Genomic DNA, 237,598 nt, shown 5'->3' with positions numbered 1-237,598 from the left:
GAGAACAGTTCAGCTGCAAAATGATCACTGGTTTAGGAGCTCACTCACTCCAGTTTCCAGTGACCATAGAATCATGAAATCATTAAGGTTACGAAAGACCTCTTGAGACCATCCAATCCAACTGTCAGCCCAACACTACCATCCCTACCAGACCATGTCCTGAAAGTACCACAGCTACATGTTCTTTGAACACCTCCAGGGATGGGGACTCCACTGTGGCCCTGGGCAGCCGCTTCCAGTGCTTCACCACTCTTTCACTAAAGAATTTTTTTATAATATCCAATCTAAACCTCCCCTGGCACAACTGGAAGCCATTTCCTCTCTTCCTATCACTTGTCACTGGAGAGAAGAGACCAGCTCTCAAACAGAAAACCCTTGCCTTCAGAGCTCAGGTGTCCTGTGGGTATGAAGATACCTAAAACTCCTCCAAATCTGGAGCTAATTCCTACCTGACACAGAAAGTCAAAGGCTTTCACTGTCAAATAGCTTTGTGCAGGGTTGTCCATCAGCAGTGCGTTTGTGTCCTGCAGAGATGCAAACACCTACTAGAACTGAATTAACCCTGTGCAGCCAGGTAGCTGGGACCCCAAGAGTTAACAGGTATCCCTTCAGACAATGTGCCTCCTCATAGCTCCATGAACTTCCTCGGCTTGAGAGAATTTATCAGCAGCTGAGGCTCAGCCCTGAGGTTTTTAAATCAAGATTTCCTGCTGTGGCACCAAGTACTCTGTAGACAGGTTCCTGTTTGTGAGAGGGCAAATTACTAGGCAACTGAGTGGCTGGTGCTGTGCGCATCAGGTTAGATTGTTGTCAGCATCGCTCCCTGTCTGAAATCTGAAATGTTCACACAAATTTCACCACTTGTAAGCCATTGTGACTAAGCCATTGTTACTCAGCCCTTCTTTTGGTAAATCTGTAACTTTGGTAATAAACTTTTCAATAAATATTTTCTGTACAGTTCACTTCGGGCTTTCTGAGTTTTTGTCACCCTGAACTTGTTCTGCAGGATGGACTGGAAGAATAGAAATAAATCACCACAGTGACAGCAGAGGCAAAACAGGCTTGGGTAAGACTGGTATCATCTAACTTTAGCTGTTTAGAAGTAGAATGATAGAATCGTTACAGTTGGAAAAGACCTCTAGGATAATCAAGTCCAACCATTAGCTGAACACCCCTGTGCCTACTAAACCATGTCCCGAAGAACCATGTCGATACACTTTTTGAACACCTCCAGGGCTGGAGACTCCACCAGATCCTTGGGCTGCCTGCTAGTTCCCATAGCAAACAAAGGAAGAGTAGTATCTTCAGAACATCTTCTTTCTTCCCGAACCCCAAATTTGTATTTCTACAGTGTTTGTCTTTCACAAATGCTTCCAAGTCATTGAAAGTCATAAGTACATTCATAGAATCGTAGAATAGTTTGGGTTATATGGAACCATGAAGGTCATCCAGTCCAACACCTTGCAATGAGCAGGGACATCTTCAACCAGAGCAGGTTGCTCAGAGACCCATCCAACCTGACCTTGAACATTTTCAGGGATGGGCATCCACCACCTCTCTGGGCAACTTGTTCCAGTGTTTCACCACCTCAGCATAAAAACTTTCTTCCTAATATCTAGTCTAAACTTCTCTTCTAGTTTAAAACCATTACTCTTTGTCCTGTTGCTACAGGACCTGCTAAAAAGTTTACCCCATATTTCTTATAACTCCCCTTTAAGTATTTAAAGGCTGCAATAAGTCTCTTGGAGTCTTCTCCAGGCTGAACAACCCCAACCCTCTCAGCCTCTTCATGTCTCCCATAAATCCATACAAGCCGATAAACTATATTAAGGACTTTTATTTATTTAAACTATCTACAACAGGGAAATGAGCAATGATAACATGTAAACTGTCCCTGTACTTTGGGGTAACATTTTACCAACGCAACTGCACAGCACGCTGCTCTGCTGGAGAGACTGATACAAATACGAATAAATTGGGTATAACTGGATTGCCTTTGTAATCTCCCATAACAAATTCTGCAGATAACACAGAATATCTTAAAAATCTTTAAAAATCTCACTTCTGTAAATAAAGCAGGGTTATTTTTTCCTAGCAGGCTGACTTGTTAAAGATTAGATAGTGGGAAAAGTATTGTCTGATGCTAACATGTATTTTTGGCAGCATGCTTTGCTTGTGCGCATAGATACACACTTGATCAAAATATTGTGGCTTTCTTTGTGATTCTATTTTCAAAACTGCATAATAATAATAAAAAAATAGTTAATTGAATCAATTAAGTTTTTTGGTGGGAAATAATGCAACATGAACCTGCTCCACTGATGGTTTTAAATGCATTGTGCAGTGTCTGGTAGATTCCTTGGCTTTGTCAGTCAGCACAGGTTTGTGTGCAGTGGCAGTGATGACTTTACAAAAACAAATGACAGAGTTGTTTACACTGCCCTACTTAAGGAAATAATCATATTTAATAGCGCTGGCTTTCCATGCAGGGCTAAAAACCAACTCTTGTGCTATGTGCTGTAATAAGCTTTTTATAAATGTGCTCGTGTGGTGCTCAGCAGAGCCTGCTGTGCTGGTGCTATGAAACTGAAAGGGACCTTCATAAGCCTTAAGTGCTATCGTATATTATCATACAGCAACATTCCCTGTTATTAATAAAGTTTGTAAGAAATACACCAGCAAAGTATTAAAAATATGTGTATGATACTGTCCGTGGTAATAACAGCTGATGTTGTTCAGAGTGCTGGTTTATTTACTTGCCCTATATGAGATGTTGTAAGGAGTACATTGAATGTGACTGAACAGATGAGCTTTCCCTCCGGGCCCTGCTTCGTCCTGCCCAGCATCTTCCGAAGGATGCTGGTCCAGGGATGCAGGCTGCTTCCCTGAGCCCTCTCGTGGGCTCCTTCCTCCACTGCAGCAGGCAGCTCCCGTGAACCAGGCAATTAGCCTGCTCCAAGATGATCATCTTTACGAAACGTGAGCTCTCTCCTCATCTTCATGCGTGTGAAAATAAAATAAGATCGGTGTTTCATTAAAAGTGACGAGGAATTTTCAGGGCTTTGACCACAGATATGTTATTTTTGCTCTGGCATCCAGCAATAACAGCGATTATGGAATTATAACGCAGACAGCTCTTCTGGGAACAGATACACAGCACAGCCTGTCATCACTTGGCAAAATGCACTCAGGTGCTGATGTAAAGGGAAAGGTTGTATATTTGAGGTAGTTTCATTGGAGAAGTCACAATAAAATGAATTAAGAGACACCTGAAATGCTTCTTGGTTTTAAACAAAAATATCAGGACATTTCCTGACAGCGTCTGAATTCCTAAGGGAAATTAAATGCCAGATAATATTCTGTTTGGAAGAAAATAAACAAACAGCATATGTAAAATATATCTGACTGCCTATTAAATTACCTTCTTTATCATCCACAGGATGCACTGACTTTGATTCCATTCTTTATTGGAATTGCTCTGCAGTATGTACAGGAAAGCACAGCTTCAGATCATCAAAGATACTTTGGTATTGACATTCTACTGGCTATTTTAGATATTTTAGTCCCAGGGGAATCAGTCACCTCTTCTGCCCCCCAGGAAGTTACATTCCAAATGAGACAGAATATCCCAAAGCCATAAGGAGCCCAGCACGGGTGCTATGTTTTGAATATAGTTTTTCATGGTGATGGGGGTAGAATTACTGGGGTACTTTAGAAAGAATGGTGTGAAGAGGATTAAAGTACAGATCATCCACAGAAGAGTGTCTTTTGACAATTATATGTTATAAGGTAACAGAATGAGTGCAAGAGGGTTGCAAACAACACAGAGGAATAGTCTATTATAAAGCCAGATTATAGAGAGGAGTAGAACAGTGGAAAATGGGATATGGATAGCTACAAACCTGGCATAAGTTTTTAGGTAGTCAATAGCAACACTTTTTATGGACAGAGCATAACTTACAAAAAATGTACATGGATTAAACCAAGGTTATGACTTTCAGCAGCAATGTTCTTGGACAATGAAGTGTCCTACAGCTGGAGTCATCAAAAATTCAATATTTGTCAAATCTCTGTAATTGCAGTCCCTTGGTATCCTCTATTCTGAGTGTGGGAGGTTATAAATATTGTTGATGACTCAGCATTTGCTTTAGATACCTTGGTCTTTACCAGTAATGTTTGCACTACTTGTTCGTGTTGTCACCATTCTCAATGTGAACCTTCACCCAAGTGGAGGAGATTTATAATGAAGCCTGGGGGACATTTGCTGTTAGTTCTGTTAATGCCAATCTAGACCTTTCTTCTATAAAGGGGATTTAAAGAATTCCTTTCCCTTTTCATTAAAAGATGCAGAAGAAGAACACGATGGTACAGTTTTTACCTCTCTTTGGGATGGACATGTTCTTTCAAATATTTTCAAGGATAGATCAAAGGATACAAAAATCCTGGTTTGGGGATGAGCAGTTCTGGCACAAATACCAAGAGACGACACTTCCATCCTTAAAATAAGCCCCCCGACATAAGTGATAATTTAATATACATCATGCCATCTGCTTGCAGAAATTTGCAAGCTGCTCCTAGAGAAGTCAATGGGAAAATTGTTTTTCCTATTACTTTGAACATTCCAAGATCTAACTTGTTGTCACGGAAGCATGCAGTAGTCACCTTTCCCCAAAGACAAATACACCTTGCCACTAGAGACAATAACGACTGCTGCAAAATCCACCATTTCTCCTCCTCCTCCTCCTCCCTCTACCCTTCACAACCTGCTGGATGAAAATACAGACATTGCAGAGCCCTCTGCCAGCTAAAAAAAGCAGATGGGGAAGGGAGAAGGTTTCAGAACTACAAGGCACAGGGACCCTGGCAGCAGCTTTTCTCTTTATCTACCGTGAGATTCCATCTTGAACACTTTTACTGATCTTGACTTCACCTACAGAAATGTGTCAGCAGGCAGGATGAGCGCTAAAGCATGCAAGCAGCATTGGAGGCCAGAGAAAGGATTGAGCTTGCTGTATACCAGTTTATACAAAAGGCTAGGCTGGGCCAAGCCTTGCAAGGGTATTTTTATGTCTGCCTCTTCTGCAGCCTTTCCTCAGGATCACGGGAGCACAGGTACAACTTTGGCAGGACAACATGGACTCCACTAATGAATCTCCTCTTTCTGATGAGGCCACTCACTAACACCTTGCAGAGGCACCATGGTCTACAGACCTGCAAAGCAATCCTAGAATTATAAGTGGGTTTGGTTGGAAGGGATCTTTGGATATCTCTGCTCAAATCCTACGCCCAGAGTCGGGCTTAGCCCAGCTTGCTCAGGTTCGTGTTCATTTAAGTTTTGGATACCTCCAAGTATGGCAGTTCCACTGCTTCTCTTGGGTCATCGTCCCAAAGTTTGACCACACTCATATGGAGATTTGCTGCCTGTACATCTAGCCAGATCTTCCTTTATTACAGCTTGTGAACATTTGAATCCTGTCCTTTCCCTGTGCACCTCCAAGAAGAGTTCTGTTCCATCTTCCAGACATCTTCCTTTAAGACAGAGTCATAGAATGTCCTGAGTTGGAAAGGACCCACAAAGATCAAGTTCAGCTCCTGTCCCTGCATAGGTCAACCCCAAAATTCACACCATGCATCTGAGGGTGTTGTCCAAATGCTTCTTGAATATCATCAGGCTTGGGGCTATGACTGCTGCCCCAGGAAGCTGTTCCAGTGCTCCACCACTCTCCAGGTGAAGAACCTTTTCCTATTATCCAACCCAAACCTCTCCTGGTGCATCTTCCTGCCATTCCCTGGGGTCCTATCATTGGTCATCAGAGAGGAAATCAGCACTTACTCCTCTTCCTCCCGTTGAGGAAGTTGTAGACTGTGATGTGGTCTCCCTTCAGATAGCTGAAGGTGCCAATGAAACCTCCAACCTTTTCTTCTTAACACTGAACAAACCCAAATCCTTCAGCCTCTCTTCATATTCCTTGTGCTTCATTTTCCTAAGAATATTGATGATGTCAATCGACTCTCTCCAGTTTGTCAGCATGTTTCTTGCTGACTGGGCAGTCTAGAAACTGGAAACAGTTCCCCATATGGGATTTTATATATGTGAAATGATTCTTTTTCACTTCCTAACAATTCCTAATATCCAATTATTCACTTGGAGGGGAAAAGCATTTTTATTTTTTTATTTCCTACTGGGCAGTGGGTTTTCTGACGTTTTTGTGGCCCTATCTGCTATAGGTCTAAGGTCTCAGCTCCACTGACAACATCTCATTTGGCTTCAGTAGTTGTCAATGACTTAGAGTTGGTTTTCCCCCTATACTTAAATTTGCTGTGATGGACACTGAATCTCAGCTCCTGTTTTATCATCCAGACCCTCAGTGCTATGAGGTTTCTGCAATGGCTTTCATTTGCACAACTTCAAACGATCCAATGTCATCACCAAATACATCCTTCAGTAGCATCAGATTTGCTCAGCAGTCCACTTCCCAGCACTAGAATCCGATTAATGATCCTCCACTTCCACAAAATGCTTTGTTGCGTGTCCGTTCTTCAGTGAAATCCACATATCCCTCACACCATCTCATGTGCTTGGCAGCTTGCTCTTCTTTGCAGCCTTTGATGAGGGTCTTTGAAAGGTGACATACACCACACAACTGGATTGATGTACTAGTCATTGCTGGTGAAGAGCTCTCACAGTTCCATTAAGACTCCAGCCTGCAAAACCCATGTGGACTCTTCCCCAACTCCATGCACTTAATGTTTCTGTTCTCTGACATAACTACAAGTGGATTCCTCTGCACAGACAGTTCAGATTCAAGTTCCTTTAGTGTTCTTTGATGCGTACGTTATGGCTGGCAGATCTGCAGTTATTCATTTTACACCCTGGTCCTCTGTTGGCCCTTTGTACTGCCTGGCAGGCTTCTTAATCCAGTCATGTTTGGAAAAGGATTGGTAATTTGTTCGTGCTTTTAGAAAATTGTTCTTCAAATCTTTTAGTCTACCTTTATAATGTTCTCCATTTTTTCCTTGTTTGAACATGAAGTTTTCTCACTTGTAATAGCCTCCTTTGCTCTGAACTTTAATTACAGTAGCTTTCTTCTGGTCTTTTTAAAGCCTTTTTTGATACACTCAATGTATGTTCTCTGAGCCTCTAATATGGTGTCTTTAAACATCTCTGCTGCTTGCAAACATTTCACCCATTCATTGGCTCTTACTAATTTCCTTTTAACAAGTTGCCTCATTTTTCATAGGGCTCCTTCTTAAATCCAAGACTGCACTGGTGATATTTTTGGCTTTCTTGTTCCTATGACAATATTGAAGCTACATTACGGCTTCTTGTATAGAGTCTCTCTTTGATGATACCATAGTGAAGCTGGGCTGCATAAGCAGTTCTATCTCCACTGACTTCCTCTCCAAGAAGTAGTTGTTCACAGGTATCTCGGCATCAAGTTTGGACATCATAATTATCCAGTATCCGTGACTCTTCCCCTTTTTATTGCATCCTGTACACACACAGCATCTCTGGTCTCCTGTAGGACATCTCAGGCAGCGTCACTACCCTGGCTAAGCTCTGTTATAGTTCTCCTCTTAGATGTGGTATTTCAGCCTGTTTGCATTGGTGTTACTTGTTGATACAGTTAACTTAAGTATCTGATGTGACTATTATGTTTTCTTTAACTGTGGCTCTACTCCTCCAGAATGCAAATTGCTTTGCCTCTCCTGTATAATTCATGGTTTGCTCTGATAGTTTCCTGGTTATCTTCTCTGCAGTGATTTGCTGCAATGCCTGTTATGTTCATACTTGCACTCAAAAGCAGACTGTCCAGCTCATCTATCTAGTCTTTTATACCAGTTGTATTGAGATGAGGAGCACATCAATGTATGGTAGAGTCCGACACAAATGAGACTATGCCTGTAACTCCTTTTATTTAACAAATCAAGAAAATTCACTACCATCACCTTTAAAACAGTTCCCTTCTGAGGTGACACACAGCTGCGTATGATGCTCCCAACATTCCAAGCAATTCTGCAGATCATTTTCTCAGAGGCTGTTGGGGATCTCCATTGGCTTTTCTTTCTCATCTTCTACCAACACAAAATGTTTTTTTTGAGCACTGATATGATCTTTGGGATCTCTTCACTGTAAGCCTCAGTCAATAATTGAGAAGTTTCCATTACAGGTCTCTGCAGTTTCACAAGGAACTTGATGTTAACTCACTGTTCACTCTTGCACACCAACATTTTCTGGTAAGAAAACGTCTCTCTTTGAAGAGAGGCATCTGCTTGTACTGAGTGAAGCGAAGAAGTTGAGCCTTGCCTCATTGTGACAGGTCAGAACATGTTCTATACCCATCTCTTTGTCTCTCCCCTTCCACTCTTGGTTCTCAAGCTACAGAGTTAGTGTGAGGTTTTTTTGTGTCAGACCTCATATGCCCAGCTGCCTGTTTTATGTGCCCACAGAAGCAGGATCTGAGCTGTCCAAAGAGATCTTCAACACTTCCAACTGTATTTTTCTCACCTTCAGTTGTACCCTTCACTCCAGAGCCCACAATTCTTGGCCAGGATTCAGTTTCCAGACAACTACTATCCTTTCTATTCACACTAGTAGAGCCGGAACAGACAAGCTGAATGTCAAGAGAGCAATTTCACAGCTGGGTGATTGAGTTTGGACTTGTGGTAGGGAAAGAATGTTGCTTTGAGTGTAGGAGCTCCTGTTTCTAATGCTGTTCATGCACTTCATTTAATGACCCTTAAAATGAATAGGAAGAGGACTTATCTCCCAGCTTGGCAGCACCCACCTTTTAGATACCTGCATTCTTCGGTGATAGCCCTATAGCTACACCTGCACATAGCTTCTTCATCATACCCAACAGTGCTTGTCAACACATCATCCAGACCTTCCCCATCGAAAAGGTGTCTTAAACCATGTTCCTCTGTGGAGCAGAGAGATCTTGTACAATTCTGCAGGACTTTTCCATACTCTTGTGGTTTGTGGGCCGGAAGCTCCCTCACAGGCAGGTGCAATGCACTTTCATTTAAACACTGAAGAGAAACACCCTTTGAAAGCACAAGGAGAAGAGCAGGGCTTACTGCTTTTCTGTAACAGTTGATGGGGTAGAGACATCAACCAGCTTATGGTAGACCCACATTCACTACATTTGCAGAGGACTTGAGATTACAGATACGTCTTGAAACCTTCCTCCCAAACAGAGCCCACTGGGAGAACTGGAAGCACTGGAACAGCCTCCTCAGGGAAGCAGTAATGGTGCCAAGCCTGATAATATTCAAGAAATATTTGGACGATGCCCTCAGACACATGCTGTGAATTTTGGGCTTGTCCTACACAGGGACAGGAGTTGGGCTAGATAATCCTTGTGGGTCTCTTCCAACTCAGGACATTCTGTTTCCATGCTATTATGATAACTCGAAACTCCTTTTTCTCCCAATCCTTCTGAGATTCAGACACAAGAAAGGTGCTGAGAGGATCAGCCCTGCAAAGGACACTTTAAATCACTATAACATTTACCAAACTCCAACTTTCCACAGCTTGCAGCTGTTCTTTGCTCTGTTTATACCACCCAAACACGTGGATGGCCATGTGTTGATCCAGACCATGAAACTGATACAGATTAAAAGAAACTCAGAATATATATATATGCTCATGGTTTAGGTGGTTAAATCTTTTCTCAGTGCTGCTCCTAAAAGTCTTTGGAGAAGACAGCCACCAAAACCCAGAGGCACGGTAAGTCTGCACATTCTTGACCAGCATAAGGCTCTGGTGGGGTCTAGGCATTGTCTTCTCCCTCCCGCAGGAGTGGAGCTGCTGATCTGGAAATGGAGTCAGAAAACATTCAGATGCTGGGTGGTGTGCATGCTTGCTGCAAAGCTCTTACAGGTGCACTAATGAGAGACAGTGCTCTGCTCATCACAAGCTTGAGACCTTGGAGAATATTAGTAAAAATGCCAATTTACATGTCTTGGGGTTAATTGAGGAAATCTCCGATGGAAAATCTTGCTGTCACTTCTGAAGCCTGTTCTGAATACAAATTGTGTGTCTCCATGGGATATTGTGAAAGCTTTTCAACTTCTTTGCAAACCTGTAGAAACAAGGCAGATTGTTAGCTCCCAGAGCTCACAACCAAAGTTTTCCTAAAAATTTCACACTCACTTTTTATCTGTGTTGACAACAACATGGGACTCTTAGGCCAAGAGTGGAGAATACATGGGATCCTCTACCAAACAAACAAAAAGGAGACAAATATTTTCTCAGGTACTACCTAAGACACATGGTTTTTCTAAGGAAAAGAGACGTTTCTGCTTGCAAAAACAGTTCTTTTCAAGTGGGATGACTCCCTTACTTTATGCTTTTACTCTATGCCAAAAACCTTACTAGTTTTGTTTTTTTCATAAAATCACAGAAAGGTTTGGGTGATAGAATCATAGAGTCATAGAAAGGTTTGTCTTGGAAGGGACCTTGAAGCCCATCCAGTTCCATCCCACCCCCTGCCATAGGCAGGGGCACCTCCCACTGGATCAGGTTGCTCAAAGCCCATCCAAACTGGCCTTGAACACCTCCAGGGATGGGGCAGCCACCACTTCTCTGGATAGCCTGGGTCAGGGCCTCACCATCCTCACTGGAAAACATTTCTTCCTAATATCTAATCTAAGTCTCCCTTCTTTCAGCTTTAATCTTTATATCTTATATTAAGCTGAGAAGTTGTTTGACAACATGCAGTAGTCTCACTGAGGAAAGCGCAGAAGAAAAGAACTAGTTAATTCACCTGATGCTGATGAAGAATCAATGCAGATTTCTATTATTCCAGGATTACAATGTGTTTTTTTATCGCCTGATCTTCTAGGGGGGCTTCTTTCCTTTTACAACTCATTTATTATATGCCAGTAGAAGATTACCACCGACAGTGTAACTCATAATCAGAAATCCAGAATATTTCTATGTTTAATTGCAAATGCTGTGTGATTCTCTGATCATTCGATCAGCTGTTACAGGATTTTATAAATGTCTTGCTCCACATTATATCTGTATAATTAACTGCCTTTGTTGAAACATCTAATTTTTTTGAGGAGTTTATGGAGAACACTAGGGAGAGGCATTAGTTTGATGCTGATTTTAAATGAATTATTACTTGCTTTTCCAAATTAGCTTTGACATTCAATCCCTTTTTTTTAACCAGGACATCCTATGGAACAAAAAGATAAAAAAATAATTAGAGAAAGCAAGAAAAGAGCCAAAAGACTAAATTTTGCTTTCAGCAAGTGTTCCATCAAATCAAACTGAATTCCTGAATCTTCATCAGAACAGCAAAGTTCTACCGAATTCTTTTCACATTTTTCCAGTTTTCTCCTTCAAGCATTCAGACATGGCTGTGCGACGCTGCTGATTTCAACGTGTCACAAAGGGTATAATTACAAGCAGAACTCTACCTTGATTATTGCACTTACTGGCAGTCACAAGATGATAAGGTGCTAAAACCATAAAGCCATACAAAGTATTTCAGGTAATGCGGTATGCCCTCATTTGGGGTGGCTTTCTTATTAGTGCCACGGAGGCACCAGTGAGGGAAGATCTTGAAGTGAAAACCCCAAGGAAGATGCTGCAGCCATGTATGTATTTGGTGGCATTATAATGCCTCTCTGGTGCTTTCTTGGGTGAGTACCAATTCACCACATCAATGAAGTGGGGACAAGCATAGTTATACTTTCTCTTGCAAAAGCAAGGGATGTTGAGAGGATAAATGAAATCAATTAGCACCTGAAATAGTAACGATACATACTACAATGGTTAACTGTACAATGAACACAGATTTTAAGATCTGTCACAAGCTGTGGAAGGAGAAAGAAAAATCTGTTTTTTTCACTGGCGCTAACACGGGAAAAGCAACTCAGGCAGTCACTTTTGAAGAGAAATTAGGAACAAAAGAGAACACATGTGGTAAAATGTTATAATAGTCAGAATCAGAAGATCCTGTAGGAGGAAAGTCACTAAGAACTGGAAAGGGGGAAGCCCACATGATTAAAAGAAGAACAGGGTTGTCTTCTCTCTGACTCACTGTGCATCAATGCTACTCAGTTTTAAGACAGTCAGGTTTGTGAGATAGTACAATCAAGCCAAATATAAAGCAAAAGAAAGGAACAATGACTGGCAGAGAGAACATCAAAGATTTACATACTTGTGTAAGAAAGACACAGAAAATTAAATCTCAAGTAGCAAACAAGGTTTTGAGCCTCGCTGAGGCTGACCAGAAAGACCAGACCTAAATATGAGACAGAAATCAGCAAGTTTTCTTTGTCAAGGTTCTGGAGAACACGTCTTTTAAGGAATGGCTGAGGGAACTGGGATTATTTATCCTGGAGAAGGGGAGTCTTGGGGGGACCTTATTGCTCTCTACAACTACCTGAAAAGAGGTTGTAGTAAAGAAGATGCTGATCTCTTCTCCCAAGTAACTTGTGATAAGACGAGAGGACAGGGCCTCGAGTTACGCCAGGAGAGGTTTAGATCGGATATTAGGAACAGTTGCTTTACTGAAAGAGTGGTGAAACATTGGAACAGGCTTCCCAGGGCAGTGGTGGCATCTTCTTCTCTTGAGGTATTCAAAAATCATGTGGCCATGGCAGTTTGGGACATGGTTTAGTACAGACGAAGGTGTTGGGCTGATGGTTGGACTGGGTGATCTTAGGGGTCTGTTCCAACCTCAATCATTCTATAATTGTAAGCACAAGACTGGAGAAAATAGGGTGTCATGGGTGCATTTAACATGTGAGATACTTAATTCTCACAAGGTGTTGGGCTCCATTTCTTCACCGTAGTCATAAGACGGGTGTAAGCCTAGTGAAGCCATGGCAAAGTTGCTGCATCCTGAAGTGTTACATTATAGTAAACATTTTCAAAAAGACATGGTTCCCTACTTACTCTTTATTGTGGAATGATTTTGCTGCTTCAATGATTTTTTGGGGTAAGAAAGTGTTTATATAAATGTGTTTCCATATATTCATGTAAAAATATGTATAAATACATACATGTACTCACATCCATGTGTACTCCTATATGCAGCCTTAACACAAAAGAGTATGAAACATATGGCTGGGACACACGCACTGAACTTATTCCCTTGCCAGACCATGACCTCCTTTGACCACAGACCTGTAATTAAATTTTCTAGCATCAAAACTAGATTTTGAAAGGAGGCTTGGTGTGTGTCAATACCCTAAAGCCATGAGCAAGGGCTGTCTCAGCACCTTAATTTGTTGTGTCTTCCAAGAGCTGCAATGGCTTATACCCTTTCTGTGGAGTAGAGCTGGGATGGGCAGCACCAGCCTCTGCAGCTTTCTCCATGGCATCACGTAACTGCTTGTTACTGCATATAGTTTATAAGGGCCTTCCGCCTTATAGATTTCACAGTCCTGCTCCTACTCCGGGTGCTCAAGTGTGGGGGTCCACAGCGGGCTGGGGACCCCTGCTGACTGTACCTGGAAGAAGATCATGGGGCAGGAAGTGGGCAGACAATATAGGACCATGCATGAAAGCAGTACCATCCATTCACAGATTGTTTATATATAAGCTAATCCGATCATGCGGAGATGTGTTTGTTAATAAAGGGTATAAGAGGCGCGTGTAAGATCAAGCGCGCGCCAGCCAGCCATGTAACTCCAATAAAGAAACTTGCTTCCACATCACCGTGTCGTGTCTCAACAGCGACACTCAAGACTTTGCTTTCAAGAAAAAGAGCGGTCTTTCTTTTCAAACTCACCAAGTAAGTGCTGTTACAGTGCATCCACCCATCAGAGCATTCACAGCATGTGGGATAGACAAGCAAGACCTTTTCTGCTTGAAGCAGACCTGTCCTCCTATTTCCTTCTCTCTGAACCTACTCTAGACTCCTCTCAGGGAGGAGATGCTTTTACCTCCTTCTGCTGAAGCCGTTGAGATGGGTCCCTAAAGCGCCATATGTTCATTGAGCTGCTATGAGAGACCTGTGACCCAGACCTTGCTCCATAAATTAATCCCTCACTTTCACACTAACAAACCGAACAGGGTTTAGCGAAGGCAAGAGAATGGCTCTTTGCCCTGAGGCCAAGTGGTATGGCTAAGATTACTGTCCCAAAACAAGGGTGGCCATGTCCACACTATTCACTGGGAATGACCCCTGGTTCAGGCTATACCCTCCCCTGTACCTAGGGGTTATTTAGGTCAATGTTCATTGATGCAGATCAAAACTATACCAGGGAACCTTCTGACAATTTAACACTGCCCTCGCACTCTTACAGCCATAGGCATAACCTAAGCCTTTGCCTTTCAGAGCCAGGCTAAAGGACTGTTTCCTCTCTCTGCTGCAATTAATATTTAAATGCCAAGTAAAGCTGAAAAGCTTCCGCTGGAGAAAGATAATACATCTACACCTCATCCTGGGTTCGCAGCCTAAAAGCTTTACAGAGAGATGGGGCTCAAGCTTCAGAGAAATGAAGGCATAAACCCCTGGTATCCAGCATCCCAAAAGAGGGCCCCATTGCCAGAACTAATGTAGAAGAACCAGCCATTCATTGCTATGTTTTGTGCTGGTACTGGCTTGCTAAAACCTTTCTACCAGACTGAATCTCTGAAATGGAATTAATGGAGGAAACATAAAATATGAATCATGGCAGGTTCAGTGCCTAATAGCAACCCCTGGCATCATTTAATACACTGGTATAGAGGCCACTTGCATGCTTGGGAATGCAAATATTCCTAACCTGAACTTCTCTAAACATCAACTACCTCCTAGGTTATACAGAAACCTGACTGGGACTCTGTTAAACTACATTTAGGAATGGCACATCTAATGCAACAATTAGACCCATAAGTCCTACCCAAATCCCTTTGCGAGTCTTGTTTTTAACGTCTCTCTGCCTCATCTTCCTGTCTATAGAAGGAGCCTCACATTCCCCCTACCTCACACACAGAAACCCCGCCTCCTTACAAGTGTCATGAAAATAAAGATCTGGAATTGCTGAGATGCGTAGAAGTAGCCAGGTGGGTAGGGGAAACCACTTGGATGGAGAAAGGAGGTCTATTTGAAAACAGAGGAATGAACCAAAAAAAAGTGGCAGTCCAGTGCCAACAGCACATGAAGAATGTCCTTTATTGTTTTTATTTTGCAGTACCAAGAGGTTTCAAATGGGCTGGAATAAAGCCAGAGTGGCTGCTGATCCTCATTGGGGGCAGTGGGGATCAGCCAGGACGATCCCAGCAGTACAACCATGCTCATGAACCCTGGTGACACCAGTGGCATCACCCCCCACCACAAGAGCAGCTCACTCTGGCCGCCCAAGGAGTTGCTCTCCACTGACTGCGCTCTCCAAAGCTAGTGACCCCCCTATCTCCTTCTCCAGGGGAAACACCCCTTTGGCAGCAAGTCAGGGTGGATGAGTTCATGAAGTACTCACAGATACAGAACCACAGAACTATTTCAGTTGGAGAAGACCCTTAAGATTATCAAGTTCAACTGTAAACCTAATGCTGCCAAGTCCACCACTAAACCATGTCCCTATACATCACATCTACGTGTCTTTTAAATAAATACGATTAAAAAAAATAAATAAAACCTTCTTTCCAGGAGCTGCAGAGAGCACTGTTCAGCCACTGTCAAACAGCACCTGTAGGTCCTTTTTCCATTGGGCAGCTTGCCATCCACCCTTCCGCAAGCCCAGGGCATTGCATCTTGTTGTTGCAGCCCAAGCACAGGACCTGACACTGAGCCTTGTTGAAGCCCATACAGTTGGCCTTGTCCCGATCCCTTTACAGAGCACCCTTGCCTCCAGCAGATCAACACACCAACCCAATTGTGTGTTGTCTGCAAATTCACTGAGCAAGCACTCGATCCCTTCATCCAGATAACTGATAAAGATATGAAACACTGGTCCCAGCACTGAGCCCTGGGGAACACCACTTGTCACCGGCTGCCAACTGGATTTAGCTCCATTCAACACAACTCTCTAGGCTCAGCCACTCAATCATTTCTCTACCCAGTGAAGAGGACGGTCCCATACATAAAGCAGCACTGAGCCCTGCAATCCTGGATGCCAACCTCCCACTTTGGGGCTTTAGGAGTACCTGCTCCTCATGACTCCATCATATACCAATGCATCCCACTGCAGCCCCAGAGCCAACTCCTCCAGACGGTCCTAGAGCAGTACTTAAGGGGGGCAATAAGCCACATGGCCTACCTGCCATAAGGTAGAGGCAAGAATGTTGTAGGACACTGTGTCAAAGGCGTTACAGGATTCCAAGAGGATGACATCCACAGACCTTCTGTCCACTGATGAGTCTCTCCACCATGGAAGGCCACTAGATTTGCCCTCGGTGAAGCCAATCTGTCTCTCTCTAAAGAGGCTGCTGTGCTGTTGTCTTTCCATTTTCTAACTTTGCAGTCACGAGTGGTGAAACATTTATGACTCTAGGTCACTATTAATTTACAAACTGGTAAAAATGAGCTTTCTGAAGCAAAACCATCTTTCTTGGTAAACTGCTTTGGCATTTTATTTGAATCAGGTCTAGTTTTCCTGCTTACGTGCAAATCTTGTAAGTTCATCACTTACGAGATGTAGCACAAAAATGTACAGATTCCCTTTTGCCTGAAATCACTTTTGAATTCATCCACTCATTCTTGTAACACCACAAACTGATTTGCTGCACAACAAATCTCCTACAACATCTCTAAGTGAAAACTCTACATTTGGTCTTTTTCAATGTGCCAAGCTATTACCTATTACTTCCTTTTGCCCTTCTTGTAATACCAGGGAATGTGAAATACTCTTATTTTTATTTTTAATATATTGCTGCCTATCATCACTTCTGCAATAATTTTACAGATCATAGAATCATAGGATGGTTTGAGTTGGAAGTGACTTAAAACCCATCCAGTTCCAATCCTCCTGCCATGAGCAGCGACACCTTCCACAGCATCAGGTTGCTGTTAGCCTCATCTGAGCTGGTCTTGAACACCTCTGGAGATGGGATTCTGACCCTCTGCTCTCCTGAGACCTCACCCAGAGTACTGCGTTCAGTTCTGGAGTCCTCGGCATGTTTTCAATATGTTTCTGTCACTATTTCTTGTAATCACCAGGTTTTCTATAGAACAGCGCCTATACATCGATAGAATCACTAGGACCAGCACTATCAGGAAAGCTTTACAAGCTCAGATGTTCAAGTGTGCATAACTTACATGAAATATCTCCATGCCTGGTTTGAAAATCTGATTCCACATGAGAAGCCACATGCTGAACACTGCTGAAAAAGCTCATTTTGTATAGAAAATTGTCTGTCTGTCTTGAATAGCTTACATTGCAGACCTAATGTGCCTTATACCTTATGTAACATAACTCGTCTGTTCTTGGTGTCCGCAGTCATTCTCATGTGTAATGGATAGCAGAGAAAAATTTTGCAGTGTAAGACCAGAACTGCAAAGCTTATGGCACAGGCACAGGAACTACCAGAACATTGCTTCTAGGATGATGTACCTGCTCCAGGACCCTTCTCATCGGGAGTGTTTGTTCAATTGATAGGGTTTTTTATCAATTTATATAATTTTCAGCAATGTTAATTCCAGTGGTGAGAAGTCATGACATTAGTCTCCAGAATTATGTGGTTACCTTAGGTAAAGACAGTTTTAGTTTGAATGGCAAATAAATGTTTTTATTCAACTCCTGTTTTTTGCAGGTGCTTCTTTTTCAAGAATATCTCTGCAACCTCCAGGAGATAAAAACTTGCATGAGAAATGAAAGTTGGTTTTCTCATACATACTTGATAGTTCCTCAAGGTGTCTCAGGATTATGTTTAAAATTGTGAGATTTGCGATAAAATCATGACATTTGTGACAAAATCATGAGTGGTAATGACCTCACATTTCTGCCTGGGTAAGACAGTGTATGCATGACAGAATCACAGAATCGTTTGGTTGGAACAGTCCTTTAAGAACATCAAGTCCAACCATAGGCCTGTGTATTTTATATCCTAAGGTATAACAGTCAAATACTTCAAAAAGAAAATATATGTAATGTATTCATAATTGCTAATGTGATTGAGAATGTACATTTAAGAAATGTAATGGCATAAACCTGAAGAAATCTAATTCTGAAAGGAAGCTGTCTAAATTTAGAGTGATGTAGTACTAATTAATCCATTTAGCATTCCATGCTGCTTTCAGTCCCAGGAATGACTAAACATAGGACTGCCCCAGCTTAGGAGGGGCAAGGAAAATGAAAGAGCTTGGATTTTTTTTTTTTGCTGTCAAGTCAAAACTGATCATCTCTGATCATCACACACACACACACACACACACACACACAATCCAGGAACTAACCAGGAGCCATGGTAAGCCAAACATTTCCATCGATACAATACAGTTGGGATAAAGATCTCCACTTACCTGCTTAAAACCTTCTTGTGGTACCTACATTGCATACGGGTGAGGGTCACGTCGAAGGTTCAAGGGTGGGATGAGATTTTTCCCCTCCGAAGATGGGTTCATCTCCAGGCCCAGAAAGGTGTTGGCAGAATTTTAGCTTTCCAGAAGAGAAAGGCAGTAAATCCACATGATGGTGGCATGAGGAGGATGGTGTCTGGTAAAGCCTCTGCAGCAAAGCAGCCGCGGGGAGGGTCCAAGTCCATCCTGTCCTCTTCCAAGAGCGGGTCAAGGATCAGACAGTTTAGGAGATCAATTTTTTAGGCAAGAAGGAAAAAATATTGGGATGATGGGATATAGGGACACGACTAAAATCCATGAAAAAATCCTGGTATTTGGACCATAATAACTTCCATATAAACAATACAGCAGAGAGATTCTTGTTGTCGAAATCATGGACATTGATGAAATTTTCTCAACCAAACTGTTATTTAACTAATTTTGGTTTTATTACTTGATTTAGACTGTGTTTTATTTTCCGTATGAGAAGCATTACAATTGTCCTCAAAACCTGCTTAAAGTCTGAACTGTGAGGTTAAGTCGATGTGAAATCTCATACAACTCTTACATATAATAATACAGCTTCATTTTCCATGAAGGATGCACTGAAAAGTCACAGTATTTGTCAGTTGTTGCCAGTGTTGCTGCTCACGGGTCCATACTACTCTGGGACCAGACCTAAAAGACAATCCAGATTGTTTTATTATTATTACTGCTATTACAAAGGAAGGAGTTAAACCATAGGATTGAAGGTAATGCATCTTTTGAGTGTCTTGGTACAGAGAACAGGGACTGTGGAGACTTCTGAGACAGAACTGTTACCTGACTTAAAAGCATTAGGTATCAAAGGACATTGCACTGAGCTATTTGGGACAAGGATCTTTTCTTTTCCACTTTGGTCGGACACAGATAACCACGGGGCCCTGGTCCAGGCATGCAGAAGGAGGTGATGCATAGCAGTTGGGCTACACTTGAGCTCTCACTGCAGCTGTATGGGAGATGCCACGCCACAAAATAAAATCCTTTTTGGCTCTAGACGAACACTTGCATGAAAATACCCACTGGGAATTCCCAGGACTAGGATTGCATCGGACAGTGTGAGAGGGAGGTCCCTAGGGATCTGTGATGTCCTTTGGGCATGGTCCTGACAGGGGAAAAAGAAGAGGGCTTCTAAAACCAGAATGTAATACATACACACACACATCCAAATCACTCTGTTTCTATAAATAAGGTATTTTTTTCATGTTAAGCCCTTACATTGTACCTGGCTTGGCCTTCAGGTGCTCTGAAGTGATGGGGAAACCTTACCACTCTCTAAAACTACCTGAAGAAAGGTCATAGTGAAGTATGTGCTGGTCTCTTCACCCAAGTAACAAGGGATAGGATGAGAGGAAATGGCTTCAAGTTGCACCAGAGGAAGTTTAGATTGGATATTAGGAAATATTCTTTCACAGAAAGGGTTGTCAAGCACTGGAAGAAGCTGGCCAGGGCAGTGGTGGAGTCCCCATGCCTGGAGGTGTTCAAAAAACATGTAGATGTGGCACTTTGGGACATGGATTAGTAGGCATGGTGATGTTGGGCTGATGGTTGGACTTTGAGGTCTTTTCCAAAAGTAATGATTCTATGATTCCATGTGCCACGGTTGGCCAAGCTCTGCTGGTTTGCACTACCTCAGAAATTTATGGTTGCACCTCTGTGCAAGTGGCTGAGCACATGAAGTCGTAGGGGAAAGTAGCAGCAACCAATGCAGCTTCACTTGCACAGATTCACTGGAATTACGTAATTACTTTCTTCAAGCTAAAAGTATTTCAAGTGTTTAATTGCCAGTGCTACATAACAATCTGGAGTAATTATATAATTAGCAAGAAATTGCAGCTCCCGTTAGGTACTTAGAACAAGTCAAATTTAGGATTGATTTTTTAAAAAGGTGGGAAGTTGTGCACATGTGGAGTTTTGAATAACGATATGACCTCGAAGAAGTGAGTGAGTGAGTTGATTTTTTTCCCTTTCCTTAAATGAACATTTCAGTATTCATTTAGAAAATAGTTCGACTAAGACTCAATTGAGAAATCTAGTGAAACTGCTGTTTAAAAAGTTCACTGGGATTAATTGTTTCCTCACCAGAAAGCTTCCCAGGATAGGTAATATTGGATTTCAACATCACTTTGAATGGAAAAAGAGAATTGGACCAGCTCCAGGGACAAAGTCTTGCTAGGGAGAAGATGGGAGAAGAAACCTAATCTGACACTCAGATCACAATTCTTCCTCTCCCGTGGGAGTTGCCCTCTGACACAACAGTGTTATCTGGTACTTCATAACCAGGACTTGAAAAAAGGGTTATCACATCCATGCCATATTGCTGATCCTGTTGTTCAAGTGATCAACATTGCATTCATTAAAGCCATTGGAGTCTTGCCATCTATACCAGCCAAATTTCCTCCCCGAGTGAGTTTCCAACTCTCCCAATGATAAACAATTTTATCGAAGAAACAATGAAGTGAGCCATTCGGACGTATAGGCAGGGGAAAAAAAATGCCTATGCATTTTCCGCCCAGATGTGTAAAATGAAGATCCTGCCTAACTAACCTCTTTTAAAGTCTTGAGCAGGGCCCAGGAGATATAATTGATTTGGATTTTTTAAAAGCTGTTGCCAATTTCATCAGAAAGATGTCTTGTGCAGCTAAAACCCACTGGGAGCCGGCATGAAATAATGGAATGGTTAAGTAACTTATTACAGGCAGCAAGGAGAAATTGTAGCAGAAACTGTAGGCATGTCATTCTAGTGCCAGGTCAGAGAAATCAGTTAAAAAATTGATTTCATTTGGTGGTGACACAAAAAACAAAGGTGCCAGACAAAGGGAGATAGGGCAAATGTAATATTACAGTTGCAACACTGAGCCTCTGAATGGGGAGAGAGCAGTAAAACAATGGGGGGGGGGGGGGGAATGGCACAAAGAGCTGCATACGAAGACTGAAATTATACTGCAAACTTTGGAAGCTCCGTTGTCACGTGGGGAAGTAATTTAATAGCCAGACAGGCAGATAGCTGTGTCTCAGCTAAATGCAGGGCTGAGCAAACCTCATTGATTTCCAGAGAAGTCAGAAGCAGTCAGGGCAGATCCTGCACCAGGGCCACAAAAATACCTTGGCACAGTGACAGGGAGAAAAGGAGCATCTCAATGCCATTCAGGTGTCATCAACCCTTCAACCCACCAACAACGTCCCTGGTGCTGCAGCTTGCAGCAGGGATGTGTCCAACCAGGGCTGCAGGTATCCAGGATGGGAACTGCCGCTGCTCCATGTACCCATTGCTACAAGCAAATTTTACAGCTGCCTCCTACGCAGATAAAAAGCAATAAATTATCAAAAGGGACAAGAATTTGATGGTGGAGATGGCAAAGTGAGGAATGGGTTTTGGAGATAACTGGTGTCACGCCGTAGTGGATGTAAATCCCTACAGTCGGGTCTGGCCATTTACACCACGAGGATCCAGCTCTTTGTTCCCCGCAGATTCTGGGATTAGTGGAAATGAAAAGGATAAAGAACAGACCTCATGAAGCTACGATTCACCCGAACATTAATGTATGCGCATAAAAGGAATGGCCACCCGAGCCAGGCTGCGGGGAGAAAAGATGCTAAGGTCATTCAGGAGCAGATGTCACCTTAGCAGAAAACAAAGCAGTAAAATGAACAAGCCTCAATGGACCAAATGCCTTTTCAGGCAGGCTCCAGAATTCATGTTCCAGTAACAGAAATAAATGTACAGGGAAATGTGTGTGTTTGTTTCTTTCTTTTGCGGCAATATAATCACATACCCGCGTCTGTGCAGGAGCTACTTGAAATAAAGGTAGAACAAGGCTTATCTCTTATCAGCACTCGGGATTTGCAATAATGAAAAGATTTGCATAACAAATGCTTCTTCTCCTTGTTCTGGTTGGGATGGAAATATTAATTTCCCCTACCTTTCTACCATATTTTTTAAAAATATATCCACCTTAGAGTCAAAACCACAAACGCTTCTTCTTTTTAACTGCTGCCTAAGCCCTTCTGTTTGCTACTTTCTCCTGCTGCTATCTGGGGATTGAAATAAATATATTTTTGCCCTCGTTTGTATCCTTACAGGCTCCTTATGGCTTTTCTGTACTTTCAGAGAAGATAAAGACAAAAGGCCTCACTCATCCCTTGCATGGCTTGGTTTTACACCCATGTCACTCTTCAGGCTTCTGCAGCCCTATTTAGAGCGAAGAACATGAGACAAGGATCTGCCCCGCACAGTCAATTAATTATGAAGTCAATCAGGAGGTAAATATATGCATTAGCATCAGCGAGGGCTAGAGGGGATCTCTTCTGCTGCATCAGAGCATCTTTATGCACATCAGCCTGCTCTGCCCTTTGATCATTTATGCTCACAGCCATCGCCCCTTCTGTGTGCTTGTGTTAGATCTCCCGAGCTTTGCGCCTTGGCCGGGTGGCAAGGGGAAATGTTCGGTCGTGTTCTGACGGATGGAAGCCAGAGCGATGGATGGACCTCCAGAGGTTCTCCCAGCTGGCACTCAACCTCCCCTTGCACTGAGGTGTGATGAAGTAGACGCAACCTGCTCCTGGCAAATATTTGACTCATCCCTTCAACGCAACAAAGGCTCTCAGAGACCTTCCCCAGGCCATGCATCGACATAAAAACAGGACAAAGCACTCACCTGCAGCTAGGACCTGTATGAAATGTGATGTGTGTAACAAAGGGCTGCCCAGGGCAGTGGTGGAGTCACCACCCCTGGAGGTGTTCAAAAGAGGTGTAGATGTGGTGCTTAGGGATATGGTTTAGTGGTGAACTTGGCAGTGTGAGGTTTACTGTTGGACTTGATGGTCCTAAGGGTCTTTTTCAACCTAAATGATTCCGTAATTCTGTGCCAGATCTGTGAAGTTCCCTGTTCAAGCCAAAACCACTATTATGGAAGAGGTCACCGCCATAGTGATGCATTATTTTTTTTATTCCTTTTCCCTCTTCCAGAAGGTCTCCTTCCACTCTTAAAGTGAACCAGCTTTCCTATTATTTAGTCTAAATCTTTCTTCCCCCAAATAAAGCTTCTCCCTTCCAGTCCTCTTACTGCAGAACAACTTACATTTGCTTTGGAAGAGCCTTTCACAAATGCACACTCTTCAGACATCCCATCGTTGTATTTTCTCTTTGGTAGCAAAAAAAAAATCCAACCCAAATCCAGCTTTCTTCTGTTTTCCCCTTTGTCTTTACACCTGAAGCAGCAGAAAGCCCACAAAACACATCAGAGCATTCATCAGCCAGAGCTCCTGACTAGGTCATGTTTGCTTTTGATCCTATCTCTTCAGGGTGGCTTCAGCTGGGGGTTTGGGTATCATCTCATACATCTCTGTCCTTGCTGCATCCATGTCCTTGCATGGAGGCATCACAGCAGCGTGGTGTCCAGCTCAGACACTGAGATAGGCAATTTTTCCTTCAGGACTATGCCATGAGTCTATCATCCTGGCTCGTGTGGAAGGAGTGTACTTGCTCTTTCATTTTTAATCCTCCGCTGAAAACTTGCAGGGCAGTAAAAGGCCTTTTTTCAGCCTAAATAATTCCTTGGATCAATATTCCTATATTTTTTTAATATAACAAAGAAAGATCAAATAATTATGCGTCCATGGGTGTCTGAAAAAAATGCAATGTGTTACTTACAGCGTGACTTTCTGCATATAAACTAAACTCCAAGCTGGTTTTCTCTTCTACTTTGAAAAGACAAAGTGTAGAAATAAGGGTTATACCAGATGCTTTCAGTCCTATCACAGACAGCACGTGCTCCTTTCTGCAGCAAGTGTCAGATGGGACTACATAGCCCATAAGCAGAAAGCAGAAAGGAGAAAAGATGTATCAATTTTGTTCTTATTTTTGCATTTCTTCTGTAAGATGAAGTATGTCAGGGGGCTGGAACTGGGTGATCTTTAAGGTCCTTCCAACCCAAACCATTATGTCGTAGAATCATAGAGTCATAGAATCATATAATCGCAGAATGGTTTGGGCTGGAAGGGGCCTTAAAGCCCTTCCAGTTCCAACACCCTGCCATGAGCAGGGACACCTTCCACTGGATCAGGTTGCTCATCCAGCAAGCCTTATCCAGCCTCACCTTGAACACCTCCAGGGATGGGGCATCCATGACTTCTCTCGGCAACCTATGCCAGGACCTCACTGCCCTCACAGTAAACAATTTCTTCCTAATATCTCATCTAAATCTCCTCTCATAGGTTAAAACTCTTGGTGCAAGGGGAGCTTCTATGATGCTAGGTTTACTAGGAAAATAAAATTAAGCAGGAAAATGAAAAGCTGAGTAAATGAGTAAATTCCTTTATGAACTTCTGAATCCATTTTCTTTCTCACCTATTACTTGTGCCCAGTTTTAGGATCACTAATCAATGAAAGCTGTGCTAGTATCTATTTTCTAACTCAGCATAATTTTCAATTCTTTGTAAACTGCTCTTGGAAAAAACAATGGCAAATTTGGGTAAAGTTGGGCTCATGGTCCAACTCATGAAAGCTGAGTCACATTTGTAACTTACTGCAAAATCATGCTTTTGCTACTGTATAGAGACAGCTATTTAGTAGGCATGGTGGCGGACTGGATGATCTTAGAGATCATTTCCAACTTTAATGATTCTATGAATTGTAGATTTATTGCCAAAGTGCCTGTCCTTATAACCAAGGGTGGCCAAGCAGCCCACTGGAATTTTGAGCCATTGTTTGCTCCAGGTCATCTGGGAAGAGCCTCCATGAGTTGTTTCTAGAAGACTCATTAGAATTTGCAGCATGAATATTGTTTCCTGAAGTAATCAGCCTCTGTTCTGACATGTCCACGAAATCCAAGATAAAGTCCCATTTCATGCCAGCCAGAAGTCAGTGTATTACCTGTGCGGACATTAATATGGTAAAGCAACTCTTTCTGCCGAAGAGAGGAAACTAAAAATATTACCATTATTTCCAGTTCATTGTACTGGAACAGTCCATATTAATGATATCCATGGGTCAAAAAGGAAAAGTAGGATGCTTCCTCTTTCATGGACATTATGTAGAAAAATTAACAGGCCCTTTATTTCTTTCTTTTTCTTTATTTAGGACATTCATGCACAGCATCTCTTATTTCAGGGCACTGTGCTTTTTAATTAGGACAAAGGCTTTGGAATAAGCACACTTAAGAAATACTGCTAAAGAAATAAAACCTTACAACATTAAACTAAAATGACAAGGAATTAAAAATGCATATGATTTTCCCGATTTCTCTCTCAGGAATCATTTTGAGATTGTTGGGTCATCAGCAACATTTTTTTTTAAAGTTAAAAATAGAAGAAAATTTGTGGTTTGTTTTCCCTGTTATCTGCAACATAAGAAATTATTCTCAGATCTCAAAATTCCACACTTATGTAAAGTCTAATTTAGTTCAGTCTCCAGCTGCCATCAAGCCATGACAATGTCTATAACTGACTTCCACATTCCTAAGTACTTGGGAGAAAAAAGTCAAGTATTCCATTTTCATTCTGGCTCTTTGGTCATAAAGAAATGATGCCTGCCTTCCTCAATTTCTTCTCCTGACAGTGAAGCACTAAATGAAAAGCAGGAACAAAAAGGATAAGCACAAAAAGTTAATGCCATAGGATTTGGCTTTTGCTTCTCACTCAGAGGGGAAGAATTACGTCAGGTGAATTGATCTGGTTTTCCTGCCCAGGGATGGGTGACAAGTGTAGAGAAGCTATGGACAGTCTAAGGATCTTCGTGCAGAGGTCTTTGGAGTATCTACCTCTCTGCCCTAAGCAAGTAAAAGGTACACGCGTGTTTTAGGACAGAGGTAAAGTTCAGGTGTGGATTGTTTGCATTAGGTAGATTATGTCACAGACTCCCAGAATCATGGAATGGTTTGGGTTGGAAAGGACCTTAAAGCCCATCCAGTTCCAACCCCCTGCCATGGGCAGAGACATCTCCCACTGGATCACTTTGCTCAAAGATCCATCCAGCTCATGACAGGGATACATGTTTTGTTACTCAGACTAGAGCTCATTGATTTCAGCAGAAAATGCTGAGGCCTCCCTTCAGTGAGTTTAGTCTCCCTCCCTGGTTATAGCAGTGGGCTCTTATTGGGTTGATGCTTGGTAGAAGGATGCAGAAAGTCTTCAGGCTGTGGCAAAAGTGCACAAACACTGGAGCGGGATCAGTTGTGCAGTTTGTGTCCTCAGACGCTTTCAATACACAGTTGGATGAGCAACCAGGTCTAAATCCAGGGCTGACCCTGCTTTGAGCAGGTGGTTGGACTATAGACTTCCTAAGGACCCTTTCAGCCCAAATTCTCCTACAATCTGGTAAGACAACACTACCTTGTTAATTTTTGTTTTCTTGGCGTGAATCCCTCACTCTCAGAACTGTTCCCACATTTAAACAAGGGTCTCTCTTCCTAGCTGATGATCTAGGACATCCCATTCCAATCCCTATTTCAGACAGGTTTCCCACATGGCTCTCCATGCCTCTGATCTCAATCTGCAGAACGGAGGCATCTCTCTGTCTGCAAAAGCCAGCTGTGAAATTAAATTAATTAGACATCACAGGACCCTAAAATCAGTGGTAATAAGGGACGTAAGACAGACAAAATACAGGGTGGGAAAAATCTGACAAGCTTTTGATATCTGGTCTAGTTGCCTGGATACTCTCTGCTGGCACAGAAAACACATATGCCACTGCCACCATCACATGGCTTAAGCTCAGAAGTTGATTCACTCCAAGTCAGGATGAATAAACAGAAAATAAAATGTCTTCCATGATCATTACAGGGCCAGAACATTAGCAGTTACAAATTGCTGGAGACCTCTACCTTTCACACCTAAGAGCACTTTGGTTGATGTAGATCAAGATTTTCTTCTTGACGCAAGTTTTGGGTTTGGAGCATCCTATGGCTGCGTTGTGTCAGGAGCATGATTTGGGAATGAGAGTGTGTTAGACAGTCAAGATCTGCAGCCTACTTCCATATGGTCACATTAATTTCACGGCTTCGCCAGCAACTATGCAGAGAGGAAGACGATGTGCCTCCCACTATCCTTGTGGAGGAGTAGTGCTCCTGCCAAGCAGTTTGAACAGGACAATAAATCCAAGTACTTGTCCCCTCCACGTGGGACAGCATAGGAGCTTTGGATGGGGCTGCTGATTGCTCCCAGTTCTTCTCCAAACCACAGTGCCAGGGTAACCCCTTGTAAACCTCTTAAGAACCCAGTGAGTCTCCTTTTTCTGGGTCACAGCAGAGTGGAACAAGAAAAATAAAGAGAAATAACTTCCCTTTGCCAGGGAAGGAGAGAGTACATGACTGTGGTGCTTAAAAATTTTAACAAGCACCCAAAACATAAGAGATGGAAGTCCAGAGAATATGGAGAGGGCCTTTTAGGGACTTTATCATATTGCATCAGCAAGAAAAATAATTGTAGGTCAAACTTTAGGCCTCTCATGGCAAGAAGTGGGACAATGATTGTTCTGGAGTACTACCATCATGGAGGCTTACTCCAGATGTAAGTTGGCGCATGTCTGCTTCACCCAAGGAGAGACACCAACACACCATATCCAATGAAGCTATCAGGTCTGGATTATTTGTTTAGAGTTAGGAAAACCTTACAGAAAGTGGGTTATTGTCACAGCACATTTCCTCTGGCAGGCTGGTGCTGTGGGCACTTATCTGTGAAGAAATTAATTCTTCACCATCTCTTTTCTTTCATTTTGTTCAGTTAGGATTTCTCAGTGCAAATTTTGATTCCCAACAGCTTGGCTCCAAATATAAAAGCTTTGTCTTGGAGGTTTAAAGTTCAGGATCCACAGTTAGTGTAAATATCCTGAGCCAGTCCCTCCCTCTTTTGATGACAGAACAAGAGGATTTAACAACAAGAATTTGTAACAAAATAAGTTCATTTAGTATAGAGGTCATAGAATCATAGAATCATATAATGATTTGGATTGAAAGGGACCGATCCCCTTTCCATGGTCAGGGACACCTCCCACTGGATCAGGTTGCTCAAAGCCCCATCCAGCCTGGCCTTGAGCATCCCCAGGGATGGGGCAGCCACCATTTCTCTGGGCAACCCACACCAGTGCCTCCCCACCCTCGCAAGAAAACATTTCTTTCTAAGATATCGTTTCAGTCTCCTCTCTTTCAGCCTAAAATCATCCCGCCTTGTCCTAGCCCTGCACTTCCTGATAAAGAGCCCCTCCACAGCTTTCCTGTAGGTCCTCTCAGAAGACTTTGTGAAGAAATCACTATTTCATACAGCTTGGCTTAAAGTTTAAGTTCCCACAAAAGACATGCCAGTTAATCTCAGCAGAGCAAATGGTAGGCATGAATGCTCATAAAGATGATGTTCTTGGAAATATTTAAAACTCCAAAGACTGATCAATTTAATAAGCTTTAAGGGCTATACCTAAAGTGCCAGCTGCCAATCTGCGGGCGCTCGAGCCAGCATTAGATGCTAACATGCTTGTGCTTGACTGCTCAGGATTACAATTGCAAATGGCCTATTCTGCTGTTTCACAACATTAGCCTAGCAACAAATGAGCAAGAAAATACATTTACTCTGTAGCCCATTTGAAAAGGCATTTCATGTGCATTTAACAAACTGCCCAGTGTGAACCCTACGCACAGGAGCTACCTGCTGTGCAGGAGATCCTCTGAAACCACAGATAGCCGAAACACGACAGAGGTTGCAGTAACGCTTCTGTTTGCTCCCTCGAGTCCTCTCTTCATTGGGACACTTGTCTTTCGTGGATGATGGATGGATGGATGGATGGATGGATGGATGGCAGGAAGGAAGGCATGGCAGGCAGGGAAGAACGGAAAGAGGAAGAAAGGAAAGAGGAAGGAAGGTATGGCAGGAAGGCAGGAAGGCAGGAAGGCAGGAAGGCAGGAAGGAAGGAAGGAAGGAAGGAAGGAAGGAAGGAAGGAAAACTCATGTTAAAACCCAGTTTTCAGCCTCTGAGGTGAAACTCTACACTGATTTTCCTTAGCACAAGTTAAATCTCACTTAAGCAAAAAAAAAAATACAAAAAGCAGAAGGCAACCCTGTTCCAGGAAGCTTACTATCTAATCCAGGAGGATATACTCATCTTTCAGAGTTTGGGTTATCACTAGCTGAGATAGCAATTAATTTTCTGGAAGATTGCATGATAATAAATGTTAGGTGCCCAAATCAGACCTGGCACTTGGTCATGTTAAACAATGTGCTGATGTTATTAAAAGGCCAATTGTCATCGGTTTGTGTTCCCAGATGACAGCACAGTACAGCAGAAGCAAGAAAGTGGAAAGCAACCAAGGAATCATAACGGCAGGAGAAATATGTTCTTGCACCACTAGCACTAGTTACAGCCACTGCCCAGGTAATCGTTCAGCTGTAAGATCAGCTCTGATTAAGAGGTTTACAAAAACTTTGCTGACAAGCAAGGAATTTTTCCTCGTCTACTGATAGATGCCTTGCACCTTTCTCTGACATATTTAGTAGGCAACATTGCAGGGGTCAGCTTCAATCAGATAAGATAACAGATATTCCTAAATTAAAATCCCAAATAAGGTAGAATACTTCCTCTTGATGTCCACCCAGCAGATAAAATGAGGAGACTAAAATAAATGAAATCCACTCCAGCTCTCAAAACACTTATCTCTCCAAAGCTCTGTGAAAGCAATGGGGGAAGGCAGGTGGGATAATAAACCAGCCCATCTTCTGTGGCACTAGAGTCAAGGCTTTTCGTTGTGTCAGACCTTGTGGGAGAGTCAAGAGGCCTGGATGCATAAGAGCAGCAAGTGCAGCCAGCCTGGTGTATCCCCATCCGCTGTTGAGGTCTTCTGAGGCACTGTGATCCTGAGCTAAAGCTGACAGCTGGACAGTGTGAATGCCCCCACCACAGCCACTTCTCTGCCATTTCCAAGCACATCATCCCAGACCTCTTGGGAGTTTGTGGCAGAGTAAGATGCTGACCCTGCCATGTGTTTCCAGTGGCTTACTGGGATCTGTGGGACCATGCCAATCCACTTGGCACAAGCAGCAGGCCAGTAGTTTGCAGGACCAAGAGACGTGTTTCTGCCACAGACCTATTTATTAATGAAGGCTAAGCCCATGTTCTCGTGCAGAATGCTCACAGAAGAGGCAAAACCCCACATTTTCCCTCTTGACTCCCTCAAATTCAGGCTTGTCCATCAGCTATGGGACATATAAATAAAATCTTCATGAAAGGCCTGTATTGGGTGGATGTACCTCCTTCTATGGACAGTCTCTCAAGCCCTGGCTGCATGTCATTCTGATCTGCGACCTCTGGCTGACACCAAATGTCACAGATGGATTTTTCCCTTCTGTAGTTCAGTGGCCCTGGGTAGGTTCCTTGCTCCTGGTGGCAATATCTTCTAGAGGAAGTACCAAGCTTAGCTGGTAACCATTTGTTATCATATACGGTGCCAGCACACATGTTTCAATTTACAGAATTAAGTCCAGTGCTCTGGCCAAGCTCTAACTTGAATAATTATGATGTGTACTAGAATTTCTCTATGACGCTTGAGCTCAGTTTGGTGCTCTCATGAAGGAGCTGTTTTTCATGAGCATGTGGACACCCATCTGATGGCTGTTCATAGATACCTCCCTATCATGAATGACCACAAGCTTTCTTTCAAAACTACATGGAGATGGTAGAGAAAAGAGCTGTATTTTAGCCCTAACCTAGCAAGGAGTCTTTATGTCTCTGTCCACTACGTATCACACAGTGCTTTCCAAGTCACTTGCTCATTTGATAAATGCAGCTCTCTGAGGGCAGTGGGGTGGAACTACATAATGTTTAAGATCCCTCCCAACACAAACCATTCTGTGATTCTATGATTCTATGGTCCAGGAACGACAAGAGTATAAGTGAGAAGACACTTCAAAGCACATTATTTTATTAATATTTGTGAAGGGCTTTGAACAAAGGTACAGCAAAGGTGTGAGGCATGCAGCACTAAGGATGATTATTCTCCCAGTTATCTGTTATTTGTATCTTGAGCTTTGATTATGTTGCCATGCCACAAAATCTGCAGGCATCTTATTGAGCAGGACATGTCAACTAAACACGGCAATGCTGAGCAGCCCCAGATTTTTTTTAAATTCTTTCCAATGAATGTGGGGGGAAAAAAGGATAGACTCATTGAATGGTTTTGGTTGGAAGCAACCTTAAAGCCCATTGAGTTCATCTATCTTGACTCACTGTCCCATCCTCTAGTCAACAGAATGGGACCCAGCACCAGAGTTGCATCTGCTCAGCTTTGGGGTGGACTGAGGAAGGTCACCTTGGTGCTGAAAGCCACCTTGATGCTGAACGTTTATTTCCTATTTTTTCCCCTAATGCTCTAATTGTCCTTACTGCAATTCAGTGCTTGCTTTCCTATTCATAATTTCCTGGCCTGTGGAAAAGAGGCATTGACCTGCCTCCATTCTTCTCATCTCCTCTGCATCTTTCTTAAAAGCAAGGTCCTTCTCAAGAAGGAGCTCTTGCTCGCAGCATGTCCTAAAAAGACATATTTATTCCCGGAAGTTACTGCAGCATATACAGGCTGGAGACTGTCTTCAGGGTGCCACATTGCTTGGAAAAACCCAGCTGAGCACTACCCCATATTGGGACCTTGCCCTGCTGGGGTGAAGGTGTTGGGCTCACTGTTGGGGTGGCTTCCATCCCGGGCATGGAGCAGGGCATCAGCAGCCCGCTGCTTACAGCATGCCAGGGCTCACCATGCCGAAAAGAGGAGAACGAGCTGCTGCCGCCCTCTGGGAGAGCCATCAAAACATCTGTGATATTTGGGATGGTTCCAGGACGAGGGAATCAGAAGCGGATCCTGGAAATCTGCCTATTATCCTAATGAGGACTTTTCCGTATCGTGGCAGACCATTCGCGCACGAGCTGGGGAGGCTGGCGAGGGGGAAGGTTGATCCAAGTGACCTTCTGCTTCCCCAAACGGTGGCCAAGCACAAGGGCATTTCTGTCCTCCCCATAAGGGATTGGTTACTGGTTTGTGCTGTGTGTTATTGCTTGTGTAACTTCAGCTCCCAGGAGGATTTTCCCATTAAGAAAAAAAAAGAAAAAGCTTTGCACGGGCTTTTAAGCAAACAAAATGTGGAACATGTGTGCACACAAGATTTCACACCCACGCACAATTTCCCTTCTAACATCGCAAATGGCTCATGCGCAAGGACCTGGCATAGTGCAATGGATAAGCGTTGCAGGCTGGGCAAGATGGGAAAAACAGGGCAAAATGAGAGTAAAAGGTGGGCAAATTTCAGTTATCGCTGCATCTGAGAGAAATCATGTAGGTTTTTAGCAAAAAAACCACCGCAGTCCTGCTTTATCTGATGTTTGATCAAGTTGAAAACCCATTGGCATTCCCTTCCCACACACTGCCATGAGGGTACTGTAAAGCAAATAAGAATCTGAAAGAATAATAACAGATCTGGGGTAGCAAGTGATTTTATTTAGCATTTATTGCCATCAGTCATTCTGGGTTTTCTAACCCTTTTTGGACTCTCAAGTGAGTAGGGAGGACTTGGAGTTGCAATTGCAGCCTGGCTTGTAGGGCAAGAGCCTGAGAAATCTTCTGAATTGTGTTTAAAAGCTACCAAAGACTTTGTGAATGACAACAAGGAAGAAAAATCCTGCTATTCTCAAGATCTTGAATGAAAAAAACCCCAAAAATTTAAAGGAAAATCACAGTTTAACCTTTCACATCTGACAGAGGGCGATTTGCAACATTTCTGAATCATAAAAATACTCCAGTGGACACTTTTTGTTCTTTACCATTGAAGCTGGTCACACAGTAGAGTTGACTTTGCTCTCTCATCTGTTCTCCAGCAGTAACACCTGCAGAAGTAATGCCTAGACATTCAGGATGCACATCCCACAACTCACAACTGCTGCTCTAGAAGCAAAACCACACACACACAACCGACATGTGCCTCCCCCCTGTTCAGTCTACCTGCATCTAAAAATCTGGCAGACTGACCAAGACTGGTAGTGATTTATTCTCACGGCCTTTTTTGTCAGTGCAGGTTTTCCACCCAATTATTTGGAGAAAATCATCATAATGCAATCCCTTTTGCAGAGAACTGTTTAAAATAAAGTCTTGACCAGGATTCAGGAATCATACAAGCAGGGCGAGAGCATGCAATGGTAATACTGATACGAAGATCTACATGGTGTCACACTAAATCTGGATGTGTTTTCTGTAGCCTGGTCCATTAGGATAGCCATGTGGACACCGCTGACTGCATTAGCAGGGGACCATTAAGACACATATGTATGCTCCCTACTACTAGCTTTCATAGAAGCATAGAATGGGTTGGGTTGGAAGGGACGTTAAAGATCGTCTGGTTCCAATCACCCTGCCATGGGCAGGGACACCTCCCACTGGATCAGGTTACTCAAACCTTCATCCAACTTGTCTTTGAACACCTCCGGGGACGGGGCAGCCACCACCTCTCTGGGCAACCTGGGTCCATGCCTCTCCATCATCACAGGAAAACATTTCTGCCTAAGATCTAATCTAAATCTCCCCTTGTTCAGCTTAAAACTATTCCCCATGATCCTGTCCCTGCACTCCCTGATGGAGAGCCCCTCCCCAGCTTTCCTGTCAGCCCCAGTAAGTACTGGAAGGCTGCTCTAAGGTCTCCCCTTTCATGGCACCAGCTTGGGTCACTGTCAAAAGGTTGCAGCATTATTCCTTGTCTTCTCAAAACCAATTTCTACTACGTTCATTGAGTGTCTGAGTGCCTCCTCCCCACTGCATCGGAAACACAAATGTGAAACACGTGCTCTGCTTCATTAAAAATTATGCTAATAGGAGACATAATTTAAATTGCTAATAGGGTCGGCTGTTTCTAGTAAGACATGACAAACTGTCTGGAAGGAATTTTTGCATTTTTAAAGATCCCCTTTATTCCCAAAGGGAAGTGAGTTGTTTCAGAAGGGAAAATATATATATGTATTTATATATACACATGTGTGTGTGCACACAAACACATATACATATACAAATACTTTTTTTTCTCCCTAAGATGCAGATGCTAAAAACCAGCTTTTCTTTTATGGGTGAGACTCAGAGCACTAGGCTGACCCCTTTTTTGGCTTTGACCTTGGGAAAGTGGGTCTTTGGTGTTGCTGGGGGCAGGAGCCCAGGCACGAGCTGCTGGGAGGGTGTCGCTTCATCACCCCAACCACCTCCCCACACTCCACATGCACGAACTACTGCCGGCAGATTAGCAGCTGCTCTTTGCAAGAAATGCTGATTAGCAGCAGGCAGGGGATAGAAAAGCCACAGGGATGGATAAAAGATGAAGCCAGAAGTGGAACCAGGAGATTTGGTCTTCTGCTCCCTCCTGGGGCCAGATCATCTTGGAATAAGTTATTTTTATAAGAGATTGGATCAAACACTCCAGCAAAGGGGAAGCCCCACTCTATCCACTGTGTCTTAACTAGGCAGGATATTTGGCTGTCCAATGGTTGGTCGTGGTTTCCAGGTGCTTGCATCCTGCTGAGAGATATTTGCTCCACTCAGCAGTCATTAGAGGGAAAACCTGACCCCTGGGAGTGCTCAGGAAGCCCATCCCAAAGTGGTAGTGCCTCTGGGTTGTGCCAGTGGGAGGGGGGACAGATGGCAGAGTGGCCGCTGGAGACATCCCCCATAACACCATCAATCTGCCAAAGCAAAAGGGATTCCAGCGGAGAGAAAAAGAGGACAGAGGAGCATTCAGAGGCAAAGCCAGGAGATAATGTCAACTGAGGACCGCTGACAGGAGCAGGCAGCTGCCAGGGGGCCGCAGCTGGGTTTCTCCAAGGGATCTGGGCAGTTTCCACAAAGTTTACAGCAGCTCTCCAGCCAAGAGCACCTCCGTATGGTTTAAGTTGGTGACATCAGTAACTGGAGAAAATATGTTCTTTCTGCTTGAAAAAGAGGGTTTTTTTCATCAAAACCTGAACGATCTGCTTGCGGTTTCTATAAGTATTTCAACAGAAATGGGTGCAGACAGATGTATATCCACCAGTGCTCCGAGCTATCTGAACTGGACAGGAAGCCTGGCAACAGACAAGGCAGTGTGGACAGAGGAGGTCCCCCTAAACAGGGTAGTTCTATTAAGAACAATCTCTAACCCCTGTTTGGGGAAACGTCATCAACCAGATCAGGTTGCTCAAAGACCTCTTAGCTCAGTCCTACTTGTTTCAGGTCAAAAACATGCCAGGGTCATGCTGGCAATGACCATTGGGCTCCAATGTCCATTAAATTCACTGTTTCTGACAGAACGTAACACGAGATGAACACTAGTCCCCAAGGACATGACGTTTGGGTCTTACATCCAATTTGTAACTGCTGGAGGCAGAAGGCAATGGAGATGGAGGCCCCATACCCACATGAGCCTGTGGGTGACAGAAGAGTAGAGTCAAGTGGCACTGAACTCAAATGGATGGCTTTGGGGAGAAACACAAGCATCGATTGTTAGGTTGATTGGGCCTTTCCACTTGAAAACACACCAGGACTCATTTAAATGTTATGGAAAGAAAGCCCTTGATATACATTGAAAGGTTTTTACTATATGGAAGTTATACATTAATGTCAGTATGAATATGATATGCACTTCAGTAAACAGGTGAGAGTACTTCACTTGCTACATTTCAGGGGAATTTTGTGACAAAATGTATTTATTTATAAGAAGAGGCTGTTCAGGAAGATCTTGTAGCCTATGTTTCTCATGAGAGAAAAGTGAAGTGTCAGAGCCACCTTCAAGGTTCACAACAAGAGCAACATGAAGATGGGAACATAGTGTTTAGCCTCCGTTGCACACAAAGGTAAAATAAAGAAACAGCATAATTCCAGGTAAGGACGGTACTCAGTGTTTTATAAGACTGAGCTCAAAAGGATTAACTCAACTTTAGATTTATTTCGGGTGCTAGGTTGTATCAGTTCAAGTTTATACCACGAGTAGGTCCCAAAGGAGTAGCTCTCTGCTATAAAAAAAAAATCCAGCTGCAGCCCTTTAAAAAGGTTTTTGGAGTCACTAAGAAATGCACACCTTCTCAGCTCCTTTTTTTCTTCTTTTTTGCTCTATTGATATTTGGAGATGTTTCTGAAGTGTAACTGTATGTAAAGGCTGCAGCAGCACAAAAGGTGAAGAGATCTTTGGACAGAAAGACAGAAAGGAACCCCAGCAGTAAGGGGCAGAGCAGGAATTCAGGAACAGTGCCTGCAAGATGTAGATGGACAACTCAAACCCCACCTCTGTCCTGGTAGATCTTACAGTGGCAGAACATGGGCTTGCTCAGCAGAGCAGGACAAGCGTCAGTCCCAAAAGGCAGTTTGGATGTGTCCACCTGGTTTTGGAAACTCTAATATGGACATGACACAACTCTGCCAATTGGCTCCACTGTTTAGGCTTGATGTTACTAGTAAAGAGGTAGCCAAAAATTCAGAGTGCAGCTCTTCTCTGCCATAGAGTGGCTGCATTGCATTGTTCAGGTCACCTCCTCTACCACTCTGCAGCCCACTTAGATTGTATCATTACACGGGTCTAGGGTGCTTCAGGATTATTTGGGAAGGGGAATAAAACATTAATACACAAAACTCTGATTTCAGGGGAGGCTCCTGGTAGTGGAAGTGATCTCATGTTGGGTGGCTACATGGATAAATCTGTAGGCTAATGATAGAAAAGCCTCTAAGACGTGGATGAGGAGTTTGCACATAGTATGGAGCAAGGTAAGCCACTTCTATGGGTTTTAGGCAAGATAGCTTCCACCTCATCTAGTGGAAGGTGTCCCTGTCCAAGGCAGGGTGGTTAGAAGTGGACGATCTTTAAGGTCCCTTCCAACCCAAACCTTTCTATAATTCTATGATTCCATGATAGACACAGTGGAAAACATAATTGTGCTTTGTGAGTATGAGACAGAATTTGTGGATGCAAAGGAGAACTCAGCAAGGCCAACAAGGGACACAAGCAGTGATCAAAACAAGAGTCCTCAGCATTTTTCCATGGCTCTACCTCCGAAAATAACTTTCAGCATGCCACGAGGGCTCACCAGCTGCATCCATGTTCAGCCAACTTGACGCGGCCCCTTGAGCGGCAAAGGGTTGCGTGACATCTCATGCCCCTAGCACGGAGTTGCCAGAAAGATTATGCTATAGCTGTCTTTAATAGGACCAATAAGCATCTCAGTGCAGCTGCATGTGATCATCCACATGTCAGCAGCAATGGGAGGCTCTTGGTCTGGCAAGACTTCACCAGAGTCAGCAACCCTGTCAGTCATCCAGGGCCGCTTGCCACCTCTCTGTCTAAAACTCAGAATCGGGTAAAACAAGAAGCAGCATCAATTTGAGCTGTTTGCTTATGGGCCACGCAGTAATGCTTAAATTAAATTTAAATTAAATTTAAATGAGAGTCAGTAAAAACATGATTGTCCTTCAGCCCCCATCAAGCTCTTATTATATGTTATAGACCCTTCCTATCTGACAGTCTGCAAGGAAAATTCAGCCACAGATGACAAGCGCCTGGGGAAATCACCCTCTGGAATTCAGCTATTGCCTGTGGAGTCTGTCAGTGATCCTCAACACAATCCAGCAGCTGAAGACCCACATGGCTCAGGAATCCTTTTTCCCTTGCCATGAGTAGGGCCAAGATAGACTGTGTGGCTGTGATGTCCTCTAAGATAGGGAGAAATACCCAGCTCCCAGCGCTGGATAGGTTGAGGACATCCACATGTGGGAGTTAGAAGACCAGGAGCTTCAAAAGCTGGTGCACTCCTCTTAGGACTGTTTCTTCTTCCCTCAAACTGACAGTTCTTTAATACATCCTTAGGAATGATATCAGTGTTCATCTATAGAGTTTTTTCCTTCAGGAGGTCCTTTAATCCCCAAAATCAATGGAGCAGCTGAGGTCTGAGGAGCAGCAGTTCCAGAACCCATCTCCACAGAGTACCTCATGTGGCTATGACTCTCTGCTTCATTTTCACCTCCCACCTCATCGTGATTATGTGTTTCCCTGAGGTCTGGATACCTCATCTTGTGACTCCTGACTGGATTCGAGCGGGAGGAGTAGGCTGGCATAAAACAGTTTGAATAAGTGACTTTTCACAAGGTGTTAAAAATGTGTTAGGAGGAATATGAGTTGTTGTGACGAGTATCAAAGGGGAATCTCTGCTTCTTGCAAGTGACACTCAGCTCCTATCAGAAGCAGACTGACGTTTATGTATTATATTTATGGGCCAGTATAGGAACCTAAATGGGATTAGCTGAAAAAAAAGAAAAACTTGGGTCCAGATGAAGGAATTCTGCCATATCCCATGTCTCTATAGATGACAGACTTAAGCTTTGTTTGGCTACATTTATTTTCAGAGCTTGTCAGAAATGCTCAAAAAAATATTTCCAAAGATGTGTTAAAAGGAAGCAAACTAAAAAAAATACATAAATCTATATCATCTTTTCAAAAAGGCTTTTTTTTTTTTACAAAACAGGAAAGAGATTGGAGGGTTTTTTTTATATACAGTTTCCCTTTCTCTTTTTCCCAGTGGCTTCAGTGAAGAATGATTTTTTTACTAAAATATATATTTTCTGTGGAATATTGCCTTGGGTCATTAATTTTAAACATACATATATAATAAATGCATTCTTAGTGACAGCACTTTGGCTGACTCAGTCTTGCTCACAGTTTGCATGACAAGGTGAGGTTTGAAATCAGATATACATCTTTAACTATGGTAGCTACCCCTGCAGCTATTTACCAAGGCACATGAGTATTTCTCCATCACTCACAAAGATTACTCAGGATATTTAGATATGACCTCAGCAGACCCATAAAGCTGCAGGCAGGCTACCTGGCGAGATGACACAGGGATAGCTCAGTGCACAAGAGATCATGGATTTACTCAGAGGAGCTAAAGAAGCAGCTGCCTTCATGCTCTCAGCTCATTGGCCCCAGCACAGCACAGCTGACTAAGGGTCTACAGGATGCCTTGGGTGTTTGCTCCACGCCCGCAGTGGCTCTACAGCAACTTGTCAGTATAGGCCTTTTCTAGGGTTTCCGAAAAGCACCAAGTGGTCTCGTGGGCTTGTTCTGTGTTTTCATATAGATGGCGAAAGAGAAATGTCTCATGACCTCAGAAGTTAATAGTTGTCAAAGGTCCTTTCATGGAAGAAAGCTGTTTTGTACAGAAGACAGGCAATGCCAGAGGTCAGCTTTCGCTGTCCTGTGGCAGATAAGAAGAATTGCCCTCTGTCAGTGAATCTTTCTCTCCAGAGGAGACCTGAATTCCTAGTTTGTAGCATCATGGAATCATAGAATGGTTTGTGTTGGAAGAGGCCTTAAAGATCATCCAGTTCCAACCCTCCTTCCAACACCTTCCACAGGATCAGGTTGCTCAAAGCCTTGTCCAACTCGGCCTTAAACACCTCCAGGGACGGGGCAGTCACACCTTCTCTGGGCAACCTGAACCTCACCACCCTCACAGCAAAATATTTCTTCCCAAGATCTCATTCAAATCTCATCTCTTACAGCTTAAAATCGTTCCCCCTCATCCTATCCCTGCATTCCTTGACAAAGAGCCCCTCCCCAGCTTTGCTGTAGGCCCCCTTGAAGTACTGGGAGGTTGCTCTAAGATCTGCCCAGAGCCTTCTCTTCTCCAGGCTGAACAAGCCCAGCTCTCTCAGCCTCACTCCTCATATGAGAGGTGCTCCAGCCCTCAGATCAGCTTCATGGCCTCCTCTGGATTCACTCCAACAGATTCATGTATTTCCTGTGCTGAGGACTACAGAACTGAATGCAGAGCTCCAGATGAGGTCTCATGAGAGCAGAGTAGAGGAGGACAACCCCTTCCCTCTTCCCAGTAGTCACACTGGTTTGGATGCAGCCCAGGACATGGTTTGGCTTTCTGGCCTGCAAGAGCACATACGTAGTTGGCTCCTGTTGAGCTTCTCATCCATCAGCACCCCAGGTCCTTCTCTTCAAGGCTGCTCTCAATCCTTTCTCCACCCCTCCTGCAGCTGTGCTTTAGATTGCCCCCCACTTGGCCTTGTTGAACTTCATGAGATAGAAATGATTGTTGTAGAAGTTGAACTTATAAATAGCCCAAGAGACAGTTACACATGTCGATAAAAATATATATAATCATTTGATCCCTGTACACAGTGTGTTTACTGCATACTATATGCAGAAAACCATATCTTTCTGTAGCAGATAGTTGTGTCCCATAAACAGGCTTTAGAATGATGGCACACAGCACACACACAAAAAACGGAGAAAATATTCCATATAAATTGCCTTTATATCTCCATCCATACTGAGGATCCTTGCAAATGTAATCATCTCATTTTCCATTGGAAATAGCTATACTGAGAAAACTCCTAAGGGCAGACTAAACAAAGGCCCAGAAATGAAACAGATAAACAAAAATGGTTTGCACTGTATTGTCAGTGACCCCCCCCAAAATGTACAGTCTGGTGCTGGACCGTCTATCAGTTACCTGTCAGAACTGCAAAAGACAGAGCTGTTAACAACAACAGGTCATGGTAACCAATGATTTTGGAGATCTGTGTCCTCTCTGCAGTACGGATGTGTCTCAAGTATGTTCTCCTGGGGAAAAGAAAGGTGAAGACGTGTATGTGAAAGTCAGCAACTTTTTATTTGCTGTTATCACCGGCAGCATCAGCGGTAATAGCAGGAGTCAGTGCTGGCAGAAGCAATGCCTTGCTGTGTGCAGGGGCATGCACTATTTTGAAGAACCTTGCACACACAAGTGCACGTGCCTCTGCTCAGGATCCCCATAGGGTGAATAAAGCTCAGCACCAACACTCAGTGCTACATAGCATTTGTCCATTTGTCACTTAAATTCGTTAATGTAAAGCACTTCAGTGCACGCCATTGATGATATCATTGCTGTTAACACAGACTTCGAAGTATCTGCTTGCTCTGCCAAGAGGTAGCCATCACCATGACAGTCATGTCACCAGTAGGGTCCCAGTCAGATGGACAGATGTATAGAGGATGGATTTCTATCAACAAAGAGAAATGTTATTTTGGAAAGATTTGAAAGTTCTGGTGCAGGCTGGGTGCAGAAGGCTGAGGTCAGGCTGCCCTGGGGACGCTGGAGACTAGTCTTCAGAGGCATGGGAAAGAAACCCTCTGTCCTTGATTCCTCCACCTAGTGAGAAGGGCGGCTGACTGAACTCTTCCATAAGTTTAAAATAGTGGAATTTCGGTTTATTGGAAATTATATTTCAAGTCAGAAAGCCAAGAAACACCAAAAGTTTGAAAGGATACTTGCTATGTGATTTCCAAGAGTGCAAATCTCCTTATTCTACAGTAAACAAATAATACTTGATAAAGCTTGAAGTTGCATAGCGTGGCCTTGTGTTTGTATGGTGAAAAGTCTGATGTGGGATGATGATGTAAAGTGTCAACAGCTCAGATCTCACCCAGCTTAAATCAATAAAGTCCCAAGAACATGATATTAAAGCACAGCCTATGCAGTTGGTATGACACATTTCTTACTCATGTTCTACGTGCCTACTAAACCATGCCCCGAATCTCCACATCTACACATTTTCTGAACACCTCCAGTGATGGTGATTCCACTATTTCCCTGGGCAGCCTGTTCCAATGCTTCACCACTCTTTCAGTAAAGTTTTTTTCCTAATATCCAATCGAAACCTCCCCTGGCACAACATGAGGCCATAAAGAAGCAAAAGAATGTATCTAGAGGCCATACTCAGAAGACTATTTTGGGTGCCTGAATTTGCTGTCCCATCTTTTGGGCCAACTTAGGATGAGAACGTGAAGAGTAGTTGAGACAATACTCACTCCATGGCTACCAGGTCACAAAGGAGAAGAGAAGTGGCCTTCAATAATATACTTTGTGTAAATAGCTGTCCACGCTCTCAGCATCTATCAGCCCCAGAAGCCCTGGATCACGTCACTACTAGTGTATGGCACGAGCTGGTGTCCAAGTCAGATGGGACATCTCAAGGCACAGCAGAAAGACCATTCTTGTGGATGGAGAGGGTGAGTCCAATCTCTTCTGGAGCAGAGGTGGAGAGGTTAACTAACCCCAAGAGTGCATGGCATGTGGCTCACTTGCCCTGACTGCTAAGTGCACTCTCCTGGCTTCCTTTTTTGTTGCATTTCACGCTAATCCTTCCTTTTGCATGCCTTGCATAATCTCCTCAAGCCTTTGCCCCTATTGGTTGGTCCCATTTAATCCTATTACAAGGACTGCTATTTTAAAAGTTTGGCTAACTGATGCTCCAAGCCCTGCCATGTGTTTCACCTGTTCCCGAGGCTTGCTGAGGAAATCACCGACCCATTGGCAGTGGCAGCAGCAGTTCATTCAGGGTGATGCATTGAAATACTATTTCCGAGATAAAGCCTAAATCCCCCAGCTCTTATTTAGCCCTGGCTCAACGTATCTACTCATGGGGCTTGTCCTTAGAGACCTCTGCATCACTGGGGACATAAGGAAAGAATTTAATACTGCACAGTCAATTTGAGACTGTTTTACTGGGATAGGAAACAATTAAGTGTAAATACAAATCAGGATCTCTGATGACGGAATCATAGAATGGTTTTGGTCAGAAGGGAACTTAAAGCTCATCCAATTCCAACCCCCTGCCATGGGCAGGGACACCTTCCACTGAATCAGGCTGATCTAAGACCCATCCAACCTCATCTTGAACACCTCCAGGAATGGGGCAGCCACACCTTCTCTGGGCAACCTGGACCAGGGCCTCACCACCCTCACAGGAAAAAATATCTTCCTAATATCTCATCTAAATCTCCCCTCTTTCAGCTCAAAAGCATTCCCCCTCATCCTACCCCTGCACTCCCTGACCAAGAGCCCCTCCCCAGCTTTCCTACAGGCCTCCCTGAAGTACTGGGAGGCTGCTCTAAGGTCTGTCCGGAGCCTTCTCTTCTCCAGGCTGAACAACCCCAGCTTTCTCAGACTGTCCTCATAGCAGAGGTGTTCCAGCCCTTGGATGATCTTTGTGGCCTCCTCTGGACTCACTCCAACAGATCCACATCCTTCCTGTGCTGAGGATTCCAAAACTGAATGCAGGGCTCCAGACGGGACCTCACAAGAGTAGGATAGACAAAAAAAACCCATCCAAATCTAGTTTTGCACTTTGAGTTAGACGTGTCCCCATTGCATCAACTTTCCCCAGAACTGGAGGGGGCCTGGTTTCAGCTGTCATATCAGCCACTATGCAGCTTAGATGATGAAAATGGAGTGATGTTTCATTTGAAAAAGAACCTATTGCCCTTTCCTGCCTGCTGTATAGGATGTCATGAGACAGAAAGCCAGAAGACCTGTGCCACATCTTCTATCTTAGCCCTGAATTTGGGCACCTCACAGATTGTTTTCACTTTCCTGTTGCTATCTGAGCAGTTAGGTGTATTTTATTTACACTTCAAATATGGCAGACACTCATAAATACCTGTGTAAGCACAAGTCTCATCTGGCTGAAGCTTGTTTGGAGACATTACCAGCCTCTTTCATGTACTTAATTATGAACAATTCACAGGCACCCAAAATTTTCAATTCAGAAAATATTTTGGAGACATTAGGTTTCATTTGAAAGGCACTGCTGTCATATCCCACGCAAATTCCCTTCCAAAAAGCCACTGATTTCTCCCAGCTCTGCGGGCAACAGAAGAAGTGAAACATCAACTGCTTAAATTTCCCTGTGTGTTTTTCAGCTAACAACTGATTTCCAGTGCAGAAATAAAACCCCAAATACTCACCAAATTTACCTCCCACGTTGACTAATTTTCTGCTGACATTTCTTACTTTTTCAGATTAGTGATACTGAAAATAGTAGATCTTCTAATCATATAATCCAAACAAGACAGGTTTCATCTTCTCTTGCTATAGATTTTCCTTCTGGTCTCTCATTAGAACCTGAATTTTAACTAGTTTGTTTGCTGGAAAATTAATTCCTGCTTTAAAAACTTCATTTGATGCTTGTTTCGGCTCACAATGGTGGGTTTTTTCATTATCCTTCTACATGCAAATAAACTGACCTGTGATTGAGAACGGCTGCCAGGAGAATTTCCTCCTAAAACAACAGTGGAAGTGTTTTTCAAGATAGCCTAAACCAGAGCAATCTTAGGTGAATACACCTGATGCAATTGTAGCCGATCCTACCCTAACAGAGCCCATGCTGTTCGCAGGCATCTTGTATCCATAACTCAACGCCGTGTCCTCTCCCACCCCCTGAACCATCCAATATCCCAGCCCTGATTCTCCTTACAGCTGCTGAAAAACCAAAGCAAGGCTGGAAACCTTTTCTTTTGACTGTGGACATCTGCTGCAAAGCTTTTCCAGCTGCCTCCAGGGGCCAGGAGCTTTCCACAGGGCTCAGAGACATGACATGTCCCGCCATGCAGAGCCATGCAGCTAAAAAAATAGGCTGAATATATTACTGGCCAAAACACATTGTAAATATTAAACTCTCCGTGTTCTCTGCTGACATATTGAACTCATCTGAACCAGCACAGCATAGTGAGGGAGACTTCATTTGCAGGTCCATGCTCCATGATGCCACAGTTCAGCCGCAGGATTGAAGGATCCCAGCTCAACTCCAAGGTATTAACAGCTTTACCAGAGTGGAATTCTGATTTTCTTCTCCTTCTCCTCAGGCTTTAGAAGAAAGGAGAGGGAAGGAGCACTCCGTCTGCTAATGAGCTCCTTCCCTTCTCTAATCTCCTCTCTGCTTTCTTCTCTCCTGTCCCACCAGAGAATCCAGAAAAGTCAAATCTAAGAGGTCCTATGAGCCTTTAAGCTGCAAAAAGATGATGCCTCTTGCCACTAAACTTGGCTCCATTAGCAGAAGTGCTGCACGCAGAGGACAAGGATCTGGAGAGACAACAGGGTCGAAATGCATCTCCCCACCCTATTGGAATGGCACTACTTTTCCTTTCTGTGTCACTACAAATCATTTACAAAGTGACAAAAGAGCATTGATTTCAGATGAATGAGGTTGCATAAGTTCATTAACATCAAGAGTGGCAAACGCCATCTCCCCTCTTTCTTCACAGCTCATATGATTGACTTTGCAGTTCCTTTTTCCATAAGCACAATGCTTCTCACGGACACAGTCTTTCCTTGGTTGGATACAGCTTCTGCTCACGTTTTGACCCAGCATAGGCACTGGAACAAACTCCACATTGCAAACGTTCCTCAGACATGCTACGAGTTCCCATACATGGCTTCTGGTCAGAGATCAGGGCCAAAGCAACCAGCATTTTGCAAGATCAGACTTAAGGAACTTCTGCTCAGGAAAACAAAAATATGAATAAGTCTTGATAAAGAAGGAAGAATGAATTAGGGTCTATCCTGCTTCAGGAACCAGCACTGGTGATTGAATTCTGACAATCAAACTCAGCATATGGCCTGGAAGAGGCAGAAAGAGAAGAGATTTTGATTTGCAAATGACCTGAAGGGGAGCTTAAAGCCTTGTAGCTATAAAGGGGCTTCTTTGAATTCAGCTGATCTAGAACTATGGGGGACAGTCACCAGGAAACCCTATGGTGTCATTTCGAACTCCAACGAGATCAAGCTTCAAATGCATAATGAATAACCCTGGATTGATGGAGTGCTGGGAACTGCTCCTCTACCTGCTCTTAACACATCACGAACCCAAAGCAACCCCAAAGCCCTTGCCATGTTGCCCCAAACAAACATGCCTACCCCTATGCAGAGCATGCACAGCCATGCTGCTGCTATTCCTGATGAACCAGCAGAAGAGGAGATGCCAGACCATAACTCGGTGACTCTACAGTTTCTTCCAGTTTAGAAATGCTTTCCTCATTTTCCACATTTTTAGTGTTCCCCTCATTGCCACCTTGCACTTTTATTATACAGCCTCCCCAACACACTTCTCTTGGAGGACACGCACACTTCTAGTCCAGCTTGCAAGCCACGCCATGGGCCTGATCCTGAAACCACTCCTGGGGATGGAAATGCCAGCCAGGAAGATGAAATATCAAAGAAGATTTTAACTGCATACGTAGGGTGAGATTTTGGAGCTTGTTTTCTGAATTTTGCCATTTTATATTGTTCCTTACAATGAAGAAATGTCCTAACCACTGAGCAGGGAAGACCAGTTTGCATTCAGATCCTCAACTTGAACTTGCAGGAGCCCAGTGAGAAGTCACCTCTGTGACATCTACACAGCAGCATCTCTGTAATACTTGAACGGAAACAGTTCACAACAAAACCAGCTTTGGCTGCATCTGCTAACAGGGAGGAAATCTGTTTGGGGTTTTTTTGTCTCTGGCATTACGTTCAAAAGCCTGGAGCAAAGGAGCATTTGCCTTGTTGCAGAGTGCTCCGCACATGATGCTTCTCTTTGACCAGCTGCTCCCTTGCCATCACCACCCTCAGAAGGAAAGCTCCTACGAAGGGATGACAAAAAGCTGTGACTTCAAAAGAAAATGCAAGTCTTGCAAGAAAGCTCGCAGAGCCCACAGTCATGTCCTGTGTCTCATGGTATTTCTGCCAGCGGGAAGAAGATGGAGCTGCTGGGAACAAAAAAAAAAAAAAAACAAAAAAAAACCCCAAACCTCATTAGCAAAAGATGGGATAATAATGTAAACTTAGATTAAAAGAGGGGAGATTTAGACTAGATAGAAGGAAGACATTTTTTATTCTGAGGGTGATGAGATAGTGGAGCAGGTTGCCCAGAGAAGTGGTTCATGTTTCATCCCTGGAAACATTCAAGGTTGGGTTGCATGGGGCTTTGAGCAACCTGATCTGTTTGAAGATGTCCCTGCTCACTGCAGGGTCTTGGACTAGATGGCCTTTAGAGACCTCTTCTAACCCAAACCATTCTATGATTCTACAAATGTATGAATGTAATTAAAACACGGAATATACTGAACCTTTCCCATGAGCTAGTGACTATGGTACAACCTTAGCATAAGAAAGATGTTTCCATCTCCCTTCCCCACGCTATACCCTCACAGACCAGGATGTGGTGAGACCTGCATTCAGCCCTGGCTCATTCCTCCTTTGAGTCCCTTTTACACTGACAGTATTGAGTAAAACCTCCTGACTGTATCTGGTGACAGGAAGAAGGGGTTTAAACCACCTGGAATAAAAACAGCACAGCTAGAAGAAATATTTATTTTTCAAAACCCAGACATTTCAAGGTCAGGAGGTGCTGAGAGACTCAGCACCATTAAGTGACACCATAACCAGGAGCCAATGATGCTTAGAAATTCACTTGTTTATGTCAGTGACCACCAAAGTTAATCTCATGGAGGAGCACAAAATATGCTGCCTACATCTCCAGCAGAACGCTTGCACAACATGCTGTTAATTTTCTTTTCTTAAGTGCTAGGTTCCTTTGTGGAGGCATAAATACCTTCACAGATCTGCATCTGGGGTGAGCAGTGAGCATGGTGTGGTTGTATAGAGTCATAGAATCGTTGAGGTTGGAAAAGACCTCTAAGCTCATCCAGTCCAACTGTCAGCCCAACACCACCATGCCTACTAAAACATGTCACAAAGTGCCACAGCTACATGTTTTTTGAACTTCTCTAGGGATGAGAACTCCACCACTTCCCTGGGTAGCCTCTGCTAGGGCTTCACCACTCTTTCAGTAAAGAAACTTTTCCTAATACCAAATTGTAGCATGGGAGAGCTGTCCCAGCAAATTCAGTTCCCTGTATGTGCCCAAATCCTATAAGGAAAGTAAAGCAGGAAGATAAAGTAAAACATGTGCTGCCCTGAAGAAGAGGTATTCCAGGGCTGCTAACGGGGTTTCTGGAATATTGATGTGACACTGGAAAATGAGCCAAAAAAAATCCCTATATTTTGAAGACTCTAAAGGTTAAACAGCTTGTGCTGAGCCTCAGTGCCTAGAAAAGAGTGATCACCATACATAGCAGACCAGATCAAGGGCTCGCTCAACGAAACTGGCACAGTTGTTGGGAGAATATATGGGATGCTGTGCTATAAAAGCTGGCTGGGAGCTTGCAAGGTGTTTCTGCATTAGCAGGAGGGCACAGTTAATAGTAGAAGTGAGCGCTGGTATTTAAAGTTTGGCTGTAAATTGGTTAAATAAACAGGCCTGCTTTATTGGGTTTGTCTGTGAGGGGTGTAATGCGAAAGCGCGCTCAACAAATGGTGGAGAAATAAACCTGTTAGAAAGAATTAATGTACTTCACACCAAAGCTGCGCGTTTCAGAGCTCACTCTTGCACTGCAAGAATTGATTACCAGAGAAGTAAGCATTACCAATCATGTAAATCTCAGATTAGACGTTCGATCCAGCTGAATTATGTCAGCATAACGTTCTTTAAGCACTCAGAAAAAAATTATAGTTCTGGGATAGATCTTGCCATTAATTTTAAGATGCTTTAAGGAATCTGTGTGTTACAACTCCTTCTGATTAGCCTTGGCTATGCAAGATTTGGCTGATCAATTGGAGACGGTTTTATATAGATTTTCAGATTTATTTCTAGGTTGAAAGCAAGCCTCGTGAACCAAATCAGTCTGCTGAAAAGGTGACTCTCGAATAATATCACATGCTCTGTCTGTGGAGGCTGCGTGCCACAGTCCCCTCCCGTTCAGCAGCAGCAGATTTTCGTTTGCTGAACTCAGCACTTTCGAGCTGGTGCAGCAGTCGAGGGAGGGGAGGGACCATTTCTGCTTCATGCAGTGGCATCTCACCCTAGAAGAAAGCAGTGCCTGGGTCTCAGAAACACAGAATTAAAGAATCGTTGGGGTTGGAAGAGATCTCTGGAGCTCACCCAGACCAACCTCCCTACTAAAGCAGAGTCATCTCATAGAGTCAAGAATCATAGAATCACAGAATCATAGAATCATAGAATAGTTTGGGTTGGAAGGGACATTAAAGATCATCTAGTTCCAAGCTCCCCCTGCCATGGGCAGGAACATCCCACTAGCTCAGGCTGCCCAAGGCCCCATCCAACCTGGCCTTGAACACCTCCAGGGATGGGGTAGACACAACTTCCCTGGGCAACCTGTGCCAGTGTCTCACCACTGTCAGGGTGAAGAAATTCTTCCTAATGTATGTCTCAAGCAGGTTGCACGGGATCTTGACTGGGGAAGCTGAATATCTCCAGGGAAGGAGAATCCACAACCTCCCTGGGAAGCCTGTTACAGTGCTCTGGCACCCTCACAGGAAAGAATTTCATGTTCAGGTGAAATTTCCCATGCTCCAATTTGTGCCCACTGCCCCTCATCCTGTCTCTGGGCACCACTAAAAAGAGTGTGGACCCATATTCTTCCTTTAGATATTTATAAGCATTGATGAATTCCGGCTTCAGTCTTCTCTTCTCCAGGGTAAAGCTACCCTCTCCTCATAAGAGGGTCCCCGGAGTGAAAAGGTTAAAGGGGTGCATAGGGCAGCAGAGCACACAAAGTGATATGGGGTTTTCCAAACCGTATCAAAGCGCAGGTGCATCAAGAATGGGAAAATATTCACATGCAATCTGTTTTTTCTCTTCCAGTTAGCTGAGCCAAGATGACATTGAAGTAGGAACTGGAATAAATATATGCAAGAAGTCTTTTCACAAAGTTATTTAATTCACCAGAAGGGACACTTAAACATACAGCAGCACCTTATTTACACTGAACTACTCTTTATGCATCCTGTAAACATCAGAAGCAATTTCTAATAAATCACAATCCAGGGAGCAGCAAATCAACAATATCACCTGAGTTGCTTAAACGAATTCATTACAAAATATATTGCCTCTTTCCCTGTGACTTCCTTTACACTGTATTTGAAAGCATTATTCTTCTGAGTTTTCTTTTCAGGATATATATGTGCAAAAATATCTCCAAGCAAGAAGAGACTGTATTTTAAACTTTATTGCCCTTGACCTCAGATTCTTTTGAGTTTATTGTATTACAGCCTTTCTGGTATCACCATCGCCGGTGACATCTAACAACAAACAGCCCAAACAGCAGGTACCAGCTAATTCAAATTGAGATCACAGATTCAGCCATGTAAGAGTTTGATAAAGAAATCCTTAAAATTTCTATAACCTCTGGGCTTCTCTTTACCAGAAAGGATGTGCTCTGTGAAGTTATAGGAAAATGTAATATTGTTTGCCAGTTTAATTGGATGTGCTCCTGCCCTATTATGAGAAGGATTGTCTCTTGCTGACCGTGTATAAAACATAAGATTGAGAGCTGATGCTGGTGGTTCAAAGTGAAAAAAGAAAAACCAAAACAGCAGTGATATGATGTGGCAGCAACTGGGACGTTTTCTTGGCCTCTGTTTCAAACGCATAAAGAGGTTCTTTGAGGTGGATGTCATTTTGACGGAGGATGGTCCAATATGGTCCAAGACGACCACACTATCACAATTCACAGAATTACGCAATGCTTTGGGTTGGAAGGGACCACTACAGGTCATCCAGTCCAACCCAGCTGCAGGAGCAGGGACATCTTTAACTAGATCAGGCTGCTCAGAGACTCATCCCTTGCATCCTGCTCTGATGGCAACACAAAAGCCATTTCAGAGAGGGACACAGATTTTGGGGGTATGATGGAGAGCAAAGCAAGAGGCTCTGGGGTTCTGTTCTTGCTCCCCCTTCCCACACTTGGCAGCTCTTTGTTATGAAAGGAGGAGCTGGAGAAGACAATCTAGGCAGAGAAGGTAAAGAAGCGGGTCCATCCGTAGCAGTACAACTTTGTCCTAGTGGTCCCACAAAGTTCTTGTAGGCTACAAATCTCTGGCTGGAGCAGTTCAGGCAGCTACCATCTGCCCTGCTTTCTCTCTCTTCATTTACAAAAAGACACGAGAAATATTTCATCATATTTGCTGAAACAGTTTCTTTGCACTCAGGAAGCCAAAATATCTGCAATTATGCCCTCGCTCCAAACCTTGCAGATGGCTGTAGGAGGCAGCAAGGGGCTAGGATTAGGCTTGTTACAGCTTCAGAAATCCAGTGGTGAAGGACCTCTCCATTGGGTGAGAATGAGGAGAGGTCTCTCATCAAACAGCAAAGTGCTGTCTGACCTCAGGTCTCCTCCAGAGCAACCACAGTAACAGAAGGCTTTCTGCCACGGTGAGGTGGTCTTTCGTTACTTTGGAGGTGTGAAGCTGCAAGTGAGTGAGGTCCGGGGAGACCCTGGACATGAGGGAAGATGGAAAGATCTGCTAACTCACTTTAGTGGTCTCTTGGGGCTTGCAAGACCCTGACTGTGGTGACCACCTTGGTGATACTCCTACCACTAGAATGTAGGGAGCTGAAACAAAATAAAGCATCCAGCCGAGCTGCTGAGGCAGCACAAGCTAAAAACCAAACATGCCTCATCCCTGACCCAAAAAAAGCTGAGTTTTCCATCCCTCATTCAAGCTGCCCAGGATCAAAGGAGATATGCAAACACTTTGCAGTAAATTGTGCATTTTAGCTACGCATTTACTAATAAATAAATCTGTGCTGGAGCCCTTTTCCTTCACCTTAAGGCCATGCCTTTGGGGTGGGGAGCTGTGACCACGTGGAGCTTGTGCAGTTTCAGCCTTTGCTTGGTGGCCTCAAATTGCTGCCAGCTTCAGAGACACCTCAGAGCTGGTCGGGCACTGGGCAACAAAACAGCTGTGGTTTGGAGAGGTGAATCCCACCCTACTATGAGCAGACAGACCTGAGTGATATGCAAGTCTTGTTCTTCCTCTCTACCAAAGAGTCAAAGCACATTTATTATCTATGGTCTAGCCAGGGATTTCCCTGCTCTCTGGTGTGATGCCAAGAGCAACGAGTCTAGTCTATGCTACACGGGGCTGATGTAAATTCAGAGCGGATGCACCAAATCCAGTAGGGTCCTTCTTGGTTTCTTCAGCCATAAAATGCTTTCCCTAGTCTCAAAAAGTGGAAAAAAACTGCAGTTTGGTGCATCTCTGCAGCCAGCCTTCCCATGAGACAAAAAGGTAGACTTTTTCCTTGGATATAATAATTTCCTTGGCCAGACATCCCATGGTAGACTGGCGCTTTGCTCATCTCTCCAGTTCCTGCACCAACTGCACATGTTGGCATGTCTCCTGAATTTTGGAAAAGGTACCATTTGTTCCACCAATCTATATTCGCTATGAATGGTTGTGTTTCATTAGTGAACCAGATAGGATCACCAGTGGTTTGATTAAGGAGAAGCCCAGATAAGGCATGGCCAGAGAGGAGGGCTCAAACTGTGAAGATGGGGCTCAATTCTCGGTGGACTCCCTGAGCCACCCTCATTAAGGTGCTTCTCTCCCCGTGCCTCAATTCTGCATATGCAAAATAGAACTAATTCTCTGTACTTTACTCAGCATGAGAGTCTTAATTAATGTTTTTGAAGAAGCCCTGGGAAGACCTAGGACGGGGAGTGGTTTTTGCCATATCTGAGCAGGCATCCTTCCAGGACTGGACCGGCAGCGGCAGCTGGCTGCCATCCAACCTCCTTCCACTCACTGTGCTCCGGGTTTGTTAACATCCCAATCAATAAAACCGTGACATAAAATTCAGCTTCAACTTTTCTCTGCAGATTCAGCTGCAGTGCGGGGTTTGGCTTTTTTTTTCCCCCAAACTCGCACCCTAAATCCTATTTTTCCAGCTCCTTTGAGCTGAGAGGTATTAAGGTATTATTATTATTCCCTATTGCTACAGGGAATGGGGTGAATGCTAATGAGGGTGATGCACATCCCGTCCTTTCCTGTAAATCAGTTCATCTTTTCTTACGCCACCTCTCCCACCACTATGAGCTTTTAAAAGTAACAAATTGTGGGTTACTCTTCCTTTCTTTGGGAGGATGACCTTTAGGGTTTGCGTCGCACAGCTCTCATGGATAAAGAGAAATTTCTTTTTCAGGGGAAAAATAAAAAGAATAGTCTCGTGATCACATGATGTTAAGAATTGGACCTTCAGGGGGAAAAAAAAAAAAAGGCTGTTGAGGAACTTGATAAAATTAAGAGCTGGCACGTGCCCACCGCTGGACCGTGAATTCACCGTGAGCAGGTTAATTCCTGCTGTGCGCTGCTGCAGGGGCCAGTGGGAGGAGGGATGCGGTCTAAGACGGGCTCTTGCAAATATTATCCTATTAATAATCAATAACTGCTAGCAGGGCGAGATGATTCAGGCCAGATTGGTATATAATTGCTATTATTGTTATTCCGGTTTAAAACCAGTTCCTCTTTGCTACTGCCACAAGTGATCTGAAGCAATGTATTTTTAATTCGTTCGCAGGCATGGCGCAATCCATCACACAGCGTTACACTGGCTGGAACCAAATGCCAGCGCCGAGCCGTGAAACATTTTTGTTATTTAAGTTACTGTATGCTAAGTTTATGTTGATTGCTCTGAGTATCATCTCCGAAAGTTAACTAGCGTTAAAGTGTTGATAATGTCCCACTTTCGCAATCATATTTGCATAGTGCACAACAGAGTTTAGCAGAAAAAAATTAGCTTAAGTGCTGTTTTTCATCAGCCCTGTCAGTCTCATACTGTTTGCTTCATCTCGGTACACGGGGCATTTGGTGACAAATGGTTATGACATTTTTCATCTAAGCATCACATTATTATATAATCGCCATCTTCTGTCTCATGGCTGCATCCAGAGAGGGAAAGAGGAGGGGATGAAAACTGGGGCAGGGGAAAAAGAATTCGGATTTTTTTAATTATCATTTAATATTTTTATTCTCCTCTTGGCAAAAAAAAAACATTTTCAACCTCCCTCCCTTCCCCCCTGCCCAAGGCAGCATCGCCAGATATATTCCCGTGGGCAAATGGAAAGCGTCCTGTTCCCATTGAAGTCAGCAGCAAATCGCTCGATATCCGGGACCCGTATACAAATAGGGGCAACCTCTCTTTGTTCGGGGTATGGTGTGGCAGAGCGAGGAAGGACCACTCTTACCAGAGGCCTTCTCCTCCCTCCCAGCATCAATGCAACCTGGTTGAAGTGCCCACCACACTCCGATTTACTCCTGGATAAACGGTGGAGAATCTGGCTTTAGGTTTTTACTGCGGCAGTATTTTTAAAAGATAATTGAAACATTTCCTTGACTCAGAAATAAAATCCCCGGAGTTCAGGAATAAAGCAGGAGTAAGACATCTCCGTAGCAATTTTGGTTTGGGGTGGGGGGGGGAGGGTGTCACACACACACACACACACACACACACACACACACACACAGTTACATTTCATCTTGGGTTTGTAACCAAATTTAAGAGAGTGATTTATTCCTAACCTGGATCATTCCGAAGTTTTAACCTGCATTTTGCAGGGTCTTATGGTGGCAATTTCTCATTCTGGGCTCCGACGTCTGTTGTGCATGACAAGCTTTACACTTCTATGGGTAAATACAGTGATAATAAAGCTTAACATTATTACAGTGTGTTTTTAGCCCAAGCACCCCCTCCATACGTTAAGTAATTCATCCCTATTGCCATTAGGAATTCAGATGCTATTTTACAGAGGGGGAAGGGAGCGATGCGTGCAGAGTGCAGCTTATATTTTGCAGATTGGGTTTTTTTGCTGTGCAAGTTGCTGATTTACGCTGAGAAACCTCCTGGAGAAAGACTTGAAGGGAGCTTTATCAGGAAAAAAGAGGGATTTTTAGTATCATCCAGGCTTCTCCCTGCTAACGCTCAGCTCTTGCTGCCTGCCTCGCTCTCTGGGTATGCAGTGCGGTATAGGATGCATTCGCCTTTGTATTAATAATAGTCCAATAAAACCAGACAATATCCTTGCTTAAATGCATTGAGTTAAGTAGATCCTAATTCTAGCACATAAGCAATGAAAGAAAAGCAGATATTTTGTCCTCTGAAAAAAACAAATTCAGTGATACAAATGCAAGCCGACATATGGTAAAAATTGCCTGCAGCCCTGCTGATTTACAGAACTGTTTTCGCTCACAGATAATTCATTAAAAATCATTTCATACTGGCTGTATATACAAAAAATATTTACTTGTGTAAACATCAGTCATGAAGGTATTGCTTTCTTTTTTTCCTCTTTTCTCTTCTTCCTGTCTTTTTTTCTTTGACAGCTGATGGGGGGTGGAATCTGAGGATATACGATCGGTGTAGGGAAAGCAGAGGTATGCCTGGCATCCATCCTGCAATATAGGTCAGGACTGGGGGCTGGCTAGGACAGCTTTTAAATCCGCTACCTGGACCATCTGCTGTTCAAAGCCAGTTGAATCTGCGTATGGGAAACACACACTAGGCAGACATTTATGTTGTGGCATATGGCACAAAAGGGACTAGGAAAGTGCTTCTACCTGATTCAGGGCTCTCATGCTGACCTATAGAACAATATGAGCCAAGATAATGTATACGCCGGGAGATGGCACCGTAAAACTGGAGCTGCGGGGATTTCAAGGCCGTTGCTGCTCCATCAGAGCAGCTTGGAAAATAAAAAACAAATTCCAGCAAAGCAAGGCAAGTTTTTGGTTTTAATCTGCTTTGCAAATTCTCATGAAATGATAGAGGTACAAAATGCGAAGGAGACAAAAGATACGGTGGGGTTTGGGGCTCCCAAACACAAACAGCCAGGGTATATTTGAGATGAACCCTGAGATTTCACTACTATTTATTCTCTAAAATATATGTTCCATTACTCAAAAAGCTTAAGATGCCTCCAGCCTGGCACAATGTCTTTCCTCTGTGCTTGCTCCAATATAATTTGCTTAAATATAATGCATTATTTTAAATCCTTAGCTTGGAGACCTTTAGATGATTTCTCCCCCTTTGAGAAAAATTCAGAAATAAATCACAGAGTATAAGAGATTTGGGGTGGTTTTTTTTTTCCCCTCTATAGTCAATAGATGAAAAAATACTATTAAAACTGTGGAAGGGAATAAATACTTGGAATAGGGATCCACTCCATCAGCTTTCATCCTGCACAAAACCCAGCAGTAAACAAAGCAATAATATTTGGGGGCTTAGAAAGGGCTGTTCTGAGGGAAGGTTGGGGGGAGGGTAATTAAAACGAAATGGCTACTTGAGAAAGGTGCAGGACAGCACCGGGGTTGTATCCCATGCCTGTGCCCGGCATGACATCCAGGGAAGAAAGTTTGGGCCTATTTCCTATGGAAATCAGTGAGATGCCGCATGCTGCAGAGCAGGAGCTGCCACCTCAATGGCAAATTTTTGTATTAAGCTGAACCTGAAAGGGACGATAAGATAAACTCTCACTTCACTGTCGGAGCATCTACATGGAGAAAGCTTCTCCTGCTCTATTTATATGCTGTATAAATCAGTCGCCAGACTGTTACCATAGATAACAGAGCTTTTCTTCTGCTGTTGTCTCTAACAGCTTCTTTTTTCCCCCACTATACATCGTGTGATTCCTACCTATCACCTCTGTCATTAATTTGCCTGGTTTAAAGCAAATTATAACTTGGGAGCAAGCCGGGTTTTTCAGAGAGGTTTTTCATCTCCCCTCTTGCTGAATTTTGCTCCCAATTCCCTATGTAGCCACAAGAAATCCTGCAAAATGGGGAGCTATAGGTGACTACATCTGATCCCGATACGTATTTAACCTTCTTGCAGTCTCCAGGAATTAACTATTTAGGAGGTGAGCAGCCGACACAGGCGTCACACCAGAATAACAGGGTCAGGCTGCATGGCAGCAACACCGATGCTTTCCGCAGAAACCATCCTTAATTCTCAGTACAGAGCTTCTGCGGGAGATATTGCCATGGGCTGAAATTTTTAGTTGAAATAAATAACTAAATAAATGCAGCAGGTCCCTATTTCGGGGACCAGTGGATGTGGAGTTTCCCCACCCAGGGATGGGAAGTTAATGGGATTTGTTGCTCCTGGTTGGGGGATGAGGGGAGTTAATCCCTTCCTTCATGTGTATCCCCGCTAAGCAGGTTTAGGTCATGGTTAGAGTTAAAGTTATTTGGTATGGGTTCTGTCCATTGGTCTTCGCAGTGCTGGGCACAGGGCTGAACCCCGCAAGATGTTGTCAGCTCTGGCTCTGTGGGCTTTGCCCCCTTGCACCTCCCAGCACACAGAAACTCAGGTGAGCCCCAGAAATAAAAAAAAAACAAAACAAAAAAAAAAAAAAGGACAAAAGGAGGTTCACATTTCACCAAAGTGGTGAAAAACCTTGTAAATGCTTTTAGAAACCCTGCCGTTGTCACTCAGGGAAAGCTCCCAGTGAGGCCCAGAGCCTTTTGTTTGCTGCAATGTGATTTATCATGAAGTGGGTAGGGCAGAAAAGGGCCTTTTCCCCCCAGCCAGTTGCACAGCACTCACCCACAGGGACCCATTTCCCCAGAGCCACATCTGCTATCGGTTCCTGCAATCATTAAGCTGGTGGTGGGTGTGGAGCTTTGGGGTTTGGGGTTCTTTTAGGAGCCATCCTGCAAAACGTTAAACAGCCTCACCTGACCTCCTCCAGCAAAGCAAAGCTCTGCATCCTTATTTAGGGGCATACATCACCTCTACAGTTTTTCCTCCAGCACTGGAGGTGGAGCAGAAAAGTGAAATGTCATGAAAAAAAAAAATCAAACCAACCCTAAACCCATCTGAATTTGCCTTGAAACTCTTTTCCCATTCCAGCCTGCCCAAGCACACATTCAGGCGATCCCAAACGGGGTGCGCAGGAGGGCCAGACACATATGCCGTGCCATATGGAGTGGCGCGATTCTGGTCAATCGGATCTTTAGGAGTTTTATCATTTAATTTCTTAATGTGCTAATAGTGCAGAGGGAGGGAATGGATCATCGGTTAAGTCCAAGGATTTATGTTTTTAAGGGAGCGTAATATATTTTCAAGCACGTTGGAGTGGGCTTTAAATACCCCTGGAAATGTGGTGGGGAGTAGGCAAGAGTGTGAACTAGGAAAACCCTGAAAAATCCCCTTGAGCGTTAATCAAGCGCAGGTTTATAATGCGGCACCCAGCTCCTGAGCAAGCAGGCTGAAATTCAGGCTGAAAATCCATTTTGGAAAGACCTTTTGCCCAGCACTGGGGGCTGCAGGCAATGCGCGCCCCGATCTGTGTTTGTAATCTCCAACTGCCCACAGTTTTCAGTGCCTTCATCTCCACATCGTGGCTCTGTGGGCACCACACTTCCATTCAAAGCCCCGAAAAATGGATGACAAAATGTCCCAGAACCCACTCAATCCTTAGTTTCTCCATTTGGGAAAAGGGGGAATTGCATCTACCTCCTTCAAACGGCCACTTAGGTGCTCAAGCATATTCCCAAAGCTCTTTGGGATCCTCCAAAGGAAGGTGTTACGGAGAGATAAAGCACCGTTACTTATTAAAAAACAATATAAAAGTAATTCTGGACGGGTATAGAAATTACAACTTTTCATCTCCAGCCACCTTACCACCCATGAAACACACATATTTATTTTCAGCTCTCCATAAATCTCCAGGACAGAAAGCCAAGGAGGAGATAAAGAACGTGAATCCGCTGCCGGTACGGTCCCCATCGGGCAGCTGCCTGCCGGGCAGGGGCTGCTGCTCACGCAGCCCGTGGCTCCAGCTGCGGCTGGAAGCACGGCGGTCTCAGAGGGATGCTCTGGCTGTTGGCTTCTGTCAGCGAGACCTTTAAAATCTGTGCTATATGATTCCTTATTTGAATTGCAAACAGTTTCAAGGAGGTATGCGAGAAGTTGCTCATTCAGGCTAAATAGAGTTTGCTTTTTTTTTAAGCAAATAACATTACGGCATCTGGGTTTTTCTAGGGGATGGCAAAGGGCAGGCAGGGACGTTTTTGTGCCTGAGCTGATGACTGTCCTGAACAATTTTCAACATCCAGTTTCCAGTATTTCCTTGAAAACTCCTCCAATTTGGTGCATTAGATAAAATGTCATTAACGTAATGGAAACAAAATGGTACTACTGTTAAACAGCACTAGGAAGAAAGGTCCACGGCTCTCAGCCGTCTCAGAAGAGTTTGAGCATATCGGGAAGGGGGGGCCCAATGCGCACAGGGCCTTTGCGCTTATTCCAAGCTCATACACACACACACACACACATACGGTCTGTGCTCCAGGTACAAACCATGCTATCACGCTTCCATGCGGGTTTTTTTCTCAGCTAGTCCTAGGCCTCAATCAGGGAGTGGGGGGAAAGCAGCATGTATTTATTTGTCTTCATGGAATAGGAAGGAATATGCGTGTGATGCGGCACGAGATGTAGCTGAAATGATCTCAACGGCATGGTAGCCGCAGCTCGTGCAAAGGGATTCCAGGAGTGGGCATATACCCATGATATAAAACCGCCAGGCGAGTAATAAAGGATTTCCTGCCCTCAGAGCCTGCTCCAGCCAGGATTTTGCTTGCGTTAAGCTGCGCAGGGCCCTGACAAGGTTACAGGGTCTAACAGGGTGCTCAGTAAGGATGAACGATGCTGGGAATATAGAGGGATCCCTGGATATAGATTTATAGATAGCCACAGCGTGCATTTCTCAGTGGCGATGCTGGGAATATGCAGATATTCCTGTATATAGATGTATAGATTGACACAGCGTGTGTTTCTTACCACCAGTATACATCAGAACCTGACCATAAACAAAAAAAAACCTGCGCTCTTCTCCTTGAAATTCACCTTGAACGCAGTGAGATGGGGTGGATTTGTTGGGGTGTTTTTTTCTTTTTTTTTTATTATCTCACACCCCCCACTTTTTTTTTTTCCCTGACAATTGTCAGCAGAGAGCCTGCAAAAAAAAGCTGAGGAGCCACTGCAGCCTGAGCGCAGCCCTGGGAGCTGTCAGCTCCACGCCACTGCAGTGATGTCAGCCGCAAAACACAGCCGCTTCCACCCCCAGCCCCTCGCACATACACACACACAAGTCGCAAGAAGAAGAATTTATAATTACAGTAGCGTAGCCATGAAACCAGCAGTATTTGGGGGGAGAAGGGGGGGGTGGAGGAGAAGATTCATCTAAAACTGGTCCTTTATTATTATTTTTTTCTCTCTTTTTTTTTTTTTTAATTTGCAAAAGCTCTGCAGCATCCTTTCTCCGCAGCGGGGCTGGGGGAGGCCAGGGCAGGGGTTTTTTTCGCCCCCCCCCTTTCAACCAGGTGGAGGATACGGGGGGAGCTGGGCAGGGCTGCAGGCTCTCTCCCCGCGGGTCGCTCCTTGTTTTAAAAGGCAGCATTGCTGCGGACAAACACCCGGAGCATCTCTGCGGGAGCGGGGCTGGGGGGTGAGGGCTGCAGCCGCCTTGTTTTCGGAGTCAGCAGCTGTGATTTCTTCTTTTTTTTTTTTCTTTTTTTTTTTTTTCTTTTTGGCTGAATAATCCTTTACGGGGAAAGGGGGGGGGGGGGGGGGGGTGCGGGGAAAAAAAAAAAAAGGGAAAAAAAGGGAGGGGGAGCTGTGGGAGGAGGGAGGGAAAGTGGATCAACATCACCGAAGGAGGACAGCGAGCAAGATTAGGGCTGGCTAATGATAAATGAGAAGGCGCCGCTGACAGCTCCTCTCTCCGAGCAGCGCCCGCCCGGCTGCTCCGCGCTCCCTCCGCACCCCTCCAGCCGGCCTGGCTTTATCCACCCATTCTTTCTTTCCTTTTATATATTTTTTTTTTAATTTATATACATATCTGTATAATTCTCGCCTCTCCTCCGCATAGCGCGGGGAGCATCCCATCCTATCCAGCATCTTCCGCGAGGGCGATGCGGGGAGCATCCCATCCCTTCTCCAGCATTTCCCGCCCGGCTGCCGAAGGAGGGACCGCGCAGGGGGTATTGCCTTGGCTCCTCTTCTCGGGGAAGGGGTTTGGGATGGGTTGGGGTCGGGCCGGGAAGAGTGGGGGACAGACACAGAGGAGGGGGCTGCAATGGGGGCTGCGCACCCCCATCCCTCCTCCAAGCCTTTTCTTCCCCTCCTTGGAGAGCTGGGGGTGGGGGGGTGGGGGGGTGCTGGATGGGTGTGAATCCGTGGTGGTGGTGGCTTATCCGTGGGCTTTGCCCATCTCCCCCCACATTGCACCCGGGTGACCTTTCAAATCGAAGCCCGGCTCGTACCTACCGAGGTGCATTGGCCAGCGAAGGGCTCGGGGCGGGGGGGGGGGGAGTGATGGGGGGGGGGGGTGAGGCACCCGGGCTCTACCCCTCCCTCTGCCTTTTCCCCCTCCCTCCCTCCTCCCTCCCTCGCTGCTCCCTCCCCTCTCCCCTCTCTGCTGCATTTTGCATGAGCTATCTAGGTCATTAGCATTTTAGCGTATGCAAGACTTGACAAAGCTGATGAGAAGCCAGATGGGCCCCTCTCCTCTTTTTTTTGCACCACTTGGGATCTGAGCGAAAGGATTGACTGCAGCAGGCGAACGGGGGAAGGTTTATTGCGCTCCTCCAGAACTCCCCCCCCCACCCCCCCCACCCCCCCGCTTATAGCATCGCGGCGGGGCTCGGGGAAGGCGGCAGAGAGCGGGCAGCGCCGGGCGGAGACGGAGGGCAGGTAACGGGCCCCGCCGGCCGAGCACCCCACAGCCTCTCCTCCATCCCATTTTGCATAGATATTTCCCTTGGAGGGGGGTTAGGTTGGATTTTATCCTTCCCCCTTTATCCCCCCCCCCCCCCCTCCGCCCATCGGGAAGGGCGCGGAGAACAAAGGCTGCGCTCCGCGGGGGCGGTGGGCAGCGCGACCCCCCTCCCACCTCCACCCCCAACCCTTCTCTTTCTTTTTATTTCCACTAATTTCTCCCTTTTACGACCTTTTTTTTTATTATTTTTTTTTTCCCTCCCGAGGAAAGGCCCCTCTCTCCGTGTTCACAGCGGACCTTGATTTAAATGTCCATACAATTAAGGCACGCGGTGAATGCCAAGAACGAGGCTGACCAGCATCGAGGCGAGGCCGGAGGAGGCTCCCAGGCTTCTCCGCACCCGCGGAAACAACCCCCCACCCCCCCACTCCCATTCCCCTTCCCCATCCCTGCCCGGGGCGCGCAGGTGGTACCCGCAGCGGGGATGAGGGCAGAGAGGGATGCGGAGCGGGATGGGGGGGGGGTGTGTGTGTGTGCAGCTTTTGGGGGGTCCCCGGGAAAAGGGAAGGGGGGAGGGAAGAAAAAAGGGGGAGAATAGGGGAAAGGGGAGGAAAAGGAAGAGGGGGGAATAGGGAAGAGGAGAGAAAAGCGAAAGGTGGGAAGAAAAGGGAAAGATAAGGGGAAAAAAAGGAAAGAGGGGAGAAAAGGAAAAGGTGCGGAAAATAGGGAAAGAGGGGAGAAAAGGAGAGAAGGGGGAAAGGAAAGAAGGGAGAAAAGGGAAAGAGAAAAGGGAAAAGGGGAGAAAAGGAAAAGGGAAAGAGGAAAAGGGAAGAGGGGAGAAAAGGGAAAGGGGGGAGCTCAGCACGCACACGCACCCCGGGAATGAAATCTGGAGCTGTCGCTCCAGGGTGACAAGGGGAGGGGGGAACGACCAAGGCTGCTGCCCCCAGGGCTGCTCCGCTTTGTGCTTTGCCCTTTTCTCTCTCCTTTTCTCCGCAGAGCGATAGGGTTTTTTCCACCTCCCTGCTATAAGCAAGGGCAGGTCTTGGGGTCACCGGAGAGGGGGGAGGCTGGGGCAAATCCCATTTTTTTGTATTTCTTTTTTTAAAGCTTTACTATCTATATTTTTTTTCCGGTGGTTGCGTGTCTCTCCCTTCAACCCCCCCAACACCACAACCACCACCACCCCCTTTACCTTTAATCCTTATAATTTAAATCAAAAGTGCCGGGGAGAAGAAGGGGGGCAGCGCTGTGTCTGCAGGGCGAGGCCGGGCGTAAATCTCTGGGAGGGATAAACATGTCATTTGTTCCCTTTGTATGGTAATGCTGTTCCCCCCCCCAGCTGCCCCCCCATAGCAGCTGCCCTGGCCATACATCCTCCCTACAAAAGATCCCAATTACCCATCGGCTGCCTCATTATACCCCTAACACAGCCCCGGCGAGAGGCGTGTGTGTGCAGGAGCCGAGAGGAGGGGGGCTGGGGGAAGAGGAGGGGGGATAGGGGGGAAACAGCACCTGAATTATTCAGAAAATAAAATAAAATTCAAGAAGAAGCAGGAGGGAATGGAGGGATGCTGCAACCCCGCGGCCTAACACAGAGAGGGTGCCCCCGCAAAGCCGCCTGCAGCGCAAGGGATGCTCCACCACCACCACAGTTTCATTTTTCCCCTCTTTTTTTCATGCTTTTATTTTTATTTCATTTTTTTTCTCCATCTTTTTAGCTAGAGAGGTGCCTGGGAGCCCATCGTCACCACCACCCCTGCTCTTTTCCCATCCTTCCTCCTCCCTTCCCTTCTCTTTGCAGCTGGAGGCCAACCTGCCTCGCATCCCTCCATTCCTGTAACATCTCTCCATCCCTGTGGTCGGCCCAGTGCTCCCAGCAGGTGCCTCGCACTGGGCAAGGACGGGCCTTACCAGAAGGGACTGTCCCTGACACAGCGGAGCAGCTGCAGAGCTGTGCCCGGACTGGGGGACCCTTTGATGATGGCATGGGGGGTCCATCTCTCTTTGCAGCTCTGCGCGTAGACCCTCACCTATGGGACAGTGCCTGCAGGATCATTGACAGCAGCTCGGGGTCCCTGGGACGCCTCTTTGCACCCCAATCCCGGGGTGCTGCAGGTATTTCTGGGCAGCCCTCCCTGGGCTTGCATCCCGCTAGTGCGGATGCCGCAAGGATCCCGTCGGGTCGTGCTGTGCCAATAAAGCTCTTTCGCTGCAGGCTCCCGCATCCTCTCCTTTGTTCGTGGAGGTTTCTTGCCTGTCTCTTTCCAGCAGCAGAGACAGGACCCCCTTTGAAGGACTCGCACTCAGCACCAGGTGTGGGATGAATATTGAATCCACCCCAAAATAAAATCCTCAGTTTGGCAGCCCACAGTCACCTGCTCAACCCTGGGCGGGTGTCTTCGCATACTGGACCTCCAGGAGAGCCTGAGCTGCCAGAGGGCTCCTGTTTAATGAATGAAAAGGGTGAAAAGAAAGAGATTTGGGGTCCCATCTATTTGGGATCGCCTCCACCCCCGCAGGCAGATCCCAGCCCCTCTGCACAGATGCGCAGAGCATCCCTCTGCAGTGCCGCCAGCCTCAGCAGCACACAGCCCTCACCCGGAGAGCCAGCAAAACGGCTTTTTCCATTAACAAACTGCAGCACCGGAGAGAGAAACAAGATCTAAATAACCCCCAAAAAACCAAACCCATTTATTGCTTGCAAAATGTCTGGGATGAAGAGATGCCATCACCTGGTACCCAAAAGCGGGAGGCCTGGTACCCTGCCGGGGCCTGGCTGGCTCCCTCGGGCGCAGCTCAAGGGGCTGGAGAGGAGGGCACAGGAGGCTCTTATTAATATTAATCCCAAGAAATATTGCTCTGAATAAATCAGGCCAGGGTTTTCTCAAAGACCTTTTCCCCCATGAGATGAGCTGTAGCACAGCCCCTCCTCTTCAAGGTGGACACTTTGGGTAGGGAAATGGTGTTGGGAGGTGGACAGATGCGTTTGATTTTTTTGCTGAGGGTTGGAGGAGGAGGTGGCACAATTTTATTCCAAGCACGTCAGCTCCCCCTGGTCCTTGTCCCCTCCTTCCTCCCTCCACCCACAGTCCGATGTAAACATACCGGCTAGAAACCTGCCAGGTTCCATCCCCCATTGGATTATAGGGGGGGAATTAAGCAGCTTGTGTGAACGTTTGATTAACACAGCGATGCCCCTGCATAACCTTCAGGTGTCTGGCCTCAAGGTCATGCACTGGAAAGGACCAACGGCACCGAGGAAAGGAACCCTCGGGTACCCACAATGTGGGGAGAGGAAAGAGATGGATGGAACAGAGAAGCGGGATGCGCAGCTCCTTACATCTGCAATTTTATGCCATTTTTATTTCTCCCCGCCCACATCCACCCCCAATCAATTCGCTTGCGACTGCGGTGCTGGTTTGACTGGAGATGCTCTGGCTCTGGTGGGGAGACAGAAAGGAAGATGTGGGAAATTCCTCTATTTCCCTCATTTCCCGGTTCTCAGTTGAGTCACAGCCCCGTCCATCTTTGCTTTTCACCCAGCCCCATGAAGGATGATGGTCTTCATGCGGTAAGGTCTTTTCCTCCGCATTCCTGCAGCATCCAGCTCCGTTTTTCAGTTTATTTTTATGCTGCGTGCCTCCTTGAACTGCAAACCAACATCTCCTAGCAGCGTTAGTCAACGTAGGCATCTTATTGGGAAATCTAATCAGGATTCGAGGGGAAAATCCTTTCTTAATGTCTTGGCTAAGCAACAAGCTTGATTAAATTGCTTAGACTATGAAAAGGACCAAGGGTATCATTTTTTTCTTCCCCTCTGCTCTTCCTGGACAGCACTGTCATCTCCACACACCACTCCACCGTCTTCAAAGCCCTAACAATTCTCAATGACAGAGGACTCACATGTCATTCCCCAACACCCTCCTTCCCTGACTTCCCCCAGCAACAGAGTCACAAATCATTTCAAATGCTCTAAATTTAGACCACCGGCAAGACCGCAAACTGGGATTTCGGTGACATCACTGCTGGAAATTAAGGGGTCAAATAGCGAAGCTGAACGCAGCACCCCGAGGAGTGGGGATGGCATTTTATTGATGTTTGCGCACATTAGAGCCATCCCATTTCTCCTATTAAGACATCTCAAAGCAGCCCCTTAAAATGTATTTGTCCCATCACCCAAAATATACGGAATCAGACCAGTAATTAGATTAATTCCAATCAGGGTCTGTGCTTAAAGACCTCAGGGACCCAACAGATCAGCACTGCCGAGATGCTCAGTGTGACCGGGTTTGCTCCAAGACCGCAGGCGATGAACAACCAAATGAGCAAAGCCGATGAGCTTTGCCTGGCACAGAGGCTGGGAAGGAGAGGCAACTCACATCCTCTGCTGCCCCAGAGCTGGAAGGCGTATCCAGCCTTTGCTCTGTGGCTGGTGAAGATGGAGGATATGCCTTTATCATGGCACTTACATAGTTGTGTATGCATATGGCCCCCAAGTCGTGCTGCAATTATGGGGCAGTGGTGTTACAGCAGTGACTATAGTGCTTACAGCATGCTTTGATCTGCAGCCAAGGGTCAGAGTCAAAAAACACTGGACACAGGGAAAGGGAGCCACGATGGGAAGGAGGCTGTTTGGAAGTAAGAGATCCTGTACGCCAGGGGCAAATAAAGGAGTGGGATTGTTATGGCTCCTATTGTGCTGCAGCTGGAGAGGCAGATCCTGACATCCTTAGCAAGATCAAGTGGGTTGGAGGGCAAGAGTTTATTAAGAGGAGCTCAAGAGGCACAGAGCACTTAGAACCCAATTGGACACTCATCCAAAAGTTTAACAGTGACATGATACACAGGGAAATCACAGTTCTTGAATCACTACCAAAGCCAGGAAAGATTTGAATGGTATCACCTACTCTTCATGTGAACCTATACATCATGTTACATAAAGACACCTACACCGGTCCCAGAAACCCTGATCCCTAATATGTCCGTCATATTGTTCAGTATAAACATCCTGATTTTGGGACATGAGCCTATCCCAGCCCTAAAAGTCACATAACCAGGAGCCTGCACCCTTCCTATCCTGCAAAGAAGACACTATTTTCAAGTGATAAGGGTCTCTCTTAGGGTGTTTTGGGACCATTTCAGTGAAAGTGTAAGATAGCAAGAAGATAAAAGGCTCCAGCAGATGGTTACTAGAGGTGGCAGCAAAACCCCTCCCCAAACCCAAGACAAGCTCTGAGCAGCCTCACTAGAGGATTTATTCCCCTCTTGCTGTCTCTCCTGAGGGTGTTTATGGAGTCAGGGACAGGCTAGAGGCTCAGTGGAGGATGCTCCTTCTACAAACTGTGATATTTTAAGTAGAGTCTGGACCTCAGCAAGTTTTTTCCAAGTGTCCCAACCTCTCTTCAGTAGCCTTTAGGTTAGGGAGGTGGAGCAGTTGCAGAGGTGGATTCACACTACCAAATGCCCCATTTCTGAAGGTGTTCAAGGCCAGGTTGGATGAGGCCTTGAGCAACCTGATCCAGTGGGAGGTGTCCCTGTCCACAGCAGGTGCTTTGGAACTGGATGAGCTTTAAGGTCCCTTCCAACCCAAACCATTTTATGATTCTAAATCTCAGCTGCCCAAACATCTTCTCGTGCCTGTGAATCACATTGTGTGAATGTCTATCACTGACCAACAGCCATCCCTCATCTCCAAGAGAAACCAACCCCCTAGAGCTACCTGTCTCTGCCCACCTGGGAAGCAGGCCAGCAGATAGTATCTATGTGCCTTTTAGATGGCTGAAATGAAGAGAGATGTTCCCGAGGCCCAGTCTATGAATATGAAGATCGCCTGGGAAAGCAATAGAGCCCAAGAGCCCCAGCCTGCCAAGTGAGATACTCCTGGCACAGAATACTGCTGAGGGGCCCTAACCTCTTACAAAGTCTGGTGACATCCAAGAGAGGCTGAGATGATGCTTTCCAGAACCTATATCCTCTGGTGATTTGTGTCCCTTCGCTGCCCTCCAGCTTGTGCCATGCTTTTCACCAGCACAAAAAGGCTGGAAAACACTGCCTTTGCCCTTTGCATTTCACCTTGTCCCAGTGGTGGCAAATAAAAAAATAAACCAACAGACTGATCTGCGCTTTGGCATCATTTCCTCCTTCAAGCGCAACATACAACGTGGTGGGAGAGAGGGAGGAGTTCAGGGGTGGAGAGACAGCAACCACCAATGCCTAAATCTGATACAAATTGCTTTGACCATGGCAGCATGGGAGGATCTCTCTATTGCTGATACACAGTGGCAATTTGATGAATGTTTGCTTATTTGGATGGAAGCTTTTTGTTTTAAACCAAGATGGGCTGAAGTGTTTCCTTGTGGCACCAGCTGCAGAGATGAGCTAATGCAAAGCTCAGTCATTTCCTTGCTAACACAGGTCTTCCTCTGCAGTCGTAGTCACACCGATAATATCATGTATAGGGAAAGACAAAAGTAATGCGTATGCATGTGTAATTTTCAATGTCAATGTGTTCAACTGTGAGCTGGAATCATAAAACTTATTTCATTTATTACAATCATACATAAAGCCTCTTAGAGCTGCAGACTTGGAATAGGCAATTATGCCCATAGGTTAATAACATACAGCGATTTGACTGACAACTGGAATTAGTTTTAAACACGGCAGAGTGGCATGCTAAAGGCACTTTATTAAAACTGTGGCTGGGGATTTGTTCAAAATACCAGTCGCATACCTTTCCTGGTAAAATATTTATAGATAGCACTATATTGTGGCCTGTTATATTGCCTATTCTTCTCCTTTTCCCTACTAGTCTGAATTCTGCCTTACAGCAAGGAATTTAGCTGGTCAGATTTTCCTGGAGAGAAGGCAAATGCTTAATGCAGGGAGGTGGGATGGGATGTGATGCTTAGCACAGTGGGAAGGGGCCATCCAGCAGTGATTGCCTCTGTACCTACAAGGGACCTGAATTTACCTCTCCACCCCCTCTCCATATACACTACCCAGCACAGCATCCTCTTAATACTGCCCTCCTTAGCACAGGGTCAATGATACCAACAGTCCAGACAAAACCAGGAATCAGTTACCAAGACAGTCAGTAAAATAAATGTTGATTCAGTTGATAGGGTGAGTTTTTCTTATTCTGCTATCAGGAAAGCTTGCTCTTAGAATGTTATTTTAGTGTGAGGATGGATTGCCTGCAGCTGAGGTGGCCTTTTGCTCCTAGGAGGATTTAATCATAGAATGATAGAATAATTAAGGTTGGAAAAGACCTTTAAGATCATCAAGTCCAACTGTCAGCCCAACACCACCATGACTTCAAAACTATGGCCCAAAGTTCCACATCTGCACAGCTTTGGAACTCCACCAGGGATGAGGAGGACTCCACCACTGCGCTGCACAGCCTCTGCCAGTGCTTCACAACTCTTTCAGTAAACACATATTTTTTTACTATCCAATGTAAACTTTCACCAGTGCAACTCAAGGCCATTTTCTCTCATCCTATCCCTTGTTACTTGGTGGAAGAGACCAGCTCCCATCTCACTAGAAGCTCCTTTCAGGTAGTTGTTTCTCCCAGGGTAGAAAAGCGTGTGTCAGGGAAGACAAGAAAATACTTAGTCCTGCCTTGGGACAAGGGAGTGAGTTAGAGCCCAGTATTTCCCACTTTTCCTGGGAAAAAACCCACTAATTTATTTTAAAAAATACCTAAGGATTAGCAAAGCTTCTGGGACTGGACCAAGTGACATCCAAAGGTCTTATTCCATGACTGTAGCTAACTTGTAAATTAGACTTTAAATCCCTAATGCTCCTTGTGTACCATTGCCATCACTTGCAGCCAACAGAAAAGACATGTCACATCTGAAATGCCAAAATGAACTCTTAATTTCTCTTTCTTGCTTTCTTGCCTCATTTGCATGGTGTGGAAAGTCTCTATGTAACAAGGACTGGTTTACAGCACAGTCCAGACCGGCAGTCATCCAGGGGCCAGGGGTTAAAACCTCCCGATCCAGATGTGCTGTGTATTTATTTATCTTTAAAATTAGCAAGACAAAAACCAACAGAGGAGAAAGGGCAATCTGGTCTCTGGAGAAGTGAAAGAGACGGTCCTTGCTTTTAATCCACTGAAGTCAGACGGTGCAAGTAGATCTTCAAGCTGGCGGCCAAATTCAGCAAGGTATAGAGAGGTTTACAGATGTGTTTAACAGAGGGAAAAGTTCTCACCCAGCACATCACTGGCAAACAGAGTACATAGTCCAGATCTCTGGAATCCCATTGTTCCAGAACAAAACCTAATTGGGTAAAAACAGACGTTAACAGAAAAGGTTTTCCTTAGTTTGAAGGAAGGGGAAGCTGGAGGTGCACTTTGCTAAAAAGAGAGCTGGAATTCATCCCTCGATCACTGCTCCCTGCCTGCATGAGCAAATGTGTCCTTGGTGTCCAGGATGAGGAATGGGTTCCAGCAAAGTTCTAGCTTCAGATGTTGGTCCTACAGACCTCTCCTACTGACCTGGGCACCCAACCCCTAACTTCAAAGCCCTTATCCCAACAATTAAAGAAAAAATGAAGCCTGAGAGCACCACTTATAAAAAGATTAAAAAGATTATCCCGATGCTCCTTATGCATTAAATATGAAGGCTCAGAGTCTTCCTGTGATGCCACGGCAGGCAGGATAGCAGGTCTCAGGGCTGAGATTACCCAGCAGTATTTCTGATGCTGCAGCCTTTCCTCAAAGATCAGCCTGTTGAGCAGCTCCCCATGGGGTCGGCAATGCCCATGGCAGAGATGGCACAGTCCCCATGCACACAAACGCCCGCACACACTCTCCCAGAAGCTTTTTCCAGCAGATTTATGGAGCCACGGTGCTGATGGCAGCTTTGGAGAAAGAAGTGCCAAGAGATGAATTAACCAGAGGCGTGTGCGGGGGCGCGCATTGGGCACAAGCTCAATCCCGGGGCAACTCGCTTTGTTAAAATGCCCATGGGAGAAGAAGCAGGGTTTTTTTTTAAGCTCTGAAAGATTTATAATATTTTTTGTCAGGTTCTCCCTCCTATCACTGATAAAACATCCTGGCACAACTTCAGCCCAGGATCAGCTTTTAAAGCATGGCAGAGAAGACCGTTGTGATTTAAAGCAGACATTCAGTCCTTGGCCATAGCCCAGCCCAAATTCAGAGAGGCACCTAAATGTTTCAAGGGGAGGGAAGGGGGTACGTGTGAAAACCACCAGCAGATGACATGAAGGATCAGGGCTGTCAGGGCTCGATGTAGCTGATCCAATTTTTGGCCTCTCATCTCAGTCCTGGGAAGACAAAGCATGGTGCATTGGCTGTAAGTGGTTTGTCCCCCCTTCAAAGAGATTCTTGTGACAGCAAGGTTGTGTTGCCAGCTCACGTAATTTCACCACGCATCTCATTTTATGAAGGTATAAATATATGTAGGAATACATATACATACATATATGTTGTTTTTCTTAAAGCCTCAGGCCCTGGAGGCAATTCATTTTTTTTAAACCCTCAATTTTCAAAAGATTTGAAGGATGAGCTGAGTTTACTCTAGCAACTAAAAACCCAGAAGGCAAATTCAAAGAACATTATAAAGAGTACTAAAAATACGATGAAGAACCTTGAACCAATTTTGTGATCTAGGGGTTTCTGGCCATGATTTCTGGGCATTTGGGGTTGGAGATAATGGAACTGGGAGCAGAGGGAGGCATGGTTTTATTTCAGGATCAATACCAGGGTGGAGAAAATGGTGTATTTATCTGCTAGCACACACAAGTCTTAAAAGGTCTAATTGTGCCCTGCTTTGCACTAATGCAGCTCTGTGGCACTGCCAATGAGTACCAGGGTACCCAAAATGTGCTCATTTTCCAGTCCTCCCCTGTTTTTCGTCATGCATTGAGTCCATCTCAGTTTCACTCCACCATGTGCAGTATGTTTTACGGGTTACAGCAAGGATGCCCAGATCCGTGCTCCATCCCTCACTCATCCCTCAGGGTAAAAAAGGGACCACATCATCTTGTAGGAGTTCCCACTAGGAAATAAGGCACAGATGGATGATCTTTATCGAGGGGTGACTTCAAGGACGTACCCAGATCAGCAGAACTGTCCAGGAACAGCACTTGCTCAAGGAGCCAAGATTTCCAGGGAGACCCAGCCCAGCCCCACAGACACAAAACCACAATTGTCATCTGTGATGAACAACAGAGAATGGAACATACAGGAAACAGCAATTAAACCATTAAAGTCTTGGGCAGCTTCCCAGCAACCGGCAGCCTTTATCTATATAAATATCTCACATGGCATAAAAGGACCTATTCTCTGGCCGTTATATGCTCCCAACGACCTTCAGGAGGGACAAGCAGGTAGAGATTGTCACCAGATGCACTGCATTGGCATGTTCTGCTGCATCTGAGGATTGACACAGATGGAAGGGCGTTTAGTTCTCTTTGAATGAGTATCTCCTGCTCTCCTCCAGCAGTGCGTAGCAGTCTCAATCTAAGTTAAAATTATCCTATGGCCTAATTACTGCCTAGATCCACTACCTATAGATGCAAACTTCCCTGTCCATAGCACAGGGAACCCCACAGTTGTCGATGCAGCCAGTGTTGGGTGTTATCAGCTTCACTGATGATGGAAAGCATGAAAGAAGGCAGTGGGGGTTCCTTTGTGAGCTTGTGAGGTGGCAAAGGTGTTATTATTAACATATCTCAGTGTTAAGATAGAGATTTTTCAGTGTTAATCTGAGTAGTCTATATTCCTGTTTTGTCTCACATCTCAAACACCCTGAACCTCAGCTCATCCCAGCCTGGAGTAGATATCATAGCACCTGCTATAATGTACATCGTCATATATATCCATCATATAGTTACATCCATGCACCAGCACAGAAGAAAACATTCATAGACTCATAGAATCATAGACTCATAGACTCATAGAATCATAGAATCATAGAATGGTTTGAGTTGGAAGGCACCTTAAAGATCATCCAGTTCCAATGCCCCTGCCATGGGCAAGGACGCCTTCTACTGTATCAGTTTACTAAAAGCTTCATCCAACCAAATATTTGTAGAGCCAGAAAGAAATCATGGCTCTCATTCCTCTATTACCCTGTGCCATATGCAGAGGCCAAGTTGTTCTCCTGCACTCTCAAACAGAGACATCTCCAAAGACTCTGCAAAGTCAGGGTCATGCCACATGTATAACACCAAAACCCCAGCTCCTGTATTCAAGGGATAATTTCTACTCCTGTCTTTTGCTTTTTTAAGTTTCCAGTCACTATCACAGCAGGGAAAACAGGGAGATGCAATAAAGGCTCCTCAAGCAGAAGCAGAAGGGAATTCAAAAGAAATTCCTTTTCAAATAGATAGTAAAAAGTAGTGCCTATGCAGCAACAGGGGCAGCACGGGCATGAGGCTGTTCCCAACAGACATTTTGGGTGCAGCTACCCTGTTAGGAGGGGAGAGAGTTTAGCAACCTCATCCTGGGACTGGTTAGTTTACTGGTTGATGACTAGTGTAGATGTAGCTTCAGGAGAACTAGCACTTGGGCTTTGCCTGCTCCTGAGCGAGGCAGAGGAACCCAGAGCACAGAAGTTTGGCTCATTTTGAACCTGATTTTTCTCTTGACACTAAACAGAAAACTCTCTTATAAGAAAAAACACATAGATATTATTATATTTTAAATCTTTGTGTTCCTTGCAGCAACAGACACTTAAGCATAGTTTTGTGCTGGTGCCTGAGAGTCAGCAATAACTGGGAAGTTTTTCAGTTTATTTTAATAGTCAAGCAAGTGAAATGATAAATAATTAGATGACTGCTGAAAAATCTAGTCAGTAGTTACAAATGGTTGTCCAGGGCAACAGCCCTCAGACCAAGACTGGAAGTGAAATAATCCAGGGAAGATCCATGATCATAAAAGATGACTACAACTGAAGTTTTCAGGAGTTGGAAATAATTTGTGTTATTTACCAGTGCGACCACATGTTCTGCTTGTCGGGAGAGCAGTTTTGTGGACAGATATCAAGACTGAATGCTTCATTCAGTCTGGAGTGGTTTTGTTAAAATCATCAACAGAAGATTTACCAATGTTTAAATAGTCATCCTGCGGTTTTGAGGTGTCTATGACTGTCTGAGATGAGTGATACTGCACGCGCCTCTGGAGCACCAACAAACCCAGGCAGATACATTCATACCAGGTAGTGTCAGATCTGCTGTGCTGCTTGTACCTGAGTCAAGAGGAGTAGCTACCTTGGACCCTTGTGTTAGTCCCATCTTCCCAGCATCTACATGGGATATTCCCATCATCCAGAAAAACCCTACTAGGTATTATAGGTACCAGATTTGGTTGTTTAACCCCAAGAATGGCTGCATCTACAGTTATATTGATTGAGCTTCATGGTAATGGAGAAACAGAGATGTAGAATGGGAGTCCTGCATGTTGGGTGGCAGCACTTTTTTGTCTCCATCAGTAGTGGAGGTATTCACTGCAGTTCCTTCTGCTGCAAGGAGTTGTACTGCAGCAAATAGCATGTCTGCAGGATGACGAAACACAGAGGAATTGTAATGTAATTTAAAATAAACCCATTTTTTACCCTGGCATGCCTGGTCTGGATGAATCCAAGATGTGAGCAGTACAAAACCTATGAGAGCGAGAAGTGCCCTTGAGCAGATGTGCAGTGAGTCCTAGACAGGAAGCCTGACGCAGCTCTTCCCTTTCACAGTCTTCTCTGCCTGTTCAGGACGACAAACCCTGCACTGCACATAGCCCATTTTAATCAAGGCACAGCAGGGATCAACGTGGCCAAACCACATGCAACGCAGCCAGGGCATGGCACAAGTGCTATGAGTCTGGCTTCCCAGCCTACAGGAGCCACGGTCCTCTGGCAGACGATCTGATTTTGGCACCGCTGTCCATTCCTGAGCAGAGCTGAAACATGCAGCGCCTCTTTAGATATTTCAGTGCGGCAGCCACTAGAGGGAGGGTTGAGTGTTGTACAGCCGCAAGCTCAGTCCAGGAATGGGACTTGGAAAATCCCTGCAGCCTTTCGGAAGGAGAAGCAACTCAAAATTCTGCTTGAAGGAAGGCAGAAGGCCTGCAAGGAAGGACCGGTGCAAGCGATGCACAAAGGAAACCACATCAAAATGCCTATATTTTTCACCATCGTGCTGTCTCCAACCAATACAGCCATTTGTTACATATTCATGCACGCCTTTGCAGAGAGCAATACCCCTCTAACATCACCAAGAAGCTGCATTGCTGGGAGGACGAAGCAGAAGGGGAAAAAATGAGCACATTTTGACAAGCTGAAAGAGTTTGGGTTGTGCAGCCTGGAGAAGAGAAGGTTCTGCAGACACCTTATAGCAGCCTTCCAGTACTTAAAGGGGGCCTCCAGGAAAGCTGGGGAGAGGCTCTTCATCAGGGAGTGCAGGGATGGCCTGCCCTGGTTGCCCAGAGAAATGGTGGCTGCCCCATCCCTGGAGGTGTTCAAGGCCAGGCTGGATGGGGTTTTGAGCAACCTGATCCAGTGGAAGGCGTCCCTGCCCATGGCAGGGGGGGTTGAATCTGAATGAGCTTTAAGGTCCTTTCCAACCTAACCCATTCTATGATTCTATGATTTTTTTCAAAAGAGAGAAACCCAGCAACAATTTGCTAGTTTTAAAGCAAGATGCCATAAATAGCCATGACTACATCCCTTTAGTCAAGCATTTTGCTTTCTCTGGAAAAAAAGAAGTCTCAGCAATGAAGACTTGCCAGGTCAGCCCCATGTTTAGGATGCTGCAGTTGTAAATCCTGGATCAACATAACTAACATCTCAGCTAAGTCAAGAGAAGTCCATCTGCCTATGAAAATAGACGATGCTGGAGGGTTTGTGGGGAACTGAGCAAGGTGGTCCCCTTTCCAACACCCACATTGTCGCTGACTGACCTACCCCATGCACTTTCCATCTCCCCACACGGCTCTATACCCAAACCCTGCGTGTCAGCCAGAAGATGGACCTACAGATATACCATACTGCTCATGTTGATGAAAATCCATGCCATGCCCAAATGACCTACTGTGAGTGAAAGCGATGGTGCTCCATATAAAGACCAAGTCTGTCCATCATTTATCTGTTTATACATCTGTGTGTTTGTGCAAAGTTGTGGACAGCCTGGGCTGGAGGGGTAAGGATGGGTCTTTCCCAGGTGAAATAGCTGCTGCAGGACACAATTGTACCCAAGGATCCACACCACATTATCCTTATGGTGGTGATGCTGCTGGCTGCTAGATGGATTGAGGTTGCTTAGCAACTTCTTAGCACTCAGAAAGAATGCAGGAACAGGGCTGGTGTAGACTCAATGCTGTCCACCTGAGGGGTTGGGAAGGAAGGGAGCACCACTGCCACTGTTGTTTGTGGGGCCAAACACCATGTTCTCCCCAAACATCTAAGACCTTTCTAGCAAAAGGCTCATAACACTGTTGTGGCAGCACATCCAGTCTTGCAGGATGTCCTGATGCCCAAACACCCATAAGGAAACATGTTGCATCCAATGACCACCCTGGCAGTAAAAACTTTCTTCTTACTATCTCATCTAAATGCCCCCTCTCTCAGCTTAAAAAAATTCCTGCTCATGCTATCAATGCACTCCCTGATAAAGAGCCCCTCCTCAGCTTTCCTTTAGGCTTCCTTGAAGTACTGGAAGGCTGCTAGAAGGTCTCCCCGGAGCTTCCTCTTTTCAAGGATGAACAAGCCCAACTCTCTCAGCCTTTCCTTGAATGAGAAGTGCTCCAGCCCTAAGATCATCTCTGTGTCCTCCTCTGGACGTGCTGTAACATATCCATGTCCTTCTTGTGCTGAGGACTCCAGAACTGAACAAATGACTGCAGGTGGGGGTCTCACAAGAGCAAAGTAGAGAGGCAGAATTCCCTTCCTTGCCCTGCGGGTCATACTTCTTTGGATGTAGCCCAGGATATGGCTGCTCTCAGTGCATTCTCCGCTCAGCCTGTAATTGTGCTTTGGATTGATAATCACTTATAGCCACCCTTAAAGACAACTCTGTAAAATTTTGCCGGCTTAGCTTACAGTTTTGCCCACACAGCTTTGGCCACACAGCTCTGAATTTCCTAAAGTGAGTCCGATAGAGGTCTGCTGCTGTAACCTCCTGTTGCAACTACGCTTAGGACACAGGCAGGAGAAAACTTTTAATATAACCTGCAAATCTGCAAATTGTTGGGTAGGTAAGTAATGGAGAGTAGGGTATTACAGTGCTGTTAGAGAGCTTCCTCCTCTTTCAGGAGGAATCAGAGAAACTGTAGCACAGAAATTTTAAAACATGTCCAAGAAAATGCTCACTCTGAATGTTGCTTGCTCCTCCAAGCCTTCCTCTGCCCACGTATTTCCAGTTTTGCTTGAGTAGTGAAAATCCAGCTCTTCTTCCTCTCCGTGTAGGAGGTGTCTCTCACTTTCCCAACCCACTGAAGTCTATGCATGGTAATCATATCTCCAGGCTGGGAAGCAGGATGATATACACACACACTGTTCTTCCACTCTTCCCAGGACACCATTTACCAACACTCTTGGAGACAGAATGCCGGGCTCAACGGACCTCCAGCCTTCTCCAGGACAGCCATTGCTGGCACATAGAGATCTACCCTTATCCAGTACCTATCTTTCTGGAGTAAGAGGCAACTGATCTATGGGCTGTTGCTCTTTTTACTTGCATTTTAATATCATGTATACTTTTTACTAAGGCTGTGAAGGCTTTAAATCATGCAGCCTTCTCACATTTTTAAGTATTTTTCATGATGTTTAGGTGAATCTCCAGGATCTGTTTCCAACTCAGACTTAATATGCATTTTCTAACAGCATAAGCAAATAAATCTATGCCACTTCAGACCAAAAATCTACAGGTTTCTTAAACATATTTACCTTTACAACATTAACCTCTGCTCTTTTGTCTGCTTTTTTCTGTGATACAGTTTTTCAGACTCCTTCTGAAAGCGGTGGAAGCTCTTTAATAGCACAGTAATACGCCACTCCATAACTTACCTACCCAACATTTTGCAGGTTCACTGTCAATCATTTGATATCCTGTTCTGCTAACTGGTGTCATTAGACTGTTTGTCTGTCCTTCACCCTCCTACTACCAAATTATTTTGGTAAATACATTTTTTTTCTAGTATTACATTTGTTTGCATTAAAATACCTATGATACAGCTGTTGTATAGTTGAATAAAATACCTAAAATACAGTTGTCTGCAGCACATTTCAAGTAATTCAATATTATGTTATTTAAATATCACACCAACACTTTCATCTCAAGCCTTTATTCAGGAATGGAGTTTGGATATGAATTATTTTAAGCTACAGGATAATGTCCCTGTGCATTTCAATTGCTCTATTATATTAATTCTTAAGGGAAAAATTGTTTTCCTGTCCATCAAACCACTAATCGGCATACTTTTCAGGACCACTATCTTGCTGTTCAGTGGAGCACCTCTATACTAAAGTTTTCATAGAATGGTTTGGGTTGGAAGGAGCCATGGTCAGGGACACCTCCCACTGGATCAGGTTGTTCAAAGCCCCATCCAACCCGGCCTTGAACACCTCCAGGGATGGGGCAGCCACCACTTCTCTGGGCAACCTGGGCCAGGGCCTCCACACTCTTACAGGAAAACATTTCTTCCTAAGATGTCATCTCTATCTCCCCTCTTTCAGCTTGAAATCTTTCTCCCTCATTCTATCCCTGCACTACCTGACCAAGAGCCCCTTCCCACCACTCCTTTTGACTCATGGCTTTAACACCATTTGTACTATCCTTCAGCTGCATTACTTACCTGCTGGCTGTCATTAATACTTTTGAGGACAACACGAGCAAAGATTCTGGCTCTAAAACTTGTGATCACGTGATGTTTCATTAATATAAGCTCAGGTTAGATTTAACCCATACCATACGTACAAGCACCATACATACACCGCCTTGAGGCCTCCTTTCTGTACTGGAAGGCTTCTCAAAGGTCTCCCCAGAACCCTTTCTTCACCAGGCTGAACAATCCCAACTCTCTCAGCCTGTCCTCATATGAGAGGTCATATGTACGGTCTGTTTTCTATCATATATTTTGCCTTTCAAAACTTTACCTTTCCTTTGCTATCTCTATACCTACACTTAGGACTGCCTTTTATTTATATTTTTTCCTTTCTCTCTCTCTGAATTCCAATTCCTCTGCATCTAATCTAGTCAGTGTAACAGACTCTGACAGATTTTCAGCCTCTGAACAGACATAGCTGATTATATTCTGTATTCTCCACATTCTCACTTATAGTTTTAAGGGCTCTCCTACCAGTGTTTAGCCGAGATTGCCATCTCCAGCTCCCACTACAACCTCAGACTCCTTTAACCCTCCAAACCTGCATATTAATTTCACGGTCCTTTATCATGAACCAAATTTACAAGGTAAAGTTGAAGTATCTTAGGAGTCTCATTCCTTCTGGGGGGTGTTCTCATGGCATTTCTGCACCACAACTTGCGTTTTTTCATCTAAGTGGAAACTCTGAAACAATCTAATTGCTTAGACCTACAATTATTTTTAAGTACAACATTTTTGCTCATCACCCATTTCAGCAGCACAATTTTCCCTCTGGATTCTTACTTGGACATTCACGCTCTAGGGTTTCGGCTCTGTCCCTGATGCAATGAACTCTCTCTTATGTTGTCCATGGAAGACAGCAGAGCAATCAGCCAGGATGGTCTGAACTGCACAGTGTTCAGAACAGTCCATGGGCGTCATCCAAATGCTTCTCTGTTGGCTCCATCCTTCCATCCTCATGAGGACACCAGGTGGAAAAAAATAACGCAGGCTCCTTCCTTACAGGAACTCCACAATCACTCTTAGAAGATCCCTGATGTTGCCTTTGGCAAGGGTAAGTGAGACCTGGGCACAGTTTGAAACTGAAAGCAAGTGCAAGATAAAGCCAGTAATGAAGTTCATCTCCCTCAGAGCTCATAGAAATTCAGAAATATCCAGCAGATTGTGTGAGGACTTTGAGCCCAGGTTAGCTTAACACATATTATTAGCCAGTTCCTTGAACACAAGACACTTCATGAGCAAAGGGTTGCTTTAGTGTCATAACTGCATCTATGCAGTTTGATTTGCACAGCTAGGAGAATGGTATAAAACCACAGTTACGACTAATAAATCTATCTAAGACAGCATATAGAGAATACAACACAGAATCAATTAGCCAAAAGGAAAAAACCAAAAAAAGCTTGTACATATGGTGTGGGTTAAATCTAACCTGAGCTTATATTAATGAAACATCACGTGATCACAAGTTTTAGAGCCAGAATCTTTGCTCGTGTTGTCCTCAAAAGTATTAATGACAGCCAGCAGGTAAGTAATGCAGCTGAAGGATAGTACAAATGGTGTTAAAGCCATGAGTCAAAAGTACCTGCTTGCTTTCAAAGTCATCACAAAAAGGAATCAAACCCTTTCTTGGAGAAAAAGTAACAAGAAATTCATCCACAGTTCGACATGATGATCTTAAAGGTCTTTTCCAACCTAAATGATTCTGCGATTCTGTGAACTGCAGAGGTCCTCAGAGCTGAAATGGACTTGTGAGTTTCCCTGGATGCACAAATGTTGGTTCTAGGGTGGAGAAGGCCCAGTGACTGAAGGACATGACACAGTGGCGTGCCTGGGAGCTTCTGCTCTGAGAAGGAGGTTTGGGCATTGATAAAAAAAGACTGTACAGTGCCTTTTTTGAGTTGCTCATCCTGATAGAAGTATCCTATAAAAGCCCAAAGCTTGTTTGAAGGTTTAACATTCACATGCATCCTTAGGAAACATCTAAAGTGCTGCTTCTATACAAATAACCATAGCAGAAACATACAGATGACTTATTTATTTTCCCAGTGGGTGTGTAAGTAAATTAGCAAAAATAAATGTCATGCAGTTATGACTTATTCTGTTCCTAAAGGGTTTGTTTTCCCTCTGTATTTTTGTTTGTCTAACAAAATGTTAATTAAATTCTGTTTTCTAGCATTTAGAGTAACATGATGACATACGAGAAAGTTGTTTAGGATTCAAATCTTCCTTGATTTCTCATTGTTGTAAAGGAATAGATAGCAGTAATCTGGGCTCTATGAGTCTGTTTTCCCTAGTTGTATGCATCTGTAACATGAACTAGCAGAAGCTCTCATGTTCAAAAAATTCCTGCTGATTTGATGGCTATGTATCACTATTTTGAGAAGGTGACACTCAAAAAGTAATGTATGGGCTCCCCCTTCTGCCTGAGAAAATCAGTGCACGACAAAGGGCCAGGGTGATCTTCTGAAGTGCTAAGTACTAACAGTTCTTGTAAAACACACCAGGAAATGTGCTAAGCAACTCTGGGAAGCAGGAACAATCTGTTCCCAGAGTCACACGCCTCTTTGTTAATCATATCGATGCTGGCAGGGTAGGGGAAAAGCAGCTCCACTGATTTCTGCAACGCTTGGAAAGACAGCAGTGGAGAAAATTGCAGCTCTGCAACCTATGAAGGGGAAAAGGCCACCAGGGTGTTTGAAGTGAGATCCATTTCCCTTTGCTTTAGCGAACTAAAAGTTAGGTCTTCAAAGCCTTCACCCGGCAGTTCAACTCCCCCTGTCCCCCCTGGAGAGAGGCAAGGACCAGCAGAAGGATGATTTATCCCATGCATCTGATGCCAGTTTTAGAAAAGGGTAATTGTCTTCCAGTCATGTCTCTTCCAGCTGCAGAAACAGGGTAGATAACGAATGTTGATTGGATGCTATATTTTTAGGAGCTGAAGTAAGTGAGAAAGGTGCTCTCCGGTTCCTACACAAGCTTTCAGCAAGTTTCAGAGCATCCTTGAAGAAAAAAAAAAAAAGGACAGAATGGGAAGCAAACAATTTCGTCTATTTAAAATACAATTTAGATCAGGAGGGCAGAATGATCTGAAGACTGGAGGAAAAAACAAAGCTGACTCAAACTGGAGATAAAGCACCAGCAACTCTAATTACAGAAAGAACTGAAGATTTAGGGACAGAATCAGTGTGCACATTCATGGTTTATGTAGTGTAGAGGAGCTGAAGACCTCAGTGGTCTCTCCTGGATGTAGGATATATCATTAAAGGCAAATTCTGATATGGAATAAATATAGGAGTTTCCTGGCAAGTCTAGAAGCAACCACTCCAGTATTTCTGGTTTTGCTGTGAATTCATGTAAGTGTGCTCCTTGTGCGGGGTAATTTGTTAAGCTAATTCATACGAATATTCAATTTACAGGTGTCTACTTTAATCACAGTACTGCCTCAAATATGTATACTGAATCATCCGTGAACTCAGATGACTTGGGCAGGGGGCAAAAAATAGATCGTCACTTCTCACACAGCAGAGCAGTCAAATAAGGGTTGAGAAACGGATATGCAAACTTGAAAGTAGAAGACCTCCCATGAGAGGCAGTGGAAAAAGATCACAGAATCATTTCTGTTGGAAAACACCTTCAAGATCATCGAGTCCACTGATAAACTTCACGCTGCCAAGTCCACCACAAAACCTTGTCCACTGATGCCACAAATACATATCTTTTAAATCCTTCCAGGTGTGGGGTCTCTACCACCTCACCAAGAAGCTTCCTCCAGTGCTCAACAACCCTTTCCATGAAGGAGTTTTTCCTAGTATCCTGTCTGGAAATATTTATATCCATATAAAGATGAAAGCAGAAACAAAAAGGTGGACATCAGATAAGTTGCATTACTGAAATACAAAATCCCTGGCTATGGATCATTTGCTGGTTCTTTCGAGCTTCTGTTTCAATATCAAAGATTTCACTAACCTCATGGTTAGCAAGATGGCTTTCCCTCATTTTTTTAATACTGACAGTTATTTGTCCATATCCTAGGAGTGGTTTGGCACTCAGAGCTTGTACAGTGAAATGTTTAACGCTACATGAGATCTCTGAAATCATTTGAGACAGTGAAGGCTGGCTGCATCTGCAAAGCCCTGAGCACATAATTTCCGTGGAAGTCCCCAAACATCATGAAACATCTGTATCAGCCTTAGGACTTGTTAAGCAATTCATTTTTTCTGATGCTGTACATTTTGATGCCTTTATTTGGCTTTTCATTATTTTAATTTCATAGACTCATAGAATCATTATGTTGGAAAAGACCTCAGAGATCATCAAGTCCAAATGTACCTGTCTACTACTAAATCATGCCCCCAAACACCTCATCTACCTGCTTTTTAAACACCTCCAGGGAAGGCGACTCAGCTACGAGGGAGAGAAAGAAACAGAAAAACTCGAAGAACTGAGGTTCTATATTGAGTGTCAGAGAGGATTTCTGCATGACCTTAGGATTGTGAATTTCTGAGATAAAGATTCTAAAAACCCATGTTTTGCTACATCTTCACCAGTAATAATGAGAGGGAAAAGAGAGATGGAGGCGGAGAAGGGAATGGTTAAGAAGAGAACATCACAGGGCAGCCTGTTGCAGAAGAATCATAGAATCATGGAATGGTTTGGGTTAGAAGGGGTCTTAAAGCCCATCCAGTTCCAATCCCACTGCCAGGGGCAGGGACACCTCCCACTGGATCAGGTTGCTCAAAGCTCCATCCAACCTGGCCTTGAACATATTCATGGGTGGGGTATCCACAGTTCCACTGGGCAGTCTCACCACCCTCAGCATGAAGAATTTCTTTCTTATATCTCATCTAAATCTCCCCTCTTTCAGTTTAAAGCCATTCCCTTTCATCCTATCACTATACACCCTTGTAAAAAGTCCCTCTCCAGTTTTCTTGTAGTCCCCTTTTAAGTACTGGAAGGCTGCTACAAGGCCTCCCAACCCCAAATCTGTTGCCTTGTCTTCATAGGAGAGGTGCTTCAGCCCTCGGATCATCTTCGTAGCCCTCCTCTGGACCTGTTCTAACAGTTCCATATAGTTCTTATGGTGGGGATTCCAGAACTGGACAGAGGACTCCAGGTGAGGTCTCACAAGAGCAGAGTAGAGAGGGAGAATCCCCATCTTGACCTGCTGGCCATGCTTCTTTTGATGCAGCCCAGGATACAGTTGGCTACCTGGGCTGTGAGCACAGATTGCTGGCTCGTGTCAAGCTTCCCATCAATCAGCACTCCAAGTCCTTCTACGCAGGGCTGCTGTCAATCACATCATCTCTCATCCTATATCAAAACCGCAGATTTCCCCATGCAAGCGTAGGACCTTCCACCTGGCCATGTTGAACCTCATGAGGTTCTCACAGTCCCACTTGTCCAGCTTGTCCAGGTCTCTGCCAACACTTGACATTTTATTAAAACTACTGAGTGATGTAATTACTCGGGTATTTCCATTTTCATTTTTAGTAAAGTCCAAATAAAGTACACCCTTTGCCCTTCACCGAAGATTACTACCTTAATTTTTTTAACACTTTCTTTGATGTGGGTAGCCATTCATAATACCCATCAAAAATCACTTAGCTGAAGGTATTAGGGTTACATGCACAGTGGAAGTAAAAAATGCTGTTTCGTTCTTTTTGCCATGTGACCTTTAGTGTGTGCTAAGAAATACCTAGTAGGAACAAAGCAAAAAGAACTCCCCCGCACTGTATTTACCTCTCTCTGAAAACCTGTGCTAATGAGGTTTTGCCATTTTAGCTGAAACATCATTAAAAGAAATACTACCTTGTGCCTTAATGTGTGAAAGCCCTGAGCTTGGGCAAGCCCTGACCCTAGACAAGCCCTAGGAAGGGCCACATAAGGGTTGTGACAGAATCAGTGGAAATTCTCTGCCCAAATTTAGAGTGCAGGACCACATCTGTGCCTCTGTGCTTGGCTGCAGTGTTAACCATGGGAGGGCTGCCAGCATGCCTTCCAGCATCACCTCAAAGGAGCTGGTCCAAGGGAATGGGTGCCATCAGGTAACAGGTCCTCATGCTGTAAGAGAGTGGAAGTACTTCCCTGGCCCAGCTCTTTCTTTAAAAGCAGCAAGAGAAAATAAGGAAAGGACATGAAAGGGGAACACGATTCAACCTAATTTTATTTAGCTCCTTAGCCACCGGGTGTCACTCTTGACTGTAGACTCGGAAAGGAATTTCAGGTTGCTCTTCAAATCCTATTTCATCAATAAATTCTGCAGCTCCCAGCAGTGAGAGCAGCATCTCCATTTATGACAATTTCCCAGGTTACAACATGAAATCACCAACGCATTAAATCTGGGGTTATCTGGAGCTAGTATTTTAGCCTGTGGTGCTGTTTGCTAAACACAGGCAAAACAAATCAGATTATTAACATATAATAATCATGGTAAATGCAAATGGAAAAATTAGATCTGGGTTTGGATTAGGAGCTCAGACAGTGTCTGGTGATGTCTGGACCACCATGACGAGCCTTGGGGCTGTAGAGCTTCTGGAGAGAGGGAAGCTGAAGAGAGAAGTGAATGTGTGGAAAAGCAACAAAATGTGGCTTTTCCAGGGGTCTCCTCTGCAGAAGTGGAGTGAGAACAAACTGATTCAGCAGATGAAGCAATAACGTATTCCAGTCTTTGAAGTCAAGGCAGTTAGTCTTTCACAGATCATGTATCTTAAAAGTACTACGAGATAAATGCTGCAAACATGGCACAAGTCTCTCACTTTGCATTCTTCAGAGTATCAGTGATGGTAACTGGGCTGGGTTTTTTTTGCTTTTCTAGGACTACAGGCTTGTCTTGCAACCACTAAACATACTTTTCGGCTAACAGAAAAGACAAAAAAATCAATTCTTATGAAGAATTCTGTGTTCTAAGACAGAAAATCAATTCCATTTTCAAACAAATAAAAACCAATGTCAAACCTTTATCTGCGAAAAGAACTGCTCAAATGAAATGCAACACAGCTGGTAAAACCAGTTGCTTTGAAACGTGCTGTATCAGCAAGCTGAACAGCTGATAAGTATAATAAAACTTTTTAGCCAATAAGCCCCTATCCTAGGCTGCGCCAGAAGAAGTACAACCAGCTGGGCAAGGGAGAGGATTCTGCTCCTCTGCTTAGCTCTTGTGAGACCCCATCTGGAGCCCTAGGTTCAGTTCTGGAGTCCTCAGCACAGGTAGGACATGGCTTTGTTAAAATGAGCCCAAAGGAGGCCATGAGGATGAACTGAGATGGCTGGAGAACCTCCCGTACGTGGACAGGCAGAGAGAGTAGGGCTTGTTCAGCTTGGAAAAGAGAAGCCTCCAGGGAGATCTTTGAGCAGCCTCCCAGTACTGAAAGGGACTCCAGGAAAGCTGAGGAGTGGCTCTTGATCAGGGAGTGCAGGGACAGGATGAGGGGGGGATGGTGTGAAGCTGAAAGACAGGAGATGGAGATGTGATATTTGGAAGAAATTATTTTCTGTGAGGGTGGTGACACCCTGGCCCAGGTTGCCCAGAGAAGTGGTCGCTGCCCCATGCCTGGAGGTGTTCAAGGCCAGGTTGGATGGAGCTTTGAGGAACCTGATCTACTGGAAGGTGTCCCTGCCCGTGGCAGGGGGTTGGAACTGGATGGGCTTTAAGGTCCCCTCCAACACAAAGTTTTCCATGATTCCATGAGAAAATTCTCATCAGGGGGCTCATCCTCCCAGCACACAAATTGAAACATTACCCGGGCCTGTGTTACTGCTGGGGGTACGAATTTGTATTGAAATCCCACTGTGTGGGAGACGCACCTCAGCAAAAGCGTAGCTATAGGAAATCTCGCTGCCATAAACAGGGCAGATGTGGGGTTTATGGGGTCATCAGAGCCTAGCTATCGATTTGGGATTTCCTCTGGGTAATGTAGGAAGGAATGTTATATTGTCCAATGCCCTGAGATTTATGCCCAGGATTTTGAACATTCGAATAACTTTTTTTTCAAAGTGTGGGAAGGGGGGTATCAATAATTGCAAAGTTTATTTTTGGCATTACCTTGTGTAATAATTGCAAGTAGACTTCAAGTGTTCATTTATTTGAGCAGGGGTGTTGTTCAGAGGGAGGGCAGGAGGCTACACTCAAATACCTCTAGAAGGCCATTCTGGGATCAGTAAAATTCACTGTTATGGATGACTCTGGAAACCATCAGCCCTTTGATTTTTACAACATTCCTGTTAAAATAATAGAGGATAGAATGTGCTTTGTTAAGATGAATGTGAGTCTCCTCAACTTGTACATTTGTACAAAGTATTGCATGAGGAATTTCAACAAGTCCTAAAAAAAAACCCCAAAAAACCAAACCCACAATTTTGAAAACAAGTAGAATTTTGACACAACTGATTTGGACAAATTGGTTTTCTGCTGTTTCCAGATTTTTTTATCTGTTCTTAATAATGATTTTCCTTTATGATTTCTTTCTCGATTATAGCTGAAAGGAATGTATGACAAACCTGTCTTCTGTTTTTGCCTATAAGTTACAAATTTCTACAACACTTATATATTTGTATCTTCAGACTGAAAAGGAAGATAAACCTGAAGATAAATTTAGCACATCAGAATAAAAGTTGTTACCCCAGGGACTGGAGAAAACAAAAATCTGTGAAAAGTATATGACAGTAAGAGGTCTTATTTAGTCACATACTTTTGTGTTGAGGACCTGATCAACGAGGGTGTGAAAGAGCTGCTGAATGCCCTGAATGCCTCCCAGTCTCTGACTGGAACCATCCCAGTTGGCTTCTTGCAAAAGTGGACCCCAGTGACACTTAAGAGTTTGCATACGACTAACTAAACACTGATAAGATTCTCTGTTTTCATTTTCCAGTGCCTGAATGATTTATGACCAGAAACTAGGTCTACAGCAAATTCATAATTGATGCACATGACTTGATAGGCAGTCTAACAAATTAAAAAATTATTTTGAAATATGCTTAATTTGTTGTTTATTATGGTTTGGAAGAAGTTACATCTAAAAGACTGTTGTGTTTTCTGGCTTGCCCTGAGATATGATTATATCTAGATGATCTGAGATCTAAATCGTTCATACCTTCATCTAGACAAAAAGGAAGGCCAACTTCTTCCATTGCAGCCTAGTGATACACACATACTAGGCATCCCAGTTATGCGGGACACGTGAAATCCTTTTGACTTGGTTACTTGTAAACAGTCAATAGTATTTAGCTTCTTATAAAAAAAAAAAAAAATTAGATGAAGGGCCTGATTTTCTCTCCTTTACATCACTGCTTTGATCCCTGCTATGGACAGGTGAGTATAGCAATAACTATAGCTCCTCAACATGATGAAAATAGTATTGCATTAAGAAACCCGATAAATGAATGGGAGGGGCAAGTAATGCCTCCCCCCTCCTCAGGATGTTTTGTTAATTAAATCAGTATTTAAATACCCAGAGCTGATCTAGGAAGTCAGCCCCTCATTAGAGTAGCTAGGAAGGGGGAAAAGAGCTGGAGACAATTCCCTACAAGATGAGGTTAAGTTGGCGTTTCACAAACTATTTGCCTAGCCTGTCCCTCCCAAGTGAAAGCTGCCACCTCCTCCCCTTTCCTCCCAGCATAATTAGCATGTTCCAGTGCTGTGAATGGAAACAATATCCTCCCTCCAAGCTGTGCCCCTCCGGGGAGATGCTTCCCACAGATTGTGGAACACCGAGCCAGGGAAAGGGCTTGCTGAGGAATTCACGGTGGGGTAATTACACTGAGGTAGCTTGTGCCAGCGTAAGAGAAGTTACATTAGTGTAATTTATTGCAGGAGACGGGCTTGCATAAAGGAAAAGTCCAGAGGCGGGACTGCAGCGAGCCACGAGAAGTTATTGCTCCTGTGTGCCTTCCCAGAGCCCTGATAAAACTCAGTGTTGAAGCTGAGCTCGGTTCTTTGGGCTCTAAGGATGTTTCCGTCTTTGAAGAAGTTTGCACGAAGTAGCAATGATGATCTGTGAATCTGGTTTCTCTTTGGCAATTAGGCTAAAAGGGCAATTTTTCAGTTTTTAAAATATATTCTTCATTACTAGTAGAAAACCAGAGCAAAGCTGACAAGAAATGTATGCTTAAGTTTGTTATTCCACATGTTCATGGCACTTAAAATGCACTGGCACTTCTTTCTAGCAAATAAAAAGGTGGTATACAATCCTTTCTCCAAAAGACTTGCTGTTTAATTTTACATATAGCAGAGAGATAAATAATAATCAGTACTAGAGGAGAAGATGCAGGAGGAAGGACTGGATTTGGGTGACACCTGCTGTCCCCAGCAGTATGCACATCTGGCAGGTTTCATTCCATGTATTTAAATCATATTCCAGGTGACTCAACATGATATAACCCACACACACCCTCCTCGTGCTGCTCATCATGCCCAGCTGTAAAGTGGGGATTATATTTATCTCCATCATGAAGTACTTGGTTTCAAAAGACATTGGTGCGGTTTGTTGACGCCCCAGCTGTAAAATACCACAAGAGGTTCAAAGCCTGGTTTCATTCTGTAATTGGATCCTCGAGTTCACAAGTGTGAGAACCAACTGTGCAGGCTGAAAGCTGGTCACCCTCTCTTCCGAGAAGAAACCCTTTGCAGCACAGGACTGTGGGGGTGGACCAAGAGTACAGCATGGCGTGGACCCAATGTTTTCTGGCGCTACAGATTAAAAACTACATTTTTATTTCAAGCTTTTGCCACCCTGCTCGAACTGACTTGTTGTTACTTAATTTTTGTTTTAACTTCAAGAAAACTTTCTAACTCAGGATGCTCTGGTGTTCCCCTTAGGAACATGGATGTTAATCCCAGTGTCACTTAAATGCCAACTTAATATTCACTTTCTCTCTACCTTGACGAGATATTCTTCAGGCCAGGCAGTCATGAAATGATAGATATTGAGTGCAATTCTTCTGGGCAAGAAGTGATATCTTCTGAAATCTTATCTCAAACTCACTTGGAAATGTCTTATTTATTTATTTCTGTCATAAAACACCGGTCAACATTAAAGGACCGAAGGAGTAAAATTCTGAATTTGTTTTTCTCCCCTTTCCTCTCAAAATAACAGAGAATCCTTGTTTTGAACTAAAACAGCAGCTACAAGGGTTTTTATCCATGACCGTTTAAATGAGATGTGTTTTTTGCATCTTTGTATCATAGTTTCATTCTCGGTCTTCACAATTGGCAGCTGTGGTTGAGCATTGACCCATCACATGAGGGTAAATTGTAATATAGTTCAAACTGCCTTTGATCATTACTCTTGAGATCTTTCAGTGAGCCGCCCTCATTAAGCAAATTGCACCAGCCCTGTTAATGAAAGTGTGCTAACAGAATCGGAGGTGCTCTATGGAGCCAGATCCAGTTGTTGCCCAAATCCATGACCTGTACACTGAGTTATGGTTCGTGATCATCATAGAACCATAGAGTCATCAAATGGTTTGGATTCAAAGGGACTTTAAGGCCCATTCAGTTCCAAACTGCTTGCCATGGGCAGGAACACCTCCCACTGGATCATTTTGAGGTTGCTCAAAGCCCCATCCAACCTGGCCTTGAATGACTCCAGGGATGGGGCAGCCATGACTTCCCTGGGCAACCTGGGCCAAGGCCTCACCACCCTCACAGGAAAACATTTCTTCCAAAGATCTCATCTCGATGTCCCCTCTTTCAGCTTTAAACCATTCCCCCTCATCCTATCCCTGCACCCCCCGTTATGGATTCTCTTCTTAGCTTTCCTGTAGGCCCCCTTCAGGTGCTGGAAGCTGCTCTAAGGTCTCCCTGAAGCCTTCTCTTCTCCAGGCTGAACAAGGCCAAACTCTCTCTGCCTGTCCTTGAATGGGAGCTGCTCCAGCCCTCAGATCATCTTCGTGGCCTCCTCTGGACTTCCTCCAATGGATCCATGTCTTTCTTGTGCTGAGGTCTCCAGAACCGAATGCAAGACTCCAGGTGATCTTGTGAGAGTGGAGTAGCAGAGTGGAGTAGAGGAGCAGAATCCCCTCCCTCATCCTGCTGGTCACACTTCTTTGGATGCAGCCTAGGATATGGTTTGGCTTTCTGGACTACAAACATTCATTGCCTCCAGTGTGTCAGCTCTATCACACAGCTTATTGTTGTTGATAAACTTGCTGAGGGTGCCCTTAATCCCACTGTCCATGTTTGCAACAAAGATGTTAAACAACACCTGTCCCAGTACCAACCCCTGAGGAATACCACTCGTTACTGGTCTCCACTTAGACTTTGAGCCATCAACCACAACTCCTTGAGTGCAATCATCCAGCCAAAGCCTTATCCACTAAGTGATCCATCTGCCACATCCATACCTCTCCAATTTAGAGACCAAAATGGTGTGCAGGGCAGTGATATTCACTGTGATGTGATCTTTAAAGTGATTTCTAACACACAGAAACCCTGCAGAAACCCATGTTGGTTTTCACTCCCAGAGTAACTCTTGTAGAGAAGTGAGGTTTTTAGTCTTAGTGGTGATGCTGCTGTCTGTTCAGCATGACATCCCCTTGTGAAAAACTCCTCTATTTTTTAATCTAGGAGACTGCATATCTCAGCATGTGAGGTCATGCACCCAGGTTGGGGCAACCCTTGGTGTTGGTACAGGCTGGGGGATGAAGAGATTGGGAGCAGCCCTGCTGAGAAGAACCTGCATTCCAGTTGGATGAGAAGCTGGATGTGAGCCAGCAACATGCACTTGCAGCCCAGAAAGCTAAATCGTGTCCTGGGCTGCATTCAAAGAGTGGGACCAGCAGGGCCAGGGAGAGGAGTCTGCCTTTCTGCTCCACTCTGGTGTGATCCTACCTGGAGCTCTGTGTCCAGTTCTGGAGTCCTCAGCACAGGAAGGACATGGATCTGTTGGAGCGAGTCCAGAGGAGGCCACAAAGATGATGCACGGTTTGGAGCACCTCCTTTACAAGGACAGGCTGAGAGAGTTGGGCTTGTTCAGCTTAGAGAAGTCTCCGAGGAGACCTTGTTGTGGCCTTTAAATACTTAAAGTGGGCTGATAAGCAAGATGGGGAAAAACTTTGTAGTAGGACCTGTAGCAACAGGAAAAAGGAAAATGGTTTTAAATTGAAAGATGGGAGGATGAGATGATACTTGAGGAAGAAACATTTTGCTGTGAGGTTGGGAGGCACTGGCCCAGGGAAGTGGTGGCTGCCCCATCCTTGGAGGTGTTCAAAGCCAGGTTGGATGGGGCTTTGAGCAACCTGATGCAGTGGGAGGTGTCCCTGCCCATGGCAGGGAGATGGAACTGGATGGGCTTTGAGGTCCCTTCCAACCCATCCTCATTTGATGACTCTAGGATTACATATCCCAGCATGCAACATTACGCATCGAGACAGGACTACATCTCCCAGCGTACACCGCGCCGCACACCCCCCCACAACCGCCGCGGTGCACTCTGGGACTTGTAGTCCAGAGACGCCTTGTTCTCGCGGGGCGCCTCCCTCCGCCCGCCCCGCGCCCCGCCCCGCGCCGCCGGTGCCGCTCGCCAGACGGAAGCCGCGCAGGGAACCGGGAGCGGCGCGATGGGGGACTCCAAAGTGAAGGTGGCGGTGCGTGTCCGCCCCATGAACCGGCGAGGTGAGACCTCATCCCCTCCTCCCCATTGGGGGGGTGCGAGGGGGCCGGGCGGGTCTGTAGGGACGGGGATCCCCGTGCCCGGGGGTGCCCGCAGGGATGGGGGTCCCTGTGCAGGTGTGTTTGCAGGTGTCTGTCTGTCTGTCTTTAGGACGGTTCAGCCGCTCCCACCGAGCAGCCCTCTCCTCTCCTCTCCTCTCCTCTCCTCTCCTCTCCTCTCCTCTCCTCTCCTCTCCTCTCCTCTCCTCTCCTCTCCTCTCCTCTCCTCTCCTCTCCTCTCCTCTCCCCTCCTCTCCTCTCCCCGTCTCTCCTCTCCCCGTCTCTCCTCTCCTCTCCTCTCCTCTCCTCTCCTCTCCCCTCCTCTCCTCTCCCCGTCTCTCCTCTCCCCGTCTCTCCTCTCCTCTCCCCGTCTCTCCTCTCCTGTCTCTTTTTCCTAAACTCGCCCTGTTTTCGTGGTTTTTTGTGCCCCCTCCCTCCGGGCACACCCCCCTCCACACCCCTTACACCTGCCTTACAGCTCTGTGCCCTCTGCCCTGCTGCGGCAGCTCTTCCTTCTTCCTTCTCTCAGGGATTTTGGTGGAATCGCCTCCCTTTCGGTGTTCTTTTTCCTGCGGTAATTCAGCCCTCAGCTCTGTCACCTCTCTTCTTCTGAGTGGGACAGATATAACCAGGTGACAGAGAACAAAAGAAAAGAAAAGAAACAGAAACAAACAAGAAAACGTGGAAGAGGAAGCTTGAAATGACAAGAGAAGACTTTTTATTGTTGGGTTGGTTTTTTTTTCCCATCAGTGAAACCTGCCTGAGGGTTATATTAATCAGACTGTGGTTTGGGCATCTGTTTAAATGTTTATACCTGTCCTAATTAGAAAAACTTGCTCTAGATTAAGAGGAAGCAAGTATGAAAAGGCAACTTGAGCCAAGAAATTGGAAGGTGAAGAAGGGCAAAAATCCAAGAAACGTGTATGGTGGCTTTTTCCCCTCCACGTTCTCACAGGAGTATGACAATAATTCTTTCTCGGAAAAGGGAATCGAGTGAAGTCAGTTGAATAGGTGAAGCAAAAGGGGGAAAGGGAGAAGCCCTTTATCTTCCATGTGATCTGAAACAAAATAACTGTTTAACTCCTTTCAATAAATAAGGAGAAAAAGGATTGAATAAAAGGATTGAATACAGTATTTGCATACCTTTTAAAATTTAAGTAAGGGAATGCCATTGTCCTTCCAGCACAGGAATGGCATGGATATGTTCAAGTGATTCCAGAGGAGGCCACTAAGGTGATCTGAGGGCTAGGGTGATCCAAGGACAGGCTGAGAGAGTTGGGCTTGTTCAGCCTGGAGAGGAGAAGGCTGCAGGGAGACCTTAGAGCAGCTTCCCAGTATTGAAAGGGTCTACAGGAAAGCTGGGGAGAGAGTGCAGGCATAGGATAAGGGGGAATGGTTTTAAGCTGAAAGCGGGGAGATTTAGTTTAGATCTTAGGAAGAAATGTTTTTCTGAGTAAGTCATTGGCCCAGGTTGCTCAGAGAAGTGGAGGCTGCCCGATCCCTAGAGGTGTGGAACAGGCTGGATGGGGTTTTGAGCAACCTGATCTGGTGGGAGATGTCCTTGCCCATGGTAGGGGGATTGGAACTGGATATGTTTAAGGTCCTTTCCAACCCAAATAATTCTATTATTCAATGGGTTCACAAGAGTTCTAAAGTCCCACAATCAAAACAGCAGAGACAGAGTTGGCATCTTTACAGTCAGGTGGGTTAGGGCAATTGAGGATGTTTTGACCAAAATCTGCATTTTGTTACAGTTCAGGCAGCAGTTCTCAAAACTGGGGAAGGATTCATCCCTGAGCAGAGACTGAGGGATAGTTTGGAGGAGCTGGGTGGAAAGAGGCTTAAAGGTGGTACCCTGTGGGTTTGCCTCTAGCTCACGTCTCTTTCCTGTCATAGGTCATTTCCTTGGCTGTGTCCCAGGCAACTTCTGACTGTGTAGTGCTCTTTACCCCTGGGATTATGCAATAATTCAGGTTGGAGGGACCTCTGAAGGTCTCTAGTCCAACTCGCTGCTCATAGCAGGTCAAATTAGATAGAGTAGCACAGAATGAGGCACAGTGCCTCATTCAATCCAGCTTTCAGTCTCAAAGTGTGAACACTGCACCTCTCCCTCCTGGCATATATTCTGTGTATGTTCAGCCCCAGTTTATGCATGCATAGTGGTCTTCAAGCTGTTTGCAGCTAGAGATTGAATTCTGCAGAAAATATATTTCTGGGAAGAAGGAGGGGAAGTAAAGGAGAAAAAAATGATGGGAGATGATAGATTTAGAGCAGTACACCTGTTTGAAGCTTCTGCCTTACTGGGAACATCCAGGCACTGAGCTGCATGAATCTGTGAGAATGGGAACTTTGTTATCCAAGCTGTTTTATTCTGCATAGACTTAAAAATGTTATAGGCTAGAGAGGATGGCTGTAGCCTGGTTGTTAGGAGGCTCGTCGAGGAGCAATGGAAGTTTGTGTATCTTTCCTTGCTGTTCATCAGAGAGAAGAGGGACCTGAACTCCATGCTCCTGGCATGTAGCTTGGCAATTGAGGCCTGCCTCCCCCCTGTAAGAATTGCTTTGCAGCTATTAAGCATCCTGTTATTTTGTGAGTGATACGTAAACCCAGCTGAGACTAGCCTAAAAGATCAATGTCGTCTTTTCCCTGAAACAAAAATGTCCTGGAATCATGTTTTTTTTGAGTGTATTATTTATCACAGTCCAGATGTTTTGGTGAGTTCTAAACAACTCATACCCACATTCTCATGTTCCTAGAATTTATAGGAACAGTGATATGAAGCCTAGTATTTTTCTTACCTACTTAATGTTAAATTTCAGAATCTACGTAACTGTTTTTCTGAAGAGTCATGCAGTTGCAAGACTTTGGTGTCTTTGCTTTTTTGATAGGCTTTGAGGCAAGAGGTGGCTTTTTTGGAAGCTCTCTAATATGCACTTTGTTCTAAGCAGTATTTGTGTGAAGTTCTGGGGCTTTGGACCTGAAGCAAGTATTTGTTTTCTTCGGGATCACGAGTAAAGTTCTTTTCTTCGCTCTGCACGAAAGGGCTTAAAACTGCAAACCCATCAGGTGGTTACAACTGTTGAAATTTAAGCTTTGAAACGTTCTCAGTGTTTATTTGTGGTAGTGGCGGCTCTCTTTGGTGTTTGAATTATGAATTTCTCAAGACGAGGGTTTATTGGGTTAATAAAAGCAGTATGTTTAACTACTAGTAATTTATACAGCTTATAAAAGCGTAATAGGTTTCTTGCATGCACATTGAAGGGATTTCTATAGCAGATAGTTGGTTATTCGTAGTGCTCGCATTCCAAGGGGATAGTATTGAGGGTCCCACTTCACTCTCTTGCTAAGTCACCATCTATAGACTAAGTTTATAGTACTAATTTTCAGCAGTGAGGGGAAGCATTGTACGTAGGTTTCTGTTTTTTGCTTCTAGGTTACTTTTTTGCATCTTGCTTCAGATGAGACCCCAGTCCTGCATACTGTGTGGAAGCCGTGCTTCTGTAAAACAGCTTCCATGTCAACATGCGTGCAGCATTGCATCTGCAGTCACAGGCTGTACTGCGTAGCAATAATGGGGTTATAGTGAGGTGGATGTTGGTCTTTTATCCCAAGTAACAGGTGATAGGGTGAGAGGAGATGGCCTCAAGTTGCACTGGGGGAGGTTTAGATTGGATATTAGGAACAATTTCTTTGAATAGTCTTCTGTTTTCTGGGGCTTGTTATTCAGGAAAGTATTTCCCAGTGCGCTGCTTTTTCAGATGGGTATTTGATAACAATCACTGACTTTTTTGCTGTTGTATTTTACAGTTGCAGTGGATTTGTTTTTACAAATGCTGTCAGTGTTTAACTTCACTTAGCAGATAGTCATTGTATTTTAGGTAAAAGCTGTGCAAAGCTCAAGCAATACAGATGGAGGCTTTTATTTCTGAGGAGACCTTATAGCAGCTTTCCAGTACTTAAAGGGGGCTACAGGAAAGCTGAGGATGGGCCCCTTAGCAGGGAAGGCAGGGATGGGATGAGGAGTAACGATATTTAGATGAGAATGTGGAGATTTATACGAGATATTAGGAAAGAATTTTTGACTGTGTGGGAGGGGAGGCACCGGCCCAGGTTGCCCAGAGAATTCGTGTCTGCCCAATCTGTGGAGGTGTTCAAAGCCAGGCTGGATGAGTCTTTGAGCAGTCTGATCCAGTGGGAGGTGTCCCTGCCCATGGCAGGGGGGCTGGAATTGGATGGCCTTTGAAGTCCTTTCTAAGCCAAACCATTCTATGATTTTATGAATTAAGACTTGTCTTACTGAATATTTTGTTTTCAGGTGGTGTTGGTGTACAAGCATCCCATAAGTATGTTTAAATCTTTGTGTTTCTCTATGCCTTTTGAATCACTTCAGTGATTCAGTTAATTAAAATATAAAATCTCTTCTCGGTACTAAAAGAACCTGACTTATGCTCAAGGGTATGGCTGATGACACCTCAAGCCAGTCAAAACTGTTGTTGTGGTGTTGCTACATCTCATTTGAGTCAGTTATTTTCTGTTTGAACAAGAAAGGCAGAAAATAAACTGCAAAAAAAATCATGTGTTTAGTGTATTGAATAAATTTATTGAGGAGCAGGAGCAGTAGCGGTGGTGGCACAGGGCTAGGCAGGGTGGGTGGTGGCGGCAGAGCTCAGATAGGGACCAGTGATGGGGGTGTGCTAGGTTAAGGGTAAACTGTACAAGATCACAGCCTGCATCCTGGCAATGCCACCCAGTTGCACTGCTGGTGGGGTTGTGATGGGATACCTGCGGCTTCCAGTCTAAATATCTAGGCTGAATGTAAATGTACATTATGTTAATGTATTGATCCAGACTCAGTTTTGTGTTCAAACAGGGATCTTATTGTGCTTTGATGATAAAGATTCTGTTTCTGGTGCTTGTAAGGAAAGAATTTGCTCCTGTATCTGTGCCAGCTTCTGACCACGGTATTGGGCACTGATGTTTTGTCTTCCTGCTCTTTGGAGGAGGCTGTATTTCCAGTCATTTTAAATGTTTTTGGGGTCGGGGTGGGAGCCGGGGCTTGTTCTTGTGGGTTTTTTATTTGTTTGTTTCTTACTGGAGATTACAACAGAAACAATTTATCAACAGGAGTTTGTACAAGCAGTCTTAGAGTAATGATGGTATTGGAGTGAATGAAATGGCCCCTATTGGGACCTGATAGCAATATTCAAAGCACAGGACTTTTCTTCACCATTATCCTTGTCATAAATGAGTGTCTAGAGTTTTCAGTGTTTCCTGGTGATTGTTGATAGCCTATAAAACAGTGTTTGTAATATGAGCAAGATTAACCTAGAGATACGGTGACAAATGGGTAAAGCATGTAAGGGCAGTGTTTCATCTGGTGTTCCTCGTCGATGCAATTGTGTTTTAAGAGCTCCTACAGAGTTAGGCGCTTACTCCCCACTGCCAAAGAACTAGTGAGACTTCCAGTCAGTCCTATGTGGGTGCTGCAAAGGCAAACAATTCTTGTGCTAATTACATCTTCAGAGCTAGCCTAAAGCACAGTGTAAGGTTACCTTGCTGCTCTGGTTTCATGTTTGCTTGTTCCTCCTCAAGTCAACAGAAAATCAGATAAACACACTATGAGTAGTTCTGCCTTGGCTCTTGGGTGGTTGGAGGCAGAACAAATACTATTGCATTTCATTCCTCTTAACTCTGAAGCCTGAAACAAAGCAGCGGCACAGAGCTGTGTGGAACTTTCTTAGAGCTCTTTGCTGCATCAGAAAGTCACCAGACTGATGTATTTACTCAGCCTCTGTGAGCTGAGCAGCATGTGCAGCGGCAGGACTGTGAGTTAAGGTTAATGTCCAGCTACATGGAGTGCTTTTACTAATGCTGCTTGGGAATCTCTTTTTTTTTCCAGAAAGTGAAACAGCAGAAGGCAGAATATATTTTTTTACCCCTTAGACCACTCTGTGAGGAGAGCTTGCTTGCATTCAGCATGCTCGTGAGTTTGAGTTGACTTACTCCTCACCATCAAGATTAGACAGTATTGTGTGCTGTGCCAGATGCACTCATACATATTTAATGATCTTTAATTGCTGCAAGCTGAAAATTTAATGAACAATATTTGTACAGTTCATAGATATAGCAGAGGAGCTTGAAAGATGCCTGCGTAGGCTTCATGTTGGTGAACTTAAGGGACAAATCAGATTACTGTATTTTTGTCCAGAACACACCAGTTACTATGACTTATAATTAATGCCCTAAAAGTGCTATTACACTTACTATTTTTTTTTTAATTTAAGCTTTTAGCATTGTTATTTAGGTGTAAGTTATTTTCATACTCTCTTGTATGGTCAGTTAGTTTTTTCTTGATTTCTCTTGGCTTCTACATGGCAATCGGAAAAGTCACTCTAAGGGGACAAACTTTGGCAAGAACGTGAGGACCTGTTCTGTTTGAACGTGCTTTCAGATTTCTTTTTAAAACAAATAGAAAAAAAACAACCAGCTTTTTTTAGGTGCTATTTTATTAATCTATGTGATAAATAATATTTTAAATATTTTAAAGTTCCTATTAGCTGGGGTTGTTTAGTCCAAAGAAAAGGAGACTGAGGGACAACATTATTGCTCTCTACAGCTACCTAAAAGGAGGTTGTAGCAAGGTGAGGGTTGGTCTCTTCTCCCTGGTAGCCAGTGACAGGACAAGGGGGAAATGGCCTTAAGATGCGCTGGGGAGATTTAGGTTGGATTAGGAGGAATTTCTTTACTTGAAAGGGTTGTCAAGCGCTGGAAGAGGCTGCCCAGGGAGTTGGTTGAGTCACCATCCATGGAGGTGTTTAAGGGATGGGTAGATGTCGTACCTGGGGACATGGTGGTGGACTTAGCAGTGCTGGATTGATGGTTGGACATAATGATCTTAAAGGTCTTTTCCAGTTGAAGCTATTCTGTGATTTAAACATATCTTGGTGTTATTGCCATTTACTTTTTTAGATCAAGAAAGGTGCAAGAAAGCAGCTGTAATTACTCAGCAATTGAAGGCTCAGGCCACAACATTCCAGTTCTAACCTTCATGGGAATGTTAATCTTCTGAAAATCTACTGGCAATTTAAAATATAAAATGTCTATCGTCTCAATCTTTACAGGAGATTATTTTGAACTTTTGTATTTGGGGCCAATTTTGGCTTATTAGCTTAGTACATGAACTTTAAACCTTTCACATTTTATTTTTTATACTTCGGTTAGCTTTTCTGAACTCTCTAAGAGCAGTCGTGCCAGTTCCCAGTCACGCTGTTGGGCCCTACGTTCTGGCTCCGAGGGGACCTTGGGTGTTGATGCAATTGCAGCTGCCTTAAACCTGGTAGTGGGATGAGGAGGAATCTATCACAAACTTTATTGTACCGGTGTTGTAACACCAGGTTTGCATCTTTGTTTCAGCAGGGTTTGTGGTCAAATGGTGTTTGAAAGGGCTGGAAAACTGGCAAATATTAGAAGCTAATTTCTTATAGCAGACCTTTTAGCAGCCTTCAGTACTTAAAGGAGGATACAAGAAAGCTGGGGAGGCGTTCTTTATCAGGGCATGCAGGGGTAGGACAAGGGGGTATGGTTGTAAGCTGAAAGAGGGGAGATTTAGACTAACTAGTAGGAAGAAATGTTTTCCTGTGAGGGTGGTGAGGCCCTGGCCCCGCTTGCCCAGAGAAGTCATGGATACCCCTTCCGTGGAAGTGTTCAAGGCCAGGTTGAATGTGGCTTTGAGCAACCTGATCCAGTGGGAGGTGTCCCTGCCTATTACAGGGAGTTTGACCTGGATGAGCTTTAAGGTCCCTTCCAACCCAAACCATTCTATGATTCTATTGTATGAAATTGAAATCTGACGAAAAAATTTATATGGAAATAAATGGTCTTGATGAATTGGGAAATGCTTTCCCTTAATTCACTTTATACAGTGTGAAAAAACAGAGTATATAAACAGGAAAATATGGAAGGCCAAGTAAGTTGTAACAGACTTTTTAGCTACTGTGACTGTTGTACTGAAAGTCACCACAATGCCACAGTCCCAACCACTGATTTAATAAGTCACAGACAAACTTATTTACTGTGTCATCTTTCATTTTACGATTATTTTGAACTGCCCTGTAAAAGCTACCTATTAGAATCTTCTCTTTGATTCTCAAATACAGTAACCTTAAAGATGGGGTGACTTTTAAGGGCAGCGGCTGGAAAAGCTCTGGTATCATGGCATGGCAGTTCTGCTGTTTTCGTTACGCCACCTGGTTCTGCTGGGTTTGGTTCCGTTCCCTGTGAGACTGAGTGAGTTTGAAACATCATTATGCAACCATTGTTGTCGTTACTTGCAGCTCATCTATGAAGACAGTTGCCAAACTAATCCATAAATGAAGGTGGAGGTTTCCCAGCATTGATAATGTCTGATGCTTTTCAAAATGCTTCTCCTCTCCCCCTGCCTTTAGGATTCATGTACACTCTTTGTCTCTGCCCCAAACCCGTTCAGTACATTTTGTTACACCTCTGCTGGTGTTTCCTAACACTTACGGAAAATCTGCTGTGTTGAGTTTATGATTACCAGAGGTGTGACTGCTGTTACAAAGGGAATGCCATCTCCTGCCTCTTGTTGGGAATGCAGCAGTGTCTGCTGAATCCACCATGGCATGCGGTGCTGTGCTTCTTCTGGTTTTGCTTTTCCTGCTGTCTTACTTACTGACTTTTCTACTCTGTTTGAAATGCATTGAATCTCTTAGGCTAGTGGAAAGCCCAAAGCTTATATGGATGGTGTGAATTCTTTTTGCAACACCCATAAGGCTTTTATCAAAGACACAGTCATTTAGGGTTTACTCGAGTGTGGTTTCAGCTAAGATCTGCACTGTTTGAGTCACAGATTTGATTGTCTTAAGAAGCATTTGTGCAGAGTTGAAAAATCAAGGGAAGTGGGAAGAAGAATGGCCTCCTTCGAGCCCCACCTTCCACTTTTATTTCACAAGTGAAATAAAAAGACATCTGAGACAATCTCTGTAAGTAGCTTGGATGCACATGACTTAATGATTGTTCTTGTGCCCAGCCCACCTTTGCTTAACGCTTCTCCAGCTATGAAGTGTAAACGTGGAAAAGTGATCAAGATATGTGTTACCTTCTTATGATGGATGTCACAGCACGCTCACTCCACAGCCAAGAAAGAAGAGCGTTCCCTCCATTGAATGTTTCTTGAAACATTGGGGGTTTGAGTTTTAAATTTTCAGAATTTCACCTCAAACCCTGGGCTCAGTTTTGAGCACCTCTCTCCAAGAAAGACATCGAGGGGGTGGAGCGTGTCTGGAGAAAGGGCACAGAGCTAGTGAAGGGGCTGGAGAACAAGCCTTAAGAGAACCCATTGAGGGAGGTGGGGTTGTTTAGCTTGAAAAAGAGACTGAGGGGAGACTTTATCACTGTTTAGAACTCCCTGAAAGGAGGTTGGACCGAGGTGGGTGTTGGTGTCTTCTTCCAAGTGGCAGGCGATAGGACAAGGGGAAATGGCCTCAAGTTGTATCAGACCAGGTTCAGATTAGACATAAGGAAAAATTTCTTCATGTAAAGGGTTCTTGGGCACTGGCAGAGGCTGCCTGAGGCAGCAGTTGAGTCCCGATTCCTGGTGCTGTTTAAAAGACAGCTCGATGAGGTGCTCAGGGATCTGGTTTGGTAGTGGACAGGTACAGTTGGACTCAGTGATCTCAAAGGTCTTTTCCAAGTAAGTGATTCTATGATTCTGTGATTCTCTGAAAAAGCAATTGGCTGATTGGTTTCTTGGTTTGAGATTTTCAATCTTGTTGAGCTACAAGATTTGTGATAAATTTCCAAAGTTTGACAGTGAACCACTTTTTGTCGTCTTGTAACTTATAAATTTTGTGCTGCCTAAGAAAAAATACTGTGTAATGGAAAGAGTAATTCTAAGCCTCAACAAATGAGTCCTTTTGGATGTGCGTGCTTAGCTTCTCTTGACGCATTCCAATTTTGCTTGTTGTTTAGGGGCGGTGAGTACACTGCTTACCTAGGAGATACTGAAACTGGTAAGAGTGAGGGTGGAGTCCTTGTGTGATCCTATCCAAAAGAGCAGGAGGATAATTTGTCCATAAGGCTAACCTGCTTAGGTTAATATTAAACACTTAATGAGGTGGAAATAATGATGGTATGATTTTCAGAAGTGGCTAATGTAAAATTCCTCTCATTCTACTGAAAGCATTAAAGAAATCAGAAATCAGTCAAAGAACATGGTTTGTCATAGAGCTAGAATGCATATAATTGAAAACATATGGTGGACTATTAAAACAGAATTGAAACTATTTCTTCAGCTAAAAGGAGCTAAATCTTTTGCCTGGAATCAGTAGCCTTAAGGCTGTCGGGATACATAACTCAGCTTAGAGGCTGAACATAACTGTTTCTTAGGGGTTTATTTCATGGGACACAGTGAGCTGATGTAGCAGTTCATCTCTGCTGAGAGGTCTAAATCCTCTGCCTCCTCTCTTCCCCTCTGTACAGGTCTACCCACTCATTTGCATGGCCTTTGATATTCTTCAGAGCTTTGGCTGGGCTGATGTGACTTTCTGTAGTGTCTGAATGCATCAGTTTTTCATGTTGGGTGGTTTTCTGCTGTTGAAGTAACTGGAAGTGACTTTGAGGAGTCTGCTGTGCACGGTAGTGGTGAAAGGTAAGCAGCAGATGCAGGTAGCCTGAAAGAAGGACCAAGACCTCCCTGTTTGGTCATAACTGTTAGTTTGGCTCAGCACATCTGAAACGGTGCTGTCGCCTGTCTGCAGGACCCCTAGATGAGGGATTTTAACATTACCTTTGTGGTAATGATAATCAGACAAGGTGTGTTGTACATGAGAAATTGGCTTTGACGACACACGACTTTAAGGAACTCTTCTATCCTCTCTGTGTGCTTTCTCAAAGGCCTTTCACAAACTGCGGTTTGATGAATACTTGCAAGACCTTGAGTTCACTGGGCACTCATGGATGCCAAACCTGCCATCAACCTTCACTCAGAAGAGAAAGAATTAAAAAAACGTGATGGAGACCATATCACTTATATTCTGAGTGCGTGTACCTTATGCTTTGCATGAGGGAGGTAGCATGTAAAAACCTTCAGTGGTTGAAGAAAAGCAGGTCACTGCAATTCAGAATGTTAATCACTAACCAGCCTGACCAAGATAAAGAAGCTTGTCGGATATGGGATGTAGGAAGAATATAATTTCATCTAAGCAAGCATTTAGCATATTAATGATAGGTAAATTGACTTTCAGGGTGTGGAGAGACATTAAAATAAACACTTGCTTCTGAAACTCGTCTGTCTCTTCCTTAGGCAAATGCATAGTTTAATTGAACAGAGGAGTAGTTTTGTTCCGAAGGATTTCAGTTTTGTGTGACTGCCTGCTTGAGCTTTGGCTTTCTTTGTTGTGTCCCAAGTAGCAAAAGACTATAACATTTCTTTCAAAAGCTGTAAAATGAAGAAAATTCCTTTTATGTTATTTAACAGCAGCAAGAAGCCTGCAAGGTGCTGGGCAATAATTAAGATCTGCAGTCTTTGCCTGAGAGATTTACAATTTTGAGTTTATAAGGTGCTGTAAGGTGAAAGAGCAAGTACAGGTGACAGAGAAGGAAAGAGCAGGGTTGAAGGAGGATGAGGATTATAATTAATGTGATTAGACAGGAGCGTGTTTGGGTGATTCAGCTGAGGTGCTGAACCCTGTCTGCAGGTTATTCAGTGCAGCCCCTCATCATCACAGCATGCGAGGATGTTGCAGAGTGCCTGCTGGGTGTGATTGGTGTGTCATGGTTATAGGTATCCGCATCTGGGGGCACTTTCCAGGTTTAGCATCAGAGTGTGAGAACACAGGGCTGTGGACTCGTTCATGTCCCGGCAGTGACTTTGATTGCAAGTGACTGTGGGCTTTGCTGTATATCTGACTCCATTTGTCATCAGATGGATACCTTGGATGGTTGTCAGTGTTATCTGAAGCCTTTGTTTTCCCTGCCTCTGCAGATGAGATTTCTCATACATTCCAAATATTCTTATTACTCATAGTGTATACGCGTTTGCTTAGCGTCATTTGGAAGAGTTAGGCTTCCTAGCTGACTGGAAGCCTGTGGGGAAGGATAAGGCCTTTTCTGCACTCTTGCACCTAAATTATTTGTGATGGGACTGGAATTTCTTTGAGCAGGTGCCCCAGGACTGACAGCTGGCATGGCATGCTGCAGTATCACAGCAGCGGCTGGGGAAAATGTGCTGCAGATGGCAGGGGCAGCTTTCCCTCTGAGCGTGTCAAGCATTGAGAGAGCCATAAGAAGAGCTGTCAAAGTGGTACCATGCCTATTGGTTCTTTTCCCCAGAAGAAATTTCATACTGCCTTGTGTATGCTGATTGTCCTTCAGGAAAACCGAAGTGCTCTTTCTTGTTTTGAAAAGAACGCATGTTTTAAAGCTGGACAGGATCCATCCCATCAGAATATCTCTAGAAGGGGAACTTGGCAATAGTCCTGTTTCTATTCTCTTGCTGATGGGTGGCTGTCAGACCGCATGAATAAATTTGGTGTCTGGAGGAAGTAATGGTGTGTATAATCCTACTGCTTTAGGGGCAGCACTTGACACTTTCTCATTTCTTTATAGAGCTTGATCTGCATACAAAATGTGTGGTGGATGTGGATGCAAACAAGGTTATTCTTCATCCCGTAAACACCAACCTTTCAAAAGGAGATGCCAGGTAAGATTTTTTGAATTAGGAAGGTCAGGTATCATAAATTAAATATGAGGCTAATAACTGGGAAAAGCAGGCCTTCACAGATGGCTTTCAATTTAAAAACTAATATTTATTCTTTTTGCAATATAATTGCCATCATCTATAAAATAAGGCTGATTTTACAGTGTTGGGAAGATGCGTTGAAACCTAGTGCTTACTGTATTTGCTTCCTGCTCTAAACAACATGTTAGCAATTAATGGGTCTGTGAACGATTTGATTCCTTCTCGTATGCTATTGTGGAACAGGAGGAATTTAAATCTGCAAACTAATTTGTGCCACTGTCATTCTGGAATGAAGTTAATTTTCACAATTATTTTCTCATAATGAGCTTGTATTCATTGTGTAAGAATAGAAATGGGAACATGCTGGAGAGGCGTAGCTCTTAGCAGTCTCTTGACAGTAGGGCTTTATGTACATCAAAAATACTTGCAAAGGTGGATGAGTGTAGGGACTGGCATCAATTTGTTAAACTGCTGTGAAACTGAGAAGGCCTGTAATAATTGATAGGGTTGTCGTTGTGACTCCTTAATTTATTGCTTGTTTGCAAGGGTCCATGGTGGGAACTGCAAAAATGTATGCATGAAACAAAGTAACAGAGGTGCAGGAAAAGGCAAAAGCTGTTACTGGAGGTGGATAGTCAGTCCTGAGCTGTTTTCTGGAGAAAAGCAAGTGGTCTTGAAGGTGGCAGATATGAGAAAAATTCAGTTAAGCGCATAGAAGACCTTTGTTTAAATACAACATATTGTAGCTCTTTTATGTCAAGCTGAACTATATGGCAGTGGTCCTTGGAAGTATTCTTTACGTGATTTTTGATAAGTTAAACTCCTCATACCCAAATGGCAGTAAATAGGAAAGCAAAGAGATTGTCAGGTGCAGCACATACTTTCTGTTGTCATCACCTGAAAGGCCGGGGGGACTGGAGTTTTAATAAGTGACTTAAAATCAGCCAGGCTGATTTTGTGGGGTGGTTTTGTTTGTATTGGTACCTGCCTCCTCCAGAAACATGTGTATTGTTTAGCTGCCAAATACCTGTGATGATTTGAGCCTTTAGAATTGCTAAAAATGGCAGGAAATTGAGATTCTTGGGAGTCCAGTCAGCCAGAGCTGCATTAAGAATGTTATTCATAACTTCTCTAAAATGTGGCAACCTGTCAAATGCTGCAAGGGTTATACTCCTCAATACATGTTTAAAAAATGTTTGTACTGTGGCCATGAAGGAATAAATCATGCAAATCTTCTGCTGCCTGGCAAGGGAGGGATCGGTTGGCAATTGCGGTGACATCCGAGACAAGATGGTGAGTGCAGTCTGAGAAACCAGAGTGCCAGACGACCAAAGAATACTTCATTTGCATTTTCACAAATACCCATTGCTAATCTGAGCAGGAAGCATAGTAAATTTATATGGGGTGATTTAGTATGAGAGGGAAAAGTGGAGGCCCGTTAGCTGTGGTAAAGATTTCCCTGCAAACAGTGGGACAGCAGATCTCAAAAACATAGTTGGAATAGTGAGGATTTGGGACAGAGTCCTATCTAGAACGTAACACCCTTGAGAGAGGCTGTCACTGAATTGTTTTGGCTTCTGCAGCTCCATCAGAGGAATCTTACCTATGAGATCAAGGAAAAACTTGGTTTTAGTTGTGTTTTTTCTAAGTTTTGGAGTTAATTTGTAGTCAGGTTCTGCTTCCAATTCCATCATCAACAACTTTGTCTTGTGCTATAAAATCATTCATTTTGATTTCAGACTTGTCTAGTTCCTAAAGTGAGCTGAAGGAATTCTGGCAAACCTAGACTGCTTTTACTTAGCAAGAGAAAAGAAAAAGAAATAATAGGGTAAATACACTCTTGAGATGCTTGCAAAGCAGGGTGAGTTTGAAAATCTTAGGAGTTTTGCTGCATTTCTCATTAAAATGCCAGTTCAATTTAGGAACTGGGAAAAGAATGTTAGAAATCTGTGCTGTCACAGCCCCACTTGATGTGACTCAGTCGTGCTCTGCAAGGAGTGACATTTGGAAACATGCATTTTTTTTCCCACTTCCCTCCTCTGGTAAAAAGCAAGACTGGGAGATGGATAGATATAATTAAATACTTTGTTGGATGAATTAGACTGGGTCACAGTTACATGTTTGTCCTGTCTCGCCAAGCTGGTCCTTGCAGGCCAGAGCGATCTACATGATGTAGGTTGCCTACATGGAAAGTCAGGGAGGGGCACTTTATCAGGGAGTGCAGGAATAGCATGAGGGGTAATGTTTTCAAGTTGAAAGAGGGGAGGTTTAGATGAGATCTTAGGAAGAAATTGTTTACTTTGAGGGTGGTGAGGCGCTGGCCCAGGTTGCCCAGAGCCATTGTGGAACACCTCGTCCCTCCTGGAGGTGTTCAAGGCCAAGTTGGGTGAGGCTTTGAGCAGCTTGATCCAGTGGGAGGTGTCCGTGCCTGTGGCATGGGGATGGGAACTGAATAGAGCTTTAAGGTCCTTTCCAACCCAAACCATTCTATGATTCCATGTATCTGTCCATTTGCATAAAATTTCTGCCAGTCAGAGCAGTTAAAAGGTCAAATGCCTGACCTGCTGTTTTTGATTGTCTCCAAGTTAAAGAGGAGAAGCAGGCTTTGCAATCCCTAAGTTACACACTCACCTATCCTTCTGATTTTCTGTGGGACCTAGGAACACATGTTGACAGAAAACATCAGAAATTTCCACTGTCTGTATTTCATATTTTGATAGATACACAACTTGAGGTATGTGGGACCCGACTCATGGAGAGAGCAGATTGTATTGATGTAATTGTCACTGCAACATGTTTGGGTCTTCAGGAAAAGTGTCTCTAGCTATTTCAGATTTTGCGTTAATAAGTAGTGTTTTGAAATTCCAGGTCATAGAATCATAGAACAGAATAGAATCATAGGGTTGTCTGGGTTGGAAGGAACCTTAAAGCTCATCCATTCCAGCCCCCCTGCCATGGTCAGAGATACCTCCCACTGGATCTAGTTGGTCAAAGCCTCATCCAACTTGGCCTTGAACACCTCCAAGGATGTGGCAGCCACTACTTCTCCGGGCAACTGAGCCAGTGCCTCACCGCCCTCACAGGAAAACACTTCTTCCTGATCTCTCATCTAAATAACTGATCAACCTTGCTTTCTCTTGCATCTACAAACAGAATATTTGCAAACAGGTATTCACGTGTTTCTCTAGAGGCTTGAGGATTAATAACTCTGTGTAAAACACGTGCTATCAGAAAAGGAAGTCTGTTATCATGCAACTTCAAAAATCTGGCATCCTCCTATTAGTTATTCCTTAACCAAAATATGACCCTTCCTGAGACGGGAAATGTAGTTGTTTTATTGAGCAATCCTTGGGGGTGCCATGCAGGTTTCAGTAATCGGATCGTGTACAAAAGATCAATTTTAAAATCTATTGTATGACTTCTGAGCTCGGTATGCTTTGTTACTGATCCTGGGCTGTTGGGAGTGGCTTTGGTTGAGTCATGGTTTCTCTTATTAAAATGAACACTGTGAAAACGGTCAACCCTTTCTTTAGTCACTTTCATGGAATTATTTGCTACAGAGCCTTGAGTTTGGTCACAAAGTGCCCAAAATGACCTCTTTAAATCCAAATCTCCCCTTTCAAGGATGTGTGAACCTTCAGGGATTCGCTGGAAATGACTGGTGCTGTTAGCATGGCTTGTTGGCTTTTTTACTTGCATTACGTAGTTGTCTGTTCTCTCTGTTGCAAAGGTCAAGGCCGAAGTTTCCTTATCAACGCATTTACCATGTGCTGCAAAGATCAGTCATAGTGTTATTACTTGGTGACTTGGGCTTGAAAGAGGGTGTGAACTCATTTTGATTGAAGTGAATAGATAAGTCCTAGGCAACAATTGGAATGTTTATAGGAATTAATGTTTTGGAAGACCTCTAAATTACTTTAGGTTCCTTTATAGCCTTTTTTTTTTTGATTAACTATCAATTTGCTTGTGCTGGCATTTTACATTTCCCAAACAAGACCTATTGAAAAGACTTTTGAAATTATTGTTCTTTACAGGTCAGACAGGAGTTTTATTACAGACTGCAGATATAACTGTAAGTGATGTGTAATTCTACAGGTTCAGAAGTCAGTTATGAGTTAATCAGGCATGGACCTATGAATGAGCCATAATAGTTGTAAAAAAAAGTGGTTTACATTTGTTACATATGTTACATATTATATTATGTAATAATGGGAAGATCATGGAACAGATCCTCCTAGAAGCCATGCTAAAGCACATGGAGGACGGGGAGGTGATTAATGGCAGCCAGCATGGCTTCACTAGGGGCAAGTCCTGTATGACCAACTTAGTGGCTTTCTATGACGGGGTAACCACAGCAGTGGACATGGGAAAACCAACGGATGTGATTTGTCTGGATTTCTGTAAAGTCTTTAACATGGTTCCCCACAACATCCTTCTCTCCAAATGGAAAAGATATAGATTTTGTGGGTGGACTGTTAGGTGGATAAGAAACTGTTTGGATGGTAGTATTCAGAGAAGTAGTCAATGGCTTGAAGTCCAGATGGAGATCTGTGACAAGTGGTGTGCCTCAGGGGTCCGTACTGGGACCGGTACTGTTTAAATCTTCATCAATGATATTGACAGCGAGATTGAGTGCACCCTCGGCAAGTTTGCCGATGACACCAAGCTGAGTGGTGCAGTTGCCACACTGGAAGGACAGAATGTCATCCAGATGGACCTGGACAGACTGGAGAAGTGGGCCTGTGCGACCCTCATGATATTCAACAAGGCCAAGGGCAAGGCCTACACCTGGATCAGGGCAATCCCCAATTTCAGTACAGGATGGGGGATGATGTGCTTGAGAGCAGCCCTGCAGAGAAGGACTTGGGGGTGCTGGTCGATGAGAAGCTCGATGTGAGCTGGCAATGTGCGCTTGCGGCCCAGGAGGCCAACCGTATCCTGGACTGCATCCAAAGAAGCGTGGCCAGCAGGTCAAGGGAGGTTATTCTGCCCCTCTATTCCTCTCTTGTGAGACCTCATCTGGAGTATTGTGTCCAATTCTGGAATCCTCAACGTAAGAAGGATACTCAACTGTTGGAACGGGTCCAGAGGAGGGCTACAAAGATGATCAGAGGGCTGGAGCACCTCCCATATGAGGACAGGCTAAGAGAGCTGGGCTATATATCCACACAGACAATGTTTTTCCTCATGAATACTTAAACTCAAATTGATTGTTCTCTGAGAAGTTCTGGAAGCTGAGAAGGGGTGCCCTGTTATCTTAGACTTGAGGATTTTTGTAGCCTTGCAACATCTGGGCTTGATTTTTGCTTTGATGAGGAACTAGATGAAGCCCGAATATCCTTTACTTATAAGGGAATACTTTATAAAGTATAATAATTCCTATTTTCTTTCTGAGGTAATTGCCCTGAAAAAGGTGGTAGGGAAAAAGGAAACTAGTCCAAAAACCTTCTAATTAAAACAGGATCACCTTTCACAGCTGTCGGTAAGTGATGATTACCTTGTCGTGGCTAGTACTAATAATACTTCGAAAGAGAAATTTATTCCATAATTAATTCAAAGATTTTTGAAACAGTAAAACAGATATTCACATAATTTAGTAAAAAAGAACAATAAAAAAATCCTACTTATGCAGTGAGTAGGTAACAAATTGCTGATTTCAGATGAATGATGGTCTTTGGGCAGCAGTTGTGTTGAAATAAACAGCCCAGTGTGTTAAAATTTTCCATAGCTCATATTTGGACTGAAGGGCTTTTTTCTTCTCATAAAGCTGAAGAATCGTTTAGTCCTTTTGAAGAAGAAATGAAGGTTAGGCCCAAGACAGATGGAATGTTGTCAAAGACTTAGCTATTGAGAAAACAGTACTGGAAAACAACTATCAGTGTCTCAAGGACGAAGCAATGTTAGTTCACCCCTTTTGGAAGGGTTAAATGGGAAGAGGATGAATGTTAACAAACACATGCAACTTCTAAATGTAAGGAAAACAGAAGGATTGGAAGGGCTTACTGACTGTAAAACACTAGTAATGGTCCTGGGAATGGAAACATATCTACTGAGCCAGGTTTTGTATTCTGCAATGCTAACCACTGTCATGGAAATGAAAAATTATCTACTGAGCCAGGTTTTGTATCCTGCCTTAACATGGAAGTTTACAAAATACCTAGATACTGTGTTAAATAATAGGTAAAGTGCTGAGAGCTTTTGCCAACCTCAGAGAATTTGTTTAGAAGTAAATATGATCTTATCAGATTCTGTTTTCACTTATTCTTTGCTCAGTTACTAAAAACTAGAATTCAGGGTTTGTGCAAGCCACTAGAAGCTCTCTCTGTCAGCTCTCGTTTCACCAGAAACCTGATGTGGAAGCAGTGCTAGTAAGCGTGCAGAGTGGCTGGGTAAGTTCCTGCTTGGCACAGCCTTAGCCATTACACAGTGTCAGGTCTGCAGAGAGTGCAGGTGAAGCCGGCTTTCATCTGGCTACCATGCGTGTGCGACTCCTTACTGTGACTTTAGAACACTCCTTAAAGCTGGCTAAAAGCTGAAAATAAGGCACAGCTTATCAGCTTTTGCTGTGTGGATATTACGGATCCACAGCTTTTGCTGTGTGGATATTTCCATAAAAATGGAAAATGCTGATCTTCCTGTAGCTGGCTATGTGAGAAAAGCCTGGATAGTGAGGTGGTAAAACTTGCACATAAATCACTTCCTTTTGCAAAAGTATGAATCAGGAGTGAGTTGATTGGGCAAAATGTATATTAATTAACCAGTGAAAAAAATTGCATTAACCAATTATAAATAAATTATCTCTTTGTGACGTGGAGAAGCGTATGTATTATTTGTAGAATTCCCTGAAACATGGGATATCTCTGTAATGGTAGGCAAAAATCCCAGTTAAAGGAAGGTTTGGCAAAAGTTGAAGATATCATGATTCTGTTTATCTAGATGACAGTAGCTTACAGTTTTTGCTCAATTAATTGATTCTCCTCGTATCTTCCAGAGCAGCTTGCAGGCTGTTGGGATGCCTAGAGAGGAAATTCTGGTGTGATTATGTAGGCTTTTGTTAAGGTTTAGCTTCAGCCTGGCGAATTTTGGCAGCTACAACCAAGCAGTTGGATTCCCAATTCCCTTCCTCCCAAACCCAGGGAAAAGGAAATGAGAGGAAAAGACTTGTAAGCTGGAAAACTAAAACTACAATTTTAATGAAATAGTAATAATAATAATAAAGAAAATAATAAGATAATAGTAAAATATATACAAATAAATGAAATCACACGCTCCACCCCTCAGTGACTTTGTAACCAGAAATACTGCAGAGTGAACATGAGGGAAAGGGTCCAAGGCTAGGAGGGAGCTGGTCTCAGGAACTAGGTTCGGGAATGGACAGATATGGGATCAGAGACAAACGGACAGATGAGGTCCTCACTGGATGTTGGATATCAAAGGAGAGAGCAAGACCCTCTTGATCTCTCAGTTTTACACAGAGTATGACATGTATGACACGGAATGCTGTGTTGGTCAGTTTGGGGTCACCTGTCCTGTCCACCCCTCCCTGCAGGTACGACCCTTCTTAGTCTTTGACTTACAGCATCCACCAGTTTGAGGATGGCCTTGGTTTCTATAGGGCTAAGTGTAAGCATTGGCCTTTCTGCTTCTCAGTGCCCCGTGTTATTGCTTCTAGAGAGAAATACTGTCTGAAAACCATGCAGTTAACTTGCAGAAAATGAAGTTACTTAGACAAGACTGAGCAGAAGTTAGAAACTGATTCTACTTTAGCTCAAACCAGAATAGCCTTCTTGTATGTGTATATAAATATGAACTGGAAAAGCTGACCGGTAGGAACAGCCAGGAGGACTTTGACTTTTGAAAATAGTATCTGATAGCCTGTAGGGATGCGCTATTCAGTTTTTCTACCTTGGGAAAGAATGTACATGATCAAAAAATGAGGAAAATGTTTGAAGCCATGCTATATATGGAATTAATCTGCAGAACCCCTTGCCCCAAGAAAACAGTGAGAGGCAATTAATGAGAAATAGTCATGGAAAAATACACACATTTTCTTGAAAATACACCAGGATCCTGCTTGATGTTGGGTAAGAACTGCCTGAGGAACTGCCTCATCTTGGGCAGTGTTTTATGTATGTGTCCCCAGTTGTTCATGCGTTTTTACTTAGAAGGATCAGCTGTTGGACGCAGCCAGAAATTGAATATTGAGCTTGGTAGCACATTTGCAGGATGTGGTGCAGTTGCTATTTGACAGCAAAGCAATTTGAAGGAAGAAATATTATTATCTTTGAAGATGAGTGAAAACAATTGCATTGCACGTGCCTTTGCTTCTTTGTATCTTTCCTGGCATTGTATTAATTCCTGCTGTGTTAAACTGCTTGGGATAGAAACAATTCAGATTTGAATGTGAGTGTGTGGAGGCAGCAGTAACTGCACAGTTGACTGTGTTATCTGCTTAAGCTGAGAGAAAATGGCTTGCTCTGTGGGTATGGGTTCATACTGACACATAAAACTCTAACCGAGGGTGAAATTTCTAGGTTAGATGTTAGTTCAGCTTTGTCTTACAGGGAATGCATTTATGCAACATTTCAGAAATGTTCCAGTAAGTTGTTGGGGGAGGCAGAAAGCGTGTTTGTATTCCCAAGACTGATAGCTGACATTAAGGAGAGAGGGAAGCCTGCTTCTCAGCACTCATACTGGGGTTTTGAAGCAGCTCACAGGAAATTCATGTTTGCAGAAACAACGCTATGAGATTTTCCTGTATTGCCCATACAGCTCCGTTGCATCTCTGTATGCAGCTCTCACTTCAAGCATGACCTTCTGTAAAATGATGATTGTTTCCGGTGAGATCCCTCGACTATGTATTGCTGCTTTTTATTGATCAGGTTGCAGAACAGCCTAAATAAGCTTAGGGAAAATAAAAAAAAAAGAATTACATAAAATGGAAAGAGTCATTTAAATGGTTGCATGAAATTATAGAATCATAGAACCATAGAATGGTTTGGATGAGAAGGGACCTCAAAGCCCATCCAGTTCCAGCAGTTCCAATCCCACTGCCATGGGCAGGGACACGTCCCACTGGATCAGCTTGCTCAAGGACCCATCCGACCTGGACCTCAACACCTCCAGAGATGGTGTAGCCATGTCTTCTCTGGGCAACCTGAGACAGGGCCTCACCATCCTCACAGGAAAAAACTTCTTCCTAATGTCTACTGTAAATCTTCCCCTTTCAGTTTAAAGTCATTCCCCCTTGTCCTGTCACTACAGGCCCTTGCAAAAAGTCCCTCCCCTTGCAAAAAGTCCCTCCCCAGCTTTCCTGTAGCCCCTTCAGGTACTGGAAGGCCATTCTAAGGTGTCCCTGAAGCCTTCTCTTCTTCAGGGTGAGCAACCCCAACTCTCAGCCTGTCCTCATAGCAGAGGTGGTCCAGCCCAAGGTGGGGTTTTACAGGAGCAGGATAGAAGTGGAGAATCCCTTGCCTGGACCTGTTGGCCACACTTCTTTGGATGTGGCACAGGGTACAGAAGGAAGTCAAAGTAAACCTGTGTTGTGGAGCACACTCTGTGTACATATGCATTAAAGCTGGACTGCATCCAGCTGCCAGTCATTAATGTTTTACTGCAATCCATCTTTTGACATAAAACCTATCTGTCTAAGAACTTCTGTTGAGTTGCTGCAGTGCCTAGAAAACATTTTATTTCTTAAATGTTTGAACGTAATCTGTTTGTTTGTCCTGGAAGGGTCTTTGAGAGGAGTCAGGAGAGGCAAAGGATGGAGTTGATGTCTTGAGGACAGTACAGCAAGCACACAAGGCACTGCTACTGTGTGTGTCCTGAGTCTTTGGTTGCATAAGGGAGGGATTGTATTGCACAAGGAGGTGAATGCTTCCCATATTAAAGGACTTGTGTAAAACTGAGAAGCAGGAGTTCTGCCAGGAGAGAAGGGGGTTGCTGCACTTCATGTTGTGCTTTTGAGGAAGTGTATTTGCTGCAACTCCCATGCTTTAACTTGAGCAAAAGTGAAAATGCAAGATAGAAACCCTCTACAAATTCTTGTCATGGACAAAAAAGTTAACAAAACTTTAAACTGGGCTTATGTGTATCAGTGTCCTTAAAAAAAAAAGACTCATATCCCATTCTGTATTGCTTAAGGAAATAAAACAGTGAGACTGTTAGCAACGTTTTTTTATAGACAACTGCCTTCTCAGCAGCTGGATCACACCTATTTACTTCTACCTTTTTTATGGCTAATTTAGCCACAGCAAATTAGAATAACCTGTTACTTATAAACTGTGTGTCTATACTGTAAGTGAAAATTACTTTTAACATGAGTCACATCCTCTTGGGATGAGAACTAGATGGCCATGCCACCACTAGAAATCATCCTTGGCCACCTTATATTCCTTAGCTGACCACAGACTTTTAGAATGGTCTGGGTGGGAAGAGACCTTAAAGCCCATCCAGTTCCAGCCCTCTGCCATGGTCAGGGACACCTTCCACTGAATTAGGTTGCTCAAAGCCACATCCAACCTGGCCATGAACACCTTCGGGGATGGGGCAACCACTGCTTCTCTCAGTCTTTTCTGACTTTGTTGCTCATCTGGCCAAGTTGTTAATAAACTACTGCACTTAAGGGAAAGAGTAAAGATTACAGACAAAGAATTAATTTGTTTCACATGGAACAGGATGGGGGCGGGCAGGGGGTTAAGCTGAAAGAGGGGAAATTTAGGTTAAATCTTAGGAAGAAGTACTTTCCTGTGAGGCTGGTGAGGCCCTGGCCCATGTTGCCTAGGGAAGTGGTGGCTGCCCCATCCCTGGAGTTCAAGGCCAGGTTGGATGGGGCTTTGAACGATCTGATCTAGTGGGAGGTGTCCCTGCCCATGGCAGGGGCTTGGAACTGGGTGGGCATTAAGATTCCTTCTAACCCAAACCATTTTATGATTCTGTCATACCATCGAAGTACAACCTTCACCTTCTGTGTTGTGAATTCCTAACCACTGATAGGAAACTTCTTAAAACCTGCTACATTTATAAAGTACCGGCAGCCTTAATTCTTTGCTAAATTGAAAGCTTTTAATAGACTAGGTAATCTAGTAACAAGTTCTGGAGTACCCTTAACATGGTTGACCTGCTCGTAAGCATTGTTTGGAGATCGGGAGTGACAGTTGCTAAGCAGCCAGTCCTCGCACTCTTCTCTTGAGCTGCCAAAGGCTTCCATTGGGAGTTATCTAAGGAGTGGACTTGGGCTGCAAATAGAAAGTAATTTGTGGTTGATTTCCGCTGCGAATCAGTACCAGCAGTATGGGCCAAACCTACTCTTTGTGACACATTGAAGCTATAAGACAGAACATGTTAAATATTTGAGTGGAATGTAGCTTTTATGTAAATCTCTATAGCGATTTTGAGAGTGCTGTCAGCAGTTTTGTTTTCAAGGCTCACCTGTGTCTGAAGCTGAGAATATCTGGCTGTTTAATCTTCAAGGAGACTGTGATGTGTTAATTGTTTCCTTAACTTATTAAATCCACAAATAAAAAGAGACAAATCCATTTGCTTTAAGACGAGTTGGTTGGAATTTGACTCAGAAGTGTCAGTCTTTTTCTGGCCTTCAGTTTCAATGGAATTAGGGTTTGACCCTGTGTTTTCCGATTTAGCCTAATGGCTTTTTTGACTTTGTTGAAATATAGGTTGATCTCTTCTGAAAATAATTTAAAAGAGCATTACATTTGATTTGATGGTATTAATTCTTTGAAATGGTAGAAATAGGGTCAAAACTCTGTCTGAATGTATAAAAATAAAGAAATGATGCTAACAAATTACCCTGTCCTGTTCTGACCACGTGAACAGAAAGAAACAACGGACAAGTAATGAAAGCTGAGCTTTAAGTTTGAAATATTTGTTTCTGTGTTGGTTTAATATGTTAAGAGAGGAGTTAAAGACTTTGAAATACATTTCCTCTTAACAAATCAAGAGAGATCGGGACTTACCTGGTGACCATAAAGGGTGGGGAGAAATGACCAGGGGTAGGGCAGCAAGCTTGGTCTGAAGATCTGCCTTCAGTATTTGGCATAAATGTTACACAAATGAGTGCATAAGTGAAATTATTCCATCTTTATTATTTAAGAGTTGAAAATCATGCTTCATGAGGTAAGACTATAAAATGGTTTTAGTGGTCAGGATGATGTTGAATAATATTCCTGTAGGCTGAAGGAGGTTTTCAGTGGCTGGAGCTGCTGGATTCTGGGGAAGGTTAGAGGACAATTCAGGACAGCTTTTAAAACCTCAGCACTGGGAGGTATTTGGAGTGTCAGCAAATACCTGGCACCGTCAATGAGGTTTCATGCCTGTCAAGTAAGTTTGTGTCAATTTTAAGAACAGAAATGATATAAATATGTAGATATGTAAAATAGATATGTGCATGTATATAAAAATGTACAAAATTAGTCTGTTGAACTTCTGAACTGCCTTGCACTGTTTCTATACCTACCAGTTTTGTTTTGAGGATGTTCAGGATTAAACTCCGAAATCTTGATCTCCAGTTAGGAGGTCAGAAAACTATGCATAAGAGGATGTTTCTTGCCATCTAGCATCAACTGATCAGTGAGAGACAGCATAACTTTGTGCTCTAACACTCTCTGCTACAGTTATTTTAGATTGTGTGTGTGTATATATATATATATATATATATATCTCAAAGTCATTTGAAATAAGCAAATCTGAGTGTTAGGAGTTGGGTATCTCTGGCGGGACAGGCCTTGATGCTTTCCTAAGGAGGTGATTAAATGCCTTGTGGTATTATCAGTGATAGTAATGCACAATATGGAATATATATGTAGATAATACCACTTCCAAATTCCTTAGAATTTGGAAAATGGAATATAAAATCCATCAGGTTTTGTTCCCTAAATTTTTTGTGGGCTTATTCTGAAAAGTGAAGGAGAAACCTTGTACCTCTTATTGTTTTATAGTCATTGTTCTGAGGTACTTCAGGTAAGTTTTTCGAGTTTTTTATGTGCATCAGTTTGAGGTAACTTGTCCTGGTTTTGTTGTGGTGATAATTTTGGAAGTTCAAAAGATTACACTGTTACGCTTGATGCACCATTTCATCTAAAGGGATCAGCCTGGTTATGCCACCATCTTATAACTCTGTAAAGTCAGAAATAATAGTTCTGAATGCAGAGGAAATTGGTTTTGAGCACTTACAGTAAGAAGGGAAACCTGTAATTGCTGCACCGTGTCAAGATTTGCTTTAATATTTTATATTCTTTTACCTACTTTAATTTCTGTAGACAGGAAAGAGGTAAGAAGAGTGTTTTGTTTCTCCTACTCCTATGAGGAGAAATCAGCAATCAACATCTTGTAGGTATTTTGAGGTTTTGTTTTTTTTTTCATGAGCTAGGTCTGCAGGAATGCAGCATCTGCTGCTCTTGCATGGGCAGCACCCTTCCCTCCAGGCTGGAATGTCTGTCCTTCCTGGAAAGAAGCTGGTGAGGGATGGCTGCTTAGGCCCTGCTTCTAAAAGGCAAACTGAATTTGTTGTTGCTGTTGCAGTTTGAGAGGTACTGACCTGTTCTCATCTGGTTCTAATATACATTAAAATAACTTGTGTCTTTATACATTCTTTTCGTATAGAGCAAGACAACATCTGATCACATAGACCTTGGCTTCCTAAGCGCTGCTCTGGTGTTGGAGTATGAGTATTGCATTCGGTTGCATTCACACTCTGGGAGTGTGTGAAATCAAATAACAGCATTTTAATTAGTGCCTTGCTGTTCGTGGCAGCTTTGATCGGCATAAACCATTGTACAAAAATGGAAAGTCTAATTGCTGGATGAGCATTCCTTTGAGGAGACAAGCAATCAGGTTGAATAGTGATTTTTTTCTTGCTACATCAGTGAAAAGGACAAAGGCTGAACTTAAAAGATGCCTGAGAGAGTAAGAGTGGACCTCTGGGAAGGGCAGGAGCCAGGGAGGTTGAACTGGATGGTGCCTTCCAACGCAAACTGTTCCATGAGTCTATGATTCTGTGATATGACTCGAACTGGTAAGGATGTGGATCTATTAGAACAATTAGAGAGGAGGCTACCGAGGTGATCCAGGGGCTGGAGCATCTCTTGTACAAGGACAGGCTGAGAGAGTTGGGGTTGTTCAGCCTGGGGAAGAGAAGGCTCCAGGGAGACCTCAGCCTTCCAGGACTTAAAGGGGGCCTGCAGGAAAGCTGGGGAGGGGCTCTTGGTCAGGGAGTGCAGGGATAGAATGAGGGAGAAGGGTTTGAAGCTGAAAGAGGGGAAATTGAGATGAGATCTTAGGAAGAAATATTTTCCTATGAGGGTGGTGAGGCCCTGGCCCAGGTTGCCCAGAGAAATGGTGGCTGCCCCATCCCTGGAGGTGTTCAAGGCCAGGCTGGATGGGACTTTGAGCAACCTGATCCAATGTAAGGTGTTTCTGCCCATGGCAGGGGACTGGAACTGGAAGGGCTTTAAGATCCCTTCCAAGCCAAACCATTCTATGATTCGGGTTTTGTCTCAGATCTACGTTACACTTCTTGTCTGACTGTAGGACAGTCACTTCAAATTCATGTCTGCCATTGTAGCGTCTGAAATAGAGCTAGCATTTTCCCCATTTTCTGGTTGCTATCTAGTGTAAGAAGGGTTTTATTCTTTGGGGAGGGTGGGTTTTGGTTTGGGTACTTGTTGTTTTCTTGAGGTTGTCTTGTATTTGGTTGGGGGTTTTGTTGTTTTTCAGGCGGGCAGCTTCCTGTGCTGGTATATAATTACTGAGGGCACACAGCTCAGTCGGACCAAAACTTATGGTAGTGACAACAAGATGCCCTATATTTTACTGTGTTCTCTCTGAGGTTCTTAGTCTGCTTATTTTCTTTTTCAGCCTTTTGGAAAGCACAATACCATTTTCTTTCTTTCTCCTTGGGGTTTGTAGGCTGTTGCCAGCATTTTGTTCTGTTCTTCAGCAGTTGTGGCTCTACTGTGCTAATCAGATAAATGAAATGAAGAAACAGGATATGCACCCAGCTTTTATCTGAGTAGTCCTTCAGTGATGAGTACATCCAGCTCTCTGAATTTTTTAAGCTTTAATTGCATACATTTATGATCTTAGTTTTATTTATACCTGGTAAGACATGTGATTACTTACAAAAATGTTACCTAACATGAATAACTGTGGTTAAAAGTGACAATATCAATTGTTTTGTTCTTCTGACCAGTCTTTTCCTGGTATGAAGGCACTTCTTTCTACTCTACTGAGCCCTTTAACCAGTGTTTCCCACTAGCAGCCTTCATACAGTTTTGTCTTCCTCCTGAAAGTACAGCTAGAGGTAATGACTTTGCAGAGTTTGCAGCTGTGATACCACGGGAAGGAAGAAATACAAAGTGCTGAGCAGAAACACAAATACTTCAGAGGTGTGAGGACAAAAAAAAAAAAGACAAAGAAAAAACATGCAAATTTTGTGGTGGAGAAGAGAGAAATGTGAGGGATGGTTTGGAGAGTAAGCAATTATCTGGTGGTTTTGCTCATCTGCTGAAGCCACATACGTACCAGCTGAGACTTACAAACATCTCTACCACTTACAAGCTATCTTAGTGCTTATGCTGCCCACAGCAGCAAATAAGTTGTGCAGTACCTTCATGTGAGAAACTTACATCCTTGCTTCACTCCAGCCTGTACAACTGCTCTCTGTAAAGTTTTCACACTTATCTCTCTTCCTGGTCACCACTAAAATATCTTTCTTTGCTGCTGCTGCTAAGAGTTTAATGGAACTGGAGGAAGAGTGCTGGCTGGTCCTTTACAATGTACCCAACGTGGAGTTATGCCAGGTTAGTGGAACCATGAGTGACAGGTTCACACTGTAATGCGGGAGTATGAGCTATACTTGCGCTTCTGCATACTGAATCATCACTGCGACACTTTGACAGAGGTGTGGAAGTAGGCAAAGGACAGTCCTTCATGACCCTGTCTCTGGTGATGATAAACAGTCTTGTGGTTATGTAATGAGGCATTTTACTTGTGAAGGTGACACAAGGTGGAACTGAGGGCGCTCTTTAATATCACTGAGGAGAGACCTTATTGCTCTCTACAACTACCTGAAAGGAGGTTGGAGAGATGTGGGTGCTTGTCTCTTCTCCCAGGTAAAAAGTTATAGGATGAGAGGAAACAGCCAGGGGAGGCTTGGGTTAGATATTAGGATACATTTATTTACTGGAAAAGTGGTTCAGCCCTGGCAAAGGCTGCCCAGGGCAGTGGTGGAATCCCCATACACAGAGAGGTTCAAAAAATGTGTGGCCGTGGCATGCTGGGACATGGTTTAGCAGGCACGGTGGTGTTGGGCTAATGGTTGGACTGTATGATCTTGGAGGTCTTTTCCAACCCTAATGATTCTGTGATTCTGTGGTTCTGTGATTCTGTGTGATGTATATCACAGCTTCCTGTCAAACGTTGCTAGCCTTTTGAGCTAAGAATATTGTACAATTTGTAATCAAACATTTCCTCACACTTTTATCTTCCTTGTTCGTGATTCTAGTCCCTGCTGAGGTTTCCTAGGTGATATCTTCCCACATAATGCCATGCCGACAACTCCCTTCCAGAGGACCAGGCAGAGATGCTGTGTGCTCTGCACTGGCTGGTTTGCTGGGCAGGGTTGTCAAATGCCTGTGTCCACGCTGAAGATTTGAGAGGCAATGAGTTCCCAAAATATTTTGGAATTGCCCTTGTATTAAAAGAAGGCTTACTCATGGCAGTCTTACGTGTAGTAATGTATGTGTAGAAATACATATTTCCTGGTGGAGGCTGGAAGGGACCTTTGCAGCCCTCTAGTCCAACCCTCCTGCTCAAGCAGGGTCTCCTAGAGCTGTTTGAGTAGATCTATGTCCACGTGGTTTTTAGTATCTCCAAGGATAATTCGTGTAGCTCTGTATTTGAATAAAATCATAAGTTGTTTGTGTGCTGATAGAGAGTGGCCTTATTCAGAGCAATAGAATTTGGAAAACACCTCATAGATGTGGTAACTAATCTGGCAGTGCTCAGTATAAATGCTAGCAGTCGTTATATAATCGTATCCATAATTAATAGTTATGAAGGCGAGAGACACGTTCATTTTCAGACAGTAGTGATGTCAGCAGTAAGTTGGAAATTTATTTGTGAGAGGTTCTTGGCAAGGTACAAGTCTTTACTTTTTAGTACGTTATATTAATGTAATAATAATAATGTAATATATTCCAGGGTTTGGAACTGGATGACCTTTAAGGTCCCTTCCGGCCCAAACCATTTTATGATTTAGCAGAACATACAGTGAGAAACAGAAAAACAAAATGAGTCAACTATTGAATGTTCACCTTGAATAACTGGATTTTAAATGAAACCTTAATTTGTACCTCATGCTGAAGTGGGGCCCACAGAAGCTCTAACTTGAACTGAATGCTTTTGTGTTGCTCGTGTTTTAGCTCTTGGCTGCTTTGGCTTCTGTATAAACAAGCTTTGAAGGATGTCAAAGGTTTCAGCCTCCCTAAGCACTGGAGATAGGACACTGATCCTTTGCTGTTTTCATCATGTGTCGTATGACCACTGCCTTTGTGACAATGGTCTGGCATTGCAGTATTCTGCAGACTTGGCCATGGAAGCATCATGAAACTTGGTTTTTAGAGGTTGGGCAAGACTGGGTGCTCTGGATATCATGGGAGGTAACCCTGTGGTGGAGAAGAGGCTGAGAGTTCACATGGGGAGTAGGTGGAGCTGTGTTTTTTTCCTCCATCAGTAAGTGTGGATGTACCTTCAATTTCTGGAGGGCAAAAATCAAGTTTCTTGTTTCTTTACTGCCCGAGTTCTTGAATTCAGTTAACTATCCCGCTGATAAACTAAAATCACCTTCTGTAGCACTTTCTGTAAACAGCAAGTATTCTAATAAAAAACACCAGCTGTGAAATGGTTAATCCAGGTTTCTTAATTCTGCTCATGAGCTTCCTTAAAATGTTTGCATTTGGAATGATGATATTGCTGATGGTACCATCTGGGTTGGGCATTAATGACAGGCATCCAAGCTTGCCTTTCATACGGTTATCTCATCTGCAAAGCCATGCTGCCCTGCTGTGTTCTCGCTCATGATTTTACCCTTGCCAGGGTGTGTCTAGGGTAACTCCCATCATCCTTTATCCTACATAATTAAGGATTATTTTATTCTTTGTGTTTAGTCAGTTGCCATTTGGGGTAATTCTGGGAGGATCTTCAATACATTAGTGATTGCAACCTTTAGCACTGCAGGTTACCATGGATTTTGAAACACTTCACATTTTTCTTTGGATTTTAAACATTAACTACTACTTGGATCCTTGAGCCTTGACAGTGGCAAATGTTGGTAAAGTGTTTTTCTAGTGACAGAGCTGCTCAGATGGATCCTGCAGAGGTAGCAAATGTATTACATGACAGAATGAAACTGCTTCCTTTGTATGAACAGCTAATCCAGAGGTCTGTTCAGCCTGGAGAAGAGACGACTGAGGGAAGATCTCGTCGCAGTTTGCTGCTTCCTCACAAGGGAAGGAGGAGGAGCAGGCACCTATCTGTTCTCTCTGGTGACCAAAGAGAGGACCCGAGGAAGGAATGGCAGGAAGGTTTTTCACGGAGGGTTAGGTTGGATGTTAGGAAAAGGTTTTTTGCTCGGAGGGTGGTAGAGGACTCAACAGGCTCCCCAGGGAAGCAGTCATGGCCCCAAGCCTGACAGTAGTTGAGAAGCATTTGGACAATGTCCTCAGACACATGGTGTGAATTTAGGGTTGCTCTGTGCAGGGACAGGAGCTGGGCTGAATGATCCATGTGGGTCCCTTCCGACTTGAGTCATTCTATGATTCTAGTCTATGATTTATACAGGTTTTTACACTTCCCAATGCATCCAAGCTGAACAACCCCAACTCTTACATCCTGCCATCTTAGCAGAGGTGCTCTAGCCCTCAGATCATCTTCGTGGCCTCCCCTGGACCTGTTCCAACAGTTCCATATCCTTCTTATGTTGGGCATCCCAGAACTGGACACAGGACTGCAGGTCAGGTCTCACAAGAGCGGAGTAGAGAGGGAGAATCACCTCCCTGAACCTGCTGACAATGCTTCTTTTGGTGCAGCCCACAATATTGTTTGCCTTTTGGGATGTTGTCCCCATCTGTATACAGTGGTTTATAAAATATTATAAAAATTGCTGCAACTTAAATATCTTTGCGCTTTTGCAAATGATTGTGATTAGGATCATAAGTGAAATTTTTGAGCAAGTTTTTAATCTGTGCATTTGAATGGAACTGTAATGAAATACAATGAGGTTATAATGTCACATGAAAATCTGTTTCTGTGAACTGAAAGGAGAAAAAATCTTATGCTGAAACAATTACTAAAGGAGTTTTTAATTGTGATTCGAAGAATGCCCTTTGAAGGCCTTGTAATACCTATTTTACAATTCAGACTCTTTTAGACTAGAGTAACAAAGGCAATGTGTAAAATGTGATAGTGGTACAGTACAAGAGCTTTGTCCTTCCTTAAAAGGAGATCTCTCTTTTATTTCTGGAATTCCAAGCCGCTGCAGCCTATTCTTGTGTGAGTCTTTTTCCATTTCTGCTTTGTAGGGAATCTTTTTCATTGATAAAGGAATTCAATTTATTCTAATTACAGCTTCTCTGATAAGGGGCCTTTGTATCTTTTTTCTATTAAATCTAAACATGAGAAAAAAAAATCATACTGACAGTGCATCTGAATTTGGGAGGAGGGAGGATTTCCTGCTCATCTCAAACCCTCCCTCTCACTGACTTAAGAGCGACCTTGTACTGCTGCCATGGTTTTGTCTTTGACCAGGAAGAGCATGGTGACCAAGACATGCCCTCAACACAAGCAAACTTGATAAAGTGGGCAGTTACCTGTGGCCACATGATCTGTAGAGATGGAGGGCCTATAGTCATCACAAAAGGTAAAGAAGAACCTGTTGTAAATTATTTCTGTTCTTGCAATGCAGAGACTTGTTCAGGAAGTGCCTCTTTTTCCTTTCCCAGTGTTTTCCTTTCCCTTTCATCCAGATGACGTGATGTGCAAACATGGGAAAGCAAACTGTTGGCTTGATCAGAGAGGAATATGGAATTCTTTGCATTGTGTTTGTGCCTAAATCCGTGTTATTTGGACTTGTGAAGATGTGGGAATTGGCAGGTAGGGCAGCAGATGGTGTTAATTTTTTTGATACCACTCCTGGGGTGCATCAAGCGCAGCATTGCCGTCTGGTTGAGGACGGTGGTTGTCCTGCTCTACTCCACACTGGTGTGCCCACACCTTGAGTACTGGGTGCAGTTTTGGGCATCACAGTAGAAAAGACATCTAAAACTACTGGAGAGTGTCTAGAAGAGGCCACAAAGTTGGTGAAAAGTTTAGAGGGGAAGCTGTAAGAGGAGTGGCTAAAGTCACTTGGTATTTTCAGCCTGGAGGAGACTGAAGTGAGACCTCATGATCTACAGCTTCCTCCCAAGGGAAGGAGGAAGAGCAGGTGCTTTCTGATGACCAATGATAGGACCCGAGGGAATGGCAGGAAGATGTGCCAGGGGAGGTTTAGATTGGACATTAGGAAAATGTTTTTCACTTGAAGGATGGTGGAGCACTGGAATAGCTCTCAAGGGAAGCAGTAAGGACACCAAGCCTAACAATATTCCAGAAGCGTTTGGACAATACCATCAAACACATGGTGTGAATGCTGGGGTTGTCTGATGCAGGACAGGGATTGGACTTGATGACCCTTGTTGGGTCCCTTCCATCTCGGGTCATGCTACGATTCCATAGTTTGCATCACTCACTTCATGCTGGTGGTATTTATTTTTGGTGAGCCGAGAACAGTGGTGTGTATGATGGTGTAGGGTACTCACCCTGCGGGCATTGAAGATGAATGATTTACAGATTTTGCAGTATCTTGGGGAGCACGGTTCTCATTCCTGCTGAAACAATATTCTTATCTGGTAGATCTGCTTGCTGGAAGGCAGCTGAGTTAGGTGAATTACTAATTTTATGGATTACAGTCTGTAGTTGCAGCACCAGGCTACTGTGTTTGGGAGGCTTGTCCATCCCCCAAACTTCAATGGGAGCAAATGGTCTCCTGTGTTTTTTGTAATGGTGCTGGGAAAGATGTCTTTTGAGGGATGGAAAGATTGGAGAGAATGTCCTTGTTAGGTTTTGCCTTACCCAACATCAGCAGTTCTCTGACATCTTGGTTCTGTCCATTCCTGTGCTGTCTGGGATGTGCCACACTGATTGAGAGACAATTCTGTGGGGGGGTATACGCACATGTACACTCACTGTATCTGTCCAGATTCTGATGCCACCTGCGGTCTGCAGCCACTGCTTTACAGCGCATCCTGCAAATGTGACAAGCATAAGCTTCTGTGTCCATAATTGTGTCACTGAATGTGTTTTTCCATACTCTTCTGAGTCAAAGCCAACCGTGTCCTGGGCTGCATCTGAAGCAGTGTGGCTGGCAGGTCGAGGGAGGGGATTCTCCCCTTCTGTTCCACTCTGGTGAGACCTCACCTGCAGTCCTGCACCCAGCTCCAGAGCCCTCACCACAGGAAAGATACGGACTTGTTGGAGTGGGTCCAGAGGAGACCACGAAGATGGTCTGTGGGCTGTCCCTTGTGAGGACAGGCTGAGGGAGTTCAGGTTGCTCTGCCTAGAGAAGAGAAGGCTTCAGGGAGACCTTATAGCAGCCTTCCAGTACATAAAAGGGGCTTATAAGAAAGACAGGGACAGACTATCTAGGAGGGCTGGTAGTAACAGGTGAAGGGGGAATGGCTTTAGTCTGAAAGAGAGGATATTCAGATATAAGAGATATATATATATATATCTCTTATATATATACAGGGATATTCAGATATAAGAAAGAACTTGTTCATGTTGAGGGTGGTGAGGAAGTGGAACAGGTTGCTTCATGCTTGGAGTTCAGATGAGTCTCTGAGCAGCTTGATCTGATTGAGGATGTCCCTGCTTGCTGCTGGGAGAGTGGAACTGTATGGGCTTTAAAAGTTCCTTCCATCCTAAACTGTTCTGTGATTCTGTAAGTCACCATCTTTTGGGTTTTTTTCTGTCCTATGTTGACTCTGAGCAGCACTTTTCCACCCCTGAATGCAGCATAGGGATTTATGTTGCAGAAGGCCAACCATGCCCTTGAGCACTTCCAAGAAAGCATCAGAAAGCAGCATCTCTTTTCCTGGGTGACTCTCCCTCTTTAGAGAGCACAGTTTCTCTGCAGGCCTGATGTGCCTGCCTTATGTGACCACAGATGCTATTGATATTGTAGTCATTTTGAAATCTCACACAGCTATGAGTTCCTGCTTGGAACTCATAACTTGGAGTATTTGCTGGAGTCAGTGGAGAAATGAGTACGTGACAGTCTTGTCTGCTGGCTGACATTTCTCACTGTGGCCCTAAAATAGCTGCAAGTCTTGGTGTTTTATTCTACCCCTCCCCCCCGCCACCACCTCCCGGAAGGTTTCTCTTGCCATTTAACAGTTGAAACAATGCAGCTGTGGAGAACTTCAAAGTGACTTTACTTCAACAACAGTGAAATCCAGGCAGAGCAGGTTCCTTCCTGTAAAGCCACATTTTCATGGTGTAAATTCTTTGGTTTTAAATCTTCTTTATTAAGAGTTGCCCATTAATGCTCTACCCAGGAGTTTGGCAGTGTGTGTGATCCTCCTGGGTTGTGCTGTGGAGAAACCGAACTCATCTTTCCATGTATGTAGAAAGTTGGATAGGCTGGATTGAGTTGTTTTTACATTGATTTTTTTAATGTCTGTGTTTCATGTTGTCTTATTCCTGGTAATCAAATGTAGGCCTTCCACAAAGAACCAACAATGTATCTAATGTGTTTATCTAGTAAATCACTGCTTCAGGGCAGCTTGTTCTGTTTTATCAGGTGTTTAGTTAGCAGTGTTTAAGGATGTAATGCAGGTAGGAACCTTATTTTTGATCATCTGAGACTGCTTATCGCAGTGGAGGATTTACTGCTGACCTCTACTGTGGTGTCAGCAGCAGAGTGATGCTGCTTTAACATTGCTCGCATGAACTGTGAGTCTTGTGAGCTGAAAGGTAAATATGGGGCAACTGAGTTGTTGGAAATAGGTAGAGGTGTTTTTAAGCAGTCTAAGTGATGTTGATTAATTATATTCTCTGTTCTACCTGATCATATTTCTGTACTGATATTGTCTCCTGATCTGCTAGCACTCAAGACTATTTTGATGCCATGAAGACTTTGGCTCAGGATAAGGGCTGCTCTCATTTGGGTTCTCTGTTTACATGGAGTGTTAATGTTGCAGTTTCCTTGATAGACATGTGTAGTGCAACTGACTAAGGCTTTCTATTTAGCTAAAATGGTATAATTAGAAAGAATTTTGACTTCTGTCCTTTGGTATTTGAAAATGAGGGTGTTTTGGTTTCTTTTGCAGTAGTCATTCTTTAGAAGCAGGCCCATTTTCCTTGCTGTAGCCTTGCTCTTTGCTGTGGTGTTTTTCACCCTGGTATTTTATTAGAGTCATTCAGCAAAGTATTTGTTCATCTGATATAAAGCAGATAGTCTTTATCACATAGTTTTAGGTCAGTAGTATGAAATGGCTTTAGATACTCGTCCTTTGTTTCTTCATGTCTTTTGATTTGCTTGTTGATGTGGAGAGCTCTTGGAAAGGTTTGGAAGTGGAAGACAGTATAGAACTGAGTATAAACTGTGAAATTTTGTGCATAAGATATACGCCACCAGCAGGTATTTGTCTCATTAATTAAATTACTATGTTTTGCTCAAATACGTCTTCATGCCATGCACATTAGAGGCTGAAGGATAATAAATGAGGAAGTACTTCACATGCTGCAGCTGCCACATGACTGCCATGCATGATAGAAAGTGCTGTCATCATCTTGGAAACTTGCATTGTAAGAAGGGAAGAGGATCACAAGGACTAAGGGTATGAAAGCCTGGAACTAGAGAAATAAAACTCGGGAATTTGTGTGTACCATTTTCAATGGCAAAGGTTATGAACTGTTGAAGCAAACTATGACAGATAGTGTTGGGCTCGTTTGCAAAAATAAGTTGTTTTTCAAAAGGTACTGTGAGGGCCCAACACACGTTGATGGGTGTGATTATGTAGCTGTTACAAGGTCAGGTTAACAGTTCTTTCCAGCTTTAATATCTCTAAATGTCTAGAGGACATGATGGTAAGACTTAAAGTATGGTGCATGGTTATATTACAGATACAAAACATGAATGATATGTTGAATTTGTTCAGTGTTAATATACTCTACATTGTTTGCAGTTGCCTTAAAGTCAAGTTTTGCTGTGTGACAGTGTCTGATAACCTCGCTGCATTTTCTGTTTGTCTATATTGAATTCACAAAGCTGGCTGTATTGGCATGAGTAACTTCGAGAACAAACTTCTGTTAATTTGGTGGCTGAAAGGAAGGTGTGATCTGGAAAAAGGTAGGGCAATACGTTGCTATGAGGTCTTAAGAAATAGAGTCTCCCTCCTCTTGGCTTCTTTCGAACCTCTTAGATGCTGGACAAAACAGCTTGTGTGGTGAAACCCTCTTGCTTAGGTTGGCGTGACAGGCAATAAAATGTGGAGCAGGAGGAGTGTAAAGAAGGCTCGGAGCTCTGCCTCTGCTGCCAGCTCATACAGACTTGGGTAAGTCACTGTTCCCCTCTATCAAATCCCTACAGTGGGAACAATACAAGGGGCTTTGAGAGGCTCTTGATGCTTTTCTCTTATTTAAAAAGAAAAAAAAAGAAAAGCTTTCTGTTTAAGGAATCTGGTTTTGAATCATCTATGTGTATTTTGTTGATAGCAGAGGTAGCTGGGCTAATGCCATTGCATCACGTGACTTATGCTGTCATGATCCTGAGCGTTTCCTGATCTAAGGTTTATAGAATAATTAATGTCTTTATTTTTTAAGTCTCTATATGCTGTGATGGGTTAATAGGACATTTTTCAGAGAGTAAAACATTATATGACAAGCAAGCAAGCTCGCTGGGCTTGAAGGACTGCCTGCCTCATTGTATGTTGCTAATGGATAAACACAGTCTCTAGGCTCATTAGTTAAATGAAGCAGGGTTATTTTTAATGAAGGTTTTCTTCACATGATGTACAGGAATGTTTAGATGTGCAGTTGTCCATGGGTTTCCCTTTAATGAACTTGTGCTGTGAGGGGTTATATGTTATTTGAAAGGCTTGAGGATTGGACCTTCCTTTAGGAGCTTCCAAGTCATTGGAGAAAATACATTTAGCAGTTGAAGTTAAAAACCATTTTCATTGGAGAAGAGTAAACAGCTTAGGGAAGATGTTAAAGCATTTGCGGTTTTGCTGCTAATTTGTATTGGTTTTGCTCAGTGAATCTATACAGGTGAAGTCAATTGCCCGATTTCTGAATGCAGCTTTGGGCTTTATACAAGCCAAGACCTTTGAAAGTCTCAAAAAAAAGTCTGAGGGTTTTAAAATCTGTCTTTTCTATGGAGCCCTACTTGAAACTATGGCAGCTAAAAAATAACAGGTATTCCTCAAGTTCATAATGTGTATTTATTACAAAGAAGCTGTGGGGAATGCAGCTTTGGCAGCCTTTCAAGCCATCTCCTACAATACAACTTTATGCTCATAGCATATTTTGTCTTCCTTTCTTTTTGCAAGTCATGTTTTAACCAGATTTCTTTCCCTTTCAACTTTGGAAGGCAAATGTAATGTTTGAAATGCTGTGTTGTACTTGGAGAGGCTTGATTTTCCTCTCATTCTGTGGAACAATAAATGGAAACCTTCATGTTTGGAACTGCAAAACCTGGCTTTTCCTCTGGGAGCATTCAGTCATAAAATTCTTGATGGGAAAATCAAAGTTCAAGGGGAAAAAACAGAGGTGTAAGGAGGGAGATGTATGCAAGGGGGAGTCTCCACAGGTACTTGGTTTTAACATAGAGCCAAACACAAACTGTATTCTGAAGCTTTTCTGTGTGAGCTAAGTGTCTATCTGAGCTCTTCCCAGCTCCAACCCTTGAGAGTTTCATAAGCCCCTCTCCATTTGGTGTCACAGTTGTACCCGAATCCATATGGCACTACGTGCCTGCACAGTCATGCCAGCTGAGAAGGTGAAGCTGCATTCCTACCTGCTGCTTCCATCTTGCATAAATGCTAATTTATGGATTGTATTCTGAGGGCAGAGGGAGAGAACTGTACGGATGCACCCTCTCTGCCCCTTTGATTTATAACTGTACCACTTCTATAAAGTGCTTTATTCACTGGAGACGGATTTCCTGGTCACTGTAACTAGCACAATAGCAGGAGTGTGTTTTTCTCTGTCTCCCTCAACCCAACGCTACAATAACTAGAGTTAGGATAGATTGCAAGGATAAACACCCTCTGCTCCTTCTATACATGTTCTAGCATTGAAGGACTCCTGTCGGTAGTGCAAATCCTTCCAATCAGGACAGCAAACTCTGCTTTGTGCTGCTGTTAAGCAAAGCACAGCAAGATTGTTGCTTAAGCAAAAGAAATTGAGTGTGATGACTTAGCAGTGACAACTGAAATATCTTTTCTTCACCTTGTGCTTAAAATAGTGCCTTAATTTCCGTATGACTATCTATATGAGAGCCAATTATGAAACCATGGATTACATATGCCAAGAGCAAGGGCAATTCTAACATGGAAGTAACTGTTGTTGCAATACCTGTAGAGAGGAATTTTGCGGGTATGTCCTCTTTTTGTACCATCAAAGGACAAAATTGAATGTCCAGCATCTTTTCTGTGTTTGTGGTTATGCTTGGGCAGGCTCATTTAATCAGCTGCATGAATGAGCACTCTGGGATTTTATGAGACAGACTGGCCAAATTATGGTAATTAGACATCTTGTCTCTGTTACGCTGGCTGCAAGACAGTAATGAGATTAAATGAATATGGACAAGTTGGTGAAGGTACAAAACTGTCATACCTAAAACTGCCATCATTCTGCTGTATTTATCTGAATACTCTGATTTTAGGGTGTTCTTTTTGCACATGTTTAAGCTTAGAGGCAGGCAGAATGGTGCAAATGCGTGGCCTGCTGTGGAAGCCTTACAACCTTTTTTCTCCGATTTTTGGAGTTTGTCTCTTTTAAAAGCTGTCAAATAACTTGACAGTTTTTAAAGTTCACTGTATACAATAGGTCACCTGAGCAGGTTCTTGAAATGCAACATCTCATTCTGCTGGGTATGGCAATCACAGAATCATAGAATGGGTTGGGTTGGGTTAGAAGAGACCTTAAAGCCCATCCAGTTCCAACCCCCTGCCATGGGCAGGGACACCTGCCACTGGATCACATTGCTCAAAGCCCCATCCAGCCTGGCCTTGAACACCTCCACGAATGGGGCAGCCACCACTTCTCTGGGCAACCTGGGCCAGGGCCTCCCCACCCTCACAGGAAAACATTTCTTCCTGATATCTAATCTAAATCTCCCTTCTTTCAGCTTCAATTCGAATTGTTCTCCATCATCCTGTCCCTGCACTCCCTGATTAAGAGCCCCTCCCTAGCACTCCTTCAGGCCTTCCTTGATGTGCTGGAGGCTGCTCGAAGGTCTCCCCAGGGCTTTCTCTTCTCCAGGCTGAAAAACCTCAACTCTTTCAGTCTGTCCTTGTATGAGAGGTGCTCCAGCCCTCCGATCATCTTGATGACCTCCTCTGTTCTCTCTCTAACAGTTCCATGTCCTTCATGCATGTGATATTACAGAAAACTGTGTGCAATAGAGAAATGAATAATTATTTTAGGGTATGGCTGCTTGTGCATGCCACTGTCATGTATACGTGCTTTGCTAAATGTGTGCACAACTGTCCTAAGACTAGTTGTATATATAAAAAAAAAATCTCTTTGTGTGAGTGAGAATTTAATGCTCGTAGTTAAAGGTGCTGCCAAAAAAAATACCCACAACAAAATCCCAACTGGAAGAATAACAGCAAAAATGGATAAATTAGGTCATCTATTAAAATCAAGAAGCCTGTGTTCTAACAGAGTTTGTGCTGAGGACGATAAGGCAGTGTGCTGAAGCTTGATTTTTGAGGAACTTGCTCAGCTGGAACATGTGATCTGGTCTTTATATGAATATCCCTTTGCTTTTCTTCCCTTTTATGCACTTTGTCATCTCTTATGTTTAGTTCTGTGATGTCCGTGGGCTTTTATCTGGAAGCCTGATATTCATTTCACATAGGTCTGTTCCCTTTGCAAAAAAGTGCCGAGGGGAGGCACTTCTTTACCCAACACCTTCAGGTCTGTGTTTTGATGAAAACAACTGTTAGCAAATTGTTTTTTTCACAACACAGGCTTCATCCTAGATCAGCTGACCTTGGAGAATCTCCCAACCTGCATCCAACCAGCAACTTCTTCTTTCTTGATTCCTGTGGGCGGGAGGAGTAGGATAGCCTTGCACATCCAAAGGGACCATTTCAACGCGTGTTTGTAGGACTGACTGAGAAAAGATCAAAAAGCATTTGTAAATGGTGTAAGAGTTAAAAAGCTATTTCTTTCTCACTATGGCTCAAACCATTGCCACTATTGCTTGTGTGATGCTTTTACCAGCAAGAGCAGAGAATCTGAGAAAGGAAAGTATATTTAAAGTGATTTTCTCATGGTGTCTACATGTCTCTTCAATCTCAGCCCCATACTCCAAATGAAATGGGCAGTGTGGTAACTCTCGGAGATAATTTTGGTGGTTGATTTTTCCCTCGCCTGTTCAGTTAGGAAATAGGAGCTACCTGTTTGTCTTTTTCTTTGTGCTGCATGTTTTCAATTTGTCTCTTTAAATATGTGCTATCTCAGGATGCAGAGCAAACTTCTTTGTCTGTAAAGGAATCATAGAATGGTTTTAATTGGAAGGAACCTTAAAGATAATCCAGTTCCAACCCCCCTGCCATGGGCAGGAACACCTCCCACTGGATGAGGTTGCTCATAGCCCCATCCAACCTGGTCTTGAACATTTCCAGGGATCGGGCAGCCACCTGCCAGAGCCTGTTCAGTGCCTCACCACCCTCACAGGAAAACATTTCTTCCTAAGATCTCATCTCAATCTTCCCTCCTTCAGCTTCAAACCGTTCTCCCTTGTCCTGTCCCTGCACTCCCTGAGAAAGAGCCCCTCACCATCCTTCCTGTTGGCCCCAATTTGGTAATTACTTCTTTTTCCTTTCAGTTATTGCATTTATGAATGTGATGGTTAGGGGTCAGCAAAATGTGAGCCATGTGGAACAGCTAATCTGCAAATACTCTGTACTTTATATTTAACAGGACTTCTACTACACTTTAATGCCATAACTGATCTTCTCTCAGAGAACCCTCTTTTCTATTCCTGCTACTAACCCACAACAAAACAGAGGTTAAACATTGTGGACTGTGTTTTCTTAAGCAACTTGTATGTGTAGGTTTGGGTTTTTTTTGTTTTATAAGGAAATAACACATGACCGAGTTGATACAGCTGCACTGTTTGAGGGACTTACAGTCAGGAAAGCATCTATGTGGAAAGGAAGGCAGTTCAGTTTTACCGATGTGCATGGTCTAACTGTAAAGAATTGCAGCTGCTGCCCATTTGAGTTTCTCTGCTTGCACCATGTAGCGTTGAAACTTGAATATCATCCCCTTGCTTCACTAGGAAAGGGATGCAACAGTTTTGGTTACAGCTGGATTGTTTGTTGTTGCAAAACATTTTATATGATAATGATAAAAATGGGGAGTAGAACAGATGACTTTTAAATTCCCTATTGAGTTCTGTTCCCAGTCAGATCATTGGGTTTTCTCAGTGTGACTGTGAAACCACTTTGTGATTTTGCGTGGAGTATGAAGTAACCAGGGAATCCAGCAGTAACATTTTTGGAAGAAGAGTACATTTGATTAATGATTCTTGATTTGTCATCCCATATGAAGTGTTGTGTTTTAGGCATTAGATGTAATATTAAACTAATAGAAAATTTAGTATTTGGATTTTGGCTTCTTAAAATGATACAATGTCTATGAGTTTTAGTGAAATAAAGTGTGAGTGACTGAGGACAGCTATTTTAAACTGTTTGAGAGTGAGTCAGTTCTGTCCATCTGATAAAATTCCAGTATCTTCCTGTTCCCCATCATAGATATTCATAACTGCTTTCTGTGATTCAGGATTAACTGCAGGTATTGTTCAGCATGTTTCTAACCTTTAAATTTTGTTTAGCATTAGCAAAAATAATGCTTTTCTTGGTGATGTGTGTGTGATTAAAATAATTAAAAGAGGTTCTTGAGATACATGTAGAAACATAGAATGATTTGGGTTAGAAGGGACCTTAAAGATCACCCAGGTGCACCACCCTGCCATGGGCATGGACGCCTTCCACTGGATCACGTTGCTCAAAGGCCCATCCAGCCTGGCCTTGAATACCTCCAGGGATGGGGCAGCCACCACTTCTCTGGGCAACCTGGGCCAGGGCCTCACCACCCTCACAGGAAAACATTTCTTCCTAAGATCTCATCTCAGTCACCTCTCTTTCAGCTTCAAACTGTTGCCCCTTGTCCTGTCCCTGCACTCCCTAAGAAAAAGCCACTCGCCATCCTTCCTGTAGGGCCCCTTGAAGTCCTGGAAGTATTGAAACATCTGCTTTTGTTCTTTCTAGGGGCACTGCTGTGCACTAAATCATGGTTGTGTCATATGAAGCGCTTTTGCATCTGCTGTCCCATATGAATCACAGTCAAGCAGGCAACAAGTTGCATCTAAAAGCAAGATGTTTCAGTACAAGAGACAACTAGCAGGCAATCTGAAAGTTCAAAGTTAGGATTCAGCAGGAACCATCATTTGGCTCCTTTCAGGACACATGAAAGCCTTGCATCTCATCGCTGTTTATGGATACCAGCAACAGGCTGTGTAGCCTACACTCACAGACTTAAAATAGCTTCTCTGCACTACGAACTTGGCATCGAGGACGGACGAGTTTGTTTGATATCACCTTGATGTGTTTTTTTCAGGAAATGAATGGCTCGTTATCTGTGTATGTAAGCTATCATGTGACCATGGAAATAGTCACTGAGACCACAGAATATTAAACACTTTTCCACATGGGATGTACCACACTTTGTCTCTCAAATAGATTGTTGGAAAAGGAAAAGAGCAGTTTGACTGAAACCAGCTGCCTACTGCTAGCAAGCGTCTGGTGCTGGTCGCTACTCTGGAACAAAAGAACAGTGTGAGGACGTAAACATGAGTTCCAGTTGGAGTTGCTTTTTTTCTTTTATATTATTTTAGTTTTTTATACTTCCAGGATTTCAACTTTTTGGAGAGAGCACTGTGCCCAAAATATAGCAGAACCTACATTGAACGTAGACTACATCTGCGTTTGCTTCATAAAGAAATTACACAGCATTTCCTTATAGTTATGGTCTTCTGGTGATGGTAGAATATTTTTAAAAGTTGCATATTAGGTGGAGAATTTAGAAGTATGAGCAAGAAATTTCATCAGACTACAGTGAGGAAATGTGATTGCTTTTCTGAGTTATTAGCTTTTCCCCTCCCTCTTTAGTTGAAGTGCTTTATGGCAGAATTGACTGGTGACACTTTACAGAAACTTTTGCTTTCTGAGTTTTATGAAAGTGAAAACCACCCCTGTACCACCAGGTCATGAGCTATACAGAAAGCAAATTCTCCCAGAGCACTGGCATGACTTTAATAAATTAGTATTTTACAGGGCTACAGCACGGGGTCAGTGATGAGTTCAGGGCTCTCCAGCTGTGCCTTCCAGCACATGAAGGACATGGATCTGTTAGAGCAACTCCAGAGGAGGCCACAAAGATGATCTGAGGGCTGGAGCACCTCCCATAGAAGGACAGGCTGAGAGAGTTGGGGTTGTTCAGCCTAGAAAAGAGAAGGTTGTGGGAAGACCTTAGAGCAGCCTCCCATTACTTCAAGGGGTTCAGGGAAAGCTGGGGAGGGGCTCTTGATCAGGAAATGCAGGGATAGGATGAGCAGGAACAGTTTTAAGATGAAAGAGAGGAGATTTGAATTAGATCTTAGGAAGAAATTTTTGTTTGTTGGGATATTGAGACACTGGCCCGGGTTGCCCAGAGAAGTGGTGGCTTCCCCATCCTTGGAGGTGTTCAAGGCCAGGCTGGATGGGGCCTTGAGCAACCTGATCCAGTGGAAGGTATTCCTGCCCATGGCAGCAGGGGTTGGAACTGGACTTTAAGGTCCCTTCCAACCCAAAGCATTCTAGGATTCTGTTTCTACATTTCTGCAGTACCTGAGTATGCATTTTGTATTAATCATTCCTGGCAGTGGGAAGCAGCAGGTCTCGTCTCTGAGTGATCAGTGCTCTGTTCACTAGGACTTTCTATAAAGCACCAGTGTATTACAGCTAAATTCACAGAAACACTGAACAGCTGTTGTCATCCAGGGTGGACGTCGTGGATGCTTTAGTCCAGAAAAAAGATGCTGAGCTTTGCATTCACAACTAACGTAGGATCTGTCCTGCAGTTGTTAGGCATTTATTCATGGTAGCTGCATGAAGACTTGTTCGTACACAGAGCCCCTAGCACAGCATTTCTGGTTAGCCAGCTCTGCGGTTCCCTGCTCTGTGTGCTCTTTTCCCTATTTTGAGATCCTTTATCTTGTATAAGTGGGGGAGTAGGAACTTAAATAGCTGGATAGCTGCATTCTTGCAGCACAGGACACTTGAACATACAATGAACTGGGCTGAACTGCCTGCAATACAGCACGTGTATAATGTCAACAAAAGGACTTTTTTAGTATCTACAATAGTTAGCAGTTTTTACTCTAGAAACAGTGTTGTGAAAGGGCTTAAGATTCCTTTTGGGGTTGCCTTTTGGGGTTTTGTTTCGAAGGGAGAGGTTTTGAAAAGGATTTCAGAAGAAAAGGCATGCTGGGGAGATAAACAGCTCTGTGTTCAAGAGCACTGCAGGAAGCGAATGGATGGCGTTACTTGTAGGAAGCTCTTAGGAGTAATTAATGATAAGAGTGAGGAAGGAGGAAATCTGTTTAGCAGCTGCTGCACATTCAGCAGAGCCTCTGACCTTGGCCTGGAGGTGCTTCAGAGCTGCTGGGGAAAGATTGGCTCTGGAGCTGCTAGGCTTACCCGAATTCTGTTTGAGATAGTTACTGAAAACCTGCAGAGTGTAACTTTGCATTGTGTGTCTGAAAGCCCTGCATCCCTTGTTCAGGCACGGCTTAATATATGTGGTATAAGCTGATGACAGAGTGGAAGACTCGTGCTTACCCTAATAAGACTACTAGGAACAGTCTCCTGTTGGTCTGCCATAGGGTGGGAATTATATATTCCTTGCAAACACTTCTTAGCCCTGCCATGGGACAACATGAGAGCTGGCAAGAGCAAAGGAGTCCTTGGCTGGAGTCCAGAGCCCAGGAGACTGGTTGGCAGGAAAGTGCATGGTGGGATTTAGTCTGACAAAATTTATTTGGATAAAAGCGATAACTGAGGTGTATGGAGCGTGTTTCACCTTGCTACATATCTGAATTCTCTTGCCAGAGCTGACAAATGATAACTTAATCCTTGATCACTCCTTACAGCGCTGCAGGCTATCGTCTCCTGAAGAATCTCTTGTCAGCCAAAATATAACTGTAGCTTTACCAACCTCAGTTACAATGCCTATTCCAGTGAGCTAATTTCTAAATTAATTTGTGGCCAGATACTTTTAAACTGTGTACATTTCTGCAGTTGGTACCAGGAGTCATATAACTCTGCTAGTGCCTGTTACTGATTCTTATTGTTTTTCCAGCATGAATAAATTACTAACAGGAATATACAAAATCTTAAGTAACTTCCAGATTTGGTTTTGGAGGTGATGTGTGCTGGAACAAGTGTTTAATGAAGTTTTTTTTTTTACACTAGAATAAATAAAGATCATTTGAACAAGAAGAAGAGAATAAAAGCTGTTTCAAAATGACTTTCCTCCCGAGGAGAGCCAGGAGGATCACCCAGTGGCTGGAGCACCTCCACCATGAGGACAGGCTGAGAGAGTTGGGATTATTCAGCCTGGAGAAGAGGAGGCTCCAGGGAGACCTTAGAGCAGCCTTCTAGTACTGAAATGTGTCTACAAGAAAGCTGGGAAGGGACTTTTTACAAGGGCACATAGTGATAGGACAAGGGGGAATGGCTTTAAGTTGGAAGAGGGAAGATTTATGGTAGACATTAGGAAGAAATTCTTCACAATGAGGGTGGTGAGGCCCTGGCCCAGGCTGCCCAGAGAATTGGTGGCTGCTCCGTCCCTGGAGGTGTTCAAGGCCAGGTTGGATAGGGCTTTGATCAACCTGATCCAGTGGGAGGTGTCCCTGCCCATGCCAGGGGGGTTGGAACTGGATGATCTTTAAGGTTCCTTCCAATCCAAACCATTCTATGATTCTGTTATAATGTGACATACATAAAACTCGTACTTAACAACTTGTTTTTTTCATTTAGACCTTACAGATCTTCATCCAAGTGCCAGCATGATATGCTCTTTTCTCCCTTCAAAAGAGATTATAATAGAGTCCTATGCAGCACAGAAAATTAATTAACTGCTCATTTCATACGAATATGATGGGCTTTAAGGGTCCCTTCCAACCGAAACCATTCTGTGATTAAATGCTTGAGGATTCTGTGATTCCCCAAATGAGAGCTTTTATTTGGAACACAATAGGCATGAAAGAAGTGCAGTTCTTTTGAAATCGTTACATGGTGCATTGACTCAAGAATAGCTTGCCAAATATTTCCATTTAAAAAATGACCACAGCGTTTTGCTGAGGTGGTTGGGAGAAGAATAGACAAAGAAGATGCAAAGCTTGTCTTGTGGACAAAAGATAGATCTGGGAAATTAAAGGGCACAGAGGAGTGCTGCAGCGAATCAGTAGCACTTCTTCAGGCGGCAGTAGTTGGGAGTTCACTGAAGAAATCGGTATTTTGCAGAGAGAAGGAAATAGAACTGCTGAATACGCGAGCGATGTAGTCCTGTAGACAAGCTCAGGTGCTGCATCTTCAGGCTTGTCTCTTGTAGCTGTACATTCAGTTGTCTCTTGGCTTTCTGGTTTGCTTTGTGCACTCACAAGCCTTTCTTTTTCAATCCAGAGATGAGGTTTTTCTTTAGAACAAGTTCTTGATAATGCAGATCTATAGACTTTCATGCAGTTCTAGATTTAAGCGAATATTTCATTCTGCCTGGAGTGCTGTGGCATTTTTCCAGCAGTTCAGAGCCATTAGTAGGGCGTATATGGGACATGGAAGCTGAGCTGTCATGGTGAAGGCTTGCCTGTAATTTTCATAATATGCTATGTTTTCCCTTTGCTCCTCAGCAAACAGGTCAATTATAGCTTATTTCTCATCCCCATGCTGGGAAAATAACAGCTGATTTGGATGGAACAGTAAGGAGAAGGGTTTCTTTTCTAGGTCAGGCAAAAGAGCAGCTTAGGGCAAAAACATTATCCCGAAAAGCAGCAGACAAGAGGGGCTGCGGAGGGATCTCGGCTGCTTGTCTTAGTGGTTCTTTCTAGTCTTAGTTTCTCTGGGACAAAGATTTTATTTATTTCCTCATGCCAGCTACTCTGCTGGTAAGACTTGAGTCCTGAGAGCTCATTATGGCTTGGAAAAATGACAACGGAAGGGAACTCCTGCTTTCTGTAGTGGGGATGTGAGTAGGTGAGGAAAGAATCCCTTCCTAGCATTGCTTGTGGCAGATCTTGCAGCTGCTGAACTGTTTGAGTGGGTTTGCATAAATATAGTGCCAGGTAAAAAGGCTTGAAATAATTGTGAAGAAAAAGTCATGCATCAGGGTCAGGGTATGCTGAAATGCTTCGAATTTCTGTTGACATTGAGCATACAGCAAACAGCAAAATGGGGATTGATTGCTGCCTGTTTTCGAATCTTCATGTTATCAGTCGAGTTTGCTAAAACAGGTTGGAGGAATATAGATAGCATTGAAAGGGTTTATTGGGGGGGAGGAAGTGTTGTCTGTGCTCTTGGGAAGAAAGAGACGGTATGACACATTTTTCTTTTTTGAGAGATAGCAAACACTGATTTTTCTGTAACTGAATACTTGAGGCTTCTAATATGTTTCAAGATATTTTTGAAGTGCTCTTTTTGAGATGCCAGTATCTTGACAAGTTGCCGTTCTTGGGTTCTTTTCTTCCTACATTGGTTCAGATGGGCTGTGCTGTTCTTTCCTCTCCCAGGCTCCATGGACGTCAATGGAGGGAGGGTTGAGCCGAGAGTAAACAGATATTGTGCAACAACCTCTGGTTTATCTCTGTGATCGTGAGACATGTACGTGCTAAATTAAGGAAATTCAGGCAGTTACTGAACCGTGGAGGAAAGACAAATAGCTTCTATGCTAATGACGAGCCCTTCTTGCCTGCAGCTCTTATCTTTCCTTGCCATGCACAACTAGATCAACATCGTTTGTGGTTTCTAGTGTGTGTGTAGTTTTAAATACTGCTTGAGTTCCTAATTTCGAATTGGATCCAAAACAGGCCATGAATAGACTTGCCATGTGAAAATAATACTTTGATTGGCAGCTGCCTAGTTCTGGAGGCACCAAAACTGACCCTGAGGTATGGAGTTTTGCACTACGTGCCCAGCCAGAACTGCCCTCTTCAACAGACTCAGTGATGCTGAAATAGCAGTGAGATTCAGAAAGCAACTGGACACTGCATCCAGTGACGTTCCCAACCTTGTATATACACTGTGTGTACATAAACTATACCGTTAACATAAATTTCTTTACAAAATGCAGCCACAGCAATGTTCTCTTTTGAACTGCACCCGTTTCAAATATTACCTCCTTGCCTAGTGGCTGGTGGACTTAGGTCGGAGGACTTGAGTCCATTCATCTCCCCAAACAGACATCACGCTTTACAAAGAAAGGAGTATGTTACTCCTCACTTGAAGGCAAGACAAATTTGTAGAACGAGAAAACAAGGTGAAGGGCATAGTTTGACTTATTTAGACCACCAAGCTGGAAGGTGTCTCCCCAGCTGCAGTCTTTGTGATTATCTAACATAAATTGCATGGATGTCTGCAAATGGCTGTAACTTCTTTGGGGATGTGGTCTTTGCAGAAAATATATGGTAGCAGGTATTGTAATATAGACCTTCTTCACGGCCAAAATAATCCATTGGAAGGAGAGTAGATAGGGAATTAGCAAATACTCAAAGACAATTAAGCAACTGAGAGGCACATGTTCTATGCATTATGTTTTGAGGGAGTATGTGCATATTAAAAAAAAAATAGAAAACATTACTGGATTTTTAGTGCTCCCGAGAAGTTATTTGTTCCCTGGGTTGAAGAGTGCTTGGAGTAATACCTGTCTCTTCCAGTGACTGCCTGCATAATTATGAGAGTGAAGGGCCTGTGGGTCTCTCTTAAGATTTGGAGCCTCCACGGCTGCAGATCCCTTCATACTCCTGTGAGCAGCTCTATCACAGGCTACTCATTTTCCCTCTTCCTTGTTTGAAGCAGAGAGGTGCTGAAGCAGGTTAAATTTTTTGTTCACTAAGATTGAATGCACGTATTTGTGCATAGGTACAGTTTGTAAATATAAGCCTGTCTGCAGGGAAAAATCAACTCTCTTCCAAAATGATTGAGTCATGTATTTGTGTTTTCAAGGAGACAGACAGTCTCAAACTGGGTTAAAGTAGAGGCTCTAATGAGTTTATGAATTGGATGATACTACCTAGAGTCCCATGTTTGGTCCTGTAGTCCTCAGCACAGGAAGGACATGGATCTGTTGGTCTGTTGGAGTGAGTTCAGAGGAGGCCATAAAAATGATCAAAGGCCTAGAGCACCTCCCATACCAGGACAGGCTGAGAGAGTTGGGATTGTTCAGCCTGGAGAAGACAAGGCTGTGGGGAGACTTTAGGATAGCTTTCCAGTACTGAAAGGGGCTCCAGGAAATCTGGGAAGGGGCTCTTGGTCAGAGAGTGCAGAGACTGGATGAGGAAGAATGGTTTGAAGCTGAAAGAGAGGAGATTGGGATGAGATCTTAGGAAGAAATGTTTTCTTTGAGGATGGCGGGGCACTAGCACAGGTTGCCTGGAGAACTAGTGGCTACCCCATCCCTGGAGGTGTTCAAGACCGGGTTGGATGGGGCTTTGAACAGCCTAATCCAATAGGAGTTGTTCCTCCCCACTGCAAGGGTGTTGGAACTGGATGAGCTTTGAGGTCTCTTCCAAACTAAACCATTTCATGATTAATTGTGTATGACAGTGACTTGGCTTTTTAGCCCCAGCCTGAAGTTAGGAGCTATACTGGGCGAGAATGCTGTGCAAACAGACACGTACTTAGCTGATGCTGTTGAATAAGATTATCATACATGTTTCTGTACACCTATGCAGACACTCACATGCTTCTCTATCTGCCTCTTCAGGAGCTTATCATGCAGCTCCTGGGCTGGCCAGGGATCACATTTGACTGCAGCAAGTCATGCCGTTCTCCCAGAGGCAAAGCAGGTTTTCTGTCAAATCTCGGCTAAAACCGTCGTGTTTCCATCAGGAGATCTGTCAGTGGGCTTAATAGGCTGGTGAATCCTAAGTGGGCTTTTTTCTTCCCTCCCTTGGTTATAAAATGGTAGCTACTTTAAGATCTATTAAAACATATCGCCATTCACAATAGCAATAGAAAGTTTGGGTACTGGCTGTTCATCAAACATTTTCTAGGGCACAACAGTATTGCCACATCCGAGTGTGTACAAACAAAAGGATAAAGCTGTAATCCCCTTGTCATAACACGAGCTTTCTGGGATACATACACTACTAGAATGTGGTCAGGACTAAGCAGATTATTGCGCTGAGACCAACAATACGGAAAGTTGAGCTCCAACTAGAAAACAGCCCAAACCCACAAAGCTGCTGTTCTGCCTTTATTCTTGTTTTTGGGGGAGGCTGTTTTGTTGGGTTTTTTTTTATTTGAAGACCTGGCAAAAGTTAGTTTTGTCAGTAGAAACTAAGTAACCGCCAACTATGCCTGGAATGCCTTGAAGCACTGGAGGAATTTTCCAAGTAACAGTGATTACTTTTGTTCCTTTTAGCTGTACAAGTTTCGGCTTTGAACTGCATGTGTTCTTTCCCATTTTTTGTGATGTATTTGGGGATTTTTGTTTTAAAGAGACTGTTTCTGCTAGCAAACGCTCCATGGCTCTGATAGGGCAGTATGGTTTTCTCCCAAAGAGCTCAGGATTGCTGTGGAGGTAAAACTGAGACTTTGTAAGAACAGTATTAATTGGAGGATGATGGATTCTGAGTGACAATCCAGATATTTGAGTCTAGTAGAATTCAGCATTTTGATAGTGCTTGATATACATGTAGAAATGGGGAATCATAGAATCGCTTGGTTGGAAAAGACCTTTGAGATCATCGAGTCCAACTGTACCTGTCCGCTACTAAACCAGATCCCTGAGCACCTAATCTACCCATCTTTTAAAGAATTCCAGGGACTGGGGACTCAACCACCTCCCTGGGCAGCATCTGCCAGTACCCAAGAACCCTTTCCAGGAAGAAATTTTTCCTGATGTCTAATCTGAACCTCCCCTGGTGTGACTCGAGGCTGTTTCTTCTTGTCCTATCTCTTGTTCCTTGGGAGAAGAGACCAGCACCCACCTCACTCCAGCCTCCTTTCACGGAGTTGTAGACAGTGATAACATCTCCTCTCAGCCTCCTTTTTTTCCAGGCTAAACAGCCCTAGTTCCCCGAGCTGCTCCTCATAAGGTTTGTTCTCCAGCCCCTTCACCAACTTTGTTGCCCTTCTCTGGGTGTGCTCCAGCCCATCCATGTCTTTCTTAGAATGAGAGGCCCAAAACTGAACCCAGGATTCGAGGTGTGGCCTCAGCATTGCTGAGTCCAGGGAGACAATCACTTCCCTGGTCCTGCTAGCAACACTGTTCCTGATACAAGCAAAAAGAATAATAAAAAAATAAAAAAAAAATAAAAAAGGACTATAAACTGTTAAACCAAATAACTTTAAGTACCTTATCTTCTGCAGTATGCTGGGAAAATGGATTTCTAAGTATTGTAGAATAAACAGCCCTGAAGTGATCGAACTTGATTTAGTTGGCATTTCCTCTCATTGTCTACCTGCCAGCAGCAAAATGTGTTGCAAGTTGTAGTTATCTGCTATGCAGAAAGGGAGGAAACAACCCCTCAATGAATTCTGCTGTTTCTTATCGGTTGTCATACCACTGTCTTTCAATTCTGTCTTTGCTAGGGAAATAAAGAAATGTATTGTCTACATTTTATTTCACCATTGGCTGGCTTGCTTTTATGCTGGGAAAGAAATTCTTCAGCTGAAATTTAAACAGTAAAATGCTGAACATTGCAGTGCCTTTTCTACCTAACTGCTGGCTCTTCAAAACACCTTACTCTGAATCATTCAGCTAGAAAGAAAAATGCTACCAGTTAAAGAACCTGCATCAGAAAGATTGCAGGGCTCCTGACCTTCAAACAAATACAAGATCTTCTTGGTAGTTTTTTGTGCCCACGTCCTTATCTGGCATGCTTGAAATTATCACATTCAGACTTGCTGGTGCTAGAGCTCAGGAATTCCTACAAATCTTATCAGTTTCTCTCCACTAGGAAGCTCCTCTGTTAGAGTGGAGGATGTATTTGCTTCTTCACGGTAGAAGAGAAACTGAAAAATTGTGGGTCCTGTTATTTCAAAGTGAAAGACAGCACAGGAGTGGTTTGTTGAATCCTGCCTCTCATTACGGGCAGCTATCTGCTGCTGAGGCGGAGGGAGCGATGCACACATCCTTTTGAAATTCCACTCAACACCAAGTATTTGCCCTCCAGGGTACAGCTGGGGGGTCTAACTCAAAAGTCTTGTTTGAAGGATAGTTTTCTTGAACAACCCTTCATCCATCCATCGCTCCTCAAACAAAGCCGCTTAGGTTTGCTGAGTAAAGCTCTGCGCTGAGGTTCTGTGAAAGTGGTGTTTGTTTTTTCTGAGGTTTTCCCAAGCATTCTTACCCTGCTGTGTCTGAGTGGAAGGGTTCCCTAAAGGTGGTGGTGTGAGTTTGAGCAGGGAAGCTCATGGCAGGTGAGTGAAAAAGGAGCACTGTGCAAAAGCCACAAAAGCAATTGAGCATTATAGTTGGAGCACCTCCCATATGACGACAGGCTGAGACAGTGGAGGTTGTTCAGCCTGGAGAAGACAAGGCTCCAGGGGGACCTTAGAGCAGCCTCCCAGAGCATACTTCAAAGAGCATATAGTAAAGCTGGGAAGTGGCTCTTTATCGGGAAGAATAGGGATAGGATGAGGGGGAACGATTTTAAGCTGAAAGAAGGGAGATTTTGATGAGATCTTAGGAAGAAATGCTCTTCTGTGAGGGTGGGGAGGCCATGGCTCAGGTTGCCCAGAGAAGTGATGGCTACCCCATCCCTGGAGGTGTTCAAGGCCAGATTGGATGAGGCTTTGAGCAGCCTGATCCAGTGGGAGGTGTCCGTGCCCATGGCAGGGGTTTGGAACTGGATGATCTTTTAGGTCCCTTCTGACTCAAACCATTCTATAATTCTGTTGTAGTTCAAGGTTTTTCATACAAGAGCTGTTTGGGGCACACTTAACCAGGGAAAGGAAGGAAAAAAAGATCTGTGGGGATAACTAGTTCTACCCAGTATAGCATTAGTTATTTGGTTCCAGGGAATAGCTTATATGTGATGCAGTAGTTATTGTACTGGTTTTATCTTCAACAATTCCTGTGATGGTGTGGTTTCATTAATAATGGCTGAGGTTGGAAGGGAACTCTGGAGGCCATCAGACTTTGGTCCTTTTGGTGCCATGCAGGAGTTTCTTCGCATTGACATGGTCTGGAGCCCAGGTCTGGGGCTGCCTTTCCCCTTGTGCTGATAGTCACATATGCGTTAAGCAACAATGACGATGTAGTTACAGCATCGCACTTGTCTTCCAGATTTCCTTGGAAGTGTGGAGCAGGCGTCGTGGTTGTGAGCATTATTACAGGCTCTGTGAATGTGGGCTGTGAACTCTGTACAGTTGATACTGGATTTAAGGAGTATCAGAGACAGTGGTTGGCACTATATCTCAGCCTTGAGAGTGGAAGGTTTAGGGGAAACCTTATTACCATGTACCAGTACATAAAGGGTGTCTACCAAGAGGCTGGAGGCTCCCTTTTTACAAGAAATCACACGGAAAAGACAAGTGATAATGGGTATAAGTTGCTCCTGGGGAGATTCTGATTGTATTCCAGAAGAAAACTTTTCACCGTGAGAACAGTTAAACACTGGGATAATCTCCCCAAAGAAGTGGTGGATTCCTCTACACTGGACACTTTTAAGACTCCGCTTGACAGGGTGCTGGGCATCTCATTGAAACTATAGATCAGCTAAAAAAAGTTTGGACTGGATTATCCTTGAGATCCCTTCCAACCTGGCATTCTATGATTCTAATATTCTGTAGAAACTTTAAAAAGGATAAACTTGCTACAAAGTGGAGTCGTTCCTCTATCCAAAGGCTAAATTGCTGTGACACATGATGCCAACTTTACTCTTAAAACGTGTGTGAATACAAATGGATTTAAGGCAAATCCCATCTAACTCAGCTGGGAGCATAAAGAAGTGGTCATACAGAGTGATCGCTGGGAGACACCAATGCCTTTCTACTGCTGACCATCAAGTTTTAGCCTATCAGTATTTTTTTCTAGTTGTGTTTTTAGCTACTTCCAAGGGTTTATGCTGAACAGTTCCTCCTGAAGGGTATAAAATAGTACTGATTACACTGGAATTCGATATATACTTGGTTTTGCAGTGGTTATGGAAGATTGGAAGTGGAAAGCAATAAACATTTCTGAGGGTTTGCTGGGACTTCCCTAATTCATAGTAATGGTTGTAATTGTTCCCTCTTTCCTTTTTTTTTTTTTTTTTAACCCACACATTCTTTTCATATTTTGCTTTTCTAGAAGCTTCTGCAAGTGATAAAATTATGTCTCAATTCCATATATCCAGCATAGCCTTGTGTCACTGAGCAGCCTCAGCAAGATGTATAGTTTGGATGTTGTTGTGGTCACTGCTGGCACAGTAAACGTTCCTTTTAAGAAAAAAAATCCCTGCCTTGTCAGATCATTTACAGCCTCTGGACCTCTATTCCCTGCTTTCTGCCTCGCTGACTCCCACCTTTCTCCTCCTGTTTGCCCCAGATGCCCGTTTCTGATTGAGGCAAGAAGCAGGATGCGCTGTGACTGATTTAGAGCATGTGCTGATTTGCCAGCTGGCTGCTATCTCTGTGCTGTGAGGCAGCCAGACAGAACAGATAAGGCCTGAGCTCTCCTCACGTCCTTCCAGTTTCACCTCTACTCATTTGCTGTGGCGTTATCCCCACAAGGTTTGAAAAATCTATAATATACTTAAGGTCATTGTCCCTTCCCTCTCCTTTTGAACCTGGAAAGCCAGAGTAAAACCTAATCTGAAATGTTATTAAAATAGCACTAATAAGTTGCTGAACAGAGTAGTTTGTTGTGCTTGAATAGCTTCATCAGAGGATGCAGGAATAGTATGAGGGGGGAGTGGTTGTAAGCTTAAGCAGGGGAGATATAGATTAGATATCAGGAAGAAATTCACAGCAAGGGTGGTGAGGCACTGGCCAAGGCTGGCCAGAGAAGTTGTGGCTGCCTCATCTCTGAAGGTGTTCAAGGCCAGGTTGGATGGGGCTTTGAGCAACCTGATCCAGAGGGAGGTGTCCCTGACCATGGCAGGGGGTTGGAACTGGATGATCTTTAAGCTCCCTTCTGACCCAAACCATTCTATGATATAATTCATTATTAGTGATTCTATTCTTTTCAAATGAAATAGAAGCAGTAGTGATATTGGACATGTACTGATGTACTGATGGTCTCAGCTGAGAATTGCTCTGTTTGCATTCGGTGTTGAAATTGTACGTAAGACCTGTGAAATCACTAGCATTTTTATGTGAAAGCAAATATGTCCTTGTCAATAAGCTTATAACACAGACGAGGTAGCTTAAAAAGAAATGATTACTCAGGGCTGCATGTCTTCTTTCACTCTTGAAACAGCTTATATATTCCCTTGGCTGTAACAAATAAAATAGTAATAAATGTAGGCAGTTGTTTTAGAGTATTCTCTTTCTCCTTTTTTAATTTTAGAACCCCTAGATACATTAGATTTCCCCCACTGCTGTTTGACATTGAGTTGAAAAGAGATAAAAGAGGTGAGCTGGCAAAGGACGATCCTGTCAGTCTGGATTCCAGTGCAAATCTGTAGCTGAAAGCATCTTGGTGACACCCTTGAGTAGCTGAAAGATAAGTTTTCCTTTCCTGTTCTGGACCTTTCTGCTGCTTTTGAGATGGATGGGACTTACTGGCTGTCAGCCAAGGAAGGACAGTGACTCCTGTCTGCACCTCTGATGTGACAGCATCCTCGAGGACTCTGCCAGGTAGCTTCTGTAATCATCATTCTACTGTGTGTTCCTTTGCACTCATAGAATGGTTTGGGTGGGAAGGGATCTTAAAGCCCATCCAGTTCCAACCCTCCTGCCATGGACATGGACGCCTTCCGCTGGATCAGATTGTTCAAAGCCCCATTGAATCTGGCCTTAAACACCTTCAGGTGTTTAAGGGCTGGGGTAGCTGTGACTTCTCTGGGCAACCTGGGCCAGGGCCTCACCACCCTACTAGGAAAACGTTTCTTTCTAATATTCACTTAAATCTCCCCTCATTCAGCTTAAAATCATTCCCCCTCATCCCATCCCTGTTCCCCCTCCCTTGTAGACACTGGTTTGGACATGGAGTTTGGTGTCAGCAGTTTGCAGGTGACACAACTGTACGTGTTCTTTTCTGCTTTAGAACTACTGGTGATTCGTTACAATCCATTGAGTTGTCAGTATCAGGATCCCTTAGTGGGTTGGTTTTTTTTTGCTAACACCAGACTTAACCATAGGAAACGTCCTTTGCCTACTTTGCCGTCATCTGTGTTTTGTTGTAGGAGATACTTTCGTGCTCTGTATGAGATGCTGTTTCTTGTCATTTATGATTTCATCACCTCTGGGATGGAGAGTAGCAATCCACCATACTTGGGCATGGAGCCTCCTCTAAACACCCAGCACCATCAGTGTGTATTTGTAGCTGCGCAGGCTGCTGTGGGTGCTGTGTCTCCATATCTATTAATTTCCCAAAGGATTTCCCTTCAAGCTGAAAACCTTTTGATGGGTTTCTGAGCTCAGCTGTCGCAGCACACGGCTGCAGCGCTAATGGGTTTGGATGTGCACAACACAGTGCTGTGTAATATTGTATGCACCCTTAATGTTTTCCTTAGGGGAGCATTTGTTAGATTTTTTTTCTCCTCTTGGTGTAAAGGTCACAGAGCAAGATACAGCTCTAGGTCCCTGTGCTGTATCCTAAACACTGCGCACTGGGTTTCTTGGATGTAGGGTTTCCATTTGCGCATATTTGGATTAAGTGAGGCTGCAAGTGAGACACAGTTTTGTGTGTTTGTGCAGCTCTTTACCAAATGAGATACTTAAATTAAGACCTTTAGTCTCACCTAATCTTGAGGATTTATGTAGCCTAGTATATATTCCATCCTCTTAACATTGTATATGTGATATGACTGCTGAGATTATGTCCTTGTTGCTGCTTTAATCCAAATACTCTATACGTATTGTATATGTGCTGTATTGAGGGCTGGAAAGGTCAACTGCACTGTTGCGATATAATCCTGCCTTGGAATGGTGCTGGGGAATATGAGCATGACTGTGTGCTGAGTTAAGAGCAGCTCACATCTCCGAGTGCTAAACTCAGACTTAAGATCCAGGCTGCTAGTCTCTTTATTTTACAATGAGAACGATCTTCCTGTAGGAATAGGAACAAGCAGGAGCACCCCTAAAGGTCACTAGGCATTTTCCAGTGAAGTCCTTCAGCAAAAGGCTCCAGTAGCATTTCAGTCCAGAGAGAGACAAGAAAAAGCTCTTGTGTCTCTCTTGGACTAAACCAGAAGGGCTGTCTGCTGTCTTCTGTGTCTGGATCAAAGTCCTGGTGAAGGAGGTTCCGTCATTACACCTCCATCTCTCCAACCCACCCCAGACCAACAGCTTCCACAGTCAAGAGGATGCTGATGAGGACTTTGGGAGAGCTTTTATTCAAACTTAGCCAGGCGGCAGGGGGAAAAGGGATCGGGTTGTTATTATTCCTTGAATGACCCTGCGACATGGCTGTCATGGGGTAACCTGGCTTAAATAACCACCCAGTATAGCGAGTTGAGCTGGCTGCTGCAGTCCAAAGGCACTGTTGTTCCTCTTGCATCAAACAGATATGCATGTTAAAATCCAAGCCTGAGTAAAATTACTATTTTAAAACTCGCTTCTCGACCCATATGAGCAGCAAGAACTCAGAGAATGATCTTACACGGCTCCTGTGTCCTTCTCCTGCTCTGTTCAACAGAAAACAGTGGTGCTTGCCACAAGGCTTTACTTGTTACTGATATCAGGAGCTTCCTAATCTCATGTGGAAGGTCTAGGACAAGGAGAATATTGGTTCCTTGTTGTGTGTTTGCATTTCTCCAGTCCTATGTATGTGGGAAGGCTCTATAACCTGCTGATGGGGCACTGACTGAAGCTGTGTCATTGTTTTAAAGATCACACCAGTACTTACTGAGTTGTGTAAAAGAAACTTTTAAATGATGCACATAACAGATTAAAGGAATTGCTGTTCTCTGCTCATTCTTTTAGGGATACAAATGTTTGCTCTGCTGCCCCAGCAACCCGAGGACACTGAGTTGGGCAAGTCCCAGGGCTGGACTCTGAAATTTCCTCTTGAATAACTCTCCTGAAGTTCCTGTTTGAGTGGTTTTGGAAATTTTTACTTTGCTTGAGTACTTTTTTTTTTAAGAGGCAGTGACACCAAACTGGAGAGAGACGTGTCACAGGAAAAACAAACTGGGAGAGATTGAGCAAGAGCTGGTGGCAGCATGAGGAAGATCAGTGGCTTTCAATTTAAAATCAGCTCGCTCAAGGCAACATCTCAGATTTTACCCTGAAATGAGATAACATTGGTTTATAAAATAACTTGTCGTCTGTAAGCAAGGGAAGGTCTGAGGAGAGAAATGAAATTTTTAAATACACCGTTCCAGTAATGAAGTATTAATGACAAATAATTAATCTCAAATCATTACATCTAACAGTGTTTTTCTTTTGTCTTCCTTTTTCTGACCCCAACCCTTACAAAATCCTTTCTGCTCCTGATGCTCCGGGGAACAGCAGGACCCAACCGAAGGTAAGGACTTCTACTGCATGTTAAATCAGTGTGAAAAATTGTCCTATCACTTATTCAGTCTTGAATTATCCACATATTAAAAGCATTTTGCAAAACAGCTCAGTAGTTGATCAGCTGTTGAGTAAGAAACTCGAAGAATCTTCCTCCTGCAAAAGAGCACTGTACAGCCTGTGCCAAGAACTGAGTCACAGGAACAAATGAGAACACATACTCAGCATTACAGGCTGCGAGTGGAAGACTGCTTGTTATTTGTGGGCCTTTAAAAGCATTTTCTGGTGTTTGTGAAGCCCATCCAGTTCCAACCCCCTGCTGTGGGCAGGAACACCTCCCACTGGATCAGGTTCCTCGAAGCCCCATCCAACCTGGCCTTGAAACCTCCAGGGGTGGGACAGCCAACACTTCTCTGGGCAGCCTGTTGTGTCTCACCACCCTTCACATCATGAAGAAGAACTTTTGCCTATGCGAGTGTAGGTCAGATATTACACTGTGTAGGGTTTTTTTTTTCTTACAAATATGTATCCAGGGCAGTTGTTTATGCATACACCTGGTTTTGCAGCCTGAGGCCCTGAAATGTTCATTTTCAGCTTTGAAAGGTATCTGGGGACCTTTAAATATGGATTTACCACAAAATTAAAACCTTTCTGTTTAGAAAGATTATAGTGCTGCTCTTCTCATGATAAAACTCACTTGCTCTGTACCAGTATTCTTTACCAGTATTCTTTACCAGTATTAGACTTCGATGATGACTGCTGCTCGTCAGCAGTCTTTAAAGACATTTGCCTCTTGGACAAAAAGAGATGCCTACCCTAAAGCATGGGCTTGATTTATGGAGATGGGAGATACCACAGATGGTAGGCAGGGACAGCCATGGGACATCTGACAGGGTGCAAAGTAGAAAGTCTTGCGAAAAATAAAGTGCAAAGAGGGATTTAAAGGAGAGCTCCTTGACATCCACTCCATTGCCATGTGAAGAGCTTTTGGAGAACACGGAGTGGGATTCACACAGTAGGAAGGAGGAATTGAAAACAAGGAGCAAATAAAAACCAGGAACAGGCTTATATATGAGAAGGTGCAATGTTTGTTTAGGTTTCACACAAATGAGTAACTCTGTGGGCATGTGTGTTATGTTCAGAATGGCCCCAAGGAGCGTGATGTTAGCCAGCATCATACAGAGCTGTCAAAATTTTGGTAACATATTTGATTTGGCAACATATTTTATAAGGTATGCTGCTTGTTTTTTCCTGCAGGTGTTTGCATATGATCACTGCTTTTGGTCTATGGATGAATCGGTCAAAGAAAAATATGCAGGTAATATTTACTGTAGCTTTGTGCTTGTTGTCTCCAAGTGCAAATGATCTGATTAAACTACAGTATTTGCTACAGGGCACAGACCATCTGGCGCAAAGGGCCTTCCGCTGCATGACTGCTTGGTGTCAAAAGCAAAAGGAAAAGCTTCAGTCATTCCTGTTTCTCTTTTCCAAAGATGATAATAATACCAATAGGCATCACTGTCCTATCACACATGGCAGTGTGGGAAATGGAGAAATCCATAGAATCATAGAATAGTTTGGGTGGGAATGGACCTTAAAGATCATCCAGTTTCAACCCCCCTGCCATGGGCAGAGACACCTCCCACTGGATGAGGTTGCTCAAAGCCCCATCTAACCTGGCCTTCAACACCTCCAGGGATGGGGCAGCCACCACTGCTCTGGGCAACCTGGGCCAGTGCCTCCTCACCCTCGCAGGAAAACATCTTTTTCTAAGATCTCATCTCAATCTCCCTCCCTTCTTTCACCTTAAAACCGCTCTCCCTCATCCTGTGACTACAATGGGTTACTTGTGTTTACATCTTTATTTAAAATACTGTTCCAAGTCCATTATTTTAAAAGCATTGAATCAATTTCTTTTCAGGATTTGCGGAACATTGCTATGTGTAATTTCATGTTTCTCAGTGCTGATGGGAGTTTGGAATCATATTAGAACTTAATAATGGAGTATTACATATGGGTATGTGAATGCCTATGGTCTGGTGGGAATGCGTGCTGTATTTAGTTAAAAGTTTTCTGTGTCTGGTTATGACACATTTTGGCAAATGATCATGGCAAAATGCGAAATATATTTGGACTTTCTGCTCTTGTGATTTATTCCTTTTACGCTAGTTATCTCTTAAAGTTGGGAATATGTTAAAGCTTGTTTATATTTATTTTATTTTTTTTTTAAATCAGAAAAATAAAAGGCCCATGTGCTTCTAGGTTTTAATTTCTCTAATAAATAACCATTGAATGGTAATTTAAGGAGGAACTGTGAAAACTGTGATACTTTCAGCTGTACAAATTACAGGCAGGAAAAATTTTTGTTTCCCAAACTAACGGATACTCATGAGTCACTTATATTCTGGTCTGTTACACATTGGAAGTGTTAGGTCCAAACCTATTCCACTGTGCTTAGCTGTTAGTAATATTAATTATATTGCTATTAGTAATTAATGCACGACTGTTAGTAATTTTCATTAGGAATTTTAAATTCTGAGTGGACTTGAATGTGAACATACAGACTTAACCAGTGAGAGAAGGGAGAGTCTTTCAGGAACATTAATGTAATTGAGAGGCCTTTTCAGTTCACGAAGTTCTTCCATGTCTTGTTTAGACTTTAGCTTCTCTGCTTCGTTTTGTTTTAACACAAAATACCCAACTATATTATGCATTTTTCCCTCCGCTTGGAAAAGGAGCCAAAAAGCTGTTCCTACAGATCAAGTTCAATTACAAAAGAAGATTCCTACAGATCAAGTTCAATTACAATAGCCTGTATTTTGCTGATGTATGCCTTGTGCTGTAATATCTCCCACATAGTTGTGATTCCTCCTCTGCAAAATCTCGTCATGATATTAGTTAATACCTTGTACATTTACAGTAAAATTAGTATCTACTAATTTCCCTAGACTAAAATCAAATGGCAGTTATTAAAATGTATGTGTTGGGTATATTGTCAGTGTCATTCACTGGTAGATTTTCTGCTGATAAAACTTCTCAATGTGATCATTAACAGGATGTAGTTTTGGTCACATGCAGGTATATGTATGATAACCACAGCATCTGATTCTTCCAGTAGCATGAATCTGGAGAATGTCTACTGGGTGATGGTCTTGCTGTTCTAGAGGGAGCAAGTACTGCATGCTCTTTAGGCAATGACAGCAGGAAAATATGAACTGTTTTTACAGAATTATTGGAGAGTCCGAGTCGAGTTAAAGACACCTCTCTTGCTTTGTTACAACATTAACTTGTGTGTTGTATTCTTAGGTCAAGATGTTGTTTTCAAGTGCCTTGGAGAGAATATTCTTCAGAATGCCTTTGAAGGCTACAATGCTTGCATCTTTGCCTATGGGCAAACTGGTAAGTCCTTTCTGGACATAAGCAAAAAAAATCTTGTTGATGTGAAAGGTTTTACCTTCTGCGCAGAGATTCTTTTCACAGCTGTTGTGGCATTGTTTTTGGAGAAGTGCCCTATAGTGCAGATAAGAAGTGCTTTTCTTTTATGACATGAGAATTGAGGTGGACAGGATGAGAAATAGGATTTTTCTGTTGCTGCTGGCTACCTGTATTCCTCACACCTGAGATTATAATCTTTAGAGTGATTGCAATCGTCCTTGAGTTCAATGCATCACTTGTACTTTCTGCCTCTGCAGTTAGAATAACATTTAATTGTCCTTTTAAATGTAATATGCAGAAGGCATATGCTTGTGCAACTGATTTTTCTCATTGTGGGTGTTAGTGAGTTGTCTTCTGCAGTACTACTGTGTCTACCTAAAAAAGTCTTCTCTATCAGGTTGAACTAAATTCCTTGTTTTGCTTTTCCTTTTAATTAAATAGTCTTTAGCTAAATCGTGTTTTAGTTCCTTTGAAATAGAAAACTTAACATATATCTTTCACTGAAGTGCAGATTATGGTTTTTATTACCTCTTCTCTCTATTTCCTTTCCATGTTCTGCAAAGCCAGGTGCTTTGTTGCATGAACACTAATCATAGATTCAATTGCACAGGGTCTGGAAAATCGTACACAATGATGGGCACCGCTGACCAGCCTGGGTTAATCCCTAGACTTTGCAGTGGACTCTTTGAAAGAGCACAGAAAGAGGAAAATGAAGAGCAGAGTTTCAAAGTGGAAGTATCCTACATGGAGATATACAATGAGAAAGTCCGAGATCTTCTTGACCCAAAAGGGTAATTTATACATCAGCAGCACTGTAATATGTTGTCATGGACTCTTCCTTTCCATAGCCAGTTTACTTTACTGGATCCCACCTAAGGCATTTGCATAAGATGGTTGTTGCTTCTGCCTGATCTCAGTGTCTTTTTTTAAATCAAAATGAAGTAGTAGGACTAAAAGCCTGGAGTAAACTTGCCCTAACACTAGCTTTATGAAGTGATAAAAATGGCTATGTCAGCATTTTATGTGTAGACATAAGGCTTTTTGTTTGCGTTATAGTCCTTGTGCTGTGCTTTATCATGGCATTTGTTAGACCATCATGTTTGAGATCTGTCAGTGAGAAATAGACTTTCTATAAATGTTGTCTTAAGTCAGTCATGCTTATAAATAACCTTTTTTTTTCCAACCAGAAGCCGTCAGTCATTAAAAGTTAGAGAACACAGTGTTTATGGTCCTTACGTAGATGGCCTATCCAAACTAGCTGTTGCTAGCTACAAGGTAAGGATCAATTTCATGAAAGGCTTGTGTTGACCTTTTGAATGCCAAGGTTCTGTCCCTCAAACAGCACAAAATTATTCAGCTGCTCCTGATTGCCATAGTAACATGGACTTCAGAGCAAGAGAGCTGTAGGATTGTTATATCGTGATCACTGGGGAGAACAGACTTAAAGGCAAAAATTCATCTTCATCCCGTACTATTAAATAATTCTGAAAGTAATTGAATATTTAATCGTAGAATGGTTTGGGTTGGAAGGGACCCAAAGCCCATCCAGTTCCGACACCATGCAGTGGGCAGGGACACCTTCCACTGGATCAGGTTGCTCAGAGCCCCATCCAACCTGGTGCTAAACACCTCCAGGGGTGGGGCAGCCACCACTTCTCTGGGCAATGGGTTCCAAACCCCTAGCCATGGGGGTTGCAGGGAAACAGCTTTCCTCCCAGGCTTAAGATGAATGTATGCTGTATCCATGAGAAAGTGTTCCATCATTAATTACAGAACGAGGATTTTGCAAAGATGGGCTTTCAAAACTGTACCTTGCCACTTTTTGGCTGTCATGCTCTTGCCTGGTAACTTCACTGAGCAGTGGCACACAGACACACTGGAAATACAAACTAACATTTCTTTATAAAGCAGATACTGGAGAACATTGCATGAAACTTGGTTGCTGGATAGTAAACGTTTTTATGCATGCATTTACAAAGTGCCCTGATTTTTAAGAAGCATTAATGCACTGTAGGACAGATGACTAAATATGGGATGGAATGCTAGCATCTTAAACAAAACATGAAAATGGTGCAGTCCTTCATATTGCAGTTCCTCCAGGTGTTCGTCTACCTCTCTTTGCTGGTTTCTGTTAAGACAAGACACATCACATGCTTTTCCGTTACATGTTGACCAGCAGCTTTGTGTAATACAGCATACAGAGTCCCAAGTGGTCTTGTAGTGGTCTTCTGTTTGATTGGAATTTTTAGCATGAAGCTACTAGAGATGCATAAATAAGTGTGTTTCACAACTGAGGCTAAAACGTTACTGTGTCCAAACATGCATTACTGTTTCCTCACTTTTTAATTTGCTTTTGAGTATTGCTGTGTCCAGCTAGGTGTATTGTTTATGTTGATAATTTATTACCTAGGTAGAGGTAATGGTTGAATATGGATGTCAAAAGATGGTGCAATTTCTAGTCTTTAAGGGGGAGATCTCAAGATTTTTTTTCCTCACACTGTTTATAGAATCACAGAATGGTTTGGGTTGGAAGGGTCCTTAAAGCCCATCCAGTTCCACCCTCCCTGCTATGGACAGGCACCTCACACTGAATCAGGTTGTTCAAAGCCTCATCCAACCTGGCCTGTTATGAATCAAGAGTGGGAAACTTAGTGGGAAAATGCTTGCTGTATTTTACCAAAATGAGATTGTTTTGGTAGATAATTGGAAGGCATGTCAATGCAGATATGCTTATGGCTGTGAAAATTGTATCTAGGACATCGAGTCCTTGATGTCTGAGGGCAACAAATCTCGAACAGTGGCTGCAACCAATATGAATGAGGAGAGCAGTCGGTCCCATGCAGTCTTCAAGATTATCCTCACCCACACACTCTACGATGTACAATCAGGGGTAAGTAAAACATGTTACAAGGTTATTAGCAGCAGCTAATGAGTTGTCCCAGAATATTGTTCGAGTACGATGACTTTCAAAGCCAGCAGCTGTAGAGAAATGAATACTAGAATCATAGAATAGTTTGGGTTGGAAGAGACCTTAAAGATCATCTAGTTCCAAACACCTGCCATGGGCAGGGACATGCCACTAGATCAGGCTGCCCAAGGCCCCATCCAACCTGGCCTTGAACACCTCCAGGGATGGGGCATCCACAACTTCCCTAGGCAACCTGGGCCAGTGCCTCACCACTCTCATAGTGAAGAAATTCTTCCTAATGTCTAGTCTAAATCTGCCCCTCTCCAGTTTATGCCTATTCCCCCTGGTCCTATCCCCACAAGCCTTTATGAGTAGCCCCTCTCCAGCTTTCCTGTAGCTCCTTTCAGGTACAAGAAGGTCACTATACAATCTCCTCAGAGCCTTCTACCGGCTGAAAAAGCCTAGCTCTCTCAGGCTGTCCTCGTATGGGAGGTGCTCCAGCCCTCTGATCATCTTTGTAGCCCTCCTCTGGACCCATTCCAACAGTTCCATATCTTTCTTATGTTGAGGATTCCAGAACTGGACATAGTACTCCAGATGAGTTCTCACAAGAGCAGAATAGAGAGGCAGAATCACCTCCCTCGACCTGCTGGCTATTCTTGTTTTGATGCAGCCCAGGACACCGTTGGCCTTGTGGGCTGCAAGCGCACATTGCCAGCTCACGTCAAGCTTCTCATCGACCAGCACCCCTTAATCCTTCTCTGCAGGGCTGCTTTCAATCATATCATCCCTCATCCTGTACTGAAATCAGGGATTGCCCCGACCGGGGTGTAGGACCTTGCCCTTGGCCTTGTTGAACCTCGTGAGGCTTGCACAGGCCCAGTTTTCCTGTCCAGGTCCCTCTGGATTATATCTCGTCATTACAATGTGCTGACTACACCACTCAGCTTGGTGTCATTGGCAAACTTGCTGAGGGTGCACTCAATCTCGCTGTCAATATCATTGATGAAGATATTAAACAGCCTCAGGGACACCACTTGTCAGGGATCTCCATCTGGACTTCAAGCCATTGACCACTGCTCTTTGAATACAACCATCCAACCAGCTTCTTTATCCATTTAACAGTCCAGCCAGCAAATGAAGCTTGATTCTGGTTTGAAAATATGTCAACTATGTAACAGTGATCTAATAGTATTCTGGTTCCTCCTGCAGACGTCGGGCGAGAAGGTGGGCAAGCTGAGCCTGGTGGACTTAGCAGGTAGTGAAAGGGCAACTAAAACTGGTGCTGCAGGAGACAGACTGAAAGAAGGAAGCAACATTAACAAGTAAGACTTGGTGATTACTTCTTTTCCTTTTTTTCCTCAGTAAAATCATGACTGCTAAATACAGTACACTTATTAAATAGGATTAAATCAGCATAAGCTCTTGTAGCCAGTTTTCTTCTTCCCTTTTCTCTATTTTTCCTTCAGACATACAGTACTCTTAGATGTGTGAATTAAATCTCTTCCTGTTGAAAATTATTGACATTTTTCATTCAGTACTTATGTTCCCACAACTACTACATAATTGCATTGGGAAGACACGATTATTAAGGCTGAAAACAAGGAGCAAAGCTTTTGTGAGAGAAGAATGATCAAAACTGTGCTGGGATGTTTCTCCTTGGAGGTCGTATTTGGAGAGAAAGAGACTGTCTAAATATGCATTCGACTTATGAATATTTTCAGATGTTAATGAATGCTTGTGTTCTCTGCACAGATCCCTCACAACTCTTGGTCTAGTTATTTCTGCCCTGGCAGATCAGGCTGCTGGCAAGAACAAGAACAAATTTGTTCCTTATCGTGATTCTGTGCTCACTTGGTTACTTAAAGTAAGTACTCTGTTTTTTTTTTTTTTAAAAGAGAGAAATTTAAGGGAGGAAAAGAGGAGAAGAGTCCCATTCAATGAAATAAAACACTGTTCTTCTGTCTCATTTTCTGTTTTGAATGTTACCATAATTGTCTTTGGAAAATTAGCTGGATATAAGCCATTAGTATCTCTACAGACTAAATCTGCTCCCTCTCTTCTGCTGACCTGTAATGGTCTGAAAAATGAGGACCTTCCAAAAAAAAAAATTTGCAATAAAACCCGCTCTGTTTTATGGGTCAGTTTGATACAGCTTCACACGCCACTTTGGGGCTAATTTAATTTGGGCTCTTGCCACTTGCAACTGAATTTTACATACTGACATAGTTAGCTTTGAAGATTTTGATTAAGACAATTATGTTTTCCTAATTGTCTAATGTATTTGTTAATATACTCTGCTTTTGTCAGCTGAGTATAATTGCAGAGCATTATCCCAGTTGTAGTCTGAGGAACAGGTCAGAAGACTTTGTACATCATATTCATGTGAAGTGAGCAGTTAATTAATTTTCTGTGCTGCATAGGACTCTATTATCTCCTTTGGGGAGAGAAAAGAGCACATCATGCTGGCACTTGAATGAAGATCTGTAAGGTCTAAATGAAAAAACAAGTTGTTAAATACAAGTTTTATGTATGTCATATTGTCGTAGAATCATAGACTGGTTTGGGTTGGAAGGGACTTTTAAGATCATCCAGTTCCAACCCCCCTGCCATGGGCAGGGACACCTTCCACTACACCAGGCTGCTCAAGGCCCCATCCAACCTGGCCAACCTTGAACACCTCCAGGGATAGGGCAGCCGCCACTTCTTTGTGCAACCTGGGCCAGTGCCTCACACCTTCACCGTGAGGAATTTGTTCCGAATGTCTATTCTAAATCTTCCTCTTCCGATTTAAAGCCATTCCCCCTCATCCTACATCCTCAGTCATTCCGATCCTCATCACTACAGGCCCTTGTAAAAAGCCCCTCCCCAGCTTTTCTGTAGCCCCACTGGAAGGGTCGCTATAAGGTCTCCCCAGAGCCTTCTCTTCTCCAAGCTGAACAGGCCCAACTCTCTCAGCCTGTTCTCCGTAGCATAAATGCTCCAGCCCCCTGATGATCTTTGTATCCTTCTCTGGACCTGTTCCAACAGTTCCATATCCTTCTTATGTTGAGGATTCCAGACTGGACACAGGGCTCCAAGTGGGGTCTCATGAGAGCAGAGTAGAGGGGAGAATCGCCTCCCTCGACCTGCTGGCCACTTTCTTTTGATGCAGCCGAGGATACGATTGACCTTCTGGGCTGTGAGTGCCCATTGCCAGCTCATGTTCAGCTTCTCATCAATCAACACCCCAAGTCATTCTCCACAGCGTTGTCCTCAATCATGTCATCAGCAATCCTGTATTGAAAACATAGATTTCCCTGACCCAGGTGTAGGACCTTGCACTTGGCCTTGTTAAACCTTATGATGTTCAATTAAAAGGGAGGATTTTGGTTTTGTTTTTCTTCCCACTTCCTGCAACAGTGGCCATCAGGAACAGTAGCCTGATCACAAAAAAAGTCTTTAGAGTGCAAGCCTGGTTTTAGGTATAGCCATCACCTGGATTTCTCGTGCTTTCTGAATGAGGAGGAAGCACATGTGTAGCCTCTTCTGTCTGAAAAAACCTCACCTGCTAGTAAAGGTGACTTATCTTTCCCTTTCTTATCTTGCCTGGTACAGCTCCAGTGGTCTGGATTGACTTGGATTTTAAAGGATTATCAAATTAGGTGTCATATGCAGCTGAGTTCTGTTTCATTTTTGTAACCTACCATGTTAATCATACTTATGTCTTTCATCATTTGATTGCCAGGATGGTTTGTAACCATGTCTTACAGAAATACTGACTTACCAAATTTTCTTGTTTCCGTTATGCTCTGTTTTATTGTTATCAAGGAGCAACTAAGATATTTGTTAGAAGAAAGATATAATCTGGGAAGAAACTAGCTTTTGGCATCACCAGTCTTGTTTGTCCTCTTACTGTTGTAGGTTCTCTGGCCGGATTTTGTTGTCTTGAACACTCTGCTTTGCCTCTCCACCCATTCTTAGGAATGTTTTTAGATGTTGTTTGAATTTTATGTACCTATTTCCGTGTTGAAAGGAAAAGTTGCCTGCAGGTTATACAGAGGTGTGGAGATTTAAAAAAGATGTTTTCCTTTAGGAGATTTGAAAACAGCGTTGATTTCAATGCTTAAGTAAAATAAAATCTGTACTCATGTAACCCCTTGACACCACAAGCTTTCTTTTTTCTCAGTGCTGTCTTTTAATGAAGCTTTCAGCGTGACTACTGTGAAACAATTTACCCCTTCTCCCCCGTGCAAACATCACAGATACTGGACATCAAATTGTACAGTCACGAGGCCTGCATAAAAATCAGTATGGCATAACAGAAATAGTGTCTATGCTTTCCCACAGTAGAATGAATCCTTCTATCAGTGTTCCTTGCACTAGGGCTTTTTTACTGTTTAAATATATTTTTGCCTCTTTATATTTACACTGAGTTTTTAAAACAAAGTTTTTTTTGGCTCTCTGCAAAGATGGGAACAAAACCAGCATGCAGCTTGCTTCAGTTTGCTCCAGTGATGTCTGTGCTTGAGCTCCTGATGCAGCTGAGCAAGCAGAGTGGAAACTTTCCTAATGAATTTCTAGTGTTGTTAGAATTAGTTATGCTGTTCTATTTCTAAGCAAATCCAGCAAGCAGACTGGAATTCCTGGTTAGCACCTGTCCAATGCATTGTAGCTGCGCTGATGATGGCCACGCAAAGCACAGGCATCAGCTCATAAATAGAGGCGCACTTTTGTTCTGCCTTCTTTCAAGCAAACCTTCTTTGTGTCTTTAACATCCAGCTATGTTAAGTGCAAACAAAAGGGTTGGGGCATTTGGAGTTTTTACAAACACATTCATTGAGGAGAAGCTTTATTTTGAAAGGGGAAAATTGAAACTTTTTTTTAATTAAAGATCAAAGGAGGGATGTATTCATTCAAAGAGGCCTATTTGTGGAAGCCAAGAGATGGTGGGTTATCTCACTCTCTAGCTTTCAACTTCTAATTATGATGCCAAATTGGATCAAATGTGTTCTAACACGAGGAATATCTGTCACATAGAGTCTCTCTAAAAATCTGAGAGATCAGGGGAGTTGGGAGACCTCAGGATGTAACACTTTGTGTTTAATTTGTTGAGGATCTCTATATGAAAGCACCAGGTGAAAAATGTTATTGCAAGAGGAGGCTTAAGAGTGGTGTCAAGTTATGTGTGGGAAGCAAAACAGCTTATCAGCTTTTTAGCCTTTTTATAGAATCATAGAATGGTTTTGGTTGGGAAAGACCTTTAGGATCATCGAGTCCAACCATCAATCCAGCCTTGCTTAGTCTGTCACTAGACCATATCCCCAAGTACAACATCTACTCATCTTTTCAACACTTACACAGATGGTGACTCAAACAGCTCCCTGGGCAGCCTGTTTCAATGCTTGACAAACCTTTCAGTAAAGAAATTCCTCCTGACAACCAACCTAAATTTCCCCTGGTGCATCTTGAGGCCACTTTCCACTGTCCTGTCACTGGTTACCAACCCCCACCTCACTACAGCCTCCTTTTAGGTAGTTGTAGGAAGCGATAAGGTCTCCCCTCAGTCTCCTTTTCTCCAGACTAAACAACTCCAGCTCCCTGAGCTGCTCATAAGGCTTGAGCTCAAAACCCTTCACCAGCTTTGTTGCTCTTCAAAAACCTTTTTGGTTTTATCTAATTCCGTTGATACAAAGATCTCATTTTAATCAGAAGCCCAGTGTGTTTTGCTGATGGCTGCTTTAAAAAATATAATTACAAATTTTTACACTGCAAGTTCTTTTTACAGTAGTCTTGATGCTAGAGAAGACTCTGCCAGTTTAGTCTTAGAAATAACTAAACTTATTTGTTTCTACCCTTGTCTCACTCTATCACATGCAGTCCCAGCCTTTACAGGCAGTTTGCAGATGCTGTCTTCACTAATGAGAGGCTGCCTTAGTATTCATCCACCTTTCTTGTTTAACATTAAAGAAACTGGTGAAATCAGCACAACGGTTTTATACATAAAACTTTTATGGGACATTCTGCCACTGGGCTTGAATAATGACAGCACAAGAGGAACTGTACCCAGCTTATAATGGGTGTTTTGTGAATTACGGTGTGTCACTGTAACGGCCTTCTCAGCTGCCTGTACAGTGGAGTTGCAATTCAAATAATGAATTAATCCTATTTTGGAGCTAATTAGTGCAGTGAAGGAGGTTCCCAAACCTTAACAGTTTGGTTTGATTTGGAAGCAGACTACCTGGCCAGCTCCCTGATAAACTTCGTTTTATGTAGAACAGGGATTGCAGCTGCAGAATGTTGTTCCGTATTTTTGAAAACCCCTACAAAATGGAAGGAAACTCCTGGCTTCTGTATGGCTAGAAATCTTATTGAATGAGTCATGTGCTTCTGTTACTGTTTTTAAAGTTTTCAGTAGATGCTTTGGAAAAAGATTTGTGCATTAGAAAGTGGATTCTCCCATGCCATGTGTTTATTAGAGTAAACGGTGGTCGCTTGTCAGGTGAAGAAAAAAGTCAGAGGCTGTCATTTTTGATTGAGTTCTCACCTTCAAGTGCTAACCATGCTGATGTATGTGGCTGTGCCAGACACCATACAAATGAAATTATACCCTCTACCCATTGTCAGGGCAATCCCAAGCACAAGTAGAGGCTGGACAGAGAATGGATTGGGAGCAGCCCTGAGGAGAAGAACTTGGGGTGCTGGGGGATGAGAAGCTCAACATGAGCCAGCAGTGTGCAGTCACAGCCCAGAAAGACAACTGTGTCTTGGACTGTATCTAAAGCAGTGGGACCAGCAGGTCTAGGGAGGGTATTCTTCCCCTCTACTCCACTCCCATGCGACCTCACCTGGAACCCTGCGTTCAGTTCTGGAGTCCTTAGCACACGAAATACATAGATCTGCTGGACTGAGTCCAGAGGAGGCCACAAAAATGATCAAAGGCGTAGAGCACCTCCCATATGAGGACAGGCTGAGAGAGTTGGGGTTGTTCAGCCTGGAGAAGAGAAGACTCTGGGGAGATCGTTTAGCAGCCTTGCAGTACTGAAAGGGGCTCCAGGAAAGCTGAGGAAGGGCTCTTGATCGGGAAGTGCAGGGATAGGATGAGGGGGAACATTTTAAAATGAGAGAGAAAACATTTAGATTAGATATTTGGAAGAAGTGTTTTCCTGTGAGGGTGGTGAGGCACTGGCTGAGGTTGCCCAGAGAAGTCGTGGATGCTCCCTCCCTTGGAGTGTTTGAGGCCAGGCTGGATCAGGATTGAGGCAGTGTGAACCGGTGGAAGGTGTCCCTGCCCATGATAAGAGAGGTTGGAACTGCAAGATCTTTAAGGTCCCTTCCAACCCAAACCATTCCGTGATTCTGTGAAAGAGCTGGCAGCCCTTTTGCATGACCAGAGACAGCAGAGCCCTATCAGTGCAGCAGCAAAGCAACTGCATGTCTGCACGGTCACTGTTTGTTTGGCCACCGAAGCAGGCAGGCTACTGTCAAACTGATTTTTGGCATCATGAAGCAAAAGGGAACGTCTTAAGGAAATACTTAAGGGAACATTTTAATGATTGCTGGGGAAAGCTACACGTGTGCCTTGTAACTGAAATGGTTAGAGAAGCAGCTAATGTAGTCGGATTGTTGTAATGGCAATGCTTGACCTAGATTTCATGGGTTGTTGAACGTGAAAGTTAATAGCATGGTTTGTCTCAGAAAGGGATTTTGGGTAAAATACAAACAAACAAAAAACCTCAACTAACCAACAAAAAAAGATTTGCTGTAATATTTAAACCAGAATATTTTAACTTTTAGATTAGCCAAAATTCTAAACCACAATTTTGCAATCAATAAGAAGATTGAACTCTTCCTCCCTTCCTTCCACTGCCCCACAGACATGCTGCCTTGCAGGAATGTGGTTGCACGCCCTTCTCCTGTCAACCAAATTCCAAATGGGTTATTTCTTACATAACTCGATTTAAATTTGCAAGCTGTGTAGCTGGGGGAAGGGAAGGTGCCCATGCTGCAATGCTTGTAAGAATAAAATCAACTGCATTGTTTATGAGGATATTTTTAAGTAATTTAAATTAGGTACTTACCAGAGACACCTTGCTTCCAGTCTTTAAAATAATGTACTCATGTTCTTTCCTGAGGACCTGCAGTAATATCTGAGATATTTAATGCTGAAGTGCTTGTATTTCCAGTTTATAAACTGAAGCAAAAAACATAAAGTAAGCCTTTGAAGCCCTTACTGAGCACCAAAAAAAGGATTATTTTCGTTCTTGTTTAAACTAAAGCTGATTCTGAAAGCCAAGAATGATGTTTCCTGAAAACGCTTTTAAAAAAACGACTCTCCTTGATTTATGCAGCTTAACATATAGATTTTTGAACTGTGAAGCTATGACAAAACTCTTTCTGTTATTAGTTGCCATCATTTACTCCCAACTCTAGATTATTATTTGCTGCCTAAGTTCACTGGCTGGGTACAACGAAAGAAACCTGGTTTGATTTTATCACCTCTCCCACTTTCCAGGACAGCCTTGGTGGTAACAGCAAGACTGCCATGGTAGCAACAGTAAGCCCAGCAGCAGACAACTATGATGAGACCCTTTCAACACTGAGGTACGCAGACCGGGCCAAGAACATCGTTAATCATGCTGTCGTGAATGAAGACCCTAATGCTCGCATTATTCGGGAGCTCCGTGAGGAAGTGGAGAAGCTGCGGGAACAGCTCACAAAAGCAGAGGTACAAATTTTAATCTTTAACAAGCCAGTAAGTCCTGTAAACCCATTGTCAGGACTTTCTTTTCTGGCACTCAGTAATAAACACCACAACGAGTTACTACATGTTATGTATGAGAAATCTCTCTTCTTTCCTTTTTTCTGTACATCAGCCTTGAAACACAGGTGATAATGTGAGATACCAGGATTTGTTTGAACACCTTGCTGAGCAATCTTGTTTTATTGCAAGATACAGGTCAAAAGCAGGAGGATATGGAGACAGGAGTAGGGATGAGGTCCTGAGGTTGTTCACTTTATAGGCAGCTGTGCTGCTGTGTGTTTACATCCTGTGAGATGTGAATTCAGTTAAATAAAGCTTGCTTGCCTCTAAGCTTTAACTATTCTCAACTGAATATCATAGAATTATAGGATTCTTTGGTTGGAAAAGTTCTTTGAGATCATCGAGTCCAACCGTATCTGTCCACTAATAAACCATATACCTGAGCACCTCATCTACCCATCTTTTAAACACTCCGGGGTGGGGACCCCACCACTGCCCTGGGCAGCCTCTACCAGTGCCTCAGAACCCTTTCAGTGAAGAAATTTTTCTTGATATCCAATCTAACCCTCCACGCGGTGCAACTCGAGGCCATTTCTTCTCATCCCATCACTTGTTACTTGAGAGAAGAGACCAGCACCCACCTCACTACAACCTCCTACTTTCAGGTAGCTGCAGACAGTGATACGATCTCTCCTCAGCCTTCTTTACTCTAGACTAAACAATTCCAGTTCCCTCAGCTGCTCCCCGTAAGACCTATTCTCCAGCCCTCTAACCAGTTTCATTGCTAGTCTATGGACATGCCCCATTGTCTCAATGTCCTTGTGGTGAGGGGCACAAAACTGAGCCCAGGATTCAAGGTGCGGTCTCACTGCGGCTAAGTACAGGGGCACAGTCACTGCTGGCCACACTGTTGCTGATATAGATCAGGATGCCATTTGCCTTCTTGGCCACCTGGGCCACTGATGGCTCATGTTCAATCGGCTTTTGGCCAACACCCCCAGGTCCTTCTCTTCCAGGCAGCTTTTCAGCCACTCTTCTCCAGGCCTAGAACATTGCAGGCACTAGACAGGATTTTGTGTATCTGCATGGCTCCCGCACTGAAATTGTGGAAGGAGCATGATCTGAATGTTAGATGAAAGCCAAGAACTGGTGTAATTCTGTTCTCAACTGTCGCAAAGGAATGGTGATATAATCCGTCTGTTCTGCAGTTCAGAAAAATTATGATTGCAGTATTTGCCTCATGAGCTATGCCGGGAATGCTGGTCATGCTGTTAGAAATAACTGGTGAATTTTGGACTGTTCTCATTTGAGCTGCCTAAGCTAAGCATCCAGTAAGTGTATATCAGCTTCTTTAAGGTATCTCAAGTTAAAGAGCTAAAAATTCCTCTAAAATATGAACCATGGTACTCTTGAGAGATGCAGCTACTCCCCAGTTGTTTCATTTGTGAGCATTAATGCCAAAATAATGGCAACTTTCCAAAGGAATGAAATCTTGTTTCTTAAATATGAAGTAATAATTATTTCCTTTCCCAAGTATTAAAATCCCACCCTAGTTGTCATCTCAGTGGTATTGACAAAGAGTGTGGAAAAACAGTGTAGTTTGCTATTAAGAGGCTACTCAGTAAAGGTCAAACCTCACATTAGTTGTCTTGTGCTCCTCTCAGTTCATTACATTTGTAGCCCTTCTAGTTGTTCTTACAGAAATGTGTATAAATAACTTCTAAAGTGAACAGAAACATTGACCTGTTATGACAGTCGGGTTACATTTTCAAAGCTCATTACCAAATATAGAGGTTACAAAGTTGTGGTTTTGTGGTTTTTTTCTTTTCGGCGTCCCTATCTTTTTCTCTCCTAAGCCACCAAGGCAGAACAGAACCTGACAATTTACTTTTCCCCCCACCCTTCCAGTAGAGTAAGGTGTTATCCTCTTTTCCCCATTTTTGTTTTAGTCCATGCATTTTGATGTTTTCTTCTCAAAATTAATATCACATGTTTTAATTTGCCTGTGCCAAAAGCACCAGCTCATCATTTCTTAGGTGAGAATTTAAACTAACTGCTTTCACAGAATCACAGAATTGTTTGTGTTGGAAAAGACCTTTAAGATCATTGAGTCCAACCACCACAAAGAAAAGCACACCAGCTGGTCTGGTGGGTGTCTGAGCCCATACAACTGTTGATCTTAGAAGCATCGTTGAAAGTGAGGAGAATTACCTATGTTATTTTGCAGCTGAAACATGTGAAAATGTTGAGTAATTTTGCCCCAGGCCCAAATAAAATAGCAAATAGGACCTAGACTTTTGAGTAACTGGGCTTCATCTTTCTGTCCTGCTCCGCAGTGTCCAGTGCCTTTGCACTGATCATGTTTTATCAAGTATAATAAAACTTTGTCCTGAAGATTACCTTGGTTTCACTTTCCTTCTGGGGTGGAATTCATATTCCCTTTTTACCCTGTATGTAGGTATTTGAGATATTCAACTAGAAAAAGAACTCACGGGATACATCAGCTGACAGTTCCTAGACTGTTGTGTCTCGAGGCAGAGGAAACTCTGTCTTAAAACAGGATTTTCCACTACTGGTGCTTGCTCCTTTTCTTGAATGAACTGCAGCGTAATGATTTGGATTTGGATTCCAGTGAAGACTTTGGGGTTTTGTGGTAAAGAAATATCTGATGGAGAACAATGCTACATTGTTTAATTGGCATTGCTTAAATCCCTAGCAGCCAAAACCATTTGCATCTTGTTAGCAGTAATCATAGAATCAAGGAATGGTTTGGGTTGAAGGGACCTTAAAGCCCATCCAGTTCCAACCCTCTGCCATACGCAGGGACACCTCCCACTGGATCAGGTTCCTCAAAACCTCATCCAGCCTGGCCTTGAATACCTCCAGGGATGGGGCATCCAGCGACTTCTCTGGGCACCCTGTTGCAGTTCCTCACCACCCTTGCAGGAAAACATTTCTTCCTGAGATCTAATTTAAAGTAATGAAGTAACGATGTAAGGAAGGCCACAGAGTACCTGTTCAGGATAGGGTAGGGGGAATATGACAGTACCGAGACTGGAGGAAGTCAAGATAAGTAGTATAGAAATGTTGATATCCCTTCAGGTTTTGGAGCATCTGAGGGGTGATGGTGGGGGTCTCTTCTTATTCTCAAGTTAGTCCTTGTGTCGAACGTGAACCTTTCACTGTTTCACAAAAATACATTAGAAATGTGATGGATTAGAGAGAAAATAAAATTCCAGTATCCAGCAGCACATCATTCAGCTTCTTGTAATATCTCTTTTGTTAAATGCGTGTGAGGTGGGCAATCAGATATCAACACCTCAGATGCTTTGATATTTGCAGTAGAAAGAAAAAATCACACCTATCAGACCACACCCAAACACACAATAAAAATATTTTGGTGGCATGGCAGCTCAAGTGATGGAGACATTAACTGCTGTTTTGAAGGACAGCAAACTGAGACGATGGTGGCAAGCCAGATTAGCAGCTGAGAAACAAGATTGTTTGGATATGAGTTCTTTGGGATACTCGTATTAATATAGAAATGAGATTAGTTTGCATTTGAATATCTTTGTGCACATCTGCCAGCATCATGTAATTGGTTGGCATTAAAGTGTATAAACTCCACTTTAGCATCTGTACTTGAAACTAATTAAACTAACTTTTTGATACATTCAGCATTTATACGCAATATGTATTTTGAAAATCCCTTTGCTTACTGGTGAGTATGCCTTGGAAAATGCATAAAATTATGTATCCATTTTCCCCATCTGTGTGACAGCGATGTGAAAAAAATAACACACAACAAGCTTTCTTGTTTTGTTTGCTTTTCTTTCTGCAGGCTATGAAATCACCAGAATTAAAAGAACGATTGGAGGAATCAGAAAAGTTGATTCAGGAAATGACTGTGACCTGGGAAGAAAAATTAAGAAAAACTGAGGAGATTGCACAGGTTTGCTGCTTTCTTTCAATTCCTCCCCCCATTTTTTATGAAAAATAGGTTTGTTTCCTTTGTTTTTCTGTTCCTAGTGATTGTCCGAGTCTCTCCCCACGTTTATGGGTAAGTAGGTCAAGCTTACTGCCCTTCTGAAAAGCTTCACTTAATTCCTGTGATAGCTAAGTGCGTCCCGAATTGCTATTCCATTGTCACTGTATGCAAATAGAGAGGTAATTTAAAAAAATAATAATCTGTGGATGAGAGGATTACATAGATTTTATATTCTTCAGACAGTTAAATTGTTGTATGTGCTTGAAAGATGGAGCTTGAGAGTGTTAAATGCAAGGTTATGTACAGTGTGCCTTGACAGACAAGGCAAAGGACATTCAGAATATTAAAGAATAGAACTGTTCAGGATCTCTGTGCATTTTAATATCTCTTACACTGATATTTAAGGCCTTAAATGCGATGGTTATATTGAAAAATTGTGCAGATCATCATGATTATCGCATGACACTTTCAGTTCTTATCACACTGAAGCTGATGTGTATATTTGCAATATGGATATTTTGAGGGGGAAGACTACCAAGAGGTTGTGGGTAGCGTGTAATAAATAGCGAGAAAATGGAGCCTCCGGTAGCCATCTTGTAGATGACAATCAGAATAGACTGTTGACTTTTGTTTTAAAGATCCATTGTCAGAAACGCTGCTTGTGACTATGAGGGCCTCCTGGCTTTCAATGGAGATTCATAGCATGGGTTTTCTCCCTATGTGAGAGAGTGAATAGTAATAATAGAAGAAATAATAACAGAAAAAATAGTAGTGGTAGTAGCTATATTAGTTGTTGTTGTAGTAGTAGTAATAATAATAATAATAATTCTGATCTCATCCTACACAGTAGTTTCTCAGTGTAGAAGCCCTGAGTCATAGAATCATGGAATCGTTTGGGGTGGAAGGGACCTTAAAGCCCATCCAGTTTCAACCCCCCTGCCATGGGCAGGGACATCTCCCACTGGATTGGGTTGCTCAAAGCCCCATCCGACCTGGCCCTGAACACCTCCAGGGTGTGCGAGGAGGTTGAAAAACTGGAGTAATAGACTCAATGCTAAAGACTAAATCTACTTTGATGTTTGCATATAGCTGCTCACTTCAGCTCTCTTTACCTCTGAATTCTCTGCATGTTATGATGTTTTGGAGCTGGGAGTTTCCTGATACTTGCAGGTGTAGAAAAGATGAGTTTTTTTCAGAGGACGGGTAAGGACTGGCATTTATGCAGTATAAGGCTATTTCAAGATGACTTGGAAGCCAGTGGAAAGAACCTTCTGCCATCTTCAGTAGGTTTACAGAGGCCCAAGGTTAAAGGCACTTCTGTCATGGCTTGTCAAGTGATTTTATTACGGGCCAGCATCCCCTAACATCTGTCAAATTGTAGCAGGGTAGGTGGTTAGAATGGAGAAGTAATTGTGAATCCTAGAGGAAAGGATGATTCCTCGTAAGGAATGAGGGCCATCGAAGAGACATTTTATATAGATAGAGTGACAATAAGGATTCGAAGCCTTGAGGACTATGTGAATAGGCAATTTTCCACATTTTCAGTGAGTGTTTGACATACCTTTAATGTATTTAGAGTGTTTAAGTAAATTAGCATTAGGTCTTGAGCAAAATTTAACAGAAACTGGCTCATTTTTTTTAAGTTAATCCTAATAGATTTAGACTGTGAGCTGAGTCTTCCTTTCAGCAACACATTCCTTATTCTGTAGATAGTAAGGAATTATATGAACTTCAGAGCCTGGCACGGATGATCAGAAGAGAGATCTTTGACATCATGCTGCCATTTTTCCTGTGTTCTTTGTCTTTTTTCCTCTCTTTCTCACACACATACAAGACTTCTTCTTATGAGAACGTTGTGTTAGTTTTGTAAGTATGTGGGTAAAGAAAATGAAGAGTGAGTTGTGCTTGCTATTCTTTGCAATTTTAATCTTGATTAGACTTGGTACAACTCCGATGCTTAACAGAGAATTACAGTAAAGAGTATGATGTCCTAAATTTTCAAATACAAAGCAAACCGGTACATGAAAGTCAAAACCTTAATAAACATTCCAATATTATTCCTACATAATCTGCTAATTTTTTTCCCAAAGTCCCAGCATCACAGGGAAAGTGGTGTAGGGCTCTTCTATATTTTACTTATTTGTTTCTCCTTCCCCTTGGTAATTCTAAGAGAGGCATACCATGTTTCTTTTTAAATTTTTTTTTTCTGTTGTGGATGGCGAGTCTCATTTCAGTTTCTGTTTATGATCCTGGGAACAATCCTCAGCATTTTTATCCCAATGTTTTTCTGCAGAAGAATCCCTTTCTGTTCTTAAGTCTGAAATGTTTAATGTTCCTCTTTCACTGCTCTAGTCTTCACCCAAGCACTTGCCTTTGAAAGATGTACGTTTTTGCACAGTGATGCTTTGTTGTTGGATTCTATGAAGTCTATTGACAAGAACAAAACACCATCCAAAACGCTACTATTCTTGTTCAGCAGGAAGTGGTATTTGCATTACTTAAATAGCAGGTTGCCAGTTTTTTGTCATTTTGATTGCTCTGGAATAAAAGATAGACATGGAGCTTGACTTGGCAGGGATTTAACTTTAACTTGTTGCTTTTGAGCTCAAAAGAGAAAATAAAGGGCTCTAGAGATGTCTTTGTGGTAGCATTTTGCTGTTCCAGTGAGGTCATGGAGAAGCTCCTACAGTGCCACAGTGTGCTGCTCTCCGCTGTTTTTCTTTTTCACTGGGAAGATGCAACTCTGTGAGACCACAGCACGTAGCCCTCCGAGACCAGAGGTGGAAGAAGAGAAATTACAGCTCCCATCACCAAAGCTTGATATAACTAAGGCTTTTGTGTCTATTTGTCGCAGAAGACAGAGTTACCTTTTTCAGAAGTAGCTAACTGTCATTTTGTCTTGTGGCTTTGGCAGATAGGAATGCATTTCTGAAGGGCTGTATATCAATCAGCTTCAATTTTTTGATGGCTGCTGTCTTGCAGGAGCGTCAGAAACAGCTGGAAAGCCTTGGCATATCTCTTCAGTCTTCTGGAATAAAAGTTGGGGATAATAAGTGCTTCCTGGTTAATTTGAATGCAGATCCAGCTCTCAATGAACTTCTGGTATACTATTTAAAGGTAAAAATAAATATTCTCATGTATATATTTTAAAAAAATAGAATCTATGTTTTTTAAACAAAAATGGGCCTATAATGCCATTGGCAGAGGTGTACTTAGAGGATTTTATAGAAGCTGCATATCTAAAGCTTTCTCCGATATTCACTGCTTCATTAAAAATAATGAGTACATTTTTATTTCAAATTTAATTCTTCATAGCAGACTATGGCTTGGGGATTTCATGGTTTGGTTTTGTTTTGTTGAAAGAAATTTAGAGGTGCTCTCTTTGAGAAGTTGTCTCCTTTTATTTTTGATTTGGTTTTTTTATGCCCACTTTCACAAGGTGTTATCCAGAAAATTGTTTTATACAGAAATTGGGCGTATCAGTAATCAGCTTGCTTCTACATGTGTAGTCCAAATTCTGACTGCTTTCTGCAGTTTATAAAATGCATTTTTGTTTCTCATGATGCAACTTGCCAGAAGTGAAAAACAAGTTCTGTTCTGCCTTATCACTTCTGCCGATGTGCAGTCCCTGTTACAGATTTTAAACATAAAACATGAAATGTGGCTTTTGGACTCTGCACTGAAACTTCTGAGCTGTTTACTCTCATTTAACAAACTGTAGATGTGATCTGGAGTCTGGAGGAGAAATAAGATTACAACTCCTTTTAAGCCACATTTTAGAAGTCCTAAAAATTTAGCGCCGTGTGAACATCAGCAGTTTGAGCTTCACATTAAATCATTCTCTTCTCTCTGATGTCATCTATAGTAACTCCCAAAACAGCCACAGGATTGGATTGAAAGGTGGTTTTGGGTTAGTTAGTGATTTTCTTTTGTATCAGACATCGTTGCTCTGTGATGTCTCAGTGAAGGCAAGGGAAAGAACGCTTTTTGTTGTTGTATCTGCTAAAAATATTAAAAAGGATGAAAAAAAGCTGAGGTTTTGGGAAAAGAATGGAATCCTTGCACGTAGGTGTCCAGAGTGTGACTGAGGCTGCTGAATCAGCCCTAACACTGACAACTCTTGAGGCAGAACTGACTTCTGCAGTGTTCATTGTGAAGACGTGACCAGAGTATGCTGAAGACAAAGCCTGCTCTGAAAGCAGGTCTTGGCCCATCAGTACCAGCAGAGCTCTCTCAGGCAGTACTGTGCTGCTGTCCTGTTCTAGAGGAAGATCCTTTGCATGGGACAGGCTTTGTGTGTTTCCGTTAGTCTTTAATTATTATTTTTTTTTTATAAAGCAAATTCGTTTCGGTGGTTGAGAATTTTGCTGTCGAAATCCCTGTGCTTTGAAGTTCTTTTGAGAAACTGACTTACACCTGTTTTGCCTAAAATTCTGAGACTCATCTCTCTTGCTTCTCAGAGGAGATACCTTGCCTACGTTCTCTTTAACACTGGGCTGCCTATCTTCTGACTCTCACAAGTACCAAAGTAGTGGTTTTTGTAAGTACACAAGGACAGCTTCATCTGACTTATCCAAACTATTGTATCTGCTCCTAAAAAGTTGCTCAAAGACACCTAAAAAAGGAAATACATGAACTGGGGCATACGTGGAGTGATCCTTCCACTGCCAAATCCCTCAGGTCTTGAGTACTTCAGGGATTTCCTAATCCATTGGGTGATCTCGATGGAAGCTGTGTAACAGCCATGGGTCTAACCACTGTGAACCTCTCTTAATTCCTCCTCATACTTTGGGTTCTACAACATCCTGAGGCACTGAATTCCACAATTGAGTTACAGAAACCTCTTCATCTTTGGATTTAACTGCTGCCTGTAAAAGTTCCTGAGTGCTCTTGACTTGTTACTGTAAAACAAAGATGAGGATTTGCTTGCAGTGTTTCATCCGCCTTTTTCCCCTGTAAGGGAAGCATTGAACTGCTTTCAAGTTTTGGAGCTAGATGACAAGATCTATCCAGAAGGCAAATGGATGTGTTAGAACTAGAGAACTTCTGTAATCCATTGCCAATATTTTGATTATTTTTTTTCCCAGGAGCACACTTTAATAGGCTCAGACAACTCTCAAGATATCCAGCTGTGTGGAATGGGAATACTTCCTGAACACTGCATTATAGACATCACCCCAGAAGGACAGGTTATGTTAACACCTCAAAAAAATACCAGGTAAAGGAATCAAATACAGCTCCAATTGTGTAATAATTGTAGTTTTATCTAGTATTTTATGATTAGTGGTGCAAAATGAACTTTTCTCCAGGGAGACCTTAGAGCAGCCTTTCAGTACTTGAAGGTGGCCTACAAGAAAGCTGGGCAGGGAATTTTTATGAGGGCCTGTAGTGACAGGATGAGGAAGAATGGCTTTAAATTGGAAGGGGGAAGATTTCAGTTAGACATTAGGAAGAAATGCTTCACGCTGAGAGTAGTGAGGCCCTGACCCAGGTTGCCCAGGGGTGCTGTGGATGTCCGCTCCCTGGAGGTGTTCAAGGCCAGGTTGAATGCAGCTTTGAGCAGCCTGGTCTAGCGGAAGGTGTCCCTGTGCATGGAACAGGTGCAGGTTAGAACTGGATGGGCTTTAAGGTCCCTTCTGACCCAAAGCATTGTATGATTCCCATGTAGTATGAAGTAAGCAAATTCTATTTCTTGTATCCTCCTTATACACTTTGTTTTAATTGTCACCTACCTCTCCATTAACTCATATCTTTCAGTCTGAAGAGATTTCTCTCAGTGGTGGTGTTTGTAGCCTAAGTTGTCAAAAAGCGAGTCAGTAAATTGCATGTGCTTTCAGCAAGTAGATGCTCACTGATTTGCAGCTGTAACTATCAAAATTCAAATTAATTTTCTAGAAAATCTGTTGATATGCAAAGAGCTGCTGCAGAATTTGTTGCTTTATTTGATTAAGTAGCAGTACTTGAAAAGCAGATGGTATATTCAAATTGATCACAAGATGGAATGCATCATCAGCATCTCCAGTAATTTATTGTTAGATACACCAAATTCAAGAGTTTCACATTTACACTGATTCATAGTCAATCCTGCTCTGAGCAGGAAGTTGGATATCTGAGGATGACATCCTGAGATTCCCTGCAAATCTGAGTTATCCTGTCATCCTATTTTCAAACTTAATCTGACTCTGAAATAAAAGTAGTTTCTGGTTATTCTAATTAGTTTATTGTCTTTATTTATATAGCAAAGTGCTCTGATGCCTGTTTCAAATGTTCCTGGTTTGTATCTATTTCGAAGTAGTATGAAAAGTGTTTATTTCCAGTGACATCACCTTTTTCAGGCCTCTCATTTTTATGCTCTGATCATACTCCCCAGACATAGCTGTCATAATATCTGTCCAAAAGTACTGAACTCAATAAGTTTAAGCAGTCAAAAAAAGCTGAGTTTGCAGAGTCTATGAAACAGCACAGGGTAGGTGAATGAAGTTCCTGTGGCTGTTTTGCCTGTTTGCAATCCATAAACCTGTTCTCCTGCTTAACTAGTTTCAATAAATAAAAATATTGAACCCTGTATAGATGGATTTGCTTTAGATTTCTGCCTTTTCACAGGACGTTTGTAAATGGTTCTGCTGTTGTGGGTCCTATCCAGCTACATCATGGAGACAGAATATTGTGGGGAAACAACCACTTCTTCAGGTACAAAAGATATTAAAGAAACTGTTAAGTTTGTGCCAACTTTCTTTTATTTGAAGGTATAAGGAAAAATGACAGAGGAGCCTTTAGGCTTGCTGGAGAAGATGATTTCTTTTCCATTGGGATTATAAAGGCAATGCTGATGTTTGGCTGTTATTGAATGCTGGATGTCATAGTGACTGTGCCTAATTTTAATTTCAGAGCAATAGATTGACTTAATTTCTTGTGTTTTTCAAGGGTCTGTACACTTGCTCATGAGGACCTTGCTGTAGTTATCATTACTGTTATCTCACTGAAGAGATTTAATTTTTGAGCTGGTAACTTTAATGTGGTTCATTACCACATTAATACTCAGTACTTTCTCTTCCATGGTAAAAATATTACACACAAGCTTTGACTCGGATAAGTTGCTTTTTAGATTTTACAGCTAAGGTGTTAGATTTTTGACCTAAGTTATACAGTGATCTGGGTCTTAGAAGGGCACTGTGTTCTCTCTTCCCTGGAGGTCCAGCTTAAGCCATACCTGTGACCTTCCTGTATCAGACAGGACCGCTGGGCAGGAGTTTTCTGTGAAAGCCTGTGTTCTTGAAACCCTCTGTGTCTGCTCTGAAATACTTCAAAAATAGTGGATTTAGATGATAATCTAAAAGTTAATTGTTTTCTTTTGCGTTTGAAAGAAGAATCTGCCTAAGAAGTTGGGTATAATTTCATTTTTGCCTCTAAATTATTTATATTGGATGACTGAAAAAATTCACTGTTTTCTAAGCTGCATGATGACTAATATCAGGTAATCTCTATTATTAGAGTGTAGAATGGATTAGTTAGTTTGCCTTGAACACCCCTGTTTACCCTGAGGAAAACTACACTCACAGGAGATCAACAGATTTCGAAAGGGAAAAATCTACCCATTTGGTAGATTTGGTTAATCTTCATTTTAATAATCTTTGAAAGCAAGTCTTTGTTCCAAAGCTGAGCAATTAATAGTTCTTGTAAATTTTCTTCTTCTTTAAAGGCTGAATTTGCCGAAGAAGAAAAAGAAGGCAGATCATGAGGATGAAGAACGAGACAACTCTATGAAGTGTAGTAATAGTGTTGAGCAGCTGGACATTGATGGAGACAATTCCAGTGAAGTTTCCAGTGAGATTAACTTCAGCTATGAATACGCCCAGATGGAAGTCACTATGAAGGCACTTGGCAGTAATGGTAAGGAGCAACAGAAATTATTTGAAATAGGTACTGAATATGAGGTTATATCTACTCCTAACCACAGACTTTTTCCTTTCTAACTTCCTACTGAAGAATTTTTCATGTGAATGACTCATTTTAGCACTTGAGGGGTAAAAAACCACAGCAGAATGTTTTCTTTGGCAGTTCTTATTGAGGAAAAAGCCAAAACTGGAATATTGGTGGAACTGCAGCCTCAAATCAAAGTGTTTTCACTTTGTGGTTTATTTTCCTTCTGTTATGTTCCATTTGGGCTTTAACTGCAGTGATTTCTGCGTCTGAAACCATGTTTCTTAGTATTTGTAGTCTCATGTAGCTGTCCCAGAATGACATCATGATTTTGGGAAACAGGAAGAAGGTTTTTTTCAGCTTTCTTTCACTTTTCTATCCAGTCTGTTCTGTAGATGTTTATTTTACTCCACAGTTCAGCAGCTTTTTTTTAACATGCATTACTGCAAAAATAGAACTTCTTTGTCCTTTTATCTCCTATGTTTACTCTCTCAGACATTTCAGTAGCTACTGCAATCCCTAACGTGGGTAGCTACAAATAGCATAGAATAGCATAGAATGGTTTGGGTTGGAAGAGACCCTAGAGATCATCCAGTTCCAATCATCCTGCCAAATCATGGTAATTTGTGCCTTGCCCAAGGTCATACAGCATATCTGTTACAGAGTGTGGGAAGCATCTTGTATTTCCGAGTCCACAGTCTGCCCCATATCTGTTGCTGCTTATTTCCATTGAATTTTATGGTTACCATGTATTTGACTCCAGAAGTACTAACATCTTTGTTTCCAACATCTTCTTAGATCCAATGCAGTCAATCTTGCAAAGCTTGGAGCAGCAACACGAAGAGGAGAAGAGGTCTGCACTTGAACGACAGAGGCTGATGTATGAACATGAGCTGGAGCAACTGCGAAGGCGATTGTCACCAGAGAAGCAGCATTTTCGCAGCATGGACAGGTTCTCCTTTCATTCTCCCAGTGCTCAGCAGCGCTTACGGCAGTGGGCGGAGGAGAGGTGGGTAATCAAATCTGACCATCAGGAGTGTTCATTTAAAGTTCTTCAGTGCTAATAAATTTTGCAGGATTTTAATTGCATTGCAAACCTCTGCCAAACTTCTGAGAAGACTCCTGTGAGGGGTGGGGGGGACATGACAAAAACATCAGTCTAACAAGAATTAGACCTATAGAAGGAATGAGTGCCAGCTTTGTAGCTAAGGAGAAACTCTATCCTGATTCACTACACATTTGCCTAAAAACAAAGCGATTGCATCAAATTTTGGGACTGCTATTTGAGTTTGTTCAGTGTACCACAAGTTTGCTGCTGGATGGTGGTGAGGCAAGTTTTGGATGCCCCATGCCTGGAGGTGTTCAAGACTAGATTCCATGAGGCTTTGAGCAACCTGATCCAGTGGGAGGTGTCCCTGCCCGTGGCAGGGGGATGGAACTGGATGGGCTTTAAGGTCCCTTCCAACCCAAACCGTTCTATGATTCTTTGAAGGTTCCTCTTCGCTCATGTCCTTCACGTCTGGCCTGAGCAGGTCCTGGCAACTAGGAGGGTACAGAAAGAGGAGTAAGAGCATGAATCAAAGGATTTTGATCCAGAGCATTGCAAAAACTGTTCAATAACCACAGAAGGGCCACCATCCTCTTTCCCTCTTCCTAGGCAATGGCATTAAGGTTATATACATCAGCCTCTAAATGATCTTTTCCAGTAATACATTCAGAAAGAGACACTCCAGGAGGAAGATGAAACTTACCCTATAACAATGAGTATGGCAAAGACAATGTAATGAGAAGATACAAATATATATGGCTAAACAAGCAACTTGCAAAATAGAAAACATCTGAGACAGTCTAACAAGCTGTTAGCTGTGTGTCTGGAATATTCTGTGGTACCAGATTCTTGTGCTCTTTGACACTTGCAAGGAAGGCCAATGAGCAATTGGTCATCCTGTCAGAGAAATCTTTCTCTGTGAGATGGAGCATCCATATATGTGGTAGGAAAACTCTGGAATAAGCCACGTAACATGAGAGCTGACTTTTCAGCAGATGCATGGTGAAACCTCCACAGCCAGCAGTATGCCCATGTTCGTATTATTCAATTCATACAGATAATATGAATTCCAGTACCTTAAGGGGGCCACTAGGAAAGCTGGGGAGGATCTCTTTTATCAGGGGGTGTAGTGACATTACAAGGGATCGTGGTTTTAAACTGAAAGAAGGAGATTTAGAAGACATATTAGGAAGAAATTGCTTACTTCGAGGGCGGTGAGGCACTGGCCCAGGTTGCCCAGGGAAATGCTGGCTGCCCCATCTGTGGAGGTGTTGAAGGCCTGGTTGGATTGAGGCTTTGAGCAACCTGATCCAGTGGAATGTGTCCCTGCCCATGGCAGGGGGGTTGGAACTGGATGGTCCTTAAGGTCCCTTCCAACCCAAAAGATTCAATGATTTTTTTTTTTAGCTCCCAAAAGAAATGCCATGTAATTCACTTGATTTTTGTGTTAAAAAGCTGTTAAGACTCTTTTCTGTCAAGTGATCATTTGTTTTGCTCTTATTTTCAATGCTTAAATGCCATGATTATTCCTGTCTTCTCTTCCAAATCCCCTTCTTTTAGAGAAGAAATGTTGACCCACAGCCTGAGAAAGCTGAGAGAGCAGATCGTTAAAGCCAATTTGTATGTGAGAGAAGCCAATTTTATTGCAGAGGAGTTGGACAAGCGGACAGAGTATAAAGTTACCCTTCAGATCCCAGCTTCAAGCCTTAATGCTAACAGTAAGGTAAGGTAGCCCTAATGGAACTACATTACTGTTCAGTAGGTTTGCTCCTTGGTGTTCCTATTTGTTGTATTCTGACTTTAGTGGTCATAGGTACTTCACCAGTCTATTTGTGTGCATTAAATGTGGTTCCGTTAGCACGTGCCACGTCATTATCTTATTTTTTTGCCATAAAAATCTAAAAATGTGAATGTTTTGGCAGTACTCAGGCAGTTATCAGTACAGTAGGTGTATTCCATTCGAGGATTGGAATTTTTATTACTTGCTTTAGAGGTTTCTCTCATCTGCTTGTTTTTTCTTGCAGTCTTCTGGCACAACCTGAAACAGGGTGTAAAGAGGTTTAAGTGTCTGCACTAGTCTGTAGCTGCAGACAGAAGAAACCTTAGCTGAAACTCCAGGCCTGCTGTAATGTGAGAGAGTTAACAGGCTGAGACAGTGGGGGTTGTTCAGCCTGGAGAAGGCTTTGGGGACACCTTAGAGCAGCCTTCCAGCACTGAAAGGAGGCTACATTAAAGCTGAGGAAGGGCTCCTTTTCAGGGAGTGCAGGGACAGGACAAGGGGGAACGGTTTTCATGTGAAAGGAGGCAGATTTAGATGAGGTATTAGGAAGAAATTTTTTGCTATGAGAGTGGTGAGATGCTGGCCCAAGTTGCCCAGAGAAGTGGTGGCTGCCTCATCCGTGGAGGTGTTGAAGTCCAGGCTGGATGAGGCTTTGAGCAACCTGATCCAGTGGGAGGCATCCCTGCCCATGGCAGGGGGTTGGAACTGGACAGGGTTTTTAAGGTTCCTTCCAACCCAAACTTTCCATGATTCTAAGTTGCTATGATATTTGTGAAAGGCTTAAATGTTCTTATTTCTAGCACTTATATAAGGTGAAAAACCATGGAAACTAGTGCCTATAGTTGTGATTACGCTTAGCAGTTAAGCTGAACATGAATGTACTATGACAGCCTAACTCAGTCATTCATGATTAAATTTGGTTACTTAAGCTAGAATGAAAATAAAGAACAAAATCCGGACTTTTTCCAAAGATGTTCGTAGTTTTGTGTTGGCTTTAAACCATGTTTTCATTGTCTTTAGCACAATTCCTTATTTCTTTACTTGTTTCACAGAGAGGTGCAATTCTCAGCGAGCCTGCTATTCAGGTGAGAAGGAAAGGGAAAGGCAAACAGATTTGGTCGCTGGAAAAGCTGGAGAATCGATTGGTAGATATGAGAGATCTTTACCAGGAGTGGAAAGACTGTGAGGAAGACAACCCAGTAAGTAAAAATTACTCTGGTATTGTGCTGATGGAATTACATTGCCTGTCAATTTTTCTGTGAGAAAATCTTCTAGTTTGGAAGGCAGAGAGGGGAGGGAGTATGTAAAGAGATAAGTTTTTCTGAGCTTTTGCTTTTCCTAGTACTGAAGCGATGTTCACCTTTTCTTTAACCTTTATCTTGTCACTTTGGCACTTGTTTGCATGCACAGTTTGCTGATGGAACCAAACATACAATTAGAAACAGTAAGTAAACACAACAGGAGTTTACACTCAGACTGACTTATCTGAATCTGACAACTTTAAGGAGGACTTGCTGAGGATGGGCCTTGTCCTCAGTCCAAAGTAAAATTCAGGTTTCCATTCTTCTTGTGACCTAATCTGGCCTCTTGCTTGAGTCCATTTTTCTTGCACTGGGCTGGTTGTGCAACACTTTGAAAACAGTTTCATGAAAAGTTTGTTTTCCTTATGTTGTCCTGAATTTGTTTGAAGGTGATGAGAGCTTACTTCAGGCGAGCTGATCCATTCTACGATGAGCAGGAAAACCACAGCCTTATCGGAGTAGCCAATGTTTTTCTTGAGTGCCTATTCTATGATGTGAAGCTACAATATGCTGTTCCAATCATCAATCAGAAGGGAGAGGTTAGTCATTCTTCTCTAATCTGTCCTTACTCAACTGTTTAATTACAGTCTGTGGATCTTATTACCAGTACAGAATAGATATGTTCCAGTTTCGTGTGCACAAGCTCTTTGCTAACAATTTGGAATTATGCAAATCCCATAATACCTTACTGGTATTGTTTAGACAGCTGTGAATCCCAGCATAGAGATTATGAAAGGAGAAAGCTTTGTGAGCAGAGCAGCCCAATATCTTAGTAGAACGAGCATGAGCTATAGCTCCACTGCCTTTCACTGGCTGACATGAAGAGCAGGCTCTTAAATATATATACAATAAGAACAACTTCAAATGCAGGCTAAGCATTCCATGCAACATTCTCTGTGCTCTGTATTGCATCTGCACTTCGTAGACTCGAGAGAGACTGGTGCGAAGGTGAGTGAGATTGCAGTGTGCTGTTCCCGAAGTTGCCGATTTCCCTATATTTTTACAGCATAGGCTCTTAAAAATCATAGGAACAGTAAGGTTGGAAAAGACCTCCAAGATCAAGTCCAACCTTCAGCCCAACGCCCCTGTGCCTACTAAACCATGTCCTGGAGTGCCACGTCTACACGTTTTTTGAACACCTTGAGGGTTGGTGACTCCACCACTTCCCTGGGCAGCTCATTCCAAAGATTCTTGCTCCAATGAATTCTTCATCTCTTCAACAAATGCACATTGCAAAACAATAAAAAGGAATAAAATATTGTCTGCTTGCAAACAGGAAACTGCAGTAGTTGTAATTACCTGAAAAGGGATGAACTTGTTGCTGTTTTGTGGTACACAAGTGATTCTTAATCCTTTCTTGTTAGGTATCAGGTCGTCTCCATGTTGAAGTTGTTCGAGTGAGTGGAGAAATAGATGACAGGTTGGTTGGAGGTGAGGATAGTCCAGACTGTTCAAATGAAAATGACACTCAGGAGAGAAAACTTGTCTGTCAGGTGAGTTCCAGATATATTCCAACCTTCTCTCTTTCCAAGCTTAGTCTGAAGATAAAGAAGTTCCCCCATGCATTGGCTTCTGAGTGTTAGATGTCTCTTTGTGACCTCATGTGCCAGCTACACAGGCAGAGTCATCATTTAAACTCATTGATTGACTATATGAAACCTGGTTGATGACTCAGGATTTTATTTTAAAAAATAAATAATTTGTCTGTACCAAATCATTAAGTTGTATGTACAGAGTTTAATATTTTTGCTCTATTTGTTTTCATGGCCTTGGGTAGTGTTGTGGTGCCCGGCGTTTATCTTGAAGTGCTGCTGGGTCATATTTTCTCATGATATTTTGTTTCTTGAGTGTCTGAAATAATAGAAGAAAACCAGATGGGGTTTGTTCCTTTCGATCTCCATGATTTATTTTTTAAAGTCTACAAGGTATTCATTAAACTATGTTTATATCTGTTTGCATACAATCCTACGCCAGACAGTTTATTGTAGCCTTGAAAGATATGGAAGATCTGTGTGCTGGGATTGGAGCTACAATATCTAATTCAGAAGGAGTCATAGAATCTGTTAAACTCCCACTGTTCTGTGGACCGTCGCTCAATATTTCTCTCTAAACATTCAATGATTTGTGAAATATAAACAGTTCTGTTTATTATTGTTAATAATAGAAAGAAAATTATGGAACCATAGAGTCATTAAGATTGGCAAAGACCTCTAAGCTCATCCAGTCCAGTCCAACCATCAGCCTGACATCACCGTGCCTACTAAACCATGTGCCGGAGTGCCACGGCCACATGTTTTTGGAACCCCTCCAGGGATGGGGACGCCACCGCTGCCCTGGGCAGCCTCTGCCAGTGTTTCACCACTCTTTATTAAAGAAATTTTTCCTGATATCCAGTCTAACCCTCCCCTGGCACAACTGGAGGCCATTTGGTTTTAGTTTCCTTCCAAGTTAGGAGGAAGGATTTACTAGCAGTTCTGTGGTGTAGTAAAATGCAAGATAGGCCAAGCCACAGGAAAAAAAAAGAGAGAGCATAAAGTACCAGAGGGAATGGAACCCAGACTTTGCTGGCTTCTGGACGATACGAACAATTTGGGGGCAACACTACTCATTTTTACTTTTTGTCCTGCCCCATAGAACTCCATGTGCTTGCAAGCAGCGTAGGTCGTTGCTGCAGGAAACTTTCTCTGGAGGATCTTGAGTGGTACCTTACCACAGGAGTCTAACTCATTAGAACTTAATTTGACGAATGGCAAATAGAAGTTTGTTAAATGATATGGTTAATATGATGGCTGTGTTTAGATCAGAAAGTGCATTCAAAACATTTTGTTTCTATCCGGCCTTGATTTTGAAAAAGAGGTAACAAGCTGCTTTTGTACTGTTTGGGTGATGTTTGTATTGTTTCTAGAATGAAGAGAGTCAGTATCGTTAAACAAGAGCTTTGCAGAATAAAAGAGCCAGTTTTTGTAGAAATATGAAATTTTTATTGTATTCCTCTCCAGTCATAAAGTCTATTGGCACATCTGACCAGTAAAAATTAACAAAATGTTTTGGTCCCTTGTAAAATCCATACCTTTAGCTCCACTCTCAAGAAATGTGTGCATAGTGGCATCTAGTGGCAATGTTCAGCTGGTGCACTCAAAATACTGTGTCCAATCTGTATTGATGCAGAAACTCATATTTTGTAAAGTTTTTCGTTTGCTCCTTTCTTTTTTCTTATATCTTTTGCAGTGAAACAGAATAATATTGTTATAGCGGAAGTTATTGTTAATTCTGTGTCTAATGAATGAGATCTTTTTGTTTCTCATCTCTCTAGATTAAAATCCTTCAGGCTACAGGTCTGCCACAGCACCTCTCCAACTTTGTGTTCTGCAAGTACACATTCTGGGATCAACTGGAGCCAGTTAGCGTTGCACCTGAGGTGGATCCTTCCTTATCTTCCATCAGCAAAGAGCCACGGTGCATGGTTGTCTTCGATCACTGCAATGTAAATTTTCTTCTCTATTTTATTAGAGAAACGGTAGGCAGGTTTGTACTTGCAAGACAGTTTTAGTTGGTGCTTCGCTTTCATTACTTACTTTGTGAGGCTGATACCCTAATACCATTTTTAATAAGAACTGGAAACATCTTCAAAGTCCATCTAAGCTTGATTGCACTATAGTATTGTTAACTTATGGAAAAGCACAGAACGTGAAGAAAGTGAAGAGCGAATTAATAAAGGAAAGCAGTCTGTTCAGCAGAGAGACTTACACTGGAGTTTACGCACAGTAGAAAGGCTGCTGAGTGTGTGTAGAAGGGTGGTATTTGAGTACGTTTGATGTCTATGTCTGAGCTGATCGCTCTACATGTTGATGTGGTGGAGAGAAATGTCCCTGTCCTGGGACATGACACTTTCTGTCCTGAGGCAGATGTTGAAGTTAGGCCGTGTATCTTAGAAGAGACTATTTCTTCCTACTGACTTTTGAGCAACTGCCTGAGTGGAGGCATCTTTAACCAGAGGTACCTAAAGTTGGCTTAGGTTATTCCCAGCCTGAGTTCTCATTGTGTTCTTACTCTCATTTGTCATTACACCAAACTATTTATTCTACCTATCACTTGTAAAATAGGTGTGATACCTTCTGTTGAGTTTTGATCTTCTGATTCCAAACATGAGACCGTATGATTGGGTGTTTGGGTTTTTTTAAACCATTGCATGAGGACTTGGAACAGCACATGGTCATTTTTCAGCTCTTTGTAGACTTTAATCTTCAGCAAATTGTGTATCTGCCTTGCCTCCTGATTTCCCAAACTGAGGTGACAGTTCTTCCTCTCCTCTATATTCTTTCTTCCTCTCCTCTATATTCTGTCTTGGGGACCAGTGTAACTTGACTCTATACGCTTATATGAAAGTGAATACAGTAAATCTCTAAGCCTAAATTGTATAGTCACAGTCATCAACAAATTTGTCGCTTGCATACAGGAAGTTTCTGTAAATATTTCTGAAGACTTCATGGAACATCTTTACGACGGTGCTTTAGCAATTGAAGTGTATGGGCACAAGCAGAGCGGTGACCGCAAAAATCCAGCCCTGTGGGATTTGGGAATAATTCAAGCCAAAACACGCAGCCTTCGTGATAGGTAAATATGGAAGAAAGGTCCTTGGCTTAGAATTCTGGAAAATCATTGTCTGGGATGTCCACTTTTGAAGCAAGTTTGGGTTAAGTAGTCAAATTTTGGACAGAACATGTATTTGAGGCTGTATCTGTTAGACTACTGTAAGTAGACTCTTGGAAAAACACCATGTGATGTGTCAGTGGACTTTAAAAAAGTGAAAGAGGAGAAATGCCCATTTCTGTTTCAAATTATAAGTGGTAAAACTTGAAAGACTTTGAAGTCCCTTTTATTCAGGCAAACTTCAGGGCAAAAGCAGTGTTTTACAAAAGAGCAAGCTGATTATTTTCCTCACCTGTGCTGGAAAGAGCTATGAAGTCTAAAATGACAAGATGTTGTTCTGACTGAGCACTGGTATGTTTATTTAAGGTCAGACTCCAGTTCATTCTTGGCCATGCAATGTTATCTCTGTAATGCTTCCATTGGAAGAGCTGTATTGCTAATTACTTCCACTGGAATAAATATGAGGCAGTATGGTGATTTAGACTGTAGGGGGTTGCTTTTTTGCTGGCAGAGATATGTTTTCCCTAAAATAAGCTTAGTAGTATTTTCTTAAACGTAAGTTGTTCTGCCTCTCCAATTAGAAGACGGCTCTGCACCTTCATTTATTGGCAGTTATTTCACTTTTTACTTCCAGCCTAAGCTTGTTTTGAGCATGTTGAGTATTAAGCTATCTATAGGAAATTTAAAATACGGCCAAGAGGAGATGGAAAAAGGGTGCTATAAAACAGTGAGTTATATTTGGTAGCTGAGTAGTATCTCCTTCCTTTTTAATTTTGAAGTACTACTCTTGGAAGAACTAGAGAGAAGGCAGTAGTATAACGAAGTTCAGAGAAGGGCAACGAAGCTGGAGAAGGAGCTGCAGAACAGGCCTTATGAGAGGCAGCTGAAGGAGCTGGGATTGTTTAGCCTGGCGAAAAGGAGGCTGAGGGGAGGCCTTGTCATGGTCTATAACTGCCTGAAAGGAGGTTGTAGTGAAGTGAGTGTTGGTCTCTCCTCCCAAGTGACAGGCAATTGGATGAGAGGAAATCGCCTCAAGTTGCATCAGAGGAGGTTCAGATTAGACATCAGGGAAATTTCTTTCACCAAAAGGGTTCTCTGGCACTGGCAAAGGCTGCCCAGGGAGGTGGTGGAGTCCCCATCCCTGGAGGTATTTAGAAGACAGGTAGATGAGGTGCTCAGGGATCTGGTTCAGATCAGATGTCCATTGACAGCTGCAGTTGGACTCAATGATCTCAAAGGTCTTTTCCAACCAAATGATTCTATGATTCAGGAAGGTGCCCTGGATCTTGAAAGCTTGTGAGACGATGTCATATTTAATTCTGTCTTGTGTGTGGATCTGATTGCACTGACAACACTGGGCTTCTGTGGCAGTGGTTGAGACCAACGCTTAAATGTTAGAATACAGAGGAATTGGATTTTGTATTGGAAGCAAGAAAAAGCTTATTTCTGAGGTTGGACTAAAATAGTTGTCAGTAGATTTATAAGAACTGCACAACCCTTTATACTCACAAATGGTGCACCGTTGAAGTGTTCCTTTGCTTCTTCAGTCTGCAGTCCGAGCTAAAGCTTTGGGTTTTCTTTCTTTTTCTTTGGAGGGGAAAAAAAAAGAAACAGCATTTGACATGTTTTGCAGATGGAGCGAAGTAACCCGAAAATTAGAACTCTGGGTTCAAATTCTCGAGCTGAATGAGAATGGGGAATACTGCCCAGTCGAGGTGACTCCAGCCAAGGATGTGTGCACAGGAGGCATTTTCCAGCTCAGACAGGTGAGGTGGCACAGGCAAGATTTCAGCTGTGAGAAGAGCCTGAGGGTAGCCAAGAAGCTTCTGGTTTGTGTGGTAAAGGGATGGTGTCCAAAGAAATGTCAAGCTTAAACACAAAATATGTTCTTGTGTAAAACAAACAGAAAGGGGAAGAAAGTGGAGTCCCTCTTGTGTTTTGTGAAGCTGCATAAGCTGAGCTGTAAAGGCGATCAAAGGCTTACCTGTGATCTTTTTGCAATGTTCTGTTCCCTGTTCTGTGATAGCACCTGCTAGAAAGGACATCAATCTTGACTGAACAGAACTACTTTTTAAAGAGGTCCAGAGTTCCCCTTTATTTCATCCTTCCAGCCAACCACTCTGTTCTTTGAATTCTCCATGTGTTATATTTTGAATGCATAACTGAATAGCTAACATTTTTAAGTAATGAGCTATTGCCCAGAGAACACTAAGAAGGAGTAAAAGTTGGATACAGGCTGCATCTTTGTAATCCCCAGCTCGTTTGATTTTTTTATAAGTTTATGTGTTGATTTTATTTGTTTTCCCTACAGATTTTACCAAAAAACAGTTACTTTGCAGCCCTCATAGCATCAGTGGGTGAGAATTTTCTGGTCAAGAAGACTAAAGCCAGGCGAAGTTCTGTGAAATCCCAGTAGTTCACGAAGTTAGACTATTTTCTTTCCTCTTCTGTAGGTGGGGAAGAGATCCCATTTTTTGTCTTCAGAAATATTAAAAATAAAATCCTATAAATGTATGTTTTGAAAACCCTCCAGAATAGTAAAATGGAGAGTCGCTTAATGCTCAACATTTTTTTTTTTCTGTGAATACATAAATCCTGTAAACATAAATCCTTGCAACGGAAGGGGAATTTCTTGAACACTGGGTCACTGAGATTGTAGTACTCACCACTTTGTTCTTCACAGAATAAAAAGATAGTGTTGCTTGCAAATGACTGCCGGTAGAGGTCTCTCTGTCATTAAGCTTCCAGCATTTTATATTCTCTTTTCCAAACATTTCAAATTGTTCTTTTGGGCAGGGGCAATCTCGGAGAATTCAGGTTGAAGTGAGGTCTGTACAGGAATCAGGTACTTTACCGCTGATGGAGGAATCCATATTATCTGTTGGAATTGGCTGTGTCCAGATAAAACATGTTAAGTCACAGAAAGTATTTGAAAACTATCAGGTAAGAGTCTGAATATTTCCTGTCTGCTATGGCTACTTCCAAGAAATGTAAAAGCATGAAGTGTTGTCCTGAGTTTCTTGCAGATGGAGGCAACTCCATTGATTTTTAAGTTTTTGTTTTGTTTTGGGGTATTTTTTTAAACCTTCTTCTTAAATTTAGAAAGCAATGACAAAAAGAATTGTCAGAATTGCTTTTAATGGTGGTTGTAGGGATTATTTGAGATCCCAAATCCAAACCTTGGTCTTTCAGAAAGTGTTGTGGAAGATCTCCCTCTTAATCAATAATCATTTTCCTTGGCAAAAATCATATTTGTAAGAGTACCTTCTGCGTCTCTTCTGATATGTTTTTTTCTCCTCCTAACCTTAAAATCAGCACAGCCTTCCCACACCATTCAAAGAAGAAAAGAAAATGCCAATGTTTATAAAATTCATTAGGAGGTTGTCCAGTAAATTTTACTTCAAATATTAGAAACGACAACAATTTTAAGTAAATATACAAATGAAAATAAATCAATTCCATACATATTCAAATAGCATGGAGTTGAAATGATAGAACTCTTGGGTTTGGCCCATGGTCTATGTTGGCCAGTTGTCCTATGGCTTCAGAAACACTGCATCTCATCCTAATGTGCAAGTAATATTGATCTGGTGTTAGGGATTGTCTTCATACGATGTCTCTATCAGTTTCTAGCACAGTTTGACTTTTTCCCCCAACAGCTAAATGAAAATTTAGTCACTTTAGAGTTAGCAAGTCAAAACCTGGTGCAACAGAACAAGCAGGTCTCTCCACTTGCTTGATTAGCTGCCCTACTTGAGACAAGGCCAACTAAATGTCAAGTAGTTTTTGGGACATCTCCCAGCTTCTCTAATGTTTACCTTGGTGACAGAGTATGATTCAATGTGTGTCTGCTCCTCCTTTTTCCTTAATCAGTATTGGTTTTTCTTTTGCGGTCTGAAGCAATTGGGTTTTTGTTGTCTCCAAATGTTTGCAGTCCCTTGCCTCTCATGTGTCAGGGGTACAAAAAAGGGATTTTTTTTCTGCCTTTGCAGAAATCTCACTTTTCAGCAGCATCTGAGGCAGATGATTGCTTTTATTCCCCATTACGCTTCTGCTAGTGCCCCTTCCTGAAAGCTTTCTACCTGTCCTTCCCTCACAGCAGTGCCCTATACTAATTTTCTGCAGAGCAGGTAAAGTGTTGTTTCTCCCCTACTTCTGAATGGAACAAGTTTCTTAAGAGACTCTTCTCTCCTGACACAGAATGATGGGTTCTCACGCATTTTACTGGAAAGCCATTCCACACCTGCAACATCCACATGCCCCTTTTAGCCTGTTTGTAAGGGGACAAGTCCCAGATGGGTGTCCTGCCTGCCTGACCCTGTTTCTCCTGCAGTGAACTTCTGATCTGTTGAGTAGTTTCAACCGTGTCTGACAGAGCTGGCCATCCACAAAGCAGTATATTTTTTCCAGGAGAAATATTTAAGCTTGAGAGAGAGACTAGTGAGTTGTGTCTGATGCTGATAACCCCCACATGGGAAAGGGCTATTTAAAACCACTTAAAGTCCTGGTGCTGACAATAGCCTTCTGAGTGGAGCACCTGCATTTTCAGTCCCCTTATTAGCATTTCTCTATCTCAAGCAAATCTCTCTCTATGGAACGTGAAAGATTTTCTAAAGGCCTTGAACTAAGAAAATGCCTCTTCTATATGACTTTTTAATTTAGGTTAGCTAAGTTTTTTGCTTTCATTACTGAGATACAAAAGTAGGCTCCAGTGGCTTGGCATTACTTAAATAGAGAAGTAATAACTCAATGGGGATTGGAGTCCTCATTGCTTTTCCATTCACTGCGCAGGAGTGGCAGTTGTGCTTTTACGTTGTTGCAAGCAGCTCTGCTTGGGATGCATAGCGAGAATGAAAGGGGTGTCTCCCATCAGAAAATAATAGAATTCAAACTGTCGAAGGTCTATATTGCAACACGTGGTCTGGCAGAGAGTGATTCTAACTCCCTAACAATTGGCTTAGGTATTTACAATGTTTCTCCTCTAAATGCTGCAGCAAACTCACCTCAAATCCTTTGTGTTAGACTTTGATTTTCAAAGTCTGCTCTAACATTCATACTTAACTCTTCAGGTAAAACAGCACATTTTTCTTTGCTGTCCAGGATCAATGGGTTTCAAGTTGTTTCGCTATAAGTCGTTTTTATTTCTGAGGACAATTTAGGTATTCCACCTTCTTCCAGCTATAAAGAATTCTAATAGCTCTGTTTCTGTGACATTTTTCCATTGCAACTGTTGGATTATTTTAGTTTGTGTTTAGGCCAGCCGATAGCAGCAAATCTTTGGAATGGAAATGTGATTTAATTCTGCCATTTTGCCATTGGTAAACTCAGACTGCTAATATTGCCTCTAACAGTTACAACTTTTGCATTCAATGTGTTTCCTGCTACCGAAAAAGCTTAATGACATGGTTTTGCATGTTTTGACCTAGGAAGAAGAGGATGAAATGGACAGTTATCAGGTAAAGAAGTTAAATGCTCTCTTTTTACAAATGCAGACGTTTTCAGGTTAAAACACTTTAGAGTATGATCAGCATTTTATCTTTGATGTACTGGTTCGATATGCAGATATCATGTCTTCTAAAGAGACTGAAAGTTTAAGAATTGCATGAATTGTTAAGCTACAAAACCGTATGATGGGTTAGGGGGGTGGAAGAGAACAAACAAGATGCTTTTCATGTGTATTACCGAAACAAGATCCAATTCCTTTTTGGTTGTAGGGGAAGAAGTCCTTCTTGGCAAACTGTGATTGGATTGAGATTGTCCTGATTAAGAACAAGAACAGTCAGTCATGGCATTGTTGAAATATGTAGCGGAAATATTTGGAGTCATAGAATTGTTTGGGTTGGAAGGCACCTTAAAGATCTCCCAGTTCCAACCCCTCTGCCATGGGCAGGGACACCTGCATCAGGTTGCTCAAAGCCCGATCTAACCCCATTTGACACCTCCAGGGATGGGGCAGCCACAGCTTCTCTGGGCAACCTGGGCCAGGGCCTAACCACTTTCACAGGAAAATTTTTCTTTCTAAGATCTCATCTCAATCTCCCTTCTTTCACCTTAAAACAGTTCCCCCTCATCCCACCACTGCACTTCAGAGAAAGAGCCCCTCCCCAGCTTTCCTTGAGGCCCCTTTCAGTACTGGAAGGCTGCTGGAAGGTCTCCACAGAGCCTTCTCTTCTCCAGGATGAACAAGCCCAACTCTCTCAGCCTGTCTTCGTATGAGAGGGGCTTCAGCCTCAGATCACCTTTGTGGCCTCCTCTGGACTCACTCTGACCTCTCCTTACTGTGTCATGCTGTGAATGTGTGGTTTGTTTGAGAGCTGGAGTATACTGCACAGTAATCAGTCATTGAGCAAGCAAAGGGTATTCTGTTCCTGGACTCCTAAGACAGCAGTGATAAAACTACTGACATCGGCATGCTACTTTTTGTATGTAATGTCACAGTAAGGTGATACTTAAAGGGGAACTGATGAGGTACGATACCTGTGACATGTTTTTCATCTTCTTGTGAATGACTTTAAGAAAATTACATCATCATCAATGTAGATTGCGACTTTATATAATGCAAGCAATCAGAGATTGATGTTTAATGCATTCTGACAGGTCCCGGCATACTTGTAGGGTCTGCGGGTGCATACTACAGATGTAGTTTATAGTCTTGCATCCACACGTTTTTCTTGACAAAGTATTTGTTACAGTTTGATGTGGAATGAATCTGAACTGCTGTTGCCATCAAAGAGGCCTGCCTGAAGGCATCCCAGAGCTGATAGCGCATCTTTGTGGCACCCAACATGCTGCCTGTAGAGTGTCATTCATCATTTTTAAGCATTTCTACACCAGACATAAATGAACTGCATGTTCTTAGGGATACTGAGGCCTTTTGGTTTTGAAGGATATGAGCACGTAAGACGAAATAGTTTAAAAGGCTCATTTGCAAATGCCATAACTAGGGACAGTGGCATGATGTGGGGCAGGGATGGATTCCTAATAGGACACTGCTAAACACTGAGTAATAGTGAGTCATCGATAAGGACTGGTGTGTACAGTTTTGCCACAAGGTAGTAGTTGGTTTCTTTTGGCCTGTGCAAAAGAAAATACTATAGAAGAGCCACATGATTTCTTGGAGGTCTGCTCTGTCTAATCTGCTTCTTGGGAACAGGATAAGTAGAAGGGTTGAGGAAATGTGTAGGCCACAAATAGGAAGCATTGGCTTTCCTGGGTCGATATTTAACATGCCTACTTTCCTCTTTACAGGATAGGGATTTGGAGAGGCTCCGTCGGAAATGGCTGTGTGCCTTAACAAAGCGTCAGGAGTATCTTGATCAGCAGTTGCAAAAACTAGTTGGGAAGCCTGGTAAGCCAAATGCTGTTAAAGATAACAGTAGCAATATGTTCAGAATGACATACACACAGGCTTTTTATCTTAATGTATTGTAAAAATTAGACAGGAAGATAGTTGGAGAGTTGAATCTCTGAGCTCAGCAGTAACTTGCTTTCAATGAAACTAAAGTTAGAGAAGCCTGAATAATATTGCTCGTTGTTCTTTGTGTGCTGAATTTCTGAGCAGAGTGAGTTTCATTCTGTTATGGATAGTATAAGATCATTGACACGTGATAAAGGCACTGAGTAAGAAATGTTCTCTGTTGTTCTGACTGACATCCTATTTCTCCAGATAAAACAGAAGATGATGCAGACCGAGAGGCTCAGCTTTTAGAGATGAGGCTGACACTCACTGAAGAAAGGAATGCTGTCATGGTTCCTTCTGCTGGCAGTGGGATTCCTGGAGCTCCAGCAGAGTGGTATGAACATATATGCCATACGCAAGAACAAATGTAGAGATGATGCATGGCCTGTTCCTGACTTGGATTGTTGCCATTTTTCCCTTTCCTTAATCTGGCCTCTGTACGCTGTATAAGCAAAGTTGTTAAAATTAGGCTTCTTGCTTAAATTATTGTTACTGCTGTGTATCTGAAATCCAGAAATTCTATTTAGTAAACGATACTGTTATTGATCAGAGTGTAATTATGACCTACTGAAAAAAACAGAATCAATATTTATTACCACTGCACTTACCATTTTAAAAAATTAGCTAATATGTTAATTACCCAGTTCATTCACTTAAAAGGCTGCTCCGTCATAATAAAACTGCATCTTCAGGAGCATTTTGTTGCGCTCCTGGTTTGAATGCCAAGTCTATTTAGTCAGCAAGTGTTCCACGTAATTTTCTAAACATTAAAAATAGTAAACTACGGTAGACTGAGGTTGCTGTGCTGTAGCAGCTGTGAGTAACGACTGCAGATAAGGAAGCAAGGTTGTTTCACTTCAAACCTCGTCTACAGTTGCTTTCAACTTCCTGAAATTGTTTTTTGAGCAAAGCTCTCTCAGTATTCATTGATGAAATTGAGTGTCATGGAGTTTTAGGCTGAAGTTTGTGAAAGCACGTACTTCTGAGACACAAAAAATGGCAAAAGCTTGTTGGAAACACATCAACTTTTGACATCAAAGTGTCTGACTAGGCTTGAAAACAGTGGAGCTGCAGGAAACTTACTTGAGGAAGGGTCTGTTTTGCACACATTTGCACCAGAGGAAATGTTCAGTATGATTGAAGCACCTTATTTGTTACATAAGACTTAAGCCTGCTCTTGTTCACCATAAAATTCATCAAGTCCAAGTTTGTCATGAGATGACTACAGCCTTTCTTACAGATAAGATTGCAGCCAGCAGTCTTAAAGTCTTTTGTGCTTCATGTTTCATTATTAGTACCTTGTTAACGTTGTGGAGCTTAAAAGTGCTAGGCTATGGAATATTTTGTTTTAAAAACAAACAAAAATGACATCTGTTACCCTTTCTTCCATTATCTGAAAGAAATGCCTTATATGGCAGCTTTGATGCTCAAATATGTATGTTTTACAAGAAAGAGTAAGAACTGTGTATTGTGGCAACATCGATATTAGGGTAGGAACTTGGGGTTTCTGACTCTTACTCTGCTGTCTTCACTGCCGTCACTAATGCAGAGGGGGCTGTATTTATTAAAAGTCTGTGTCAGAGTAAATAAACTTAATTTTGCTATCAGCATTTTAGAGGGAGAAAACATTTCTGAAAGCAGATGTCAAAGGATGTAATAATTGCTAGAGAGCTGGTATAGAAGAAATACCAATTCAGTTGAGTCTCTCTGAATCTGCAACAGTAAATTAAAATAAAGTTGTTTGCAAAGGTTATCAATGGTCTGGCTTAGAATTGCAGCTGTACGGAATGTAATATACTGTGGGCTTGTATCATAAGGTACGTGTGCTGGGTAAATCTGCATTAGTTTAAATGCTCCTATTGTCCCTGTCTTGCATTTTAGGACGCCTGTGCCTGGTATGGAAACTCACATTCCTGTTATTTTCCTTGACTTGAATGGTAAGTGGTTCTTAAAATGACAAAGCACTTTGAAACAAACTTTGTACAACTGATGACATTCTAGAATTTAAGCTAATAAAATGAAGAAATGCCTGGAATAGCAAACAGGTTAATTCAAGAGTGCACGTTTTTCACTGAAAACTATTGTTTGATATTACAGACTACACAGTGTTATATATGGAAGCGGCCATAGGTTTTAATGATCCCAATGTTCTGCAGATATTTAGTAAGTTAAATAGAAATAGTACAGTGAGTAAAGGAGCAAGAGAGTAAATGGCAAAAGTCAGCGTAAAGAAAAAAATATTGTTGGGAAGGTGTCCATGCCTGTGGCAGGGGGTTGGAACTGGATAATCTTTAAGGTACTTTCCAAGTGATTCTGTGAATCTTCTTCCTGAGATCTCACAAGGATAGCACTGATACTGTATCCTTTAACTTTTATTGATTACTTAGAAGAAAATATAGAGTTACTGGTGATAACATCTGCATAGCAAAAAGCATGGCACGATAAACACAGTTTAGTTTAGCTTGAGTATCATTGTATGTTTTTCTTTAAACAATGTATGTTTCCATACATCAAACACAAGGTATGATTCAAACAATGTATTTGTCAGATGCTTCTACCATGGGTGGCAAATTGTAGCTGAGCAAGTAGCAGCCCCAGAGTAGTCCAAGGAGCCAACAGTGCCTCATCAGTTGAGCAAATCCTCATTAAGACGTTTAAAAGAGAGTTAATACTTGCATTAGAAGCATCAGATGAGAGTGGGGAGGTGGCATTCAGCCTGTTGTGAGCAGGCCTTTGCTGCAATGGTTTTGTCACATCAAAAAGCACATTGATAGATCAAATGGCTTAAGAGAGGCACTGGTTAATAATTCATGGTGAGGGACTTGAGCCAGAACAGGTTTAGCTTCTTCTCAAAAACCAAATTAAGAATTTCTTTAATCAAATAGTACTGTATTTGTACCTGTTCAACCAGCACCTCATCTTTAGTTAAAAGAACCCACAACACCTAACTGCTGCCAAGTGAGCAACGTACTTGGTGTGATTGAGCAGTAGTGCTGAAAATAGACCTGTGGGTAAGGAAGGAATGTTTACAGCTGGGGCAGCTTCCTGTACAGCAGAGGACTTAATAAAGAATGCTTGAGTCTGTGTCCCCACATCTTTGAGCACACTTTCTGTGCAGAAATGGGATTCTTTTTGAAGTGGAACAATGCAGGGAGCTTTTCTAAGTAGAGTTTAAGTAGCCGAGTTGGTGATGAAAGCATGAATTCATGCCTTGCCGGATGCTTTCAAGAAGGATAATTGCTTTGTGTCTGCTCACCTTCTGCATCCACTTGTGTTTCTAGCTGATGACTTCAGTTCTCAAGATAACCTTGATGACCCAGAGGCAGGAGGGTGGGATGCTACTCTTGTGGCGGAAGAGGAGGAGGAATTCTTTGAGCTGCAGATTGTGAAGCATCACGACAGTGAAGTAAGAGTGGTACAGACCAGTATATTTAGTTTAGGAGTTTTTTAATTGTTCTTTTAATATATTAAGATGTGGAAATAATGCATCAAAAATGGCATACAAAGGATGCAACACTTATTTCTTACATGATTGGCTTTGTGTTTTCAAGGAATATTTCCTAGGAGTTGAACCATGATTTAAGTAGTAATAAATTTCAAGGATCTTCCTTCATCTAAATCCAAGTATTACAAAGCTTGAGATTCTCAGTTTGTGTTTAAAAAACCAAAATCCCTGAGCAAGTTAGGTTACAGAAGCCCCCAGGCAAAAAAACCCAACAATCTTAACTGTTGCTATGATTAACATGTTTACCTCTGTATTGTAGAAATCAGTACTCTCCATTTTGCCACATGACTCCTAGTTTTAGAGCTTTATGATTTCTGGTTTATAATTTTTGCTATTAGGTTTAGAGTCATGTTTGTTTTCATTTTTTTACCTTAAAACTTTGCTCCTTTCTCTGAAAATTATTTACTTTAATATTCTTAGAGGAGTTTGATTTCTCATGGTTTTGATAGGTTTTTTTTTGTTCTGTATTGTTTATAAAGCCTGGAAAGATGGCTGCCAGGCCATTTTTCTTATGGCTTGAAGATAAACCATTTAAATCTTCAGTAATGCTTATATTTTAATATTCAAGAAGAGAAATTCCAGCTTTTGCTGTGTTGCCAGAAATGTTTCAGCGAAGTTGCTACTCAAATACAGATTGGAGAGTTTGTGTGGTGTAATGGAAGATTCTCACTGCAGTCTCTGTTGCTCTCTGGTTTATCTTAGTAAATTATGCCAAATGGTCCTGTAGCTTTGCATATTTTATAATTTATTCACAGTGATCCTGGGTATTCAAAGATCCTTTTTTTTTTTTCAAGTGGAAACGTTCCAGAGTTTGAGCAAGTTGGCATTTTTAATCCCAACATCTTCACTTGGCAAACTAATTTTGATTTTTAAATGGCCTCTTCTAAAGCACAGGGATTTTTCCTCATAGGGAGTGAAATGGAGAAGCAGACTCTCAAAATTTATGTATTATGTATTTTTGTTAATTATGCTTAATTAATTACAGTTAATTATACACCTAATTATGCTTATTAGAGGATACATTTTTTTCCTTTGCAGGTGAAAGCAGAAGCCTCATGGGATTCCACAGTCCACGACTGTATCCAGCTCAGTAAAGGAACAGCGGCAGATGAAAGAGTTTACCTTATTGTGCGAGCCACTGTCCAGCTCAGCCACCCTGCAGAAATGCAATTAGTGTTACGCAAGCGCATTTGTGTTAATGTATATGGCAGACAGGTATATCTTTTATAATCCTTCAGATGTTCACTCTGCCTCATACTTATCACTGCTCAAGGAGGGGAGTGCTGTTATATTTGTGCAATATGTTGCTGCTATGACTCTTTATTTTCTTATAGCTGCCTTCCTCTGTCCTTGAATGGTAGCACTGTGTTAATGGCATGCATTGAGACTTTAAGCTGCAAAGTAATTTTCATAGTCTCTTACATATTGTGAGTAATAATGTGACTTTTTGAAAGGCTCAGTGATGTCTCTGACCGTGAGGGATTCAGTATTATTTGTATTAAAATCACAGAATCACAGAATTGTTTGGTTGGAAAAGACCTATGATATCATCTAGTCCAACCGCATCTGTCTGCTACTAAACTGTACCCTTGGACACCTCATCTACACATCCTTTAAATACCTCCAGGGGTGGGGACTCAACTACCTCTCCAGGGCGGCCTCTGCCAGTGACTGAAAACCCTTTCAGTGAAGAAATTTTTCCTGGTACCTGATCTGAATCTCCCCTGGCGCAACTTGAAGACATTTCCTCTGCTCCTATCACTTGTTACTTGTGAGAAAAGACCAGCACCCACCTTGCTCCAGCCTCCTTTCAGGCAGTCATAAACACTGATAAGGTCTCTCCTCAGCCTTCTTTTCTCCAGGCTAAACAACCTTAATTCCCTCAGCTGCCTCTTGTAAGGCTTGTTCTCCAGCCCCCTGTCCAGCTTTCTTGCCCTTCTCTGGACACACCTCAACACCTCAATGTCCTTCTTGCAGTGAGTGGCCCAAAACTGAAGACAGGATTCAAGATGCGGCCTCATTAACTATAACATGCTTTATCCCAAATCACTGGAAAAAGTAGAGTTAACTTCTTGTGAGCTTGTAGTTCATGTTTTGCAAAAGCTGTGCATCAGAGGACGCTTGTGTGTTTCCCTGCTCCTATAGTATGTTCACATATTACTGTTAATCATTTCTGTTTATGCATCCTGATATTTAGAGATAAACTGGCAACAGTTGGTGCAGAGGTCCCCTTGTGTAATTTGTCAAAGTTAATCACTCTTGGTCTTTCATGTTTTCCAACTGTCTTGAGCTCTTACAATAACGTCTAGGTGCGAGCAGGTTGTTTGATAAATGGAAAACAGAAGGTTGTCATTCCGTTTGCATTATCGTGTCCTGAAATGTATGTAATCCTTGAGAAAGGTGGTGAGGAAGAGCTTGTTCAGCATTGTCTCAGAATCCAGCTTTCCTTAGTGATGAAAGTGACAAAGCAGAAAGCCTGAATTGTTATTCTGTTTGCACATCTGTAGTTAAAATCTGAACCAAGAGCAGAATAGGTGTAGTCACACCCAGAAATCCCACAGGCAACTTTAAACTGCTGTTAGCGCTAGGAACAGAACTACAGTTCTTGGTGCTGTGATCAGGCAAAAGCTTTTTCTCAGAAAGGGAACAGTGAATTTTTTGTGGTATAAAGTGAAAGAGTGTAGTCAATAGATAAATTGAGCGTGCCAATAATTACAGTTGTATTAAGTCTTCATCAATTCTCTTTTCTACGGATTTAGTCAATGATGTTTTTTACTTCTATTCGACACTGAATCCTTGGCTTTCTTGCTAGGTTTCTGAAAGTCCTCATCAATAACCTTTCCTGGGTGTTCAGCTCAGCAGCATCTTTGAATGACTCATCTCTGCATTAATTCAACAGTCCAGTCCTTAACCCCGCAAGGCGCCAAGTCAGCATAAACAATGACCATGCCCCCTTAAATCATTCTTCATAATGATCTCTTTGGTCAAGAATTTAATGTCTGTACTTGTCAATATTCAAGACAAGTCACCTAGGGCTGTATCAACTGAAAAACCCCACCTCTAGAACTAGCAAATGCTTTGTGTGCTGGTTAAGCAGTCACCTTGCAATGAAGGAAGTTAATCCTTTGTCTCGGTTTAAAACACAGACAAGCAAATGATTTATCTCCAAGTTAGAGTCTTTGACTCTTACATATTTATTGGCTAGTTTTTTTGGTTTGGAAGTCTTTCATTTTAAACTGTATTTACTTCAGTTGAAATATATTAAACCACGGTTTCCTTAAAGCAAGAAATATTTTCCTTTTTTTTTTGGTCTTCCCACAGGGTTTTGCACAGAGTTTCCTCCGAAGAATGTCTCACCGAAGTTCCATTCCTGGCTGTGGTGTCACTTTTGAGATAGTCTCAAATATTCCAGAGGTAAATAAGATATCAGTGTATCTGAAATTGGCCGGGAGCCTCTAACTTTATGATTTTCCCCTTATTTCAGGCATGCTGGCTCTTGCTGCTGCAAGCATTAACTATGGTTCTTACAAAAGATTAAGCATGTTCCTTTACATGCTGTGACTTAGCATGTCAACAACCGGTGTCTTATCAGCATCACTGTGTATTTTGTTGAGTGAGCATCTATTTGCTTGGGTTCTTGAAGGAACATTTTGAAGAGAGAGGAAAAAAGGGGAATAAAGATGAGGTGAAGTGCTTAATGTAGGGATCGTGAGAATATGTAAAAAAATAAAGTGGCTTTTTCTAAGTAATGTCTTTATGCAACTCTTGATTCCTGAGTATGTTCATAGTTAAATGCAAATCCTTTCCTTCCAAACAGATGCTCTATCAGAGCACTTGTAAAAACATTAACACGCGAAGAGCCGAAAGTCTGATTGCTGACAGACTGTCTTTTGTTTTCTGCTGTATTTAGCGCTCTGCAGTGAAATGTTTCTCAAGCAATGTTCTATTTTTTTTCTTGTAAGTCACTTGAAATCTTGTTTTCCTTGGAGGATAAGTAATGCCCCAAATGTATTTAAGGACTTCTTAATTACAAAAATATCTGAATGCAGCCCTTTTGCTAATCAATGACAGTATCTTACTGTGAGACTGTCAAAACTCAAAACAGAAGAGCAATCACCACATATAGCTTGAGATGTCCGTGAAAGTGGTGGGAGCACCCAGGCAGTTTGCATGGCACAAGTTCCTTCAGTGTAATAAAGCATATATTTAGAGATCTCCAGCAAGACATCTGAATCCTATGGTTAAGAGCAAACTATGTTGAATCTATCCTGCGTGTTTTAAAAATGTAGTTTTTCGGGAAGGGTGTGGGAAATTTTTACTTTGTTTTAAAAGGCTGACATTTCATTTTGTCTTCCTAGGATGCCCAAGGAGCTGAGGAGCGGGAGGCACTAGCCAGAATGGCAGCAAATGTTGAAGATGCAGCTTCAGCTGACTCGGAAGCCTATATTGAGAAGTACTTGCGGAGTGTGCTGGCTGTGGAGAACATTCTCACCTTGGATCGTCTGCGCCAGGTCTGTTTTTAAGGCTGTAGCAGACAGTAGAGCATGTGCTTACTGAGAACAGCGTGTGATGATGCAAATGTTCTCAGAAGTGCATGCAATGGCTAACAAACCAAAACCACCACTTCAGTGCATTCCCCAGCCCTACAAAGTATGTGTGTGGCAAGCATCCAAAGAAGTAAATGTAGCTGTCTTTACAGAGACGTTCTCACCTGCAATATGGATAGATGGGAGCTTTATATCAAATGCACTCTTATGGAATCTGTTTGTTTGTTGTTAAGACATGCATTGCTAATTATGGTTCAGAAAAAGTAGTTGTGTGGCATTAGCCTTTGGTTTCTGAAGCTTGGGCTTTAGTAATTTTCTGAAGTTGCTAGTGGAATTCTTGTCATTTTGCCCTTATTCTACCTTGAAGTAACCCAACCCGTTCTGTCAATAAAGAAGATATAGATTGCTTTAATCGTAAATACTGCTACTTGATCTGTTTACCAGGAAAAATACAAGAGAGAGAAAACTTTATTGAAAATTGTTCTTCTGGATGTAAATTATGCAAGTACAAAGGAGAGTTATGCAAAGCAAGCCATAGTATGTGCCTGCCCACTATAAATTAATAGTCAAGTGTGATGCACTAAGTATGGAAAGCAAGTTCCGTGACTTTAATTAGTCTAAAGTATTAGAATAGCAGCCGAGTTAGGAAAGGGAAAATTAGCCTTCACATCTGTAACAGTCATGTCCTAGAATCAAAACTACTTGTAAAATCCTATGTGTACCACTCAGCAAAATACTAGATGTTAAAAGTTTATCCACTCTTTCCTAGCCATGCTATGCACAAGTTTTAGGCTACAGTAGACTTTACAGATGGGAGCATATGCAGTAAGGCTACTTAGAAACCTTTTCTTGTATAGACAAAAATATCTTGGGATGGTTGGAGCTTAGATGCTCGCAAAACATGCATACATTCTTTGTTTTGCTTCTCTGTGATTGGCAGGAAGTGGCTGTGAAAGAGCAGCTAATGGGAAAAGGGAAATTGTACCGCAGGAGCCTGAGCTCTCCCAATGTGAACCGGGTGAGTATTCCTCGCTGGTGTCTGCAGCATGTTGAGGGCAGCAGGTCCAGTCTTTCAATTACTGTTCCCTGTGATGCCAGAGTCATAGACCATAGCAATAAATTTCCTTCCATTTGACCCTTCTGTTTCTCTGTACTATTTGTGAGCATGGGAATTGCTAAGCGGACACAAAATCTGAACATATTCATGCTTTCACCACACAGGCTGGTGTGCTTGTAAGCATCCCTATAAATCCAGCCTATCTGAAAAAGCAATGTAGAAAGACCTGCCTTCTTTTTTTTTCTGAACACTGGAGGTTTTTTAATCCAGCTGTCAAGTTGAAGTTTTCTTTTCTTTAGAAGATTGAAAGCAAATTACACGTATTCACTGAACTTAAACTTCGTAACAGTGTTATAGGGACCTTGTCTTTTCCTGTTTAGTGTGTAAGAAAAATCAGACTTATGTTATCCAAAATTTGGAATTAAATGCTTTAGTAGAGTTGGTAATCAAACTTGTCAGATGCTGGCTTCTTCCAGGTCAATAATTGGGATGTCACCTTCTATCTCTTGGATTTCAGTTCTGCTTTAACAGCAGATTTCTTTTCACCCTTCCTCATGTTTGTATCAGTTGCTTATGTTTTTGTTAAGAAATAATTCTGATTGCCTTAATTGTTTCAGCTTTCTGGAAGCCGCCAAGATTTAGCACCCCCTTATAACCTGAGCAGTAACCGGGTAAGTACCTGAAGGTCTCCTGGGAAACCTGCAGAAAAATGGTAGCTGTGGTTACTGCACTATTCCAATTAACAAGGGCATGAGTGGGAAGTGTCTGTAAAAGATGGGGCACACTCGTGTATTTCCTTGTATCCTTGAGACTGCTCCTAGGGCATACAAGCTTTGAATGTGCTACATTAGACCTCTCTGGGAGAGTTCCCAGGGCTTCATCAGTCACATAGCACTGCTGCCGGCTGCTGTGGGATGTACCGTGGCAGACCTGAGTTGAGCAGACAAGATTAAATGTAGCCATCCATCACACAGCACTTGTCAGGGGACATTTTCTCCTTGCTAAGCTTCAGAGCTCTTCCAAAGCTTTTACCTGGGTGGAGGCAAAGCTCTGGGGTAAGGGACAAATTTGGGTTTATATGTAAGTTCAGGTCCACCTCTAGGACAGAATAGAGGCCTGTTAAGAGAGTGTCTGACCTTCAGAGGGAAACCAGCAGTCTTAAGCTTGCAGTGTGTGATAATTCAACCCATTACCCTCCTTAAATATAACAGTATAGATCAAAGGTATTTCTTTAAAAAGTGAAAGATTACATTTAAACCTATTTTCCAAAACCTAGATAAACTGAAGGGTCTTCTCCTGATAGATATTCTGCCAGCAAGCGGGTAGTCATTTTAAAAGGGAGAATCTAGTGGTGACAAGGCATTTTAATGCATAATGTCGTTGCACAGAATAATAGAATTTTGATGTAGTGCGCTAGCAATGCTTGCAAAATCTGCTACATCTGATCCACATAGAGAATGCTAAAATATGTGCAGGTGATAAAGTGCTTATAGCAACTTCTATTTGGAGAGAACTGTGGGATGTTTCAATATTGGAAGGTTTTAAAGCAAAAATTAAAGGCTAGAGTTCTTAACGATTTCTGTTTTTCTCCTCCCTTCCCCTCGGTGATTTCTCTCATTGCATGTTTCAGAGTCCAAAGGTCCCAGCAGAGGTAACGCATTAGGTCCACCTAATGAGTGGGATAATAATTTTATCTCACTATAAAGTTTATTTAGTTCACTTAAACGCTTTTACTTTCTGCTTTGAAGGTGCTGCAAGTGGTGTCTCGTGTGCATAGTACATAGCAAATGAGTTTTTCCATTGAAAAGCCTGTCATTAATACAGTGTAAAACTGGTACAAATGAGAGAAGTTTCTCCTTCTTGGGTGCATCTTATGGTTTGTTATAGAGCTATAGCTATTTAATGCCGTTTCTCACAGTTCTTTGGACAGGGAGAAGTTATTTCAGAGATGACCTCATCTTGGCTGAAAAAAAAGATAGACATGAACGAAGCAAATATGTGCCACTCATGTGTATTAGCCTGGAGAGGAGGGAAACGTCGAGAGTTTCTTCCAAATCTTTCTCAGGCTTTTTGGCTTCAGATAATTCAGTGTTAACAACTCCTGATTTCTATGAAAGAATGACTTAAAATTGATACTGGGCCAATGGAAAACATGTTTATCCTTAGTGTCACATTCACACTCTCGGAGGAGTGACTGTTTGCCCCCTTAGTTGTGCCAAGCTTTGTTTAACCAGAGTCAACGAGTAGTGCTTTGCATGGGGCTCTGCAGCTCCTCACCGTGGTTGATGTAGCCGCTGACTAATGCCCTGTGCCACCCTAACATGGGGCTGAGATTGCATTTCTCACCTCCTTGCTTGCAGCATGCTTCGCTTCAAGGCACTTGTTACTCAGGACACTCCCCTCTTAGGGTTTTCTGATTTCAAATAGATCTTTTGTTCAGTTTCCTTGGGGGGAAGGGAGATGAATGAGAGCGTTTGTAATCACAGTGAAGTGTTAAACAAACCCTTAAATGTTCCTGTAGCACACAGAAGCCACCAAGCACGCTGGTGGTATCAGTCCTATCTACTACCTTTGCATAAAGGATCTGAGAATGGCTTGATATGCAGAGTTTCAGCTAAGTAAGATCTCTGTCAGTTTTAATTTCTCTGCAGAGAAATTAAGTGAAAAAGAAGTCTTCATCACTGTTTTACGAGGAATTTGGGTTTTTTTACAGGTGACTGTAATAAACTAATCTCGAACATGTGGTTTATTATAGTGTAAGGAACATGAGTCACAGGATAGTAACGGCGTCCTGAGTGGGGTGTAGAACTAATGTCATGCTCACATACTTTAATATTGGTGGAAGCCCTTGGCACGTTTCAGAACAACCCTCTCCACACGTTTCAGAATGTACCTCTCCTTAACTTTTATTTCACTACTTCATTTTTCTCTCTAATTTTAACATTATTATTCCTTACATTCCTGTTATCTTTACCATGGAGTTTGAGCTTAGTGGAAAGGGTTCTTGAGTCTCATTCCTGTATGCAAAGCCTTGTTCATACTGGTAAAACTATGAATGTGGAGTCTGCTGGATCCTTCAGCACTATGAATAGCCAGGACTCACTCTCCTGTAAACAAGAATATTAAACAAGTTAGAGTAAGAAGTAAAGATGGTGTTGGTGCAACTGAAATGGGCAGATCAGGAGTTTCCAGAATTAGAACCCAGATTCATTTTGCAGCCATAGCTGTATCTTTGTTTTTTAAACATCGCCATGAGAATCTAGAGGAGCCCTTCTCCAAGCCTGGAGCAGTGGAGTGGCTTTGGCACATTGTGAAAAAACATTGAAGAATATCTCTGTACTGAAACCACAGAGAGCTTCTAAAGAGCAGGATGACTCTCACGTGGAGATAGGTATTCAGGTGAAATATTTGTCGCTGCTGAGATTTTTTTAATAGTAACCCGTAAGATTAAGCTACCTAACTGGCTGAGAAGGCAAGGAGATGCTTTCTAAATGTATTTCAGAGCACAGTCTTATAGGTGTTTCATATTTAATTAACAGGACTGCATTTGGTCTCACCTCTAAGTCATATCTGCTTGCTTAAATGAGAAGGGAGTAATCCTGTTATCAGTACAGATATGGTTAGAGGAGAGTGAGATAAATTTTATTTCAGCTTGCACATCAGCATATCATGGAATCATAGAATTGTTTGGTTGGAAAATGCCTTTGAGATCATTGAGACCAACTGTACCTGTCCACTAGTAAACCAGATCCCTGAGCACCTCATCTACCCACCTTTTAAACCTCTCCAGGAACAGTGACTCAACCACCTCCCTGGGCAGCCTCTGCCAGTGCCTGAGAACGCTTTTAGTGAAGATTTTTTTCCTGCTGTCTAATCTGAAACTCCCCTGGCGCAGCTTGAGGCCATTTCCTCTCGTCCTGTCACCTGTCAGGTGGTGCAGGAGTATAGAGTCTCTTAGTGGTGGTAAAGAATACAGAGCTGGATTTTCACATTCCAGGGTGTTTGCATTGGAAGTTTAAAAATGCAGTTGACTTAAACTGAATGAATCAGATACATAAAGAATGGAAGCACCTCTGACTTGCTTTAGATTTCATCTTGAGACTATAATCGCATACTAATGACGGATGTCATGAGTTGTTCTTAAAACACCTTTGCACAGTAGCCATTCTGTCTTTGACAGTCATCCTTCCTGTCCCAAAGATCTAGTATCTGAAAAACCTTGTATGCAAAAGCCAAGTAAGACAAGACTGTGCCCCTTAACCTTCAGGTTTTACCGGGAATGAGTGTTTTTTCATCAGACTGGGACCAGGTAAATGAATTTGGATAATCTTGCTGTTCATGAGAACAAGTGCCTTGTGTCCAGCTGCATGCTTGTACTTAAGTGCTACATGGTCACCTTTTCCTAAACCTTTTCTGAACTGCTGAAATAATAAAACGCAAGAACTATTCATTTCTTTTACCCAGTGGCAGCATTTTAATGGTCTGTCAGCTTCAAGAAAAGAATTGTCAGGTAAAGCCTACAAATGACTTAGGTAGCAATCACCCAGATTTGCTCTAAAGTTTTTGTGTGTGTTGGTGCTGACCTGAAATAGAGTTCCCTGATGTTTTTCGTGGAGGATGTGTGAAAGAAGGGAAGGCAGAGGAGAAGAAGGAGAAATATAAAACACTTTATAAGTGGCTCTGTATCAAAATACATCAAGGGATATGTGTTCTTCCAGTGGCTATTTTTGATTTGTTAAATTAAGTCGCTTGACCTCTGTTTGGTCACTTGGCAGAGACCAAATATATTCATGAAATGATGGCTCTTCTGGACAAATGATTTACAAGCTTCCTTCCTTTCTCTTGCCACCCTTCTTGATAGAGGAAAGATTCACAGTGCCTAAATAATACCGGTTGCTCAGACTTAAAGTTTAAGTATTTCTGTTAGTGAATGCACAAAGCAATCATGTGAGAGTGCTCTATAACATGCGTAGGTGAAAGTTGAGAACTTCATCAAGTTAATATAGTTAATAATTCTATTTTTTCTTTTTGTGAGATTGAGATGGGTTATTGTTCAATCCAGTTTAGTAAAATCAATTGTTCGTGGAGTACCTTTTGCCTCTGCAGATTCTTCACATGATAGTTGACCCTTTCAGTTCCCATCAGTATTTTCTTTTTCAAGTATTTTTCCTCCTGTTACCCTGATTTACCTACTTTTTGATGGTTTGCTGTGGTCTCAGAGTTGAGGCTCACATGGCCCCTAACAAATCTGAACTTTAGTCTAAAACAGTGATCTTTCCACTCCAAAGCAAGTGTTATTTAAAAACCCAACACACTTCAAGTACATGGCCAGACAAATCCCATTCTCAAGTGCATATTCCTGTTCTCGGACCTCCATTTTATTGAACTTGGCAAAATGTAGAACATTGAATTAAAATTAAGTAGAAATTGTGGTCATCCCTAATATTGAGGCTGAAACAAAATTTCCTGAAGATCCTAAGAAAAAAGTTTTTCCTAAGGAAAAAGTCAATAAATCTTGCCATTCTCTCTGTGCAGGATGAATATTCTGAAAGTGTTTTGCTCTGTTTCTTACCTACTTTGGGTTTTGAATCATCCAAACACATCTAGAAAGTGAGAAACTTGCCTGAAATTAATTTTGTTGGAACAGTCAGTGAAGGACACTTCTGGCTTAAATTCTGATCAGAAAATTATTTGGTTGCGCCTTGCCTGCATTGAGGTCTTCTTTGCCTCAGTCTTTAGTAGTAAGGAAAGTTGTTCCCTATGTGTACATACCCAGGAGTTAGAGGAGCAGAACAAAGCTCCCATGTTCCAAGAGGAGGTAGTTAGAGACTTACTTGCCCAATTAGACACTCATAAGTCTATGGGACCGGATGGGATCCATCCAAGAGTATTGAGGGAGCTGGCAGACGTGCTTGCCAAACCCTTTTCCATCACCTTCCAGCAGTCCTGGCTGACTGGGGAAGTTCCACTTGACTGGAGGCTGGCTGATGTTATTCCCATCTACAAGAAGGGTCGGAGGGAGGACCCAGGAAAATACAGGCCTGTCAGTCTGACCTCAGTGCTGGGGAATGTCATGGAACAGGTGAACTTGAGTGCTATCATGAAGCACATGCAAGAGAACCGGGTGATCAGGCCCAGTCAGCACAGGTTCACGAAAGGCAAGTCTTGCCAAACTAACCTGATCGCCTTCTATGACAAAGTGACCCGCCTACTGGATGAGGGAAAGGCTGTGGATGTAGTCTTGATGGATTTCAGTAAAGCCTTTTACACAGTTTCTCATAGCATTCTGCTTAGGAAACTGTCAGCCTCTGGCCTGGACAGGCGCACACTCTCCTAGGTGAAAAACTGGTTGGATGGCCGGGCCCAAAGAGTTGTGGTAAATGGAGTTAACTCCAGCTGGAGGCCGGTCACAAGTGGTATCCCCCAGGGCTCAGTGCTGGGTCCAGCCCTGTTCAATGTCTGAGGTTCAGGCTGGATATCAAAAAAAAAAATTTCGCAGAAGGGGTCATTGGGCACTGGCAGAGACTGACCAGGGAGGTGGTGGAGTCACCATCTCTGGAGGTATTTAAAAGACAAGTGGATGAGATACTCAGGGGCATGGTTTAGTGGTTGATAGGAATGGTTGAACTTGATGATTCAGGAGGTCTTTTCCAACCTAGTGATTCTGTGAGTCAGTGTTCGAGTAAGCTAGAAAACTTCCCTGTAATGGTCTTCCTGTTTCATATGTCTTTCTACTCTCCAGAAGCACTTATTCTTGCCCTGTAGATAGAACTATTAAGACATGTATTTTTGTCCATTAGTCCTTAGTAAGTAGATCATTATCCTATGATCCAAAAGTAACACTACTCAAACGTCATTCTGTCCTGCAAAAAAGAAGCCTTGAGATGCTTTGCATCCCTCCAGAGTTCCTTTTTCTTGACCTAATACCAATATAAAATCATGGAAGGGTTTGGGTGGGAAGGGACCACAAAGCCCATCCAGTTCAAACCACCGTGCCATGGGCAGGGACATCTCCCACTGGATCAGGTTACTCGAAGCCCCATCCCACCTGGCCTTGAACACTTCCAGGGATGGGGCAACCACAATGTCTCTGGGCAACCTGGGCCAGGGCCTCACCACGCTCACAGGAAAACATTTCACCTAAATCTCACCTCTTTCAGTTTAAAACCATTCTTCCATGTCCTATTCCTGATCAAGAGCCCCTCCCCAGCTTTCCTGTAGCCCCTTTCAGTACTGGAAGGCTTCTATAAAGTCTCTCCAGAGCCTTCTCTTCTCTAGGCTGAACAAGCCCAGTTCTCTCAGCCTGTCTTCTTATGGACGGCTCATAGCAGACCAGAACAGAAAGCAACAAAACCAAACAGTATTTCAGTATTGTTTGTCTCGTTACGACTTCCCACCAGATAGTCTTCTTTTTTTAAGCTCCTTCAGCACCACTGAGTTGGTGCATCCAAAAAATACTGAATTACACTGAGATACTTGCCCCACCTGGGTAGGGTATGAACTCTTTTCTTGTGTTTTGGCTCTTCTGCAAACTAACCTGTCAGTGGGAGCCAGAAAAGGAGACTTTGGGAAACGCTTGAACATAGTCTGAAGTCATTGGCTGTTTCCATGCTGGTTTTTGGTGTCTGCTGCGGTGTGTGAAATGATCAAAATGTCAGGATAAGGAAGCAGTCTCCGAAGCAGAAGTTTGAATGTAATGTGGGGCCACACTGCACGTGGTGGAAAGAAAACCTGCACCAGTGAAATCACAAGAAAGTAAAAGCCTGTGTAAGAGTTTCTGGGGAGAGGTATAGGAAAGAGAAGCATTTTGTAGGAAGAATTTTCTAGACTAAGCCTGGCTTTTTGATGTGTGTAAGAAACAAATGAGCTACAGGTGAAAGATAATGCTGGAGTTGGGGGCTTAATGTATGGGTAGAACAGCTCTGTCATCTGCAGTGGTAGGGCAGGAAACTTTCAAGAAGGGCTTAAACACCAAAGTTCTCAAAAGTACAAGACTAAACAAATGCCTGGTGTTACTGCGAGTCCCAGCCTGCGTTACATCAGTTTTAACATTCAGGATAGCTGCCTCCAGTCCACCTAGACACCAATTAGTCTTTAGGTATCCTGAGCATTACTTCAGAGGAAAAACACCAGTTGTCTCTACAGCTGATAATACAGATGTTAGCTGGTAGAGGTCTGCAGACGGGTGCTGCTCTGTGAACGTGCAAGTTACTTGCTATTCAAAGCAGGAGAGCTTCTGTGGGACTAACTTATAGATCCAAATGGAAACGATTTTTGCTCTGGGCTGCTCAGTGTGACCTTCAACCCATTGGAGAAATCTATTCCTCCTATCCTGGCTTATTTATTATTTGTGAAACATTCATGACTTCAAGTTACAGTTAAGATTAGTTTAGCTGCCTGTCATTTTTCTGTTCAAGGTCAGATTATTTCCTTGCATCCAACAGTGTGAAGCTTCTTGAAAAAGTGCATTTCCCCCTGCCTCTTCCCCCAGGATGTAGCAGTTCCATCCATGCTTTGTGACTCCTTTCTAGTATGTTTGCTGTACCATCTCATTGTAAAAATATTTCTCTTTCTGTTATGTCTTTTAAAAGAACAAGATTCGGGTACAGATGCAATATAATCCCAACAAGTGCAGATATTGTACCAACCGTAGTGTAACTATTTACCAGAAGTGGGATCAGACTTCAGTTTGAATTGGTTTGGCTGCGGCATTCTGTCCTCTTACAGAAACCTCTGTTTTGAAGTCTGAAAGAGTGAAACTTCACAAGCTTGTCATCCTGAGGGCTCTATGCTACCTGAACAGAACAGCACTTTTCCACGAGATATGGATACTTCTTGTAGCGGTTGAGATCAGTTTTGTATGACCAATGGACATTGAATTCCCTTAAAGTCTCCTGTAAATTAAGTAAATTAGTACCATATAGCTTTATTAGAGCCTACTCTTCGGCAGTGCAAAGGAGTTGCATTGGCAGGCATTCCAGGTGCACCAATATCAGAAATCTGCAGGACAACCACATGGATTTCAGTGCCTACCCTTCAGCTGTGCACGCTTAACTTGGTGCTCAGTTTGCAAAATACTGTCTGCTATCAACATGAAACTATACTGTCTTGTATCAACAGAGAGACCCTTTGGCCAGCCACTTACTGTAATCATTACAGACAAATCTTTGAATGATTTTACATACCAGGATGACACAGTTTGGAAAAAAATACTTTCTCATTGAGCCAGTTTCTGAGCCCTAAGGTTGGGGTGAAAGATGCAACACAGTGGACATTTTATAAAAGCGAGAGAAATCACACCCTGCATGCAGAACAGTGTGTACCTCCTTTGGAATCCACATGAGAACCCAACTAAAGAATCCTTGGGAAGGCAAATGGCCTACTGCTTTCTCAGTTGCTGTTTCTTCCTATATCATCTACGCTTGGGCTTTTGCAGGTCTGAAAATCACTTTGGTTCATCTTCCCCAACCATATGAAAACTCTAACCTGTCTTGTCTTACCTGGAGCCAAGAAAAAGGATGTTTGCATCTTGTTATTGTGTACTCCATCTCTCTCTTTTCCATGCTGTTAGAAAACTAGTGCTACCACAATTCTTTCTCTTGATCTGATCTGCTCATCCATTACCTGACCCTAGGCACTAATGTCCAGCCTTTAGGTCTAAGGTCCTATTTCTTTTCTTATTCAGAGCTCTGTCTGTCCTCACCCCTTCTCTTTGAGAGACTTAGAATCATAGAATGTTTTGGATCGCAAGGGACCTTAAAGATCATCTAGTTGCAACCCCCTGCCATAGGGGAACTTTATTGATGGTTGCTTCCAGAGTGGATACACAAAATATTTGAGAATTTTGGGCAAGACAATACTATTTTAGTTTCACCTGGTTGTAGTGTACTCAACTTACAAAACACAGCTGCACAATTGAGTGAAATATTATAGCTTTAAGGTCTATTAAGTAGCTTTTTTATGTGCCTTGATGCTGATGGGAGCTGAGGGTGCTTATCTTTGCAGAACTGGGTATTTCAACAGAAAGTGCCTCTGGGAAGGGTCTTTCCTCAGCTCTGTGCATTCTGAGCTTTGCAAGGGGGCTCTGCAGGCTGGCATGGTATGTAAGTATTCCTGTACTCTTGCTGGTGTGCTAACTTTGAAAAATACAACTTCTTGTTTTCCTTAGGGCCGATGGGAGAGTCAGCAAGATGTATCCCAAGGTGCCACAAATTCCAGTAGAGGGATTAGTCCATCTCGTACCTCTCTGCCAGGCTCTGGACAGCAAAACCACTCTCCAGATCCAGGTAAGGGCTTTCCTAAAGGTAAGACAACTTTCCTTAAAATGAGGTGAAGATACCGCAGCTCCTGAATGTCAGGTAAAGCTGAGCTGCTTTCAGAAATGCAGAGAAATTTCTTCTCCAGAGCAATGTCCATGCAGTTCCTTCTGTGTGAATGTTTAGCGGTTGTGGTGAAGCTGCTCAGACTCTAGGCCGCTCTAACCAGCCCCTTCATGATATCTGAGGCTAGTTCTGCCAAGAGGTAAATAATGCATCTGAAGTTATCTGACGATGCAGTCTTGACCTCAGTAGTGCAATTTCTAAAGTGAAAAGTTAGCTGGGCTCAGAACATGCTATCCATTACATGAGCAAAACAGCAGAGACAGTAACATTGCTAATGTTTTAGACTGGATGGATATTTTGCAGCTGAAGTGCCTAATACGTAACTGAGAGTGCAGAGGTATGTAGTAGTGATGCTTTGTATGGCTGCCTAGGTATTTAGGGGGGTTGGTTTTGTTTGGGGGTTTTTCCTTCCTCCAAAGCATAACTATTTTCATGTTTTAATTTTTCCAACAGGTATTGGTAGTCTTGCTGCATCCTACCTGAATCCTGTTAAGTCCTTTGTGCCTCAGATGCCAAAGCTGCTGAAGTCTCTCTTTCCTGTTAGAGATGACAAAAAAGGACGGCAGGCCTCTCCTCTTGCACAGCAGGTAAAATATTAAATCAAAGAAGCTTGCAGTAATATTGGTGAGTGCTGTTGGACTTGCTGGCAAAGTGCTATTTTAGATGATGTCACAGAGCAAACCAAGCTTTTAGTCATAGTAAAGCCTTGTGATGCATTTCCCCTCCATTTTATCTAGAGATAGCGGTGCTGTTTAAACTTATTGATACACTCAGCCCACTTGGTGTTTTTCGAGTGCCAAGTACGCTACCAGCATGATTTATGGTAATACCACTTGCAGCAACAATAGTAAAATTTATGAAGTGCACTTAGTGTTGTTTGTTTGTTGCCAAGTGGAAAATGTGATTCTATTTTTAATTTGTTATTTCATATACCATTCCCCCCACCCTTCACCCCGGCTCATAGAGTCCTAGAATCATAGAATGGTTTGGGTTGGAAGGGAACTTAAAGCCCATCCAGTTCCAACCCCCTGCCATGGACAGGGACACTTCCTACTGGATCAGGTTGTTGAAAGCCCCGTTCAACCTGGCCTGGAACAGTTCCTGGGATGGAGCATCCACAGCTTCCCTGGCAACCTGTTCCAGAGCCTCACCACCCTCATCATTAAGAATTTCTTCCTAATGTCTAATCTAAATCATCTCCAATTTAAAGCCATTCCCCCTCATCCTATTACTACAGGCCCTTGTAAAAAGTCCCATCCCAGCTTTCTTATAGGACCCCATCAGGTACTGGAGAGCTGCTGTAAGGTCTCCCTGGAGCCTTCTCTTTTTCAGGCTGAACAACCCCAACTCTCCAAGCCTGTCCTCATAGCAGAGGTGCTCCATTCCTCTGATCATTTTCGTGTTGCAATAGTTCCACATCCTTCTTATGTTGGGGATTCCAGAACTGGACACAGGACTCCAGGTGGGATCTCACAGGAGCGGAGCAGAGAGGGAGAATCTCCTCCCTTGCCCTGCTGGCCATGCTTCTTTGATTTAGCCCAGGACTTTCTGGGCTGTGAGAGCACTTTGCTGGCTCATGTCGATCTTCTCATTAGCCAGCATCCTCAAGTCCTTCTCCTCAGAGCTGCTCTCAATCATGTTGTCCCCTAGCATGTGCTGAAACTGTGAATTGCTCCAGCCCAGGTGCAGGAACTTGCCCACCTTCTGCTCTGTACTTTGGACAGTTGCTTTTCATCTTTCTCTTATCTGTTCCATATGTCAGAGAAGCATTTGATTTTTTCTGGATGCTGTGCTGCAAAACTGCAGAACTCCACCTGCTTTTGTGCTTTGAGCAGTGCATAATGCATAGTCAGGCAGACTAGAATACACTGCTGTCTATTAAAGAAAAGAGATGAAATACAGAATCCCACTATATATAATATGTTCTCCTTCATTTGTGAGTCTGTAGTTTATTTATTAAGGACTAATCCTGTATAGTTTAAGTCTGGAAGATTTAAAAAACAGCTGTGAAGATAAATCTGGAGCCTCATCTCACTTGCTAAAGTTTGTGGAAGTCCATTCTGTCCGTGCTTTGTTAACCGTCCAGCTAACTCTGCTCACTTCTCATTCTCTTATCTGGAGTTCTGGAAGCACATTACCTGTTAACTTACACCTTTCTATACCTCATCACATGCAAATAAATGTTTTAAGTGATATCTTTCTCAAAACAAAGCAAAACAAACCCTCGAAGCAGTTTCTGTGATTGGATCCAGACATTCTGTTCCATTGTTTCCTACAACTAAACTTGGCATCACAAGAGTGCCTAAAAATTACAGGAAGTTGTTTTGTCATTGTAGAAGTACAGTGAAATAGTAAATAAATAAATAGATCAACAATAGTGCACTAACACTTAAATACTTGTAAAATTAACTTATGGCAAACCTGGCACACATCGAAATAAGGCAGATTTAAAGTATTTTCCATTTGTAGAGAACGAAATTGTGGTCAAAGTAATAAAAGGAGCAGATTTTGCTCCCAAATCATACCTAATTTAATGCTTTACATTTTCATGTTGCCTTTTGCTTACAACACCCTTAGTGTTGAAATTATAACCATACTCATCCATGAAATTTAGAGAATTAAAATTAAGACAGTGGCTTTCTTAAAGGTATTCAGGTATCAGAAGATGCAAATAGGTGCTCTTTACAATTGCAGTGAGAGCCTTTCAGTCCTTCTTGAATTGTTGCTGAATCGATGAGAGCTGAGATTAGCAGGGAGGCCCAATTTCCTGCCTCTAGTCTAACCACCTGTTCCCACTCCTTCCTGCTGCTCAAGATCAGTCTTGCATTATTTGTCTTGAAGTCAGTTTTTAAACTACAAAGCCATCTATTTTAAGATATTTTAATTTATGTTATGGATTACTATGGAAACTCAAACAGTCAGATCATGATCGTGACAGTTTTTAAGAGGAGAGAATGCTATTTCTGTTTTGTTTTAAAAAAATGCTAATATATTAACAGGAGTGTGGGATGTTGTAATCACAGAATGGTTTAGGTTGGAAGGGATCTTAAAGATTACCCAGTTCCAACCTCCCTGCCATGGGCAGGGACACCTCCCACTGGATCAGGTTGCTCATAACCCCATCCAACCTGGCCTTGAACACCTCCAGGGATGGGGCAGCTACAATTTCTCTGGGCAGCCTGGGCCAGAGCCTCAGCACCCTCACGGGAAAACGTTTGTTTCTAGTATCTCATCTAAACCTCTCCTCTTTTCAGCTGAAAACTGTTACCCCTCATCCTATCCCTGCACTCCCTGGTAAAGAGCCCCTCCCTGGCTCTCCTGCAGGCCCCAGTGCTTGGCTGCATTGCAGAGCAACCTATGTTTTTCCATGACCACTGACTCTGTATAATAAAACGGAATATTAAAATTATTTGTGAGTTTTAGGTTTGCAATAGAACAAGTCAGTTGTCTTACAAAAACACCACACTGGTGTGAGGGGTTTATGGATAACCTTTGCAACTCCGTCAGTAAGCAAACATGGTCTCTTCACTTCCACTAGCAGTGACAGTGCATAGAAGAGAGCGAAAATGGAAGGAACTGCTACAGAGATAGCAACAGTTTCTTCTGGGCAGGACAAAAAATAAATAGGTGCTCTTGTAGCAAGACTGGCTTTACGATCATAAATATTATGTCTTGTAATCTCTTGTGCTGTTTCTTTTTAATGGTCTGATCATGCAAAAGTGGCCAGAAGAATTTAAATGGTGATGGTTATGGATGATACTCGTACTTGGTGGATGATGGGGTTGCTGTGGGGGTCACTGTTTGGCAATCAGCTTTAACACCTTATTGCACACCTGCCAGAGCAAGGCAGCAGACTAGTAATTCTTGTGTAACTGTAGTAACCTACGCAGAGGAGAGGACACAAAAATGATATTTCTGAGTCTCAGAAAATACAGAACAATGCATCTTAGTTCTGTGGAGAAAAAAATCTCCATACACAGTGGCAGGGGACATAAATGAACGTGCAAGGTGAGAGTAGGTGGTAAACTACAAAAAGCATGAGAGGGAGGTGAAGCCAAAAGGCTGTTTTAACTGTAATTGCAAAGGAATTTGACCCCTAACCAGGAATTGATGGACTTTGGTTATCGTAAACAACAAATTGGGAGAGCTAGGTTCAGGAATAGAAATTACTAAAGGAGGGCTTTACAAAGCAAATGGAAAGACCTAAATCATTCTTTCCTGGCTAAAAGCAAACAAGCAGATATGTAATAGCAGGTTTTTGAACATAAATACCAAAAAGGAAAGTGAATCAGTTTATTACTGTCCCCATGTTCATCAAACAACTTCAGTGAATTTCCAAAGTTCTCGTCAAGCTCCCTTCTCAGTTCATGTCTGTTATGTTATTTGAGGGCACTTAATTGTCTAATGTCATTAAAACCTGTTCTGGACAGATGCTGGTGAACTACCTTGAGCTAGATGGCTGGCTGAGCTGTTTTATTAAATCTCCAGTATGTTATGGTTAAATTATCAGGGCTAGATGGCTGTACATCTCTGCAGAAAGCATCAGATTTGTTTTGTTGTGCCTTGTAAGCAGGATCTTATGGCTAAGTTGATTTTAGTGCTTTTGAGCATCATTTCCAAGGGAGAAGTACTTAACCTTTTTCCTAGTTTGTAACTGCAGTGAAATTCACTGTGACCAAGCAGCTCTCCAAGTGGATGCATTACCAAATCTCTGATTCTGTGCGAGTAAACAGACGATGCAGTTCTGGTTGCTCATTCTGAAAATACCTTTTTTCTTTTTACTTTAGCAGCTTTTTATTGCGCCTTGTATACTGCATTCAGTTTTGGGTCCCTCAGTACAAGAAAGATACTGAGTTGCTGGAGCATGTCCGGAGGGGTGCAACAAGGCTGGGGAACGGTCTGGAGCACAGGGGTTATGAGGAGTGGCTGAGGGAACTGAGATTGTTTAGCCTGGAAAAGAGAAGGATGAGGTAGTCTCTATTACTACCTAAAAGGAGGTTGTAGCGAGGTGGGTGCTGGTCTTTTCTAAGTATCAAGGGATAGGAAGAGAGGAAATGGCCTTGCATTGCACCAGGGGAGGTCTAGATTGGATTTTAGGAACAATTTCTTTCCTGAAGGAGTGGTGAAGCCCTAGCAGAGGCTGCCCAGGGCAGTGGCGGAGTCCCCCGTGGTTCAAAAATCGTGTGGCCGTGGCGCTTGGGGACATGGTTTATTAGGTACAGTGGTGTTGGGCTGACAGTTGGACCGGATGATCTTAGAGGACTTTTCCAACCTGAATGATTCTATGATTCTGTGATTTCAAACGTACGTCATTATTTAGACTTGCACCAACCTCAAAGTAAGCATGCACATACAGAAGTTATCTTTGCTTAGCAAAGTGGTCTTTCCCAGTGCTGTTTTTGTGTATCATGTGTGGTTGCCTGAGTTTTAAAAACGCAGAAACATTCCAGTCAAGGTGGTGGCAGCTAGCAAAATTGCTGTCTTTGACCTTCTGATGCAAGTTTAGTAACTAATCTGGAGAATAATGAACCGCAATTAATGAAATCTGCTCTCGTATTCAAGTGTGTTTCTCAGACAGCACATAAAATAATTGAAAGAACTTCCTGCTCTCTAATTAGTTAGATTGAATTAATTTGGTATAATAGGATTCTTTATGTAACTGGCAGAACAGCTTCCGATGAAGCTGTTTATGTACCTAAAAGATTGGTTTCTGATGAAGCTGTTTGTATACTTTTAAGTTGGAAAATGCCTATTTTCTCCTTTATCTGATGCTTTTAAATAAATTGGTAGTAGTCTGTAAATAAAAAAAGCCAACAATTTAAACCTTTTTGGGTTACTGGAATTGCTTTTTATTTTCCTAGTCTATTCTTTACAAAGCTTAATACCAGAGTGCAAGATTTAAAGCCTCACCAGCCCTTATTGCTGATGGGAAAAAGTTCAAAACACTTGTGCAAAATATGCAGGTGGATGGAGAATCAGAGTTTCATCTATCTATACTTAATTGTATTACATACATGCTCTTGAAGCTTGTCTTTTTTATTAACATTAACATGTCAAGGCTTTCATAGTGTGCACCAAGCAGACTTACTGCTCTTTATATTCTGATGCCGCTGATCTCCAGGACCTGTCTGTGTAATTACATTTTAGGGCATCATTGGGTGCCAACATTAAAAATGTACATACTAAATTTCAGTTTCTGGTTTTTGACACCACTGTAGCAAAAGCACTGACCAATGTGCATTTGCTAAGTGGAATTTGGTCACCTTCATACTCAAGAACTGTGTTGGATGCTCACATGGCTTAGATGAGAGATGTTGAGTCTCAGCTGTCTTAAAAATAGTAAACTCTTTCAACTTCCATGGGCTAATATAATTAATTTTTATTTTGTGGTATGGAAATACAGACATGTGAGACATGGAGAGGGCAGCTCTCAATTGGTTCTCACCTTCTGATGCTGACGTAGTAATTAATCTTAAAAAATAATGAAATGCAGTTAATGAAAAGCTATCTAAATACACAAAAGCCTTTTTCTGGCAGTGCATTAAAAAATAACAGTTTTGTGGATGTGCGTGGCACATAGTATAATTGTGAGAATTGATATTCCTTAATCAAATGTAAATAATGTGGCCTTGGAGAACCTTCTTTAAAATCTCAAAAGCTTTTTTTCAGAGCTTCAAGTAAAGAGTCACTTGGATGCTATAATCGGCACAGCTCCGCAGATCCTCTGTGGCTGGCAGAGCTCATGTGTATCTCACTCTTGTGACTGAGCTGTTAGTGTTTTGATTTCTTTCTGAGTTCAATTTTTGCTGTCATCCTCAAACAAATAGTTTTTAATGAGAATGAGTACAGAAAAGTGGTTTTTAAAGTTCTTAGAGCAAACTGCTGAAACTTCTTTAAGAACTAACTTGAAAATGGTTACAAATTACCCTTTTAATCTGCCCAGACCTAGGAATGAAGTAATTTAACAGGGTAGAAAATAGTATGGTTAATTTTTGCATAAAGTGTATTAGAAATGTGGAATTCAACAGTATTATTACGGACTGAAGTGTTCCACGCGTGGAAGGTAGAATAAGGTGAAATTGTTGTAGTAGGGTGGAGGTTGGTCTCTTATCCCTGGTAGCCAGTGACAGAACAAGGGGAAATGGCCTCAAGATGCACCGGGGAGATTTAGGTTGGATATTAGGAGGAATTTCTTTACTGAAAGGGTTGTCAAGCATTGGAATAAGCTGCCCAGGGAGGTAGTTGAGTCACCATCCTTAGAGCTGTTTAAAAGATGAGTAGATGTCGTACTTGGGGATATGGTCTAGTGGCAGACTTAGCAGGGCTGGATTGATGGTTGGACTTGATGATCTTAAAGGTGTTTTCCAACCAAAACCATTCTATGTTTTTAAGATGAGATGGTTTTGTTTGGGTTCATTTTTAAATGCACAATGTCTTTAACAGAAGAAAACATACAAACACCAAAAACCAACAACCAAACTTGTACCAGGATTCACATCTCCTTTTGGAATACAGGAGATTTTATATTTGAATGACTAATGACCTTCAAATGGTTTTAAAATTGAAGGCAGAGAGGAATATTGGGGGGAGGGGAAGGACGGCTTTTTACAGTGGATTCAACTGTTTTGGGTGTGTACGAGGGAATTTGGAATTGTTACTGCACTGCTGTGTATGTCTTGCAAAAGTATTTTATTGTGAGTGCTCAAAACTGATTTAAATCTACATTTAATGAAGCAACTGTTAACGCCCTGCTGCAGAAGTTTCCAATAGCTGCTTTTAAATGGTGATGTGAACATAACACTGTCACCGTGGCGGTCCTTGAACACTGTCATTCCCATCTATGGATGCTAAATCATAGTCAAGAGCGGTGGAATTTTTCTGGTAGTGCCCTTTCGGGATTGCATCAGCTCTAACCTTGGTTAGAGCATTTCTGGAGCTTGGAGGATGATTCCTTTATATGCTCGCCCAGTCAGTTCTTTTGACTGCGCTGAACTTACTGCTTTGGATGTTAACATTGACGGATTTTCATCCAGTGACACAATGTCCAAAGGCTTTGTATTGAAGTCATCAGTCACCATTGTCAAAGGCGTTTTAAAGCACGTTAATGCTGTAGAAATACCAAATGTGTTTTTCTGTGCTCATTGAAGAAGATACCATTATATACATGTTATAGATGGTGTGGAAGAGTTCATTTAGGATTCATTTTGGTGCCTCTGTAAGTGGATGAGATCATAGAATCCTAGAATGATTTGGGTTGGAAGGGACCTCAAAGCCCATCCAGTTCCAACCACCTTGCAGTGGGCAGGCACACCTTCCACTGGGAGCTTAAAACTGTTCCCCCTCATCCTGTCCCTGCGCTCCCCGATAAAGAGCCCCTCCCCGGCTTTCCTGGAGGCACCTTTCAGTACTGGAAGGCTGCTAGAAGGTATCCCTGGAGCCTTCACTTCTTTGGACATTTGCTTTTCCTGTTCAAGCTCACCAACATACCAAGTTGGTCTCCAGATTACATTGTTCACTAGTAACTACATGTCTTTTGGTAACCTCAAAGTATGTGCAAGCCGACCTCTCATCTAGCCAGAAAACACACAGTCTTGGAAATCCTTACAAAGTCACTGCGCAGAATAGCAGCTCTTAGAAAAAAGACAATTTTTGTTCTACAAAGATTCAAAGATGCTTTAAAGTAAATTGCTTTCATGTTCTCTCTTACTCTGTATTTTGTCAGCTTGCTTGTAGAAATTGTGCCAAAAATTATCTCTGCAAAAGGGTCATGTTTTGCCATTGGGTAAATATATCGTCTATTTATGCTGTTGCTATCTACAAATGTTTAATGACAGAACTTGGCTCTCGATTCAGAAATATTTTTCATGCAGTAAATGTCTTCACAGATAGGAAAACACATTGTTTTCAGTACCCCCCCCAAGTAACTTGACTGCATTTCATAACAATGATTTGGTTTAGTAACCTTGCTACCCTGATGAGGGTTTTTACCCATCTGTTTCTTGTCGACACCAAAGTTGGGCAAGTGCCATTTCTCATAATTGCTTCTTTCTCCTATGTTTTTCTAAACATTGCTTGGCAAAGTTGTTGTACTTTTGGGATTCGTCATCCTTTCAGGAGGAGAACTTGATGAGGACTGATTAAAGTGTAACGGATTTATTTCTTTTGCTATTTGATATCAACTGGATTTTAAAGATTTCACGGATTTACATGCTGTAAGAACAGAGGGTTTTGAGAGAGAAAAAAACCAGCACAAAACAACATTTTCCTCTGTTTATTTGTTTTAAAGGGAGAAAAAGAAATCAAAGGAACTGGAAAATATCTTCAAATACTTTTTTTTATTACAATTCCAAGTGCTTGTCTCTACGTAACAATGCCAGAGCTCAGAGCTCTTCCCAGACATAGCGCATATACTGGGAAAAAATGGGGCAAAAAGAGGAGTTGTGTTACGGGGCCAGCATGAGAGCCTGGAGCTGCCTTTAGCCTTTGATACAAGGTCTGCTGAGAAAGGCTGTTTCCCCACTGTGTCAGATCACAGACAGCAGTGTGACAGCAACAAGGACAGTGTTTTGCCTTTGTGCAACCTTTCTGAGTTGCCAAAATGCAGTGCTTTTAGCACTGGAGCATGGAGAAATTTAACTAGGATAATTTGAATTCAAGAGTCTTGGCTTCTCACTGAGGTTCAGCTGCACCTCTGCAAAAGGTTTCCAGTGATATATAAGTGCCTGACTAGGGATTAGCTCTAATGCCTTGTGACTACAGATATTTTTTTCATTAAAAGATGATACTAAATAGCTTGGCTTTTCACTCCCAAGACAGACTGGACCAACCCATGGTTCAAAGATGGTTGAACAGGAGCATGTGTGTTCTGCCAAATACTCTGCCCCTGTTAAGACTGTGATAAGCCTCTATTAAACCTAAAATTTGCAAGGTTGTTAAAAAAACAAACTAGACAGGCTGAGATAGTTGGGCTTGTTCAGCCTGGAAAAGAGAAGGCTCCAAGGAGACCTTATAGCCTTCCAGTACTTAACAGGGACCTACAGGAAAGCATCCACTGTGAACCTGTTGGGGGTTTTGTCTGTATTTTCTCTTTTTATTTTTCACCTTGAACAACCATGTTTTATTTAATTCCTGGCAATCTCTCCCATCTTCTCTCCCATGTTTATTTCTTTTGGGGACAGAATTAGTCATATTCCTGCTTTACTGTACTTAGAAGAGATGCAAGAGATGAGTACGTTACACCTCAGCTGGAAAGCTTCAGTTCTTTAAACAGATTGTCAAATTCTGGAAATAGCTGTCTCAGAGATGAGCACTGCTAGCATGTTCCTACAGGAGTTCTTAAGTCCTGTGGAGAAAAAGCTAAAAAAGCAGACTGCTCCCAAATCGTATAATGTGTTGTGCTTAAGGAGCTCTTTCTCTGAAAGTATGAACCTGCATTTGCAGCACTTTATTCAACAGTGCTAAAGAGAGGCATTTCTGCCTTTTTCTCCTCTGTCTTTTTCTTAATGCTTCCCTTTCCCAAGGTTCTCCATTGAACTGGTTGTCCCTTTCCCTCCTGTGTCAACAGTGATGGCAGCCCATGTTAAAAGTCTAGCCTAAGATTTATCATTGTGACACAGTTCACTGTTAAAGTGTGATTATTTCAAATCTTTAACATAAAAACTTGAATAAGGAGCAAATGAGAGACATTTATTGTCAGTATCTTCATATTGAGCCCCATCCTATAAAACAAAAGATACTGTTTGAACACAGAAGTGGTTCAAACCACTGGCACAGGGCCAGTATATTGCAATCAGCAAACAGCATGTATAGTCTTCACTCTAGCAGGCAGTGGTGATGCCCTCTTTGAAAAGAAGATGCACAGATCTTTCTTCTGACTGTCTTTTTGAGTTAAAGCGAACAGTGCCAAAATCTAAACTGAATTAAGATACTGGAGGTGGAGCTGGGGTTCTCAAGATGGACTGAAGCTGAGCATTTCACTAGCCAGACCAGCACCACTGCAGATCTCTTTGTCATCTGGTTGCTTGTTGGGCTGTCTTTGACAAACTGCACAGAAGCAAACTTTGTATGCTATGACTATGTATTTATATCTGCTTATGTGTTAAAATTCAGGGATACCTTGGTTTTAATGTTGACCACTTTGACAATATTTAATCCTTTAAGTGGCTGATGCTCTGTGTTTTTTCATTCCTGCAGGCTGTCCCACGAATTATGGTTCAGCCTGCCAGTATTGATGCCAGCGCTGTGAAGATAAAACAGGTAAGCACATGCCAGGATGTGATGATACAATTTTCATACTTGCATGCCTGGAAACCAGAGGTGGCAAAATCAAGTGCTGGGTTATCTACTTAGAACCTCTTGCACTTCTACTGTTGCTTCACTGTGAGACAATTAAACACAGTGCGTGCTGCTGTGTTTTCTTAGGTCCTGGCAAAACCTCCCCTTATATTGCTGGTTACACTTTCATATTGGAAAGCCTGGTTAATCATATTGTTTGCATTAGCTGTTAACTAATTAAAGTTTAGCTGGTTTGCTGCTTTAAAAGGCAAATTGCTAGGCTCTGATGCTTTCTATAAGCGGAATGTGTCTGTTATTGAGTGCTGAGTTTAATTCTCAGTTTTACATTTCAAGCCAATTCATGATATCGGTGTGAAAGAAAGGCTCTTGCTAAGCTGGAGAGAAAATAGACCCTATGATCTCGCAGAGTTCAGCAGAACTTCAGTCTTATGAATAGCAAAGAAGCTTTCTCCCACCGGGCTTTTATTGTCTTAGCAAAATGTGTGTTACCTGGACGCTTACAAGGGAAAACCCAAAGGAAGAACAAAGCTCCAGAGTCCATGTGGACACTGTCCTCTGCACAGGAAAACTAAAAATATGTCTTTAATCTGCAGGAATATTTCAAAAAAACTTTTCCGTATTACATTTCACTTAGCGATAGCAAGCTACCCTTTGGTTCTGAGGTTCCTATGATTCAGTCATATTCCTCTTTCTTGAAATGCTGCTTATGTTTCCAGTGGAAAAGGCACTTCAGAATAAGGTGAAAATCCTGTATTTGGGCCACTAGATGGGATAAACCACAAATTTTGACCAGTAAAAAATGTACACCTGAGAGTTAAGATACGTACAAATCTGCCATCCTCCAACCACTTTTTTTCACCCCCCTTCGTATTAGCAACCTCCCCCTCCCTCCCAAAGAGATTTAGAGACATCCTAATCTTTTAGAGTACATGTGCTGGCAAAGATATTGATCTATCAGATTTAGTAAACTTTACAGCCAAGAAATACATCACTAAAATGGGCTGTTAATCTCATGAGGTGCAGTTAATTTCATACTCTGAAAGTGTGTGATGCTGGTGGCATTGAGGTGGGAATGGCATTTGGAAACAGGAACATAAATGACAGTTTAGTTGGAAAGGTGTGATTTATCAATCCTGAGAGTTAAGCCAAATAACTGTGAGAGACTTATAGATCATGGCTGTTTCACATTCCATATAAATCCTGTTATTCAAACAGCAAATGACCATTCCTGTAATATAAATAATTTTTCAGTAAATATTGGGGAACGTATTTCTTTTAGTTGACACTTTTTTATTAATGGAAGAAATGAGCTGACAATCCTACCAGGTTTGCAAAGCTGACTCCAGATCAACTTGCATCTTTTGGAGATTGCAGCTACACAGGGATTTAGATAGGCTGAAGGCCTTAGTACTTCCCAGAGGTCTTGCGTCTATCCCTTTATCCCAGGTATTTCAGATAATGGAGCTCCACAGTCTCTATCCTCTTCTGTTTCAGATTAACCAAGAGGAAGTAGGGAAACAGCCCTTTGAAACTGCGGTGCAGACATCTGAGGAGGACAAGAGTCCAGAAAAGACACCCAAAGTGCCTTTGCAGCAGCCCACAGGAGACACTCAGGCACAGGACTCCCAAGAAGGACCTCCAAGCCCTCTGAGCGAAGCCTCCAGTGGGTATTTTTCTCACAGTGTCTCGACAGCCACCCTCTCTGAAGCTCTTGCAGCGGGCAACGATGCTGTGCCTCAACCAGGAGGTCAAACGGCTGCAATGAGTGACTTCCCAGCTCCTGCTGTGGCTCAGGTCTCTTCTTCTGACGTGCCAGGACACTCAGACGGTTCTTCAGAAAGCTGCCTTGGTACTAAGAGAGAGAGTCTGTCTGCCTTCAGTCTTCAAAGTGCTCATGCAAGACCTAGAGACAACACTGAAGTGAATGGAAATGATACTCTGAAATCAAAATCTTGCACATCTCCTGTGACTCAAAGTGAGCAAGCAAATGATGCCTCTGTAGCCATTGATGCAAAATCCTTTCTTTCTACCTCCACTCTGAAGAAGGAGTTGTTATCCAAACAATCAATGGAGTCACCTGGACAAGCTAGGAGAAAAGAAATGGCTTCTGGGTGTTCAGAACTGGTGTTTCCCAAACCACAGGTTCATCCTGACCAATTGTCCCAGCCCAGTGCTGCAGCCTCCCCCTTCAAAATCCAGAAAGTCAAGACGTCGGAACTCAAGTCTTTTACAAGTATGCTGGGTGCAGATCCCAGCTGCTCACTAAACACAGAAGAGCAGCCAGAAGGAGAAAAGGGCATGTCTGCCACCCGGGGACTGAACCACAATGGGTCAGAGATGGCAGAAGAAAAACTGGAGGTGACTTCTGACTCTGAAGATGCCAATGAAATACCCGAGTGGCTGAAAGAGGGAGAATATGTCACAGTTGGCGCAAATAAGACAGGCGTTGTTAGATATATCGGACCCACTGACTTTCAAGAGGGAACATGGGTTGGTGTCGAACTGGATTTACCTTCAGGTAAAATATGATCTAGACCGGGTGTAAAGCAGACAGCATGTTAGAGTTTGCAGTGTTTGCTTTAACACAGCTTTATGATGAGGGAGGAGTCATTAGCTCTTACCAGGTGCATTTTGAGAAGGGGAATACAAAAAACCTTTCCCTGCTGTAATGTTTTGCTAGTCTGTCTTTGTAGACCTGGGCTCACTGACCTCTGAATTGGATCCCTTCTCAGTTATTTCACTGACTTCTTACAACAGAGGCAGGAATCAGGATTGCCTTTACAAGGCAGATTGGTAAGTATATAGTTTCAGGAGATACACCTTGTGTCCAAGGAGTTCTCTTCTGGACTTCTGCTCTGAGGATAAGTGTGTCCAGAGTGCAACAGGAGTTGTGGGATTCAAATGAGCCAAGGAACATTTAGGCTAAGTAAGATGCTTAATTAGTAACATGCTAAGTAAGAGTGTTGAGCTTGTTCAGCCTGGAGAAGAGAAGGCTCCAGGGAGACCTTAGAGCAGCCTTCCAGGACTGACAGGGGCTCCAGGAAGGCTGGGGAGGGGCTCTTAATCAGGGAGTGCAGGGATAGGATGAGGGGGAAGAGTTTTCTGCTGAAAGAGGGGAGACTGAGATGAGATCTTAGGAAGAAATTCTTTACTGTGAGGGTGATGAGGCCCTGGCCCAGGTTGCTCAGAGAGGTCATGGATGACCCATTCCTGGAGGTTGTTGAGCAACTTGATCCAGTGGAAGGTGTCCCTGTCCATGGCACGGGGTTGGAACTGGATGGGTTTTAAGGTTCCTTCCACCTCAAACCATTTTATGATCCTATACCAAATCTCCAAACGGGTTACCTACTCTCTTACAAGCTATTTTAAATTAAGCTGTAAAATTGCAAAAGACTATTTATGCATGTGTGTATACCTGTATACGTGAAAAACAGTAGGAAACAATCATACATTGGCCACCAGAATGTACAGATCATTGAAGGTTTCTTTCAGCTTCTCATTTTTCTCATTCCTGTCTGACTCTTTCCTGTACATCTGTAGCTTTCCCAGAATTTAGGCTAATACATACTTTTGGGAAACCAAAATGCTGTTTCTGTTCTGTTCATATGTGCCATTGTAGCATGATGCAGAAAAATAGGACTTCAGCACAAGAAAGAAAATCAACATCTGGTGTGTGTTCTCTGCCGGAGCCCTAGGCTTCCCAACTCCATTCCTCTGCAGGTTCTTGTCCACTTTCATGGGACTCATTCTCTCCAAGAGCAGGCAGGATTGGGGGAAGACAGAGCATGCTATTGGAAAATTCAGAGGGAGAGCAGTAAATACTTCTGCCTTTGATAGTAAGAGGGTTTTTGGTTTACCAAGGGCACGTAAAGCTTCTTAGTGAAATCCCTTTAACCAAGCTGCAGCATTCTGGTCTGCAGTGCAGGCTCGGTTTGGTGAATCAGCACGTCCCAGGGAGTTGCCCATGCTCATCTCTGCTGCACGCTGCCCTGGGATTGGAGCTCTTCACCAAGATAAATACTGTGTCAAGGATCCAGAACTCCAATTAAATGAGCAGCTATCTTCCTTCTGCAAGGTGTGCTCATAAAAGCTAAACTAGACAGTGTGTTTTCAGCTGGTTTCAGAAAACCCTCGAGTTTGCTATCCTGGAAAGCAAACTGTAGCTTTAATAGCTTTGAAAGCTGTAGTACTCAGTACTGAATTCATGCCTTATTTTAAAAGAAAATTAAAAAATAAGTTCACAGACTCATTTCAATTTTGAAAAGTCACCTTCTCTCGTGTCTGGCTACTCTGTTCCGTAGTGCTGGTTCTCTTAAGCTGTTTGCATGTGCCCAGTAAGCATCAGCTTTTCCATCCATCAGGGTCAAATGGCTACAAGATTTTTGGTCTGTTGGGGACTCAGCTGCTGATGTTACTGGATACCTTTTTTTTCCCTCTGCTTCTGTAAGGATTAAGTCCCTGATTTGCCACACTATAAGTGGCTTCTTACAAATCTGTAGCCTCACTTGGGAAGTATGGTCATAAACATCTGTCTTTGTCACAGGGCAGAATTCCAAGCCCTGGGCCACATGAGAGTGTATCAGATCCAATGCTGTAACAGTGGGAGAGAGAAGGAAATGCCCCTAACACAAAAGGGGTGATGTTGTCATTTGAAGAGCTGTTGTATCTTTTGGCATTCCCTTTACAGATGAGAGTGGTCTCTGTCCCAATTCTCAGAACAGTGTTCATCACATTTTAAAGTGCTCTGAAGGGGGAGAATCTCCACTCCTGCCCAGGGCAGTGATGGAGTCCTCATCACTGGAGGAGTTCAAAAAATGTGTGGCCATGGCACTTCAGGACTTGGTTTAATAGGCACAGTGGTGTTGGGCTGATGGCTGGACTGGATGATCTTAGAGGTCTTTCTCAACCTTCATGCTTCTATAAAACAGATCTCAACAGCGTCAGTGTAAAGAAATAATTCTTTCTGTTCTGTAAAGGTTTCATGGCACGGAAACAGTAGCTCTTCTCAACATCAGGCTCTCATCAATTCAAACCTAAAAGATCTTTTAAATGGCGCTTTTTTTTCCTTCCTGTTAGTTTGCGAATGCAGCTAATGCTGAACTAATTATTTTACACTGGATGAAATTAAAGAATTCCCCTGAATAGCAAGCCGGGTGACGGCTAAGGTGGAATGTCCTATTCGGAGTAACTGTCTCCATGCTGTGGCCTTGCTGGTGTTGGGCACTGAAACGTACTGATCCAGTACTTAAAGGGGGCCTACAGGAAAGATGAGGACAGACTTTTTGGCAAGGCCTGTTGTGACAGGACAGGGGGTAATGTATTTAAACTAAGGGTGGGGAGATTTAGACTATATATAAGGCAGGAATTTTTTTACAATGAGTGTGGTGAGACACTGGTCCAGTTTGCCCAGAGAGGTAGTGGAGTCCCCATCCCTGGAAACAGTCAAGGTCATGTTGGATGGGGCTCTGAGAAAGCTGATATGATTGAAGACCTGTCTGCTCCTGCAGGGTGGTTGCAGTAGATGACCTATAAAGGTCCGTTCCAAACGTAGGCATTCTATGATTCGATGGTGCTGCTGGAGCAGAAGCCTGCAGCTAGAGCCCAGCCTTCTGCTGTCGCAGGCACCTGCTTCCTCCACTCAAATTTATCAGGTTCAGAAATAAAACCAGCCGATGGGGTGGTTGTAATCTTCACTCTCGTGGGAAGGCTACTCCCACTTCTCTAGCAGCTGGAAAATTTCTCTTTATATCACTCAGTTGGAAAACCTCTCTTTATATCACTAAGCGTATCGATCTCCAATTGATAATTGTTTGTGCCTGTACCAGCTTTGTCCTCTGGTGCCTACAGTGCTCTTTCCTTCCGTGTGTTTACTTTCACAGTCTGTTTAGAGGGAACAGTTGTCTTCATCCCAGCATTTTTCCTTGCTTCTTCCAGTGTCCTCCTGATAGCACTCCATATGCACAGAACAAAATCCTTTTTGTCCATCATCTCTCTTTCTCTTGTTGTCAAAGGTAAGAACGATGGCTCGATTGGTGGAAAGCAGTATTTCCGATGCAACCCAGGCTACGGATTGCTTGTGAAACCAAGCAGAGTTAAAAAGGCCATGGGATCAGTGAGACGGCGGAGCAGTGGATTGAGGTTGCAGGGAGGAGCCGCTGCTGAGAACAGGAAGAGTGGCAACTTCTCCGGGTCAGCCTCCAACCTGGCTTCACTCACAGCCTTGGCAAAATCAGAAGGAGGATCCATGCTGCGACCCGAGAAGAGCCAGAAAAATGCAGAGAACAGGAAATCCTGGGCAAACTGAGGCAGCCCGACCCACCGCAGCAAACACCTTGCAACGCAGCCAGGGGAGCAGGGCTTCTAGCGTCGGGAAGCCAAACCAACCATGTGAACTCTAGTTTGTGGCAAACACTAATGAAGGGTTTTCTCTCTGCTTTGGGTGATTGACATGTTAATTCTTTGCCTTGTCACGGTGCTGGATCTACATCCTTTGTTTCCTGTTACAAATTGTGACGCTTCAGGGTATGACTGATGGCAGCCAGTGAAGGCTCCTGGCGGTGGGTGGGTGTAAGCTCTGTGCTCTTCCACCTTTCAGAGAAGAGATGCGTAAATTGTTCAAATTAAGGCATGGCTTTCCAATAGCTACAAATTTCTACCCACACACTGGTGCTTCTCTCGGTGTGACTGACAATTCTAAAAAAACCTCCCCACAATAACAGTTCCTTTCTAATTTCCTAAGAGCTGTGTCCGTATTGCATAATATGTGTCGAAAGGGTAAGGTTAAAATGATTCCAGACGGGCAGGGAAGTGAACGTAAAATTTAATTTGGATATAAAGAACTCCAAAGCCCCGTTATTTAAAAAGTGACAGCTCTTTGCTTACGTGACCTGGGACCAGTGCCCGTTTTAATGACTGGCCTGTTGGGCCTCTCTTCTGTGGTAATCGGCACAATCTTCTGATTTGTTGGCAATGGGAGAAGGGCCCATGACCCGCTCTCTAATATTTTTGATTCCTTTTTAGGAAAGAGGAGAGCTGAGCAAATTTGCTGTATTCTATTTAACATGCGCTCTCACCATGACGGGATCCTCTCTCTCACTTGCCCCACCACGGCAGGACCTTCTTCTTGTTGGTTCTGTCCTTTGTGCCAAGAGGATTTTTGCAGAGATACCAGCACTTCCATGCTGTAATGTTCCTCCCTCAAGTATTGGAGACACTTTTTTACCAGTTACACAAAGCAGAGGGTTGCTGCCCTTGGGATGGGATTAATCCAGTCTATTTATTTGTATTTATTATTTTAAAATAAGAAATATTTGCGCTTTACAATCATCCACCGCCTGATGTTGCGCAGAGGAGCTCTGCGAGCACTGTACCGAGCATCAGTCCAAAGAGGAGTTGCCTCTGTCATCAGCTAAACCTGCCCAGCAGCACGTGGAAGCAAACTCGGTTGAACAGCTGAAGAGCTGTTCCCAAAATTAATCTCTCTTGAAAGTGAGAGGTTTGAGCTGGCTTTTATAAAACCTGGTTTTATTTTTGGTCACCCTTGCTAGTTTTTAACTGCCTGTGGCATTAATTAATACATTACTGTACATGTGTGTCTGTTCACATGTGTACATATCTGCAGACATGCACTCTTTTTCTAATGATTCCAGGAATGCCACAGACTTTTACGTCCTGAGCTGTTTATATCTTGTTTAGTCATCATGGGGGAATTGGACAGCTTGAGCAGTAGACGTTTTATCTACATAGGGAATATTTAGGATGATAAATTCATGATTAAACTTTAATACGTATCTAGTCGCTGCCCGTGCTGCCCGTGGGTACCTAAGTGCCTTAGCCATCTGGTTCAGAGGTCCAAGGGAAAGATACATTGTCATCAAAGGAGAGAGGCATGCTTAGCGAAGGAGATAATTATGCTGATTTACTGTAATTAATATCATTTATGCAGAAGGAATAAAATTAAAATAGAAACTAATCTGTAGCAGCAATAAGTGGGCTGGGTTACAGTGCAGGATGCCTAGTGCTGCCAGGGATTTCTGTATCCTTCCAGCTTTGTGTAGCTAGTGTTTCCTAAATTTTCCTAAAGAAATCTTAATATAAAATGTACAGACCAGCTTTTAAAGATATTTTTAGTGTACAGATTTTCCTCCTTTTCTTGCTGAAAGCTCCTGTCTACTCAAGCCAAGGTGATGGGAGAGATCTAGTAGTAAAGCATTGAGATGCTTAAGTCATGAGGTTTAACGTTGTAGCTGTTCTTATAGACACAACTCATGCAACAAAATGATGTTTTGGGGTATGTTAAGTCTTGCTGATGAAAGGCCACCTGCTAATTAATCTGAAGCCTCTTAAACTGCCTTGTAAGTTTTCTAAAATGCATCTTCACCATTTTTTCTAATTGCACTTTGTTCTGATGTGCTGCAGAAAGTTAGTTAATGTGAAACAGCCCCTGACCAAGAGTTGGTTTTTAGTCTCAGCATTTAATTTATTGGGTTTAGGGATATCTTTAAAATTCCTTGACATTCGCTAGGTGGCCCCTTTGGGGGAGATATGAAGGGAAGAACCTGTCCAAGTCCTTTTGAAGCCTCTTTTCTTGCACCGCTTTCTCTCAAGACTCCAGTGCTGTTGTAAAGGTATCAAAGTTGCAGGAGTGAAACGGTCAAGCAGAAGGCAGCTGCATTAATAGTTCACTGTTTATGCTACCCACTATAAATTCCTCTGCCCGTGTTTGTACTATGGCTCTGACCACCTAAGGTCCTATTGCAGTGTTTGCACAGCTGGAGCACATGGTTGGAGGCCGCAGCTGACTGATATGGGGTGGATTTCTTCTTCCAGCCACCCTCAGTCATGTTACAAAACCGTGCTGTGCATATTCAGAGGGGTGTGAAGCCCAGGTTGAACTCAACACGCTCGCTGCCTCCTTTGGGACAGCGTGTTCTGGAAGCAAACCTCTTAAAATGTGGCTGTTACCTTTTGAATCATCAGTGGATGAATAGCATGACAAGAGGGCTTTTGTCAATGGAGCGCCTGGTTGACTTGGGAGGAGGGAGGAGTTTACTCTTAACTCTATTGGATTTACTGTCTCATTTGACTTTTCAAACTAAACTCCTCAAATCCCACCCTGACACCTGCCCCAAACATGAAGCCACCTTGACCGACTCACCCCAATGTGGTGCAAGCTCTAGAGAGGCAAACGCATCAAATCCAGCTGTGAGGACGATCTTCAAGGACTTCTCTGACTCCCTCCTGCTCACTCCCGCTTTCCTGGGTATGTGAGGTTTCTTCTAAAGGTTTTGGCACGGTGAGTGCACATCCCTCTACTCAAAGCCATCTGTTTCTTTGCACCAGCTAAACCAACTAACCAGAACAGTTAAAAACCATAATGAAGGTTATATAGAGAGATGTATTATTGATAATGTTAGAAAAACTCTACACTCAGCCTAGAGGAGGAGGTGCTCAGCTGGAACTGCCCAGCAACTGAGGCTGGTGTGCTAATAGCTATGCATATTTTCCAAGATTTTCATGCACTTTATGCAAGGGAGAAGGAATATTTAATGCAGGAACTGTAATTTGTAGCAAGTGTCTCATCTCCTGTGTCTGCTCGGTGGTGCGAGCTTGCTTTCTGTGTCCCTGAACCGTGGATGGGTCTCAGATTCTGGTTGTGGAAAATTGTGTTAGTGGGTAGGAAAAGTTAACGGTCCAAGCCTGTGTCTGTAGCGTGGCTGGTCCCTTCCTTGGTGCAGGGCTCTAAAAAGCACTGTTATTGCTTTGAGTCATCCAAGAGGATGCTTTTTGGAAGGGCTTTTTGGGGTTTTCTCAAACAAGCCAAGCCTTTTTCCTGTGTTCAGTTCAGCTCTCTCACAGTGTTTCAGTGTCTGTGTTCAAAAATAATACCTTTTTGGTTTGAGGGCCTTGGCCCTTTCCTGCTTAATGATGTAGTTGAGTTGAGAAAAACTAATAGACATGAGTTGTGTGTGTTCTAATACTGCCTCAGTCCTTAAGAAGAGTTTTGTGTGTGATAGAGGTGGAAGCTCCCCGCTACTCATGCTGCGGGCCACGAGGCAGGATGCTCAGCACCTCTTTGCTCTCCTATGAACCAGGAACCCCCCCTTGTTGTGAAAACCTGTACGAAATGAGCTCGGGTGTTGTACAGACCTGCTTGTACGAGAACGGAGCTGCTGAAGAGTCTGTTCTGTGTTGGTGCTTGTGTTGTCCTTACACTGGTACTGCTGATTCTTTGCACAAGAAGTTGGGTTTCGCAGTGCCTTATCCGTGGGTCGGCAGCTGATGCAGCGAGAGGCTGGGCTTTTTACCTTCCTCGGGGCTGCCCAGCCTTTAGGAGAGGAAGACTGTGATAAGGGAAGGTGCAGGCTGGTGACACTACAGAGCTGGGGTCGCAAATAAGTGTCTTGTTCCTCTAACTCCTTTGTCCATCTCGGCTTTGGTTTCTGCGCTTTCCTCCCTCCTCCCAACCCACCACCACCATTTTCCACCCCGAGAAGGGCTCGGCTGCCGCTGTCTGCTGTGAGCCCCGGCAAGGCTGCGTTCAAGGGGCGGTGGAGCCTCCTGGCACAGCCCAGCCAAGCCGTGTCCTGGCTCTGGCATCCAAATGCTGCAGCGGAGAGAGCGGGAATGTGGCTTGAGGCTTCTCAAACCCAAGATGTTAAAGACATTTCCCTTCCCAGCTGCTCTCCCTTCGCTTTCTCCTTCCAAACCGATTTAGAAGCTGATAGAGGAGCCACGTTCCTAGCAATAACTGGCAGGGTGTCGATTGCTTCAGACACCCTTGTCTTCAGTGCCGTTCCTCCCCACTTGTCCCATGCCTGCTCGCTGCAGTCAACATGTGTTTGGCTTTTCCACCACCGTGGAGAAGCATTTTGGTTTCCCCACCATGGCCCCTGTGCCTGGGAGAGCCCTTCCCAGCTCACCCTTCGGTTGTTCTCTGTACGTGGGGTGGGTCTGTGGATAAAGAGCGGCTCTTTGTGGTGTCACGTCTCGATCGGAGTCCTTTAAATGAGCTGAAATCCAAAGATACTTTGTAATGAGCTGTAAAGTTTTTAATTATTTCTGTACAATACTAAATTACTGTAATATTGTATTATACACGCAACGCAGCCTGCAGTACCTGAATAAACATCTTCTCCAGAGATGGAAAGTCTGCGCCTTGTTAATCTCCTTCCTGTCACCAGAAGGTTGAGTGCTCCCC

General features: G+C 42.9%; 1 protein-coding gene across 1 annotated transcript; it reads left to right on the top strand.

The window, feature by feature from the left end:
• The first annotated feature begins 92,245 nt into the window (after positions 1–92,245).
• KIF13B (kinesin family member 13B) lies at positions 92,246–235,163 on the top strand. The gene is made up of 40 exons (XM_054062336.1): positions 92,246–92,359; positions 105,023–105,116; positions 152,378–152,390; positions 153,638–153,698; positions 155,687–155,779; positions 156,426–156,606; positions 157,003–157,090; positions 158,571–158,705; positions 159,936–160,048; positions 160,479–160,590; positions 167,218–167,430; positions 171,308–171,418; positions 174,437–174,571; positions 176,542–176,672; positions 178,058–178,144; positions 179,154–179,344; positions 180,173–180,383; positions 181,983–182,145; positions 183,255–183,401; positions 183,893–184,042; positions 184,868–184,996; positions 186,817–186,987; positions 187,960–188,117; positions 189,787–189,919; positions 190,950–191,096; positions 193,580–193,609; positions 195,402–195,501; positions 195,820–195,946; positions 197,494–197,549; positions 198,894–199,018; positions 200,156–200,332; positions 202,439–202,531; positions 203,476–203,628; positions 204,605–204,682; positions 205,339–205,392; positions 214,890–215,007; positions 215,557–215,690; positions 226,297–226,419; positions 227,893–228,916; positions 232,410–235,163. The coding sequence occupies exons 1-40, from the start codon at positions 92,305–92,307 to the stop codon at positions 232,700–232,702; spliced, it is 5,907 nt and encodes a 1,968-aa protein (XP_053918311.1). The 5' UTR covers positions 92,246–92,304; the 3' UTR covers positions 232,703–235,163.
• The last annotated feature ends 2,435 nt before the right edge of the window (positions 235,164–237,598 follow it).

Source organism: Cuculus canorus, chromosome 3 (genome assembly GCF_017976375.1).
Source record: "Cuculus canorus isolate bCucCan1 chromosome 3, bCucCan1.pri, whole genome shotgun sequence".
Lineage (NCBI taxonomy): Eukaryota > Metazoa > Chordata > Aves > Cuculiformes > Cuculidae > Cuculus > Cuculus canorus.
Note: the sequence above shows the minus strand (reverse complement) of the source record. Positions and strands in the feature narration are given on the sequence as shown.

Bases quoted from the DNA above. Each gene is read 5' to 3' on its own strand.
- KIF13B (XM_054062336.1), top strand. From the start codon at position 92,305: ATGGGGGACTCCAAAGTGAAGGTGGCGGTGCGTGTCCGCCCCATGAAC. The intron at 203,629-204,604 runs GTCTGTTTTTAA...TGTGATTGGCAG, and splicing joins CCTTGGATCGTCTGCGCCAG to GAAGTGGCTGTGAAAGAGCA. The intron at 215,691-226,296 runs GTAAAATATTAA...TCATTCCTGCAG, and splicing joins CCTCTCCTCTTGCACAGCAG to GCTGTCCCACGAATTATGGT.